We start from the raw sequence: 288,358 nt of genomic DNA, 5'->3' as shown, positions 1-288,358 counted from the left end.
GCCGATTTTTTGTCCCACCTTGAAAAACAACGGGGACATCTTCTATCCATTAGAGGCCACAACGCCAAGAACCACTTTTGGGTTGCATATTTGGTGCAGTAAGCTCCTTGCACATCTTCTTTTGTTTCCGAAAGCTAGCGATCGTTCTGGTGGTTGTGGAATTGATTAACTGTGAAAATCTTCTTGTCTGAGAAAATTTTAACAATTCACCTATTTGCTTTGATCCATTTGAGAATTTTCTTGCACTTCTCGAGCCTCCTGGTTTTCATGTCCTCTTTCAAAAGGTAGTGTGGGGTCCTTGAGAAAGAAATGAAACCCAAGTTCTGTTTTATAGCCCTCCTGATAGTCCTAGGAGCCATCGAGAAGTCGGCGGGGCGATTCATCGACTTAGTAGGATCTTCCTTTATATTCTTCTCCAAAATTAATAAGAACTTCGTATCCCTCTTTAATTTACACCCTTGACATTAAGGGGAGGTCATTTTATTTCATCTTGGCCAAGTAAAAAACCAGGCTCCTAGAACACTTAACAATTTCTGTAATCTTCATCACATTAAGTCCAGCATATAGGAGATCTGAGATGCACTCCTTTTTTGCTTGTTGCTCGCTCATGATGATGAAATGACTTATGATTAGTATAGTTTGTTTATGTAAAAATGACTGCAGGAACAGAATATCAAAAAATAATCAATAAAACTTTTCATAGTAATGAGAAAATGAACATTAACTAACAGTTCACGTTTCGGTACCCCACCTATGTACATATGTAACTACTCCCTTTTACAGTTCTTTTTTAATATGCCACGTTAAGCTTAAGTTACACACATTCGAACTGTTAAAAATGAGTTTTCCACAGACAGACAAATTTCACTTTCTTAATATCGATATTAAAGATTTAAACTTATTTTTCAACATTTACAAATAATTTTTTTTTAATAAATTTATAGAAAAAGACTTACAGTTTTAAAAATTAGGTATTTAGTTTTGAACTGGAGAAAATCACATACAAGAAAATAAAATTAGAGGAACACCAATATTTTTTCTGTTAAAAGCTTATTCTACCCTAATTTTAGTTGAAAATATTATAATTATTACTTTAAATGAAGGCTAAACTATAACCATTTAATTTAAAATAATATAACTTTGGAAAACACAATATTTTAAAGTTATCCAGGACTTAGTTTTGGAAAAAAAATAAACATTTATATTATTGAGAATATCAGCGTTTTGTTGACTCAAAATTTGAAAATGATTACGCATACATTTTTTTAAACTGCTAACCTTTTTTACCTTTTTTTTTCTCTTAAGGAATGAGTACAAAAAATCAATCTCTAGATCACAAACACGCAAGAACCTTAATTTTTGTTTTCTCTCACATAATACTAAATATATTATTAATATATATTTATCCCCAACTTTCTACTAATTTCGTTCTAATCTATATTAATGATGTAAAATTTTTCTATCTGTATATGGTGATCCATTGAAATCTGAACACTTACTAATTCAATAATTATGATGATTATAAAAGTGATTGAAATTAATGCATATTTCGATCTATAAAAGCATGAACAAAGTGTTCAGATTTTAATAGACTCCTCGGTAATACCTATCATCAATATTATATATACTACGATTACTGAAAAATAAACAAACATGACAGCAATTCGAATGGAAGAAGTGTTAATCACTTAACTCTTTATTATCAAATATAATATCATTAGGCATGTTGGATTATTAATATTGGACAAGACTCGCAGATTTACGATCAAGGATTAGCATAATATCCGGAAAAAGCAGTGGTTTCCACTTTTTTATGATTCTGGATGTGACAGAAACAGCGGCAGTTGGCTGTGGCAAGACAAACCACTGAGAATAATCGAGGAGTCAGCAATTGGAGCTTGCGAGGAAAACTATAAAGCTCACTATAGTTGTAGAATCTGAAATTTGGATAGAACGATTCTCTTTGTCACTTCACAAACCCTCTTTCTTGTCCAAAGAGAACGAAATAAGCTGTACTACGTAGCTACTTAAATGACTCGAATCCTCAAAGTTGTAAATCTAGGACTGTGAATGTATACTTCTAATGGATATCAAGCCAAGTTATGAGAACCATAACAAGTGGCTTATAGGCTCTTTTAACAAATTTTACATATATACTTTCAGTTAAGTTCAGTATCTTAGGACTGTATAGATCCTTGATCTAAAAAAAAAAAATATGAGGCGTCCTACAATGAGTGTTTGTAGCTCAAGTACTCTTTGGCTCATAAAGTCATATAAAAACAAAATTCTGAAGCTGTCATTATTATTCTTTTGTTCTTAAGGAGATAATATCTAAGTATTGAGTAGCTACGTGTGAGTGTGTTCTTACACAGAACAAATTTTATGAAATTTTACATCTATTGGTTAGCAACCAACGATTTAGATCTCATTCGTGAACAAAGGTAATGTATTTGTCTACAGTGTTGGTTCGGTCCTTATTAAAGGAACAATAATTTATGTCCAGTCCCGTTTGTTGGCTCTTAAAGAAGGTAAAATCGATTCCTTGGGACGTCATCGAAGGTTTTTATTTTATTTATTTGTTAAATAAATTATATAACTAAGTAATTAATAACTCTTGGAAAATATGTGCTGCAATACTCTTAATATATATCTCATATATCTTATTTGAGTTAATAAATCATCGACAATTTAGAAAAAATTCCAAGGATCCTAAGACTGAAGTGGACCAAATAAATAGGGACCGATACAATTGTACTCATGTGGCTTAATGCTCATTTTTGAAGTTATTTCATACTTTTGAATACAACAATTTTTAGCTGAACTTTTTCAGGAACCGTGTCCTACCCCAAGACCCCAGTTAAGTCTAGTCCCACTTGTTTTTCCTTAAAGAATATAAAATTGATCCCTCGTCGTGGCGTTTAATTACTCCGTTATATGAAAAATAAATAATAAAGTTAAAACTTATTTGACTTAATAAACAATCGGTTTTTTTTAGTAAAAATTCAAAGGGCCGACAGTCTTAAGGACCAGTCACAAGGACCGATAGGACCAGTCCTGAGACTGAAATGTACGGAATAAATAAGAACCATCACAATATCGTTTGTTAGTCCTTATTTAGAAATGAAAAATGTAGCCCAATCACATAAATATGTCCATAGAGTAATCAAAATAGGTCTGACAAGACGTCATAAATGGTTGTTTCTATGGAACGAGTACTATAATAAAATTCCATCATTAATCTGTTAAATCTCAATAACTACATAAAGAAACCACAGGGCATATTCTCTTTTTTTTTTCTACTCTTGTCTGGAGATTTTTTTATAAGATTCTTGAAAAATCCTATTTTGTATTAAAACTAAAGTACAGTTAAAAATAAAGATTAAACAAATATAAAAATGTCTATTAAAAAACAAGACCTAAAATATATTTTCTAAAAAAATAATAATATTTCTTTATTCTTAATAACTTTATACCACTCTATAACTTTCACTGATCGGATCAAGTCTCCTCCTTTTGTTAATTAAAACATGGTCATCTTAAATTACTACCACATCATTGGTTTTTTTTTTTTTTTGGGGGAGGGGATGGGAATGGGATTTTATTCCTATTGAGGACAAAAACATAATTCAATATGGTTACTTAAATTACGTAAGCGGACTATTTGACGAAGGATATTTCGCAGAAGAACCATTTGGGATATCTTGCCAAAAAATGATATTTAATATATTGATATATGCAATTTCCTATTTTAATTCAGTTTAAAATGATAACTTATAAATAGTTATTGTTGATTTGCTATATATTGGCTGCTTTTGACTGATCAATAAGGCTGGCTATAACACTTAATGTTGGGGACATTTCTGGAGCAAGTACAAGGTGAAATCTTTATTTCACATCCCATATAATTATTTTTAAATTGATTTTCTTTTAAACTATTCATCCGATTTTAATAGAAATCAATGCCAGATGAAAGCTGCTCGAGGTCGCGAACGGGAACAAGTCTTGATGACAATACCCTTTGGCAAATTCAGGGGACATCCATTTGGCTTTTTGTTGCAGGAAGATATGTTGGTCTTTTGCTCGACTGTGCCCCACACAAAGAAGTCCAACAAAGTAAAAAAATAATTAATAGGACAACCAGGTCAATGTTTTCTTTACAGTGTGGCATGGAGCAGAATCTTGTTACCAGACGAATTCGTTTCCAGTTCCTTTCCGGCTATTCAGACAAAGGACCTGTCCAGGCGTAAGAAGTTTTCTATCTCAGCATTGTCTCGTCCGGCGCGGATTGCAACAAGACCATTTAGCTTTTTCCACTATTATGGAATAAATACCTCGTTCATCAATACTATATTTTTTAACTGACGCTAAGCCCATCTGGCTAGCCGCCAAAACTAATAATGCCCTACCTGTGTAGCTGTTGCAGGCACTCAAAGTTCGTTGTTGAACAACTTCTGAATGGTGTAAATCTCCAAAAACAGGGACAACTGGTCACCTTACCACCCCCCTGTTTTTGGGGTATTTACCAACGCAATTTGAGTGCCTGCAACAGCTGCGCCTGCTTAGATAGGATGTTCGTCTATAGTTGTTATACTCGTAAGATTGAGTAAATATAGGTAAATAGGTTATTTCGTAACAAATCGTCCCAAAAAAGGCAATCTTTGATGTGAACCCCTCAGAATTTGATAAAATTTAATAACATATGACTTGTTAATGCAAAAGTACTAAAGAAATATTTTCTCACTACTGAGTGAGGATTACATTTGTATTCTTCGAGAAATTATCGTCAATTTCTAGTGGCAAAATATTATTATGTATTTTTTAAAGGGGTCGAAAATTGCACTTAAAGTAACAAAAGTTGATCTTCAGAATTAAAGAATGAGAAATTGATGGTATAAGTAAATTAATGAGTGATCGTTTTGCAAAATAATTTTTTCTTTAATTAATTATGTTATTTAATCACCATTATAGAAACATAACATAAAAGCATGTAGTTTGAATCATAGGAGGATTTTCAGATTTTTGTTTGGAGGGATGATGTAATATCTGGGGTTCAACTGTTGGCTTTGGCGTGGAACTTGTGGTTAAACCATAAATGTCATGGAAATTTGTTTTACATAAATAGTTTTAATTACTCGCAAATTTGTCGTTTTCTCTCAGAAGTAGCATAATTATATTCTATAAATTGTTAAACTTTAAAATGTTTATGTATTATAATCCTCGATTCTTCCACATTAAAAGATGTTTAATATAAACATCGCAATAATGCAAGTATCAGAGCAGACTCCACTATAACAAATATGTCTGCATTGTTATTTTCACAAAAATCAACTTCCTCTCATTGTATGTTTTTTGACCAACACATTTGTCAGTTTATAGTAGAATGCCAGAATAATCAAAAGTAATGTTCTTGAGCAGTCGGATCACGCTAAATTATTAAATATAACTTTTATTTTTACAAATGTCATCAGTCTTACATACATTAACAGTTTACAAATTCACTCTTCTCTTCTCTGTTTTTGAAGCCCACGAATTAATAAGTTGTCGAGGCTTCATTAGGTTTGCGCACCTCTTTTCACTAATCGGTAAGCCTAGTTGAAAATGGGTATGGGTTTTGACAATTCCAGTTTGAAGACGGATCTGCTAATGTCTAAACAGTGAAAATGCTCTAACCGATAACCTAAAGTATCGATATTCAAGTAGCACGGTTTGAATGTATCCAATGTATCAAGAGATTTCAATATTTTGATGTTTTTGCTGTCGAACCTGATTCGGATCTCTTCTTCGATCATACTTTTCATGTATGAATTTAGATTAGAAATTTGGATATTCATTGAATTTGAAGCACTGTCTGATGAAGTTGATCTAGTTTGATGTATTGGCATGGTGAGCACACGTTCAAGGCATAAACCAATTTTGTCACAATACTCATTCACTTTAGCTTATATTTGATTATCGTCTATTACCGAAACTGATTCGCGGGTCCTTTCAATCTCATACGGAACATCTGTCCAGTTGATACTTCGACTTTGCAGCTCTTTGGACAGCAAATCATTTCAGTAAAATACATTTTGAGTGTGACAAGCACTATAAATTACTGAGGAGTTGTCAACTTATGGTAAAAACCCCTTGCTTGCTCAACTTGTTTTGAATCATGTCCTCTAGGGGTTTGAGTAGCTCTAATTAAAGTTTCTTGTTTTTTGCTTTTCCATCTTGGATCTTTTTCAGCTCTATCCACCTGGTATAACTGCTTTTATGAAGCTCAGATCATTCATGCTGATGAAATCTTTTACTACTATCGAGGGCATTTGCCCAGCTAAAGTATCCTGCTTGAGGGAATATCAAAGCACCAGATGAGGCTCACGTTTTTGGAGAAAACTTTGAACAACAGTAGGAAAAAGCGGCAACTTTTTCAACATCCAACATCTCGAGCCAAGGGAATTGTTGAAAACAAGATATATTGCAACTCTTAGTTTTTCCTGACTTGGGATCACGTAATGGGAACTTCAAGAGCTTCGGCTGTCGTGCTCCTGCAAGTGTATCATTAGGTTTCTTGGTGTTGTATTGGTAGGATGTTTTAGACTCTACGAGAATTGTATTTCTGTCGCTTGGAACATTTATATCTTCAATTGTATTTTCTTCTTGACTTTGCTGATCCAATCCTTCCAAATCACTGGCACTAGGGGATGTTTGAGTGACTGCAATACAATTACAATGAAAAGAAAAAAATATTTTATAATTTTTGTGAATTTGTTAATAAATTTTTTGACTTTGTTATGTAGTCGGTTTTGTAAGTTAAAACTCATGAAGTAACATTTGAATTGTATACAAATATACAGATAAATAATTATGGATTTTCTATTTATTCAGCAATTTGTATTATTACATTTTTTCTAGATTAAGATACAAATGGGCATATAAGATATACATACATAGTTTTTAAATCTTTGAATACTCAATAAATTAATTAATGAAATCATACTTTTGAAAGTTTTATTCAATTTTGTTTGATCTTGAGTGATGTGTAACAATTAAATTTTTGTATCTCTTCTCTGGATCATACGTTATCGTTATTTGTTGTATCAAATCCTCAGTTTTGTAATTTTCAAGATTTGTATTCAAGTTAATTAAATCTAGTTGACTAGTTGGACGTAAATTTAGACATTCTTTTGTAGTTAAAAATTGTCTGACTTGACCTTTTTGTCTTCTTTTACGATCTTCTAAGATGATGTCAACTGTTTTTTGTTTTTTCTAGTTCTAAGGTTTGAATCGAACAAGGCACATATAAGGACATTTTCTGGATGTGCAAAGAAGGAATTTGTCTTAAATGAGACCGATTTTTTCATTTCTTTCTTCAGAGTTGAGATGCTGGTAATAGGTCATTACCAACACACATAAGCACATCTCGTGGTCCATGAAAATTTTGAATTTGTTCAACCTTACAAAATAGCAAACAAGCAAGGGATCTCCGGAAGGTAATTTTACACCTGTTGCAATATCATCGGGCAAAAAAGGAGCTTGATACTACAGTTGGTAGGCTCTCAGAAAATATGTTTTACTCGTCCATTGCGGGTTAGTGTATCCCATGCATCACCCCCAGGGACACATGTTAAGATGGACACAATATACAAAATAATTCAGTTAATATAACGTCATAATCAACGAAGAGAGTGGAGATATATACAATTGAAACCAGAAAATGCCTTAAACTCCGTCTGCTAAGATGACATTGGTGCAAGTACCTTTTAGAAAGGGCCATTAAAATCAAAATAACTTATTTTAGTTACCTCTGTGTTGGAGGGTTCATTTCTCATTCGTTTCGTGAAGAAGGACCCCAAATTCGTTTGCCTTTTCTTTTCCCTTTGCATGTTTAAACTATGCCGCTGAGGAATGATCGTTATCTATCGTACCCAAACTAACAATAACACTTCTTCAACACACTCTGACTCAGTTAGAAACTAATTTATTCATGGTTATATTCAGGAATGTGAATTGAGTATCAATTTTGTGCAAGCCCGGCTTTTTTCTGCATCTCTCCCCTGCGTTAATCATTTCTTTTCTATAGGCAAAAAAAGAGATGATTAACTTGCTAACTACTTACTCATCCTTCTTCTCTCTAAAAAATATACTGAGCGCAGGAAAAGAAGCTGAAATAGCCGGGCAGGCACAAAATATAGTACTAAATTCTCATTATTGAGGATTGAAAATGCATATACAAAGCCCCTTCTACTTTATTCTTCCTGAACATGGAGACGCGAAGGGGTTGCTCTCAATGCAGATCTTACAACTCAAGAGCAACGATGAGGTTATTTAAGTAAGTTGGCTACTCCTATAAAGAGTTTATCCGTATTAGTTCGTGCCTTTTTTCTCTTTCTACAGTGCCGTTGCGTGGGTGAATTAAAAATGAGTGAGAAGAAGTGTTCAATAGAGCGTTGTTAATGTATAAAATTGGGCTGGTGGAGGTATGCAAAAAGCATATGGGGGGGGGGGCGCACCCTACTGCATTTCCAAACAAAACCCACCCATGGTTTGAATCCTTTTTAGATCGGTGGTAGACAAAATAAGTTATCTGTCAGGGATGATTATTTTTTCAGTTCCTTATTTAATCCTTAGAACAGGGGTTCTCAAAACAAAGTTTTTGGATGAAGAAAAAATGTTTTGCGGGCAACACTAATAAAATATTGGCTTTAATTTTATAGAACATATATATATAATAAAAGTCATTGACGTTTGATTTATTTATATATATCATAACTATTATGACTGCAACTTGCAATTGAATTCTGAGCCATCTTTTTAAAGATTGGTCCAGACTGGCTGTGAATATACTTATTATCGAATCCAAGTGCTCATGAGTTAATATTTTACGATATTTATTTTTCAACACATTTATCTCAGAGAAACATGGGAATCAGTCGTTGAATCAATTTTATTAGTCAATAATTTAGTGGTTAGATCAATTTGGTTGATGAAAATGAGTTTTATGAAAAAAGGAGGATTTTATTTAGTTCCAGTAGACAAAATTGGAAGCAATTGATTCACCTTTCCCAAGATTATTGGGTAGTGCTTTAAAAAAAATACAATTTAGGCTAATTATACCAACATCAATTGCATTTATTTTAAGTTTTATTATTGCAATTAAAAAACATTACTATATACATTAACATATTATACAATGTGTTTAAAGCACTGCAACGGCTAAGGACTCGAACAACATTACTCATTAATCCTAATATCCTTTTAAACTAGATTAGTTTTGCCCAGCGTTGCGCGGGACATCAAGAAATTGATGTTAATAAAGAATTCTACAGCTTAATATTAAATAAAATAAAAAGAACGTCAAATTTTAATAATTATTATTGCTGCATCTGTGTGTTGATTTGCACACTTTTTTATAAAGAGTTTGAGTAGTTTTGCCCGGCATTATCACGGACATTATGAAACTAAAAATTAATTCTGAACTCTTCTGTTTTTTTTTAAAGGAGATGATCAAGTTTAGAGAAGAAAAAATATTCAAGTTTAAGTATCGTTCGCTCATCTTCCATATTATTGTCAAAAAATCCTTTGTCCTATTTTTTTCCTCTCTCTACATCTTATAATCTCCTTTTTAAAAAAGCATTCAAAGATACATTCTAACATCCAGGGAGCATAATTCATTAAATTTCATGTCCTTTATTTTTGTTTTATACGAAACAAAAAATATAGTTTGAATGAAATATGCAATTGCATATATACATATATAGATGTAGGTAAATCCGTTGTTTTTAGCTGCCCCGTTAATTTGTAATTTGTAGTATAAAGAAGGCATTTTATTTTCCTGAGCAGTTGTCATTATTATTTAATTCCTGAGGAGTGAACATCCTTTCCTAAATAGATTCAATTATATTCAAAACCTGTTTGTACGTTCGTGTGTGCTCATAAAAGACGGAGCATAACCTTGAGGATTTGTTGCGGAGTTATAATTGTATGTCCTTATGTGACTCAGAGTAGAATTGGGGATCGACATCGGAGTAATTCTTGCAAATGTACTTGTTTGTATCCTTTTCTCCTTCCTCTCTTGTCACAGCTGATTTTAGCTCATTTACTGAAACGTCATGAGCATTATTCTTTCTCTCCTTCAAAACATTCCTCAAATTGTCAGGGTTACCAGGTTGATTTTCCGTTTCTTTTTTTTTAACATGCCCATTTCACACTGGATTTTCATCTTTGATTATATATAATAAAGTAAAGTAAAGTATTGTTTTTCGACCCAATGTCTCAAATTGTCTCTCGGCAAAAATATTTTCGGCAATTATTCCTAGAACTCTGAAATTGTACATTTATATATTTTTTTTTTGCTAAAAAAGTCATTGAAATTTTGAAGCAGAATAATTTCTTTTCAATATTCCTTCAACCACTTTTAGATTTATAAAAAAAAAAAATTAATGGAATTTTATTTCAAAATAACTTAAATTATAAGTGTAAGCTAAATGAATCAATTTTGATGATTAAATGTTTGCCTCCTATTGGACATACAAAGTGCTCTAGAGTTAAAGTTCCATTAATTTAATTGATATTCAATCAAGAATACTTAATTTAGAGTTTTTGTTGTTTAATCTCTAAGAACAAATAAATTTTCTGTGAATGACAATGTACAGAAAACATGGGAGTTAAAGTTTTCAAGAAGAAATTAACCTTGAAGGAATATGGCGACCGCAGGATGGACTCCAGCCCACAGTACAAATGGTGCCAATACAACTTTGAGTACTTTTGGAACAAAACCTTTTGGTTTCCCTCTTCAGCTAATTGCAAACCTCTGAATAGTTTCCAGACTCAGAAAGGACTCCCTGATGGTAGCCATGTTGTAAAATATTCTGTCAGACATTTTGGTTACTATTCGTAGCTGCAAGTCAGTTACAAGTAGTGATATGTCTGGTTTTATTTCGGACCGCGGTCCAGTTACCTCCATTCCTTATTGAACGTGTTTTTTTCTTTCTTTTTTGAATAATTCTGTTATATTATATAATGAATTATACATATAACTTATGTCAAATATATGGTATAGCAAAAATAAATCCATTGTTTTTAATGGATGTTTTAACTATTAATCTTGATCTCCTTGCCAATCAAAACACGTCTTACATGACGGCCCGACTCCATATTTCCATTATTTCATCCACCTTTTCGACTATTGGCCTTTCCGAGCGTGGGTAATCTTTCACTTCAAAATTAACGGAATGGAATCGGCGAAACCAAAATCCAGGGTAATTAGCTGTTACAGTATTAGGACCATAAACATTATCCACATTTTAAGTCACTTGTTGCATCTTTACAACTGTAAAATATAACGTCCATCTTAGACGAGCACTCAAACAATCATAAAGCTGCCTGAAAGTTTTTTTTAGTACAAATTATCATCCTTCTAACACAGTCTAGTGTAAAACCTTTACGCTAAATGCTTCTAACCGTCATCCCTCTTACAAACAAACTAAACCATGATATACAGTAAATATATGTTCGTGGCGATCTTACTATCATTAAAAAATCGAGCAAATCAAATGTATGCTGCCTGCAAAATTTGAAAAGTCATCTTACTTTTAAAGCAAACCTCGTATTATTCTGTGTCATCATGAAAACAGGAATATTTTTTTGCAAGATATGTGCAATTCCTTGAATACATATCTCATATATCCTATTTGGCATTTACATTTTTTGGACACATTCCAAGGACCGATTTTCTTAAGAACCAGTCCTAATTACTCTCTTATTGTAGTAATATCCTGCTATATCCAGCGTTGTGTGTTCCTTTGCGTGAGTGATTATGATCAATATTATTTAATCTTTTTAATCATATAAGTCATGGTGTTATTGACGGAGATAATAATTTTGTAGGCTGCTCAGCTTGTCTTTCTTTCTTGCAAGAGGGGAAGGAAAAGGAGAAAATAAGAATATGATTATTCAGGGATACCATATCCCAGAGAATTTTCAGTAAATAGCTTCCTTATGAAAGAGGTAGTGGACTAAATAGCAAGTCTAATTAACGTACATTGTCCAAGTAATATATCTTTTTATTTCTCTTCAAAAGTGTATAATCATTTGTACGTCCCTCAATGCAAGTCAGACAATAAAGGTCTTCCAAACACAGTTCGATTGGATATCCTATCTAAAAATGGCTTATTTAAAGTGACTGGCTTCGTAAAATCCTTAAGCAAATGGCTGGAAAATATAAGCTTTTAATTTATATATGTGATTGTTTAAATAAACTTATATGAAAATAAATTGTCTACAAATAAAAATAATTATTTTTGTATTCATAAAAACTAATAAACTCCATAAAGTAATCGCAAAACTTATAATTTATTTGAATAAAACAAAGTTTATCTGATAGAGCTCAGAGCGTTAGATTCAATAAAGAAAAGAAAAAGGAATTGAAATAAAAATTAAATACAATGAATGTCACTTTAGATTAGGTTTAGCAACAAGCGTGTGCAGCTAAAATTCAGCGTCCCATATTAAAAAAAAAAAAAAAAAAGAAGAACAATATGCTGTATACAAGTTGCGATTTTATATACATTGCATCTTGTACAACACTAATGTACGAGTTGTAACTTGAATAACAACAGTCTTGTACAAATGTTAACTTGAACAAAACAATATTATACAAGTTTAAACTGGTTCAAGAAATGGAAATGTACAAGTCCTTACTAGTACAAATGAAATATTCAGGCTAGGGGTAGGCAACGTTTTCATATCTGCGTGTATATATAAAAAATAAAAGTGCAATATCCATGATAAATTTTTATTTAGAGATATATATTTTTTTGATTTTATGAATTTAGGGAGTTTCTAAAAAGTGTCATTCCTTAACAAATAATTCTGGAATTCGTGGTTGTCGAGCCCTTAATTCAACCCTATAAATCATGCCTTACTTATTCTCAGCTATTTCAATTAGCACCTTGAACTGAGTAGATTGACTATTGATATTGGAGGTACTTCAGTTAGCTTTTAACTATCATTCAATTGTGTTGGTCAAACTCAATCAAATAGATTTGGATCATGAAAGTAAGTTTATTGAGAAGATATACGAATTATAAGAAAATAATATATCGTTCAACAATATATACTTTCTTCGAGATGAATTGGAATTTAAGCTTCGGAGTCGTGGAGTTGAAGTCTAGCCATTTTTGGTGGAGTAGGAAAATTTGTACCGACTCCGGGAACAAAAATTATTATAATTTATATAAATAAAACTTATTTAGAATCTAAGGCTTATATTGAGTATTCGTATATAGTTATTTTCTAAATGGTTATACATTATGGGTATGAAGTACCATTATTTTATGAAACTTATTAAGTTAAATAATTTATTAGTTAACTTCACAAATTTCCAAACTGCTTTATCGTCCTTACAATCCCAATTCCCAAAAACTACTAAAGTCTAAATTACTATGTTGGGTATAACATAGCCACTGGCCGGGCTAGTTCATTAAATTGACATGTGAATAGTCAATGTAATCAGAGAAAAGTGTAACATTGCTGTGAGATGCTGTGTGTTTCTCATTCCTCGGTTACGAATACATAAATTATATTCCCAATATTTTCTTTATACATGTCACAATTATTTACTACATATAACTATCAATTAAATCTATATTTAAAGTATATAGACTCCAATAACTCAATAGTACATAAATTGGCTATAATACGTATTATTAAAAAATAATAATGTGTCTTGGATTCGGAGTCGGTGACATTCAAAATACTGTAGTCAGAGTCGGAGTCGGGGATTTTATGTCCTGATTGGAATCTTATATGGAGGAAGTTTTAAGGGCCAAACCAAAGTGTCCTAAGGATGAAACTGGCTGGGAAACAAGATTACTGAGAAAGTAAGAATTCATCAGCTCAATATCTTCGCTATATTTTATATAACAAATCTTTTTTTACATTTGTTGAGATCAGAAATGCATTAAAATATTGTTAATGACAATTTAAGTATTATATTTTAAAGACAAATTTAGACTGCTCTAGATATGGTGTCATTGTCATCGGAGGGATCATTAAGATAGTTTGTATAAATTCCTAGAAAGAGGGGTAAGACATAAAGTATTTTGTTCCTCCTGAAAAATGTTCCATGTTATCAAGGCTGCTCTCAATTTTGCAGGACATGGTGGCATTCACAAAAAATCAAAAGAACATACCAATAATTTTGCAAATCTAGGAAGATATGCCTTTTGTGTTTTTATAAAAAATGGTGATGCATACATTTAAAAAAAAAGGAAAACCGAATCCTCAAAAGTTGTTGTTAAGCCTATTACATTATCAGATTTTAACTCAAGAGGACAAGTGATCTCATCAATATGCAATCTAAACCAGACGGGGATTATAAATGAATCTTCCATTATCAAGATCAAATAACAAAGTTTTGGAGTTTTGGTGCTCCATAAATCTTTCAATCGGACAATGGACGGGAATTTACTGCTAAAATTATTGTTGAACTCAAATCTCTCTGGTCAAATATGGTTCTAGTTCACGGAAGATCCCGTCGTCTTCAAAGTCAAGGAAGTGTTGAGCATACAAAAGCGGATGTTAAAAATATGTTGATCGTATGGCTTCTAGATAACAACACAACCAAATGGTCGCAAGGGTCGAAGTTTGTTCAATCTAGTAAAAACAGATTCTTATTCGAGGACATCCCAATTTTTTTATTTCTTGTTCAGTTTTGTCAGATAAATTTGATGAGAACACTCTTAAAAACATAAATATCACGGTTGCCAAGATATTGAGTCCTACACTTGTTCTAGATTGACAATCCCCATCCTATATATTATTAATGAAAAGTGGGTCTGTTCGTTGACAACTAATAACTCAGAGAAATGTCGAGTACTCCTTTTTTGTTCCACTCATATGGGAATATAAAACTCCATTATTCCATGTATGAGCGTACGTTTAGTAGTGATTATATTTGGTCTCATGATGACAGAAATGAAATAATTAAGGGAATTAAATTATTTAATTTGAAAGAACACAGAATATGATCAGTACATATGTGCCCCGTCAACAAAATAGCGAGCTAGAATGTAAAGGAATGAATCCCTGGGAACAAAATCCCTACTGAACAGTTCCTGACACTTGGGTTTGATTTTTTTGTTGTATATCTGCTATAATGATTCCTTTAAATGTTGGCTCTTCTCATCCTTCACTCACTATGGGTCTACAATGGGCAATCTTATGACAAAATAGCTTGAAATAAGGATGTATATACATTTGAAAAATAAACTAGAAATTTAATCTATCATAACACTTGTAAAACGTCAAATTCCATTTGCATAAAGAGAGATAATTTTAACTGTGCTACGAAAAATGGAAATGCAAGGAATCTTTGAATCAGTTGAGAAGCAAACAAAAGGGAGAAATACAGTGCATATGGTTCCTAAGACAACTCTAGGTGAGATTATAATTGTGGTGGATTATCGAGGAATTTCTAGATAGCCCAATTCACCCCTCTTTCCATATCAAACCAAGTAGCAAATATCATTCTCCCAAATCCCAAGATCCCCCCTTTGCATGCATCAAAAGCCTATTGGCAAGTTCCTTTGGGTGAAGAAAACATAGCTTAAACCACATTCCTAACTTGTTGGAGAAGACAACAATTCACAAGAGTTCCAATGGGTTTTAATGCTTAAGGAGATGAATAATACTGCCGAGGTGACTCTCCAATGAGTGTTAGGTATAAAAAAATCAGAGAATTTGTGGTATTATTTAATTAAAATTGACTTAACAATAAAAATGAAAAAATGGAGAAGAAGTCAAAGATGGAGAAAAAGGTCCAAATCTATCAAAGCTCTTCATTGAAGGATTAAACAAGGATGTTATCAGATCGCAATGTCCATAGCAAGTCCTAATAAAATTAAAAAAATATATATTAATGGTTCATTTAATATAGGGATGTACCAATAACAAATTTCAGCAGATTCTGATAGAATCTTTTTGGACAATTCTGATACTGATTCCTTATTATTAATAATAATGAAATTTCATAAACAAATAAGGAAATGATTTAATTTGTTTAACTTTTTATTAATTACGGATAGGGAAAAAAATACATAAATTTATCAATCATAATTAGTTATAAATATATTTACATTTAAAAAAGTTAATTACTCTCCAAGCTCAGTAGTCAATTATTATCTGGTTGGCTCAAATTAGGAAATGTATGCCTACAACTTTGTAAGATATTTAAATTCATCCTCCCCACCCCTCGGCCTCTGATCTAATTTCAACTGTCTCACAGATAAAAAAAATAAAAATACTTGCGGTACTGACAATAGGCATTTTTCTATTATCTTACTGGTTTGGCCACATAAACAATATCATTCAAAAAACATAACAAAAAGAAATATTAAGTGAAAAAGTTACTATATGGTTTCAGAGTAAACTGCTCAACCCAACTCCTACCGTTATGGACTTTTTGGACAACTCATGATACAGTTCAAATGTAATAGGCAGTAAAAATGTGTTTATATCTAAATTGTTACTTTCAAGTAAATTTCCTGTACAAATCTGCAAATTTTCTTACATCTTTCTTTGCATCCGCCCCCTTTTTTTAATGTGTTGAAACGACGTTGTCCAGACTAGCTATTTTATTGCTTTGTAATCGTAATTTTGTAGCCAAAAATGAGCTCAAATAATTCATATTACCCATATATATAATTATGCAAATGCATCATTGGAATCGGCCGTATTTAGACAATGCCGATAACTGATACTTAAAAAATGCACGATTATTGCCGATTCCAACTGAATGGGAATTCCTCGATTGTTTCGTATATTGTATGAAAGTTATCTTTATTAATTCTATTATAATTTCAGTAGATATTTAACACAAGAAATTTTTTTATACTGTTATACTGATCCAAGAACAGTCATCCCTAACAAATAAAATATGAGAAGGAACTCTTTTAAGAAGGTTAAAATTTTGATTTATATTTAATTAATACTCTTTAATGAGTATTAATTAAATATAAAATAATTCCAATGACGTCATTGGAATTATTTTATTTGAAGCTTTAAAAAAACCCGTTTGACACATGACAGTTGTTCTAAAGATGTCGAAGTAGCATCATCAAAATCAACGAACTGTTGATCCACTCTATGTCGAAGTTACGCGGACATTGCAATTATCCAAAGGGATCATATGTTTCGTAAAAAGATGCTGCTTGTTGTCACACGAGCAAAAAATCGCAAAATTTCTGCTCTGAACAATTTAAAAATCTCACGACCCGTCCAAAATCATTTGTATCTTTATTTCTGGGCATCCTCGAGAAGAAGGATCTACACGTCCACCATTCAAGTATCAATGACCTCAAGGGCTTGATAATCTACGAATGGGCCGAAATGAAAACAGAGAAATCCATCGGGCTTGTTGAAGTTTTTGACCTTGTCTCGAAAAATGGATGGCTGCTGGGGGCTCAAATTTTGAGTTTTTATTTAATTATGTATCTAATTCAAACTTCATAATTAATGAGTTTTATTACGGACTCATTTATTACATTTAAAAAACCAGACATTTTTACCTAGTCACTCTGTATTTACAGTAATACCTTAATGTACGAGTTCTCCAACATATGATTTTTTTTTAATAAGAGCAGAATTATGTGCAGAGATTTGCATTGCCTACGAGCTGGTCGAGTCTTTGCAGCGGGACACGTGAGCCAGCCTCATTATTATAATTATTTCTGATGTATAGAGGTGTATAATATGCATTCTAGAAAATGAAGCGGCTTTTTCTAGCTGGGAATCTAAATAGTCTTTTTAAATTTTCTAAAGCTGTTATAATTATTATTCAATTCTTGAAGAGATAACATCTATGTATTAATTAATAACTAGTACGTGTGCTCATGAAAAGTGGATATACGACGGTTTCGATACAGATTGGGATTTGTGCTTATTTTCCTCGTCTAACAGCTGCTTTTTTTCTTTACTTGCCCAAAATTCTACCGATTAACATCACTGGTTATAAGCTCTTATTCGACTAGGAATGAAGTTGAGGTTCAACATTGGAGTAATTCTAGTCCATATGCCCTTGCTAACCACAGAGTTGGATTTGAGTTTATTTTCTTTCTTTTATAGGTGCTTGCAGCTGACCTAATAGAACGTCATGCCAGCTGCTCTCCTCACAAACATTCTTTCAATTGTCAGGATTACCGCGTTCATTTTATTTTTTATTTTCATTATATTTTTCTACTTTTATTTTGACATCCCGTCAAGATATATTTTATGCATCACTTCTTATGAGATAAATTGCTTTGACTGATTAATATATATACTAACTATTCAATTTTTCTTGCTGTGAATTTATATAATAAGATATATTTTAAATTAACTTTATATAATCTACATATATAAAAGAGAGATTGTGAGTGTGTAGATGTCCTTTATACGTTCCCACACCGTTGAACCTAGGGGGCTGAAATTTTGCATGGGTCCCTCTTTTGAGATCGGACGTGCTAAAACGGGGGTGTCGATTTTTTTTTTTTTTTTTTGGGGGTCATATAAGGGGGGCTTATTCTATGCCCAAAAGACAAAAATCATTTTTTGCAGCTCATGGAGATTAGATAGGGGTTTGAGTTATTTATCAAAAAGAGAATGGCGTTTCAAACAACAACTATACGAATAACTACGTTTTCTAAATTTATTCAAAATCAAAAAAGTTATGGGAAAAAAAAACAAATCTGTGAAAATAGCAATTTCCTTTATTTAAATGCAAAAAAAAAAAAAAAAAATTGAACTTCCAATGGAATATGGGATTAGTAAATAGAATAACGTTTGTAGAAGTTTGTCTGGAGATTGGTTTTCAAATAAATTTGCAAATAAAAATTGATGTTATATCTGTCATTTTCTGAATAATTTTTCAATTTTTTTCATTTTTTCTCTCTTCTTCCTCCCGATCTTTCATAAAACGTCAATTTTCAATATTTTTCAAAGAAATGCCACAAAACGAGACATTTTGGACATAAAAGTTGAGATTCTAACTGTTCAATGAAATATTTTCAATTTCCGGAACATTTTGTTACATAATTTTAGCAATTTTTGCAAAAATGAACTAATTATCGAAGGTTATTTTTTCGACACCATTATTCTTCATAACTTTTTTGTTTTTGCGAATGAGAAAAAAATATTAGTAGACTTCTGTTTCTTTATAAATGCTATGAACAATTTTTTTTGCAAAATTAGTGCGAAAAAGGTTTTTTGCAAAATTAGTGCAAAAAAAGTTTTTTTGCAATTTACTTCGCGAATTTTGATTTGGGAATTTTTTGAAGTAAACAGAAAATGGACTTCTCATCTAAACAATTTTTTAGATGCATAAATGTTGGTATGTTATTTTAAGTTTATAACACATTATTTTTTTGATATTCATAATACTACTAAGGTTACAAAAGGCAATAATAAGATTTTTTTTTTTTGTTGTTGTTTGGGGGGGAAGGGGAGGGGAGGAAGTTGATATGATGAGACGTTGTAAATTACCTACCTTACTTAACCAGATTTAAATAGTCTGAAGAATCCAAGACAATTAGGAACAACGAAACATTCATATTATAATTATATAAAAGTATTTTCTGAATATTTTCCCAAAAAATTTAACCATTTTCAATGTGATTTCCCTCTCCCTCCTTAGTCCGAGCAACGCCGGGTAATCCGTAGCTAGTATAATTATATGTAAGGATGCAAGATATTATGTTTAAACTCTAGTTGGATCAAAACTAGGTCAAAACAAATATTTTTGTAAACCACAAGGGAAGCCAAGAGATAGGCTAAAATCAACGAGTACCTGAATGGCAAATCTCGACCAGGCATCTTGAGGAACCTAAAGAGCCTGAAGGTCAATCCCATACTACTCAAGAGAACCATTAAGAGGTACAGGGAGACTAAATATATCAAGGACAGACCAAGGTCAAAAAGGACGCCCGGAGTCGTCAAGGTAGGTAAGGAAAGGATTTGTAAGAAATCCTAGGAGGAACCTCTCCAAGATGACCAATGATTTCAACATGGCTGCAACAACAATGAGAGACCTTATCCTAGATGACCTTGGGATGTATTTCTAAAAAAATGAAGAGGCATAAGGATCTATCAAGCAAGGTCAAGCCAAAAAAAATTCGGAAAAACAATGTCATTCTTCAGAAGCTGAGGAATGGCACGACTCCCAAAATTGTGTTCAGTGATGATAATATTTTCACTGTGGAGCAGGTTTTTAGCCCCAAAATGATAGTATTTTGGCCAAAAAAGGTGAGCTGGGTGACCATGGAGTCAACAGAGGGCAGAAGCCATAGTCTGTGATGGGTTGGGAGACCGTGACAGAGGCAGAGAAGTCCCCCTTGGTGTATGTGCCATCCGGGGTGAAGATCAACACCAAGGAGTACATCAGCATCATCCTGGAGGAAAGTATTGTTCTGTAGGCCTAACAGTAATTCCAAAATGAACTATAGACCTTCAAACAGCCCCCTCCCACACATCCAGAGAGACGCAGCGGGAGTATGATGCCAATTTGAGTGGCTTCTGGGACAAGGCAGTCTGGCCCCCAGATTACTCTATGTAGCCCATTCTTGAGAGGAGAGTCTGTTTTACCCCCAGCAAGAATTTGGACGACATGAAGTCCAAAGTGGTGGCTGCCTGGGACTCCATCCCCGTGGGGATAGTGCGTGCAGTATGCAAGTCCTTTCCAGAGAGACTTTGGGCTGTGGTCAAGGCTAAGGGTGACCATTTTGAATGAAAGTTATGCCACATGTTTTTGGAACTTGTGTCGAACTATGTCTATAATGATATGAAAATTATATAATTAGTTATATCATTAGTACTTTAATAAACATTTAACAGAACTTTCCGTGGACCATGTATACTCTACTTTATTTATACTTATTCCATCTACCAATGAGAATGAATAGGAATAATAAAAGACGATGATTGGATATCCCACAAATGATGCCAAATCTTCTTCATTGTGAGAACTTGTATTTGAACAATTAAGATACTGATATTTCTCTCTTTTTGGTTACATTTCGGCCAAGATACTTAGAGTAGAACTAACAAGGAACAAACACATTCACTTGAAGGTCTTACTAATCAGTCTGAGTATGACACTGACGACATTTCAGGGTGTTTGTACGGCCATGAACACATCTTCGAATGCAGGGATATCTGGTCACTTTACTATTTAATGATATTAATTATAATCGTGAGATTAAGTAAATATAAATGGGTAGTTTTAGAGCAAATTGTCAACACACACACAAAAAAAAAAAAAAAAAAGAATCATCAGAAACTCTCTGAATTTGAAGAAATTTAATGTACATATGACCCGTCAACTTTAAAGCAAGCTAAAATGATCTTGTTCAAAACTAAGTCTGGTTTACATATGTATTCTTCCACGAATTATCATCAATTCATATAAACAAAAAAAGTATTGTTAGGATTTCGGTGAGACCCAAATTGCACTTTAAGTATTTGTTGTATCTGTAGACAGTTCTGTGATTGTTTGTCTCTGTTTTGTTGGAGCACGTGTCCATATCAGCAATGAGAAAATACTACATATTCAACAGTTTTTCTTCGAGAATGGCAAAATCGCACGCCAAGAGGGTGAAAATGTGAATAGTGTTTATGCTCCGATTCCGTTCCTGTAATTTTGATGTCAAGATGCAATAGGCTCTGCAAGGCTAATTGTCGAAAGTGGATAAAGTAATATAAATTATTAAGTCAAACAGTGCTTATGTAAGCACTGTTTTGATTGCCAAGGTTAATGGAAAAAAAAAATATGTATAAATTAATTTCTATTTAGTACACTTTATAATGAAGTAAAATAAATAAATATTGGCATTTTTTACATTTTATGATTTTTGTTCAAGATTATTTTATAACTAAACAACGCTGATGTTCTCAAGATATAGATACCTATATTTTAGGCTAATTCGGTACGAGGTTATACCGTAGTTATGTTCGATAGGTTTTTACCATAGTTATGGACATACACTGACAGGTAAAAGTCTGGAAAAAATATTTTTTTGTAATTTTCATCAATGTTATTGACTTTCTCAATATTTTTTACTTTAATCCATTAAAAATGATTATGAAAAAAAAAGATCCATAAAATATTTTTTAATTATTTGTCTGTAAAAATCCAAACTGTTTTGACTAGTCTTAATTTCATATGTAATGTTTCCCTATGGCAAGTATGAGAGATTGGTAGTACTAAATATTGGAATACTGACGTAGAATGGTTTTCATTCTATACTGAAGACGCAAGCCATTCCTTCTGGAAAGAGATTAATGGGAAGGAAGTTTGGGGTTCAACAAGACAACGATCCAAAACATACAACCAAGCTCTGCAAAAACTTCTTTGAAAAGAAAGAAGCCTCTCACATCTTATCCATTATACAATGGCCAGCTCAATCTCCTGATTTGAACCCAATAGAGCTATTGTAAGAACACCTGGACAGAAAAGTTTCGATAAAAATGCCCCAAGAGTAAGAATGAGTTGTGGAACATTTTGAAAAATGCTTGTAATGATATCACACCTACCTATCTTGAATAAATACCTGAAATAATGACAAAAGTCTGTAAAGTAGTTAAAGCGGGAACGGCAAGATTTTTGAGAAAGTTATAATTTAACAAAAATACTTTAATTTTTTACAAATAAATGTTTATGCCCATATTGAACCTTATTTTTTCTTAATTTGAATTGCCGAATTACCGCGTTACCTGATGAGAAAATAGTTAAAGAAGTAGGTAGTTAAAAAAGTAAGTGAAATTCCATTTTTTTCTTGCCAGTGTATAATTCATAATCACGTATTACATATTTTGACAATTTTTTTTCTTCAAATTATTAGATTTAATCCATAAGCATCCTTTTATTTAAGAAATAATTGTGTTATTTGTTTGTTATACAAAAAAGAGATAATGACATTGTACAAAATGATAAAACACATCCCAGTTGAAAAAAACCATATGAGTTGGTGGAGGGGTAATCTAAATAATTTTACTAATGTTTCCAAGTTAGCTTCATGATAAATGGCAACGACAGGTATGTACACCCGTATCAAGCGAAATAATTTGTTGACGATATTGTGACTGCTAATCGATCTTATTTGTTACCTAAAAATGAAGTAAAGCTCACTTAAAAAAAGAAAAAAAAATAGAAAATCATGAATAACAGAGAAGTTTATTTAGGAATAATTTATTCTTACAGAAAATTAATTATAAAAAACTTGAAAAACTACATTTTGCTATTACCTCGTATCAACCGCGTACCGTGAAAGATGAACCGCTGTTCGTATCGAACTGCAGGTTTAATGTACCGTACCAGTCATACTATATTTTTGTTTCGTCAACGCAAAAGCAAGCTAGAACAATTTTTCGAAAAATTAAGTGTGTAATTTTTTGAAAAATGATTTTCAATTTATATGAACAAATGATTCTAATTTACCCTTTAAATCTGCTGCAAATTGTACTGAAAGTAAGTAAAATTAATTGAAATAATAAAAGAGTGATACATTGACATATTTCATTTGAAATGCCATAAAAGAGCAAAAATTAGTCTCTTAAATTAGAGGAGAGGTTCTAAACCAGAGCTAAGATTCTTGGGTATCTTAATTCAACTCCAAAAATCTGAATAATTGACTCAGATATATCTAACAATATTAGCCATTATGCATTCATGATTTTTAAAAAAAAGGGCAGGATTTTCTCCTGTTTTAATAATATTGTATAATTACCCCAAAAATAGTTAATCTAGATTAATAAAGTAAAGTCTGTCTCTATGAAATACAGTCACAGAATGAACTTATTTTGAAAGAAGGAATACCACTGTAGTAGTATTAATGAACTATTGCAGGCGTGTGCATATGGCATCGAACTTGTATACAGGGGGAACTTTAAATAATGCGTCCTGATGTATAGCATGTACATAGTTTTGATATAAAAAATAACAATATTGCGGTATTTATGAAATATTGCGGGGGTGTACAATATATATGTACCCAAGGAGACTGGTCTTTAAAAAAAAATGATTACTCTCTAATGTAAATCAAGCTTATTAGAAGTACAAGTTTATACCATAACGTGTGTACGAATGATGCTTGACTTCCACCACGCTTTTTGATATTGACGTCATAGAGTATGAGTTGTTGTGTTGTTGAAATCTGTCTTTCTTTCCCAGCAGTCGGTACGATACATCAAATTGAAGCAAAATTTTAGCAAGGCCCATTACATGATGGTCTAACCTTGTACTTCTATAACCTTGATGTATATCATAATTAAGGTTGATAATTTTGGTAAGAATAGAAAAGCGTGCGAGGAGAAGAGAAGAAATAAAGAAATACTTATGGCATCATTGATTAAATACTATACATCTTCTTCTATAAAGAACGTTATCATTCCCGCCTTTAATATTCAATATTAATAAAATATTAGATGGTGATAGTCGATAGATAACTGAATAAAATGCCTAAAATAACGTCGGTGTCAGAAGTTTGAGAGATGATGTCGTTGCTGTGCCAATTTTTGTATGACGTGGTAAATCTTCAATTACCGGTTTCAATATCCGTTTGAAATGCACGAGCCGCAAAGTACCGATAAACCAACCCACAATAGACTGGAAACAGGAGCGCCAGAACCAGAACCCCCTTCCTCTCTTTTGTAGAATTTTTCATTAAAAAAATCGTTCCGTTAAGATAAAATTATAAATTATTTGAGGAAGTTTCATTTTTTTGTCACTGCTAAAAAGAAATGTATTTCTCAAATTTGGCATTTATAAAAAAAAATAAGCCAAAATTGTCGAAAAAACTAGCCCTCATAGAAAAAACCTTGTCCCAGCTCCCCCCCAAAAAAAAAAAAAAAAAAAAAATTAAATCATAGGTACGCTTCTGATGACATTATCATTATATTTCCCCACTTGCAAGTAATTTCGAGCGTCGGTGACAAGGCTCCAAAAGAATTTCCATGCACACAATTAAAAGAAATATGGAAATCAAAATGATATGAGACTATTCAATATTACTTTATGCTATACATTAGTGTCTGATAGCAAGTAAAGGCAAGAAATTGCTTTAGTAATGTCGTAGAATAAATGTAGAAATTGTTAAGAAAAACTAACTTTAATTCATTAAAAAATTATAACATATATTTATCCTATTAAAATAAATATTTATTCAAGAGTATGGTAAGAAAAAGAACTGAAGATCGGATTAACTAAAGTTTTAAAACCTTTTATGTTTCATTTTTTATTATAGTTTTCATATTGAAAAAATGAAAAATCATTGAAATGCGATTATACAGCCAAATAGATAAAATACAATGAAAGACAGACCATAAAGATATTTTGAATATTTAAATCCATTTTCCTGAGAATATTACTATATACCGGAAAAACTATATATATAAACAGTGAGACTAGTCCTAAGCATAGACAAGGTTTTTACAAAACTCTTTTCACTCAATATGACCACCTTCATTATCAATCACAGCCTTTACACGTCACCTGAAGGCCATGCAGGAGTTGATGACAAACTCATTTGACATGACTTTAGTGAGTCCACATTTGGGTGTGAGATCCTGTTGGTTTCCCTCTCCAAGGTGCCCCATATTGAAAATTGCATTGTGTTAAAATCTGGTGAGGAAGGGGGCCGTATCTCTTTTGACCAGAATTGAGCTATGTTATCTGGAGGACGTATGGGAGGGGGCACTGTCCTGAGATCACACGTAGTTACCCTCCGGGTAGTTGGTATTTAGCCATGGTGTAATATGTATATTTGTTTAGTTTTAATTTGAAGAGCCAAGAGCAATCATGGCAGCTTAAGCGATCTAGTGTTGAAGAACGTAAATCGAATTTCGAGAGCTGATGATGATAGGAGAGGTAATGGAAGACGAAGGAATCAAAGTCGTAGGAGATCATGAACTAGAGTTGAAGAAAACCTCTACGGAAAGCGCAATTTCAAGGCTCCTTATCGATTGGGAAGACTGCAAGGAGGCCGAATGCAGAGACTGCAGAAAAAGGATATTTTGCTGGAGTATGTAGAGCTAAAAAGTTAAGTTCATTTGTGAATGTGAGGTGAACATACTCCAAAATGGCATATTGGATGCAAGCGGAGAGTTTGTCGGAAACAAAATTGTAGTATGTGATAGTGGTGCAATGTCTTATATTACAGGCCTACCAGTTTATAAAGACTTAGACTTACTATCAAGCAAACCAGATAACTCATAAGCCAGCCCAAAATTGTAGGTATGAACAACTCGAGATTGGAAGTAGTATAAGGTATTCAGTTGATTTTTAGACTCGCAAATCGTCAGCACATGGAGGTTGTGTATTTCGTCAAAGATATTGGCCAAGATGGGACATTTATCCATGAGCTATGGCGATTCCATTTTATCTCTCAGCTTGCTTGCATGGGATAGGGAATTTTGCACCCAGATGACGATTGAAACAAGAATGCATTGATCAAACGTAAGGCATGAAGAGTGTAGGAACCAAAGGTATCGGTTTCGATTTATTACAATGGCATTGAGACAGATGGAAACTAATTGAATATGGTTCGGGATTTATCACAGCAACAGAGTCAAGATATGCGATGATCGAATTAGAAGCCCTTGTCATCATATGGGCCATTAAAAAGTGTAATATCTACCTCAGTGGACTACCGCACTTCCAAGTAATAACCGATAATCATTCTTTCTCTACTATTTTCAATAAATATTATTTAAACCAAATCGAAAACACCAAAGTACAGAAGAATAGAATATCCCATCAGCCTTATCAGTTCAAAGTATCATGGAAGAAAGGAAAAGGCCATATTATTGCAGATGTTTTGTCATCAGATCCAGTAGATAAACCTGTAAGAGAAGAAGAATAATTAGACACTGAAATGAAAAACACGATTACAGTAGTGGTCATAAAAGATAAAATCCGAAATATTGGGTTCGTCGATCCAATAACGGAAGTTGAGCGAAAGTGGATGAAGACTGAAATGTGGTCTGAAAGAAAAGGGAAGAGTAGACAATCATTACGTAAAATTATTTAAGAACAGAATCGAAGATTTAGCTGTTAAGGAGGGTTTAGTATTGAAAAGAACACGAATTGCCGTCCCTAAAGCGTACCAAAAAGATGTACAATACCAAGAGAGTTTGAAACCTGATAATAAACTACAACTAATACTTGAATCCATGTCTACCGATGTGCTCATATTAAATGGAATATCTTATCTGGTATGAGTGGAAACATTTTCAAAATGGTTTGCTAACTTTCGATATTCAAAGAATGTAAGTGCAGATCAAGACACAGTCTTCTCGTCCCTTATGTTTTATTTAAAAGAAAAAAGAATGATATCATTTGGTCTCCATCAAGTCCTTACAATCCTCAAAGCAACTGAATGGCGGATGCATTCGTAAAATATATAAAGAACCTCCTTACTAAATGTGGAACCAAATCAATTGATTCAGAAGAATTTAGAGATGGGATATTAGAGTGCAGAAATACACACCGTGAGTACAGATACTCTCCCAATCCATGGACAAAACCTATGGTCAAAAACCCCAGCAGATAGTAGTGGACTGGAAAAATTAGTTTATGACGTCCCAAATATATTACACAACATCTGTAATAATTGCAAATGTTATTACGACACTGGTACTAGGGGTTTATGTTCATTAGATATTGGAAGTCGAGTTTGAATACCGAATCATGCAACAACATTATGAAATAAGGTTGGTAGAATCATTAAAAGAAAAAATCAAACTCTTAACAAATACGCCTTGAAAATAGTCGTATTTATGTGAGGAATAGGAAATTCCTAAAAATCGCAAATACAATCTCACACGTAAGGAAGACTCCGAGAGGAACCAAATAAGAGTGTTATATTTCAAATTAATTAATTTATTCATCTTATGACATATATGTTTTGTTTATATTACTATTGAGAATTGAACTGACGCGTGCAAAAAAAAAAAAAAAAAAAAATGCTGAAAGATAGTGTATTGCACATACTGACATCTTAATATATTTTGTACAATTCGTATATCTTACCGTCAATATTGATTTTCTTATACTTTTCCTAAGTATTCTATGTAATACCTTGGGGTCATATATAATAACCAGTAACTGTTTAGGCAAAGTATTAAATGTTAAAAGATTGGATTAGAAAACTTTATTACGAAATAAGCATTTGTAATAATAAACCTTATAAATGTATATTACTTTCAGAAGAAAAAGATAGCAAAACAGAGACTCAAAATTGATAAGTTGGAATGACACATGTTATTATATTATTTCCGCAAAACTATTCTGATACTCTGATGTTACAAACAACCGCATCTTTCGATTAAACAATCTTGCTACATTCGAAGAAACTGACTTATACATATTACTTTTTGAAGCAGGAGAGACTATAATGACATTATGAATTGCACTCATCTTTCTTTTTTACAACAAGTCACCTATTATTTTGTCATTTTGTAGTGTACATACATTTAGCAAATCCTTGCCCACTTCCCGTAAATTGAAAAATAGCTGCTGATCGAAGAGGGATTTCATTGTCAGAGAGGTCTTCAATTCTTTCTATAATTCCAAGCTTGTCATGATCATAACAGCAGCTGAGTGATTACATGATTAACCCCGCCCTTTGTCTATGTTGGGTATTGAAACTCATACTGTTGTATTCTATGGTCCAAGAGGAGTTTTTCTATCACACTTTCTTTCCATTTTTTGTACCTGCATCTCGAGGTTTTTTTAAAATTCTATTTTATTATTGATGGTTTTATCAATATTGAAGCCAACCTTGCATCCAGAATGACAAATAAGTTAGAGTCTGAGATATAAAATAGAAAATTACTCCAATTTTCTTTCAAAGGATAAATTAATTTTGTTTTATTCTTTTTTTCTTCATCAATTAACATTTGGTATCTAGTTTCAGAAAGAGACACACTATTTCTTTAATCATACATCATACGAGCACTAGAAACCAGAGAAAAACTGTTGGGAATATAGTTTCTCAATAAATGATGAAAATAAATATATTCTGTAAGTTTAAGATAAATAGGGCTGAGGGAGTTATGTGTTAATCGCAATTGTAATCCCAAATATTATATCAATTATCTGGTTCCTTCGTCTTATTTTTTTGATACATCAAACAAAAGAAACCTGTATTTATACTTGATGCGTAATTTCTGTTGATGGGGAATGATAAACTTCCATCAGAATGATATTCATCATTTTAAAACTCATCAAATATTACTTCGTTATTATGACGTCATCAAAAGTTATCCTCATACCTTACAACTTATAAGGATATAAAGCAGATTCAAGCCCGAATTATCTAGGTTGGCCATATATATAAGCTTCAATTTGTGCAGTAAACCCCCTTTTTTGCATTTCCGAATATATTTAGATCTTAAGGTTCGTGAAAATTATTATTATGTTTGAAAAGTACCCCCTTTCTTCAATTCAAATTCTTTAGTTAATACCAGCTCGATGAGTATGTAATCAAAATGTGTTGCTGATTACAGGAAATAATTTAACGCGCACAATGCACAAGTACCTATGCAATATGCTTGCTTGAATTTGCATTTTTATTTAAAGTCAATAACTTATATGATTTATATATATACATGTCGGCAATGTAAATACACATTGCTGACATGTGATCCCGGCATTATATATTATATTGTATAAAATGTCGTTTATTATATAGTTTGCCTGAGACCATAGGACAATATATATAGACCACCTAGGTATGATATACAATACCGGATATTTCTACATTGTGGTTATATATATATATATATTTATTGTTATTATTTAAGATACATCTTACCGGATTTTGAATATAAATATATATGTGATACGATTTACGGCGGACGGCGCTCTTTATCTCCTCATATCATGACGGCATGATGCTTGAAAACTCCCGTGAATATTTTAACCTATATACTTGATAGAATCGGATAGAACACATGGCCAGATGTTGTACTTAAGCAACTTATAGTATGCCTCTTCGAGGATTTTCTGTCCAGCCTTTCAAAAGAAAGGAGGTATCTTCTTTCCATCAGAGGCCCCAAATATGAGAATCTTTGTTTCGGCCGGATAAGGTGTGTTAAACCTCTTCCTTTGTTTCTGTAATTCAGCAGTCGTTCTTGCACTTCTCAACCTCCTTGCTTTCAGTTTCTTATAGTTTGTTTATACAAATGGACGGCAGAAGCATCATATCAAAAAATAATTACTAAACCTTTTCATGATTATGAGAAAATAAAGATTAATTAACAGACCACGTTTTGCTCCCCTAAAAAAACCCCAAAAGAACAATGCCACACTGACCATTTTTAGAATGTTTTAGAATCTTAGAATGTTTCTTAGCCATCAGTACATTTGATTAGATCAGCTACAAGTAGCTGTATCAAAGGGGAGGGGAAGAAAAATAATGAAGGACATTGGTAAGAATTTCACCAATGTCGATCCTCAATTCTACTCTGTGTCCCACAAGGACTTACAATTATAACTCTTCAACGAATCCTCAAGGTTACTCTCCAACTTTGATTAACATACACAAATGTTCAATAACATTTTCTATATAATTGAATGTAGTAAAAAGGAAGTGATATTATCGTTTGTGTAAATAAATAAATACCAAAGTATTAAATTATAAACTACTACTTTATATATATATATATATAACACATTTTTTTGCCAAAAGTCATTTTTATTGATCAATATAATCTCATTTTAGAACGATACAATCATTCCTACATTTCTCTATCTTTTCCATACCACGATTGGGGAACAATTTATCGAGACCTTCATAATATGCTACAGTTTCGACAATCAATTCCTCCTATGAACCAAATATTTTTCCACGGAGCATCTTCTTGAGTTCTGCAAAGAGCCAGTAGTCGCTGTGGGCCAGATCTGGAGAATATGGTGGGTGCAGTAGCAATTCAAACCCCAATTCGCATAATTTTGCGGCTGTTTTTATTGACTTGTGACACGGTCCATTGTCTTCGTGCAAGAACACCTTTTTCTTCTACAAATGAGGTCTTTTCTGGGTAATTTCGGCCTTCAAAATATCCAACAAACCGATATAATAGTCGCTGTTGATTATTTTTCCATGTTCCAAGTACTAGTCAATGAATAATACTTCATCCGAATCTAAAAATACAGAGGCCATGATCTTCCCAGCCGATGTTTGAGTCTTTGGACGCTTTGGAGGCTTTCACCGTCTGCACAACACTCAGCAGACTGCCATTCTGATTCTGGAGTGAAGTGGTGAATCCATGTTTCATCCATTCTGATGAACCGACGGAAAAACTCCTTCTCATTTCTTGTGAACATCTCCAAACAGCTATTTGAATTATCTGCTCGTTGTTGCTTTTGCATAGGTGTGAGTAAACGCCGCACCCATTTGGAAAATAGCTTTTTCATACCCAAATGTTCGTGTATGATGGTGGAAACACTTTCTTTTGATAACTTCAGAGTGTCAGCTATCACTTGCAACTTCACTTTGCGATTGCCCATGATGGTTTTCTAAGTTGTTTTAATGTTTTTCGGAATAACCGCCTCAGTGGGCCATTGCCACTTCCAAGAATACTATGTACGCCCATCAATGAAAAAAATATTCTTAATGATTTTAACAGATCTGTTGTACACGGTGCATTGACATATTTTTATATTAGAGAATAACAAGAGAATAGATCTGAAGAGATTGTTTGAATTTTTGACATTGAGAACATGATTCTACTATTTTCTTAATATCAAAATTACTTCCTGGCCAAAAAATAGTTTTTTTTTGCTTTTCATTTTGTCTTTTTCTACTCCTTGGTGGCTTGAGGGTAATCTCTTAATAACATCATCGATCAGTTTAGATATATATACTTTCATATAAAACCAGAGAGTATAGCTTTGACCAGTGTACAGTAACTTCACGTGTCTTCATCATCTGCATCACTAAAAGGAGCTCAAAATAATGCATCAGGAATACAGTGTTCTATTCCATTTTTCCAAACAACTGTAAACGCATAATTGAGAAGTTTAGTTCTGTAATTAAGGCCTCTTGGGTTATCAATAGCATCCAGGGTGCATTTGTTAAGTTATGATTGAAGGGGCCTATAATCTGTTCTAACTGAGAAGTGTGGCAGTCGTGCAGTCCAATAAATTGCTCAAATTCAAGTTCGACCATAGCATATAGAGTTTCGGCTTCTTGGAGGTATCTACTATCGCATTGGATTAGTGTCCATTCTTTAGAGTCCTCTTGTTTTTATAAAAGTACAAATCCTAATACATTTTTCCTTGAAGCATCAGTTCGTTGGTGAGTTTCAGCCTTTTTATTAAACATGGGTAAGACCGGAGGAGATTTAATAATTTTCTTAGTTGTTTCAAAAGCTGTGCTATGGTCAGATAACTATTGGAATTCGTTCTTGGCCTTGCGGAGATCACGAAGGGTTTGTTTATATTTAGAGAGTTCACAGCAAAACCAACAATTAAATTTTCTAATCCAATAAATTACCAAATTGTAGGAACGAGTTGTAGGAATAGGGAATTCAAATATCGCTGAAGTCTTCCTAAAATATGCACTGATCGAGTTCCCAGAAATTTCTTATGCAACAAAGTTAATAATCTTAGTACATTAAACTGATTCAGACTTATATAATATATAAACCATGTTTCGAACATCTTTCCGACGTTTCACAAACTAGTGTGACGAGTTCATTAAACTTGGCTTTTACCATTCCCGTATCGTCTAGAACATTGGTAATGGGTAATCTATCAATGTCAATATTTCCTGTATAGAAGAAGAAATCTCCTACTGAAATAAATCACATGGAATACCTTATGAATTTGTATATCCCAAAAGGAGTCATGGATGTTGCCAATTCTTGGGAATCTGAATTTAGGGGCATCTACCAATGTCCTTTTGCTATATCTGTTTGAGCAAAATCACGATCTTCTTTACTGAAACCAGACATTTGCTTCAGTAGGGGGTTTTGTATGATATGACGTACGCAAGAATTGAGAATTGAATTTTGTTAAATCCACGCAAAACTTAATATCTCCATTTAACTTGGAAACAATGACTATTGGGTGGCACCATTGAGGTAAGAATATCTCCAACCTTTCGAGCAGAATGAATAGCGAACGGCTTAGCATCGAACTGTAGTGTAATCTTTGTCCCTTACGTATTGGCTTTTTGTAGGTTTAAGCTAATTAGTTTCATCAAAACCCAATTGTATACTAATCAAATTTCTTTTCTACTACCATATATAGTTTTGGATCATTTGTTTTTGATGGAAGGGCCTTGATCCATGTATGCCTTTTTGGCCAGACTTTGTTTTCTAATGAGGTGCTGGCATTTGTTAAAAATGAATTGACATCTTTGTACATAAGTTAAGGGAAATTATCGTGTTTAATATTGAGATTTGGACATGTTTTACGGTCAAGCTAAAAACCATTGACATTTTGACAAACAACAATAAGAGAAGAAGATTTTAATTTATCAAAATAGATATTTGCACAAAATGTTCCACATTGATCTAAATTTGACCATTCACTGAAGTTATTTCATCTTTTATTGTCGGCTTTAATTAAATTTGATTTTTTAATCTAATCTTCAAAAAAAAAAAAAAAAAATCAAGTTAAGACTTAAACGTATTAAATCCTCTATAGTGATGAGTCCTTGATATGGAAAGGAATAAGGATCCTATCAGGTTGGATATTTTTTTATAAATTACAGATAAAGTTAGTTGCAGACCGACTGCGCCATGGTATGATAGTATTTGTAAATGAATAAAGACCGAAGTATTATACTATAAACTACAATATTATATATAACTATCTTTGACAAGAAATAGAATCAGACTACTAATAAGAGGAACTGAAGGAGGTATTTATCCTACACCAGCCTATTAACTTAATTATAGCCAGGAATATTACTCCTCAGTAGACCAACTCAAAAAAAAGATCAGCCAAAAAATTCACCCGATTTTCATTACTATAAATAATCTTTTTTTATATAGTTTTCAAAAATAGTTTACATTCATTCTGTCAAACGTAAATAGAAACAAAGTAAGCAGCCAGTCACAAATGAAGTCTACCTTGACATCGTTAAGCCCATTGTGAAACCTTGGATAGATACCATTGGTAATCTGAGGTTTTATATCTTTTAGTAGGACGTGCACGATCCCATATATACGACGTTGTGGTGGAATTGATTCTGGCCACCATACTCACCAGATATCAATCTAGGCTTTTACTAGGCCTTACATGGCAAGTCTTTGAAGTATATTTGCCATGCAGGGGATTCTCTAAGTATATATATATATACTTTTTTTTTTTGGGGGGATTCAGCCTCCATCTGCAGACACCCTTGTCAAGGAAATGTATAAGTTGGATTCTTCGGAGGTCGTTTTGGAAGCAGATGAAGAACATTTAAATTAATAGAACAATGTTTCACTTCTGTTTATTTCAATTAACATTAACTTTTGCTTCCTTCAATCTAAAAGGATGTTCCATTAAGGGATTAGGGCATTATATTATGTGACCATGAGATACAGTTTGAGTAATCGGAAGGGTTGGTGATTTTTTTAACAGAAAAAATCAAAAATATCGATTTTTTAATCAAGATAGGCCTAATAACATAGGATTAAAGCGTAAGGAATTTCCATAGTTTCAAATAGTTACTTTTAAGCATTAAGTTTATATCAAAAATAACAATAACATGAAAATAAATATAATGGTGAGAATATTCGTTTTGAATATATGTTTATGTACTAAATAATATTGTGAGGTTGTGTAGATAAGAAATTATGTATATATCCTAAGTTACAGAAATAAAGATAGTCGGATTTAGACTTCAACTCTTATGTATATGTACATAATCACATATTTACAACTCAATTTTAATTTATTAATGTATAAAGTATATCTCTCAATTGATATTTTTAAATTAATTTTAAATTGCCTTTAAACTGACTAATGAAAAAAAAAGTTTTGCAAAATTATAAGTCATTCATAAATCCATTTTCTTGAGTCAGAGTTGAAGTAGACAAATGAAGTATTCTACATAAAAGTGGCAAGGTGATATTTACATCTATATTTTTCAATTGAAAATCAATCAAGGTTGAATTGAAGAACAAGAGTAGGAAGTCTCAACAAAAAAAAAAAAATTTGTTATACAAACTTCATCTAATCAAAAATTTAAAATTAATGAAGAAATTGCAATGATGATATTTAGAACGAATTTATCTTTTCGCCTTGCTGAGCAATCCCAGGTTTCCAAAATGCTTCAAATTCTCAGTCCAGGCTATTATCTTACGTCCGAAAAAGATATTGCTGATAAGTATTTGGAGTGTGCCTATGAAAAGGAGGATACAAAATGTACGGATATGCTGTTTAATGAAATAGTATGTCTTGGCAGAACATGCATAAAGAACCTATAATAAACTCTAACAAAAGCCATAGATCATTTTTTCTTACATGAGACGATAGACACATAAGGAAAACAAAAAACTGCTGAATATCTTATATATTTAGTTCAAAATTAAATAACAGAGGCTAAACATGATTTCCATTGGCATGTAGGAAGTGTTGTTACGAAAAATGTATTTAATGTAAATAAGATGAGAAATTTGCTAAGAAAATCAAAAGAGGCTGAGAGCTTTATCCCTACATATCGATGCACAGCTCACTTATGAAATCTTTTAGCTAGTGACCTCTAAACTGAAGGTCTGACTAGTAAGATATAACCGTGAAGTGATTAACAATCCTTCTATTTGAATCGTTTCCGTATTTGTTTCTTTTTGTTTTTATTGTAATTGGCTTAAATAACAATAATACATTGTGGTTTTATCCGAGGGGGGTAAAAATGTCTATGGACATCAGGAGTTGTTAAAAATTATCCAAAAATAATTGCTACAGTTTTCATTCTTTTTATCCATCGATTGAAAAAATATACCCTAATGGGTTTCTAGAGGGTATCAGGAGCATAAAGTAAATCAAGAAAGTACCCTATTTCAGGAAAAAAGGAAAATGGCCTGAATCTTAGGATAACTTTAATACCAGGATTGACTAATTTTAAATCAAGTTTGACCAAATTCGTTCACTATTTTTTTCTTTAATTATGTGTATAAGCAAACAAACAAACCGAGGCAAAAGCAAACCTCCGTTCAACTTTATTATTGGAAATAACAAAAAATGTACGAGTTCATTTCATTTTGGACTAGCAAAACCTCAAAAATGTCTGCCAGAAGGTCTATTATAGATTTTGAAATTTTGCCAGCATAGGTTTATACATAATTGTATTACATAATTTCAAGATATACCAACAAGAAGACTAACAAGGTTAATTAAATGATTATATATCTATAAAAAAAAACATCCCTAGGTTACGATTACTATTTTTTATACAATTCCAGTCCTGATTATCCAGCTTTTTCTAATTCAAATGGCTCTAGTCCAAGTATTTACAGTCTCAAACCCCTTCATAGATCATTCATCATATTTATGACTTTAAACCCTTAAAAAACGTTTTCTTATCAAGATAGATGATACCAATTTTTATAATACATTTTCGAATCCTAGATATCTTGGGCCATAAAAGATATATAATTGTCATAAAAATATAATATAATTCAAAAACAACTCTATAATCGTTAAGTGGATTTATTGTCCTGGATATTAATTTATAGGCATGTCTGAGTTCTCTTTTAACTTAATGGAACACCATAATAATAATCTGTTAGAGGTAATTGGGGTTAGGTAACAGTGTTATCCAAACTAGTGTTGTGTCAGTCCGTATTTGTTCGGTCCAATCCAGTAACATAACCAGTCATATCTGTCCGTGGGATCATAAATCTTTGGAACTCTCAGTCGTAGAAATAAATGATATATATCTTCATAATAATATCAACTCTTGCGTTCTTCAATCTAAAAGGCTGTTCCATTATTGAAATTAGAGAATTTCATTATGTGACTATGATATACAATTTGAGTATTGAGTGAGTTGATACAATTTAACTAAAGTGAGTTAAATATTTAATTTTTTGTTAAAAATCCTACTAATTGTTGTGAAAAAGTATTTAAAAAGTAACATTGATTCAACTTAAGAGCGTTCTAGTGAGTAAAAAATAATCTACGTAATCTGAACAGTGTTTTTTTACCACAGAAATTACAAGTGATATGATTGGCCGAGGTACTCCTATTTTTGTCGTGTTGTACTGGTGGTGTCCCTGAACGTGTTGATCTATATAACAATTGCTTTCTGGTACGGAGCAGGGGCTCTCGGGCCTACATTCGAACGATTTCGAAAGGCGCTGTGTTGCAATTACAGACAATCGATTAGAAAAGTAGACTGCAACGACTGGAAGAAATAATCGTGTGGGTATTATTTCATAATTAAAGAAGGGATCTCAGTAAAGAAATAAATTAAGTATTGCGATTGAAAAAAAAGAGAAACGGTTGATGTGTGTACTATTTCGTCTTTTTTATTCATTATTTAATAAAAGGTCGTAGTGGTGTTAGCATCTCTCTCTGAAAGGAGAATTACCGCCTATCTTTGGTGTTCGTTGCTTTAAAATACATAATAAAATAAATTTATATATAATTTTAATATTTTCTCTACACTAATACTATTATAAATGTAGAAGGTCTTTTCCCCTCAAAATCATATACCCCATCTCTATTATGAAAAATAACTCATGTGTTGACGACTCGTTTTACAGGATTACTGATGCAGATAAAAAAATATCCCCATATATGTGATTGTCTATAAGGTTAAAAAAAATACATACAGTATATATGTATGCATTTTAATATTATGTTGTATATGGTGTCCTTATGACTTTCCTATATACAGATGTTTGCAGAGTGGGGACAAAAAAACTTGCAGCAGCATAAGTAAATTACGAAAAACCTGATTTCTATGGAATCAAGAAAGGACAACTCAATTTGTGATAGATTTAAATACAATATTAAGCCATATTTAGTACTTAATATGTCCTCCCCATAGAGTTGAAATCCATAGAGTGATGCTGTGAAGAAGAAGTTGAAGCCGTCAAAAAAGAAGAAATGAAAGTAGAGATGTCAATAGGTTAATTAAGTATTTTTGAACAGATTATTATTTTATGGAGTAAAATAATATTTTATTCCAATGTTTAGATTTAAATATAATTTTATTTGGCTTTTCAAAATATTAATTATGGATTTGTGAGATTATTCTGACTATAATTCAATTCAAGAATCAATAATTGTAGATATTTTAACTGAATAAGACTCTTCAGTATGCTCTGAACTTTGGTCCCTTGAATAATCTCACTCTATCATCTCGAATAAGGTCTCCTCTTGTTGTTGCACACATGTTGAAATCCTTGGCCATCTTGGTGAGGTTTCTCGGACTAGGAATCTTGCAATCCTTGCCTTGACCAATTCTTTCATGACTTTGGTCTGCCTGATTGGGGTATGTCCTTGATAGATTGAGTCTCCTCGTACCTCTCAAGGGTTCTCTTGATGAGCATGGGGTTGACCTCCAGGCTTTTCAGGTTTCTCAAGATGGCTGGTCGAGTTTTTACATTCAGGTACTCCTAGATTATAGCCTCTCTTTTTGCATTCATTGTGGTTAACAAAACTATTGCTGTATTCAAAACTATTTGTTTCGATCTGGTTTTGACCCAACTAGAGTTTAATCATAATGTATCGCAAACTTACATATAATATAAAGTTAATTTAACAGGACTTTCCGTGGACCCTGTGTATATCTTATATAAATATTTTATCTCTGTGGTCTTCCCTCACAAGGAGTAACACACTTGACACATCGGAAAACAGATTGACAGCTATGAGGATGAAGGCCATTCCTTTCTGTAAACCACTGTCATGACAGCCGCACGAAGCGAATCCAAATTTGGATGAGTAGAGCAGCATAAATTTTTCCACAAAATATCCCAAACTGGAAAGTACAGGGGTTGAGGTCAGGGTTGGGGGAGAGGCACATGGAGACAGGCAGTCTGGATGGAGATGCCAACGGTCTTTACAGTCTTCTCGGTACAGACACCGGCGCGAAAGAGATGGCACACGGGCTCCCTTTTTTGTCGTTGCTATGATATCTTACTATTAGAGACATGGGATACAAAGCAAATCATGTTTACTTTTGTTTCAGCTGTCGTTTGGTTGTCTAATGAATTATCTTTGTCTAAAAATAGTGGGAATTAATTAAAAATTAATAATAATTTTTATACGACGGTCAGAGTTGATATAATTGGCAACAAGCTCAATATTTTTCTGATTCCTTTTGATCGGCTAAGCAGATTCTCCTCGATCATCTTCTATGCTCTCATTTCTGTTAAGAACTCTTTTAGAATTTTAAAAATCCTTGATCTACAGAGACTAATTTCCATATAAGCCTCTAACAGTAATTTGTAGGTTTTAACCCCGGAATTACCCGCCAGCACATAGAAGTTTATGAGGCCATGCTGATCAGACATTGTAAGTCAAAAATATTGTTCAACTTCTTGCTCATTCATCAAATTTAACGTCTTTGTTATTGTTAATATAAAAAAATAATATAAATAATTTTTTTAGGAATAATTTGAAAAAAAAAAAAAAATTCCAAACAGATTCACTTTTGTTACAAATTCTTTGTTTTACAATATATAATAAATAAAAATATAGCATTAGAAATTTGGTAATTATATTTAATATTAATATAATTAAACATTGTAGTCTAAAATTACTAAAAAAAGATAAAGACCCTTTTAGTTTCAAAAGTACTCTTAAAGTCTATACAATAAATAAAATCAGTTTTTTCCGGAAAATTCTGCACAATATCCATCGCTTTATCGAACATCAATATATCGTACTTGGGAATTTTTTAATATAAAGCCATATATCATGACGTAGCCACAATAAGTATGCCTCTTAACTCCATTCTATGCATTTGTTCCTTCAAGATCAACTTTTTTGCAACATAAGACTTAGAATTCAGTATACCAAACCCAATGGATTTAGCCTTCTTCAAAGGAGTTAACTTAATTTTAGGTAGGCCAAAAATAATTATAGCCGAGTTGTGGTAGGATAAGGTATTTCAATATCCTATTAAATTCCATTTAACCAATTTAATTAGTAAAGGCCAAAAGGGACACTCAGCAAAGACATATTGTCTAACTCAATATGGAAAAACAATGAAACAATGGACGTAGTCCTGCCGCCTAAGCTTGATCACCCCTTGTATAACCTTTGATTTTAATTATACTATTAATTTCATTGACATCTGAACACTTACTAATTCAATAATTAATGAACATTCAGTAATTGAAATTAATTCATATTCTAGTATATCAAAGTATCAGCAATTACTTACTAAACAAAATCCAACCTGAGCTCTTTAGTTTACGTACGACTCGTGAAAATGGCCCTTGAACGTGATCAACAAATTTCCATTTGCGCACTCTCCTTAGTTGAACGTCTCCGGGACCACCGTCTACGCTGTCAGCAAATCCGAAACGTTGGAAAGGAAATACTCCTCTCTCTTAAAGGTCAAACTGGACCCAGAGGAGTGAAAGAAAATAGCCAAGGCTAATCCCCTCAAGCATATAAGGGCACTTGCAAAAGAACTCGGATCTTCGTAGTTAGTGGATAGAGCCTTGTGAGGATGGATAGTCCACTTTTGACAGCAGCAATGAAAGGACCCCATCTCCTCCGTTGCAAGACTCTTTTGAATCAGTTTTTGAGTTCTATTGAACTATTTTTTTTGACACTTCCCACCCCCCTACAGCACAGCACCAATGCCAACCTCCTCGAATATAATATTTGTGTGCATGTCGAGGGGATACCGATAGTGCACAAACACCCTCAAAGCCACAAACAGCTAGAACTGGGCTGCAATGACAAAGGAATACATCCTCAACGGGTACTTGGTCTTTCGCCGCCACCTGGAAACCATCATTGTCGCTAAGGGCGGCTATATTAATGATTAAGAGAGCTCATACACACATCTATTTATAGTACTAATTTTGTTGAAATTCTATTGTTACTTAATAAATTATATCTTGTTCAAGTTTAAAATTCAAAGTATTCAGATTTTAAAGGACTACTCGGTAATTGAACAGTTTACTGTATCTAACCTCAAATTGAGAAAAAACTGTATAGCAACTTATAGTTATGTAATCAAATAAGTAATTAATTCTAAAAATTTATGTTGTATGAAAGTAGAGAATCAACTTTTTTCTATTCTTGTGGATCCTGATAAAAAATTGTGCTTCAAAAATCTTGAGTATCATCATGGATTAAAATATCCTATTCAATAAATATGCATAACACCACAATTTGAAAATGATAAAGCTATAGATAATTCAAAGAACCTCAATGCTTCGGTATATAATCCGCAATAAAACTATTGAAACAGATGGAAAAACATTATATGAAGGTTAGTAAGTAAAATAATAACTAACTTTGATACACGTCTACCAAAAGAAACGTCCAAAGAGATGATGATGATATCATAGCAAGAAGATCCTACATGTTATTATAATACTTACCAACATATAATATATTCACTAGGACGGTTTGTTTTTTAGCTTTTTTCGAACTTCGATTACAGCTAGTTCGAAAAAGTTCTGATATGGTAAAAAAATAACATATGTTAAATTTCAGTGCCCTATAACATTAGAGGCATTATTCTAGCTTGTCAACAATATTAATAAAGTTTTTTTCTAAAGCTACCCTTGTAGCAAAAAGAATTATAAGAATCTTTCCTTTCTGTAAATGCAAAAAAATGATGCGTCCTATATGATGATCCTCCGATTTTCAAACTTTTTTTTTCCATAGGATAATTTAACAAAAAGTTCATATTTAAACTCTATTTATAGATTTTATAAAAAAGTCTATCAAATTTATTTTTTTAAGCACTATAACTAAAATGTATTTTTAGTATCGATATTTACTAAGTAAAGTGTTAATTGTCTTTTGTCATAATTTGATCCAAGTGTCTAATGACAACTTTTTTGTATACTACCCGTAATCAAAATTCGAAACAAATTGACAAGCAAACCGCCCTAATATTCACCCCTTAGATATTTCATAATCATCCAATTAAATCAAAAGAGAGTAATGGTTTACAATATTGAAAATGATTTTGTATCCTTAACATATATTAATGTGGTTTTTGGTCATGATATTATACAAAGAGATGTAAAAAATATGACCTAAACGCGTTCAATATTTTTTTTCTAGCCCGTAAATTGAAGAGTGTTTTTTTATTTGCTCAAGCTTTTCTCAAGGAAAATAAGTATTTCTTTGTATTTATTCTATTTTTGTATACATATACGTCAAGATAATAATAACTTTGGAGAATACCTAAAAAGATAGGGGGAAAAATGTAAAAAAACAAACATTTTTTAATACCTGGGGTAAAATTTACTCATGTGCACAAATAACGGGTTAATAATATATTTATACAAAATAAAGCACAGTTTATTGGCTTTGATTTGATACCCATATCAATACTGTACGATAGGCCATTGTATAGCTGTAGTCAAAAGATTACAAAAGAATAACATTTTTTTAGCCATTTTTTAGAACCACCAACAATAAATTTTCAAGGGCCAAGCGGAAAGCATAATCGGGGTCCAAAATCCTAATGACTGGTATATTTAGTTTCTATAGACCTTGGACAATGGGGAAAAAGTCAAATATTAAAAGGTTTGAAAAAATTGTTAAAATTTGAACAGGTCCAGAGAGTAATAACAATTAGGGGTTGCCCGAAAGTTATAAGTGTAAGCCTTTGATGCAATGTGAGTACAATTGAGGCTCAACATCAGAGTAATACCAGTCTATATGCCTTGCCATATACAGAGTGAGATTTGTATTTATTTCATAATTTATTATCGTAGCCAAAACATGATCACGTGGTCGACGTTTCCTCACTTGGTTTTAGCTCTGGTCTTGGGTTAAAAAATATATTTGGAGAATAGTGAAAAGGTGGGGGAAAATGAACTGATAAATTAATGATTTTCAATCTTTTCATCACTTCAATTCCGCTAGGGGTATGTTTATTTTGAGGTCATTTTGGTTAAATTTTGTATTTAAAAAAAAAATTATTCTTGAGAATTTTGCATGATGTTTTTCTAGAAAAGATATTTCTTAATAATCTTTTTTTTTTTTTAGAAAAGGCATTTCTTGATTACCTTTAAAAAATCATTTCATGATGACCTTGATGTTGAACCTCGCAAAGTCCACTTTGGAGGCTCAGTTAGGAACAACTCGGCTAAATGAATGCCATTTCAGATTTTTTCGGTGAATTGTTCAATTGTTTCCATTTTGGTGCAAATATTTTTTCTAAACATACTTAGATCCATAAAATACCAGCTTATTGTATTTAATTAACTCATTATTTAACAATGACTTAATTATAATACTTTATTTTGATAATCCAATTATTAATTATTGTCTTAATTGAGTCTTTGATAATCCAATTATTAATTATTGTCTTAATTGAGTCTTTGATAATGAAATCAATCAGTGATGAAGTAAGAAAACGTATTTATCAATTAATTATTTTATGGCTATACTTCTTATTTTATAAATATTTTATTTGTTTACTCCAACTTTTTTCTTTCATAAAAATACCCTTTGATCAAAAGAAATAGGATATAATTGCAAATCTTTTTAATAGGGTATCAAAAATGCAGGTTTGTATACATCTATATTAATAAAGCAAAGTTTTTTTGTTTGTTTATACGTGTGTGTGTACTACTTACACTCCTTTCTGAGGTTTCTTAGGCCCCCATAGATACTTAATCCTATAAGAAATAAGCATGCAATTGAATGTGCATGCCATATGAAAGTAGAAAAAAAAACTAACATTCACGGCCATTTAACCGAATGACCACTTTGCCAAACGGACACTTTATCGAAAAAAATAATAAATATATATTTAATGATGATTCATGCTTCAATAATATGATTTTCATTTATGTTACACAACTTTTAAAGGATAATGGTTTGATTATTTCCCACGAATTGCAATGACTAAGTGTTGATTAATTAATAATAAAATTATTTCGTTATAAGGATTCTTGAACAGTTGGCTCACACCGCTATTTGAACAAAAATTATAACAGCTGTTCAATAATTAATTTAATAAATAAATTAGAAAGAGATAAAATGCTTAAAGAAGAGAAGAAGTAAATTGATAAATCAATGAGAGAGATTCAATGAACAATGCGAATGAATCAATCCTTTATAGCGAATATTTTGGATGTACTGTGTATCGTGTCAAGTCCTGATTGACACTCCTCTATTCCAAAGTTGTCTCAGACCTAATAATTATCATGATAAATATGTCATCAGATTTAAAAAAAAAATCAAAAATTACAATATTTTGAAAAAAAAATCCAACTACTCACAGAATATTTAATTTTTTGGGAAAAAAAATTGAAAAATTAAATTTTTTCGGAAGTAAAAGTTAAGTAATTTAAAAAAACCACAGCTTATTATACTCAAACTTGACCGAACTCAAAAATTAGTATATTATACTAATACGAACTTGACTTGACGCAGAAATCGAATTGACCGAACTCGAAAATGTTGAATTCTTTAAAATTGCTTTACAGATTAAAAGTTCAGTGTTTAATTTATCCATTAGACTAAATTATATCAATTTCTTCATTCAATGTAGGTTCAAAATACAAAAAATTATAATTGTCTCATCGTTCTAACTTACATTACACTTTGGAAAAAAAAATTATATATGGGCAATATGATATATTGTAAATATTTTTATGAGAGCTTCTTGGTCTGGCTATTCCTAAAGAGTAAGAAAAACCCACCGGTTAAAGAACCTATTCAAATATGACACATAATATTTGATATAGTATATGTATAATGTAAGCCATTCAGACGTTGTCTCGATAAGAAACTCATATTTGGGATAGTAAACTAATCAAGCAAAGTTTTTCTTTTTTACTTGCTCTGGTTGTGACTGCTGAGTCTTTTCATATCAAGGATAAATTCAGACAAGGAGGTGACTACGCTGAAGTGGATGATGTGGTTCAAGATAAGAGGAGATATTTCCGTAGATCGTGTACAACAATCATGGATGACGTCTGAGAAAAATGTACAAGTGTGAAAGACGTTGAGTGTTCGAACATAACTCAAGAAGAGTCTAATATTGTTTGTGAGGTACAGTGCAATCCTTTCAACGTGCCTTCCTATGACGCTAAAATGGTCGATTCTTGTTCGTCTGAAGAGGTATGCAACCCTGGAGCTCCGTAAGAATGTGTTATGGACCCCAAGAAGATCTGTTCTCAAGTCTCCGAAGAAGAAGTAGTAGTCAATCAATCTCCACAATTTTTCTGAAATTATTGAAACTGAAGTTATTATTCTGGAGGTGCTAATGTTTGAAGACTAGGTAGAGGTAGAATATACTGTTGAGTATATTACCCTTAAGCCTCAGGTGGAGCACAATATGACTGATAATGACTCTGTTGCCGATACTAGATTCCAAAAACGCTCTGTTAATGATATTGCCAAAGGGTTTAAAAAGTTTGGTTCTAAACATGGATTCATCGAAAAGGAGAAGGCTTTCAAAGGCTACGAACTTGGAAGTAAATACTACAAGAAGTCAAAGGACAACCAAAGGGATTCTACATATATTTCAACTCTCAAACTAAAGATTGTCTACAGAGAATCTGAAGAGGAAAGCTGTTATGGCCGTACCCGTCAAGTTTGTAGGAATGTTCAGAAATGGACAAAGTTTACTAAGAAGTCCTGTGGTTACAACACTACCAAGAAGTGTGACAAATTACCTACTCAGAAATGGTGGATATTATCCAGTAAATGTGTAAAAACGCTTCTAGATCCGTCTCTCGGGATGTTCCAAGGAAGTAAGAAGATAATTGTGAAAAGACTCAAAAAATACTGTAAACCCATAATTATAGTTTCATACAATTTGATTTGGTGCTACGAGTGATTTGGGTATTGTTTATTAATTTGATCGTTATTAGTTTTAAAATCCTTTTACAATGATTTTTTTTATCATTCACATATAAATTGATTTCCTAGTCTTAAATAAACATGATTCTTAATCTTTAAAAAAAAGTCACTAGTATGTGAAAGATGAAAAATAATACTGAGAATTTGTTGCAAAGTTATAAATGCAAGTCTTTTTTTTTTTAATGTTCACTTAATTGGTTAAATGGAGTTGCACTTATTAAGTATAAGTAAACATTATAGTATTGCAATTACTCCATCTAACCTAGGAATATTTTGGAGAAATTCATATACATAAAGTATAATTTCATCTCTAGGAATCACCGGGGCGCGAACGTACACAGATCAAGTTTAAAAGAATAACTTATGAGCATGCTGTCCATGAACTATGGCGATTCCATTATGTACTAGTTGAACTGGGAGTAGAATTGAGGATTGAGTAATTACATCTATATCATTGTTGGTGTTGAATAGTTTTTTGTAATAAAAAAAGAGGGCAAAGAGAAGCTGGGAGTGAGACAAATGGTATTACTGAATTAAGATCTCTGTTCATATCAACTAATAATTTTCTATAGAGAAAATGAATTACTTCTGTAAAAAAGAGAACCTTCCACATTTAAAATTAGCGCAGGGGAAATATTGTAATTATCTATATATTCACATTAGGGTGATAGGTTACCCCAACATTTTCAGAATCAGCAGAACCTAATTGTGGCACTGCAGCTAGGTAGGCGGAACACCAATATAAATGTTTATCTAATTTGGCTAACGTGACAACTGAATCATTAATGAACAAAAATGAAGAAACAGAACACGGAACAATAGTTTGTGCCTTTTTAATATTTTAAAGATTTTTTTTTCTTTACAAACTACACAACTCTAATTATCAGTGAGAAAGGTTGCTGTGCTTAAACTACAGGATTGAGCAGCAAAACGGGGACTCTCGATCCACCTGGCCTCCGTGACCTCTGTTAGAATGTGGAGTGGGATCCTCGTATACGAAAACAATCCAAGTTGCCCTTCACAGCTATCCTGATGATCCTAGCAGCCACAGAGTTGTCGTTGGTGCGGCAATTTATTGCTTTGGTGGGGGTCTCCTTGATATTCTTCTCCAAGCTGGATAGGAACTCCGGATCTCTTTTTAAATTGTCCCCCCGCCCCTACTTCTTGCTCTTCTGACCGTAGAGGTTTTCTCCATCATTCTTCATTCTGACAACCTTGAAAAAGGCCTCTTGGATCACTTCACAATGTCCATAATCTTGGCCACCTCCATTTCAGCATCTAGGAGATCTGAGATGTGCTTGCTCTTGGCTTCTTGCACACACATGATGCCAATATGACGAAATGTTTTTTATAGTTTGTTTATGCTCAAAGGATGGTTGAACCAGTATGTCAAAAAATAATAACTAAACCTTCCGTTATTAATGAAAATATTTACATTAATTAACTGTCCACGTTTTTCTGCTCAACCCTGTCGTTGATTCAAAAAATAATAAGAAAAGTGTATTTAATGTAAGTCCCTGGTGGACTCAAAGTAGAGTAATTCCTATCGATATCATTGCTAGATAGGGATCGGGATTAGTTTTTATTATCCAAATCTATTAGCTACTCGTAGCTAATCTAATGAAACGTCATGCCAGCTAATCTACTCTCCTCTCAAATATTCTTCAAATTGTGAGGGTTACCATGTTAGTTTTCTAATTCTTTTTTTTAACATACCGTCATATTTTTCACAAATATAATCATTAATGTAATGTTTAACCATATATTGAGATTTTGTTCGCTTGGACACGTATTATTTCATCCTTGCTTAATGCTAATTATAATGATTTGCATTTCCGACCATACTTTTTTTCCCCTCACGAAAGCAAGCTTGTTAATGTTTTGTTTAAAATGAATTTATTACCGTTTCTTTGGAAACACAGGTTACTCCTCAAAAATATTGAATAATGTATTTTGCAGTTCGTGTTAAATATTTAAACAAATTCAAGGTTACAAACAACATTAATGATTTTAATAGACCGACGTAATAAGTGGTGTGTCAAATGAAAAACAATTTTGAACAATCTCAAAAAAAAAAGAGAAAATCCCAATTTATATTTTACTTCATACATTAATCTAAACCAATATTTCATAGACGTATGAGAAGTATCCACTGGGTGTGGGCTGGAGGGGTTGTAGCCCCCTAAAAAAGAAATATTTGATTTTTACTAGAAAATTTAATAATTGATTTTTTTTTTAAATTTAACATTTGAAATATTATTCAATTTTTATTCCGGAAATATTTAATTTTCTGTCAACAACTATAGTTTTTGAAATTTTTTTCCAAAAAATTTGCAAAATTTCTCTCCGAAATTTTTTTTTTTTTATATTTTTTTTTTCTAACCACCTATGGATTTTTAATAGTTTTTGTTGACAAGCATCAATTTTGATACTAATTTGCTCAATATGATCACAACTTGTGTCAAATAATGAGTATATGGTTATGATATCAAAGCTAAATCCCAATCGGAAAATTTACATACTGCAACAAATCTTCATGGTTACTCTCTCCGACTTTTATGGGCACACACGAATGTTCAATCAGGGTTTGAATATAATTGAATCTATTTATGAAAGGAGGTCCCCTACTCAAGAGTTAAATAAAATGACATTTGCTAAAGTAAAGAAAATTCACGCTTCATATTACCAATTCCAAAAAAATGGGCCACCTAACCATAAGATTGACATCACTGGGCATATACAAGTACATTTGGGGGTATTGTACAAAACGAAAATTGAGAAAGGAAAGGTTTAACCATCCCCAAAGTTGCCCTCCAAGGTTTCCGTACGAAGTAAAACTTTTTTTTATCTATCATTTAAAAAAAAACATTTTTTGAAAATAATATGTGCATTTTCATATCATTAATAAATATCTTATTGGATTGAAAAAAAAAAGAGATTTTCCAAGGGTGCAAAGAGCAATAACGTCTTGTGTATGTACAGTCTGATGAAGAAGTAGGACTTCTATAATTTTAATAGTAAAATGAAGAAGAACTCTAAAACAACACTGAAATACTATTTTTCAACATCTTAATTTAAATACTACTTTATTTCAAATATAATTTTAATCTCACATACACACAAATACCAGACCAACCGTTATTTTTAATCATCTTTATTCGTCAAATTTTGAGAGGTTAAGAGTATTTTTTTGTATAATTTTCCTTTGAAATGTTAGTCATTATAAATTGTCTAACTTGTGGCTCCAGCCCCATCCTCTTCTCGTACTGTGTGCTAAAAATTGCGAGGAGGACAACATTTTTTTATGCCAATCGACAGCTAATTAAGGATGAGTAAATAATAACAGTAGGCACCGTAATTTTCAAATACGCATCATCATTCTAAAATATTCGTGAATAATAACAAAATAAAGTTTACATTGATCTATGTATTTCTAAAAAATTAATTATATTATTTGTTTGTGAAATGTTTTTTAGTAGTTTTCTCGATTTTATTTTCTGCATAGAAAACGAAGTTAATATGGAAATAATCAAAGGTAAGTTATCAAGAAGTTATTTTTTAATTAGATTTTAGTTAGTCTAAGAAAAAAATATCTATATATTTTTTTTTATTATCAACAAAACTGTTCATGAATATTCAAAAAAGGTGGTAGCTAAAGATCAAGCCTGGGAAATCCTCTAAGTTCTAAAAGACCACGATAGTGTAGATTCGCCGGTCGCTGTTGTATGTGATGAAAGGCACACAAATGTTGGAACGTTGTCAGAAGTAATAATTACATTAGATTTATCAATAGGCAAGCTACTTTAAGGGACCTTATGCATTCGTCACATGAACGAATTGCCCTTACGAGTAGTGTTTAAATAATTAGTTGGAGTACAAAAAGGACCTTAAACCTATTCAGGTCCTATTGAAAAACGTAGAATTTGAAAAAAAAAATTACAGACTTAATTTCTAAAGCTATCACGTATACCCTTTACTGTACATGCTTTACAGACTGTATTGAAGACGCTTACAACAACAAATTAGTTACTTTGAATCGTCTTAAAATATGAGCAGTGAACCAGTTTTCCTTAAATAAAAACAATATTTTTTTTTATATGGGATATATGTATAAGATATGTATTTGATATAAATAATGAATTTATAATTGAATATACAAAAATTGAAATGAAGGATAAATTGAATGGGACATGAGCAGAGTTGTAAAAAATATGATCTAAATGCGTGTGATATTATTTAATAGTTGATAATTGGAAGAGTATTTATCATTATTATTTGATATTTGTGGAGATTTTGTTTTGAAAAAACTAAAAAATACATAGATATTCACAAAAAAAAATCGAATATTATATTTTTCACAAATCTACAGCTATTCACACAAAATTAAATTTTTTGGAAAAAAATTTGAAATATAATTTTTTTTAACTAAGCATTCCAAAAGTCCATAGCTATTACAAAAATATATACTAAAAAGCAAAACTTCCTTAATTTGGGGATTGTGGTTGGGGGAATACAGCTCCTTTGGACAACCCTGGATAGCTAATTAATTTGAATTTGTAAAAACCAAATGTATCATAAAATTTATTGTAAAAAAAGTAGGTTAAATGGAATTTTGTTATTGTACTTGGCTTTTTTAGTTTAAAAAAACAAAACAAAAAAAACAAAAAAAATATCTTAACTGTTTTGATTACACGTTAATTTTTGGTCTCTTTTTTTAACAACATATTATTTGAATCTCTGAGAATAATAATATTTAATCAATAAAATCCAGACCCTTAGGCAGAAAAAGAAATTAAGATTATACGGGTTAAAACGATTGTAAAATTTTAAACTATCTATTTAAAAAGTCATTGAGTAATTTCAATCTAAAGAAGATTTTTAATTTAGCAAAGTTGGTATCATTATATTTTTATTCTTGAAGGGAGAACAATAAGTATATAGTAATCACTATATTGCGTGAAAGACAAAAAAGTATCACTAATTATTTGTTGTTGAGTTATAATTGTAAAGAGTAGAATTGAGAATTGACATCAGAGTAATTCCGTTCTTTATCATGTCTACATAGATATGGAGTGGGGGTTTGCCTTGATTTCTTTCCTCTTACGCCTACTTGCAGCTAATTTAATTAAGCGACGTGATAGCTTATCTCCTCTCCTCCCAAACATGTTTTAAAATGTTGGGACTACCACTTTAATTTTCGTTTACTTTTATTTATACTTATCGGCAGGTCATATTTAATACAATTCAAGGCATGGACGCTCTTTACTTAATTGTAGTGCAGATTGCCGTCCGTCTTGCAAATACATGACTAAGCTGTTTTTGTGTATTATTTGCTCGTTTACTTACTTGTTTATTATTATATCTACTACAGTCACTCCATCTAGCGAATGAAACTCTTTTTTTTTTTACTTTGGGAAGGACATTTTATACCCTTTTTTTTTGTATTTTAGATCAAAAACGTGTTTATTTTATAGAAATAAGAGTATAAATCAATTTTAATCTTTTTTATGTTTTCCAACAGGTCACTTTTTATGTTTATAGTAGCTAATAATTGCCACATGACTAGAGATAGGAAAGGTCTTGGATCCGGATCCTAAGTAACTTGGTATGGTATAAATACATTTGTATTATCCAAAAAGACCACAACAGGCTTTTAAGGCTAAAAAAAAAAAGGTGTTACAACTCAGGTAGTAGCTAGCCAATTATCTACAGTAAATATATAAAAGAAGCTTATTATAATTCAACCAATCAATGTTCAGAATACTAAGTAGAAGAAAATAATAAAAAAGTGGAGAGTTTATAACAAAATACACTGTATATTTTTGTGGTTTCGAATGAGAGGTTACGCGAGATTAAAACAAGGTACTGAAGTATCCAATGTTATAATAACAATAATTCTATTAATGACTAATAATTATGTTTTCATAATAATAACATTGGGCTATTTATTGTTTTGGTATGAGTAATCAGTGAAAATGTAACTTTAAGCCTGATCTTATTTTATTTTAGTTCTGAACTTCGGGTAAAATACCTATAAAATTCGAGACAAGTCTAACTTTGATTTCGTATCCGAAAGTTTACACGAGTATTTAGGTATAAAGATCCTAACCAAGAAAATGTGGGTCCGTTGTATCTTTAGATATGACATGCCTTTATGTATAATTAAAAACTACTGTTTAATTAAGTAACAATCTAATTTTTGATATAGCAGTATAGTCAAATGAACATATGACTCCAAATTTTTCCGAAATATATTGCAGGGCCGGTTGGATAAGAACACCGAATCTCAAAGTTCTCAAGGCTTCTGTTGATGAACATTGGAACCCCCTGAGCCCCAAATACATCATTACCTCCTGTCAGGGCTTCTAGCGTGTATATCGAGGGTATTATCAAAGTCGATGGAGGCTATATTGAAGATTATAAATGGCAACACAATTGGTTAATCTGTACAAAATTTAGTTAATGTCGCTTTCCTAGTTTTTGAAAAAAACAACTTGTTAAAATCCCGGCTTCAAAGTGCTTAGTTTTCAATTAGGCACCCCTTATATAAATTGAAATATACCCACACAATACAAGATAGAAGCATATGTCCTGTATACTTTTTATTTAGAAGATCCTTTATATCATAGCATGGGACTCAAAACCATTTTTCAAGATTATATACAACATATAACTTAAAAAAAAGATTAAGATCAAATGGACAGATCGAATATGCTTCCATCTTTGATATATGTATAAGAAAATACTATTAACCTATAATCATTAAAATGAAATATCCTGATTAAATAGTATAAGGAACACTTACAAAAATGTTATCATTAAAAGCATTCATTTATATTATTTGTGGATTTCTAACAACAGGCTTATATTACCATGGATCTAAAAAGAACTTAGAAAAAGAAATAAATTATTTTAGTCTAAATACTAAAGGCAGGGGCGTCCGCAGGGGGTGTTCTAGAGCAGTGGTTGACGATTTTTTTTTTTTTTTTGAGTGTGACCCATAAAATATGTGACTGGACAATGTGGGATATATGTACATACACCTTTCATTGAGAGATGAATATAAAAATTTGGATTACATTTTATGAAAATAGATTACTTAAAGGCTATAACAACACTATGAAGCTCAACGCATAGGTAAGTAATATTAATTATTTGACTACATTGATCAAAAATAAAGATTTTAATTCTACATATGTACAAAAAAAATATAAAATACAACGAAGAACTAATCAAATATATTGTCAATATAAAATCAGCAATATATGTACAGCTTTGAATCATTTATATACTATCAGTTCTTATATATATATATTTTTTTGAGGTAAATAATGTCAAAATTGATACTCACAAACAAATAGTATTAGAGGCTGAAGATGTGTAAATAGGTCTATAAACGAATCAAAGACTTAGTATGTGACGGATGTACATTAAGCAATGCAGGTCTATTCTAGGTTTAATTTTGGACACTTAGCCAGTATTGACTACTCATTCATCCCAGAAATTCAGAATTCGTCGAGTGTTTTAGAATCAAAATCTGTTTTAAGCGTTAGGTCATATGAAAGTTTGTTAAGCGTATCTTCCATATCAGACGACAGCTGTGGGAGTAAAAGGGCCGTATTTCCCTATTTAAAAAAACCAGATAACTCCAGATGTGTCGACGTGTATCTTCCTTGGTTCGACGTAAAGGACCCTGAAACATGGTCCATACGAATGAAATTCAATTTTTCATTCTTCCGACGTTTCTAAACATAGATACAAGTTCATACATTTTATCCTTTCAAATTCAAATATGTGCAATTTCAACATTTAAATGATATTAAATGCTAGGCTACAAGGTTATAGTGAAAATGTTGATATTATCGTTATTGAGAGTGAGCTTTATATTTTTCAACGTGACTTAGAAACTAAAAGTTTCAAACTCTTTCTGAGACTGAAAAAGAACCGTGAGGAATTGAGTGATCATGTTCAAGCCTATTTTACGTCCGTTTTTGCATCTATGGAAGAACAATTTTCATTCAAATTAGTTCAATTTTAAGCACTTCAAAAAATTATCCTTATCATAAAAAATTATAACTAGGCAAATTTAACCAAACTCAAAATAGATTTGTTTGAATAATTAAACATAGATAATGCGGAAATGAGTTAGTGGATCTAGTTCCATTTAGAAAAAAAAAACCTTTATCAGTTTTAGAGCCAATTTAGAAGAAAGTAAGCGAGACAGGTTGAATGAATCCTGCTCTTGACCCTAGATGAATAATTATTGTTGGCCTTTGATGGTAGGTGAATGTTTTGGAAATTGGGTGTTCTTTCACTTTTGCAGTAATAGATGGCTAATGTTTCAATAAATTCATTTAATCAATTATTTCATTTATTGTGACATTTTTATTCCTTTCATTTTCATTGATTGATAATCCTTATGGACTGTTGATGACACTATATATAAAAATATTGGTCACCACAATTTATTTAGACGCTTTTTTACTCTATATGTTCCCAGAGGCCGCTTCATCAAGATTACCCATATGCTGGTTATAGTTTTTGATACATTCAGGTTCAGGGATGTCCATAAATCCATGATTTATTTTAAATTTCTGTCCCATCTTGAACATTTCTTTATAGACAAATCTCCGAAATGTGTAGCAATATGGAACTCTTTTTTATTTTTCCAACGACGGAGCAAAATATTGTCTGATGAAGAAAAATCTCATGCGCCTCTTTGTTTCTTTTTATGTGATCTTTCTATACAACATTTTTCTGTACGGTTGTCCCAACATGTGCCTGATGCTAAATATCCTTTAGATGATAGTAATTCCATTAAAGAAATGATAGTCAAGTAGTTGTCAAAAATAATTTTATGCCTCTTATTTGGTGGAAATTTTGCTTTGTCAATCAATTCTAAAACAACTTTTCCTCCCAATCGAATTTTTGAGACACTTTCTGGTCCCTTGCCAAGATATAAATCAAAAGAATAGAGATGCCCACCTCTTTAACACATTGCCCCCTATTTTGAAACCAAATCGTATGGGCACCTCGAATATATTGCTTGGCAATATGATTTGCAAAATATGGGATCATACTTTCATCAATTGAGACATATTTGGGTATTTTTGCATATTTTTAATATCTTTTTTGCAAATTTACTTAGCAGTGCTAAGCCTACCAGTTAAAAGTAAATAAAAATGTAGTATTTAATAGACTTTTCAAAATACTATTATATTTTCACAAATTGTTATTTTTTTATGTATAAGCGATGGGAGTGTAGATATATTGACGTGAAAAATCTCTTTGGAGATAAATGCAAGAAGAAAATAATGCAAACCAAAAAAAACCTTTCATGGTTGTACTTTAGTATATCCTAATTATGATTAAAATTTAAATGACAAATTTATTTCTCATAGGTTGTAAAAAAGGATATAAATTATATTTATCCTTTAGATAAATACGTTTTCCTTCAAGCCATTATTACAAACTTACTTAAAAACTGAAGGAATATATTCAAACAAAAGCAAAAGACCATTCAATCTCTTTTGTTATAGTATAAAGATATAAAAGAAGGCAAAAAACATAATGGTATTCGCTGAAATTAATATTGCACCGGAAAAAAGTAGAACGTAAATATATCTATGCAACGTCCTTAATTGGCATAAATATTATTCATTACGACATATTAATTCATGATGCACCTTAGGGTGAGTAAATAACAGAAAGGTATAGAAACAAAAGAAAAAATAAGTTTTTTGACAGAGTAGTTGAAAAGTAATGCCAAGCCTGTTCTAGATAGAGTATTGTGGGCTCTATAACAACAAGGTTTATATTGAACCGTTGTCTAAAAATAACTGAATCAGAAATATCTTAGTCTACTCAAAATACAAAAGTTTTTAACTTTATTCATGTGTTATATGTAGTTCACACTATGAAAAACTTTTTTTTTTATCCAATTTGACTCAAATGTGTTTTGCCAAATATATATATTAATTGAGCAAAGTTTGTCTATCTGAATATATAATATCACGTCCCCAAATGCACTGTACAACATATATAATTTGGGAATCAACATCGGAGTAAAACTAGCAAATGTCATTGTTTATATCCTTTTCTCCTTCCTTTCTTGGCACAGCTGATTGTAGCTCATTTAATGAAACGTTATGAGTATTATTCTTTCTCTCCTTCAAAACATTCTTCAAATTGTCAGGGTTACAAATATTATATCAGATGGACGAGTAAGTCCACCCCGATTTGTTGATTGAAAAAAGTCTGCCGTTCTTAATCAATTTCATATTCAAACAAATTTACATTACATTTTTCCCTTGATATGTAAAAATATTTTTACATGATCAATATCATCAATAAAATTTGAATCATTCAATATTAAATTCTAAAACGCAATAAGGAATTGAAGTAAGCTTGTATATTCAGTAAATCGTTGCATTTTTGAACAGAATTGTTGGTTATAATATGCAAATAGGTATTGAAAAGAGAGCTCATTATTTGTGTACCTAAAATTTAAAAAAATATTAAATGGTTTAGTGGAAAAGTACACTAAATTGTTAAATCCCTTACCAATTTTGAATGGACAAATTAAAACCAACTTTGATACTCAATCACACAGATTACATTCATAAATGTAAGATTGTAGAATATTCATTTGATCAAAATTTCCATTTATTTCTTTGGTTCAACGAGATCGATCAAGGTTCATCTAAAGTTATTATAAGGAAAATACTATCCAAATCATCTCAAAGTTCGTAATGTCATTTAAGCAAAAAATATGTTAGCTTGGATTTACATGTGCATAAGTATTATTGTATTGAGTAGTTACAAGTGAGTTTGTTCATGAAAAACAGAGACTAACACTGAGGATTAATCTTTTATATTATTTAATAAAAATTTAACAAGTAACCAATATTTGAAAAACTCAGAAATGAAACTTCAGATCTATAACTTAATTCAGCTCTGAGTTCTAATCTCCTTTTAACGATGAATTTGATCAGACATCGTCTTGAAGATCCCTGTTGAATTGTAGTTTGTAAACCACTCATCATTTGATAACTATTGAGCTACGCAACAATATACTTTTAATATTTTTTTTAAAATTATCCTATACAAAAGTAGGTGTGACCTTGAATGTAGAGCTCATAGAAAGAAAATAGTCATTACAAACTTACCTTAAGAAACCCAAAATTATTACACAGGGTCCTGCTTTTCTGACAAAATAGTTAGACAGCTTATCTCTAATCGTCTTCCTAACGGAACGGTGTTCCAGCCCATTCTGGATCACTTTAACCCTGGTATCTAAGTAAAAATGACAACTCAAGTACTTTAGTAAATGTAAACTTCTGTTAGTGAACGTCTTTTTCTTAAGACGTAGTTAAATCCTTGGGGTCTAATATAAGGCCAAAAATTAAACCAATTGCATGTTGCACATTAGACGTAGAATAATCATTTTAGACTATTTCCCATGCAAATATCAATTGAAATGCTATAAAAAACTTACAGAAGTTCCCAGACATATATGGCCCGTCAACGCAAAAGAAACCTATAATATTTTCTCAAAATTGCTTGTGAATTGCATTTGTATTCTTTGACAAATGATCGCTTATTTCTGTCAACAAATTATTCTTTTTAACCCTTAGATAAATAGCTTTATTTTATTTAAAGACCATAAACGGGCCAATATAAGTTTCTATAATCAAATAACATTTATATTCTATAGATAAAGTTCTTGTGTATCTTTACTAATCCATAAATTTTAATACAAAGCCGAAAGTGGACCCAAGTATGTCTATTAAAGTGCCAATAAAATCCTTTTTTTGTAAAAAAGTAAAAAGTTGAGGGTCCAAATGTGTTTCTTTAAAAAAAAAAAAAAATACAATTAAGAAAGTTTGAACAATTTCTAGAGGTAGTTCAACGGCCCTAAAGTTTTGAAATTGTACATATTTTTGGAAAAAAACGGGATCTTGTTTTAATATCTTCCGTATACTAGACAATACAGCTTGTTAGTTAAATTAACAAATTTCGTTAAGTTAAACTTCTATCAAAAAAATTTTTTATAAATGTTTAACATAAATAAATCATTTTGTATGTCTCTAAAAGAATGATTAAAATATTTTAATGAAATATAGCCTTTTTGTCTATCTGTCTCCTGATCTGTGTATCACAGCCAATGAACGGCTATTGATAACCACAAAAATATACAAATACGTTTTTTACTTAGATTAATAAAAAAAAAAGGTGCAAATTTGGATGACCTTAACCTCGATGACCTTTTTTCCCTAGTTTTATTAAGTAAATCAAAAAAACTTCTCTAATACAAAAATATAGCAGTGAAAATTTAGTATGAGTTAATTTTACAAAAAAATGACCATCAAGGTCATTTGAGACTGAGAACAAGGACGGGGTTAAAAATAAAAATGTATATTTATAAGTTAATAAGTAATATTGCAATGCAGCTTGTTTCTTGCGTGAAAACTTACTTGGAAAAAAACTCTTTACATTGCCATGGAGGCATCATCATGGAATTAATTATTGGGACTGTTTTCCAAAAGTATTTCTCCCGAAGTTCCATTATTTAAAAAATTTAAAGAAAATGGGCAATCGATCAATAAATACGGAATTACAGATAAAGAGATGGCTAGGCTTGTTGAGGACATACGACAAGGCACCATTAACTTTGCTAACGAATATCTTAAAAATAAATTTCCAAGGGACAATAATAGGGAATTCTTAGAGCTAGTCGTAAAATATGTCTTAGTGCTGCTCCTAAAAGAGGAGTTAAATTTATGATACATGGTGTAATGCATCCTGCCTATTGGCAGTCTTATATAATCTTAAAATATTGATGCAGACCATACAAGATTGTATCCTGACTCAAAGAAGAAAACCTTAAAAATATGCATAATAAATATATTTATCGGACCCGGTCTCAGTTCTTTCATTTCAACCGTTTCGGTCTCGTTTCAGCTTTAACGGTCTCGGTTCCAGTATCGCTTCTACTTTGTCGGTTCCGAATCTAGTGGTTTAAGAACCGGAACCGCTTTAACTGTTCCGCTAGACCGATAAAGGCACAACCTTTCTTATTATAGCTAAAACATCTTTTATTTTCTAAGGGGTAAAAATAAGAACAAATGGAAAATTTGACATAAAATTATGCATAAATTTTCTATAAGCTCTCAAAACTATTAAATATAGACGTCAAACTTCGTTAAATCTTTAAACAGCTTTTAAAAGTTTTGTGAATGATTTTGACAGAGATAAGATGGTGACAAATTGTGTTTCTTTTTTGGTATTTATATTTGTACTTTATTATAATGACGTATGGATTAATTGAAATGAGAAGAAACTAGGTTGTACCAATGGACAACATAGGCAGTATATTTGCAAATAATTAGTTAGGCGTATCTGCTTTAATGTACTTTTAATTTATTCAATCTATTTGTTTTTTCATTGAATGGTTAAATGATAATTACTTTTAATTGGAAGTCAAATTTAATCTTTTTTTTTTTTTGGAGGAATTTCAAGGTACATAGATATCCATAGAGGGATCAAAAGATATTTGCAACTTATTTACTTTTTATTAGGATATAAATAGAAAATATCTGTACATCATATAGAAATATATATTATTTATTTGAGAACAAGTAAGAACGAGAACAGTTAAGAGTCATATCTCCGTTTTGTCTCAATTCCCAGGAGTTGATTCGAATTAGACACGCCAAAAGTGAAAACAAGATATTAATAAAGCAAAGTTTATTTCTATGAATACGTGAGCATTCAAAGCAAATGAAGGCATTGGACTGGAGGGGTTGTCCCCCTCCCCCCCCCCACAGAAAAAGGAACTTTTGTTTTTTTGTAAAATATTTAATAATTCAATTTTTTTTTCAACAAATTTAATTTTTTGAATTTAGTTTAAAACAGAAAAAATGCAGGAAGCACTTTATATTTAATTTAAAAAAATAAAAGTGACTTTAGATCAGTTTATGCAACGAGCCAAAGTACTCTCTGGCTCATCAAATAAAGTTTCAGAAAATATAAAGAACACGACTACAAATTGGAATTGTATATAGTCAAAAGCCCCTTCTCAATCAAAACTTACTGCAAGTGTGCATTGTTGTGGATAAATAATTTTTTTCATAAAGTCTATTGCAAATGTATTAACTGTCCCACATAGCCAAGGACGGTTGTAACATAACCAAATATAGTTTGTGTTTGAAATCTAGAAAATTAGACTAAATAATATTTGTTAATGAATAAATAACAAAACTTTTCATTATGTAAAACCATTAACTTTCAAAATGTTGTACTGAGTTAATATATAATAAAATCTATATAATAGATCACTGATCAGTAGTATAAATTGGAGAAATTCACTCTCAAAAACAATTTCAGGAGTATATTCTGGCTATAAAACTTGTTTGCTCCGAAGCATAAATATATGGAATAATAATACAGCAATATTTTTCTCCCTGTCTGGATAATTGCAGAGACTTCATTTTTGAGTGTGTGATGAATATTTTAAAAACATTATGACTATTTTATCTAAGAAATAACAATACAACAACTAATGTGTGTAGCTAAAGTTTAGTGCGTCATATATGTATACATATATAAACTAATATGGTTAGTTTTACGTTAGATGCTAAAGTATTTTTAGCAAAAAAAGAAAGGAGAGTACATATTTATGTTAAAAAAGCAAAGTTGATCTGTTTTTATGTTGTTGAGGTATGTATATGATTTACATATATTAGGGAGCACTACATATATAAAGTGCACCCTGTATACACGTTGGATGCTGTATTCACAAGCCTGCAATATTTCATTAATACAACTAAATTGTTATTCCTTAGATGAAAAAATGTATATGATATACAGCAGGGAACACTATATAAGTGCACCTCGTGACTCGTTTTGATAAATTCATACATTGATACAGACAGAAACATAGACAGACAAACAAACTTTGCTTTATTCATTTAGATAAGATAACTTCCCAAGAAATTACTCTTTTTATTTCATATGCACACTCAAATGTGGTTACTCAATACTTAGATGTTCTCTCCTCAAGGATAAAAAAAAAATTGAGAATATTGGATACCACGAAGTTTTGAAAAAAAAATTTTTTTTTGATTTCTTCAAGAGCTCCATATTCTTTGAGAAAAATATTTTTATGTTCATTATTTGAACATAAAAACATAGAAAAGCATTGCTTCCCCTGAGTTGTACACTAATTATACCATCGAATCCAAGCTCCACACCCCAAAAAACATATAATTTGATACTAAAATCCTACTTCTATCATAAGTATGACCTCTAAAATCAGTGATTAAAGTTTTTCAATATGTGAGCTCCACCTAGGGGTTAAAATTTAAAGAAAGGCCATATCTCGCTAACATGAAATGATTCAAGTTAATTCCGTACACCCATAATTAGTTATTAAAATCCGGTATATATTTCAGCTCAGTAATTTGAAAAATGAATATTATTTTCCTTAGAAGTTGTCATTATTATTGAATTACTGAGTAGTTTCCTATATAGATTGAACCATATTCTAAACTTGATTGAAAATTCGTGTGGAGTTACTGTAAGTCCTTATTGGACTCTGAGTAGAATTGATAATCGGCATCCGAGTCATTCTTGAGAATACTCTTCTTTATTTCATTCTCCCCCTCCTCCCGTGTCAAAGCGGATCGAATAAAAACGTCAGGAGAGCTAAGCTCATCTCCTCCAAAACATTCTTACAATTGTTGAGTTTCGTCGTTTTTTGATACACCCAAAATACAAACTATTTTAATCACTAATCATCATGAATCGAGAGGGAGAAAATTATATGTAGGTTAAACATGTGGTGCATCGACATAAAACAAGTTTCATTAAAAATTAATAAAAGGAGATCATCCAAACATATTTTATTACTTCATATTTAAATACAACTCAATATTTCATCCACATATATGAGTAAATCATAGGTTTTATATTCAAATTTGTGGGATGAGTTAAGATACCAAAGCATTCTAACTAAAGTATAGAATCTTTTCTTTTTTTTAAAAGGGACTTTTATTGTTTTTTTACGTAAAATATATCAATTTCTCATTTTCTTAATGTTCTGATCAATATTGACTATTTACAGAGAAGTTTGTGACACACACAAGAGGTTAATAAGAATAATTTGTAGATAAAAATTGAGGGTAATTTGTCCAAGAATTCAAAAGTAATTCAGTTTCAATTTTGGAAAAAATAATCACTCTATCTTGCTTTTGTGTTGACGGCTACATATGTATTAGTCATGCATGGTGTAACCTTTAGTGGGGTCGGGCTCTGTATTTTCAAACTAAAATTTTATCAAAAATCTTTAGTAGTTCACTTTTTTTTTTTACAATTTTAATGTCATGTTTCATACAAACACAAAAGTGTCCCTATTCTGGGCTCTCTGATCTTACACAATAGCCAAGAAACTCAAGTAAATCAGCCTTGTGTCACACTTTTACGACACACCTTGAAATTTGCAAACATTTTTCCAACATAGAGAGGGATACCTTGAATTTGAAAGGAGGATCTTTTTTGGGAACAAACATTGAACATAAGGTTGGAGGGTGGCGAGTAACTGACGAGTTTTTATATAAATTGTGTTGGTATAGAAGGCTCTAATTAAAAACGTGACGTCGTAGGAAAACTTATAATACATAAATAGACGTGTTACAATAATACATGGCACTATTCGAGAAATGTATAAAAAATCCACGCCCTCAAATGACAATGCAAGCAAAACTTTTTGCAGCACGCCCATATGTTACATAATCCCGACACAAGGGTAAATTCCCACAATAATTCTGTTTGTATGTAGCAATATTAGCTATTTCCAAAAAAATGTCGTTACTTAATCAATTGCAAACAATTGGGGGAATAAGTAGCGTTGTGTTCGTCCTTAGTTTGAATTACTAATTGGTATTGTTAAACACAAAACGAACAATTCCCCTATAAATCTTGATGAAAGTTAATCAGACAGTTTTAAGAATAAATAAAAAACTGTACTTTTGTATGACAATGAAAAACACAGACATTGGAATAAAATCAGAATAAGATGTACTCAAATGGAAATATTCATAACTGAACCCCATCTCATCTCTAATATTATTTAAGGTTCTCTGGTTTTAACTTGTTTCACTGCTGACGTCATAAGTTGCATCTTAATTGAAGGAGATGCCATCTGGGGGGGGGGCTCAAAGTTGTTGATATTTTTACAACATACAATGAAAACTGAAGATTCATTTTGGAGGAAGACGATCATCAATTCTTCTATTTTGGACTTAGGCGACAAAAAAAAGACACAATTTTTGCAGTATAGGTACAACAATATATTTTCAATCGTAACTGATTATAATAATTACGCATAAAAAAAAACACCACACAGTCTTCAATAAATTATTTTAATTTTTTAAAAGCAATATTGGGATACAGTAGTGATCGTAGATTCCTCACAATTTCCTATTTAGTTCTGCTCTCTTTGTATTGTTGAATTTCCTAATCCAACCACCCTCAGGGGTTTTCTCATCACTTCTGTATTTAGGGCCACTGTTTCAATTATTTATACTTCTTTTGGGCACAGGGGAAATGTAGTCCAGAAGCTTCTTCTTCTCTCTTGATGTAATCTACATATTGGGTTCCGCAGTTGGGCTTTGAGTAAATAATGCAATATATTAACTCAGCTGTTTCACACTCAACCAAATGACTAATATGTACAACAGTTAAATGTACAGCAATTGCATTTGTCATTTTTTCACATTTTATGAGCCCCATATTTGACTTGATAGGTCAATTAATTGAATATTACGGAACTTTGGCCATACAGATCATACAGTTTTAAGATTTCCTGGTTGTTTTAATGGAACCATTGGTGGAAATGGGAACATTTTTATCAATGTGGGATCCTTAGCTAAAGTGCTACCAAATGAAAAAACTTCAAATAAATATTGATGCAACTTGATCAAATGGCTTATTGAATTCAAAAATACTTAACTTGATGCTAATGGTAAACAGTGATGTAGTGAAAATCCCTATAAAAATATATACATTTGTAATGTAATTTTTATTTCTTGATCGATTAAGGACGAACAATTTAAGATAATTAGAGACAAATATATTACTATTTACGTTGAAATAGTTGATATATTGTTTACAATATAAGAATAAGGGTGTATAACGATGTAAAAACTAGTGTTAAGAAGTTATCCCACATCGATTTTTTTTTGTATTGTCTTTTGTAGACAGATATTTAGGTCCAGACCCAAATGTTAGACTGTGGACCATCATTTTTTTTGTCTCACTTTATGCACTATTTTTTTTGGTTTAATTTATTATCAGAGAAAGAATTTCTTTTTTTGTTTCTTGATGAACCGTCATTGATGTTTCCCTTATATTTAACAAAGATCTTATCTGGATAACCTTGATTTTCAAGAGAATATTTTCTATCACAAAAACCGTATACATTATGTTTACGGTTTTTGTTATAGAACATGTGGTTATATGTCATATAACCTTCAGAATACTTCAAAATCTATCAATCTTTTTAGTACAATATGAAATTATAACCAACAAAATAAATATATATATCATCATTCTTAATTTATGTGAACAGCTAGTGATTTTTTTTCCTTTTTTTAATATGTAATATTAATAATTTAATTTTTTAAATCCAAAACCAAGCAACCCCCCTTCTTCCAAAAAATATTTATATAATGCTGCAGACGTCCCTGAAGATAACGAGAATCAAAGGATATATACTTGATCATCCATCTGTTGAGATGCTCGAATTAGGAGTTCAATATTCCAGGAGGGAGGATGAGAAGAAAATTCATCCTCTCACTTTAAACTTCGTATGACGCCATTGTACCATGTTGACAATTTGATGACACTTATGACGTCATAAAAAATTGAATGAAAATCAATCTAAGCCGAATTTTAAATAAGACCGATTTTTTTGTCACTGAAATGAACAGAATTCTACCTTAGGACCGATCTAGACAGATTTTTTTCATTTGGACCGGTCTAGACTGATATTTTAAAAATCAAAAAACTGTCTGAGACCGGTTTTGGATTTCCATACCAAAACCAAACACTCGTAAAAATACATTTTTAAAACCTAGAACTAGGCATTTGAAGGATACATTTTTGATAGACAGAAAGGTTCGAGTCTTGTTATTTTTGCCATTTTTGACATCCAATAGTTCACTATTCACTTTAATATTAATAAAAAAGGGCTTCTATTGTTATAAAAATGGTTTGTTTAGTCTTCCAAAATGGCCACCAGTAACAATAATCAGAGGGGCCCCCAGGATTTTTTTTTTTTTTTTTTTTTTTGGGGGGTCTTTGGTTTTTGAAATTTTATGAAGAAGAAATTCAAAAATTATTTTTTTTATAAATTTTTTTTGAAAAATAAAATTTTAGTTATTTATTGTTTTTGAAAAAGATTCAAAATTTAATTTTTTATGGAAAAAAGTTTCAAAATCAAAAATAACATTTTGAATATACAATTTTTGGAAAAAAAATTCAAATATAAAATTTTGAAAAAAAATTCAAATATTAAACTTTTGGAGAAAATTTTTAGAAATCCATAGCTATTCACAGAAAGTTAAATGTTTTTGTTTTTGAAAAAAAATTATATAGGCTACAGCACCTTCCAGCCCAACCCTTCTGGATACTAATCTCTCATAAAAACACTCAATTATGTGTTTTCGTCAAATTTTCTTCAGTATTCAAATTAGATCAAATGCTGCCCAAATAAATGTATGACTTTTCTTTCAATCTATCATTCACAATATTTTTCAGAGGCATAATACTCTTAAACTTTTTGTTACTAGTTACAAATAAAACAAGAAAAGCTGGGCACTCAGTAGAGCACAAACAAAAATCCCCCTAAAAACTGTTTTCTTAAAAATTAACATTCATTTGAGTCATGTATTTTAAATTTTTTCAAAATTAACAGTAGATTATGCATTTTTATCTTGACCTTGACCTGTTCAATTACTTGAAAAAAATTGAAGTAATATAAATCTTTCTTACAAGTTTATGTGATGCAGACCTATAAACCAGAAAAGTATAAAATGACGGTCACTCAAATAAGAAAGATATTTTTTTAAGAGGACTTATGGGCATATGAATTGAACGTACATTGTCAGGCTTCATTTCCATTTTTTACATTATAACTATTTTTGATTTTTTATGCTTGAAAGGATTTATATCTAATGATGAAAAGAAATTACATAAGAAAACAACTGATTTCATAGGTTATATGTAGACTTGGACTGATATATGGGATCTAGTTCGAAAAATGGATATATTGGATAAAATATACTACATAGATACATACATTGAAAGAAGATAAAAAGAAGGTGACAGAAAAAACAATGGTTGTTCAGTTTTTGTAGCCAGGGAATACTGAGTGGATCATTAAAATGGGAACACTTTTAATTTTAAATATCAAGAAGATATTATTTATTAAACAAGGATATAATTTCAAAGAAATTAATGCAATAAATAGATGTGTGGCTGAAAAATTTGCCATGGAGGAAAATAGCCAGTTAGAAAAAAATAGCCCGTATTTTATTAAAACTTCATGATGAATAATAACATATTATAAATTCGCTAAATATTATTTTTAATAAATATTTAAACATATTTGTTTGTTCCATTCTCCAAGGGAGTACCTTCAAGTGTGTCTAATATTATTACAATATAGGAGGAGGAGGAAAGGGGGGAATTAATTGCTGAGGGCCTCTTAAAATATGGTAAAATTATCTTCTCCCTCGGATTTGCCAGTGTCCTGGGGGGGGGGGTAGTGTCCAATACTTCCAAGGAACCCCTCTACCACCACAAACTATATTTAAAAGCCCTAGGGTTGGTCAGGGCATTGGAGGTAGAGTGGGATAGTTCAAAATCACCACCAATACATCCCGTACATCCAATGAACCCCTTTTAAAATCGAAAAATAGTTCCAAGCTCTAAGGTTGCTTGGGGTAAATGAGGGTACTCCTGGATCTTTAAAAACCACCGCCAATGCATCAAATACATCCAAGGAACCACTCTAACTACCAATGTATACTTCTTCTACTTCTTAGAAAAAAGGGTACCTCACTGGTCATTGCATTATGGTTTCTTCATTACCAAGTCTTGTCAAGTTTGTCTTCCATTAATATTGATCTCTCTTTTTTTTCAATTGTCATCTTGTTAATAGTACCGGGATCAAATTGATCCAGCCGTACTTCATAACTCAAATTTTTTTGATCAACTAAAGCTTTAACCAAGAAGGGATAAAACACGAGGAACTAGATACAAATAAACAGATACAAAAACCTTCGTTCAACTTCATTGGTGGAGCTTATATGCAAAATGTTCTTAAATAATTACATCTTATAAATGAACAGTCAGGTTCTAAATCCGAATAAAAATAGAAGGCTGGATACGGCACATCTATTGACTTATAAAATATCAGAGAAGATATTAATTAACTCTGGTTATGTTTTTTATTCCGTTCGTCATTAGGATTACGGCAAAAGTGTGACTGATCGATTTTGATCTAACTTTGTACGAAAATTATATATGGTGACTTTAAAAAGCCATTAAATTTTGTTCAAGTGAAAGGTCAAGGTAGTACAAAATATTAAAAATATTTCATCGACCATAACTTTGGAACATATTGAGATACAGAGCTCACATTCGTGTTTTTAGGTAGGTTTAATAAATGGTGTTAGTATTTTTGCTTTAAAATATTTTGCCTCAGGACATTCCGCCTAGAAGCCATTTGGTCTCCAGGATATTTTTTCCTTAACATATAAGTAAATGAAGTTTATATGTTGTTATTGTTAATTTCTGGTTAAAATTAATTTTGCCATTGAATTTTTGAATCAAAATACTATGTGCATTACTATAAAACGAATTGAATGGTTGTTTTCAGGTGGATTAATAATAGAAGTATGCCCTTTCCTCGTATTAGGTTTGTTCGTCAATCCATGAGTCTTTTTAAAATGAACAATCCATTATGTTTAATCATAATTAATAATACAGCAGTGCTTAGGACTTTTTCTGTTCGAATCGTTGTTCTGGTTTTTGATTTTTATATAGTAATATTATAAACTATTTTGTCTCTAGTTCAAGCTCATTACCTAATGAAATTTCGATAGTATATATGCATTGAAATTTGGGCCATAATCTTATCATTATTTATTTATATTTTAAGGCAAAATATCCTTGAAGAAAAATTTTAAGGCGAAATATCCTGGAACAAAATGGCTTTAAGGCGAAATGGTTCAAGGCAACATGTTTAAGGGAAAATACAGAGTTTAAGGCTAAAGTACCTTATGCCAAATAATTATGTTTAACCCTTTAACCCCCTGGTGAACCATTTTGTAGAGGACATTCTGAGTCTTTATATCTTTGAAATATGCATAGAAATATATTTTCTTTTAGTTTAATGCATAACAATCTATGTACGTTCTTTAAAATGCCTTTGAATCGTTTGGAAGAGGCCTATAAAACTGTGGATCTGTTGCAAAAAAAAAAAAAAATCAAAAAAACATTTATCGTTGTTGTTATTGGAGAGAACGTGAAAGGATTAAATTGAGGAATTTTTTTTTATGATATCGGATAGTAATATTCTGATATCAACCCATGTCAAGTCATATGTTGAAGAGGGAACACAAATCCTACCTTTTTCAGTAGTTAAAACATGGACAGCACTTGATAAATGGACATTAATTATGATATTTCTTGATCTTTTTTTACCCATCTTTCAATGAAGAAAAATACTTTGTGTTCAAGAAAAATGCTGGAGGTAGGAAATGAAGGTTAGTCCTAATTTTTATACGTAGAATATTATTTGATAGGGACTATAACATGAAGGGGAAAAAATACAAACCAAGAACGATAAAAAAGAAGCATCAATCCATTGACACATTATATTAATGTATAGAATTTCTTTATTCCTTGAATAAGAAATATATACATGCACTGTGTCAAAGATTTTTTCTTTCAAATAATTAAAACATGATTGTTGTCGGGACTTTTTATTATTAATCATATATTCATCCAAAAGAGACTAGATATATATATATATATAGACTGTCAACACAAAAGCAAGCTAGTATGGTTCTCCATAAAATTCATTTTGGATAACATTTGTACTCTTCGACGATTTATCCTCCATTTCTATCCTCAAATTATTCTTATTAACCCTTTGAGTGTGCCGCAAGTTGAACATTAAGTACGGAAACAAAATTGCCAAAATACAATAATGATAAATTTTATTTTCAAGATCTTTTCAGGCCCAATATAAGTCTCTTAAATCTAGTAATGGTTCTAAAATATAGTTAAAACTCTTGGATACCTTAACTCATCTCAGAAATCTGAATTATAAGCCAATAAACCGGATTTTTTTTTTGCTATATACTCTCATGTTTTTCGGCATAGCAGTACCGGGGCACGGATGAATTTAAAACGGTACTATAATAAATTGTTATTATAGCCATTAAAGCTAGTAACTGAAACAATTAATACTGCAGACATAGTTTCAGTCCACATAAATTGATCTTAACTAGTTTTGTGTCATTCTTATTCATCCTTGGAAACCGTCTTTAAGAATATGGGTCCTTTTGACCGTCAGTACTAGATTAAAAAAAGAAGAAATCAAGTGAAATTGAGTTACGTCATCAAATAACCGAACTTTATCAGTTTTAGGATTGATATACAGGTCTAAACTGGACGAGACAGTCACTGAACTAGACTGGGCTGCAGTTTTCAGTCCTTATAAGGATGGGCACAACGCTACTCTTAACCAAAGTATCAAACAAAACGATATTAACTTTGATACTCGAACCAGTACCAAAGTATTAGGCTCATTAGATTTTATATTCAAATAGTATTGAAATAAAAAGTATTGAAATTTCATCAGGAAATGATGATGCTTATTTAAAAAAAGGAAAAATGAAAGTTTGAATAATATATCATTATTGGAAAAGTATTAATAATTTTACTTCCTTTTTTAAAATCATTTTTCTAATCCTTGATTTTGGTATTTTCCATGCCACATAGGTGATACATTTATATATATACACAGGTGTGATTGATTGCCTTAGGACTACCAAGGTCAATAGAACTGTTGTTTGGATAGAAGATATTTGGAAAAAATGTGATTTTTTATTTAAAAAAAATAGAAATTGATTTCTTATCTTTTTTATAATTTATAATCTAAAAACACCCAAATAGATTATTATTGGACCATCAAATATTTTTACTCATAGTAAATGTATGTGACAATAGAAAGTTATGATACCAATAAAAAATCTTGGGGGTTGGATTAGAGTGACTATGGATTACTTACAGTTAATAGGGTCATTTAATACTTCTGCCGAAATAATTATTGGGGGCCTGGGAAGTAGATGCCAATTGAATAACAATTTCTGTTTTTCTTTTTGTGAATCGAAAAAGTACAGACAAATATCATTTTTGGTACCAGTAACAGTATTAGAAGCGCATTTAATATATTGGAAACAGGGGTCGATGCAGGAGGTTTGCTCGTGCCCCTACCCCCCCCAATTAAGGAATTTCTATTTTTTGTAAGAAATTTTTTCCCAAAAAAAATATTTTTCCTATTCATAGCAGCGGATTTTTGAAAAAGTGTAACATTTGAAATTTTTTTCCAACTAATTTAGTTTTTGTGAATAGCATTGGATTTTTCAATTTTTTTTCCACAAAATATAATATTTGAAATGTTATTTTACAAAACTCAATATTTGAAATTATTATACAGAAAATTTAATTTTTTGTGAATAATTATGGATTTTTGAAAAATAAATACAATTTTTTTAAATTTTTTACATCCCCCTCCCCCCCTCACTCAAATATAATTCAGGGAACTCCCCTGTGACATCACATTTAATTTAATTATTTAGTATAATTAGCCAATATTTCTTTTATATTTTTTCATAGTGGTCATGTGTAGTGCCGTGTATTGTAAAAAAGGAATCAGCTTTGTAAAAAAAAATATCCAGGCATCTCATCTATGAAAATTTTAAGCTTTCTAATGGAAAAAAATAGAAGGAACTTTTTGATAAATGTCATCAAACGCGCAAATTGCACTCCAACCAACATGATTATCAATCTAATTAAATTAGACAGGAAATTATGTACAAATGAATTCAAGCCAAAAAAGGAATTTATCTTTGAGCGCAGAATCCAAAACATTTTTCAGTTTTTCTCTCAGTCATATGAATTCTGAAATATCTGGGATTATAGTAGGACTTTTGTTCTATTTTGTATTTTTTAAGTGATCCCATTTTAAAATATTAAATTTCTATACTCATTGTGAATGGATTGCTTAATTGTTTCAATCCCGGTGTCCTATTCCCAAAGAAAGAGTCCACTCTTCTCCCGTATGAGGTTTTGTAGTTTTTCTCGGATGAATTCTTCTCCCCTCGTCTCTCGTAGAATTTGGAATCAGAATTTGAACATATCTGAAAATGAATGATCAAGTTAGAAGCATTTTCCTTCAATTGCTTCGATTTCCTATTACGAGGCATAGTATCATTGAATTGGTATTAAAATCGGAAATAATATGATGATATTATTGACTATTTGATTAGTACATCCCCATAAAAAATGGGATCACCACAAAACGGAACAAAATCCTTAATAATTTCCTATAATATAAGCTATGATATTCCTTATCACTGGTCATAATGAATAAATAATAAGGGTCTTAAGAAGAGTGTCGTTTTTCATCATTTGTCAGCTTCAAAAGTGAAATATATGGAGTTCAGAACAAGTACATAATCAATAAAAACACAGTTTTTAAGCATAAAAACCACACTTTTACATAAGTTTTATTATTGTTACTTTTAATTTAGGGATTATTTTAAAGGTAAAAAATGACTCTGAACGATAATAGTCCCGAATTACTATAATCCCAGATATTTCAGATAATTTATTTACTTTTTTGAGTAAATTCAAATATATATGTACATTGTAAAACAAAATATTATCAACTATTTTATCAAAAAACAACAATTTGAAATAATTTAACCATGAAGGAAGAACCCTTTATCAATGTAAACAGTTTACAACTTTCACTTAATTGCTTCAGATTTCTAATTATGTTCATACTACAAAAAAAAAATATAATAACAAATTAACCCATGGGAAGCTTGTTATATATTTATTCAGTTCTGCTACCATCAGTTTTGACTAAAAGCGAAGCAAGTCTTGCGTATGTATTTCGAGTTCATTCTAATCCTGGCCTGATGTATGTCTTCTTTTGTTGCTACAACACTCTCGTGGTGCTTCTTACATGCCTTCATCTCAAGATGAAGAGAGAATAAACAACAGCCAATGGGGTTAGCATCTAGGCTGCAGGTTAGTGAATTTGGTTTCTCTCAGAAATTGATATTTTTGGCAAATAGTAATTAGATAATTTTGGACGCCTGAGCAGGAGATTTCTCTTTGAAGACTAAGTTACCTTCAGGGAAATTTTTTGACTCATAAAGAAGCTTATTAGTCTTGTTGGACTTCAATGTATTCAGTTAAATCAAATTAATTTGATTCCACAATGCCATACCCGATGAAGGCACTTTTTGATGTGGCGTTGATCCTCTCATCATCACAGATCTCCCCAAAAATTATAAAATGGTCATTATAAGGGTTATAAACTAGGTCTACATGAAATGATTTTTTATCTCAAAAAATGCTTACTCTTCCAGTTAGTGTATATTTAAGGTGATTTACAAGTAATTTGCAGCATTGGACATGCGTCTGTTTCACACTGTTCGTAAAGATAGTCCTCTCCAACATTACCACAGAATTAGCCCCAAGTTTTATTAATTATTTTATCAGCTGTTTTATTAATTACAATGTGAGAGGTGGGGTTCCCTTGCTGCCTTTTTTGTTTTAATAATATGTTTCCTAGTAGAGCAACCCTTCTTTTCAAAGTTCTCAACACATTCAAACTTCTTTTCCACGTTGAAGACAGTCTTTCTAGAGACTCCATACTACCTTGTAATTTCAATTGAGGTGTGACCAGCAGGAATTGTTGTTTAGACTTTAAGCTTTGTTTCCCACTCTGATAACATTATTTGAAAGGAAGGATATGTAGCCTTAATAAGGAAAATCTATTATTAAAGCAAACCCGATTAAATGATTAGGGGATCCTAAGGATCTTTGAGTTCCTCACACTGCAGCTAATAAAAAAGTCGTATGTCCTTGGTAATGTATATTTTTAAATATTTGATATTTCATTGAAACAATACACATTCGGAACTTTGACGTGAGTCATTCAAAATCCCTAGAATTTTGAATAACTTGAGTGGGTAAATTTCAAGTTTCTACCCGGTATTTTTTCCCTATATTGATACTGTAGTTTTTTGATTTTTTGTCTATCCACTATTATTAATTTCGTTCCTTTAGTAGTACTTAAGTATTCAAGGGAAACTCAGTAAAAGAAAAGTATGTTTTTTACTTCTCTTTGCTGATTGAGTTAAAAATGTCAGCTGCCATATAATATATTTGAAATGTCTGTTGTAGGTTTAATTTAATTATTTGTATAATAACCGAATAAGTCAATTCATGAATTACTCCTTGACACATATTACTGTGATGATTAACTTAAATAGAGGTCTCTGCATGACAATAATTGCGAGGACCTTTGAGGAAAATGACCAACATTTCTTGCCATCAAAGTCAAAATACTCTTATTTAGGAATGATAAAATTCTAGCTCATTCTAGTGCATCAGAAAAGTGATGATAAGGATTCCAACAGCTCTTCAAATATTTGATAAGAAATGCATAGGACCCTTTTTTTATGTAAGATTGAGAATGAGAATAAGAAGTTAAATGATAATTTTCTTTAAATTAATTATTATCAACATCATTTTGAAATGTCAAAAATAAGAGTTATTATTGTTGGTTCATGTTGTATATTCCTGAAATCTTCAACCCCCCATGTATATTAATATTCGAGTCCCATCAACTTATTTGTTCCCCAAAATTTGTTGATTATTTTTTTTCTGTCCATCCTTTTCCTTGAGTCCTTAGGTAATAACTATATACTAATCCAATTAAATTCATCCAAGAGTATCCATTATACAATCGACATAAATCAAACTTTAATGTAATACTAGAGTAGGTTTGCTCGGCGTTGCCCGGGACATTAAGAAATTAAAATTAATTAAGAACTCTTCTCCTTAATATAAAAAAAAAAAAAAAAGACCGTAACAAATTTTAAGAATGATTCTCATGTTGGTTTTTTGTGTATGTGTATACTAATATATAACTGCTTCCTTGAGCATCAAGGAAAATTCCTAATTTCTCAAAATATACCCCAGCTCACAGATAGTACAGGTGAAGTACTAAACCAAGGTATAGTTTAAATTCTACTCTTCCGTATTTCTAGGCACCAAGGAACCCTTCTAATATTCTAAAATATACCCCCACGCACGGGTTGTTGGCTGCTGGTTCCTGAGGCAGGTTAAATTATTCCACCACCGCCTTTGTGAATATCAAAGAACACATCTAATTTCCAAAATACACCCTGGCACTCAAGTTGTACAGGTGAAGTGGTAAAAAAGTCTATTTTAAGACAGCCATGGCCTTAAAGGGCTGAAAATGGTTACCAGAACCATTTCAGAAGCCTTAAGAACCTACATGAAAAAATTCTGGTTTTGTCGTGATTGATGAACAAATACACACACAGACATTCACATTTAACATATAGGGGAGAGGTAGGGTACATTTTACTAAAAGTCATTTTTTTTTTTAAATTGTCATAAGTTTCACAATTTAAAATATAATTCAAGACCCGGTCAACATGACATAGGTAGTTTCCAAAGACAAATAATTTCAAAGTATTTTTGATGTAGTGCAATAATTAATAGCCATTTATTGGTGTTTTTGAAACTAACCAAAAGTAAAATACCTGATACACAAAGAGGAGATATGGTATAAAAGGAGGAAACATATAAAAACTGCCATTTGTTATATTCAAGCATTTATTGCACTTTTCATGTTTGTCAATATAAAGCGAATACTTATAATTATATATATAAGATAAACAAATAAAATATTTACAGAAATAGAGTATAGTTATTAAAAAATATTTTTTTCTACTTACCTTGATTGATAATTAAAGTATAACATGAAATTACACACACAAAAAAACATAATTAAATATAATATACTTATATATATACCGGTAGTTGCATAAATACGCGGACTATTTGTGGCAAATAATTAAATGTGTAATAAAATTCGTATGACGTTTTTTTTTTTTTGAGAATTATATAATAGAGAATTTATTCTGGTATAAAATTTAATATAATTACTTAATATAACCCCCATCAGCTGCTATGACACCCTCCAAGCGCCCTTAGAAGGCCTTGCACACATCGATGATGTAATGGTCTTCCATGGCTGCCCATTGCTCATTGACACTGGCGTTCAATGAGTCCAAATTCGTGTGGCGGGTAGCACAGGTCTTCTTCTCAATTTGCCACCAGACACTGAAGTCAAGGGGATTCAAATCAGGTGATTGAGGTGGCCAAACGTTTTTGTGAAGGCCTCCTTCACCTCATCCACATTGATTTCCCGTGGTCTGCCGGTCCAAACACCCTCCTTCAGATATTTTCCTCCTTGACAAGTTTCTGGACCTTGAACACAGTAGTCCTGTATAGTCCAGTGTCTTTGATTATCTCCTTGGCAGACCTACCGGCGCGGAGGAGAGTGGCAACCATATGACGTTTGGCCTCGTCATTCATCGTAAACGACTTTGTTTGATGCGAGTAAGAAAAACAAAATCAAAGGCAAAAAATTTACCGAGTTACTTGTGGTAGAATTTTTTATTTCCGGTCATGGAACCTCGAGATATAAGCGTTTAAAAATTAGTCCGCGTATTTATGCAACTACCGGTATATAGTACGAGTATATAAAAAAATGTGGTGTAACAAATCTCCTGCTTAGTGTTGGAATCAGAATAAATGATATGAACTGAATATTGAAACTAATAATATATTATAAATATGTTAATTAATTGAACAATATGCTAGACCATGAAATTTAACAAAATAAAATTAAAATCTCATGTTTTATAATAGAAATATATCTCAACAAACACATAACTAAAATGATTACATTTTGTGTCAAAAATTTAAATCTGGAAGTTCTCAATAGCTGTAAGTATTAGACAACCCGAGTTTTATGTTGATTTGATAAACAAAGGAAAACATTCAATTGTATAAGAATAACTTTACATTTTAAAGTTATTGACAGTGTAACATGTCTCCTCCGTAACAAATATCCTTTATCTCCCTTAGACATGATAGAATGTTTAATTTATTAAGGTGCATGAAGTATATTTATATATATATATTTTTTTTTTTTTTGAGAATTAGGGACACTATTAAAGATCCTCGCTCCTTGTAGACCAAGAAATATATATTAAAAATCTTATCTTTTTTTTATTTATCTACTTTCTTTCATTGTATCTTTTTTAACGTCCTTAAAGTACTGTTATGACCTTGGTAATAACAACACACTACTCAATTGAAAATGTAGAATGACATTGTATCATCCACATACATTTATGGGGGGGGGGGATAAGGGACTGGTTTTCTCTCATAAATTTGAAGTCATAGATATATATCAGTGAACATTTTTGTTATTATTTTTTTAATAGCTTGAGTAAAATGAGTGTAGTTACCAGGCAGAAGTGTTGCTGTGATACCAATATTTTTTGTAACGGTTCAAACAACAAAACATAAATCAGGGGTGTCTGGAGGGGCTTGAACCCAACACCAAATTAGGTATTTTTGGTTTTTTTACTACAGATGTATTCTTCATTCGGACAAATTATGCAGCAGATCTAAAGATTGGAAAAAAAGATGATTTTTTTGACAAAAAAAATAATATTTGAATTTTTTTTGACAAAAATTTTTATATATGATTTTTTTTTCGAAAAAATTTAATGTTTGAAATTTTTTGCAAAAAATATTAATTTATAGTGCATTAGGCAATGTCGGGTACTACCATAAAGTTGTTAGTAACTTTTTGAGGAGAAGTTGAAAACATTAGAAAACCACTCTTGAATGTAGAAACCTTTTTTTTTTTCACCTAAAGTTGATGAATTTGTTAAGTATTACCTCCTCTCAACTCTTTCAACATGGTACTGTGTTACTCTTGAATAGTGTGGTGAACATAATATGTATTTGATTTCTAAACCATTCAAGACCACGCATTAAAAAAATATAGAAGTTATTATATAATTATTCGTCTATATGTGTTCCTATTTGTAGTGTTTATCTAATTGATTTTGGGAACATATACCAGAGTAGTAAAGAAATAATGTACCAAGGCTTTATAAGTGGAATCAAGGACTATATTAAAAGGGTGTCTTATACACACTTAATATAAAAACCGTTGTACACATAAAAGATTACTACAAGGTATACACATAAAATCGCAATTAAACCCGGGACATAGATCCCGTCTAGGTCTACTAGACCAAAACACAGTAATACATAAAAATATTTTTAAATGCAGTTGTATTTAGTTTATTCAACTCCTTTTCATTGATTAAATTTCACAATTCATAGTGAGATGTATACTTATTTTAGAAATATATGAACATTAAAACCAATAATAATTGTTTTCCACTAATATCCAAGCTTCTTTGATCTTGCTCTTGGAACACGGCGTAACCTCATTGAAACAAAAATGTATGCCGTGTTTTGTTATCAGTTGTAGATTATTCTGTTTTTTTAGGTTTTTTTTTATATTTTGAGTGGAGTTATGTCCCACATAAGTATGAGTATCCTTCCAAAAAGGGCCAAACTTTAAGGGACTCCAAAACAAGCCCTCGTGCTTGAATGAAGATACAATTTCTGAAATAGTGTTCTTTTGGTAGGATAAACACCCTTACCAAAAATTATCAAAATCAGATATGATTTTCATGTTAAAAATTTCCAAAAAGTATGTTGACTTAAAATGGAATCCCCCCTTTTTTCATCTTCTGAATGATTATTGATTAAATTTGAGTTATCTGCCAAGAGCCAATTAATTATGGATGTTTTAGCATAACAGAGTTAGAGTTAGTATGCTTTGTTGTCTGGGAGGACTCATTTTTAAGAAACAACGAGCGTGTGTAGATATAGATCCGTGCGTCATATTAAAAATAAAAGAAGCGAAAAAATAATGATTAAGACTTTAAATGAACGTTTATAACCAAAGCACAGCATGTCATATTAAAGAAGAAAAGAAAAGAGGAGTACACGTATTTAGTGTTGTAAATCTAAAGTATTTTTGAGAGGGCGAATTATTTTGTTATTGGCAATCTGAACAGTGTTGTTTTTTTTTTAATTTGATCAAGCTGTAAACTTTCTTATTTCATACTCGTGGAGAGAAAGTTAGTGATGAAATAAAGTTTAACTTGGTGCATAACAGAGAGTAATTCTGGGGATTTATTCGGGAGTTATTTTTTGAATTCATAAAGCAAATTTATGTTATTAGGCGGGGTCATTTATACATTTATGACATCCGTAAAAAGTATAATTTTTGACACCCCCCACAAACCTCATGAAATTTAATAGTCCCCAGTGCCCCCTCTCTATAGACGACGACCCTGTTGATATACTTCATATTGAAAAGGTTTTGTTGATCAGTGAAACAGCAGTGATCTATTCTCAGTGTAGTGGATTCCAAGATTAGCCCATATCCCCCCCGCAGTCCCATCTTCCTGAAAAATCCTTAAATCGGTAACCTAGCCCAACTGGACGTCATAAATATCTGACACCTTAATTTGTGTACTTTCGACAACGTCTAATTGTTCGCCCGACAATGCCAGGTACTCCCTCCAGTTGAACAATAATTATATATTTGGAAAGACCTCAACAGATTTTGAGACTTTTTTTCTGTTTATACCGAATGCTACATTAAAACCTAAACACTTTGAATCTTAAAATTCAACCAGATATATTTATTCATGAACGATAGAATTTAACAAAATTAATACAATAAATATATGTGAGTCCGAGCTCTTTTAATCATTAATGTAGCCGTCTTTAGTGGCAATGATGGCTTCCACGGGGCAGTGGAAGTCCTGACCTGAATATTTAGTCCTTTGTCATGGCGTCCCATTGCTGGGTGAAAGTAGCATTGAGGGCCCCAGTGTTTGGATAAAAGATACTGCAGACCTTCCCCTCCATATGCACCCAAAATCTATAGTCAAGGGGGTTGACATTGAAGCTATAGGTGGGCCAAAATCGTCAAAAAAGAGTTCAAAAGAACTCACAAGACTCATTCAAAGCTCATTCATAAGAGGCTTGCCACGGAGAAGATGGGTGTATTTTATTCCTGGTGACACAAGTGGCCTTTTTACCCTCACAAGGCTCTTTCCATCAACTTATTTGAAAGTTATCTGGACAGACTTGTGGGAAATCCAGAGATCTCTTGCATGGACCCTCATGGACTTGAGGGGGATTGCCCTGGATTCTTTTCTTGATCTTCCCCGGATCCCGTTGTGTCTCTTTGACAGAGCTTTTCTTCCTCTTTAACGTTTCGGAGTTGCTGACGGCGTAACAGTGGTCATGGAGACGCCCAACTACTTTGAGTATGCGAATGGAAATTCATCGATAACGTTCAAGTGTCATTTTCTCGACTTGTACGTAAGCTACAGAGCTCAGATTTGTTTTATTTTGTAAGTAATTGCTTATTCTTTAATATGTTGAAATATGAATTAATTTTCATCACTCAAACTTAATTAATTATTGAATTAGGAATTGCTCGGATGTCAATTTACCATCCAGTATTCGGATGAAAGTTTGCAGGATACAATTCAAGTGGAAAACGAAAAATAATAATCATTGAAGTTGTACCTCATAAATAATCAAATACAGAGCATCATCAATTTATTATCCACTTTACTTGCTAACAACTTTATTGTGAAGATAATCGGGATTTACTCATGTTGTTTAGTCTTAAAGTAGATTAAAATCTATTTCAAAATGAACATTTTTATATTTATTCATAACAACATAACTTGTAAATTTATACTACGGTAAATTCTCGATATATTTTTAATTCTCTCTCTTTTAATGGATCATCTCAAGTTTTGTGAAAATCAATGATATCTTGCTCTTTTAGTTATTATATTTATTGTAAACTAAACATAGATTTTCTCGGCTTTGCCCAGAATATTAAGAAATTAAAATCAATTAAGAATTCTTCTGCTTAATATTAAACAAAAAATAAAGTTTTTTAAATTTTAAAAATTATTCACGCTGAATGCTTCTTAACAACCCTTTTTTTAATAAGAAGATGGAGTAGATTTGCCCGATGTTTCTTGTGATTTTCAGATATTAAAATTAATTTTTTACTCTTCTACTTTGGTTTAAAAGAGATTACAAGGCTTAGAGAAGAAAAAATATTCATGTTGAACTATCGTTCCCTCTTCTTCCATACAATTGACTAAAATCCTTTCTGTTATTTTCTCTTAAGTACATTAGTAGAAACTTGTATACCTTATTTAAATTGCAAAAAGAGGAAATAAGAAAAGCAAAAGAACGACTTAAAAACAAAAAAAAAACTCGTATTCACCCGACCCTGAATGAAAATTTACGAATAATTCGACCAAAAATACATTCTCAGAAGTACAAAAAGTTTTATTTACTTTGAATGTTGTTTCAGGACCATATCGAAAAGTTCCGGGAGTCAAAACTATTTCAACAGATTTGAAGAAATTTTATAAAATTTGCAGAATAAAAAACCCCAGTTCACTTACGAAGGGTTAATTAAATCTATTGAACACATTTCAAACTTATTTCCTTCCTAGTATGATTTAGATTAAGGGTTGAAATGTGTTTAAGATATTATTATTAAAAAGTACTAACTATAATAGAATAAAATAATTTTAAACTGAAATGTAAGTAATTAAGGACCAACACATTGATTAAATCCTAGTCATGTGATTGTTGTTTATACGTAAATTAATTTTATCAGAAAGGATATTTTTTGCTCACGGACTATATAACTTAATTATCCGTTTATGAACTTCTGCCAAAATATACGATCAAAAATATATACCATAAATAATTTGTTTGGACAACAAAAATCTTTAACATTGATTTTAACACAAGTCTGTATTAATTGATTAAATATTTTATATTACTACCATTTCAATCATTCTAAATGTATAGTTCTTGATGAAATACAAGTTCAAATTTCATAACCAAAAATCAGACATTGTTTTCAGCAAACCTCTCTTGAAGAGTAAGACTAGATTTTAGTTCTGTGTTTGAACGTAAGAACCTAATACATTTTTTATATTTAATTGAAGAAATAAAAACAATTAAGCACCAAAGCCTCTTAAAACATACAAAAAACTGCATTTATCAGGCGGGTATTTTACCAACACGAAAATTTAAACTGTATTTTTATAAGTATTGGTACGACAAAATAAAAACAACCTTGAACAAAGATCAAGATAAGGAGAAAATCCTAATGGTTTTTTTCTTTACTTTTTATACTTACAATATACTGCCCAATATTTCATTGACATATTTAAGTAAATTATAAACTTTGTATTCAAATTTGTAGGATATGTTAAGATACACGAGAATTTCATCGATATTGTAAAATATTTTTTTGATTTAAGGGGTTTACATTGGTCCCATATGGTCTTTTAAATAAAAAATATATATTAATTTCTTCTTTCTTATTGTGACGATCCATTTTGGCTACTTTAAGTGGAAGTTGCGACACACCCAAAGGGTAAATAAGAATAATTTGTTGATAAATATTTGAAATCTACCCTCCATTTTTCTCAAAAAGGAGGGTAACTTGCTTTTGTGATGATTTTTTTACTATTATTGCACCCTTGAACGTTGATGGTTGACATGTATGTAATTATGCAGTAAAGAATAGCTCCATAGCTGTAAATTATAGACTTTATATAACTAAAATGATATTGTGAATTGGAATATGAATTCTGAATAGCTAATGGATCTCTCAACAATGTTGGAGTCAAAATGATTGAATGATATTCAGATTCGTGACTCACAATCCCCTCACTTACTTACAATCAAGTTGTAATAGATGATAGATCAATTAAACTAATGTAATTTCCTAAGTAGGACCATATCATCACAATTTTTTTTTAAATACTAATATAGAATCGGATTTTGTGTCTATTTGATAACAAGTAATATTTGTCAGGTAAAAACATTAAGAAAGTTGTAAATATATTTCATTTATCTAGGATCAAGGCTTGATTATACTGTTGCTTTTATTATGATTATTTTGAAATATGAAGAATAGGCTCCAGGGATATCTATTTGTTGACGCAAATTGCATCAGTAAGTTGGAATTGACGCAGGAGGAAACTTTTAAAGATGTCTTGGGTAATGTTTTTACTCGTTCAAAGTCTTGAAAACACACTTTAACTATTACAAAAGTTGTAAATCATAACATTTTCCGCAAATTTGCGTGGTTTTATTTTAAATAACCATGATAATTTGAAGAATATATTAGAGGAGAGGAGTACAGCTGTCATTACGTTTATTAAATTAACTGAAAGCAGTTATGAGAGTAAGGAAATAAACATCAATCCTTTCTTGCAAGGATACAGGCAGGAATTCCCTCAATTTTGATTGTAAATTCTGCACTAAGCCAAAAAAAGACTTATAAGAAAAAAATTAGTGATAGGAAGATTCCATTTTGTTATCAGGGTATCTACAAGAATATATTTTTTAGAGGGGAGAAGCTTGGTTTTGGAATATTTTTTGAAAAAAAAAAAAAAAAAAAAAGGGAAAATTTTTGTTAAAAAAAAATTAAAAATTAAATTTCAAACATCAAAAACTTTCAAATATAGAGTTTGATAATTTTTTTTTTCAAATATCCGCAATTACTCACAAAAAAACTCATGGCTACTCTCAAAAATTAAATTGTATCGAGAAAAATTTCCAAAATCTATAGCTGTTTACAAGAAATAAAATTTTTGGGAAAAACTTTCAAGAATTAAATTTCAAATATAAAATTATTTGGAAAAAAAAATTTGAATGTTTAATTATTGGAGAAATATTTCAAAAATACATTTTTATTCACAAATTTTTTTTTTTTGTAAAAAAATTTTAAATATTATAACTTAAAAAAAAAATCAAATTCTAAATTTTCTAGTAAAAAGAAAAAATTCCTTTATTTGAGGGGCAGGCTATTTTTATTTTTTTAACTTCAGAATCAAATGTCCAAATTAAGTAGTATTTTTCCGATGCCGATTCAAGAAAAAAACACCCACCACTAGAAAAAATACCAAATAGACCTTACGTCTTTCATGCACTTGTGATCATGTTTTTTTGTTTTTTTGGGGGCATTTATTCAAATTATAATACCACAGAATAAAGATTAAAATAATAAAAAAATACATCAAGAGGATATGCAATAAAATTAATAATTAATAAGGGATATAGTTTAAAATTAACCCCCTAGATTAAATCCCAACTCTTCAATATTAACAACTTATGATTTTTACAGACAATATAAAGTTATACTAAAGTCCACCACTACAAAATATGGGTTATAAATAAAAAAATGATAGAATTTAAACAGACAACAACTACATCTTCGATGTTCTAGTCCTCCTCATCCGGTATCTGTTTATTAAACATTTAAGGGTTGATTAGAATTTACATGACCATTGTGGGAATAACCTAACAATATCTGGAGCCTAGTTCCTTCTCTATCCACGTAACCGGGAATCATGAAGGAAGAGGCAGCGTAACTTGCTGCAGACGCAATGAAAATTTCTTCAAAGAGTTAAAACTTATTGGAGGACATCCTCAAGCGAGGCAGCTAGATATGTATGCTTTTAAACTAACTAAAGCAAAGCAAAAATAATGTGATCAAGCTTTATTCGGGGTGTCTCTAGGGATTGGGCTAGAGGGCCATACCAAATTTCCCCCAGAAAAATTTAAAATCAGTAATTGATATTTAGTTTTTGAAATTTTTTCCAAAAAATTTATTTTTATGTTTATAGCTATGGATTTTTAAAAAAAATCATTAATTGAAATTTCATTTTTGATTTTTTTTTTCCAAAAAAAAAAATTTGATATAAAGAGCTATTGATTTTTGAAAAAAAAATTCCAAAAACTAATTTTTATATATCTAATCCAGCCCCTCTTTGTACTCACGAATCTCCTAAAGAATGAAATAATAATGATGTTATATTTGGAAAATTAAAAAAACTTATGAATCGACGTTGCTCGGGAAAAATATGATCATGAACTCAATGAGCATATGTTCGATTCACGGTTGTTACTAGGGAAGAAAACATACACTATGTAACATACGTATATGGACTCCATAGGTAATTTCTAGGTTTAAGAATAGTTAATCGGTGCAATTACAGGATACTTAACATATAAAATCCTACTCTGAATCTTCCAAGGACAAAGCAAGGAATTACTCCGTTGTACATTCTTAATACCCCTCTGAGTCCAAAAGGGACTTACACTTAATAATTCGCAACAAATGGACAGTGTTAATCTCAAAAACGAATGAGATAAAGCATTAGTCATTACTTTAAATTCCAGGGGCGTCCGTAGGGGCTGGATGGAGGACCTGTAAAATTATTTTTTTGTGAATAAAAATGTAATATTTTTGTGAGTATCTGTGAATTTTTGATTTTTTTCCCCCAAAAATTTAACTTTTTATGAATACCTGTGGATTTTTCCCCGAAAATATAATTTTTAATTATTTTTTTTGTGAACCATTGTGGATTTTTGAAATTTAAAAAAAAAAAAAAAAAAAATTGAAAGTTTTTCGTATAAAAATCAACAAACCAATCAACGAATTTCTATCCGCGCACTCCAATCAGTTGAACGTCTCCACTAGCACCGTCTACGTTGTCAGCAAGTCCAAAACGTCGGAGAGGAAGAAAAACTCTGTCAAAAAGGCCAAATTGGACTCGGAGCAGTAATAGAAACAGCCCAGGCAAATCCGCTCAAGTCCATGAGGGTCCAAGAAAGAGGTCTCGGGATTTCACACCAGACTGTCCGTTTGTAAAAAAGTTTGTAAAAAGAGCCTTGTGAGGGTGGGGAGGCCACTTTTGACACCAGCAATAAAAGAAATCCATCTCTTCCCTTGCAAGACTCTTTTGAGAAGAAAAAAAAAATGAAACTTTTGGCCCCCTACAGCACTTGACTACACTTTTTTGGGTGTATGTCGAGAGAAAGGCCTGCAGTGCCCGTCATCCAAACACAGAGTCCCTCAATGCCGCTGTCAGACAGCAGTTGGACGCTATGAAAGAGGAATACATCCTTCGCATCTGCTAGGCCTTTCGCTGCCTGGAAGACAAAATTGCCATTAGGGCGGCTACATAAATGATTAAGAGAGTTCAGACCTACATCTATTTATTGTATTAATTTTGTTGAAATTATATTATTTATTAATAAATTTACTCCAGTAAGAGTTTAAAATTCAAAGTGCTCAGATTTTTAATGAACCACTCGATAGAGTAGAATAAATATATCAAGTCTTACTACATGAACTATTTAAGAATCTTGATCAAGTTGAGCTTGGGTTGAAAAGTTGTTCACGATTGGCAGTACCACTCTGTACGCATGTGTGAAGGAATTTCATAGATTTTGATTTCTTCAATGTATGAATTCATGAATTTGAACAAGTTTGCATTTAAAAAATGATAGAAAATTTATTGATTTCTTTATTGTTGTTGTTGCTGGTAATTTTTAAGAACCAAATATAGAATCCATTATTGTTGCACATCATTTTTAAAGTGCAGAATGCACTACCTCCAATTATTGCGTAACGACCTCTGCACTATCAGACATGTCGCAATAATTATGTACATAAATACTCTGCACAACTTACATAATATTTCCGCCAGAGTGTGCGTAATAGTTATAATAATATACCTACACGTAAGAGTAGGCTAGCAAATTTTTTTTTTGGGAGGGATTCAAATAATGCTCCGAATATTTCTAACTAACTTTTTTAATAACATTTTTTAGATTGTGACAAAATAATACACCTTCCCAAATGATAATAATGTTGAATACTAGCGGTAGTACCCAGCATTAGCAGAGTTATTGATGGTCGGCGACCAAACAATATATACATAATTTAATAAATGAGTGAAACTGATTTCACTAAAACCCCAGAATTGGGACCACGTTCTAAATTATTGTACTTAATATTAACTTGTGACTACTGAGGAGTCAAACATTTACAGAAAGATTCAATAAATTGTCTTTATCTGACACCACAGCGGCATATTCGCTTTGAATACATCTTTCAATAAAGCCCCAAATATATAGAAGCCACATTAAAAAAAATTCGTTGATTGATGATGCATGTTGAGTAATTAATTCTAATATAATCTCTATATCTTACATACAAATCATCAAATATTAATAACTATTGAATAAAGTTACTCACAACCAGACTAGAGCCCCGGGCTGTAATCACCAGTAGGTACTCTAATTAGCCCTTCTAAAATAACAAAACTGTGATTACAGTATGTACTGAACCCTTAATTAGTATTACATATAGAGAGAGCTCAGTAAATGTGTAATTATGTATGATCAGGTAATATCAGGACATGCTAAATCCTTAGGAGCCCTTTGGCAACTACTCTTTAGGTTTTGGTAGGTTTATTTTTTAAATACTACAATTTAATTGATAACACATTTAACTAAATGCACATTTTTGGAACTTTTATTAACACAAAGCAAGAAAATGGATTATTCGGGCAAATTAGGAAATGTCTGTTGTTGTTCTTGAGAGAATAGTTTCATCATCTTCAAACATTTCCACTCACAATCCACTCTTCTTTCCTGACTGTTTACCCCCATTGTATAGGAAAATGACTGTTTTGTAAATGAAAAACGCATTTTATCTTTGCAACCAAGCTTTAGAGCACTCAAACCTCAACTTTATTTCCATATTGTAAACACTCCTTAGCTTTATTCGTTAACAAAAAAAAATTAAATTTTTACAAAAAGGAATATCATTACAAAAATTTGACATTCTATAACTAAAATCCCTGTTAGCTTAGATCACATGTTCACAACGTCCCCAGAAATGTTCCACCGCCTTCTTGACAGCCCCACTGGGTAAAGTACGGAATGCCCTCCGTATCTCAGCTCTCAGGGATCTTGTGGTGCTTTGGGGACTTTATTTGGAAACCACTTTAATATTGCCTGTGACAAAATAGTCAAAGGATTCAATTCCGGTGAGTTAGGAAGGCAATAATTCGGGGGAACGTATATCACATTATGAGAATAAAGAAAACTGAGTTTTCTTTTGTTGTTGTGACAAGGATCCCTAGGTTCAAAGTCGGTCTTCCATGATGCAGAGGATCCAGGGGAAGACTCTTTAGTGCAGAACACGGGTGTAGACCTTGGAGTTGACCCTCAGGCCCTTCTTGAAGATGAAGGGTGGGATAACGTGACCCTCACTGCTTCTGGGTTTGACAAAAATAAAAAATTGTTGATTTTACGATGGACATTTGAACAAGACGCTACGACCATGCTGTCAGCGATCGAATTCATCGATTGGCCAACTAAGCAGAACTTCGGACGATGTTGTCTACTTCTGGATCACAAGGCTTCTGTAAAATCCTCGTTGCAAAAAATACATACACAAAAGGGACAACATTTTTTGTTCCTGATTAAAAGAAAACGGGGGGGATGCTGTCGTAAAGAAGCCTAATGATCAACTGACGAGGTTGATCATAGGGTAACATTCGTACCAACTATCTTTCTATTAGTGTGTATTTGTATTAAACCCAGTTTGTAGGAGGATGGGTGAGACCAGAGAAAATTGCAAACGTTTAAAAGAACTAGCCTTTAAATAAAAAATAACAGTTACAATGGAATGAATAAAATATTTTTTTCATGATTATCCCCCTTTTTCCGTCCGTCGATGTATCAAAAAAAAATTTGTTTTTTTAAATGTTATACAATTTTGAGGGATTTTCAGTACATTCTACATTGATTATATTCAAATATAACTGTTTATCATTGGCATCAAGTAGTATTTAATGCAAGTGCTAAGTCTTTTGTATTCTTTAAGCCATTTGATAAAGTTTGATGGAAATATATTCAAATTATGTTCATTTTATATAGTACAAATATCAACTTTATGCCCCCAAGATGGCGTCGCCTTCAATTATGATGCATTTCATGACATCATTGAGTACACTCTACGATAGACGAACTATAATATGTCATGCGAGTATCATATGGATGATACAATACATGGATCTATAATTTTTACTTTATTTTTTTAAATGATGCGCGTTCCTTAACTCTGTGAATATATGGTTATACTGGTCTAGGAGTGCGAGTTGAATAAATTGTTAGGAATATATATATATAAAACACATGTACATATAAAGTCCATAGTAGATGCCATCCTGATTTTTTTGTAAGAAAAATTAGTAAACGATTTTTCTCATTTCAAATCCGATTCTATAAATAAACAGAGCTATAAGTTCCTCGTCATCCACTGCAACTCAAAAGTGTATTTCTGTTGCGTCCCTTCAAATCAATTATGCGACAAAGACTCTTACCCTTCGCACTACTCCTTCTATCCCTTATTATAAATGTTCAAAGTGTCATGGAAGAACATACAAAGACTCATAGTCTCGTCAAAAGAACCACAGGGGCCTTCGATATTGGAAAAACTATGATGACGATATTAAGTAATTTGAGAACAGTCATATTCTTTCGACTCCTTGGAATTAATACTCTGATTGTTGCAATTAATACCGTTGGACTTCTTTCTCTAGGTAAGTTACTAAGAAAATACAGAATTTGAAAATATCTTTATTAGTGCACGTTAGAGGGGTTGGTTCTTCAAATATGTTTCTATTTTGATTACGACTAGCGCGGAATTTTTTTTCCGTTTGGTAACTTTAAAATAAGATGGAAAAGTTCCTTTTCTGCAATTATTTTTTTTAGAAAAATATATGTGGGTATTTTGTATAGAAAACTTTTGGTAGACATTTTTTATTTTATTTACGTAATAAAAATATTAATAAAGTTAGTGTCTAAAATGACTCAATTAAGCAAAAAAAAAAAAATACATAGACGGGGAAAAAACTTTACAAAAAATTTTTTTAGTTTAGAAAAATGTCCATCATAATGACTTTTTGTAAAAAATCAAATTATGCATTATATGAGTCTTAATTAACTAAATAGATATACTGTCTTTTTTTTTTTTCAAAACATTGATTGAGGTGTGTGACCTACAAATGATATGTTAGAGCAATGCAATTTTGCTTACCACATGACAATTTTTTCTCTATTAGCCTTACTCAAAATTCAGAAAAAGTTGAAGCCGCCCTAATCTACTTATCAAACGATACGAGCATTGGAAGTGATTTATATACTGCTCTGTCCTATAACATATGTACTAATTTCAATTTTCTTTTCTTCTTTAATACACTTCCATATTATTATAGAGTTGAAGTAATCGATTTATTTTTATTTTTTCTGCAATAATTCGATATAATATAAAGGACTTCACTCCAATTTTGTCCATGAATATAAAAATTAAAAGAGAAATGAATCATAGTTTCTATAGAACTGCCTAATATCCGTACTTGGAGAGTACCAAGTGGATTTTATCAACCCTAGTGTAACTAGGTACATTAAGTGTCTTATAAAAAATGTAATTAGTGTGTCCGACCTTCTCTGATACATAGCTTTAATTGGTATTGAAAGTTTGTGTAGGGAATAAATGCAAGCAATTTTTAAGGGGATATATCTGCATTAATTCATATTATAAGTAATGTGGTGAAGGTACTTATTTATTCAGTCCAATTCAGTACAGTCTTAGGACTGGTCATATCGGTCTTTGGGGTAGATCCTTCGGACTGTCAGTACCAGAACGCAAGGTCAATAGAAATACAAGGTTATACCATAACGCATATACAACTGATTTTTGACTTCCACCACGCTTTTCATATTGACGTCATAGTATATGAGGGGTTGCGTATTTTGTCAAACTCGGTCTGTTTTGCCCAGCAGTCGGTATAATACATCAAATTGAAAATTCTAATAAGCCCAATTATAAGATGGTCTAACCCTGTATTTCTATTAACCTTCCCAGAACAGATTAAACAAAGAAGAAATAATGTTGATTGGCATCATCAAGGACACTACTTTATAAGTGTTTAAAAACTAATATGCAGGACTGAACTAATCGAACTGAGACGGATCTAGAAAGGACTCCAGTCTTCATTCCTAAATAAGGACGCATACAGCACTAGTTATCAGTTTACATTTTGAATATATGATACACCCCGAGATTTATTAAAATGGAACATAATGATGTCCTATTCTTTATTTTTCTTGATAATGCCTTGTTTAGAATTATTTTGTATATTTGACAATTTTTAATCGAGATTTAGTGAATCTAATTAACGGTTTGCTACAAAGTTGTTCCTGTGTTTAGCCTTTTATTTCTTACATTTTTCTATTTGTAAATGTGAGGACTGAGCATAAAGATAAAATGGTGTTAAGTGCTTTCGACTTTAACTATTTGACCCCAGGGCATTTTTTCTTAGGATATTTCTAGGGATAATTTGGCACAATATGTAAATAAATGAGATTTATTCGTCGTTATTCTTTATCAGGGCTTGATATTGTATCTTCTTGGTTCGTAACAAAGTATAAATCACTGTTCTTGCCTCTTATTATGCTTGTTTTGAATAATTATCCATTATGGTGAACGACAATTGATGAGAGAGACAATGGAAGTAATTAGCACTATTTCCATTCGAATAATTATCGTTTTTATTTTCTTTATTCTATTACTTATTTTGTATTTGGTTCCAAGTTATTACATAGTGCGATTTTGATGGTGTGTTTTGAAATTCTGAGTCATAATACCATCATTTTTCCAACAGATAACCACCATTAATCCTTTTGATATTTATAAAAAATACATCTTTTTTATTGAAGTATTCAAAAGTAACATCAATTTCAATCCAAAATAAACAATAACGATGTATAAATATTTATATTTGTATTAAGAGGAAATATTCTGGAGACAAAAATGGCTTTAAAGCATAAAAGTTTAAATTAAAATTACCTGACACGAGATAAAATACATAGAGTGAATATATGAAGAATTAATTGAAAAGAAGAAATAATTGACCATTACATTCGAATTGTAATAGAGAGCATTGCAAATATCTTTATATTTTAAATAATGTATTACTATAATTGTTTACTTTAATAAAGTATTTTTAAATGTTAAATTTATAAAGTATAATAATTTTTAGATTTAAATATAATTTTCCCCTTGGCCCTTAAAATATTTATGACGGATTTGGGGGATTATTCAGACTATATTAATTCAACTCAATAATAATTGATTCTTGAGTATGCTACGAACTTTAGTCCCAGGATTTTTTTCACTTTCATGTTTTTCCTCATGATTTTATTCTTTGTCTGCACAACATTTGGAAATATTGAAATATATATATATCTATTAACGGAAATTTGAGTTATAGATTAATTTTCAATATAATATGAATGCATTAAAAAGAAAAGAAATCATTAAAAAAAAAAATTTCCAATAAAATTTTCTTCATAAATTTGAAATAATTTTTTATCGGTCAAGACAAACATTCCTACATTCTTTCGGACGCCCCTGACCAAATACCATGAGAAAAAGTCCCTGGGAGGACAGAAGATACATGTGCATTCTTAAACCAAATTGAGACAGAATTGATTATAAAAATAATACATCTAATGTTTAAAGCCACACAACCCAACCGGCCACCCAACAATGAAAGGGATTTTTACTCTTAATGCTCATTTTATCCCTCTTTAATTTTGTTAATTAATTACAATTTAATAAAAATGAAGTTTGATAAGAAAAGTCAACAAAATTTCACCTTTTATCAAAACAAAAAAAAATCATAGTCTCACAAATTTGTAATTAATTATTTTCGTTAAAATTGGTCAATTGGAATATTTTATTATTCTTTTTAAAGCGTTTAAATGGGGATACCCACAGATACTTGCCCCTGTCCCAATGCCTAAGATTCTGTTCAACATAGGAACATAATTTTACAAATATTTTAGAATTTTTTTGAAAAGTTTTGAGGAGAGTGGGAGACAACAACGTAAAAATATGTGTATCTTAATAAATTGTATGGACAAGGATTGTGGCAAACCTGTTGCATGAAAGGGCCACAATAAAATAAAATATTTTAAGGTTTTATTTTTATTCAAAAATATGCAAAATTTAATTCACAGCATACTTTTTGTAGTTGTGAATGATTAATTGGGCAGATAATTAATAATGTCGAATGTTGCAGAGGCCTTAAAAATGTTTGTTTTCCAAAATAAATCTGGTTCCAATCACCCAATTTTAACAAATCGAATAATCCATAATTTTATCATACATACGGATCTAATAATAACCATTTAAATTCTTTAACATCATTATCTGTGGATTTATTTCCGTTCTAATAATTGTGCAAATTTCAAACAATGAAAATAAATTGAAAAAATTATTTTTGCATGTATATTAAAAATTGAAACAATTAACTGATTTTCATAAATCGCACCAATAACAACTTAATAATTGATTTAATTAATTATTTTTGTCAATCAATCATTGAGTAAACACAATGGTCTTTATCAATATATTGGAGTAACATTTTGAAATGTTATTTTTTTTTTATAGTCTAAAGATTACGTATGCAAACATTCACCAATAGATATTGTTTTTAACTATAGAAACACTTTTTTTTTTTTTTTGCAAAAAAACAATCTTAAAAAGAAAACGAAAAAAGGGAAGCGAGAAAAAAAAAAAAAAAACAGCTACCTCACATATAATACACAATAATAATATAAAAAAATAGCATTTGACAAATTAGTAAATAAATATCTAATTAAAAATACAAATTACAACACGCATGATAAAATTAGGCTATATTTTTGTGAAGTATAATGTTTTCATAATTGGCCCTTGCAATCATGTTTTGCAATTTGGATCCAATTCTGAACGGAAGAGCCATGTCGTTAAAGCCATAAATTTTTTTCCTCTTGGGTTGACCCTCTCCCTAGGTAGTGAGTGAGTCGTTCAGCCACTATAAACCACATTCCTTTTAGATATTCAGAGTCACGAAATACATGGGCAAGCCTTTTATTTTTGTTGCAGTCGTTGCAAGGCGTGTCTCTCTCTAAATAATACACTCCAAAGGCGACCCGGTATCTCAGGTAGGACTGCTTAGGAGTGAGATATGGATCGAATAACGACCTCACATATTGTTTCTGGATCATTCTATCCTTTATTTTGCATTTTAAAGTGTTGCAGAGATCATTTGGAGGCTGTCTTTTTCTCACTCACTCCTTAATTGCTTTATTAGTAATATTTAGTGCTGCTCTTAGGTGAAGTGTTTATTTGGTTGGCTTGAAGACCCTTTGGAGGGAATCGTGGGGTATACACACGATCGGATGGTTGATTATATCCTTGGTAATTACATCATTTATGGTGTTAAGACCCAGTTCCTCTCTGATCTTATTAGAAAGACCTATTTTTACCTCTGGGTTTCCAACTAGAGGGTCATTCGCTCCCATTTTTTTTTCTTCGATACTTTTAGTTAAAAGAAAATTTTTAATTAAATGCAGTAAAACATTAAGTTATAATTATTTTTTCAGAGTTGAGTGTGGATTACATTTGTATTTTTTGACGAATTAACGTCAATTTCTATCAACAAATTATTCTAATTGACCGCTTGGGAGCGTCGCAAATTCCACTTGAATTCGAATAAAATAATTGTCAAAATAAAAGAATGAGAAATTGGTCTATAATTTTTTTTTTTTGTATATTTCATGCGTGCCAATATAAGTCTCTTAAATCAAATAATGGAATAGTAGGCTGTACGTACAAATATTTAAAGTAAAAGAAAAGAGATTTAAGCTTTCTTGATTTTTGTTCAAGATTGTTTTTATGCTGATGCACCTCATATGTATTATATAATATGCTAAAAAGTTAAGTATCTTTCTTGACTTCGTACCCTTTCGTACCCTTTATTGTATCTTATAACCCCTCCCGCAAAAATGAAACAAATGGGACAAAGGCCCAAAATTAGTGTTCAAGAGATAATTCAAAATCAACCAATCATCGTTCTGAACACTAAATAAGAGAGAGGATGGCTGAGAACAAAATAGAATTTTATTTTTTGTGCTGATGAGGTAACGCCGTACACAATTTTTAAGTGAGTCTCTATTTTGAAGATATTTTACAATGGCAAATTCAACTAATCTCTCAATCGATTGATCTTTTGATTTTTTTTATTCATAAGGTGCAATTTTTCCTTTTGAAAAATGTATTTTAAAGACGAAGAAAAAAACACACACTTAGAAGCTGTTCCCTGTCTATCAGGTCTTACTTGTTTGCAAAAGTCATTGAGTTAAGGACAATAATAATAAAAAATATCCCTAAGGTGAAGAAAGAATATGTTTCCGATTCATTATGTCGTATATAAAAATCAACATAAAATAATCTTGAACAAAAATCAAGAAAAGACCATTTTTTTTACTTCATACGTTATGTCAAGAAATTGAGTTCTTCTTTTTCAATTTTCCGCTATTTTAAAAAGAAGTTAAAAAATGAAAAGGGGGAAGAAATAATAACAAAAAGCACGTGAGCTTAGAGACTCTTACAAGTCTGTATCGATCCAAATTTAAGGTGACCTTTATGCATTTTTTTTTAAATTGAAATTTACACATGACTATGATATCACAGAATGGTGAAAGAGTACCCGAAATGGGGAGGCAAAAGGCAGGTTGAGGTCATTCGGAACCTTAGTGTTTGGGTTTGAACCATTCAAAGGTGGTGAAACAGTCACCTTTCCGGGGAGAGCCTCGAGAACAAGGGTGGACATGGAAGGAAGAAAATTATTTCGAGTGTAGCAAAAATAACCATCGCCAAAAACCTTAGGAAAAAAAGGCTAATCCTACAGGAAATTAGAAACCTAATTGACATCAAATGGTTATCCAGTCTCACAGGAGTGTGTCCGCAAACACATGATAGAATTGCTCAAGGGCTTGCATAACAGGCCTCAAATGCAGCCGAAACTCACGGAGATTCAGCATGTCGTTACCTTTATTGTATCACGCAAACTTTTCTCCGAAAAGAATCAGAAAAAAGGCCTGAAATCATCAGGTAGTTAGCCAAAAAAGTTAATGATAGCAACTGCTACTTATCTATATCTCTTATTATCCCAGACTATCTTCGTCATATTACTCCTTCGCCATTTTGAAAATGAATTATACATATATATATATTTCGTAATATTAATATCAAAATATACCGTCACCGGAAGTTACGCCCTGGGAAGTATCGCCGCCTTCATACGTACATATATTATAGCATAAATATATATTCTGCAAATAATTTAAGTTCTTTTTCCTATACTTCAACTTGAAGTCCTTTGTAATTAATTATAAAATTATAGCATTTGAGTAATTAATATGAAATAATTGTTGTTTCTGGTTATAATGAATTCGAACCATTTGATATGTTCTATTTTTTTAAATATTAAAATTGAATTAAATGCACTAATTTTACACTACTGAATGCAAAATACATATCAAATGCCTTCAATTGGGGGAGACTAATTTTAAATTTTAAATTATATGTAGTATATACATATAAATATATATAATATATATATGAGGGCGAAACTTCTGCAGGGCGAAACTTACCAGGACAAAACTGCCCAGGGCGTAACATCCTAGAACCAAAATATAAATAGTATATTATTAGTATTACAATATTGCTTAGTAATTATCTATTAAAAGCGTAGTTAGAGATTTGTATTTCTATAATTTATTCATATAAGTAATAGAATGGACAATTTATATATATTATAAACGACGAGGGATCTACAAGAAATCGTATTCCTGTTCTTTTCTGAGCACTAATAATTACCTCAATACGAGGCCTAATTCCTTTGCAGACCCTGACTATGAAGTCAGATTCGAGCTTGGTCCACACCTTCTTGAAGGAAGCCTTTAGAGCAGTGGTTCCCAAACGATTTTAACCCATGCCCCACCAATGCATTTCTGAAATCCATTGCCCCAGGATGTTTAACTAACGGTGTTTAAAAATTAACTGTTATTCAGGTTAAGGAAGCTTAAAAAAACATTAACTTGTCTCTAAAGGAAATTCCAAAGGACAATATAAAACGATAGAACAGTTAAATAAATAAAGATTCCAAACATATAATAAAGAGCTGAAATCAGAACTAGAAATATTTGACTGAAATTTATTCCGTAATACTTTGATCATTTGAATTATTGAACTAATAAAAAATAAAAATTGAGCCCACCTAAAGATGTAGGTTAGATACATCCTTGTGCATCATGTCTACGACAGATAGATTTTATATCAGGCTCCAATTTAGTCAACCTAATTCTCAAGTTTCCTCGTTCAGTGATATCCTGTTGATTTTTTTTCTATAGCAAATCATTGACAGTACCAAAGCCGCATTCAGCTAAATATGAAGATGGAAAGGGTAACAACAATTTTCTTGCAAAGTTGGTTGAATGTGAGGATTTGGTGTCTGTCTCATCACAAAGCCATGTCAGCTCTCCTTTTATATTAAATGAAGTTTTTACTGACTCGTCATTCTGCATTTCCGAGAGTTCTTCTTGGTACTGATTCGAAACATCAGATATGTTCACTACAATTGGCTGCATCACCCATGTTGGAAATTCAATTTGATTTAAATCAGAAAATCGTTCTTCAAAATCATAGGCAATTATTATCAAATGATCCACAATGACAAGTACAGCATTATCAGTCACCAATCATTTTTTAGCCAATGAAACTGGTCAAAAAGTTTGTGAGAAATGTTTTTTTAACATACCTCAATAATGTAACAAAACCAAATATCTTTGTCTTTCCATCCACAAGAGTTCTATTTGATCCTTGAAGTTGTTTTTTCAACATATTCAATTTCTCAAAAATATCTGTCAAATAACTCACAAAACATTCACCATCAACGGTTAGCAGGTGGTTCATTTCAGGCTCTTCACATAAATAGACACAAAGAATATCATACAAAACCATGAATCTTTTCAAGCAATTCCCCTTTGAAAGCCACCTTACATCAATGTGAAGTAAAAGTGTAACATAGTTTGCATTTTATTTTCACAAAATTCCAAGGTATCACTTTATTGTGTAAAAGTTCGATGTAAGCATCTGGATTGAGCCGCTCCTTCTTCTGATGACATGTCCTTACTGAAGTTGCGATATTGTCGGGATGTTAGGTTGTGATGTACTTTCCAACTGTTTCGGCTACCTCTGTTCAGAGATAAGATGTCTTTCTGTCCTCCTCCTTGAGTTTGCAATAATGTCATTCCTGATTAAATATAAGAAAATGTCTACTACTAGATAAGATAAACTCTCTACATACAACCCAATATCTCAAAGACATATTTCGCTCACTTATGGGCTTTTTATTTAAATTTCTGGGATAAGTTAAGATACCCACGAATTATAAGTATAGTGTAGAACCTTTATTTGATTTAAAAGACTTATATTGGCATCGATATGACCCCTTTCAAATAAAATTTATCAATTTCGCATACTTTAATTGTGACAATCAATTTTAGTTACTTTAAGTGCAATTTGTAGAGCCTCCAAAGGCAACTTAAAAATAAATTGTCGCAATAATACAAATGATAATCACACTCACTTTTAAGAAAAATAATTTCAGCTTTCTTTGTGTTTAGGGACCACATATCTGGATGATGATTTGTATTCAAACATCATCTATTAGATTCAATCTGTTACTTGTAATTTGACACACACAGGGTGGTCCTGAATTTTTGTCGGGTCTTACATGTTTAGATTTATAAACAAATACATATGGTATGTACTCTAATATGTATTATAACTTTTTTACTTGTTAAATATTGTGTTTCTACAAATTATCAAGATCTTACTTAATGTACTTACCCTCGTTATAAACGAAATGGCGAATATACCTCAACAATTACTTGCAGTCAGTACACACAGCGTCTTCCGGAATTTTTGCAGTCCCCCCTAGATACCATCAGGATTTCCATGCTGAGCTTTGAAACTGAATTGGCTTCCCTCGACAAACACTCTGCCGTCATTTGCAAAAGTTTTCAGATATTTCATCTAATTCGTTAATAATCGTATTCTTTACGGGTATGACGGCGTATTGTCCAAGTATGGTACGTCTCATATTCCACAAGGTCTAGTGAGTGTGTTTATCACCCTGTTGCCTAATGACGCTTGCAGAAAAAGGTTGTGCTTGCATATATGCTCTAATTGATATTCTTCAAACATGGGCAAAAAAGCTACCTTTTCTTATATTTAAAGGGCTAAAATTGTGACGTTACATGAAGAAGGATTTTTTGAGGGCGGAATTGGGGTAAAAATAAGCTGTAGCAAGACATTTTATTACGTAAAAACAAGTTCCAGCAGGGTGGTGCTCCGGCACACACGGTCAAAGTCACGCAATCATTCTTGACTAAAAATATCAAATGCTGAGATATGTTACAGTGGTCAACCTATCTGTAGGCCACATGCTAATTATATTGAAATCATGAGATATAAATATTAACTGTCAACAAACATTGAGCAAAGTATGCATCAATATGGGACACAAAATTTAGGTCACGGCTGAAATTCGTGCGGTTCAATCTCCAACTGTGATTTCAAAGATAATTGGAGGGGCCAAGAAGACTGTTTACTACATCAAAGAAGTTGAAAGAGGATGGGAAGATTTAAAGGAAGGATGGTAGTTCTAGGCAATCCATTATCAATGTGGATAACTTCAAAATATAATAGATATAAACCCAAATATGGTAAATGTTCCAGAGTCTCTCACACTGCAGTCAACACAAAAATCGCAAAGGGCTGGTGATTAGCCTATGATAATGTTAGAGATATACATATATTCTCACAAACAGCATAAAACAAACGTATCTGTAACATTACAATGAATATTAAATTTTTCTTAAATTGACACTAGTTGGAAGAGTAATCATATTTATTGAGGAAAACACACTTGATGTTGAGCCTTAGTTTCTGGCCGGATGTTGAAATGCACTCATGGCAAGAACATCTTCGAAACTTGTTGCTGGTATACCAAGCATACGGGTTTTCCATTCATCTCTGTCACATATACAAAAATGTGCATTTTTCCTTAAATAATCCTACACACTGTGCAAACTTGATTTTTTTTTTTTTTCATTGTAAATTTTTCTTCATTTTCATCAGATGAACGTATATTCCCTTCTTTAGAAACAACCTAGATCCGAATCTACGCACTTAGTGTTCAATAGAATAATTTAACCCGAATCGTGCTGTTCATTGAGCTATATCCTTCCATTTATCAATTTTTCTCCTTTTTGACATAGACATAGAAATGAAGTTCATAGAAGTAATGTTTCAAAATAAATTTAATAATTCTTTATTTTTAACAATAAATGTTTTAAACTATCATCAAATAAATTAATTAATATTTACTTTTTTATTATATTTTATACCTTAATCTAATCATTTCTCGGAAAGGAAGGACCCCCCCGTTCCAGGAAATGTCCATACCTATAATGATTGAAAATCTGATAAAAAAGACCCTTATGTGCATGTCTAATGTGTTTTTGTAAACAACTTAAAGGTATCAAAAAGATCGATAAAATAACAAAGCTTTTCCCTGTGACTTTTTTTTTTTTTTTGAGCCATTAAGACTTCATGACCTTACACCAAGTTGTTTTTTTTTTGTATATGGATAAAAAATTATTAAATATAATCCCGTTTTTCATTTGAAAAACTGGATAATTTCAAGTTTCTTTTTATTGGATGGTATTACACCTACCTAATACATATGCAGGGTAGAAATTTAAAATCTAAAATAATTTTAGACCTCAATCTTTTGGCAACCCAAAGATCACAGTTTGTTATAGTGTACTCATCAGATTCAACCTAGAAAACTGTATAAGAAAAAATTCAAAATCCTTGAGATGTCCTCAGAATACAAACACAATGCAGCCATTATTTTGTGCCTCCTTCCCGGTTTCACGGCCAAGGATGCAGATAACTCCATGTTAGATATATTAAATTGATGTTGAAAAGCTTGTGTTATGTTGGAATTTTTAATCAGACCAGTTAGTGCAAATAATGTGATTGGAATCGGATTTATTCCAGGAAACCCCCATTTTTACGACCTTTATATTTTGGGCAAAGAAAATGTGGCCTTTTAACTACCCGGATTTGAACCCCTTGGACTAATAAGTATGGAGTGTCTTGGAGACTGAGTCCAATATGTTCCAATCTTGAGGCAGTAGTAAACAGGGACAAGGAGTTCCTCATAAAGGCCTGTGCCAGGTTCAGGGCCATCGGTGAACAAATGATTTTTGGGGTAGCCGGTCTTGACCATAAATCTTTTCTTTTTTTTTTTTTTTTACAAAGTGCTTAAAAACTCATCTTGCATCCGAAAAGTTGGGCAAAAATTGAATTTGATTTGAACAACAAATTATTCTTATGAACCTTTTGATCTTGACGGTTAAAATTATTGTTACAATAAAATAATGAGAAAGAGTTTTGAAAGAGGGCCTATATGAGTCAATATTAGTCGCTTTAATCAAATATAGTTTATAAGCTATGTTTGAAAATGTGTGGTATCATAACTCATCTCATAAATTTGAATAATAAGTCGATAATTATTTACTCAAATATCCCTATAAATCATATATGTATTTAAGAAGTAAAAAAAAATGTGTTGGGATTTTCTCATTTTCTTTATTTTTCTGTAAGATTATTTTTATGTTGAGGCATCACATATACATTTGACATATTTGTGTTTTTTCACAATATATCCTTGATTTATGGAATTTTTTTATTTCGGATGATAGTTAATAGTTCATATCAAAAAAACTTATTTTTTCTAAGGGCTATAATTACAATGTACGTAACACTTTTGTATCAGTCCATCTTAGATATATGAAACTCCATTCATTCAGTAGAAATATACGTATATTGTAAGATATAATTTTGTTTTTATATTCAATTATGTATACAAACAGATTCTTATATGTCAATTATCTCAGTTTCACATAATTTACTTCTTTCCCTTTTTTTTTTTCATTGTTATTGGCTCTGTTAGATTGTCAAAAATAGGCCCAAGACGGGAATTTTATTTTTTAACTCGGTCTTAAGTGATATTTTCTAGACTGGTTTGGATCGATATTTTGATCCAGGCAGCAATTTATGATACCACAAATGCAGCATGTCATTGTGTGTAGTGTTGCGTCAGTCCTTAAAAAAGGTAAAATCCATCCCTTATGACGTCAATGTGGAGGTGTTTCCTTTTATTAATTATTCCGTTACATAATTAAATAAGTTATATAACTTTTTTGCAAGATATGCGCTATATTAATACATATTTCATATATCTTATTTGGCTTAATAAAACATCAATATTTTTATGAAAAATTCCAAGGACTGTCAGTAAGGTGCATCAAGCCCCTCTTCAAGTAAAAAATATTAACTTGGTGGTATGATAAAAATGTTTTTCCTATATTAAAAACAAGCTGTATAAAATATTTTAAAAATTTAATACAATTCCGGCGCCACATCAAGCATTTTGAAATGAGAATCTTACAGTATAGATATGGTTATATTACTATGGCAAGCAACACTAGATATTCACTTTTGTTTTTTTCAACAATTGTGTGTTTAATTTTATTATTGTTTACTTCCAAGTGAAAAAAATTGCTTCACTTCAGTTTTTCAACTTAGGGGGAGGGGGTTCTGATTCACCCTTACTGACAGTTAAGGAGCAGTCCCAATAATCGGCCGTCCTAATGCCCAATAGAACCAGTGCTAAGACTGGATCGGAATGGACCGAATAATTAAGGACCTACACAACAATAGTTGTAGGTCACAATTTTGAAGCACACATGACATCATCTACAATATATCTATAGAATCGGTATAGACTCTAGACCAATTTTGGTTTAATGGGATTGATGTGGAGATTTTTTTTTTTTAGACCGGTCCGGACAGAATTTTTCTTTGAAACAGTGCGTATTTTCGTTTAACCGAGATAACGTGGTTCCCAGGGTTATTTCAGACGGTGTCACCTGACTAACACAAAAAGTTACACTATATTTGGTTGTCAGCTGTCGATTATTCATCTTCTTAATTTCCTTTAATCAGTATTCTTAATATTGATTGGTTGGACTAGAATTAAGCTGTGAACAATAATAAACTATTATTGAACAAAAGTTACATATTTAATGAGATTTGGCTAACTACCAACAGATTTTGTCTCTTTTTTCTGTTTTTTTTTTTTTTTTCATATAAGAAGTTGCGAGATAACTTACAATTTTCATATAATACAAGTAACAACATAGGGTTATTTACTGTTTCGTAATTAATATGTATAAACATAACCGTAATCTGGATCGAATTTAATTAGGTTACAAATTTAGGATATAATACTCATAAAATTAAAGACAACTATTCATATAATATTGGTTTTGGATCCGAAAATTTGGGTAAGTTTTAAGATCCGAACTGAATCCGAAAAATTTAAATCCGTTCTATGTTTCAATTGTATGCTAATGTTCACAAATTTATCAATAGAATAGGTTTATATTAAATTTTAAATGAGACTTCTTTTCTTTTTATTTAAGTTTTAATTTTTTTTTCCAAAAAATGTAATTTTTTGTGAATACCTATGAATTTTTGACATTTTTCTCCAAAAAATTTAAAATTGAATTTTTTTTTTTTTAAATTTAATATTTCAGATCTAATTTAATTTTCAAATTTTTTGTGAACAGCTGTGAAATTTGGGTAATACTAAAAAAAAGTTCCCGACCCTTGATCTAGAAAGGATTTTTCTTTCAGACTGATGAGGACTAAATTTTTCTTTCAGACCGGTTCAACCCCTTTTTTTCAAAGGGCTGAATTAGTTCCGTCAATTGATAATATAATCGGTCTCAGAGCATTCTAGGATTTTCAAACCGATCCCGAACTCTGATATCTACGTACTCACATTTGTAAATACATGATATTTTTGGTCAAAATCGTTCCCAACACCAATGAAAGCTGTTTAAGATTCTTCGATGTTAATATTTATTTATATTTAAATTTTATGAGAAATATTTATCATACCATTTTTGAGGAAATCAATATTTTATGTATTTTTTTTTATTTATTGGCTCAAAAAAAAAATATGGCCTACAATAAGTAACCAACAACTCATAGTTTACAAAATGTCTATTAATTTAAAAATGAAGTACTGCATTGGTACCAAATGATCTTAGTTTCATAAAAAAATATTTAGAAATTGTAATTTTATTCCCAAGGGGAATAAAATTACTTTTGAGAACCCTTAAATATTTACATTATTTATTTATTTTTTTCCCTTGAAAATAATTTAGATATTAGATGAAAATTATTTTTTTCCCTATTTATTAATTACTAACTTATCGCGTTTCCTGATATGCTTACCAACAGGTCTGGATACTTTTTCGATTTGTGTTAAACAACAGAAGTTCGAACGAAAAATATGCGATTGTATATTTAATTCAAAATTAAATGATAATATGATAAATACGTATTGTCCATATGCTATATATGTCATGTACGTAAATTAATTATTGTCATTTTGCAGAAAAATATGTATCTTAAGTTAATTTCATTAATGATCTTTAAACACATCACAGTATGTAAAATAATAAAAAAAAGAAAGGGTGATCAAAAATTATACGACACCTCATGTGATTATATAATTCGGTCAAGTATAATTTTTATGCTTAAGGCCAACTCTGTGGGAAGGTTTCAGGCCTTCTACGATTTCAAGTGAAGGTTCGAACTATATTCGAATCACATGCTATTTTGTTGTGTTTATATAATGATCCTTCATGAATATAATTTTATTTGTATTTAATTAATTTTATTTATTTTTCTGTAAAATGACACTAATTAATTTATGTATAACGAATATGAAAAATAACTATTTATCATACCATATTTTTAAATTGAGTTTAAATATGCAATAGTATATATCAGTATACTAAATATCTTTTTTTGGCCAAATATCCGTTTGGCAAGTTGTCCAACGGCCAAAAAAATCCGTTTCATTGTCTTTGAACATCTAATTTTCATTTTACAATTAACTGTAAAAGGAATCATTCATTTTTAGGCTATTAATTATGACAAGCTCAATTGCTTTTTTATATATATTTGGACGGTCTTTAAAAATATAGAATTTAATCCGAAACTGTCTCAATATCCTTTTTATTCATGTGTTTTTTGGTGATGTGCCACATTCTTAATTGTTTTTGCTGGATGAGTATTTTTGAGTTCTAAAAAAAAAACACTCGAGGCATTACGAGCTATACTCGTTACTCGCTTAAGTACTCGTAATTTAGTTGAATATTCTTTGTTCGTCTGAATACTCGTTACTCACTCTAACCATTTTTGCTCGCTAAAAAACTCGTCACTCAAAAGAATCATATTTTCTGAATAATTATTGAATACATTGCTCTACATTGCTTGAAATTATGCAGTTTATTAATCATACCTTCAAAAGTCTTCCTCAGACCAATAGACATTCGAGAAAATTGTCAGTATTAATATAGATTAATAAATATTAAGCATAAGTTCGAATGTCCAACTCTGATTTTCAGTCTACTAGCTACAAATTCGTTTGGCATATACCTTGAAATTTAAGCTTAAACATAATCCCCATTCCTCAAAAGAATCATATTTTCTGAATAATTATTGAAGCATTGATTAGGTTTTTAGATCCTTGCACAGAATCATAGCTGGTTTTTGATCAAGGATTTCTTTCCAAACCCCTGACAACTTTTTTTTAACATAGACTGATAGTTGTAATGAATTATTATAGATAAATAATTTAAAAGGGACTTCATGGATGTTTTCCAAGTGACGTTTGATTAATTTCTTACTGTTGAAAGTAGAAACTTTTATACTTTTGCTGTATTGACTGTAAATCCCACTATTTTTATCCTTCTTGGATCTAGTAAAAATATTCTAAACAATACTATTTATCTATGACTAGATGAAGAGGAATTATTTCCTTAATTTGAATACAAAACCTGGTAAAAGTGCTATAAGATGTGCAAGGCTGACAATTTTCCAATCTTGTAGTTCAACTAAAGATTGAAAAAGTAAAACAGGGCTTTTAGACTTACATACTTCACCATTACTTCCTCATCATTAAAATTCTTAATGGTCACTTAATTATTTTTATTTATCGAATACGAAAACATATCAAAATTTTAATCAATAAATTCATTTCAAGATGTGACTACATAATAGTCAAACTAAATGATAATAACAGTTACCATGTTCATACCCTAATAATGAAATGCTGCAAGAGGAATGGGGATTCTATTTAAGCTAAAATTTCAAGGGATATGCCAAACGAATTTGTAGCTAGTAGACTGAAAATCAGAGTTGGACATTCGAACTTATGTTTAATATCTATATTAATACTGACAATTTGTCTCGAATGTCTATTGGTCTGAGGAAGACTTTTGAAGGTATGCTTAATAAACTGCATAATTTAAAGCAATGTAAAGCACTCCTGCTTGTCTAAAAAAATCAAACAAAGATTACTTTTTAAAATAACTGGCATTAAGAGTATACATTTCACAAAGGTCAGCATATTATTGCCTCTAGGAAAACATGAATTCTAAATTAACAAAAAAAAAAAAAAAATCAGTCTAGGAAGATTTACACGTTAAGATGGGCTTGAAAAAAAAACCCAGAGAATCCCAAATTTTTGACGAGTTCCGCGTAAAAATTGGCTTTTTATGACCTCGAATCGAGTTTTTTTTTGGGGGTCTTTTTGTATTTACTACATAAAAATGGTGTACCAATATAGGATTTTGCTTGTTGCACTTTATCACTAGTTTTTTTTGCCAATCTGTCTTGCCAAGAAAGTGGCACGATACAACAAATCGATAATTATAGCAAGCGCGATTGCATAATGGTCTTACCTTACGTTTCTATTAACATTAAATTACTTTCTTCAATGATCAATTCAAATATCATCAATTAGTTTAAAATATAATTTAATGAACAGTTTTAAACGGAATAATGAAAAAAATTGACACAAAGTACACTTTTAACAGCTTTAAAAAGTTTTGGGAACAATTTTAACAAAAAAAATCATGTTTTTACTAGTGTGTGTTTAATCTATCAAATGGAAAAGGACAAATCAGAAAGCTTGAGACCCTTTAATTTAGCTATCTTTTGGTTGGATATGTCACAGCTTAGACGTAGGAGTTGTTGAAGTAAGGCCAATCGTACAAGATTCTGGCAACTAATTTGTAATATTCGAGAATTATAACATTTTACTTAAAATCTCTTATATGTAAAATAACTGTTTTTGATCAATTGTCCTCAGGGATATTTAATTTTCTTAAGTTACTCATAAAATTTACTATAGAGATGTAGACAAACCACAAAAATGGAGGGCTCATTGCCTCCATTTTTGTAAAGGAATTTTTTCTACGCAACCACTGAAAGATGAATATGCCCTAGTTACCTCTGCCAGATCCAGATTCCTAGCTGCTAAAGTGATGGATCGCTTACGGTAAGTAATGTTGTTATTGTGACCCCTGCAGGGACTGGCTTCCAACCTTACCTGAAGATAGTAATCACATGGATTTAAATCTGGAGATTTCGAAAGCCATACCTCAGGTGGTCAACAGTCATGTACATTGGTCTTCAACCATTTAATTGTTCTCCAGGATTTGTATGCTAGTTTAGTGTCTTGCTGATTACGTATCTTGCTGGAAAGTGTAAGGGCTGCAAGCAGCCACAGTGTTCATTCAGGGTAGAACAATCGTTTCTAGAACATCCATGAAAACATTTTGGTCGATTCTGAGGTCAACACGAAATAAATAAGGATCCATAACATGCTCTTCACAACTGCTGACACCATATTTCATAAATGCAGTCAGATTTTTGTTTCTGAAAACCGAAGGGACATTGTGAAAATCTTGGCAGATCCCCCTATTATTTTCTTTGTTAAGTGATCACTCTACAATGAAAAGTTTTTCATAAGAAAAGAAACGAACATAACCACCATTGGATTTTAGAGAAGAAAAATAACTCTTCCCATGGATCACTCTTTTGGCTTTCTTTGGAAGATGATTTTGGCGAAACAGATGTTGCTTTTGCCTCCCCTATCCCTGAAGGAAGCATTGGAGAAGATATCAACTTTGAAATAGATATCCTTAATTTAGAAACATTGCACGTCTTTGCCCTCGTCTTCAAATGGCTTTGGAGGTCATTTATTTATAAAATTAACTCCTACTAAATTTTCATTGCAAATTTTTTATATTGCATTATTTTTTTGTTTATTTTATAAAACTTGACTATATAGATGTATTTCCTCAAATAAGGTCATAAAATAGTTAGTTCAGGTAATCAAATTAGCAATTTTTTTTGTTAGTCTAAGTAAAAAACGTATAGTAATATCAGTAGCCGCTCATTGGCTGTGATATGTAGGTGAACTGGCAGATAGGCAAAAAGGCTACATTTCATTTAAATATTATTATTCTTCTTTAAGACACATAAAAAATGATTTATCATAAATATTTATAAAAAAATTGATAGAAGTTTAATTTAACTAAATTTGTTAATTTTAGTATAAGGATAAACAAAACAGAATCACGTTTTTTTAAAGTATATGTAAAATTTCAAAAGTTTAGAGCCTCTGAGCTACCTCTAAATATTCATAGAAACTGTTCAAACTTTGTGAATCCTATTTTTATAAAAAAAAAACAAATTTGAACCCTCAATTTGTTACTTTTTCTCAAAAAGTGATTTAATTTGTAACCTACTGAGGATACTGTAACCAACCGTTTGAGCCCAGGCAAGAGTCTTGGTATGCGTTTTTTATCTTTCTGAGGTTTATGCTAGATTATTTTAATTTATCGATCATATGATGGGCAGTTCCATTGTAAAAATTTAGGAGCTTTGCAATGTCCTTTACTTCATGGCCCGCGTGGAAGAGAGTAATAAGGGCATTTTTTTTGCACTGTTCCATATTTATCAAATGTACACAAAAAAAATAATGAGAATAAAAAATATAAACAAAGTGTCATTAAAACTATAACATTTCCTAGTTTTTGATTTGATTCATGATTAAGATTGGGAATTATGATTCAAGATAAGGATAATTTATTTAAAATGCACTGTATAAAAGGCCATAATATAATGTGATGTGGGAACATAGAAACAATTTTTAATAGAAAATTATATAATCCCAAGATATCTTATTACTATATATAGAAAGAGTTTACATGTTTGTAATGAAAAAACTACCTTTACAAGTTAGATTTGGTGCTAGCATCGATGCTCTTTGAAGTAAGCATTTTTCTTTGGTATAAATTGTTTTAAAAATGAGTAACAAAATAAATATATATAAATTTTAATATAATTATGATATTTTTCTTGAACTTCTCACCTCAAAATCATATAAGAGTCGGCTTATTTCAACAAGGGTATTTTTCAGTTTTTTAGGAGAAAAGATAAAAATCACAGAAAAAAAAATGCATTAATAAATCACTAAACCTCGACCACGAAAAAGATTTCAAATATTTTAAGTTATTCTTTTGGTTATCGCTATTTTCTATGGTCCATATCTCAAAACTCATTCTTCACTCCAATGTGTACCATAAACGAAGTTTTTTTTATTTTTGCTAATTCATCAAGGATTAATTAACATTCATTTAATTATGGGACATTATTTAATTTGGTTAGACTAAAAAAAAATTATAAGTATATATTAAAAATAAGGAAGCAGTCTGTAAAATTACATATGTTGGAATCAAATGAACTCTACTCTGAATCAACAAAAATAATTATATATTTTATCCTTTCATTTTTCAGCATTAATCTATGAACTTTATAATTCGGGATCAACAAACCGGGTTAAAGCATTAGAAGAAGTATTTGGGTTTCAAGCAGTCGTGGGCCTCATCACAAGAATTTTTATATTTTATACTTCGGCACTTATTTCGCTATCATTTTTCATCATGATTAGAGGATTTCAAGATCCTGAATTTGAGAATGTTGATCCAATCGGTAAGAATTGCAATTTATATTTCATTATTTTAATCCATTTTGAACAATTTTAATAAATATGACAAATAATTATTGATGCAACTATAATTTGTCTATTGATATCATATGTACGCAAATAAATGTGAATCAAGTCGGCTCAAAAGTTAATGTACTAACATAGAAAAAACACGTTTATTGGGCAAAATTCGATTAATTTATTCCATTTAGTTACCTTTGAGGGCGATAAAATGATTATAGGGGTTAAGAAAAAATTTGATGCCATTTTTTTGATAGGTTTTCTTTTTAGACTCAATATAAGGCTCAATTTCCAGGATTACCTCTTCATTAACCTCAAATTTTTCACCATCGAGCATTCTTTTAAGGTTTGCAATAGGAAAAAGTCACTGGAAGCCGAATCTGGAGAGTAGGGTGGAAAAACCATCGCCGCTACTTCACAAAGCATTTAGGCCCCCTCCAAGTACTCCAAAATAAACTCCGGGCTAATGGGTTGATTCGTCTTTGATGCTCATGTGCCTCATTTGAATACAGCAAACGGTTGATTTCCCGGGTGCAAAGTCCGAATAATGTCTTTTTCACCGAAAAGCAAAGGTTCTTTAGCACACAAATTATTTTATGCATTTTTGTTTTTAAATAACAAAAGTTGCTTCACTCCCCACGCTATATCTCATGAAACAAATTGTTTGACAGCTAATAAACTTGTACAAGCATCGTTTTAAGGTTGATACTAACAAACCATAGTGGTGCCATTTATGGTCAGGTTACAAACTTTTCAACCGACATAATGTATGTATACAATATTTGTATATGTCAAATATTGTACGAATGTGTTAATTTTCCGTTTTAATCATTCAAACTTGGCGCAATAGAAATACAACTTTAATTATAGAGCGTTTTCAAGTGAGGTCAGCACTGTTAATGTCGGCCATTTTGGGGACCTAACCAACCAAGTTTTATTGTTTTTTTCCTTTAATATTAAAGAAAATTGTTAATTATTGGATGTCAAAATGAGACCAACAATTAAAAGGACTTAATTCTTACTGTCATTCAAATTTATATCCCTCTATTGTATAATTTTATTATTTATCTTACCTCAAATATGTTATTAGATTGTTATAGAATCTTGTGCTATTTACATATTGTAGATAAAAATTAACTATAACAATGGAAACAATCAGATATCTTTCTCTAATTATCCTACTTTTCTCGTCCCTAATCGATCAAAAAAATAATAATAATTGTACAAATATAGACTTTAACAAGGATTTTCAGTACATACTCCATTGTTTCAATTCAAATATTACTGTTTATCATTGGCAGTATTCAATGCAGATGTTAGGTCTTTTTGTATTTATATTAAGCCATTTTGATGGAGTTTAATGAAGATTGATTGCAAATTTGTCTATTTTTGTAGTAGAAATATCAATGGCATCTCCTTCAATTATCATGTAATTTATCACGTCAGTAAAAACCAAGGTGACTATATATCAAGGTTAGGCAATAAAGATCTTTTAAGGCAGTCTGGTTGGCGTTAGCTGACTCAGCTGACGTAGTGACTTCACTTTTGCGGCAGGTCAAATTATGTCATTGAAGTGAAGTGCACTAATTTGGATCTGTTAAGCAGAAATGACATCACCTCAAGGTTCAAAGCGTGTTTGCGCCATGCCCTGTTGTCCTAATCCTCGGAATGCCCAGTATTTTGCATTTCCTCAGAAAAATTTGATGCTCCAGCATCTTTGGATCTCAGTCTGCAGGACAAAAGATCCAATTTTTTTTAAAAATGCTAAGATTTGTGATAGGCATTTTACATCTAATCATTTCGAGCGGAATCTCTCTTATTGACTTAAAGACCAGGAAGAAATTAAAAAGTGATGCAGTCCCCTCACTCCATATTCTCTTTGCTTCTCCCGGTTCAGATGAACCCAAATCCTCCAAAGGTATTCGTAATCTCGATTCGTTCAACAAAATCATTATTTCAAAGTATCAAGGATAATGGAATGAAATTCATTTTAATCGCTCATCTAAATCAGGATTGTCTGGAGAATGTATTCTCACGGATTTGTGCCACCATAAGAAACAATACTCATCCATTCCCAGTGGAAGTCCTCAGAAGACTAAAAGTAATTTTAATTGGAAAAAATCATGAACTTGTCTTAAGAAACCCAGCTGTTGAAGAGGAGTTAAATGATGAGATTGATGGGCAAAATAGTTACTAAATCAATAACGAGTTACTTTTTTTCGTCAAATAGACAAGAATATGAGCATGATGAAGATTCAATTGAATCATAGGAAACTTTAGAAGATTCTGGACTTCATGAAGCTCCTGAAGCCAAAAAAGTAATTACAGCAGTACAGAAGAATCATCTCAGGTTTTCAATTATTGTTCAGATCAGGGTATGACTTATATTGCAGGATTTTTGGAAAAGAAAAAATTAAAGACCTTTATCCAAATCTAGGGGAAAAGCCATGTGACTTCTGATTTTTATGAAGAAGTGTCTAGCTATCGGATTGAATTGGCCTCTAAGGGAGGCCTTACGATCCCCTCGGTTGAGTTTTTAAAATTTTGCCATTGTCTGGAAAAACATTTCAATGCTCTTCATTGTAACCATGACGACGCAATTGACAAAAACCCAAAGGTTTTTGAAAGGCTGTATAATTATCTAATTGAATTATGTCCTAACTGGCTTCAAGAAGTCGTCATATCCTTTGTGAAAATAAGAGAAAGAATTAGAGTAAATAACCTTAATAAAAAGCTCACACTGAAGAACTAATCTGCTAATCTGAGAATAGTTAGACAAATAGGTCAATTTACAAATTAATATTTATTATCGATGTATGTATGTAAAAAAATATAATTTTTACTTATTGCTATTCTTTTCTTCAACGCTCTTATATTATGTAATAAAATGGCAAATTAGATGATATACATAAAACATATTAATATAAGCTTACATACAGATAGTTCATTATTATTAATATGTAGATTAATGTTAGACTTTTTAAATGATTAGTTCTGAAATTCATTTTATAATTCTATAAAGTATCAAGCAAGGATATCGTCAAGTTTCATAACAATCGAAATAAGTATTGGAAAGGATTTACTTTTATAGATATTAATATCAATATAAGTTAAAAATTTTTGCTTTGTATAATTTTTGCCATGTTCCTAAGTTTACCATAAATACTATAAATGAAGTTTAATTATATTTATTTAGTTAATTTATTGTTGCCTTAGAATGGAGGAAGTCTGGATTTTAAAATTATTACTTGACAATTATATATAGGACAGAGTGCAATGTACCTCAACAGTGACGTCATTCTTCTCTTGAGAATGAAAAAACACAAGCGTAGAATTTCCTTGCTGCCTCACCTTTATATATTTATATATCTTGGTAAAAACGCTCTGGATAATTCATCATTATTATAAAAAAACATATAAAAAATTAAGGTTCCTCTACTTTTTTTTTTTTTTTAATATTTTTTAAAAATTTTAAACAATTGTAAACAATTTTTATTTCAAAAAAATATGTTGTAGAAATTTTTAAACATCGATTTTACACTTACAATAATTTATGTCAGAGGTTGTGTGATCACAATATTATGATTCTTAATTCAGACTATTGTAAATCAAAAGTCTAAGGATTCTTTTTAACTCCAAAATTAATTAATATTATTCGAGAACACAAGGTAACAAGAATAATATTTTAAAATCTATATTAAATTCTAGTAGTAGTTATATATATATCAATTACACTATATGACAAAATTCTGGCCTGGGTAAGCCCACTGGCTTAAACCCACATTTATTATTGTTAATTTAAGACGTATGAAATGAAAATTATCATTAAAACCTTGTAATGTAATAGTTTTGTCTCTTAAAAGCCTATTTTTAATCATGTTTTTAGAATATAATTTCGATTTAGAGCTATATTTCAACGTGAAATAACTATATAAATCTATTAAGCTATTTTGATTACAATTCCTATAAATAGGTTGAAAACAAATTAAACTCAAGTAAAATGAAGGATCTTTTCTGAAGCGAATATTTTTTTTTTTTTTACAATTCCTTTTATATTATTTCCATAAAACTTAAGAATATACTTAATATTATAACTTCAAAAAATATTTGCTTTACAAAAACAGGTCAATTTTTTCAAATAACTTATTAATTTTCTTAGGGAATATTTAATAAATATGCATTGAAAAGGTTGCATTAAAAGTTCCGAAATTAATTAAATGATCAAATACATACATGGGATTTGGAACAGATATTAATTAATTTAATATTTTTAATTTTTTTAAATAATATTATAATTACTTATTAAAAATAGTCATTTTATCGACTTAATTATATTTAACTACGGAAAATTTGATCAAGTAACCTCAAATTACTTATTTACTCAATATTCCGTAGGAAAATTATTAAAAATATAACTGAAAAAGTAAGTCAAAATCCACTTTTTATTACCGAGATTATTTTTAAGTTGTTCTACCGAGTGGTCCATTAAAATATGTACAATTTAAATATTAAACTTCAACATGATATAATTTACTAATTAACGCTAGAAAATTTGAACAAAATAAGTGCTATACATAAATGTGTGTCTGAGCTCTTTTAATTGTAAATGTAGCAGCTCATAGCGATAGTGGTACCTTCCAGGAGGCGGCGGAAGCCCTGGCACCCACTTCAGATGTATTCCTCTGTCATGGCAACCCAATGCTGGCAGACAGGGGCTTTGAGGACCTTGGTGATTAGATGATGGGCACTGCAGGCATTCCTCTCGACATGTACACAAGAGTTGTAGTCCATAGGGTTGGCATCATGGATGTAGGGTAAGGTGTCCCATAAAATTAAAAGTAATTTCTCAAGAATGCATACCCCTCCATTATTTTTACTATTTGATCTCAGCTACTCAAATATGGAAAAAAAAAAAAAAAATCTTCCAGACAATGATAACAGGTGCCGACGAGAGTCAATTCAATGACTTGATCGCAGGGTGGACAGGAAAATTTACATTCAAATAAAGATTACACAAAAAGTAATGATCATAATTGTATTTTAGCTCGTTTCACTATTAGCAAATAGATATATGTCTGTTGTGTAGAATTTGTGCTCGTCTAATTTGAAGTATCTCAAAGTAATTTTGTAAAACTAGTTTCAACTTTTCTCGGTCCACCCTATTCTATATAAGTTTATAATGTTGAGTTTATTTACTAGGATTTTATTTACTTGATTACATCACCAATAAATGTTATTATATATTTTTTCTTTTAAGTGTTTTATTTTACATTCAGGATATATCTTATTGTGTTCATGAGCGCAACGTAGTAGAAATTGTTTTTGTTCCTCATCTGTTTTAATTAAAGCATGGAAGTATTTCGTAAACTTTTGAAGTATATCTCAGCCGTAACATAAATTGCTCTAAGGATTGACAATTTTTTTTTGGGCTTATATCCAAGTAGAATTACTACTCCACCTAAAAATATAACACATAGTTATATGAGCTTCATGTAATCATCTCACACAATTTCTTTTGATAGTTTACTATGATAATATTCTAATAAATCTTCAATTTCTGAAAGTGAAGGGTAACTTTGTACTAATGATCGTAAGGAGTATATATTGAAGGAATCTATATTTTTCCAATAATCTTTTAATTTTTGAAAGAAAGGAAATTCATGAATATTCAACACTAATAGAATAAAGACTATATCCTTCATACTTAATTGACACCTATCTAATACAGCTACTAAGTTTGAAGTAATAAAATATTTTATAATCATTTTTCGGATTGTTATTTAATCTGAATTTAGTTTGAACTTGTTTAGACATAAATCAGAAAACAAATTCAAATAGATTGTATTTTATCTTGGAGCTCCTAGTCTATAATTGCCTTTGAAGTTAAAATCAAACAATTCCCAACAGTTCTCTAATTTGAAATTTAAAATGTAGAATGTAAATCCTCACTGTCTTTAAAATATACTAAGACTTAATGGAATACTATTATCATGAATAAAAAATGTAATATTTATCAATTCTTAAAGATAAACTCAACATCATTGCTATAGTATGGAGGACCGGACCGGAGAAAGTTGAAACAAGTCTTACTGAATTACTTGGAGATACTTCAAATTAGACACACCAAAGTTATACACAACAGACATACATCTATTTAATAATAGTAAAACACTTAAAACACATTTATGATAAGTACTTTTGGTGTAATCTTCTTTTGAATGTAAACTTCCCAGGCCATCCTTCGATCAAGTCATCAATTGACTTTAGCTCTCGTCGGCACCTGGTATCGTTGTCCTAAAGATTATATAGGTATATATATATTTGTGTAGGTGAGATCAAATAGAAAAAAATGGGGGGGGGAGGCATTTCAAATTTTTGAGAAAAAAATTATCATATTTGTCTTGGGACACCCTAATGTATGGGCCTAAATTGTCAAAAAAGAGTTCAAAAGAACTAAAAAGAATCATATAATGGAGGAGATGGGTTTCTTTCATTGCAGATGTATTTTTTTGTATTAACATAAAAATCTTAGTGGTGGACTTCATCAAAAAAACAATAAATACTGTTATCACAGCTGTAAAGCCGTACTTGGTGTACTGGCAGTGATTTGTGTAATCCACAGGCAGCATCTGGTAGCATAAAAATCTTAGTGGTCGACTTCTTCAAAAAAAAAACAATTAATAATGTTTTCACAGCTGTAAATAAAATCCAGGCACATTCCCTCAATTCCAGACTGTTTAAACAGCTTGTAATTGATAATGATTATGAGTTTTAACGTGCATGGCTAAAAATAGGAGTTACATGGACATCAAGGAAAACTTCCTGAAACTGTTTTATTGTGTATTCGACTCTAAAATTGGGCTTTGTGATGATCTAAAAATACCAAGGATGATATTGCTTATTGAAAAATATATTCACAAAACTCAATAAAATTAATTAACAGTTCCAAGGAAACTATACCCATCATTTCTAAGTTAGATCTGTATTTTGCTCTGCTGGAAGAGATTTTAAAATATACATGTCTGAATGATTTCAGGATATTTTAAAGCTAATAGTACCAAACTAGGCTATCAATCAATTCATAGAAGTAAAGAGTGAGGAAACAAGAGAGATAGAGCAAGGATTTTTTAATCAAAATGACGTATACAATCTATAAGTTTGTCTACACGTCATACTTTCTTCCTTGAAATTGGAGACAATGTCAATGGATAGTTGAAATTCAATTATAACAAGCTTTTAATAATAAGCAAATAACTTTGCAATGCAAAGTATATATGTATTATTGGATTATGAGGAGAGGACTCTCGACTTTCTCGAGGTGTTTGGACAATTATCACTTTGGGGATCATGAAAGTAAATGGAAGGTCACATTATGTGGAGGAGATTATCTGTGGACTGAGAGATGAGGCTGGATGAGATCAAATCCAATTAATTAAAGCCCTACAAGTTTTTCTTGTATAGATCATGAATGATTACAATATAATTACAGGATAAATGTAATTGGTATCATGTAAAGGAACTTCTATGTCACCAAATCTAATAATTGATGTAACATCATAATTGTCCGACTTGACCCATTTGTTTTCTTTTACGATCTTTTAAGATGATGTCAACTGGTTTGAATCGAACAAGGCACATATAAGGACATTTCCTGGATATGCATAGAAGGAATTTGTTCTAAATAAGACCGATTTTTTCATTTCTTTCTTCAGAGTTGAGATGCTGTTTTGCTTAATTTATTAAAAATAAAAATTGTTTCGATCCGTGATTGATGTGAGGGAATCTTTTATATGAAGGAAACGTTGGACAATAGAAATTTAAAATTTAAAGTATTTTAAGCATCACTGATGGATTTTTTGAATGTATAATCTTAAAAGGGTAGAAGCAGTAATCACATATCTCATACTTTGCACTGTTCCAGGAAGTTTTTCAAAAAAAGTCAGTTACATAATGTGGAACCTTTTGTAAAATCTGACAAATCTGTACAAATCACTCCTGATATCTGATTAAACATTAATATAAATATTCATGTATGTCTGTATAAGATTTTGGCCCTTTTGTTTTCGTTTCATAGCATTAGAAAAAAAATTTAAGTATTTTGATTCATGTGAAGTAAACAAATAAGCAACATCAAAAACAAAAGAATCCAGAAAACACTTGATCAAGAGAAAAGACACAAAAATTTAATTGTTACAAATCACTCAAAATCAAAATTGAATAAAAACTTTCAAAATTTTGATTTCATGAATTAATTTACTGACTTTTCAAAGATTTAAAAACTATATATGTTTATGCCAATTTGTATCTTGTTCTTGAAAAAATTGAATTACATAAATAGCTGAATAAATAGAAAATCCATATTTATAGGATTTATATTTGTATGCCGTCAATAGTTATTTAATGAGTTTTAACTTAAAATACCGACTACATAATAAAGTCAAAAAAATTACAAACAAATTCAGAAAAAATATAAAATAAGTATTTCTTTTCTTATCCCATAATTGTAATATGATTTTTTCTTTTTTTTAATTTGACCTTATTTTGAAGTACTTCCGGAACGCTGGAACTTTGACCGAGTGGAGGGAATGGTTTTTGATGGCACATAAAAAAAAATTATTAGGTCATTACCAACACCTAAAAACATGTCATGATTCATGATCATTTTGAATTTGGTCAACTTTAAAAAATAGCAAACACTCTTATATACAGGGTTGGGCATCAAAACGTATTATAGTTTGTAACTTAACCTTCCTATAACATTCGTTAACTGTCCACGTACTACTGTCCAACCCAATAGATGCACACAAAAATACCACAAAGCAAACTTGGTAACATAATACTTTAAAAACCATAATAATGATCCTTTGGAAAATTTAAAAAAAGAAAAAAACAGAGAAAAAAAAATACAATTTCACAGTTCATAAAATTAAGATTCCCTGTTATTCACATAAGCTAAACTCTCTCAAGTGAACTTACTATTTTATGAGAGAAGGAAAAAAATTCTTATATCCTTATATTGTTCCATAGAGATCAATGTTTGGCAAGGGTGTTCTCGCAGGGGGCGGCCTGGAGGGGTTGTGGCTCTGGGCCGCAGATTAATGAACTTTCGTTTTTTACTTTAAAATTTAAATTTTTTCCCAAAAAATTAATATTTGAAATCTTTTACAAAAAAAATTAATATTTTAAATTTTTTTTTTTTTTTAATTTCAATTTTACTAAGTTTTTTCCAGGAAAATTTAATTCATGATTTTTTTATTAAAAAAATCCAAAAACCAAGCCCCTCAAAAAATATAATAGTACGAACTGTATGGAGTCTGATGATTACTTTAGAGGTCATACAAAATGTTTTGCACGTTCCCTCAAAACCATATGTGAGTTTTTGTAAAGAATGATTCCTTCGAATCCTCACCCCGATCCCATACCTGACTGTTTCTATTATTTGTTTCTATACATTACAGTCTAGGAATACGTACATAAGAGGATTGTTTTGTTTGGTAATCTGCACAATTAAAACCTTTTTCCTTGTAAAGAAAACCCCGGACGATATTCTATATTTTAAATGATACATCTAGCTTTGATTAAGAATATTATTCGAAGCGATTTTTATGTAATGAAGAATCCTATGGCTCCATTGCTGCTTTCACAAACTTATCCTTAAAATCTTCTGTAGCAAGGTAGCTCCTCATTCTCGAATTAGAAAATGTTATATGGATCTCCTCAGTTATGTTATGTTTACAGGGGCGTCCGCAGGGGGTGTAGGCCCCTCCCAACGAAGGTATTTTTATTTATAATTTTTTTTTTCTCAAATATTAATTTTTGTCAATCGCTTTAGATTTTTAAAATTATTATTTTGAAAAAATTTAATTTTTTGTGAACAGATGTAAATTTTTGAATTATTTAGAGAATAGCTATGAATTTATGAAAAAAAATTAAACAACTTGGATTTTTGAATTTATTTTCGAAAAAAAAGTAAGTTTTTTTTTGTTTTTGCAAAAAAAATCGAAAACCAATCCCTCCTATTGCATAATCCTGCAGACGCCCCTGGTTTTGAACAATCCAATAATGATGTTATTATCTTATGGTCACAATTAAATAATATTTATATTATATCATTCACTCATAATCAATACATTCTATGGTCCATCCCATTTAATAATTATTCTTTTATCCAGTACCTTTTGCTAGAGAGAGCGATGTTTCAATCTGTTTCTTAAACTACTAGAATCCCAATAGGCTGACTAATGGTTTAGACGAGTATTTTTGAAGCGAACTTTTTTTTAAGTAGTTTTATTGATGGATGAGTTTCTTGAGTTTCAAAGACGTCAACCACAGTTTCCAATCATAGCCTACTGGAGCAGTCTTTCAGGACTTCTATATTTGTTAATTGTTTTTATTTAAATTGACTGACTCTTACTAATAATTATGAAGAAAAAAAAAATCTCCATTTAAAAATTTTCGGATAAAAACATGATTTTAGTACTTTTTTGATGAAACGTTTACAACACCTAAAAGTCAGAAGTAATGAATTCCCTTTTTTTTTTCTGTTTAATAATCAAATTTTCATTTAACTGTATAGTTTTATTTGTATCCATGTTTCTTTTGTCGCAAAAAAAATTAAATTACTCAAATCAAAGATTCTAAAATTCTTTTATACAATTTTTATGCGTATCTATTAAAAGTAGTGATGTGTCACGAGCAAAACCCGTAAATTGCAATTCGAGTTTTATGAAGTAAACAAAAAAAGATATCAAAAACTTGGCCCTTTTGTCTAAAATGCACATTTTATTCATTCGGCTTCAAAAAGTTTTACGTTGACAAGTAAGAGGAAGACAGCTGCTTCATCCGAATCGGTTAAAATGTGAATCTTATTATTACTAATAAGAGAGGGGGGGAAAACAATTTTTAAATGACAAATATGATATTTTGACTGACAAATTTGTTAGCCTACAAAAAGTGTTATCTAATGTTTGGGGCGTCCGCAGGGGGTATACTGGAGGGCCTGTAGTCTTCTTAAATCAATAAATTTTTGTCCCTATTTCCCCAAAAATGATCGATTAGGCAAAAATTGTAAGTTTAATTCCCAGGAGAGTAATGAGCTTTCAAACGAGTCACTAGTATTCAATGGAGTTACGATTATAGCTCGTAATTCCTCGAGTATTTTTTTTTTTTAATGAGCTCAAAAATACTCAAGGCGCAAAATTCAGCTCGCAGGACATCACTTATTCACTGTTATAGTTACACATAATATAAAAAACCAGCATGGTTTAAAACAATGAAATCGAAAATAATGGGGTCTCCGCATATGGGAGCGAAGCAGCTTAGCTGTCAAGACATTTTATTATATTATTTGCAATCAGCAGTGAGAAGAATGAAATAAACACAAATCCCACTCCGTATTGAAGCAGGACATAGACGGTTGCGCGGGAAAACGTGGACTCTCGAGCCTCTTGACCTTCATAATCTCTGTCAAAATCTGCGTGGAGTACTCCTATATGAAAACAATCCCATTTCGTCCTTCGCAGGCCTTTTGATGGTCCTAGCAACCACGGAGAAGTCTTTGGTGAGGCAATTCATCGATTTAGTGGGGCCCTCCTTTATAATAATCTACTCCAAGCTGGACAGGAACTCTGTAACCCCCTTTAAATTGTGCCCTTCACATCCTACTCTCCTGGAGCGGTCCATCATTCTTCATCTGGGCCACCTTGAAAAGCAGGCATTATTTGAAAGGGACCATATTGGGGACAATATAAGTCTCTTAAATTAATGTCCATAATCCTCGAAATCTCAATTTCAGGGTCTAGGAGATATGAGATACGTTCCCTTTTGGCTTTTTGCTCATCAAAGATGAGGAAATGTTTCTTATGGTTTGTTTATGCACAAAAGATGGCTTAACCAGAATGTCAAAAATAATCACATAACCTTCCTTTGTTGATGAGAAAATTTACATTAATTAACAGTCCATGTATTGCTGCCCGGCCGTGTATAGGCTGGAATTACTCGGATGCAGATCCTCAATTCTACAATTTTACAAGATAAAAACAATCTTGAACAAAAAATAAGGATAACATTATTTTAATGTGAGCAATTTGCGGTACCCCCAAAGGATTAATAACAAAAATGTGTGGATAGAAGTTGACGATAATTCGTCGAAGAGTCCATATGTAAACTGGACTTAACTTTGATAAATGTTATTCTAACATGATTTTGTGTTGACAGCCACGTATACTATATAAAAAAGTTTAATAATTTTGTATTAAAATTAATTTTAAAATAACCAAAAATATTTACCAAAAAAGTAAGGAATTATTATTTACAAAAGAAAATATTACATTTTTTATCTTTACTCTAAATGAGATAAAATAATATTTTGCCAAAGCCTCTGGTACTTCCCTTTAAATTCTAATGCAATTATTCCAGTGGGCGTTTAGTCCCCACAGTTTTCAAATGGATATTTAAGGAATATCAAGACTATATTTGCCTTCAGTGAACTGCGGTCCCATCCCAACAATTGTTCTGATTGAATCAAGACTTCCAGATTCAGTTATTAATGAAAACAATTCATTTTCGATATGCTCTGATTTCAATAAATATGTGATAAATGATTTATGTATTTATTGTCAAGTTCTACAATCACTTTTATAGGCTCTTCCATAACTTTAGAGTTTCCAGATCCCGGAATATATTTCATAATATATTTGTGGCCATTATACTTAATACATACGAATTCTTATATTTTTTTCTTTATTCATTTGGTGGATTTTAATTGGATATTTTGAACTTGCTTACTAACATTCGTACCTGAAAGCAAATTTTGGGGAGTTCAAAGCTTGAGATCTCTTGATAATACATTGCCATTTTCTGCAGCCGAACAAATTAAGAGTCCATATCAGACTAGAATTAGGCTTGATACCACTGGTTGATATTACTTTATTACTTAAAGTACACTCATAATCCGAATTAATTAAAAAGTTCATTTTGTTTGATTAGATTATTTTTGTTATTTCCCTCAGTTCACCATTCTTTCTTTTTTAGTCTCTCGATCCTTCCTTCTTTTATTTAGAAGAAATTTGTCAAAAGATTGACTAATTTTTTTTGTCAATGGAGGAAGCAACCCTAAGCTTCTTTGAATTTTGAATTTTAATATAACTTATTTTCTAAATTTTATAGAAAAAACATAAAACAATATCAAAAAGTTACCACAATTTCTCCAAAAAAAACAAAAAATTACCAACATATTTATCACAAAAATTGCCTTGGCTAATTTATCTTCTTCGCGCAGTATTTAGTCTCTTACACATATTTGTTAACTTTTTGCTTCAAGTATTTGGTGTCTTTAAAAGTAATGTTTGCCTTCTCCCAAATACTCTTGACGATTGAGGCAATTATGTCAATGATTTGAAGATGTTATTTTCTTGATATTCTCGTTCATGAAACCAGGATAACAGAATCTAATTTGCTCTCAATGATGTGTCAATATTTTTTTTTAGAAATAATCTACATATGTCATCAAAGAAAGAACATATTTTTTATTACGGAGTAAGTAAGAAATGTTATAGTTGTACGCCATTTTTAGTTTAGAACCTGGGAGGGATCAGCATATAGCTTGATATGCAGGGAATAAAGCGGATATTTGGGTAGATTATTCTCAATAGAAAATGTATTAATAATTTTTTAGTTGGAAGGCACAACGAATGAACTCTTTGAAGTTCCTATGTGCTCTTGAACATTTTACAAATAAAAAGGATTTTTTTTTTCCATACTGCCTGGCAAGTTATTATATGTATTTTGTACTAGAAAAATATAACCTTTCATGTCGAAAATAAGAATTTGAACACAACGCGCATTGTATTAGTATATTCGCTTCGGTACATGGACTCCATAAATGAATGAATGGTTTATTGTGGATTCATGATATATTAATATTTTGTAAAGACCTGTGAAATTATAAAACTTTTTTCTAAAAAAATTAAATATTTGAAATTTTTTTCAAACAATTTAAAATTTTAATTTCTGATATTTTTTTCCGAAAAGTTTAATTTTTTGTAAAGGCCTAAAGTTTTTTGTTATTTTTTTCTACAAAACTTAATTTTTTGAGAATAGCTATGTATTTTTAATTTTTTTTCCCAAAAAACCTTCATCTTTGAAATTTTATTCCAAAAAATTAAATTTCGCTGAGCTGATGCGGTATAGCTGATGGTGAGAAATCTCCAGCACAATTAATAATGTCCCAGTGATGTATTTATTTCAATTATCCTTGTAAAGACAAAAGCAATCTATTAAACTCTGTAGTTCATGCTTTTAGCAATTGTCAGGCTCTGGAAACACTGAAGGTTTATTTCGCTCAATTTGAAGGGGGTTTATAGAAAAAAATAGTATTTCCAATTTTACTGTTTGGATTATCGATTAGAAAAGTTACTGCTCGAGAAAAGACCAAATCAATAGAATATGCCATTTTAATTTGCAAAACTCTTAGCGTAGAGAAACTGACACAGTTGAAACTTTTAAAAGAGGAAGAATTAGTAGGGATTCTCATACCTGCAGCTGCTTGCTATAACCTTAATACGATTAAACTTCCAGATGAAAAGATCTCAACTTGGAAGTTTGTGAGAAATCTTATTAAATTTCATCCTTCATTCTCAGCAAGATACTTAATGGTTCTGTATAAAATTATTTGCAATTTCAAAAAGTTCAAATTTTGTAGATCGAAATACTCCTACAGGGGGGGGAGAGGTTCTAGAGCCTCCCTCCCCTAGTTATTTTTTTTATTCTTGATAGAAAGTTTGAAATTTGATTAAATTTGTTTCCAAAAAAAATTATTTGTCTGTAAAAAGCTATGGATTTTTGAAAAATTGTTCCAAACAATTTAATATTTGATTTTTTTAATTTTATATTATAAATCAATTTTCCAAATTATTTTTTTGAGAGTAGCTATGGATTTTAGATTTTTTCAAAAAATCTAATTTTCAGTGAATAGCTATGGATTTTTGTAATTTAAAAAAAAAATATATTTGATTTTTTTTTTTTAATTTTATATTATAAATTAATTTTCCAAAATATTTTTTCGAGAGTAACTATGGATTTTTGATTTTTTTTTTCCAAAAAATCTAATTTTCAGTGAATAGCTATGGACTTTTGTAATTTTTTTAAAAAATTAATATTTTTTTTTTTTTTTAATTTTATATTTGAAATTTTTTTATGCATAAAATTTAATTTTTTCTGAATAGCTTTGATTTTTTTTTTTTTTTTAAAGGTCTTTATTTATATTGTTGATATATTTGAAAAATATATACCAAAAGTTGGGAAGACTTGCGTTCCTAAAAACATAAACTAACATTACAGTTTAAAATTAGACCACCTAACCAAAGACGTAACAACAACTACAATATAAAAATACAATTAACTAAATAAAATTCAACACGGATAAAATAATCTATCAACAACCCAGTAAAATAAAAATACAACTCCAATCTAGGACTTCACTTTCTTTATGAAAAGTTAGTATTGCCGGACGATCCTCCTCAACGTTGAATGGTAACGAAGGGAATCGGATATCTTATTAGATCCGGGGCATATCTCACATATGCAGATATAATTATTTCCCTCAGATCTTGCTTGCAAACTGGTTCATTATTAGTCGGCTTTGCAGCAATGAAAGCCTTGCAACTTAACAGTTTTCTTGAAAAACCAAATAAATTTGAGGCTTTAATTTCTCCATTATCGTGCTTTGTTATATATTCAAAGACAAGAACTCTTGAAGTATTGCCACCCAAGGGGACTCCACGAATTAATATAGAACACTACTAAAAAACTTCCACAAGTACTTACAGGGGACTATTAAAAAAGTGGCAGCCCGTGGATATTTGGAATTGTGAAGTGAATCTTTCCACTACCCCACGGAGGGATTCCCTTATTCTTATTAGCCAAGTGTCTTATTAGCCAATGGCACCAAATGTTTTTCTTTTTCAATATTATCCATTGCACAGTGGATATTTCATACAATATCCACCACTCTTCTGCCTTTAAAAAAATATTTTCGATGCATACCAATTCTCTTATTAAAGATTGGTTCTACTTCATTGGCAACCACTCTTAAAATGGATTTTGATTTTTTTTTTTTTAAATAATTTTTTGTAAAAACTATGGATTTTTGGAATATTTGAAATTTTTTTATATAAATTTAATTTTTCAAATTTTCCCTTAATTCTATGGATGCTTTCTGAATTGATATAAATTGATTGTTGGTTTATTTTTTTGTCATCGTTTTAAACATTTTTATTTGAGTTTATTCTAGTATTTGTTCTCCTTTTTTTTTAAAGGAAAGTATTTTTAAACTAACATGTTTATTTTTATCTGTATGATACAAATTTTATGGATAAATGAAAAGGGCAGAAAATAGATTTTTAGGGGGACGGTTTGCACTGTTCGGAGTGCAAATTCTAGTCGACTATTGAAAAAAATTAAACGAAAAAATCAAGTTAGGGAAAATTCTTTAATGTAGTATTAGCTAGAAAATAGAGGGGGAAAATAGAAGTAATAATTTTTATAATGACAAAGGAGTCACAGGTTTGGGATCATGAGTTTTTTGTTGTTTTTGTTTTTTCATTAGTCTAATTGACTAGTGGCTCTTTATTCATAGTTGTATGATCTTAGTCGAGGTTTGAAGAAATGTAAGAAACTCTATCGATAGAAAGAAAGAAATTTTTCAACGGTAAAGAATAAAACTAAAGTTAGAGGATAAAAATTAAAACATACAAAGGCGGGGAATACAGGGGCATTTGAAGAGAGAGGGCTGGAGGGGCTGTCGCCCGTCCCAAATTAAGGAATTTTTGCTTTTTACTAGAAAATTTAATATTTGAGTTACTCTCCGCTTTTTACTAGCAAACTCAAACGTAGTTACTCAAAAAAATAGATGTTATCTCCTCAAGAATGTAAGAATACTAATAACAACTTCTGAAAAACAAAAACAATTGTTCAGGCTCCACTCATAAAAAAAAATTCCAAAATCATTTTAAAATAATTTATTAATAGTTGATTAATATAAATCTAATCCATATTGTAAATATGAATACATACTAATTCAGTAATCAATGTTGAGCGATAGAAATTAATTCATATTTCGTTATATTTAAGTATAAAAAATTATTTACTAAACAAAATCAAACTTGAGCTATTTGACTTACGTACAAGTCGAGAAAATGAAACTTGAACGTTATCAACGAATTTCCATTCGCGCACTCTAAGCAGTTGAACGTCTCAAAGACCACCGTCTACGCTATCGGCAAATCCGAAACGTATGAGAGGAAGAATGCCTCTGTCATACAGGACAAACTGGATCGGGAGGAGTTAAGGAAAACAGCCCAGGCCAATCCCCTCGACAACAACTTTTGGATGTATGTGGAGAGAAAGGCCTGCAGTGTCAGTCATCCAAACACCGAGGCCCTCAAAGCAACAATCACCCAGTACTGGGACGCCATGACATAGGACTACATCTGCAGCGGGTATAAGGGATTCCAATGTCGCCTGGAAACCATCATTGCTGCTAAGAGCGGCTACATTTATGAATAAGAGAGCTCAGACCTACATCTATTTATAGTATTATTTGGTTGAAATTCTATGATTAATTAAAAAATTATATCTTGTTGAAGATTAGATTAGTGTTCAGATATTAATGGACCACCCAGTACTTATGGAGTATCGTATATAATTTGTTAAGACTCGGTTTACGACCGACCATGCTTTTTGGTTGGATTTTAAATGATTTTTTCATGAACGATTTTGAAAAATATGGAACGAATTAGTTCGGTCTAAAACCCAAACACTAATCGCAAATACAATTTTTTATCCTTATTATAGGTCAATTTTCATTTTGATCATTGAAGTTGTATCATAAATAATGATTATACAATCATGCTACTATAAATAATTAACTAATTGACTGATCTTTTTTGCAGATTTTATTTTGAATGATATGTTTGGCTTTGCACTTTCTTTCAAAGGCGTCCATCCAAATGTTAGACGGCTCATGGTAGTTGCAGTACTTCAAATTATTGGTTGGTCTTTCCTCGCTAAAATAGGCACAATAAGGAAAAATATAGGATCAAATCAAAGACAAAGAAAGAAGAGAGCCCTTGCATCACAATCCGAGGATCCCTTAATAAACCTATTTTCTTCGGTCAACCCTTATTTTATTTTAGAAAGTATTTCTAAATTCGATTAAACAAGAGGAGCCATGAAATGACTAAATCAAAATTTGGACAAGTTACAAATCCAAGTAATGAATCTATTTACGTATTTTTTATGAATCCCTCTTTCAAAATCGTATGAGATTTTCCAATACATTAAATTCAAAATTAATTGATCTCATATTACTTTAATAAATTATCACAAAGTTATTTACTCATTCAAAGACTACAACATAAATTATTGTATAGACAAGAGATCAACAAACTATAACCACTCATATCCATTAATCTGACTCACATAAGGGATTTGAACAGGAAACAATGGTCTTTTGATACAATTTATTTATTCATAAATCATAGGGGAGTAGAATTTTGTTGGGTCATTCAAATTTTGCCTGCGAATATTTGTGACTAGCATTTTTATACGTATCTTTCTTGACGTTTCTTTTTATAACACTTTAAAGTAATATTTATCAAATGACGTTTTATTATAAAAAAGTATTTATTTTAATTTTTGGAATGACTTCTTTTTTGAGAAGGGGAAGCCATTCAGTTTTAAGTCTTTTTCTGTGAAAAAGTTTGTTGGTCCCATAAATAGTTGTTCAAATGTGTAGTATTCTTTGATAAAATATGACTATACGAGGTTGTGTAATATGATCTAAACATTCCGAATTTTTACAATCATTTCTTTGTAGTTTTCAAATACGACATACCTAATATTATGATTTGTATCATATCCATCCGTATTATTTACAATTTTCTTGTAACAAGAAAGGATAAGATACAAAAACCCCATACTATTTGGTTAGTTGTTAATTGTATTAAGTTTATGTTATATACCTTTTCGTTGTCTTATTTATCATGTGTATATAAATATATAATGTTTTACAAGAGATGTGCCATATTTTTGTTAAAGATATTCTTACATGTTAATAAAAGGTTTTCTGTGTTTTATTTTGATATTTGTTTTGTATAATTTTCAATAATTAAAGTTGTATAATAAAGTTTACATGTTTCAACTATGAGTACTAATTTATTTTTTAATAGAAATCATATATAATTAAAATTAACCAAAAATATGTTCCATATTATTGAGCATTTTTACGTGACGTCAGCATGATTGATGTCGACCATTTTGAGGACCTAAACAACCAAAGTGACTATATATTGTCGATAAGAAATATTTTTGCTTTTGTTTATAATTACACTGGCCATTTTGATGAGGTCGCAGACGAGTCAATTGTGGAGGAAATTCAAATTTATATAACTAATTGTATTTATACATTATATAATAGTATTTTATGTTCATATCCGACAATTCTATTAATGTAAATTTTTAGCCTCTAACGATTACGGTACTAAAATTAGGATTAGTATTATTTTTAAATAGATTAAAAGTTGTTTTGAATAAAAATTAAAAATCAGAACATACATTCTCAAATAGATATAGTATAGTTAAGAAATCAATCATATATTAAGAATAAGTGGATATTATGCACTAAATATAAAATTCTCATTTGAAAAACATAGGCTAACAATAAGATCTTAATTTATCATTTAACTTGAATATAATATAAATAAAAGTTTAATGTAATTATTTTGCTAACATAAACGAATATGATGCCTTGAATAAGCCTCTTTTGCATTGTGTTTTGACTCTTTTCTCTAGAGATTCATATATTAGGGTGTACCGAAAGGACAAAATTTGGGATTTTGGTATCGACAGATATTTTTTATTTTGAAATCCCTAGAAATTAATAAAAAAATTAAATAAAAGGTCGTACTTTTAAAAGTTTAATTGATAGTTTTTGTAGTGGAAAATTATAAATTGGTAGAATAGGCTGTCTTATTTGCAATAAATAAACAACAATATTTGACACTTGATTTCAAAAATGAGATTTTATTAATAAAAATGACGAGAAGCATCAAAATAAATGCGCTTAGTACTAAAGCGTTAAACGTAGTACAAAAAGAGTCTGCTGCCACCTTCAGGTTGTGGTACGAAACCTCCTTTCAAGGTACCCTCGATATTGAATTGATAATTTTATCAAAAAAAAGTATCAATGATTGAGTACAAAAATGCCACAAATGCTAAATGAAGACCTTTGATTCATATAAATTAATATAAAAATCCAAATCCTATAATATACCTTTTTGTGTTTATAATACGTAGAGTCGGCTTCTAAAAATCATACAAGATTTAGATTTCAAATTAATGAAAATAGCTGAACTAAATATTCGTTTATTTCAAAACGCAAGCCATGAATATTAAGGAAAATTAGTGAACTACTGGATGTCAACACGCATCGCTTTTTGAAATAGACAAGGATGCAGTGCATTTCCTTTCAGTTGTTTTCATTAAATAAGTTTTAATGACTTGACTCAAATCGTTACCTTTATTGTATCACGCAACTTTTCCTCTCAAAAGAAACAGAAAATGTGCCCGAATCCTCTGGTAGATTGATTTCTTTAAAGATTTATTGGAAATTTGCCCATTTTATGTAATTAAAATATCAGTTTGAGGGCACAAGATGGCGTCTCCTTCAATTATGATGCAATATATGACGTCAGTAAAACGCTCTATGGCATTAGTACTTTGATTTAATTTTAATATGGAAAGAGAAAGAACCTCGTCATTCAAATAAGACTTGATAGTTATTATTTACAATAGATAATTATTTATTCAAACGCTTTGGAAGATCATCATATCATTAGGAATTTTTTTCATATAATTTGAAACACAATAATTATCGATATAATTAGCTCTATATTTTCACCATTATACTGAATCATAATTAATATTAGTTATACCTGCGGATGTAATTTTTGGGATGAAAAGACAAAGTCTAGAAATTAGAATAGAAAAAAAGGTGGTTGAGAGTGATTTTTCTTCTATTTTGTTCATTAGTTAATAGGTCGCCGGTGAGTTAACTTTTCACCTTGAGGTAAGCTTCCCCGGTCATCTTTGGAGTAAATTGTTTTAAAATTTACAGGGTGCGGTTTTACAATTAAGAATTTATTTAAACAAATTTTTCTTGGGAACCCTTAGTTGTACAGCTTTAAAAACCAGTTTATCAAATTTAATATACAATTTTTGGATAAATTATGTTTACAAAGTGTTGAAAATATCATCCGAGTACGACCGTCGTGATGCGATAATTGTTGTCCTCCGTGCAGGCTGTGCGTCCAAAGAGATCATCGTCTTTCTCAAGTTGTCCTCTACCACCATGTACAAAGTCATAAAGGAGCTTTGCAGGTTGCGGCTGGAAGACCATATCTCTACCAGCAAGACGGTGCACCCGCTCATACTAACCGTTGGGTACAAAATTGGCTTTCGGACAAGTTGGAGATGTTCTAAGGAAATGTGGTCCCTAGCTCCCCGGACTGCAATCCTTTGGACTATTTCACGTGGGGTGTCTTGGAGAGGGAGTCCAACATGCCTGCTCACAACAATTTGAATTCTCTGAGAGCCTCCATTATTGAGGCTGTGAACAATATGAATAAAGATCACCTGATCAAGGCGTGCAGCAGGTTCCGCGTCAGGTTGGAGGCCGTGTTTGAGGGTATTTGGATTGAATGATTAGGGTCGTGGAGGGGCCTTACGTTTGTATATAAATGGATTTGTAAATATCTCTACTAATTTCAGAAATAAAAAGGTTTATTTCCTTGTCTCGAAAATTCTTAATTGTAAAACCACACCCTGTGTAACAAAATAAATATATATTTATTAATTACTAATTCCATTTCAAATGAGGAATGTTATCCTCTTTATAGCAGTATTTCATCATTTCTCTCTAAAATCCTATAACAGGAAGCTGATATTAACAAGGGTCTTAACTCAGTAATAATATCCTTCCCCTTTCTCCTTTACAAAAATATGATAATCTGAGTTACACTTTAGGCCTGGGATTTCTAAGAGCTCAAGAAGAAAACGGAAGTTAGGCATACGGTACATACCTCCCCCCTTCCCGTCTCCTACGAATTGGTGGCCCTTTTTTTTAAATTAAAATATGATCACCCTATTACAGGATTCTCAACAGTTTTTATGTGTTAGCTAAAATGAGATGAAGAGATAATGTCGTAGGCCTCACTAATGAAGCATTGGATTTAATTTTTATTGGACAGTAAATAATATAAAGATGATAACAGTCATTATTTTTATGTATTCATAATATAACTATAATGAGTGTAATTTCCTCGTTAAAAATTCGCATTCAAACTGGTTGTGGTAATCCACATCTAAGTGTCCTGAGTGAGTTTAGTACAAATTATATAAAATTCCAAAAATACGAAGAAATATAAGGTTTTAGAAGCTCAAATCCTAGTAGAAATCCGATCAAAAACTAGAATGGACACAAAACCTCTGCGTAAAATCAAATTGAGTTATTATTGCAACTTGTTCCACATTTATGGGTGATTATGCATTTTTTACGTTTTGTGTTACTTTGGCCTTCGTTCTTGTAATCTCAAATTTAATGGCCTCTTACTGTGATCATTGATAGTTTTCTTAAAAATTTTGATCAAAATGGATCCGTAACTTTTGCCGTAGTCCAAGTGATGAACAAATTAATAAAGAAACAAAAAGGGGGAAAAACATATCCAGCGTTTAATTTCGTTGATAGAGGTATTTCTTCCATTCCATACACCACTCCGTGCGGAGAAAATGAGTACTTAACCCTTGAATTACGCCATCGCATTGATCAAATCTTTAAAATTTTGTAAAAATGAATTGAAGACAATAATCGAATTTATCTATGAGCAGAGAAGTCAAAATGATCTCAGTTTTTCTCTCAGTCATCTGAATTCTGATTGTTGTAATTTGGGACTATTATCGTTCAGAGCAATTTTTTACCATTAAAACAATCTCCAAATTAAAAGTAGAATTAATAAAACTTATGTAAAAGTCTTTTTAATGATCAAAAAGTATTTTAATTGATTCTGTATCTTGTTCTGAACTTGATATATTTTCATTTTCAGGCTGAAAAATGATAAAAAACGACACTCTTCTTTAGTACCAATTAAGTTATTCATAATACATGGTAAGGATGAGTAATATAATAGCTTATATTATAGAAAGATCATAGTCCCGAATTACTATAATCCCAGACGTTCCAGAATTCAGATGAGTGAGAGAAAAATTAAGATCAATTTGGAATTCGGTACACAGAGATAAATTCCTTTTTTGGCTTGAATTCATTAGTACAAAATAAGTGTTCCCCTCTGTTATCCTTAAGTTTGACGTATGGCTCAAAATTCGTTATTATGCTTCAGGAATTAAATTAAACATATGTATATTATAAGTGTTTCAGTAAATATTTTGATGGACATTAATTATCTTCTAAAAAAAATGACGTCATCTATGAAAATTCCCAATACCTGTACCTTTATTTTATTAAAGTATTTCCTGCTATGTTTAAAAAGGAAAGCTATTTTCTTTATTTCTAATTGTAAGTATTGTTTTTTTCAGAATGCATCTACGAAGAATTTGTATCAAAGTGTGTTTTAAATTAGACGAACCTTCCATTTTTTTCTAGATTAATTAATTAATTATTGATTCAATGAACTTAGGCAAAGAATCGCCTTTGTATGTTTACAAATAATACATATTTTCTTTTTCTCCCACATAGTATTTTTAATTCCGTTTCTTATTAGAGGTACTACAAGAGTTGTTGTTGATAGGAAAAATAATGCACTATGGGTATCTGCATGGGTGAGGTGGTGGGGCTGTAGCCCCCCTTCTCAAATTAAGGATTTTTTTGTTTTTTATTAAAATATTTAATATTTAAAAAAAAAAATTCATTTTTATTTAATATTTGAATTTTAATCTAATTTTTCAATTTTTTTTTTTTAAATGTAATTTTCAAAGAATAGCTGGGATTTTTGATATTTTTTTTTCCAAAAAAAATTATTTTTTGAGAATGACTATGGATTTGCCAGAATAATTTATTCGACTCATATGAACCGGTGGTCAAGTTTCTAACTTTATTGTATACCCCAACATTTCCTCGAAAAAGAAACCCAAAAAGAGGATGTACGGTAAAAATGATTGTACAGTAAAAAGGTTGCCGGCATATCTGTTAGAGTAATATCGTTACGTACTAAAATTATTGTTTGTGCATTATCAATGTGAAACAAAATTGTTGTACTTAATATCATCAAGCAATATGATTATGAGTAATTTAATTGAAAGATAAAATCGATCATCGTGTGTAAATTCATTGCAACCATATTATATTCAGGCAATCGAACTATTGAACTTTAATACAAAAATCCACGGCATCTGCTTCCCTGCACATTATGGACATTTTCTAATAAATAAATAAAAAACACCTCAGGTTGTAAAGGTTAAGTGCTGGGCCACAAGAAAGTTTCACACTCCAGTGCTGCTATGTGCCTAAGCCCCAAGGACTCTTTCTGGCATACTATAAATTATGTATATCTCATGTGCCGAAGTGTATTGTAGCCTATAATACATCCCAGTCCATGAGTTGTACAGGTGAACTGCAGGGTCTCGAAGAAGGTTAAATGTATCCGCCACCGCTTCTCTGAGAATCAAGGAACCCTTCTAATATCTCAAAATATAATAATTCAGCTGAACTGCCGATAATATCAGTAGTTTATATTATATTCCATATCGTACATTATTTGATTGGATGATGTACATATGTACTAATGAATAAATTTGTTTTAAAAAATGGTTATAGGTGGAAATGGTCAAGCATGACGTTAAGTATGAAGATTTAAAACGAATTTGGCCTTGGATCCCAGTGGTTTACTTGTACAATCCGTGAGTCGAGGTGTATTTTGGGATGCTCCGAGAAGGCACGACGATGGAATTTTACATACCTTGGGACCAGAAGTTCAACTGCACAATCTGTGAGCCGGAATGGATTATGGGATATTAAATGGGGTCTTACATAGCATGTTTCTTCATCATGCAATAGTTTTATGATCCGAATATAATAGAAATTGCACATAATGATATTGTTTGGGCGGATATCTCTGATATCTAATATCTGCATTGTATCAGTATTGCAGATATTTCTGAAAAATATTTTAAGTCAGGGAATGGTCTATACACAAATTTCTCAAACTTAGGTTAATTAATTAATCTGTTATTACTTATGTACTCTTAAAAATAGTGCAACACAAAGTTTGTCCCCCTGGTCATTACAAAACGTGTCAAGATGAAAATAATACTATGTTTCATTCTTGAGGAGAGAACAAAAATATACGTATAAACTATAAAGTGTAAATACAAATGTTTTTGAGCATCAAGGACGGAGAGTAACGCTGATAAGTTATAAATGTATGTCCTTCTTGTACAATTCGTATGCATGCTATTCACCACTCTTTTACCGGGTTTCAGCAACAAGTTGTAATACCCACAATAGCTAGGGGTGGGGGGGTATGGGTGAAAGGGTGGAGGAATTGTAATATGAGATTATATATATATATGAGGGTCTGTGCATTGGATTAATTGAATTAACACTTTCGGAGAAAATATTGTGGCTTATAAATGTATTTTTTTACACTGTAGGTGTGTTAGAAAATGCCAACTTATGTTGCGAAAAAAAACTTGCAGAAGGAGTGAAAGGAAGTTTAGCAGTTTTGTAGAAATTCCCATAAGAAATGCTGGATTTTTATTTCTTAAATAGGAGGAAATCTATCTGACGTAATTTCTATTTGATCTAGATAAATTCTTAAGTCGCAACAATTTTTAGTACTTCAACCAAGAATATCAAAAAGATATTATGTAATCTTTTTTCAAATCGATTAATGATCGATTTGATGGTATATTTTTTGAGAAAGAAAATTTGAAAGTTAGAGATTATTTGTAGTTAAAATTTAATACTTCTATATTTTATGTTGTGTGATAATATGAAGATATTTCCTCTCCATTGAGTTATATTAGAACAAAATTCCCATGTTTGAGTTTAATGAAGTTTTTTGACATTAGTATTTTATTTATTTGCTGCATTTTTGTCATATTATTTGCAAAATAATCACTGTCTGATAATATGAACCAAATAATTGACAAATTCATATTATCGAAACGTGTTTTAATTGAATAAAATAACAAATAGCTCACTAAATAGCTGGATACCGAAGGGAAAATCATTCAAATAGCTGTTGATCAGAAAGAAAAAGGAGGATCAGATGTACGGTACATTCAACCCTCATGCCTCAAATCAATCATATTAATGATTAATAAAAGGGATCACGTTTATATCCGTGCATCCAACTCCGTCTTTGGGAGGAATATAACAGATCCATTCGGAAAGATAATGTCATTTATTCCATGGATACCTCCAATACATATTTGATTGACGGTTAAATAGAAATTAGAGCTATCCAAAAATCATATGGAGTCTCTCAGAGTTTGAATCGCTTCACTCAACTCATCACCTTTGTAAATTATCAACATTTTGTTTTCAAGCATAAATAATTGTTATGGATCCCCTAACAGGTGCTCATATCAACATTAAGTTTAACTGGATTAACGCGACTATTCCCCTTGAAGTATATTCAATGTGGGGAGTTGAATCTTGAAGTCATTTGGATGAATACCTTTTATTGAGGGAAGATGAAAAGACAGCAAAATATTTTCAGCCAATATGTTCCAACTTTAATGTTTTAATCAATTAAGAACTTAATTATTAATTAAGAACTTAATTCCTTTTGAATTGTATATTATAATATTAAATTAATTGATTAATAAACTAATAAAAACAATATGAAACAATCTTTAATCAATGAGAAACTGAACTTAGCAATAAAAGAGTGGCAAATTGTAATTTATTAGTTCCTTAATCCTGTAGGAGCTCAGCTTCGTTTTGTATTCTTAAATACATTAGAGTTATAGAGGTATTCCATTGACTTCCTTGCTTATTTAATGAACAAAATTGAACATGAATCTTCCAAGTTAGAGAATGAAACCTCTCTCAACAAAGAGGATAACTTGGATTTTGTAGAACGGTAATGCAAAATGTCTATGTAGTTAGTGATGTTGTAATTAATAATTAATATTGATAAATGAAACCATAGAATGTAAATGGCTATAACATCAACATCATCTATCAGAATATAAATGCTAACTCTTGATTGTTTAAGTAAATGAAGGATCTAGAGTTTGAGACAATTCCTCTTCATAATTGATCCAGCATATTATAAGTATACCATTTGACATTCTCAATGAGATATAGGATCGTATTGTAAATGAAGAGTTAACTTTCTGGTGTTGACAATAGGAGCAAACAAGGCACGAGAATTAAAGGGCATCTTTGCATCGTTGATTATTTCTCGAGGTTCCATGAGTTGAAGTGAAGCGAATTGGACTCCGAAAGACTCCATAGATACTTGGCTAGACTTAGAACCCGAGAAGAAATTTAACAGTGAATCGGATATTGGAGGTATCCATGGAATACATGTTATATCGCGAACTGGGTCCATTATATACTTCCCTCAGACGGAGTTGAAAAAATAGACATGATCCTTTAAAATTATATTAATTATTGATACGACAAAAGGAGAAGTGATGATTCTTCTTTTTCTTTTTCTAATTTCTTCTTCTGATTTATGTACCGTGTGTCTGTTCCTCCCTCTATTCGTTCTCATAAAATTACTTGAGATCCTTCATCTCAAGGATTTTCAAATAATCAAAGATTCCCCTCTGTACAAGAGTAGGTTAGCTGTATTTTGAATTTTATCCACCCAAGAGATAAATATTCATTTGCACTCCTATGTATATTTATCTCCTATATTTTTCCTATTTCATGGTGTCTGAAATTAAGAAACATGATTCGAATAACGTCCGAAATTAAAAATTTGATTTGAAACTTGTCTGAATTTATCAATTTTGGGCATTTTTTGATAGTGTTTTTAAATCTTTAATAACTTCTTTATTCGATATTTTAATGAAAATATTTTGATACAAAACTTCTTACTAACATATTTCTCAATGTGTTTATTTAAAAAAAAAAATCAAATATAATGCACGATGTCTATATAAAGTATATGAACATAAATATCTCTTCGATGTGTCCGACGATGCGTAACTTACCCTATATGGAATTTTCTCCACAACAACGAAACATTCATACTTTAATTATTAGTATCATAGAATAATTCTGTATAAAAAATTATTTTCTGAATATTTTTTTAATTATTTTGACAATTGTCAATGTGGTACGGTATCACATTGACAACATTGATCACATATACGGTATATCCCTGATACCTCACTCCCTCCTTGGACGAGCAACGCCGGGTTAATCTATAAAAGTTGCACTCTTTACATAATTTACTCATTCTATCATACATATATATATATATAGAAGTAATTCATGGCAAATTACCTAAAAATTGTTATATATATTGTATAATTTGTAGTGTATTAACATAAAAACAATCTTTAACAAATCCACATTAATTTGTTTTTTATTAATTCTTATACCAATACAGCACAATCACTTATATGGGTGTAACGTGCTACAAAAGCAACGCGTTACTGTAATCTATTGCATTAGGCAGTAACGGAGTAATATAAGCGCTACTAAATATATTATGGTAACATTATTATAGTTACTGAGTCCGGTAACGCGCGTTACGCTGTCTCACAGGCGCAACAGCCATAAATAAAGAGGAGAATAAGACGGGTTTAAATCAACACAATGAAGAAGACGATTTGGTTTGGAGATTTCAAGATGTCAACAACGAAGGATAATTCAACATTTCCTAAGAAGTTATACTCGCACTATTTTCAAACAAAATAATTGAAATTTAATATTTGAAATTTTTTTCCAACAATTTAATATTGGAAATTACAAAGTTTGAATTTTTTTTCAATTTTTCACTTTTTATTTCCGAAAAAAATGTAATTTTTTGTAAATAAATGTGATCTTTTGATAATTTTTTTGTAAAAAATTAAATATTTAAAATTTTTTACAAAAAAATTCATTTCATTTGAAATGAATTTTTTTTATGTAGATTTTTGAACTTTTTTCCCGAAAAATGTATTTTTATATGAGTAGCTACGGATTTAAAAAAAAAAAGATTCCATAAAATTTAATATTTGAACTTGAAAGAGTAAAATTTTTTAAAAAAGTTTACTCTTTCAATTTTTTTCAACAAAAAAATAATTTTCTCTAAATAGCTGTGATCATTTGAATCATTTTTTTGCAAAAAAAAATAATTTCTTGCCAATAGCTAAAGATTTTTAATTTCTATTCCAAAAAATGTTTTTTCTGTGAGTAGCTTTCTATCTATTTTTGAAAAAAAAAACCAAAAAATTCAATAATTGAATTTTATTTCAAGAAACTTCAATTTTTCAATTTTATTTCAAGAAACTTCAATTTTTCAATTTTTTTCAAGAAACTTCAATTTTTCAAAAAAAAAGAAACTTCAATTTTTCAATTTTTTTTTAGTAAGTATCTATTGTTTGAAATTTTTAGCAAAAAAAAATAAATATTTGAAATTTTTTTCCTAAAAAGAAATTTTTTTTCTATGAATATTAATTATTATATTTTCTTTTACAAAAAATTCCAAAGACCAAAATATATATCCTTAGGCCACCTCAAACAGTCATGACGTATCAAGTCGTCAGAGGAATGAATCTAAGGCTGACAACACAACATGTGTTTATATGTTAGCGAGGTAACGCCGTGTAATATATATTTTATATTATTTCTATTTCTTCTCTATGCACATATAAAACGTATGATATAATAATGTTAAAAGAAATACTCGAGTCACTCAGTGACGCAACAGTTAAACATTCCTTGCATCTTTTTTCAAGCTTTATTCTGTCATCATCATATGTTATGAAGTTATTAAAACTATGTGAGACGCAGTGACAAAGTGGGAAGAGGAAGAACATGGCTTGGGTTGCAAATCCAAAGCATTTTCGCTATGTTAAAAAAAAAGAAATTAACACGGCAACCCTGACAAATTGAAGATTTTTTTTAAAAATTGATACCAACTAAGTTGTTTGACGTTTAATTAAATTAGCTACAAACTGCTTTGAGATGAAGGAAAAAAAAAATAGTTCAACTCTCTAATTAAATTGTTTGTAAAAGGACATGTTAAAAAAAGAAATCGAAAATCAAAATGGCCACCCTGAGAATTTGAAGAATGTTTTCGAGAAGATCAGCTACAATCAGCTGTGACAAGGGAGGAGGGGGAGAAGAAAATAAACAAGGACACAAACTGAATGTAGAGGATTCAGAATGACCGATATAGAATTAAGAGAGTGATCGTGGAGGAATATGATAAAGGTAATATGTGACTCAATTACAAGAAAGCAACATACGATTGTTTTTTGCAAAATTAAGTCGATGTTAGTTTACTATTCTTTTATAATGCTCCACAATTTCTATTATAAAATTATTTTAATTAACCCTCTCTAGAGTGCGGAAATTAGGGATAATTATTATCAAAATAACCTACTAAAAAATAATGTAGCTATAATAGTTGATACAGCTGCCCATAATGGGAGGTGCCTTTATTATAAATGCGAGGAATAACAACAAGTCTTGTTAGATTTGAGTTGAATTGGAATACAAAAAATCTCAAATTTCTCCAAAATTGTTCAAATTCGTCAATTAAATTTGTGCCAAGTCATTTTGTTTTGAATTAATAGAATATGGATGTGCCTTGCATGGTTCTCGGACACATTGCCAAAAACCTTATTCCCCAAAGCCATTTTGCCGAAAGGACACTTTGCCGAATGAAATAATAAATATATTTGAGGAGGATTTATGCTCCAATATTATGTTATTGTGATTCCCATTCATGTTACTCCGATTTTAAAAGATAATATGTTTAATTATTTGTCACAAATCCTTTCAAATATTTCAATCTTAAATTAATTTACAAGTGAAATATAAGCTCTGAGTTCAATTAATTGACATTAGTATTGTTATCTTTTCATTGAATTTTTAAAGTTTATAATAAAGTTAAACTTTGGGAATATCTGGAATCAATGGTTTTATACTTTATAAAAAAATAATAATAATTTAATATATTCTGATCGACTTTAGGTGATGTTATACTGTAATCCAGTTTTAATTCATCTATATGTTTTCTTGTAAAAGATGATGGTTATTACTGAGTATTATGATTCATAAGTTAGCAATGAATTTCCTACCATTCGACCCAACTATAATATAAGTCGTCATATTAATTAAATAGTTGGCATGTTAGTTTTAGATTTACAAAATAATATCTGTTGAACTATGATAAAATATTTATAATTTATTTTTTTAAATATTTCTTATACAATATAACTGAAGTAACTCTTTTGGTATAAAACTGTATTGACCTAGATTAAATACTCAATCAGCAATACTTACCTATTCATATCTCATTATATGTATACTCTTGAATTATTAAAAAGTTACACGTAAATTTAAAAACAAACAAAAATAAAAATAAATCATTGTTTTGTTTATTATTTTAACAACTAAATATAATATTTTAAATGATAAATAACATAAATAAATACTAAAAGTTTTGTATTGTTGCATCCCAACAAAATAACAATGAAAAAATTAATTGAACAACTTTTTCTTACGCAGTTTAATTCCTTCATCGAAAATATCATATCCCGAATTGATATAGCGTAGCTATAGATTAGTAATTTCGTTCTACCCTAGCTAGTTTAGAAACAGACACCAACACTTTACGTTAAGAAACTGTTCACCCTGAATCTAACACCCTCTACAACATGTGTTACTTCTCTCATACCATCCTCTTTCTGTTACTCTTTACAATTATCACTCTAACTGACATACACAAGAATTTCAGATTGTCTTCTAGGCCCATTATGGGGGCCTATGTGGAGATAAGTGACATTTCTAAGAAGTTAACTGCGATCCCAACCTCTGCCGATCTTTTGGACGAAGTAGTAAGCAAGGAAGGAAACCATTTTATTTTTTTTGGAACCCATAGCCATGTGATTAAAGGAATTGAAGAGTTTCCATGTTTTCATCATGGAGCCCTTTACTTTTGTGGATGGGTATGTTTTTTACTCGGTGCAATGCCTGAAAAAGAATGGAGAAGCTCATTAAGAACGCTAGAAGGATACTTTTAGTCTCTTCCTTTAAAGAACCCCCTTAAAATATCAATCTTGGAGGAGGAATTAAAAGACTTTGCTCTAAACCATCTCATACTTGGTCCTTCATCAATCAAGATGATGTTGGACAATGTTCGGAATGATCAAGCTTTATCTAATGGAATATGGAGGGGTTCAAGGTATCGATAGATACCTTTTGGGTAGACAATGGCTAACAGGCCTTCGAATCCTAACCTTTTCTTAAGGTCAACACTCCGCCTAAGAATTTTATGGGACCTCCAAGAGGAGGATACTGAAGTACACCTCTTTGAGTTATTACTCATTTAGGTATATTTTTGATTTTGAGGCTTTAGATAAAGCAATTCAAATACTTTCAAATTTGGGGTTTAACCTCTTTTCTGATAATGATTTCCAGCTACTCACAGAAGCTAGTACTACCTATGTTTACATAATTATGCAGTTTTGATTAAAAGTAAGTCTATATTTAATATTTTGAATATGGTTATAAACTACAATTTTTATTCTTTTTCCCATGTGGGAGGTAATCCTCCTTTATGCTCTGAGGCTAAACAAGCTGGATAACGAAATTGCAGAAATATTGCGGAGCTATTGAGATAGTTACTGAAAGTGATTAGTTTCCTTTCTTCATTTCCGGAATATTTTTTTTTATGCTCGTTAGATTTGTTTGTTACATATCGTTCTTGTAAGATTTTTCCTGATCACTGTCGTTTTTTCAAATTTCGATGGAGAAGCAATATTTACCCATTTAACCTTTTATGTTTTAGTCTGACATCAGCTGCGATAATATTTAATACGCTTAAACTTAAGATAAGTTCTAGCATCTATTTAGGTGACTTAATTTTGTAGGCCAATCCCTTTGTGCATGCCTCGCTCTTTTCGTGCATAGCATGCACTGTTATACACAATCCTTGATTTCGAGGTCAATTTGAATAAGAGTTCTTGGATTCCAAGGACTCAACTTATTCATCTAGGGTTGTTATGGGACTATGTGTCCATGACTCTTACCCTTCCTGAGGAGAAAGCACAAAAGAATCTTGATTTTGCCGCTAAATTCTGCCATAGGAGAAAGTTATTGACCCGAGACCTTCAACAAATAACTACGCAAAAGATCCGAGATTTTGTTGCTAAATTACGCCAAAGGCTAGGGTTGTTATTCGGAGAGCTTCAACAAATTACTACGCAAACGATCCAAGATCTTGATGCTAAATTCCACCAAAGGCGATGGCTGTCGGTCCAAGACCTTCAACGGCTAAATTGAATGTGTGAGACTAGCGTTTGAGTACCCCACTCTTTCAGAGAAACCTTCAGTTAAATTATTAAAAGGGAAATTTTGATGACCCTTTCAATCCAGAAATTCAAATCTCCTCCAAGAGCGAGAAAGATATATTATGGTGGGAAAAACTAAGTATAGCCTGTACACCAGTGAGAAGAAACTTAATTCAAAGCTAGAAGTTTTTACGGAAATCGAAATAACGCTTTCTCTATAGATCACATTCCGAGCTCGTTAATATGAAGATCTCTATCATTTCCTGCCCACTGACCCAGTTCAAAGGAGCCCTATGAACAGGAAATGATATAGATCTTCATATTAACGAGCTTGGAATGTGATCTATAGAGAAAGCGTTATTTCGATTTCATATCACTCACAGATATTAGTTCATGTGAATAATACAACTACTCATTTTAAATAAGGATGATGCCAAGGTGAAACATCCAAACGATATCGTTGTAATAACATGGAAGCGTTTAATGGAAAGAGGAATTTGGGCAGATTTTGTCTGGATTCCTTTCAAAAGCGAACAAGCAAACAGACTTTTTACCAAGGAAGTCTCTTCATACTTGGGAGTTCGGATTGAAGGAAGAATTATTCAACCAAATAACCTCCCATTTGTTCCAACCCGAGGTGGATTTCTTCTTGTCATGAGATTTCCACTCAAAGTCGAATAAAGTATATTCGATGAGAGACGATCAAGCGGGACCTTAGAGGCGTACTCCATCAGGTGATAGAAGAAGGGTAACTTCTCCCCTCCAGTTCCACTGCTTCTGAGAGTTACCAGAAGACGGGGGGAAAAATTGCCGGAGGTATCGAGGGAGTTACTATGATTGGTGGCAGCGAGGAGAATTCTCTCGTATCTAGACACTCAAAACCTCAAAGAATTAGGGATTCTGATAGCATGATTGATTTAGAGGGGCCTTTATTAAATCAAGATTTCGATTCTAAGGCAAAAAATATAATTTTTTCGTTCCTCAACTAAGAGGAGATAAACATAGGGGTTTTAAACATTCTTATAAGTATTATTTAGGAGAGGGTTTATCTCCCTTGAACGTGTCAGGGAATGTGGTAATTAATTTCTTGGCATCACATTCCACGTCTTCCAATAGCGCCCTTGCAACAACAAAAGCGGTTTTAATAAAGAATCAATTAAAGCCGGAGGTACTATTATCAGATAAGTTGTTGACCAGATTCTTGTAAGGTTCATTCAATTTAAATCCTCCGTTAATTAAGTATCAAGATACGTGGAATGTTCCTTAATAAATATAGTGTTTCAGGGTGTCTGGATAGTTTTATCATTTGAAATGCTGGTAAAAAAGACCCTTACTTTAATAGCTTTACCAAGTATAGGTAGAGCTAGTTCTTTAACTTTATTAAGTTCGAGCTATAGAATAGATCCCGATTTTCTATTTTTATCCTCTTTTTGGCTCTAGACAAATTAAAGTTGAGGCCATATTAGAAGTGGAATTAATTTAGCAAGTTTTTCACAGACGAGAGACTGGATTCAGTCAGACATATCATTGAATATGTAAATAAGACTAAAATTAAAAGATAAATTGTTTGTGTCTTTGAGAGAAATTGTCACCCCTTTGCAACTCAGACTGCTAATAAATGACTAAGAGATCATGCAAATGACAGGTATTTATATTGAAGGTTTTAAATCTCATAGCTTAAGACGGCTGTAGTAGCTTTAAAAAGAGCTAATGACAGTTCAGTTGTGGAAGTTATTAAATAAGGTTTTTGGTGTGAGGAATTTTTATATTTTTTCTCGTTACAGGCCAGTATTAAAATTTGAAGCTTACGAAGTATCGCAAATGGATATTTAGTAAAGTATGTAATAATGTTGTTTTAATTTAGGTTCCTTCATTCTAAGTGGTAACTTTGTAAGATTACAAAGTTATAGCTACGCTATGACATATTAGACATTAATTAAGTCCACTGTATTAATGTCATATTTTATTAAAAGCGTAGCTATACATTTGCCAATAGTCCCTCCAACCATCCCTTTTACTTAGTTGAAGTTATGACTATCCCCAAAAAGAGGATGATGTAAGAGAAGGAACACATGTCGTAGAGGGTGCGAGATTCAGGGTGACCAGATTCCTATAGTAATGTTTTGGTGTCTGTTTTTAAAATAGCTAGGGTAGAACGGAATTACAAGTGTATAGCTACGCTTTTAATAAAATATGGCATTAATACAGTAGAATTAGTTAATGTCTACTATTAATTTTCTTCGAATTTCATTGTTTAATATTATTTTCTTTTCCATATTTGCTTTTACAAATAAGAAAATTAAAATTAATTAATCCATTATGGGGTTCATGAATGAATTAAATCTGAAGTATTGTTAGAAGAAAATTTAGGGGTAATTTTCCATGTATTAATAGTTTCAAATAGAACTAGCTTACGCGCTATTTCAATATTCTTAACTACCTCATATACAGCAATATCGCCCATCACAAGTGATGAACAAAAAATGATAACAATTTTTTAATAAAGTTAGAAATGATGTAGAATACGTAGATGAAGGGGAAAAAACGGACAGACTCATATGGAGGGGCAAATGTATTTTGTTGAAAATTCGAAATGTAGAAGTAATTCCTAAAAATAATCTTTAATTAGCAAATTATTAAAAATTTCGTTCCATAAGACATATTTATGATTGTAGATTAATTACATCCAGAGGTTATCAGTTGTATATCGTACATATATATAAATCTTTTGCAGGATTTTTTCAGATATTTTTCCCTGCAATGTTTACAAGTTCCACATATTTTTATCTCCTTCTTCAAATATTTACTGTGCAAATCACACCCTCCGTATGAAAAATACATTTTCTTTAATTTTGGATGTGATTTTAACATATCAGTTGTATATTCCTCTGAGAGTCCTTGTTCTGAATCAAAATGGGTTGATAAGTTACTTGTACAATCAAAATAGCATCCTGAGTCTGATAATAGAAAAGGGGTGGATTACAAATTTATAAAATTAAACAACTTAATGTCGAGTGATACATTGTAATAAATTAGCCGATAATGTTGAAGGAGTATCTTCTCCCAAATAATTAGATGGTGAAGATAAAAATTATGAAGAATCTTTGGATAAAGTGACGGATATAGGAGAAAAAGTCAACGTAGGCAAGAAATTGTTATATGTTATTGAGGAAAATTAATATTTATTAATTCTTTATTAAGAAGTTCGTTTAATTTTTATAGATTTAAAAAAAAAACCAGTTGTTTCTTTTCATTACAAGAAATCAAAGGAACGACATTTTTCATAGAATAAGTTTTTTTCTTTATAATATACTCTTCCGAAATCAATTCACTGGACAAAATTCCATGTTTTAATAAGTTCACAGAAAGAGTTTGTGAAGTATCTGACCATTCTTTTACGTGCTCTACTCCAGGAGAAGTAGGCTTGAGAGTGAATATGTGAAAGTTCTTTATTCCTTTTAAAGGACAGAAATACTTGTCTACAAATTTCCTCCAGTTATACAAGTGTATTTGTGTGTATCCACTCTTCTTAGAAGATATAACATTGAATTTAGTGAATGCTTTGACGACAACTTCCACAAAATCTTCCATACATTCATTTTTTTGTCGATTTTAATAAGATTTGGAAATTACGCCAAAGCTGCGGTCTGGCGAAAACTTTGAATGATTTTCAACAAGAAAGTGTATAGAAACTTCCTTAAATGCACCACAAATGACCATGTAACAGATTCTTGATCATTTTTAGCGTATTCAACCCTCCTATTGTAATCTCTGCGTTTGGACATGGTGCCTGTGCTCCTTAATAATGTAATTAATATTTAATGTCCAATCAACCAAAGGATTTTTTTGTATAGATTCTCTGAATAATGAGGTCAGTTATTGAGAATGCATAATAAATATGGCAAACATCGCTTCAACGTCCCATAATACCCAATTCTGGACATACAGTCTTCCAATGACGAATAAAAGTGGATATACTGCAATATTTATCATATCCTTGATTCAAACATGCTTCGTTTGAAGTCATTACATACAACTTCCCTATTCCAAAGAATGGCTATAAGATCATAATGAGACGCAACTCTTCCCAGTACAGAAATACCATGATCCTTCATTAGTTCTCCAAAAAAAAATGTAGTACCTTCACTTCTTTCAATAATATTTCCATTATACAGGTTCTTAGATGGATTTTCAGTTAACTTATGTTGCTTATGAATGAACCCAATTTTCAAATAATAAGTGTAAAGTTCCTCAACTGTACATTTTTCTATAGTCATGTGGAAAGAAAAAATTGTCTGACAAACTCCCAGTCCACTAATTTGGAATTTGATCTTTTCATCTTCCCTATCGAGGGCACCAAAATGCACAAGCACATGGGCTTCATAACTCAATGGAGAAATAGATGAAATTTTTAGGCATTGATCTCGCCAAAAAAACAAACATATTTATAATCAAACCAAATAAAACAAGGAGTTTTCTTTCTTAATTGATCCAATGGTCCTCAAGAACAGGAACAACCATTTTCGAGATAGTTTTCAATTTTAAGTCCTTCTTCTATATCCACATCATGAAATGTGACGTCTCCATGCTCCAAAGTTCGGATATCAGAGATATTGTTAATAGATAAAGAACAAATTGCAGAATTCATGACGAAAATATATTGTTTATAATATTAATGGTGCCAAAGGATTTAAAATCAAAGGATCAAAAATACACTGTATTTACATGTATATTTATTACTTATTTGCATCACAAGAAATCAACTCCTAAGTATCAAAGAGCCTAATCTAGCCAATATAAATTTTTACTCGTTCTTATAATATAATGTCATACTGTACCGTCTTTTAGAGGCCATTTAGGGTCCTCTGAGGCAAAAATTCTAAGGGGATTCTAAGCAACACGGTTTCCTTTGCGGTTTTTAGAAATTCTGTCTAAAAGTGGTGAAATATCATGTTACAAGAATAGTCTTTTCTTTTTTTATGAAACAAATAACTAAAAATCTTTTTCTCCTTTTTCACTTATTTTTTTAGGAGTTGATTTCTTGTGAGGGTCTCACATATATTCTATATACACATAAGTTTACATATAAATACGGTGTGTTTTTTAGCTGGCCCGTCAATTTGTAATTGGTAGTATAAAGAAGGAATTTTATTTTCCTTAACAGTTGTGATTATTATTTAATTTCTGAGTAGTGAACATCCTTTTCTAAATATATTCAATTATTACGTTCGTGAGTGCTCATAAAAGACGTAGTGTAACCGTGAGGATTTGTTGCGGAATTATAATTGTAAGTCCTTGTTGGACTTAGAATAGAATTAAGATTAAAATCGGAGTAATTCTAGCCAATGTCCTATTTTCTATTCTTTTTTCCTTCATCTCGTGTCACAGCTGACGTCATGAGCATTATTCTTTCTCTCCTCCAAAACATTCTTTAAATTGTTAGGGTTACCATGTAGATCTTTTTTTTTTTTTTTTTTTAACATGCCCATTCCACACCGGATTAACACCTTCGCACATAAGGAATATTACTCAGGTAATATTTTATCTTGTAGAACAGGGGTGGGCAAACTACGGCCCGCCAGCACTTACCGAAACTCTTACTTATCACTTATTGTTTTAATTAAACAGGTTACATAACAAAATATTATTCCCTTTACGATTGTGTTTTTCTCTTCACTTTCAGTGCGTAAACACACACGTCAGTATTGCATGAATGCAACATGTTCTCAGCAACTAGCCATACACTTCTCACACATTGTTTGATCATAAAATACTAATACAGTAGCCTACCAGTACTTCCACTGTCCTCCAAATATCTTTTCATTGTTATTTGAGAAGCACAGTTTAATTTTTGCTACATTCAAAGGATTTTTGTTAAAAAAATAACAAATATATATTTTTAATGTGTCGAAATAATGAATGCTGATAAGGAGCACAAGATTGAAGACGAAAGTCGTGCTTTCAATAAGGAATGGACTATTAAATACTATTTTACGAAAGTTGGGAATAAAGCAGGTTGCTTGTTGTGCCGTAAGTCCGAAGCTGTTTTCAAGGAGTACAATTTAAATAGACACAGCAGTCGATCATACAAGATGCTGCAACTGAAGCCAGTTTTATGGTTTCGTACAAACTTGCAAAAAGGAACAACCCGTTTTCAGACTGTGAGTTTATCAAGGAATGGATTTCTGACGTAGCTAATATCATGTGTCTAGAACAGAAAACCAAAATAGGTAGCATTGTCTTATCGGTGAGAACTGTGATTAGATGTGTTGAAAAGATAAGTGACGATCTCATGAGCCAATAGCAGGTATTTGCTTGCATTGGATGAAAGCACTGACGTACAAGACACTGCATAGTTGTTAGTATTTATACAGGGAATGGATGCTAATTTTCAACTTACTAAAGGACTACTTAGTGTCGAGTCCCTAAAAGAACTAACAACTGATAAGGACTTGTTTCGTGCTGTTGAAAGCTGTATTGCAAGGTCTGGGCTGGAGTGGAATAAAATAGCAAGTGTAACAACTGATGGAGCTTTTGCTTTGACGAGGGAAAATGCAGGGCTGCTGAAGTTGAGGAATGACAAGATCAAATCAGAACATCCTGGTCCTCATACCCCTTCACTGCGTCATAGAAAGTATGTGTAAAGGTGCACGGGAACATTAACCAAGTTACTGATTCAATTGTCAACCTTATCAGAGCCAGAGGGCTTAACCACAGGCAGTTTCGGGAATTGCTGGCAAATTTAGAAACTGAACATTTGGATGTCTTCTACCACAACCACGTCCACTGGCTGAGCCTGGGCAGAGTATTGAGGAGAGTGGGGGAGCTAAGAGAAGAAATCGTGATGTTCCTAGAAATGAAAAGGATTGACTGTGATATTAGTACCAACATAGTTAATGAAGAGTGTAGGTTGAACTTTAAGTTTGCCATTGATATCATGGAAAAGTTGAATGAATTGAATATAAAACATCAGGGCAATGGTTTATTTGCACACGAGATGTATGTTCACGTTAAATCATTCCAAATGTAGCTGTCATTGTTCCTCAGGGAAGCTGGTAACAATAGGTTTTGTCACCTTCCTTTGCTGAAAGAAGCAAACATTTCCTGTGAACTTGCAGCAGAGTATCAAATTCAGTTGGATACCTTGGCTATAAAATTCGGCAGAAGGTTCCAAGACTTTAAGAGCCTGTAACTGATGTTTAATATGCTCGGCTCTCCATTCACTACAGAGGTTGATTCGGCTCCTGAGGATTTACAGCTGGAACTGCTGGACTTACAAGCAAATAATGACTTGAAAGAGAAGTTTAAGAAGTCAGATTCACTGCCTCACTTTTACAAGCCATTGTCTGAAAATTTGTTTCCAAACTTTAAAAACTTTGCTGTTAAGTTTTTGACACTCTTTAGATCCACATACATTTGCAAACAAGCATTTTCTTTTTTAAAGATAAACAAGTCGAAGATCAGGTCTTTCTGACAGAGACCAACTTGCATGATGTTATGAAAATATCTACCAGCAAACTTGCTCCCAACTTGCAAAAGATTGTGAAAAACTGTGAACAGTTGCACAAGTCTCATTAACTCTTGTGATTGAGATATATTTTTTTAACGCAAAGCATTATACGTACCTGAGTCTGAAAGACCAAAATTGTGTTTAATATGAATATGTGTTTATTTACACAACGGGTAAATTTTCCTACTTTGTAATGAGAGTGTTTGGCCCTCGGTTACAACATTTTTTCAAATGCGGTCCTCAGTACAAAAAGTTTGCCCACCCCTGATGTACAATGATGCCAGGGTTTATATTGGTAGAAACTCATGTACATACATACACACATATATATAGTAAAACACATTTCAATATATAATATAAACACGATAGGACCGAAGAAGAGGAAAGGGTGAAGAACTACAGGTTCAACAGATAAAATAAATACATAACAATAGGCAAGAATTATTCGGATGTCGATCTCCATTCTACCCTGAGTTTAACCAGAACTTATAATTATAGTTCTGCACCAAATCCTCAGGGTTACGCTCCGTCTTTTATGGGTACACGTGAATGTTCAATCAGAGGCTCAATATAAGTTCACTACTCAGGAATTAACTAATAATGACAACTTCTAAGGAAAAAAGATATTCATTACTCAGATTACCAATATATGTGGTCACTATAACAATTTGAAGAATGTTTCGGAGGAGAAAAGGTTGGCTCTCATAACGTTTTCTTAAATCAGTTACAATCAGCTGTGAGATAAAGGAAATAAACACAAGTCCCACTCTGTATCTAGCAAGAATATAGGCAGAAATGACTCAGATGTCGATCCTCAATTGTACTCCGAGCTCAACAAGGGCTTAAACTTATAACTCCACAACAAATCCTCAGAGATACCTTTCATCAGGATACCCAAGTTTATGTTCGGTTTCTTTTTTTTAAGGATGCCGGTAGGTCATAATTTTTACAACTATTCTTATATGCCTTATAAATTCATTATTCGAAACATTATTTATTGGTATGTTGTTGATGGAAAAAGCTTTCAATCATTTCGATAACACCCCATGAGTTTTCTATAAATATTCACACACTCCCACAAAATGTGATCAGTTGTTTTCTTTCTACATTGACCGAAGAAGCAAACTCCAACTTCGTCATAAAAATACTTAGCAGTTCTTCGAGTATTGCGGATAGTTTTCTATATTTCAAGCACCTTTTGCTGAATGTAAAAGTCATATTACTAATTGAATTAAGGAACTCTATGGTTATTTTTGAATGATGAGTCGTTCAAAGTAGGTGCTGAGAGAAGTCAATGTGGTTATTTGGAAACATTTTTGGCAGGTAGGATAATAAAGTATAATTCATTATAAAAGGACGCTCTATTGTAAATATTTTGCAAAATTTATTGTATCACACAACCTTTCTTCATAAAGGAAAAAGAAAAAAGACCCAAATCGGTCGGTAGTCAGCCAATTATTTCCAACTATGACAATACTATTCAATTATTGTTGGGAAATGTTCACAGCTCAAAAGAAGCTAATTCTACTTCAATCAGTTAACATTTAGAACACGCATCAGGACATATTTACATACATTACCTAAATAAACACGAATAAAAGACACAAGCTATTCTATTACTCAGACATCTTGTCAAGTTGACATTCAATGCAAAAAATTATACAGGAAAAGTTTAGGGATAATACAATAAAAACATGTGACAGTCCTTAATATGGGCAACAAGACTGAAATCTACGTTGATTGTTACATATAAAATAATAATTGACGGATAATAACGTTTTCTCAAAATATCTTAATCAATGCATTGTACAGCGTGATCCAGATAAATTGTTCAAATCTTTGAAGGCCTATAACCTACCTACTAAATATGGTAGAACCATAAAATTTGTACTATTTAAAATACTGCATTTAATGGCATTCAATTATTTATAATGAGATCCGCCTTTCTTGATAATCTCAGCCACAGCGTCTAACGATTTGGCAGGAGCAGATAACCTCATGTAGATTCTGCTTTGCTATTGTACTGGTTCCGGTTTTACAGTTTCAATTTCCATTCCCTGGATGAAAGGAGTAGCCAAAACAAGACATTACAGCTTCCAACAGGACAGTGTACGGACCCACAGAGCTAAAAAAGTGAAGGATGTCTTAGCCACAAAATGTCCTTACTTTTGGAGCCCGAATTTTCGGTTGCAAACATTCCAGACATGAACCTATACGATCTTTATCTGTACGGAAGGGTCGAGCATGAGGCCTGTGCCAAGTATCATTCATATGTGAATGGCCCTGAAGAAGTATATTACTAGTACAACGACAATGCTGGATTCACACAATGTCACTCCAGGGCTGTCAATTTCCCCAATTAATCTGTACCACCCTGTATCTTAATCAACTTTGGGGAAAAGATTCAAATATAATATAGATAACTTTCGTATAATTGACAAATTATAAACCAATCTAGAATACCAAAATTGTTAAAATAATTGGATATGTTTTTTTTTTTTTGTTTTTATCCTAATTCATTATTTTTGTCCTGTTTTCATTTTTCATGTTATTTATAATTTTATGGAAATAAATCAAACATTTTTGAAGAAATCAACCTCAAATAATTCTTAAACCCATCACCATGATCACTTTTTGTGCGGGTAATCAATGTCACGTTTCCTTGACTCATCTGCATTTCCTCAAGAGCAGCTATAAATACATGGATACTATAAGAAAAAATACTTATTCTTATAGTATCACTATCATATAATTTTATTACCCATGAAACGGATAATTTAGCAATTTCCCCAAAAGTGTACCTGTCCCATTTCCTGTTTGAATCCCTCCTTCGAAAAGCCTCAAATTTTAAATTGCCATCTAAAAGCCATCATTTTTATTAAATAATTAATATTAATAGTCGAGCAAGAGCCTGCCTTTTCTCGATTTTATGAGGCGTCAAGGAACCTACAAACTTTGATTTAATAATATAGAAGAAAACTTTTGATGAAAATCACATTTATTTTAGGCATGTCAGAAAAAATCAACATCGTAACCCAGAAAATTTGAAGAATGTTTTGAAGGAGATACGCTAAGCTACCCTCACGTTTCATTGGATCAGCTACAGCAGCTGTGACCAGAGGGGAGAAGGAAAAGAACACGGACATTGGCAAGAATGAGTCCGATGATGATGCTCAATTCTACTCCTAGTCCAACAAGGACTAAGAATTAAAACTCAGCAACTAATCCTCACGGATACTCCATATCTTTTATGAGCACATACGAATGATCAATCAGGTTTTGAATGTAATAAAAAAAGAAGATCACTACTCAGGACTTAAATAATAATGACAACACCTCAGGATAAAAAAATGTCCTTTTCAGATTATTAACCAAAATAAACAAAGGGGATAGATGACAAAAAACACTCGATTTTTATAAGGAAAAATGGGCAGATAGAAGTGCAGTCTTTATTGTTTATTTAGGCCAGTTCATCACTACATAATAATGATCTAGGAAAGCCAGAGAATAACATAGGATATGAAAATAAAAAGGATAATTGAACAATCAATCGATAAAGACCCATTGAATATATACAATTAATATACGTATTATTTATATATAATGATACTTGATCTGTGATTGTATACGAATTTTGGAGAAACACAGAGTTAAAAAAATCAAAAATTAAGCTCCAATTGAGAAAAAAAAGGGTACTCTCTACTAGTATTTTAATCTTTAATTAGATGAAATATGAATTCGAAAGAAATTTGATTAATCAAGAGCTCATTATTAAAAAAATATATATTCCATTTCAACGATGTAATCCTAGATATAAATACTTATTTTAATCACATATAAATAATAAGGGTTGACTGAATTAGCTCATCATTTCATTGTAGGGATTCGAATTGAAAAGGGATAGCATGTTTTTATTATTTACAAATAAATCAATAACCCTTTACTTCTTGTTCATCGTCTGTTGTCTCTCACGGATCAATGGAAACGGAGCCTTGAATTGTGATGGAAGATTGGATGCTGCAAATTATTTTGGATCAAAGTTGTTGATAAATAAAGGTTTGAATGATGCTTCAAAAGATGAAGTGATGAAGCGCTTTATACGGCGACGAAGAGGTAAGTACGAGTAGTAGGATTTGTATTCTTTTCAAATTTTCTGACTCTGATATTTGGTGACTTTTTAAAAAAATAAAATTTTATGATCAAAATCTTAATATTCAAAAATTATTTTTATGCGTTAATTTCATTTATATTGTACTAACTAAGGGTTACCTGACGTTGTTTGGGCGAGTTTTAGGGTATTTTTAAGGGGATTACAACTTATCGCCTGTGTACAATATGAAATGTAATCTGTGAAGTAAAAAGTTCTGAGCGTTTTTTCGCTTTATTTTGATAATAAAATAAACATAGTTAAGATTATCTGATTTAAATGGTTCCAAATTGTTTTTTTTTGGCTAATCTTTAGATCTTGGGTAATGGAATAAGGCTCACATACAAGTCCAACTTGACAATTCCCATTATTTTATCGACATTTTTGATGTCTCATAATTACAGTCCAATCTGGATAAAGGAAACTGCTATTTTTCAAATGAAAATTGGATCATAACTGGATTTTTCTAGCAAGGTTAATAGAAATACAGGGTGTGAACAATTTCAATTTGGTGTATCGTACCGACTGCTTGGCAAGAAAGGTAGATTTTGAAAAAACATGCAACCAATCATAGTATATGATGTCAGTATTGCTAGAATTTTCAATTTGATGTATCGTACCGACTGCTGGACAAAAAAAAACCAATTTTGACAAAACACTCAACCAATCAGAGACTATGACGTCACTTTTAATAAGTGTAGTGGAAGTAAAACATCAGTCGACCACGCCTTACGGTATAACCTTGTATTTCTATTAACCTACATATCTTAGGTATTTAAAACACACACCATTTTGGATTATTTATGTAAATAGGTCATTTTAAAACTTTCTATTTTCCAAAAAAAAATACGAGAAGACAATGGCTATATTGGATTTGTAGATAAAATAAAGGATGTAGAATTTGTTCTGGAAATTCGTTTGCATATAAATTTGACTAACATATTTGATTTTCTTGAGTAATTTTCATTTTTTCCTTTTTTTCATCAAATGTCAATTTTCAATTTTTAAGAAGAAATGCAACACATTGATGCATTTTGGACATCAATTTCCAGAACATTTTACAGCATAATTTTTGCAATATTTAGCTCTTTGTAGAGAACTGGCTCTTACGGGTTGGCTCACTTTATAGATATATTACAATTACCGAGGCGTCCGCACAGGGGCTAGGCTGAAGGGCTGTAGTCTCCCCATATCCAAATATCCAACAAAAATAATTTTTTGTATACAGCTGTGGATTTTTGAAATTTTTTCCCAAAAAATATAATGTTTGAAATTTAACTTTTGATTTTTTTTTTTCACAAAAAACCAAGCCCCCTCCCCTTGAGGACGCTCTCATACTTTTCCTGATTGGTGGGGAGGCGGCTCCTGTTGTTCACTTTAAAGAGCCGGGTCATAGAGCCGTAACGTTGGCGAACGACACATCAATATCAGATAGTAATTTGATTCATTTTTTTTTTTCATGTTTTTTAAAGAATAATATTTTATCTTTTTTATGAACCTGAGCGAATGTAAATGTGTGCGGTTCATTTTCTTTATTTACATTTGCAAAATTTGTGTGTTTCTTTTTTAAATAAATAATTTTGACCTGAGTAAGTCCTTTTTTTTCTTGAAAGATTGGAGTTTATCAAAGTAATTTATATACTTACTCGTATTGAGACTCAGTTGATGACCGAATTATTTCGTCTGTTCGGTCTTACGTGAATTTTTCTATACCGATCTGGACCAATATTTCGGCCTGGACCGAAATTTAGACCAGAGATTGAAAATTACAAAGGCCTAATTTCTTTTACTAAAAATATATATTAAGATATTACAAGGGGACCAATCTAGACGGTAATATTTGTACTAATATTAATAGAACAAGTTTAGGCGAAAATAGAATCCTTGGGCAAACACGCTAAATTTATTAAGTAACTAAATCATTCTCTTTCTCATTATAGTGACGTCATTCGGTGCATTTGTGTGAAAAGCACTTACCAAAAAAAAAATCTTTTGGATAAAAGTTTAAAAAATCGGCAACTGTTAACAAAAAATAAAATATTTTGAAAACAATTTAAAACATAAGTTTTTTGGAAAAAATTTCAAATATTAAATTTTTTAGAAATTTTTGTCAAAAATCCACATCTTTTGACAAAATGGTCATCCAATATGCTAGTAAATGTTATGGGGAAACTGAAAATCATTGTCAACAGCCTTGTAATAACAACATTGATTTGGACCAAATTAGTTAAAATAATTAAGGTCTCGAACCGGTCTAGGTTTTCCAGACCGAAACCAACACTATTACTTACATACTAAGTACAGTACATAGATAAGAACTGTTCAATTAACTAATTATCTTTTTTTCATAAACTGCAATGACGTCAACACCTTTTATTTTATTGATGATTCAATGTTGATCAATGATTAAGCACAAAGCTAATGTATAAATGGATACGACACATATTATTTTGAAACCTTTAATATTAATATCGAAGAAAGAATTGTGCTCCTACCAGAGCACAATTCTTCTTTCGATATTAATTATACGTGTTCTGTACCATTTGTAACTTGTATAAGCAAATTCAGGGGTGTCAACAGGATTATTTATGTATATTTATATTTTTTTTTTGGGGGGGGGGGGAAAGCTTGGTTTTTTTGAAAAAAAAATCCACAGCTATTCACAAAAAAATCCAATTTTTGGAAAAAAATTACGATAATTAATTTTTTGTAAAAAATTTTTAAAAAATTCAGAGTTATACATAGATTTTTTATGGAAAAAAAAATCAATAATGAAATTTCAAAAATCCATAGTTATTTTCTAAAAATGACTTTTTTTTTGAAAAAAATATTCAAATATATATATATTTTTTCACTGCAGCATATTTTGGCCGTACGACCTCCTTTTTAAAGAAAATAAATTTTTCGCCAAAAATTCTATTAAAAAGTAAAAATTCATAATTTGATAGGGGGCTAAAGCCCTTCCAGCTCACTTTCTGCGTTCCCCCCTTCAAATGTAAAAGATGCAACCAAAAAATGAGTTGATTCATTTTGAAAGAACGATTTACAGTACTTGGGATGATAATGAATCAATAATTTAATATTCCATCTTGGATCACAGACATATTAATGGTCTCACTTATTACTATTTTAAAGCAAATGACTAAAATATATATAAATACATAATTATCATGTAATCTGAATGGAACAAAAATAAATGATAAGATCGACTAGTAGTTGGCAATTAGACTTACCAATTAAATTATGCATTTTAAGACGAAGGAAATTATACCTGTACAATTTATGTACAAGTTGCAACTTGTACATAAATTGCAACATGCACACAGCATATACATTAGTGATGCGAGAGTTGCTGTTTAGCCAGCAGGATCCGCGGATTGGTTAGGACTGTGCATTTTCAACCCATTATTCTAATAAAAATCAGCTCAATATTAGAGAATCCAAAAGGATACGACACAAATCATTTTGGAAGCTCTAATAAAATAGTAAAATTCTTCCTCCAATATTCATTGTATATTAGTGATGTGAGGGTTGTCGTTTAGCTAGTGGAATATGTGGGTTAGCTAGAGCTGTGTATTTTTAACCCACAATTCTATTATAGATTTGCTCGATTATCAAGTATTCAACGCAACCTATCCAGCTTCTTTTATGAAAATTCCTTATTAAATACTAAAAACTAAATTGACCAAAAATTAATCAAAATCCACCTTTTTTAAAAGCAATTTTTTGTAAATTGAAATGTAAGCTTATATTCTATAACTTCAGCTAAGATATAAAACACTTGAAGAAAAAATAAAATAATTGCTTCTAAACAAGGTCCTTCATTTTACTCAAATTTTTAGTGGTTATATACATTTTTATTCATTGTAATCAAGATAAAGTAATAAATAATTCATTTTTCAAATCCTAAATGTTTGTATCAATTATTTACTTACTTCTATTTTCATTTATAAAGTTCTTTCATCTAAAAATATGGTATTGAATCGTAGTTATAGACTTGATTAAAAAAAAATGCTTTAAAGGCCAAACCTGTAGAGGCTTACAGTTTTAATTGTCATTTTCGTGGTCTACAATAATAAATGTGGGTTTGAGCCTGCGCGCAAATTTTTTTTTTGCATGGTGTTATCAGACTTGACTGGATGATATTACATGAATCCACGTAAATACATGTCCCTCAACATACTGGTTCCCAAAAATGTTGTGCTCAAGGCACACCAAAAGACCAAAAAACATTTATTTACAAACCTATTTTAATTAAACCAATTAGCATTTTGGGTATTTGTGACGGGACATTATTTATTGAAAAAAAAAAAAAAAACAAGTGTCAAAATTGATTCAATATACATTAAACAAACTTCTAATGAACATATCTGAGATTGAGAAAATGGTCAGTTACGTCACTTTTGCACTAACCCCACGAAATTTCATATTATATTGTCACTTAGTAATATAATTTTATTTATTTTATTACAAAACCGAATAATGAAAAAATCAAAAAAAAAACTCAAATACGTCACGAAGGATCGATTTTACCTTCTTTAAGGACTGACAAGTGGGATTGAATGGACCCAAACTGGTCCGTGGCTCTAGTTTCTAAATAATGACTGACACAACACTGGTTATAGTTACAGAGCCGGGTCAAAAAACCCAAGCCCACTATCACTAATATACATTATTCGGATCGTAATCAAACAACAGCTTCTGATATGAACATTATATCCTTAAATATTCATTATAAATAAATGGAAATAGATAAAAATGACATGTAAAAGTGTTGCTATGCAAAAAAAATATATATTCCTTATCAAATCTCCCTCAAATTGTTTAGTCTTGGAAATTAATGGAAAGGGCCTTCTTTTATAACTAATTAGCAGTCAGTCGACGTTTTGTCTATTTGACGTTTAGTCTATTCGACCTTTTTGTCCATTCGATGTTTTGTCGGTCGACGTTCTTTTGGTTGATGTTTTGACGGTTGATGTTTTGTTCACGCACCAGATGATTCTGATAACAATTATATTGGCCTTCAAGGGCATGGCGCCCTTAAAATAGTTTTTTTTTCTTTCTAAAAAACGAATTTTTTGACTGACAAACGACTATTTCATATAAAAACAAAAATAAAGATTGTAAAATTCTTAGAATTATTCTCGCCACATGTTGGTTTGCATACATTTAGATTTAGGGAAAAGGAAAAGAGAATAAGGATTTTTTTACCATAATACAAAAGTTAAGCCAACAACAATTCATCATGAATATTTTTTCCCTCTAAACCCTTATAGTATATCTTTATTCGTTTGGTTTTGACTTGTGGCTATAAAAAAGCCAAATATTGTCGACTTATGACAAAGTATAAAAAACAATATGATTAAATGAAATGATATAATGTGGTAGAATTATATGAAATAATATGAATAAAATTAGATTAAATAATAAGGGGAATTGTGATTTAAAATAGATTAGTAAAATTATCTGATAGAATTTAATGGTAAATGCAAATTACATGTGATATTCATAGTGTGGAATAAAAGTAGATGTGGATCATTTTTTAAAAGTATCTTAAACCCGTAAAGTGAAAACGTTCTTCTCACTTACCAAAAAAATACTTACCAGCAAGCAGCGAGAATAGTTCTTTAACATTTTAAGGTTTTTATTTTTTATTTTAAATGAAGCAGATGAGCTCAGAATAAATTTTAATTTCTTAATGTCCTAAACTGGCCTGGCCTGGCAAACCTACTCTAGTATCAATGAAAATAGGGGTTTCATTGTTAGAAAACTTGGTTGTTGTATCTCGGAAAATGGCTGACATTAACAATGCTGACGTCATGTGAAAACAGTATTCGTTCAATTACATTAAATAAAAATATGATGAGTGATTTTGTTATTAACCACTTATTAACTATTTGCAGTTCTTCAAGAATCAGCCACAATCCCAGGAGAATGGAAGCTTGACCGATCCACTCGCCGCACGGTTGGAGGAGAGCACTTCCTTTGGAAGACAAGACTTGGGAAAAGAAGAATTTAAAAAACTCCTTGCATTACGTGTATCTGTAAAATATTATTTTTATTTTAGTATCTGATATTTTTTCAGTTAAGTGTGGTTATATGTTTAAATCATTTAAATATTCAAAACATTAATTTAAAAAAATACCTTACGGCTTAATGAGATCATTAGTGTTTTTATTTTTTGTACTCGTTTGATTGATGATGTATTTCTATTTATCACGTATGATGTAACAACCTACATCACAGGGTTATCCCTGACCATAGACTCAAATAATATGTTGTGTTATGCTGGTATGTTGACAAAAAGAAACCAAAAATTAACGCGGTCATCCTAAAAATTTGAAGAATGTTTGGGAAAATAGTAGTCATAAGTCATGACTCATATATTTTTTAACCTATAATAGTTAGGGATGTACTTTTTGTAAGAGCGTATGGAGAAAGCAGGAGCAAGACTTATGGTACTGATGAATTAAGGACCTTGTTACTATCTGCTGTCTGTTAAATGATTTTGGGGGAGAAAATTAATTACTGCTACAAAATATATAAAATACCATTTTTGCAGAGAAAATATAATAATTATATTCCAATCCGGTTATATTTATTTTATTACGAATTTTAGAGCAAAGATAGACAATACTGCTTACTTCAGAGGGAGAAGTTAACACGACGGCAACCTATTAAATAACACGCAACATAACATTAGTGTATTTTCTTTACAGAAATCCAAACCTTACCTTTAGTTATCCCAGAATAAAAATGAACCCTGTATTGATTGTTAGCTGTCGGGTTTTAAACTTATTTTTATTGATTGTTTGTGTTCTGAACGTTGATTAGTTATAAGTAAATCAATTCTTGTTGAGCTGTTAACATTTCCCTCAACTATTATTGAATAATAGTCCCTGAGTTGGGTAGAATTGACTGTCTACCAACAAAAGTATGACAATACCCAAGGACTACTAGAGAGAAAGACTGGAGATCCAATTGAGACAGCTCTTGACTGCAGTCCTCAAATTCAATTCATTTATTATTTTTTCTTCATTGATTTGTTTGTTATTGTTTCACATTTAGAACTTCTAGAATAATAATAAGTAATAAAGTAAAAGTACTACAGTCAACAGATGACTCAAACTTGATTTCATTACAACACTGCATTAACTTACAAACATTAAAATTCCCTATTTATGTTTGGTCAACTCTCGGATTTGATGTTGATCAGTGTTCTGAATGTTGATTGTCTTATGCACCCACGCTACAGTCAAGGCCTACCACCTGCTCTTATCTATGGTCAATCTGATTGGGTGTACAAATTAAGCCTCAATAGAGGTCTGTGAAAATTAGTTGTCAGAGTTTTTTGCCAAAAAGGTCAAGGGCTTCTATGAGACAGGCATTATAGAGTTGAATTCTCGCTGGCAACAAGTTATAAAACCGAACGGAGGATACTTGCCTTAAATTGGATGATTGTAACCCTTCTTATAAAGCATTGAAATAAAGCTTAAGGTGCGAAATTACTTTTTCTCCAATTTCTTATAAAGTGCTTAAGCTGAGCAAAAGCAAGGGAATTTTTTAAGTCGAAAGTTAGTTGACCAAAACAATGGAAAATATAGTTATTTATACATCAATCCCTCCAGATCTTGTATGGAATCATCCAATACTTCTATAAAAAAGGAAGAGTTCTTTAAAGTAAAGTATAATCAACTGATCTAATGTAAACTCCAGTGAGGATCGAACATCAAATATTTGAAGCGCCCTCTATGTTGCTAACAACAATTTATATAATATATTTACAATTATAGTAACTATTAACTGAATATTTTGGTCAACTATGGTGGCGTCAACTTCTACTTAACATCATCACTCTATGGCACAAAATTCTAATGACTTACATCACTACTTATAAAAAGCCAATCTTTTTTTCTATGCATCAAATGAACAACAGTATATGGAATTAGCATATTTATAATATATTTTTGAAAGGTATGAACTTTGATTTGTTCAAGGGAAGGTATTCAAATATTGATAGAAACACAGAATATGGGTTTGGGTTAGCCGATAAGAAAAATTAATTATACAATCTTATTTATTTTATTGCCATAATTTGTAAATAATATTTTTCTTCTTTTGTTTAAATGTACGTATCAACTCCAAATAATTACAAACTATGGGACGAAGCAACCGTACATCTAGATCCCCTCCAATAAAAAGTGAATGGGAATAATATGTATGGAGTATAATTAAGAGTTGTAAATCCTAAGCATTTTTTAGCGCGCATGTTTTTTGTTTTTTTTTGTTGACAATCTGAAGGGTTTTTTTGTTTTCTTTTCTAAAGCCGTTATCATTATTCTATGGGATGTGAAAACTGTCCTAAAATCCTCTTTAGTGTAAATCAAAAAGGCAAGTAAATGCTGGCAACTTTGAAAAACGATTATAGTGCTCCTTGCTCGCTAATACGTTTGAATGTTCAAAATAGGGATAAACAATTAATAAGGGGACGAATATTTTGCCAATTAAAAGCATAATTTTTAATAAAAATGAATGGTTAAGAAGATTTTGTCAACTTTCACACCCTTGATTTCTCTTTCATTCTTGCAGAGCAAAAAAAAAAAATAAAGTATTAAGCTGACTGGAGAGTAAGGTGAGGAGATTAAGTCCTTGTAGAATTGAGGATCGAAAACGAATTATCTCCTGCTTTGTCCTTGGTTGATATGGAGTGGGACTTTTGTTGATTAATTTCCTCCTTCAATCTAATTTAATGCAACGTCATGACAGCTAAGCCGCTGAAACATTCTTCAAATTATTCATTTTTGTTTCTTTCTCTACATAACGAAAATGCTTACGATTTACAACCTTTCAGTATATGACATATGACTTATTGTGTGAGCAAGAGATAAGAAAACATGAGGAAACACCAAAGGTGGAAAAATTACTAAAGGATCAGAAGGAATAATTAGGGAATTTATTCAGAACATTTTTAAATAGCTAATGTATAATTATTTTCAGAAAAAAAAAATAATATATTATTATTTGGTACAGGTTGAATTTTGCTAGAATAAATGGTTAAAAACTACGAAAATAAGTATTTGACGAAATTTATCTAAGATAAAGGAAGAAAAAAAAAAAGAAAAAGATGATGCGACTACAAAGTATTTATATTGTTAATTATTTTTCTATAAAAAAAAAAATGAAAAAAAAAAAAAAAATAGGATTTCCCGTAATATAACTATTTAGAAAGATTTCTACTATTCATGAAAATTATAATATAATGCAGAATGATTACAATGTTGAGGAGGACACAACAAGTGAAGGTAATTTGACGAAATAAGAGCGAAAAAAATATAATTATCTTCTATTATTTAATGCTATCAATATTTACAAAGCAATTGTCGCCTCAGAAAACCCGAAAAAAACACATAAAACTAAAGAAATAATTCCAAGTCCCCCAAAAATAACTCCCAGAAAATTTTGGCTTTTTCAACTATAAAATATAACATTATCACAAATTAAACCATCACAATTATTTTCATTTAAAATAACCAAAAAAGTGGGACTTATAACATCAGTGTAAGGGTGGGAGGAATTGTAATTACATATGTACTTTTTCATAAACTGACAGAAAAGTTAGCGTAATTTTTTCATTAAATACCTATTTATTATTTTTTTTTAATGTCTAGATTTTATCTTTGTCTGGCACAGTGAATAACAGATTCGCTAAAAAAATAAATTCTAAAAAGTGATCACATCAAAACAGCGAATCTGTTTTTATCTCTCCAATCATACTGAAATACAAGGCATACATAAGTGTATATCTGTCATTTAAGATACAGATTATTCGAATGAAAAATGAGTACCTCACTAGTCACAAGGGGAAATCGGAAAGCTTAACATTTGTACTAAATACTTTTCCAAAAGATTTTCTATGAGTACATACACAATCACACAATGAATATGGACCTATTTAAAGTTTAAAATAATAGAAATCAAAGTATCTTTTCAGAAAAACTTCTTTTTTCTTTGCATATCCAATTTCATGAGCGTGACCATTGAGGCTTCTTAAATCAGGCTGTTGTATTATTAGAAGAGGCGGATACAACTGTGGATGGGGCTGGTGAAAGTACTTCAACAATGTGATGCTGTGGAGAAGACTCTCCCACGGAAGAAGAGGAGCCAGTTGAGAATCTATTTGCAGGACAACCATACTTGCTTTTATTTAGATGCCTCTCCATATCCCATCTTCTACTAAAGGCCTTTCCACAAGATGGGCAGCGATGCGTCCCACGATGAATATGACGGTGGTGTTGCAAGGATCCAGGATGTTTAAATATCTTGCCACACTCATCGCATGAATAACGCCCTAGGCCATCTGACGATATAGAGAAAGCCTTACTGATCCCATCTAAAACAAATTTAGCTTTCTTATTAAACTAAAATCACTCGTCAAATGCTTATTTACATACCACTTAATTCATCTCCACTATGGCTAAGATGGTTGCGAGTATCGTCATCTAGAAAAGTAGCACATCAGTAATTAAATAAATGAAAAGCTGGTTTTTAAGGAAATAGTAATATTAATAATAAATACCCCTTAGGTTAGATTCGTTGAGATCCATATTTCTAGCAGAAGGAGACCTGGATAATGTACGTTCCGGGCTCATATCTAAAACCGTAGGAGCGGACTCCGGGCGAAAGACCATACGGAAGGTCGTGCCTTCTCTCTCGTCAGCATCTCCATTTTGACGAACAACTCCATTTGTAGTAGTAGTAGTACCGTTTGTAAAGCCATTACCCAATGGAGTATAATTATTGCTAGTAGACGAGGAAGGTGTACTAGATGTGGAACTTCCCACGTTATCTGAATTACTATTTTTTCCATTGTAACATCTGTAATCCAAAGGATCATAAGATTCAGAGACATTGCTTGCAGGTTGAGTGTTGTTTTGGTGAGGATTTTGTGATTGTAAACTATGTTGTTGAAGTTGTTGTGGAGGAGGAGGATGTTGTTGTTGTTGCTGGGGCGGTGGCGGGGGTTGTTGGAGTTGATTCGGATGATGGTGATGATGATGATGATGGGATGGGTGGTGATGAGTTGCAGGCTTAGTTGCTACAGCTATTCCATTAGCAACTGATCTTGGTACATCATTAGCTAAGTGATGTCTGATTAAACCAGCTAACCTAATGAGTGGAAATAGAAGAGATTAAATTGTATATAAACGTTCACAAATGTAGCTCCAAAATCAGGGATCAAACCTTATCTCATTTCCTCTTTCAAACATAGTTGGACTAGTTGGCATGGAATGAGGATAAGGTATTAACCTCTGGCCAACAACTTCGCCATTTCCTCGACTGACAGATTCACAAAATCTCTTAGCTGGCTCATAGTCACAACCATTTCGATCGCGAGAATAATTTTCAGGAACCTAAAACAATTTCAATATAGATTTATCAAACTTCACCAAAACCCTTCAATACTACCACTGAAGGTTCTGAAGATTCTTTTTTAATGTTCATGTGAGTTAAATCAAATGATCGCTTCCAACGTTTAGGTGGAGGAGTTCTTGGGTTCAATCCAGCTGGAGGAGGAGCGATCGTATTGCTGGGGTGAGATGATGGAATCGGCGACGGTTCCCTCGTTGAAGGTCGACTACTCGGTAAACTAGGGGGAGGACTAAATGTTCTTTAAGTAAAAATTATAACGAGAATACTAATTGTAGATGTCAAAATACCTGTGGGGCGTACGAGGAATAGCATTTTTCTCAGAGGCCAAGAAATGTTCTGAAAAAGGAGGTTTAACATCTTGCTGACTATGAATGCTACTGGGTGAATGAGAGCGTGTGGGTGGAGCAGATCCACCCCAATGTTCGGAACTAGGTGTCTGGGCTTCCATACGCTGGCAACTCTTAATCAAATTAAAGAAAAAATATATATTTTTAATTAAAATATTTGAACCTTTATAAATAAAAAAAAATGACTTACAGGTGGTGGGTCCACAGGACATTCAACTTTATCAAGTCCCTTTATTCTAAACGATTTTGCCATGTGAAGAAAGGATTGTAGAAGTTCTTGAGCCACGTTAACTTCGCCGGTATAAGCGAACTCTAACATGGCAGAGGCTTCATCGCGTCCGGTATCTTTTAGAATTATAATAGGATGTTTACAAGGCGTCGTCTAATACATAAAGAATGAAGATATAAATAATACATAATTAGAAAGACGATTGTCATAATGTAAATGAATATATCCTTCACCTAATACCCTTTGTCAACATAGCAACATACAAATAAAAATTCGAAAAACAAGTTTGCTTTAGTACTTTATACAACATTGATTTTAATTTTATATTCTTTTGTTAATTATTTCTTCCAATTTGATAATTGTAATAATCATAAGGTAGTAGGAGTATAATTAAATCACCCCCTTATTAAATGAAATTATAATGCCTTCAAGAGACAATGCACATTTATAAAAGTGCTAGAGGTTTCATCAATCACATAATACACTGAGATGGCATGTAAAGTGAGTATTCAGACAAGCTAATACATTGTTTTAGGAGACAAATCATCTAAATAAATTTAAAATCTAGACGACACGAAGCAAATAAATATTGTGTATATTCTATAAATTTATCCACACGTCAAGCACAGGTCCCCCTCCGCGCAGAATACTTCATAAGAGACAAACTCACAACCTCGTTCACATAATGATACCTTTCATTTACTTTCATGATCCTTCAAAATTGTCCGAATATCTCAAAAAAGTCGAGATCCCTCTCCTTCAAAGTTCTAATCCAATAATGTATTCGTCGCGTAACGAAGTTATTTCATTATTATTAAAAAGTTGCGATCATTGAATTTCAACTATTCGCTGTCTCAGATTTCGAAATAGAAAGAAAAAGTATGACATGCGGGCAAACTTATACAATGTACCCCAAATATTATTATTTCAACTACCATTAACAAATATAAAAGCAATGCATCAAAAATCGAATTCAGCATAAAATAACAATCAAATCCCTCAACAATTTACCGCAATTATGAACTTTTGATGGAAACGTCGTGGAAGTACAAACACTTACATTAAAGAAATAAAGAATTAAAATGAATTGCGAAGTTCAAAGTCTCACATTTAACACAAGGCTTTGTTTATTATTTCGATATATATACATGTGGCAAAAAATTACACGTTTATACATATACATATATATAAGTCTATACTTATTTAATTCAACCCTTGTTACATTCAGTGATCATCATTAAATTCAAAGGACAATGCTCACGTTGTCCTCATAGGTCTGATTGTACGCCAATAAACATATATGTATATATAAATAAAAAACCTTAAAGAGGTTTATTTAAATATATTGATATAACTATTACAATATTAAATTATGAGTTCTATTGAATTGTTCAAAATATGAATATACTTTTTTTTAAAGCACACACAATCATTAACACATCACATCATGCATACAAATTTCCTTACCTTCAGGATATCTCTGAAATACGTTGAAACAGATGATAGTATGACTTTATGTGCTTCTAAAGTAGATCCATCGGCGCACGCGAGTGTCACATCCACAAAATCGTGTCTGGAATGAAGATCCCTGAACGTTGAAGCCACGTTCACTGTAAAATCATTCCACTTCAAGCTGTACTTTTGTGTGGCAGTACCCATGTTGAAGCTAAGGTTGACAATTTTATTAATATAATGATTGCGCTTTGAAATATTCAAAAGCAATTCTAGAAGCCTTTAGGTCGCATTGAAATACTAGAAAATAGAAAAAAATGAGTCATTGAGTGTTTTGTGAACATATTTTCTACAATTAAACATCTTGAAAAAAATATTTATCTTAATTTAGTATTATTATTATTTAATTGCAAAAATGAAACCTCATGCTCCTGATGTGGCACCTCAAGAGAAATACTTCTAAAAAGAGCCCACTCTAATGCAGCATAACATCAACAAAAGAAGAAGAGTTGCAACTACCAAGAGATTCATTAACGTACAAACTAAACACAAGCAACACAAGATAGGAGGCCTAAACGCACTCTTTTTCTTTTGTATAGTTGAATTTAATATTAATAATATGTAGTTTGCTGTACGCGCGTTTAGTTATCGAGAAAGACGCATTCAATAATACCCTTTTAACAGTTGATATGTAGAGTTAAATTACATTCCTTTGAAATGATAAAAAGGCCAGAGCATTTTACAAACATTTTTAAAATCGAAATAGAGACCCAACTTCATACTACATAAGTATGTATATATATGCAAAACCTCTCCTGAAGAAAAGAATTACACAAAATTGCAAGAAGAAAGCTTTTTGAAAACGTGTGAAAGAAGGAAAGCTACAAAAAGGGAAAAATCGACCGTTTATAGACGATTTCTATCTCTTTTTTAGCAGAGAGAATGACGGGGATTAATTAATGCAGTTTTATCCTCTCTATTGCTGTTGCATTTGAGTATAAAAGACTTAAATGATGGAATTACATAGTTGAATAAGTCACTACTCAATCCTCCTTCTTATTATTGTTCTGACTTATTACATATTATAGGGGATTTAACAACATGTACATGTATTCCCAGTATACATATCTATGTCTAAATGAGAATTTCAAACATCATCAAGTAAGTTATGGAAAACTCTAAAAAAAAATGGAAGTTTAAGCACCTTGATTATACTTTTTTATTAGCAACCGGCCTGCGTAACTTGTTTCTTAAATTCCAACATACCTAATACTTAACAAGATACTTGGCAACAAACCCCAAGGTATTCCTTTTTTCAAATAAAATGGCGTCGATTAAAAATAGACCAATAATGTGCGAAGAAACGATGGAAAAGGGTCTTTATAAAAAAAATGTTGACTTACAATTTAATTGTGTTGTAAATTAAGAAGTGGATTCATTTCTTTCATGCCTGCATCCTTTATCAAAGTAGTAGAATCAGAAGGATTTTTTTAATAGTTATAATACAAAAAAATAACAAATCCTCTTTCTATATAAGGAAAGTTATTTGAAAAACTGATGGAGGATCTAAAGAGAATAACCACTTAAAAAGCTAGAGTTTGTGAATCAATCACATTTACAGCACGATGTTGGACGACTAAAATAGTTAAGTGACGATTACGCATAAAACTGTGCGTGTGCGTTGCCTTCTCTTTGCAAAGAAGAAGAGAGTCTAGAGGCCAGAAGCAACGATTTCGGCATTCAATATATATATATATATATCACGCACACTTCTTAAGCATAAAGACGTTCGGGAGGAGTAGAAGCTTCTATATATACATGTATGCTTATAATCACGACTAACACTAGCCTGTTTTTAGATAATCTACGCATAGTGAGTGCAAAAGGTAGTTGTTAATGATAAAAGTCAATAAGTATGATGATGATAGAAGCGTACTCTGACTTGTGTAAGCTCATTTTTAAATAATACTAAAGTATAAATATATATATATCAATCACGCACATTCATCATCCTTTAAAATTAAAATCCGTCACAAAGGGATTAAAGGAGTGTATAATACCATCATAGGGAAAAATAGCGTACGCAACGAAACATTTAATGATAATAATATTAGTACTATGTAATAACAAGGTACAGGCAACATCCAAGTACGGGTTGAATGGTACAGCAACTAAAGTTCAATTACGTAATGGGTATATACTATGAGTGAAGCTACTCGACCCATACTATATTAATTATTAGAATACAGAGCTAAGGGATGTGTACATTTCATTAGATTTAATTTCGGCAGAAAAAGAATAGAGTTGTTCAAAATATTCATATGCAACATTCCAAAAAATTTCATTTTCGTCTCGTAATTGCTATTAAAAAAAAATAGAAATACATACTGTCACAGCTGACAAAATTAGCAATCCTGGAGGATGCATAGGATTTGCAAGGAACTTATATGTCATATGTCTTTATTAATAACGTTAGGAAGGGAAATTATGTTCAGAATTAAACTATGTATATATGAAGCAATATATGTTGATGAGGCGTGTCTCACAAGGTGCCTATATTGTGTACGGGGTCCATTGTTGGTGTACACACAAAGATTTACAAAAGTAACAAAATCATAAGAGGAAAAAAATAAGAATATTATTATTATCTATAGAGCTTGTTCTATCTTAATGAATCACAAGTCAATAAAAATAAAATTTTAATATTATCAACATAGTAAATTTGACTCAAGATACAACGAGGTTAAAAGGGGTATGATTAGCCTATATGTAATATTTTCGTATGTTATAGATGATGGGAAGAAGACCGGAGTGATAAATATTTATTACTACTATGTGTATTTTGATGTTTGTTTTTGTATCAATCACCTATTTGAGGCAGGGATATTGGCAATCCTATGTCAACTTCAGACGATCATCGCTGCGTCCAAGCATTCATATATGTACGGTGCAAAAGGCTTTTAATTTACACGAAGCAGATTGCGAGTAGTAATACAAAATATCGGACGAAGCATCAGGTAAAGGTTCTGCTGTAATTAGGAATAACATAAACAGGATTTCATGATTAATATAGAGCATTTCAACTAGTTGAATGTTTTAACCATTCAAAACGCTGATTATTATTATTTTTTTTTTTACAGAAGTCATCTAACAAAAATTCAGAACTAAATGTTCCAAAATAAATCTGATGAAAAAAAAACAGGTTTCGTAGGATGGCTTTTTTTGGGTATCCACTTGAATACAACATTACACAAGCCAGGAAAAGGATGGAACGAGGACAACTTTTTCTTCTTCTGTAATGGAGAGGGAGCTTTCGAAGTCTTGATCGAAGCAAAGAAAAGAAAGCGTTCTACATTCAATATAAATGGATTGCGAATGCAGTCAAACGCCAACAGCTTCAGTCAATTTGTAAGTACATTTAATGCTCTAGCTATCTGTTTTTACCAATTAAGAGAGAGAGAGAGCTAACGCAAAAGAAAACTATATCGTCGCAGCTTGCAGTTCTTTCTACATGATCTGTTTCTCTTTCTTTTTCTCCACAATCACTATGCAAGTCTACAAAAATTTTAATATTCTATGGAGAAAGGAATAAAAATATGGACTCTTCAACATTTCAATCATGTATGTATACTCAAATATTGAAATAGTTGACGCAATGCAAACAAACCCTAATTAGGCTCCACATTACTGGAATTAAATATATATATATTCAGTTACTCATCATTCTAACTAGTAATTTAGTTGGAATACATTCATAGGGCAATGCTGGCATATTTTGAAGTCTTCTTTTACTTTAATGATCAATGGATTACTGAGTAATCAGAGTCCTGGAAGTAATTGCTTAAATAGGAAGGTGGAAGACGAACGAATGGATTAATAAAGAGGTCCGACTCGTGATATTTACCCATAACTTAAATAACACAGTTGATGTGGATTAAAGTTAACGAGTGTAACTGCTCTATCCATCCATCCCTCCATTGTGTACAAATGAATTGCAGCCTTGCCAAAGTGGATTATGCAAGTCTGCTGCTGCAAAGAAATGATGCCGGGACACGAGGTAGAGACTGAGCCAAGAACTGGCACCTCATGGGGCCTTACCTTTAGATAGAAGCAGAGGACAAATGAGGAAGGAGATCCATAACGATCCCAGACTAGGAAGGAGCGAGGAATGAAGGGTAGGAGCCTAAAATACTAGGGATGAGGCCTCGAATACAGCTGCTCCTACAGCAGCTACCAACACCCCTCCGCAAATTAAATAACGAAAAGTTCATAATGCGTTTCTTTCTCTGTTTTCGCCCCTTTCTTCCCTTCCTCCCTCATTATTCCTCTTCGTAAAAATCGCTCACTCCCTCTTAGCTGCCCAAGAGGAAACCGGGTCAGGCCGGTTCCATTTAAATGACGCCTTTGACGGTTAATAAAGTAGGAAAAAAGAAGAGAAGAGACTGGCCCTGGAGTAAAGAGGGGGGGGAAAAAGAAGAAAATGCAGCAAGGGCTATTTCACTCCCATACAGCAGCAGCTGTTCCTTGAGAAACACATACATAGTTTTAAAAAGCGTAGAGGTGAGGAGAGGAGCGCACGCGTATATGGCCCCTATCATCCCCGGCTTTTCAATTTCATTGACTATTTCACAAATTTGAAGTACAAATTGAGACTAAATGAATGAATTAAAAATGATTACCTCTTCATTGAACTGATTTGAGTTAACCCACAGCTCCTTCCGTCTCGATGTGCTTCGGGAGCGAACCAACTGAGGCAAGGAGAATATTTAAACTGGAAACAACATGAAATGAAGAAGAGAAAAAAAATCTTACGCAACGTTGACGCAGACGAGGAGCGCCTTCCTTTTGTACCCTATGTTCAGTGAGAGAGAAATCTTCATTTAAACTCTAAGAAAGCACACTCTGACGCGAAGGGTTACAATTCTTCTTTAAGAAAACGTAGGGTATGCAACAGGGACGTTGCCCTCAGCCCGTCACTTGGATAATATATTAATATTTAACTTTTCAAGAGCAGCTGCAACGTTCGAGGCAGAGAAGCAAGTGAGGGAGGGATCTCCAGGGTTTCGATATGACCAGGAGGGACTTCTCTCCAAGTGAAACCATAATACCATAAATATGACTCTGAATAGATGTATTAAAAATTAGGGGTTTACTTTTTTTGACGCAATTTTCGTTCGTGCAGGAATTTATTGCTCTTTGTAATTCTAATTGAAGTTGATAAAGTGGCTGTTGTATTCCGTAGTTTCAAATTTTATTTGCATAACTATCATACTTGAAGCCTGTATATATTTTTACCGATGAATAAGCATTGTTACCAACTCTTTGTTTTTTTAAAAACTCGTGTATGATAATAGCACGTTTCCTGCCTTCGATATTAAGTACTTCGTCTATTTGTTTTGAGACAAATATTTTATGAATTAATATATACTAAGAGATATCTACATACCTTTCATTATGGTGGAACTAAGTACTATTATCAGTTATTTAAGAGAAATAGAAATTAGCTCGATTAACATTTGAATACATAATATATATTAAATTACATACTTAATGTTCAAGTGGATGGAATGCCCAAAGCATTTAAAATCATTAGTTAGTCTCAAATATATTTCATGAATCATGATACATTTGTAATAACCTTTCTCATCACTAATACCACTATCAATCAAATACATACCTTCGAATATTGTATATCAATGTACTATATATATATATAAACGCAAAGGAAAAACTATGTTGCCCTTTTACTGTACAAACTCATAATCATTTACATAGAGAAATTTACATGATTGGAATCAAGCTAAAATAGTAAAGTAATAATAATAATATTAATCACAGCAGGATAGTTTTAAAAAAGTTTAAAATTCGTCGCGCAACAGTGTGTATCTATTCTTAGATGGACCAAGATGTTGAAATTGTGATGGTGGTGGAGTTCCCTCTTTATTGGAGCCTTTCTTTTGAGGTACCTAAAAAATAATTAATAAAAATTATCATCATCATCATTGGAAATAAAGTAACAGGATAGGAATCACATACTTTTTGGTCTGTAGAATTTTCCGTGCTAGTAGTATCGGGACCGTAATGAAACTCCCTGTGTAATTTCCCAGAATAAAGCTCTTGCAAAAACTAAAAACAAAGTAAAAATCTGCATCAATGTTAATTCAAAAACAAACAAACATTAATACCTGTTTAATTTTCCCATCGACAAAAATATCCTCATACTTGGGAAATAAATACATATGTCTAAAACTGTCAATAGCAATGAGTGGAAGATCTTCCTTCGACTTTCCCAAATGATGCAGAGGATGAGCAAATTTAACACCATCAGCAGTAAGGAAGTTTACATTTTCTGTAATATTTTATAATTAATGTAAGGGAGAACGGAAAGTAAACTATTTAAAAGCTTACGTTTCTCAGAGAGCAGATTCGTTTGAATTATATCCGTATATTGTTTAATACTTTTGTGATCTTCAGGATCATGAAATAATATCAAGAATGGTAGACCTTCTTCCGTAAGTTCCTCAGCGTTTTCAAATGTAATACTCCTCACTAGTGGAGTACACTTATCAACAGCCCAAATACTGAACTCGTCATAACTACAAGTAGATCCAATAATAAGACATAATATAAAAAAGAACAACATAATATTTAGAGACTCATACTTTTTAAGATCGCCCTTGAACGACTCATCATCTTCGGAGGAGTGTGCTTTATTTGGACGGAAAGCAATGATGGATTGATCAGCAGGATGCATTTGAGCAGTTACCTTAATACATGAAAATAAATTGTGAAAATGAATAAGGCAATATTTTGAATTTAATTTACCTCTCCAAAACCAGCATGGAATTCGCAATCATCTTTAAGATTTGAAGCGACCCGGCGGAAATGTTCGTATTCTTTCGACTCCTTAGTATCAAAATATCCAATTAAATATCGTTTGGCATCCTAATGTGATAAAAAAAAATTAATTTTTTTGTAGTTTTAATAATGGAATGAATCAAATTACTTCCAACTTGGTAAGCACTTGCAGATCAGTATATTCCTTAACAGGATCAATCAATTGATCTTCAGCAAACTTCAAAAAAGCCTCGGCCGTTCGAGAGCCTCGGTATTCTTTCTTAGCCACAATACCATTTCGTACGTACTTCAACGTTGGATATTTAGTAATGTGAAATCGGGTGCCCAAATTAGCTAAAATTAATACATAATGAATTATAAATAATAATAAATACTAAAATAATAATAACCTTGACTGTCACAATCCACTTTTCCGACGACGACTTTCCCTGGTTTTGGAAAGGCTTCAGAAATTTTGTTTGCAGCCTCATCCCAAATGGGAGATAGCATATTACTGAATCGGCACCAATCCGCATAAAAATTGATCAAGACCAACTCATTATTTGCCAAGGTTTCATCAATATTCGTACTATCCAAGATTGTTGCACCACTATTCACAGGAGTGTAAAAGTTTGAGAAGACCTAAATAAAAAAATATAAGTAATATAGAAGTTTGAAAAATAATGTGAACAAATATTGTACATTCACAATTGTACATACATTATTATAACAAGTGTGTACAAATGTATAGAGACATCGAAATATATAATAATGTAAAGAGTAATTAGGCTAATCATCTATGAATACTATACAAATGTATTTACTTTAAACTTGTTCCTGTGAGTCTTGTAATTATAAATACTTTTACATGTGCAGTTCTTTTCATGATTGGGAAATTAATGATATACAATGTATAGCTCAAGATAGCTCATGAATAGGGGTATTCTGCAACTACCCAAAGGTGCTCTTAGTAGAGCCATTTTTGATTCAATATGAAATGTATAAGAAGCCACATAAAGCAATTATTTTAGAAAGAAAAGGAATAGGAGATAATTATTTAATCTTGCTTCTTGATTCATGAAATGAAGGATTTTCAACTTTAGAAGCAACTCAAAGGAGAATATTCAATTGAGAGGTCCATCAGTTAGAAGCTGAATAGAAAAAAAGTGGATGAACACTCTTGTTATGGAGTGAGATACTCATGAATGACAACGAAGTGACGTCTATTACATCCAGTGTGACAAATACTATGAGTGACACAACTCCACTCCATTACTTACAGTAACAAAAAATAAGTTAAAAAGGATCTTCATAATGGTAGAAATGTGGACTATCCCACGTATATATATCCTTGTCCACCCAATAGACCTTAAGCCACTACTCCACTGAGTCCACCGTCAAAGAAAACCCCAGTAACTTGTCCCCTTTCAACTGATGACGACGAAGTTAGGATTGATGACGATGATCCTCTAAGACAAAATAATCTATCTATTGAAGCAGCTTAAAGGTAAATACACTAAATGAATATGTTAATAAATATTTTAATGTTACGTTTATGTAGAGTTAAGAAGCTTTTTAACTAAGTGGTGAAACGAAGACCACGTGATGAATATATGTACAAGGTACTTTGTCCTGGATTTTTTCTGCCAGCTAGAAGCGTTAAATATGAGTCCATAGCTAATTGCGCATGCTTCCATGAATTCACCCTTTAATGAATCGTCCGATAAGGTAAGCTCTACGAAGGGAAGAAAAAAATTGCACAGGGCATAAGGGAAAATGACAAAGTGACGTCATCAGTTGTATCATTAAAAAGCGACATCTGCCGTAGACAAAAAATAGTTCTACGACAATATATCTCTTTAAGCTAAGAGGCGCGTTTTGCTACTTTGAAGAGTCAAAGAGAGAGAGAGAGAGAGAAAACGAAGAAGATGAAATGAAAAAGCGAACAAGGCCGGTCTACGATGCAGAGTAGCTCATTTTTCCAAAGTATTATGATTTATGGTGTATATAGACCACAGACTAGACTAGACTCCTCACTCCAATTTCAGAAAGTTATTCAATTTGCACGCAATTGTAGGGATATATCGTTTAGTTAAATCTTCCTAATCTAACACATTTTGGATTCAAATATTCGATTTGGGGCGGATATCTATTAAATAAGTTCATTATAAAAGAATAAGGCAGTTACTTATTTTTAGTCATAGAAATTTTATATCGAAGTTTATCCAAAGTGACGGAGAAGTTATTACGATGGAATTCATACAATTATCTACGAGTAAACATATATTTATTTAAAAAAGTGTATGACATGAGTACAATAATATAGAAGAAGTCACCATTATTAGATATCATTTAAAATATTATTAATGTTTTATTTTGTAAGGTTTATGATTTAATAAATTGCAAGTGATCAGGAATCCCACGACAACATTGGTACCAATATTCATACTAAAAAAATATGGATTTTTGTGTAGGAAATGAATGAGTGGTTGACTCTTGAAGGGAATGAAAGTGTTCATCCAATGAGTGCATGGTAGATGTCGCTAGTTGGTAGATTCCATTGCGTGCATCTCTTGGAGTGGTCAACTGATCTTCCCAAAAAGAGGTTCAACTGCTTCCTCGAGGTATTTATTTTGATTTGCCACCATCCACAAGAATTGCTAAATTAAATCGTTTGTTATAAATAGACCATTTTTAATTGTATGGAAATTATTAAAGATGGGAGTTCCGGCATTTTTTCGTTGGCTTTCGAGAAAATATCCAAGTGTGATCATTGAGTGTCTGGAGCAAAAGGTATGCCAAGTGTTTTTTTATGTAGGATGATTAATGATTACTTATTATTATTAATTACTGTAGAATTCGTTAGGTATTCCAGTGGATTCGACGGAGCCCAATCCAAATGGGGTGGAGTTTGATAACTTGTATCTGGATATGAATGGGATTATTCACCCTTGTACACATCCTGAAGATAAGTATGGGATTTCTCTTTTACATTAGTCATTACTTACCGTCACGAGCAGTCCCTTCATATAGAATCTTTTTATCCCACATCACATTTCTTGTTGCTTGTTCATGTCGCCCATTTTGAGGACCTAAACAACCAAGCTGTATAAAAATTGAAATCCTTTCCCCATTATCATTACCCATTGGATATCAAAATGGGACTAACTAATAAAAGGACTTAATCCTATACCCTCTATCAAAACTATCACTCTGGTCCTTAGTTTTATTATATATCTGATCCTAATATCTATTAAAAATATGTTATTACATCGTTATATAATCTTATTTTCACATTGTAGATGAAAAATAACTAATAGAATGGAAGGAATAATAAATTTTCCCTAATTTTCCTCCTTTTCTCGTCCTAATCGATCAAAAAAAGAAATATATATATGTATATTATTCTGGTCATTTTTAGTACATATTACTTTGATTTAATTCAAATATCCGTGTATATAATTTCCATCAAGTAGTATTCAATGTAGGTCATAAGTTTTTCGTAATTCATCTTAAGTTTCATCAAGATTTATTGAAAATTTATCCTTATGTAGTAAAAATCTTGGGGTAAGAGGCAAATTGTCGTAACCCAAATTACCTCTCAGAATGAAGCTTGGAAACTCCAACCTTTCATTATGAGTAATGTTGTTGTTTCCCAATTTTTACAATTCAGTGGATCTAAGAAATTTATTTCAACTCTGACAGTTAGACTTCTTGAATGACAACATCAATATTTTTAATTTATGAGTTACAACCATTTGGCCCTCACCCCTCGAAATATCAACTTTGAGCCCCCAAGATGGCGTCTCCTCCAATGATGATGTAATTTATGACGTCATTGAAAATGCTCTATTTAATTCAATTTAGCCTATTATTAATGATTGTTCTTCATCAAAGCGTACGTGAAACATTTAAGAATAAGAGTCCATTTTTCCAGGCCTTAAACTGCCTCCCTACATTTTTGAATATTTAAATTCACAGACCTGCTCCTCAAACAGAAGATAAAATGATGGTTGACATTTTTGAATGCATTGATCGCCTATTTGCTATTGTAAGGCCACGCAAAGTACTTTATATGGCCATTGATGGAGTTGCTCCTCGCGCCAAAATGAATCAACAACGCTCTAGAAGATTCCGTGCTTCCAAAGAATCTGCGGAAAAAGTATTAACCTTAGCTCGACTAAGGGAGGAGTTGTCAGACAAAGGTCTCCATTTACCTGCAGAAAAAAAAGATAAAATTCACTTTGACAGTAATTGTATTACTCCTGGTACACCTTTTATGGATAGACTTTCCAAGTGTCTACAATATTATATCTATGAAAGACTTAATACAGATAATGCCTGGAAGGGTATTAAGGTATTCCTTTCAGATGCTAATGTTCCTGGTTAGTATTTTGTGGTGTTTTTTTATTTATTGAGCAATTTAACATTTCAATCATTTTAGGGGAAGGAGAACATAAAATAATGGACTTTATTCGTCGACAAAGAGCTCAACCAAATCATGACGCTAATACACAACATGTTCTATGTGGAGCTGATGCAGATCTAATAATGTTAGGGCTAGCAACACACGAACCCCACTTTACGATTATTCGTGAAGAGTTTAAGCCAAACAGGCCAAGGCCTTGTGAACTTTGCCGTCAAATGGGTAATTAAATATTAAGTATAATGTTGGTTCAATATACTAGTAATATTATTTATAGGACACGATATGACTGATTGTGTTGGTTTTGCGGACAAACCAAAAGAAACTGACTCAGATCCTGTTTTTGGTGAAGAAACAAAATACATTTTTGTGAGGCTTTCTGTATTGAGGGAATATTTAAGAAGAGATCTGGACATGCCTAATCTTCCTTTTCCATATGATTTCGAAAAAGCAATCGATGATTGGATATTTATGTGTTTTTTCGTTGGGAATGATTTTTTGCCTCATCTACCTAGTCTTGAAATTCGGGAAGGAGCTATTGATCGACTTGTCAGATTGTACAAAAATGCAGTTTACAATACAGGGGTAAGATTTTTAAGATTATAATACGAATTATATACGAAAACTATCAAATTTATTTTTGTGTTTCATGCAGTTTAGTATTTGTTAAGGTTAAGGCAGAAATTCATGTATGATTTTCGAATATTTTCTGTGTTGTCTTACACTATAAATCCTGAACCGTCTTCTAAAACTGAATTTTAATAATAATTTATAAAATATATTATCATAGATCAGTGATTTTTATCAAATATGTTTTTTTTCATATATTCTAAACAATATTAGATTTTGCCGACAAAAGAATTAAAATTTTTATTCTTCTCCACACTGATATTGAAAAAAGTATTTTAAGGGATTATTAAGTCAATTGAAGTATACCATGAAACCTTCCGTATATCTATCATGTATCTAAATGCTGTTCAACCCTAGTTCAAAGATGTTGCTTGTTGTAAAAAATGAAGCAATATAAAGTTTGAGCTACATTGGTGGACGAAGTTTCCCAATTTCAAAATTTGTAGAATAAAATATATTTTTTTACGTATGCTGACAAAAATAAGACCTACTCTCCTTTTACCTTAATATAGATTATTTTTGGGAAAATATGCACTTTTTCAAATTGAAAACAGAATTGAAAAAAAGTGTGAGCTGCCCGCGGTACATCCATACATTATTTGTAATATTTTACAAGAAATAATAAGTTTAGAAGGAAAGCTATATCACAAATTTTGAAAGATTGATTATTCATCTAAAATAGTTATTTATTAAAAATGCTCTATTTTGACTTATATTGACTATTTTTTTGATAAAAGTTATATTTCCCCTATAAAACTGAGAAATTTACAACTTCAACCTCTAAAAATGGCTTAAACATTATGATTCTTCTTTTTTAGCCAATATAACATTTTTGGTCTATGCCCTTCCTACATTTTGAAAAATAAATATTAAGAACGAGTCTATTACACATCCAGAAGATCAATCCTGTACATTCTACAATCAGGCGCACATATATAATCGTTCCAAAGACTGCAGTAACTCTTATACATTTTTTTAATGATTCGTTTGGAGAAGGTTATACTTGTCTATACTTCTCGTATCTATTCTCGAGTCTGTTTGTCATATTTTTTTCTCAAAGATCCGGTAAAGATGATACTTAAAAACATATTGATATAGATTGTTGATTCACAATCACATATACTTTCCCAAAGTATTTTTCCCTTAGAGTATGTCTGTTTCATTCCACATTATGAATCAACCTTATAATTTGTAAGGTAATTTTTTGGTGGAATAATGGGCAAAGTAGATCTATGCCTTATTGCCCTATGGGACCTTCCCTATTTCCCGTATCGTTTTCTGTGTAGTCTTTAGGTTAATTTGTGGTAGAGTATCCTTTAAAGAGGCCAGTAGACCTATGAAGTCATTGTCCACAAAATCCACCAACAACGATACAGAGAATAGGGAAGGGTCCATAGTTCAAGAAGGAACAGTTCTACTTCCCCCGTTGCTCCCCCAAAAATCGACATAATGTTTAAAGAATCATCTTTATTTTTATTGAAATGGAAATTTGTGGAGGATTTCTTAATATGTAGGTATTTCATTGGATATTTACTTATATTTATTTATTACAATTAAGTTAATTCAATTTTTTTCATACTATGAAATAATACTAAATAGATTTATAAAAAAAAGTATGTTAAGTAGATTTTTGGGAAAATCTACTATCTTTTCTTAACCCTTTTCAGGCCAGTGTGACGTATTTGCTACGTTAATGTTAATTTATCCTTCCTATCCTCGTAATTAGTCGACATTTTCCTTTTTTTTGAAGGAGTACTTTCGTGGATAACATGTGTCAACAAATTTTAAAAATGATTTTCTAAAAAGAAAATATATTTAACTTTTTCCTTCCGTTTGAAAATAGACACACAATTAAAAAAAAAAAACCAGCAGTACATAGTGCGATAGGGAAATTTTCCGCAATCAAGAATCAAAACTCTTTATTAGAAAATTAGGATTAAAAATGTTATTGAAAAAACTTAAAGCAATCAATCTTGGCAAGAATTATTCAATATGGCCGCCGCCTCCAGCCTCTATCACAGCCTTTACACGAGTTCAAAACTTAGCATAAGTTGCCATAATATAATCGGCGGACTTATTGGCCCATTGCTTCTTGATGCTGGTCTTGAGCTCCAGCACATTTCTGTATGATGTCTTCTCAACCTTGCTCTCTAAGACGCTCCACACTCGGAAGTCGAGAGGATTGAGATCAGGACTGGAAGAGGGCCAGAATATCTTGTCCCAGAAATCAGCAAAGTGCTCCTTGCAGAAGTTATATGTCTTCATGGGCGTATGACTGGGAGCACCGTCTTGGGTACACACATAGTTGTTCTCAGGATAGTTAGCCTTCAGTCAGGGTAAGATATTCCACTTTAATCCCTTATAGTAGGCCTCAGCCCGGATTTTCCCATTGGATTTGGGTAAGAAGGGATCCATTTGATAAAAGCTCACGAGTCCCGGAGTGATAAAAAACGCACTACCATATTCCTCGTAGACCTGAAACGTTACTTGAAGTTGTCTCCTGGTACTCCTATTAACACTCTTGTCACAAAGTGCCAGGAAAGCTGCGTAACAGTATCCAGTTCCATAAACACTGACCTGAGGATGAAGGCATACCACTTCTAAAAAATACATATCCTTACGAACAAAATGAAGGCCACCCGGGCTGCCCACGGAAGAAAATTACTGAACGATTTGATGTCCTATAGTAACCAAATCATTTTTATTCGGATGAGGAACAACATACTTTCAACAGAACCCATAACATCCAGAACGACAGATGGTTAACCAATAACCAATAAGTTTCTAGCCAGCATCATGACCTTGGGTCATTGGGAGAAACGGCAGTGGCATACCCCTCCCCCTACCTTGAGCTACAGGAGAGGATGGGTGCCGATAGGTACAGTGAACTCCTTCCTGATCAAGTAATAACTTGGATTAAAGCTGAGCCTAATGGTATAGAGTTCTTATTTCAACAAACTCGGCCCCTTTCATAAGGCCTGCAAGACCCAAAACTTGTTTAAAGAAGAGAAGGTATCATTTTGATAATCCCAAATCTGGTCCTCTAACTCCCCCTATATGAATCCCGTAGACTACTTCTTTTAGAGAGGATTCACACTATAGCATTGACCTCTTAAAAGCTTCCATCATCAAGTACTGCTACAAAGTCTCCCCCGCAAACGTGCTCAAGGCCTGCATCCTTTATGCCTCGTATCGAGCGAATGATTGGCGAAAATGACAAACACATTCAATGAATTGTTTCTTTTGAATTATTAGAACTTGTAAATTAAACTTCAAACATCTACTTGCTTCCCTTATTGATCAAGATGCAGTTAAATGTATTGCGGTTTACCTGAAAGACCCTGTATTGCCAGGAATTAATATTAAAAAGATAAATATGCGCTTTTGAGCGCATATTTATGGCTTCTTATAATATGTATTTAGTACTCGGTATCATTTGAAAATTTAGCAAGTTAATAAATCAAATAGTACTTCAATTGTATTTTGAATATCGACGAATTAAATTAAAGACTATTACTATTTGTGCTGAGGATCCTATCCTCGCGTCTTTCTCTATTTCGAAAGCTTTATCAGAATAGAAAGTTAGAAATGTAATGCTAATAAAGGCTTATTCTTCAAAAAATGAAGCCTCTCATGGTTAATATTTATTTTCCATTGCATAAGTTATTCTTTGTCTAGTTTAATTCATTGAAAGTGGTTAAAGTTATCGATAGCGATGAAAGACTTTAAAATTTCAGAGGCTCTTGGTAGAAACCGTATGGTTGGCTCTAATTTTCGTATCGTAGGCAAAAAAATTGGTGCTGGTAATTTTGGTGAAGTTAGAATTGGAAAACACATTGGAACCGGTGAAAAAGTTGCTATCAAGATCGATAAAAATTATGACTATAAATCAGATAAAAAAAGTGTAGACATTCAGCTCAAACATGAATATGATATCTTACGAAAAATATATCATGGATATCCTCTTGGACATAAAATTACTGGAATCCCCATAGTGTATCACTTTGATAAATGTGGAAAAGTGGATTGTCTGGTATTAGAACTCTTGGGACCGAACTTAGAAGACTTATTTGAGCTATGTGGAGGAAAGTTTTCTCTCAAAACGACGTTGATGTTAGCCTTTCAACTACTAGATCGAATTGAATCCATTCATTCGCGGGGAATCATTTATCGAGATATTAAACCTGAGAACTTTCTCATGGGAAGAAAAGGTTCCAAGGATCGTAATATTGTTCATCTTGTTGATTACGGTTTAGCTACCCCATATCGAGATCCAAATACAGGAAGACACGTTCCTTATAGAGATTTAAGGACAATGACAGGAACTGCTAGGTACATGAGTTGCCATAGCCACTTGGGGAAATCTCAAGGAAGGAGGGACGATTTAGAGAGTGTTGGGTACACTTTAATATATTTTGCAAAGGGTCGCCTTCCTTGGCAAGGATATAAGGCTAACAATATCAAAGAAAAGTATAAAAAAATTCGAGACGCCAAGATGAAATATCCAATGTATATTTTATGCGAAGGTCTCCCATCTCAGTTTGAAATCTACATGAATTATGTTAAGAAATTGGCTTTTTTTGATAAACCCGACTACGAATTTTTAAAAGATATTTTTCATGAATTATACGAATCAATGGGATTTTCATATAATGACACAGAATTTGATTGGGATAAATTTGAAACACATACTGATGATATCCAAAGACTCAATGCCTGTGGTAAAGGGTATGTAAGTTCAAACAATACTATTGATGATGAGGAAGAATTAGATTTGGACAATGAAGACGATAACAATAAAAATGTTACTTATGATAAAAGTAACGACGACTTATCCCAAAAACAGAAAATATCTACTCATTCAAATTCTAAGGACACTCATAATAAAGTCCATTCAAAGGATCCCACTTCCCCTTCGGAAATACAACAAAACGCTATTCCTGAATCCAAGGTTTTTGTTGGGAGTTTATCAATTTCAGAGAGGGATACAGACCTTACAATATATAGATATCAGAGTTATTCAGAATTCTCTAGCCTTAACATCAAGTCCAAAAAACTTACTTCCCCCATTTCTCCATCTTCTTCATCGGCGAGAGTATTAAACTATGGCGGAAATATTTCCCGTAGTTGCAGTCAAGGATATTTCAGTGGTGATGAAACTCTCAAAACTGCTTCCTCAGTTGCCAAACGAAGGGTCAGTATCGTTGTAGAAGAGCCTAAATCAATTTTTTCGGAGATTAAACCTGAGGAGTTAAATAATGATCAGGGTTCTAAAGGGAATCATGCCATAAGTGTCATCAATGAAGAGAGTAATGTTGATAATAATGAAAAATTGGATTCTCCCAAGTGTGCTGAGGCTTGTTTTACTGAAACACGGTTCTCATTTCTATGCTTTTCATGGAAAAGAAAAAAGGATGGTGTTACTTACCATAATCATAATGCATGCTCTAAATATTAGTCTCCCTTGTTTTTCTTCTTGTTCTTAATATCTTTATAATTATTATTCATACTGTGATCCTTTTTACATTTTTCAAAATATATATTTACTTATTTTTGTAAAATATTTAATGATCGTAATTATTCAATGTTAGATTAAAATCTATCTTTTTTTCTTTTTTAAATGAAATATATACTACTCTAAAATTTGGGCAAATTTAGGTGATGTACTAAATATTCTAATAGTGTTACATGCAGGACTGTGAACGTGCTGAAATTTTAGGGTGAGTCCCGAATCTGGCAAGTCACACACTTGTATAGATATATGTATACGTATATTGTAATCTGTCTATCCATCTCGATGAACACTACGACAAAAAGATGACAAAACACTCTCATACTCTACTAAGTGCTCCGTTTATGAGTAGTAGAAACTTAAGTTGTACAGTTTTTATTTTCATTCAAAGGGAAGGTAATAATTATCTTCATAACTAAACACTTTCCTTTAGATTATATATATTTACAAATACTCTACAAGAAAAAATAACTAACTACATAGTATTTATGTATCACGCTTTGCTCTTAAGAAAAGGATTCAACTCAGAAGATTCTCCTTCACAGACGTCCTCTGGTCAGTTCAAATGAATGCTATAGTAGAGAACAATCGTTTGACACTCACTAGTGACAAGTGAATTGGCATTAATGCGTGCGCAAGGGTACAAACATCCGAGGGATACATTAAATTATCCTTGTTTATGGTGTCAAAGGCTGTTTTCCTCGAATTTGATATCCATTTTTGACATTGATGATTGCATCCTTCAATGCTATGTTTCTTGAGCTAGGGTGACATTCTTGACGAGTTCTCTAGCACGTGGCTGATAGGGGCTTTTATGAATAATACAAAATAGATGAAAGGGGTGGGGACTCGCACTACATTTAAATGTGTCCAAGGCCCTGGTTGCATGTATGTAGATGTTCGGGCTAACTCAATTTTTTATTTTAAGTAACTACTAACCTGGTCATAATTGTCAAAATTTGATTAACAGAGATATCTTGGTTTTTTAGGAGCCAGAAGAAATAATTACTCACAATTTTTATTGTACAATATTTTTCATTCAACACATTTTATATTTTTGTATGGATGCCATTTTTGGAGACTGCGAGGAGATGGCGGGAGCTAGACTTCTGGGTGATGATTTATTAATTTAAAGACTGAACAAATAAGACAAATGACTACACTCACTAACATTTTTTTTTCTTTTCTAATCGCTAAACCCTGTTTTTCTCTTCAAAAATAACATCCTTACTTACATGATGATTTGAGTTGTCTGTAGGGTGATTCCATATGTATGTATGTGGCACAGTCTTGTAACCACCCACCACTTCAGATTTCATTTAAGTTTGAATAAAATGCTTCTTTATACAAGATATGTCAAATTTTATAAGACTTCAAAAGCTATGAAGGTCTAATATACTCTGTTTTTATTAGTTATCTACTAGCCTTCCACCCATAACATATATATTTTTTTAGGAAAACAAAACTAGCTATATCTTTTTAACCAATGGACCTATGTAGATAAGAGCTTGGACCTGGACAAATTTTTAATTGTTACATTAAAAAATGAATTGAAAAAAATTAATAAAAAATACTATTTTTTATTTTAAAGGTCAGGCATGATAATTATATTTATCAATGAACATAATTTCTTTATAATATTGTAGGAGAGACTGAAAAAAAAAAAATGAAACACATCAGTTTTTCCTTAATTTCTCAAAGAAATTAAGGTTAAGCTTACCAAATTTTTACGCAGTAATAATTAAAAAAATTTACAGATCATTATTCCAAAAGAGATCCTTGAAATTGTATCTAGATTTCTTGATAGAAATTTCATTTGTATTATGTTGGAATCATGAGTCATGTTCATTTAAAAAAATGTATATTGTACAGTAAGGCGGTTTCTTTAGCAACTTCTTCATATTTCGATCACGGCTTTATTTTGAAAATGCTTTATACTAAATAAATTGTGTGTAATAAAAGAATAGTTCGAGTAAACTGTTTCAAAAAAGATAATGCTGGCTTGCTCAGCGTTAATATAGTTTTAAAATATGTTTGAGTCAAGGAGAATTGAATACGGAAATAAAGACATGCGTCTCAGGTTGCCAAAATCCAATTACAACGTTGGAATTCTTCTGTGATTTGTGTTTTGAACATAACTCTTTTTTATAACTGGAAATTTTGTCGAAAACACTGTCATTAGAAAAACTTTATGGTGTAAGTAGTTAAAATCTTGCAAGTTAACATAAATAACTTCTGGTAAGTCGGATCACAATAGTCATTATAACTTCTAGTTATTTTAATTTCAGAAAAGTCTAAAAAACTACAAGATGTTAGCTGACTGTAAAACGAAAAAGAAAAGTCCCAAATATTATATTCTTCACTTGTTGGGCATACAAGAAACCACTGGCGAACAATTTTCCTTATAAACCTGTGGGAAATGCCTTCTTTTTTTTTGATCACACAACAACTGCCATAAAGGGACACTTCTTTCAAGTCTGAGCATATCTTGAAGAACGTTTTGTTTATGAGGTACTGGTCTCCCTAACATGTAGACAATAGGGTGATCGCTCTACCCAACCTCTTTGAATCTTGCTGGCCAATTTCATAGTCTTGATATTTGATATACTGTGCTTAAATCCAGAATTTCATAAAAATTGGTGAATACATATATAGCGTTAGAAGATTCTTATTTTCGATCAATGTTAATGTTTACTTTTTATTTCAACCAAATTGTCTCCACTTTACTTTTTAGTCTCTTTAGTAGACATCATATTGGAGAAAGATTACTTACACATTTTTATGATGCATTGAAGATTGAAGTATCAAAGTCCTGAAGTTTCTTTATTTGGAAGATTTATAAAAAAAGTTTTGATATATTAAAGCACGAAAAAACAGATCGTCTTTCAATACCTTGAATAAGGAGAAAAATGGGGAAAATGATAGTTTCACTCGGTATGCAAGCTTTAAAGTTTGACTATTCAAGAAAGGACCACAAAGAGTCATGCAGCTCATACTCGTTTGTCTTGGTGAAGCACCTCTGACATTCAAAAAATAAAGAATGGTATACTCAATTAAAATGAATCTACTATCAGCTCGAATAAATGTATTGCCTCAAGGAACAGTTTTTTAATTGGAAAAATTAAAACAATTTGTACATTTCTTTGTATATGTTATATTCCTTGGTGGATAACTGCCCAATGTTCAACTTCTGCTCCTATATATGATTTAAATTTTCATACTATCCTGGAATATAAAAATGTACACCCTACTTTGTCAAGAGTTGCTATTAAAGTAATGGGAGGATGATTGTATATGGGGTATTATACAGAAAAATTGGTTCCATCTGCATTGTGTAGTGAGTCAATCGATGCAGCGGCAAAAATTAGGATTAGGAGCAAAATCATGGAAATAAAAATGCCAATAAAATGCTTAAACGGACATGGAACTGGGTTTGGAAAACCAAAATTTACACTCATACTCAAAGAAAATTCGACGGATTTGTTAGAATTCATTGGCCCCCAGATAGTTTGACATTATTTCAAATATTAAATATCCTTTCTCAATTTTTAAAGACAAATATATCTCAATGGAAATATAACAGTAGTTATATTAATTTAAAAAACCATATCGGAAAGCCTATTTGCCGTAAATGATGCTGCAGAGAGGGGGTGATATATGTATGTTTTTGTTATGGAATAAAATGAAAATAACCCAAATGTGCCAACGCCAATCCTCACCAAATTTAGAAGTGTTGTTCTCAAGGCGAGAAAAAAGGGCGATCACATCCCTTAACTTTTTGAAGGGAAAAATGGGGAAGAGTGATTACCTTAGTAGACACTCTACCCTGACAAAAACCATGCTTCCTAAATTAATTCAAAATTTTACTTATTCTCGTAAATGTTTTAAGAACCAACGGAATACTTGGACGATATCATAAACATGTTTTAACATAAGGATTATAATCGCCACATTTGCTCAACTATTGTTCATAAGTAGTAAAGATAAATCCGTGAAATTTTCCATCAGAGTATCACTTCTTAGACTAGCTGATAACAACATCCTTCTGTTCTAGGTATATCCTTATTGATTACCTGAAGATACAGTGCCTAATATTCAAAGTTTAGCAGATCCTCTACACTGCCATACAAGTAGGGAAGGAAATCCCATTAGGACTTTAGGTGTTTGTATCTCATGCAATGGAGAAAAAAACAACAACATTAGGATAAGAAAGAAAAAAGATTGTTATAATTAATATAATTACACAACATCTAACTACTAATAGTGAATTCCTCAGCGAAATGCAACACCAAAGTGTTCATTCTAGATCAATACATGGAAGCACTCTTTATATATTCAAATAATAGGAAACATTCGTGTTTGATCATAAAAAACGGAGAGTAATCTCGAAGATTTATTGTGTAATTATAATTGGTACTCCTTATTGGAATTTGGGATAGACATCGAAGTAATTCTAGTCAATGTCCTTTTTTATTTCCTTCTCCCCTTCCTCCTCTGTCAGAGCTGATTGTAGCGGATCTCCTGAAAAACATTCTTCAAATTGTATAGGTTACCATTTTTGTTTTTTTTTTTTTTTTTAACATGCCCATTATACAACTGATTTTCATCACTATTTATTATTCTCTTCAAGAATTAAAGCATAATGATGAGCACTTTGATATAAAAAAAATATTTTCTGGTAGGAATTACAAAAAGAGTACGATCTTCCAATTTCATATTTATTTTTATTTTTGGGGATCAACAACAAAAGCCTAAGGATTTAATGTTCTCTTTATTCGATATATATTTATAATGATTTTAAATACAAAATTGATTTCATTTCCATTGAGAATACATTTGGTGGAGAATATGATGAACAGAAATCGTGACAGTTAAAATTTCTTGTATATATTAACTTCCATTTTCTATTGAGACATACTTTTCGTACCCTCATTCTCCGCCAATATAAATCCTTTATTTCACAGCCCAAAAATGGGTTATCACTCTGAACCGAGTTTAAATTAACTTTAAACACCCCTTCATCTTGAATGAATATTTATACCTTTTTAATTGAAGCTTTAAAATTTAACCTGCCCATTACAGAATTTGATTATTTTTACTACAGAAAAGAAAAAAAAAGTGTGCCAAATTTTGGTTCGCTAAAATCAGCTATACATGAGATATGGACGGATACTTTACTGAAATGTGATTTTCCTATTAAACCATTTTCCGATTGTTTTGTGACGGGGTAAACGAGCCAGAAATGGTTTGAAATATAACATGGATGTTATTGGGAAATTACAATCATATACAAAATGCAATTTGCTACTCCTATTATTATTTTTTTTCTTCACTTCTCAGTAGGTCCTCGGACTAATTTCCTTATCAGTTTTTTTAATTGGTCCGATCTTTTTTTACCATTCAACAGTTAAAAGGACCGATATATGGATGTTTTAGTCCTACGGTCCTAGTTATCTTTTTATTTTCTTCACTCCTAACTTTTGAAGTATTGCAGAAAATAATTATTAACTAAGAAAATATCTAGAACGTATAATAATACGTTCTAGTCTCACACCTCTTACTTTTAACTTCAGGTATCTTGTATCTATGAAAGAGGTTATGAATCATGATGAAACTTCAGCGACTCAAATTAGTAGTAACTACGTCATTTCAGCTGTTGTAATTACCCTAAAAGACCGATAAGGACTGGTCCTAGGACTGGACTGATAGTACTGTAGTCTTTTAGTTTTTTTAGATCAATTCAGGATTAATTCACACTAATGTGCATACAAATGTTTCATTAGTGATGCTAATTTGGTGCATTTTTTAGCTCGCCTGTTTTTTTAGAGTTGGCAAACTGAGCAGTAGCCTTTCTTTTTCAAAGTCGTTATCATTATTATTTAAATCCTAAGTTGTGAACGTCCTTTCCTACAGCACCGGATTGAATATATATGTGTGCTCATAAAAGGAGAGTGAGTGACCTTGTGGATTGGTTGCGGAGTTCATTGAGGATCGATATCGTAGTAATTCATGCCTATGTGCTTATTGATTTCCTTCTCTTCCGTCAAGGATGCCAATTTGATTTTTGGTTTCTTTTAAAAAAAAGAAACTAAAAATGCTAACGATTTTTATCAATACTTATACGAGGGTAGTCTCAAAAGTTTCCGATCTCTATATGAAGATTCGTAGCTCTCGTAAATAAAAGCTAGTCACATCTATCTAGCATCTGTTGAAAGTTACTCAATAAAGTTTCAGCCAAATTGTTATTATGTAAAAGTCGTTTGAGTGAGTTGAGTTGAGAGTTACGTGCCCTTTTTTTTTTGCCGTCTTGTAACTTTACACACTTCTCCAAGCGATGTTCCCATCTCTGTTATCTCTGTAGTCTGTAACTTTGCTGGGAGAATTGTGTAGATTTACAAGAAAACTGTAAAAAAAAATAAGTGTTTTTTTTTTACAAAAACAATCGCATCAACTCACTCAGGACGACTGTTACATAAGAATTGCGAGTCCAGAATGGCTGAAACTTTGGTGCGTAACTATCAAAAGATGCTAGATAAATATGATTAGCTTTGATTTATTAATGCTGAGGGCAGAAACTTTTCAGACCACCCTCGAATGTACTAGTTATGCGCGGATTGTCTTAGTTTGTGAGTCAAATCGAGTCGTGTATTTTCAATCCACAGTTCTAAAAAATCAGCTCGTTCATTTCTTAGTAGTTTTTTTTTTTAACTTTTAATGTCATATTTCTTACTGAACAGAAGTGCCCCTCTCCGCTCCCGGGCTCTCAAACAATAGTCTAACAAGTCAAGCAAGTCCACCCTTTCTCACACTTATATGCCACACATTTTTCCAAACCTAGAAAATGTAATCTTTTTTTGAAAACTATCATTGAACGTAAAGATTGAGGGTGACTGGTTCTGTCATATCTGCAATAAATTGTGGGGGGGGATTTAAAAAAACAACAAAAACAGAATGTAATTTCATTATAAAACATGTTAAATTAATTGTGAGTTCAAAGGCATATGGGAAATATCACAAATAAACTTTAACTTCTATTGAAATGAAATTTATTTGATAAGTATGTAGGGGATGATATAATTAAATATTATGTGTTTTGTCAAATTTTTATAGCAGTCAAATCTGATTCAAAAGGTGCAGGATATGCCGGCTTTAAAAAAGAAACAAACCTTCCATCAATAGTACATAAATAATTAACATATTCGAAAATAATACCCTTAATCTACTAATTGATAGATTTCTTCAAGTTTTGTAACTTTATTTTTTGGATGTAAATGTACAAAAATATGTAGAATAAGAAAATATAGGGAATCTTTTTTTTTACCTTTCTTATAGGGTTTCTTAACTGATAGTGGAATAGTAAATCCAAATAGAGTACAGCTCATAATGAAGGAATTGGGACAAATGGAAGACTCCATTTTTCAAGAGAGACAAAGGCGTGAGCTTCAATTTCGAGCCCGAAATAAAGCAAATAAGCAGTCACTTGAGTCTAGTAGAGCACCTGCATGGATTCCTAAGGGTCAATTTAAACCCCAAGTAATACTAATCAATACTGTTCATTTCTTTCTTATTCTGACAAAAATGTACTTGATGATTTAGGCACTTGGAGGAAAGAGAAATGTTGATTCAATTAAAAATTGCAAAGAAGAAGCATACAACATGAGGGTTGAAGGATTAAAAGAAGGTAAAAGATCCCTGGACAATGATTCAGATGATGACGAACCTCCAGATGAAGTTCGTTTGTATGAAGATGGGTTTAAGGATCGTTACTATGAATCAAAGTTTGGTGTTTTGCCTCAGGATTGTGATTTTCGATACCGTGTTGCAGCTGAATACACTCGTGGTCTTTGTTGGGTATTGAGATATTATTACCAGGGCTGTGCGTCGTGGAAGTGGTATTTTCCATATCATTATGCCCCTTTTGCATCTGATTTTAAAGATGTTGATCAATCTGACATAATTTTTGAAAAAGGAACTCAACCATTTAAACCCATGGAGCAACTTATGAGTGTATTTCCAGCTGCATCAAAATCTCACGTACCTGACAAATGGGGAAGTTTAATGTGGAATCCAGACTCTTTAATTATTGATTTTTATCCTGAAGATTTTAAAATTGATTTGAACGGTAAAAAATTTGCCTGGCAGGGAGTTGCACTTCTTCCATTTGTCGATGAGGTAAGTTTTTAATGTTTTTTTAAATGCATGTTTTCTCCATAAGCGAAAGCTCTCTATATTCCTTTTGAATAGAATCGCTTGAAAAGAGCCCTTGAACCCGTATATGAATTGCTTTCTGAGGAAGAGGTACGTAGAAATCAGCGTGGGGATGATTTGTTATTCATACGTAATGGTCATCCAGGATATGATAAGCTTAAATCTATTTACTCTGAAAATGGTGAATACAACAAAGTATTTAAAATGGATGCTCAGCTTTTTGAGGGAGTTAGTGGAACAATACTCTTCTCTGACTGTAATATCGTAGAAGAGGGGTGATTATCAAATTAATTATGTATTTCAGACTCTATAAAATGTACATACATATTATTTCTGTAATTTTATAAATAGATCCGTCCGATCACCTGTATCAGAGCTTGCCGACTGGCATGATAATAAAGCAATTTGTGTGAGATATCGAGATCCTGAATACGCTGAGGGTTACATATTTCCTGCAAAGCGGTTACAAAACGCAAAGGATCCTCCTTGCATTTTAAAACCTGAAGATTTAAATCCGCGTAATAATAGGGAGTGGAGGCCCAATTTCGGATTTAGAGGTGGAAGAGGTAGAGGAAGAGGTGGTGAAAATCAAGCAAGTTTAGATTCAGCCGGTCATCGTATGCTCAACCATAATTTGAATCGAGGAACAAATATTCCTCCACCATCGAATTTTGGTTGGAACTCAAATGATTCGCCTTCATCTAATAAAGGAGGCAGAAGAAATCGGGGAAGTGGAAGGGGAGATTACGGTGATAATAATAGAAACTCGAATAGGAGAGAAGACAATCGTGCCGCTGGTTGGAATGAACACCACAAGAATCCTGAATCTTATCAAAGACGTGGTCATCAAAATAATCAAGGAGGTTCTTGGCGCAGCAATTCCCGGGGAAATAGTAATGAAGATTGGCGTAATAGAGGAAGAGGCGGTAGCAGTTACTCTAATTTTGGCTCCTCTGGTCGAGGTCGCGGTGGCAATAGAGAACATCATGAAGGACAAGGCTCAGGATATTCTTCTAACAATAGAAATAAGAATGATAATGATTCCAGGAGAGGTGGCGGGGCTGGGGATTCCTCTTCATACGGGTATTACACCAACAACTATGGAAGATAATAATTTTGTATTAAAAACACTTAAGAACTTTAGTTTATTAATCAAAATTTTCAATTAATATTATTTTTTGTTTGTTTGTATAATTAATGTTGTTTCAAATTTAAATATTATGAAGAATAAACAATGAATAATAACTCAAACACAGAGAGGTTTAATTTAAATATTTACAACTCAAGATCATGGAATGAACCTACGAGCTCACTGGCTAAGATTATAATATTAAAAGGAAATGGTAGGTATGAAAAGAAAAAAAGTAAGTATGCATTCTCAAGAAATTCGTCATGAGCGCTCGCAAGCTAAGAAGGGAATCCCCAGAGAGCCCTTTTCTAGAATAGTAATTAGTGCGCTTTTGATATTTAGGTATTTAAAGGCAAGTCAAGAATTAAAGTATAAGCAGTAATTGTTGTGCTACTAACAAGTAAACAAAACCAAAAATGATCATGAACATTGAATGCTCTCAGCAAAATGGTGTATCCGCCGCTGACGATGAGATCGAGTTCTGGATTCGAATTTGTAATAAAAGTTGTATTTGAAGGACAGCAAATAACCTGTAGTAGATATGAAGAATATTGGTACATATCATACCTATTGGAAAAGGAGAGCTACATCCTGATTACAAAGGAAGTTACTTCAAGGAACAATCCTCCTTGAAGGAGATTGCATCATGGAGGAGGGAGAAGACGGGAAGGAAAATAATATGCAAAATAGTCTTCTCGAACCAGACCATAAATGAAAATCTACTTTATTCAAGGAAACATTTCCAATTTACTAATTTATATATTATATTCATTTGTTAAACTATTTCTATAAAATTAATTATTTATGAATATCTCAATTTGTTTGCCTGTTTTCAGTATTTCTTTTTTACGTCCTTTTATAGAAAGAATAAAATCCGAATAATTATAACTAAATTTATTATTTTCGTCTTTTACCTAGTACTATGAACTTGCCGTAGGCAACCATTCTGAGCTTAGGCTGCAAAAATATGAAGGATATATAATATTTTAATTGAAGCATAGTCATGATAGTTAATGAAAAAGCAGTATCCTTTAATTTTGGTGGAAATGATGACTCCATCCTCGGTCTCTATGGTCCTGAAAGATCATCTCAGATGATGATGAGTGACCACTTTTTAAGCAATCCTCAGCTTTGAAGGAACTACTTTCGAAAAATCTGTTAGAGTATCTATCATTCTTTGTAGATTGTTGATCTACAACCACAAGATAGATAGAAACACGTTTTATACCGGGTGCGAGAACATAACTTCTTTTTCCTTAAAGACAATATGACAAGTTGTATTTTTTGTTTCATAATGATAGCACAAATTGAAAGTTTTGTTTTACAGAGTTTATAAAATCATATCTGATAACTGAGGGCATCCCCAAATGCTCATACACTCATAATATAGACTGATTCCCCCCTTTTTTGGTGTCTCTTTATATAACTTTAGAGTGGAGTAGCTTCCAAGGGATACTTATTTTATTTAAAAAAATGATAATAATAATAATTAGCCAAATATCTTATTTTATAGATTTGAATGATAAGTTGATTAAATAGTTAGTTATTGGGGATTTTGCAAAGGTCTTCAAAATGTTTTTTTTTTCGGAATACATCCGGTTCCAATTACTTGATTTGAGCAAACTGAACTAATTTAAAATTATTGTATAGCAACGGCGGATCTGATGGTATCAATTTCAGCTCTCTAGAATTTTTATTCGCGACTGACTGTATTCCAAACAAAACACATAATCTTATGAGTCTCGCCTCTAGAATGAAACTATACCCATTCTTTTCCTACTTCTACAGGCTGATTGTCGTCAATCCTTATAGAAAAGGAAGTTATGTAACCGTGCCTTATCAACATATCCTTACATTGATGGTTTGAATCAATTGAATAATACGCATCCGAGAAATATTTTAAATGGCATTAAAAGGTTTTAAAATCAAAACAACCTTATCAGGAAATTAATATTAGTCCTCTTATAAAAACTACCTCTTGAAGCTTTTAACGGAAGGTAAGAAAACATTCCTATTTAAAAAAAAAAAAAAATAGATTTTACGGTTAATTTTGAATACTATTCAAAGTTATCAAAGATGGGATCAGTTTTAAAAGCATATCCAAATACCCTTACAACGATGTATTGATAGAATAATATGTAACTGTACGTTTGAAACTTCTTTTTAAGGAATTTCTAGCCTATTCTACGTCAAATCCCCCAAATATCTACGGACATTTTAACTTTTTAAGATTTTCAAAAATTTGATTTATTTAAAAAAAGAGTCTCTTAATGTCTTTTTTCCCTCATATATATAATTGCACAAACTTTGTACTAATGAGTCATTTCTTTATAAAGAAAAAAAAAACAATTTTCTTCTAAATCAAAAAGAATAATCATTCCAAATTTTCAAATATTGTAGACAATGTATTAAATCAAAAGTTGAGTCCATTTTAAGTGATATCAATTTTATTTTACAACTAGTGAAGCTGAAGGGGAAACATAGCCACCGATACTAATTGGGAGCAACATTTTGGCAGGGGCGTCCGCAGGAGGTGAACTAGAGAGGCTGTAGTACAAAATCCGCTCCATATTGCTATACATGACCCCACACATTTGGAATCCTTTTTGAGAAGGCTGAATATCGTGCTGCTGCAGATATAACATTTTTCGTAATTCTTCAGCTTCCAGTGGTTGATAGATGCATAAATTGTTCGCAATAAGGACTTGAGCATTATATAAAGCAAAATCAAATGCCATAATACCATCCCAAGAAGTTCCTACTATTTGATATTCCAAACAATATTATCACTTTTTTTAAATTAGATTCAAGTTTTTCTTGTCCGTTGACATTCAATGATATGGCGGGCCCCTTTAAAGTCCGAACATAAAGACAATAAAAAAAGGCATGAATGGTGGATTTTAAAGTTCTCCGACAGTCTTTGTATTGAGTGTCGTAAAAAATAATATTTGCTGGTCTTAAAAGTTGTGCTCTGAACCCCTTGTCCTCGTTAATGTGGAGGAGTGGAAAATCACCGATTTTCAAAGAATCTACATTCGTGGGGGTCGCGGGGTCATGGGGGTCTGAATGAGTTACGCATCAGAGGTGGAGGACTATCCTGGGGAGCTACGGCTAGGTGGTGGGGACAAGGTACATAATCCCCCGTATTTGGAGGCAGTTAAATAAAATAAATTTATTTAAATTAATTATATCAATGATATGTTGGATGTAGTAAAGATGGAAGTTACTTTCCCAGGAATTAAAAATATATAATATATATAATTGAAAAAAAGAAAATAATGGTCTATAATTTTAATTGACGGTTTCTTTTAACACTTGCATTCGATAATGTATTGGGTCCATAAACAGCTCAAATTTGGCCGTCTGCTCTACCTTTTCTCCTAAGTAGTATTAATACTGAGGATATTTTCGAATTTTCTCTCTTTTAAAATTCATTTTGGACCACTGTAACACACAACCCGCCTCACCCAATACAAAACTGTAAATTAACTAATTTTTTAAGTGTATACTTAGCATTTAAACATACTTTAAACTTTTTTTAATGCAATGCATTAATCGTGAGATATAGCTCAGTACAGCCATCATTTTTATTTAACCTTATATGAACAAATAAAAGTGTTTAGAGGAAGAAAAATGCTGGGCATAGCCCAAGAACACCATCCCCAAACTTGTGGGTGGAAACATAATGTTCAGGTGCGTTTTTTGCCAAGGGGAAAGGACGACCTCATCGAATCGAAGGGAGGATAGATGGGTCCATGGATCCGGAAATTTTGGACAACTACCCCTCCTGCTCTCGGTACAGAGCACCGAAAATGGAGACTGGATAGGTCTTCTAGTGCGATAATGATCCAAAAACTACGGCCATGATAACAAATAATAAGCACGTCAAGGTCATGGATTGGACTAGCCAGCCTCCTGACCACAATCCCATAGAATATCTTCATCATTGGCGAAACTTGCAATAAATACTTATTTCTTCAAATGTATGTTTGTTTATATAATAAATATTGAGAATAATCATGGGGTGTATTTTGTTGGAGGGACACTAATAAATACGCCAATGGAGAGGCCACCTGATTATTGAAAACACTCAAAAAGAATCGGAATTTCTTTTCAAAGAAAATAAAATAATAATAAATATTAAAAAAAAAAAAGATAGTATAATTAAAATAATGAAATGATCCATTAGAAGTATAGAGTTGTAAGAATGATTGTAAGGAGGACACGTATGCTTAAACTCGATGGACCTCCTCTATCAAATACCGCCAATACCGGCCGTAACCTAATTATAGATTCTCAATTATTCCTACAAATACTACTACAGAAAATAAAGTTAATAAGAACCAAAACTAGCTACCTGATTCCATAAATAATAGAAGTCTGGGTAATCCCTATACGCCGGGGTACCTGCTAACCCTAAGAAGTGTATGGGGAAAAACGTTAAATTTACACCAATAAATATTAAAATAAACTGCGCTTTTTCTTATCGTTAAGTTAGATTCATTCTTAAACCCGTCAAAAGGGGTATCAGTGAGTGAACCCCGCCATTAGGGCGAAAACTGCTCCTATTCTAAGGACATAGTGAAAGTGGGCGACTACATAATAGGTATCATGTAGGGTCATGTCTAAAGGCGGAGTTAGCTAATACAATACCTGTTAATCCCCCACTGTGAAGAGAAATAGAAACCCTACTACCCAATAAATTGAAGGGGTATAAATAATTTTACTCCCATATAAAGTTCCTAATCAACTAAATACTTTAATCCCTGTAGGAATGGCAATTACTATAGTCGCTGCCGTAAAATATGCTCGGGTGTCTGAGTCTAACCCAACTGTAAACATGTGATGAGCTCAAACAATAAATCCTAATACCCCAATTGCTACTATTGCATAAATTATTCCAAGTGAACCAAAAGCCTCATCTTTACAAGTTTCTTGAGTAATGATCTGAGAGATTAACCCAAATCCTGGAAGAATTAGGATATAAACTTCAGGGTGTCCGAAAAATCAAAACAAATGCTGGTATAAAATAGGATCCCCCCCTCCTCTAGGGTCAAAAAAAGTTGTATTTAAATTTCGATCAGTGAGAAGTATAGTAATTGCTCCCGCTAACACGGGTAAAGACAAGAGTAAAAGCACAGCAGTAATTAGAACAGATCAGGGGAATATAGGTATTTGCCCCACTAAAAGTCCTAAACACCGTAAATTTGTAATAGTTCTAATAAAGTTTACAGCCCCTAATAAAGAAGACACTCCAGCTAAATGAAGGGAAAAAATCGCAAAATCTACTGAAGCTCCAGAATGAAAAACCCCCGAAGACAGGGGGGGGTATACTGTTCATCCAGTTCCTGCACCCCTTTCTACTAATGCTCTTATAAGTAATAAACTCAAAGAGGGTATTAAAAACCAGAATCTTATATTGTTTAAGCGAGGGAAAGCTATGTCAGGTGCCCCCAGTATTAAAGGAACTAATCAATTCCCAAATCCTCCAATTAATACAGGTATTACTATGAAAAAGATTATAATGAAAGCATGGGCGGTTACAATAACATTATAAACCTGGGAATCCCCTAAATATGCCCCCGGCTGGGATAACTCAAGACGGATGATGATTCTTATTGCTAAACCCACTAATCCAGATCAAAATCCACTTAGTAGATATAAAGTTCCAATATCTTTATGGTTACAAGATCATAATCACTTTTTTATAGTTGACAATTAAATTCTTATTATTATTAAAATTATCCCCCCTTCCCCAAGTAGAATTCTTGGTAAAAGAGATTTTCAACATAATCTTATTAATCAGTCATATCGATGCCGAGGATAAGTAACCCGCCTTCACACTCAAAAGAACCCTCCTAACCTCCTAATTACATAGAACAAAAATCCTCTTCTTTTAAATAAAAATAATCTAAATAGACTTCTTAATAATAAAATCGAAGCATACTCTGCTATAAAAATTAAAGCAAACCCTCTACCTCCATACTCTGTATTAAATCCGGACACTAGCTCTCTTTCCCCCTCAGAAAAATCAAAGGGAGTTCGATTGGTCTCCGCTAGACCTGTCAGGAACCACAAGTATACTAATAAAGGTCTTAATATATAGATATAAAAATACTCCCTAAATAATATACTCCCCACCAAAGTTAAGCTTCCTCTTAATCTTATTAAAGAAAATACTAGGATAGTAAAAACTACTTCATAGGAGATTACTTGAGCAACCCCTCGCACTCCTCCAATATGTGAGTATACACAATTTGATCTTCATCCCTAAGAAATAAGGGTAAACTCTTACTCTTATCCCCGCTAACAATCCAAGTCAAGAGATTCTTCAAGGTCCAAACCTTATCTCTAAAGGGTAAACATTTCAAATTAGTAGCGCCACCCTTAGGCCCACTACGGGAGAAATTCAGTAGACTCTATAATTTACAAATCTAAACCTGCCCACTTCTTTTACAAATAATTTAATAGCATCAGAAAAGGGCTGACGAATCCCCAGAAAAGACACTTTATTAGGCCCTTTACGTGCTTGAGAGTAACCAATAATTTTTCGTTCTAGTAGAGTAATAAACGCAACATTTACTAGTACAGGAACCCTGATTACTAAAAACCTACAACACTTTAATAACAATGCACTTTATGCTTATTCTTCTCTCACTAACTTTAATCACCTAGCAAAGTCATCAACCCTTACTATCTCTAGTAAAATAGGCATAAACCTATGATGTGCCCCACAAATTTCTGAACATTGCCCAAAGTATAACCCCGGTCGAAACCTATATATTGATAAAGTATTAATTCGCCCTGGCACAGCGTCTATTTTTACCCCTAAACTGGGAACCGCCCAAGCATGTAATACATCCTTTGAAGACACTATTTCAAATGAAGACTATCTCTTATTCAGTTATGAGGACCATAAATCATGGTCAGTGATGCATAAATTACGTCTTGCCAGTATGTAAAAATAAAAGCAACCATTAATATATGTGGTAATCCTGATAATTTGAAGAATATTTGTGTGAAGAGCAGATTAGCACTCATAACTAGGGGCGTCCACAAAGGGTGGGCTGAAGAGGCTGTAGCCCCCTTCCCCTAAGCTAAGGAATTTTTGTTTTCTTCTAGAAAATTTAATATAAGAAATTTGAATTCAAGTTTCAAATTTTTTTTCAAAAAATTTTATTATACAATTTAATTTTGCATTTTTTCCACAAAAACTTTATCTTTTTTGAAAAACTGTGGATTTTTGAAATTGTTTTTGCAAAAAATGTAACTTTCTGTGAGCAAATGAGAATTTTTAAAATTTGTTTCCATAAAATTTAACATTTGAAATGTAATTTTAGAAAAAAATTTCCTATAAATTTAACATTTCAAATTTAGTTTATAAAATTTCCATTTTTTTTATAAAATCCAAGTCTTTCCTGCCCCCTCCAAAAACAATAAATATATATATAATCCTGCGGACGCCCCCGATGACGTTTAATTAGATAAGCTGCAAGCATCCGCGAGCCAAAGGAAATAAACACTTATGGTACTCCGAATACATTTAGCGAGGACATCTTAGGTTGGAATTTCTCTGATTTCGATCTTCAATTATACTCATAGACTATGACTCCGAGCCCAACAAGGACTTGCACTTATAACTCCCTGGGAGCAAACCCTCATTTTGATTCTTCATCTTTCATGAGCGCATACCCTAGTTTTTACTTTATAATTAGATGTCTCTTGTCTTCAATAATGGAATAATAATGATAAAAGCTTATGAAAATAAAAAAACCTATTCAGATTGCCAACTAGAAAGACTTTTTAGGACATATTTTAGGCACCTATGTAAGAAAAAAAGATTATGGAGAAAGAAACAAGGGATTTATAAAATAAACCATCATTTTAAAATTCCATTCAGTATAATTGACTAATTAGATGGTCTATGGATTTAGTAAATACAGTATTTCATTGAAATAGTTATTATCTCATTAACTATCTATAATGACAAATCATTAACTCATTAATACGTATTTGATTCATTTAATATTGATAGGGATAATTAAACCGGAGAAAGGATGTTTCTCCAGATTTTTCATAGTTATATTTTGATTTTATTCAATAGTTATACAGACTAGGGTGGCTCTTCCGGAATATCTCGGAGTTTCAAGGTGAGAGCTAAAAAATTGGAATCCTTTTCGAGGCTGCCTACCCTCAGTTCTAAGAGTCTGACAATTTTGTGTTTGATGTTTATTTTTATGCTTTAAAATTTTTTCCAAGCAACAATCAAAATGGCAAAGGGTGTGGGGATATCATCCGTACACAAGACGATCTCCAACAAGAAGATCTTCACAGTGGACGTTGTTTGGAACAGGGGAAAATATCGCTTCCTGACTGAATCAAACATCCGGATCAGGTCATGGTCCTTGTTATCGTGGCGTCCAACGGCTGCAAGATGCATCCCTACTTCTTCAAGGACAACGATAAATTCAATACGGACGTTTACTACAAGGTTTTCAGGTAAGATATGTTGCCATGTTAAAGAGCCTGTTTCCCAGGGACAACTATGTGTTTACTCAAGACGGCGCCCTCACCTCACGTCCAAGAAAGTGCAGCATTTCTGGTGGGAGAACATGGCTGCCTTCTGGTCGGCAGACTTCTGGTCTTAGGCCTCAACAGACTATGCTGTTTGGTGCGTCTTGGAGGATAAAACGAACAAGACTTATCATCCGAATGTCGATGCCCTGAAGGCTGTTCACAGAGGAGTGGCCCAACTTATCCTCAGACTTATATAAATTCATATATTCTTATTTTATTATGCATTTTAAAAACAATTTACAGCATTGACAGGCAAGTATTCTTCTTTCAGAGGGAGATTGTAATCAACATAACAGTTTATTATCACATAGAAAACAAAAAAGAAGAAAGGGTACACGCAACAACCGTTTTTCTTTTTTTTAAATGTAGTTTTTTTATTAGAAACATTTCAAATTTATCAATATGTATGGATGCCATTTTTGTAATGAAAAAACATCTTTTTTGTTCATTATTTAATTGGTCGTCGTGGGGTGTAAGATTTTCCTTCTGAAGGAAGTATTATCGCCTTTACTTGGTGTCAACTGTATTAAAAATGTATAATAAAATAAAAATTTAGGAACTTAATTATAAAAACAATAATTTCCTGCACTAATGCAATTTTAAATGTAGAAGGCTTTATTCTCTTTCTCTTTTTTCCACCAAAATCCTATAAAAGGAATCTGATATTAATAAGGATCTTTACGTAGGTGTACCATATGGCTTGCTCTTGCATATATTCCTCGCGTTCTTTCATTAATTACAATCTACATTTACCATTAAGAAAGGGAAAGGTGTAAACTGCTTTACAAATGCATACTCAATATATCCCAATATTTCATTCGTGTAGCCCACGGGATGACTTCTACATATCATTTTGTCCAACACTCAAAAAATGTTTAGAACCATTTTTTTATATTAATAAAATAAAGTTAATTAACCCTTAGAAACAACCATTACTGATGAGAAAGATTTAATTAAAATTAATAACCTGGATGCAAACTCTTATTTCCTATTAAATGACATTTCCAAAGAACTTTGTTCATGAATGAAGAAAACACATAATATCTGTACAAATATAATGATATAAAAAAACACATCACGTTTATTATACATACATAATTATGCTCCCCATTGTCAACACAAAATCAAGCTAGAATATTTCTTTCAAAATTGAATTTGAAGAATCTTTTGCATTTTGCAGGAGATCAGCTACAGTCAGCTGTGACAAATGAGAAGGGAAAATGGAAATTACATTGTTGTTATTCAGGGAAAATTAATTTTTTTGGAAATATATTTGAAAAATTTAATTTTATGGGAATGTCGTTGAAAAATTTAATTTTGTAGAAAATAAAATTAAAAAATTAAATAAAATTTCAAATATTAAATTTTTTGGGAAAAAAATTACAACATGCCATTTTTATAGTAAATGCAAAAATTTGTTAGTTGGGAAGTGCTATTATTTTGCCGATGTTGATTCCGATTTCTTTTACAGAAAGAACATCGGATCCTCCGATTCTGATTTATCGTCCCATCATTAATTTAAACTTTTTTATATGGTCAATTTTTTTAAATGAATTTATTAAAAAAAATTTAATTTTATATATGTTACCTGTCAACACAAAACCACCTGGTCTTCCCTACGTTATATTATATAAATATTTTTTTATTTATAAAGAAGTACCTTTATATGGATATTTAGTTAAAGAACGCAGAGTAATTACACGTTATACTGTCATTATAACCTGACTAACAACTATCATAGTATACTCGTACACAAGAAACTTCATGACCTAATGAAGATTATTGGTACTTCTAAGGTGAACGAATATTTTTGTAACAATAGATGAAATCTTTGAGGAAAATCCTTGATCGTACTTCAAATAAGCCATTAAAACCTAAGAGAAAAAAATAAATAATATTTATACAGTCATTTTTTCACACTTGTAATCAGAATTTGCTTATCACTCTCTCTTATTGAATTGAAATGCAAATAGATACACTCATTATCAAAACAAGGTAGATTTTCTTGAAGAGATATGTGGAGTTACTCAAACTCTATGAGAGTTATGATTTATTGAATGAGATCCATGGGTTAAGATCCAGAATATTTAATATTTTGTAGGGAAGTGGGCTAGTTGCGCACTGGACAAGTTGGCGTTGTTCATTTTCTTGCAAAGTTTCATAAACTGTGATCCGGCATTGAATAGCCAGTGTTGAATATTGACAGGAAAATGAGCCTCATTCATATTTTTGACTCACTATTGAAGGCCTGAACGGAAAACAACTTTGAATTGTATTCAAGTAGCCGTTCATTTCTTCGCTCATTTTTTATTTACCTACAAGAAAGTATTCACCTTAATAAGCCATTTGGACCCGTTTACCAGGGAAAAGAAAACCATGAAAGTCACAAAATACTTTTTGACATCTAAAATGAAGCTAACACGTATACGACGACGTGTGTTCGAAAAGTTAGATAACTTTGTATTTTTACGCAAAAATATTTATTTATGCATTAATATTTATGTTGTCCCGTTCAAAGTAATCCGCTCAGATACAAAAATCTGTTGCTTTTTCTTATCCTACAAGTGCTTCTCATAATCACTTTTGTTATAGCCTTGAGCTGTTCCAGTCTTTATCTTCTCAATTGCTGCAAATCTCTTTCCTTTCATAAGTCTCTTCAGTTTTTGGGAACGAAAAAGTCACATGGGCCCAAATTCGGTGAATATGGTGGCTGAAGGATGATTGTGGGTTTGTCGACTATTCCTTTGGTCAAAATTAAGCAGTTTCGGAACAAACTTCACTGACACTCGTCTTATGACCAAAACCTTCGAAAAATTGTATGGCACGAGCCAACCTATATGGCAGTATCCTTAGCAACTTCTCTGAAAGTGATTTGATAGTTTTCAAAAACAGTTTTATTCGCTGCTTCAACGTTCTTCATATAAATGTCAAAAATCCGTAGTTATTGTCAAAAATTTAATTTTTTGAAAAAAAAAAAAAAAACATGTCAAAAATCTACAGACAAAACTTCAAACATTAAATTTTCTAGTTAAAAACCAAAAAATCATAAATTGGGGGAAGTTATTTTTGTCATAACTTAAAAAAGTAATAAATATTTAAATACCTGCTATAAATAAGAATCAGAATCGTAAATGAAACATTATTTTTCCAATCCCAATTTGGATTCCAGTAAAAACACCGGATTCTACAATTCCAATTAAGATTAATCGTTCCATTATTAATTTATACGGGAGGATGGAAAAATATAGTTTTGTTTAACACTGTTATTTTTTTTAAATATATTTATTTAAAAAATATATAAAGGGTTTTTCATTAACAGCGCTCACATTTTTTTTTAAATAAAACGAAAACAGTTTGAGATATCGACGATTTCTTTATTTGCGGTTAAAATACATTCAAATTAATTTATGAATGAAACTCGATGTCATTTGAATGACCACCACGTGCACGTTTTACGAAGTCCAATCGTTGAACCCAATTTTCGACTACTTTTCCGCATAAATTGGCTGAAACTGCAGCAATTTCGCGTTGAATATTTGTTCTGAGCTCTTCTAATGTCGACGGATTATTGATGTAGACCAGGGCTTTCACGTGACCCCAAAGAAAATAGTCTAGAGACGTTAAATCGCAAGAGTGAGGAGGCCAATTGACTGGTCCATTTCTGGAGATAAGACGCTCACCAAACTTACTCTTCAATAAATCGATTGTAACATTTGCTGTGTGTAAAGTGGCACCACCGTTTTGTTGAAACCACATATCGTCCAAGTCCATATCTTCCAATTCAGGGCAAAAAAAAATTGGTTAGTATGGCGCGGTAACGATTTCCATTCACAGTAACGTGGCGATTGTCATCGTCGACGAAAGAGTACGGCCCAATGACACACCAAATAGTAATTTTTTGGGGATGTAATGGCGCCTCATGAATCACGTGTGGGTTTTTTCCGGCCAAATAGCGCATATTTTGCTTGTTAACAAAGCCATTGAGCCAAAATGTGCCTCACCGCTGAAGATGATTTTACGTTGAAAATCAGGACAATTTTCGAATTTTCCTTCAGCCCATTTTACGAATTCCCGACGTTTGAAGTGGTCAAGCGGCTTCAGTTCTTGTGTCAACTTGATCTTATACGGGTGTAGGCCAAGATCTTTTCGCAAAATTCGCCACAACGATGTCACAGAGTTGCTTAACGATTGAGAACGGCGCGTAAGAGACAAACTAGGGTCATCTTGAATTGATGCGCTTGCAACAGCAATATTTTTTACACTTTGTGCATTTCTTTGTCTCACTGGCATAGAAACATTATGTAGCGTGTATGTGGACTCAATTTTTTTCACAAAACGTTGAATTGTTGATTTTGCAGGTCGATTACGTTGATCATAAATTGGCGTTAAATCTCCTAAAGTTTGGATCAAAGACTCACTACTTTTGTAATAAATTTTAATAATTTGCAAGCGTTGCTCGAGTGTATACTACTCCATGATGAAATTACAATTATTTTTGAGCACAGCTGTCAAAGTAACAGTATCAAATATGAAGTCGTTTTCGAAACCTATCAACATAAAATGTGAGCGTTCCTATTGAAAACCCCTTTATATATCTAAATTGTATATATGTGGCCCATCAACACAAAAGCACCCGGTCTTCAATACATTATATTATATAAATATTTTTTTACATAAAACTACCTTTTATAAATAAAGTGAAAAGTACACAATTATCATAGTATACTCATACACAAAAACCTTTTAAAGTAAATATTATAGTTAGACTGAGTATTAATATTCGTCACCTAATGACGATTATAAATAATTCTAATGGTATTTGACGAATATTTTTGTTGCAATACAGTCAGTGTTCTACCGCTAGTTGAATAAAAAAGAAGAAAAAACAATTTGAAGAAAATAACAGCGCTTTTTGAAACTGTCCCCTTTTTATGTATTGAGGGTTAAAATTAGCAATAGGATGTTTCCAAACAAAGTTTGATGCGGATTCCAATGCGATTCTAGTAAAAATGGATGGAGCCTTGGTTTTTGTATTTTTTTTGCAAAAAAATACAAAAATTGAATTAAGAAAAAAAAAACTTCGATTAAATTAAATTTCAAATATACAAATTTTTGAAAAAAAATTTCAAATATAAAATTTGACATATAATTTTTTTTTATAAATCATAACTATTCACGTATAACTAAATTTTTTTGGAAATTTTTTTTCTAAATAAACAGCTATTGACAAAAATTATTTTTTTTTAGAAAAAAAATCGAAAACTACAGCCATTCACAAAAAAAAGAAAAAATTTAAATTTAATTTGATAAATTACATTTCTAATATAAAATTTAAAACAAAAAATAATCGAATATCAGTATTTTTACTAAAATTTATTTAAAAATACAAAGATTTTACGAGTAAATTAATTTTGTGTGAAAAAAGTTATTTCATGAAAATTTTTTATAAAAATGCAAAAATCTTTAATTTAGTTTTTTTTTTCTATAATAGAAAGGTAATAAATAGATAATTAAAAACCAGCAATAAATAAGAATGGACATTGCAAATAAAATATTATTTTCACGATTCTGATTCCCATTCTAGAAAAAAATCCGTAATTTTCGATTCTGATTCCAATTAATTATCCCATCACTAATTAAAATATATAAATTTTCTCCTCATTGATTGAGTTTTTAATTATGATACAATTGAAACAAAGAAAAAAATAATTTGAACCCTGAAAACAAGTTGTTATTAGTGATGGAAAGATTTTAAAAAACTGATGCTATAGCAATTCTATTAAAAACGAGCGATTCCAATTCTTTAATATTTTAAATAATATTTAAAAAATACTATTTAGCTATCAGGGGGTTCACGAAATTATATTTTAGGGAAAGGGGCTTGGTTTTTGGAATTTTTGTTTAAAAAATTGATAGTTAAATTTTTTCCTAGTTTCCCAACTATCCACAATAAATTAAATTTTAAAATTTTTTTTAAAAATTCAAAAATCCCAAGTTGTTTCAAAAAATTGATTTTTTTGGAAATAAATTTCAAAAGGTTATGGGAATGTTTAAATAAAAATAAATTCAAAAAATTCAAAAATCAATAGCTGTTCACAAAAAATTAAATTTTTTGGAAAAATATTGTAAATATTATAATTTTTTTTTCAAGCTATTCTCAAAAAAGTTCAAAAATCCATACCTGTTGACAAGAAATTAAGTTTAAAAAAAAAAAAAGAAGATTAATCTCATATATTAAATTATGTAAGCAAAATTTCAAAAATTTATATCTATTCATAGAAAATTTAATTTTTGAAAAAAAATCAAAGTATTAAATTTGTATTTAAAATTTCAAATATCTATTGCTATTCACAGAAAATTAAGTTAAAAAAAAACATTCAAATATAATTTGAAATATCCATTTTTTTTCAAAAAATAATTAAAAACTCAACAGCTATTCAAAAAAAATTTTAATTTTTGCGAAAAATAATATAAAAAATAAAATTTCAAATATGAACTTTTGGGGAAAAAATTTCTAAAATCCAATTTTTTTTACAAAAATTAGACATTTTGAAAGAAAAAATTGAAGTATTGAATTTTTTGCTCTGCTAAATTATTAGCCCGAATTAACTTTAAAAAAAAAAAATAATCTCTCAATTAAAAATCGTTTGACCTATTTTTGCGTAAAATTTTCTCATTAGAAAAAAAAATCAAGTATTAAAAAAATTCCTTTGTGTGGTTCCTATACTAATTTACACAATTTCCCTCTTAAAGAATAGTTATTAGTATAAAGTAATCACAAGTGCGTGGAAAAAAGATAGTTATTCTGAGGATTTGTCGTCGAGGTAAATGTCTGAGTCCCTCTTGAACTCGGAGTAGAATTGAGGTTCGAAATTGGAATAGTTCTTACCTATATCATTATTGGATACAGAGTTAGGTATATAATTATTTACTTAATCACATAGCTGATTGCAAGGTAATTTAATAAAAGATTATAAAAATTTAGTTGCACTCCTCCCTGACATTCTTCAAATTTTCAGGATGACAACCTTCATTTTTTGTATCTCTTCTTGTATAGACTAGCAGATCATAATATTTTCAGTTATGATTATTATCATTCAACCACCTAATTCTAAGAAACAATTATTGGGAGTGGTTCATGTCACGCTTCCGTGATACTCAACAAAAATGAGTAAAATAAATGCCTCTTATAATATGTTCTCAGAATAATATGAATGTCTATGGATTACTTAACAACTGGAGAAGCTATTTTGTTTTTATGATCACGCAGCATCTCTATTAAAATTACTAGGCCATCAAAAAGTTTTGCAACATCACTTTAATTGTATTTTGACAGGTTTTGGTTAGTTGTATGCAAAACTTGCGTTTTTAAAATTGTTTTCCAAAAAATTTAATTTTTTGGAAAAAAATAACAGCTGATTATTTATCTTTTGAATGCCTTTTTGACCAAGTCTCTAGGATAAATATGAATTAACGAAAATGGAGCAAAAAAGGCCAGAAGTGGCTCGTTGAGTCCGCGTCGGAAACAGCAATTTTGTTATTGTAAAGGCTTTTAATGTCTGTAGAATCAACATTTGGAGGGTCAAGATTATGGTTAACAGTAGTGAAGACATCCGTGATTTTCATAAATGCGGAAAGCCGATCAAATAAAAGCCTAAAACGGCAAAAGAAGCTTTTTTGAAAAATCTGTAGTCTACCAAATTAAACAAATTAGATAGCTGGTAAAAATACTATATATTTATTTTAGGGGTGTTTATATAAATATGATATTATTGTTTACCAAGATGGTAAATCCGTTGATAGCTCTAAAATATTTGTTTTTCTCTTCATTTTAAACATGAAGATTTTGAAAAAGAAATTAAATGAAAAAATGGAGAACTAAAAAGACGTACCTTAAGAAAAAGTGCAATAACATCTTTAGAATTACAGAGCGAATAAATACATGCAGGAAAGTTTTAAATTTACTTGTTTTTTTTTAAGCATAAGTATAAGTACGTTATCGAACAAGATGCAATTATTAGAATAAACAGCTTCAATCAAACCCTTTCCAATCTATCACAATTATTTTCCTATGAAAAAAATATTATTTATTACCGAGCAATACATGATTTGATTTTCAAATAAAAATAATTATTATACATAGAACCGTACAAGAAATAAGTTTATTTGTTACTTTGAAGGCAAATAACTCGACATCGAGTGATCAATGTAATCATTTGATATTCCAATTAAAGATTCATATCGTTAATTTCTAAATATAATGTAATACATAAATATCCAAAAAGTAAAAGTTGAACTTGCTGTCCCAATAAATTATCAGAATCAATTTGAAATTAAATCAATATCAACCCAACTTCATTATGTACCGTGTCTTCAGTTTAAGTTGTGGCGATAATAACGATTTTTTTGCATTAAAATAGGCAAAATATGGACAAATTCATGCTTACAATGTTGAATAATCCATACTTAGGTTCTGTATCCATAATATAAGTTTAAAATTCTTGAGGTTAAAGGTACATATTCAAGCAGATATCGTCTATATATATATATGTACAGGGGAGGATGAAGCATCCTTGATAATAAACTCTTCAAAAATGAACCACAAACATATAATCATCTCAGAAATCAAATGAAAAACATTATTTCCAACACTTTTAGTATATTAAAAAAAGGGGATCAAATCCAAAACGTAAGAGGTGAGACAAAAATTACTTAAAGTGAAGTCCCTAATCTATAGATGAAAACAGGTTGATCAAGAGAAGCTCAAGAGAAATATGATAAAATACGAAGGAACTGGCAATTTCATGACTATGTTATAGGAATTCCTTTTAAAAAGGTCTTCCTTTAATGTGGTTTAATAAGAGGTCCTTCTTCCATACTCACCAATAAAATCAATTTGCATTTAAAAGTTAGATCTGAAAGGAATAAAAGGAAATCTTGTATACAAAATTAGCTTTTTCTTCAACAGAATTGAATCATACTTGATCATTACTTTTGGAGGACTCTTTCAAGTTTCACCACCAAATAAGGAAATTTTCTGACAAAATCTTTCACTAGACGATCCACAATTTCATAATTGATTACTTAAATCACAAATGAATGTTTTCAATAGATGATCAGATAAGTATCTATCTCCGCGTTCATGATTTATCACTTTTTAACAAGAATTAATTCTTCTCTTCAGCAATTATTATTTAATAGAATAGTTATTTATTTAAAAAGTTCTAATAAGTAGGGTGCGTTGCTTATGTCTATTGAGATGTGAAGATTGAGAGTCCTAAGGACCGATCTTAAGACTGTACTGAATAAATAAAGACCACAGCACTACTTAGGATGTAATCTGTACTTGGGACCTGTCTTTGGAACTTTTTCTTTCTTGTCAATAGGGTGTTTCAACCACTTCCTGTAATTGTTTTTATGATTAGCTCAGCAATTAAGTGTTCAATATTTTTTTAGAGATCATTCTTGAGATGTTATCTTCCACAGCCAATTAAAAACCTTAGTGACAGGACGTGGCAAAACTTAAGGACTGAGATTTGTGAACATCCAATTGAGAGCTCGGCAAAACAAATACATATATCTATTGAATGTCAACTTGCATGATACTCTCTTTTATTACTATTAATGCTTTATTGAAGTGTGAAACTACAAGATTGTGGATAGCAATGATATATTTAATACGTTTTAGGCTTATGTAAACTGAAATTTTAATATAATATCCTGTTTGATCACAAGAATTCTAGGTCAGGCCCGCTTAATCCAATTAACTAATAATATCACTTCAAAACCTCAATAAAATATCGAATCCCTCTACTCAACTACTCTCAAATCCTCATCCAAACAATAATGCCGCGCTGGTTTAGAGACGGCATGGGCAACACTTTAGCAATAAAATGATTTTCAATCCAAGATGCATCGTTTTGCTTAATCATAAAAACTATTCGCTTGATTTACTCTCCTGAGAAATTGGATTTCCGTCTCCATTTCATCTGTAGCGTCTTCTACATGCCCAAAAAAGTTTCTGATTGTCTTTTGCCGAGGTAAACTGGTCAATACGCAATCACCAGCTTTCAACTGAGCAGGAATATCAGAGTCTTTAGCTACAGTAGCCGGCCCCGAGTTAGATGTAGAGAGCAATGTTTTGAAGCAATGATTCTGTGTTAGTTAACTTTTCACATTGCTGAATTCAATAGTATATGATTATGTGGATTTGGCGTAATGAATCTGTTGAGTGCCTCTGAGCAAAGAAACATCCATTCAGTGCTGGCTTTAGAAAGTGTACTTTTCAGCTATTTCTGTTGCATTGAAAACAACCACTTTCCTGCTCAAGACACGTCTTGTCACTAAACGCTTCAATCCTTCCATCTAGACCATCTACAGGACTTTTCCAAGGCGATTTGGCGAAATAGTTCCACTCAAAGTTTTCTAAATAATAGTTGGTTTTAAACCAAGAAAAATTAGCCAGGAGATACTTGTTCTTGAATTGTGCAGCTGAGCCATTGTACCACTTCCTTTCAATAGGTCTTCCAAGTGATTGTCTTTGCTTTATCAGCCCTTCAAATCATATTTAAGAAATTAAAAAAAAACAACAACTTTGATTTACGGAATTTTTTGAAGTACTATTGAATGGGAACGTTAAAATCTTATTTTTATCGTTCTACGTTCAGTGTTAAAATAAAGAAAAATCCGTTCCGTTCATCCAAAAGCACGTTCCATAGAACACCGTTCAATTTTGTGTTCCGTTCAAAAGCCTGGTTTCACTAATATTAAAGGAGTAGACTAGGAATAAAAACACAGAGAGTGTGTTTAGCTCTACGTCTTGGCCTGTCCCGTCACTTAGAGTGTCCGTCACTAAGGGTATAACTCAATAATAAAACGTTACTATTGTTCAATTGTTGCATATTCTACAGACGTTAACATGGTTATTGAGAATTTAAAATATCATTATTTTACTCCATTTATTTTTAGAGTAGCATGAATTAATCCAGGTTTTTTCTTAGGAACAGGATATATAGGATAGGAAACATCACTTTGCACCACTCATGTGGGGGTGTTAATGGAAATAATCCTGTCAAATTTCTCTCATAGATTCATTATAAGAGGATCTATCAAATACAGCAAATAGGTTGAGGATAATTGCATATTTAATACAATCATATGTTCAAAACGATACCCAATTTTAGTACGAGAATAATTCTATATGCTCTCTATCATTGACAAAGCAAAATTAAGGCTTATAGCTTTTTCAGGGATTGTCTTTCATTAGATTTTCTCCACTGGATGTGTTGAGAACCCAAAAAAGTCTCAACCAAACTGAAATCTTGAGTTTTAAATTTTCCAATAAAATGCATTTATTTTTGGATATGCCCATATATCATATTCGGCTTAATAAACCATTGATATTTTTATTAAAAATTGAAAGTAAAAGGGGTATAATATAAAAAAGGCTTACTTTTTTAATTTTTTTCGAAAGCTTGAAGAATAACTCTTCCTACTAAAGGATAATCATTGTATTTTTTGTTCTATGCTCCGTATTTGCCTAAGGATAACGATATATCAAGGGCATAACCCTTAAAATCAGCAACAACACAAGCCTGATATCCCTACCGAATGGGCTGGCCCCTGATGAATTGTGTTGATGGGTGACGATTAAATAGGGAATCATAAGTTCGTCAATTGTTAAGTTTAGAAAAAATTGTGTTCGGGATGTCAAGTTATGCCTGAACTTTTGCAAATCATTTCATCAAAACGATGCTTATGGATTTTGTAAATGCATGTAAAAAAAAAAAAGTCAGCAACGTGGGACGGAGCAATAACTTGACACTAACAATATACCAATGAAACATCTACATTCCTTTGAACTTATTGTAAAGCCATAGTTACCTCGTTGAATTGCATAATTTCTTGTTGATTTGACTTGATGTTCTATAGCCTCTTCAGACCGAAACAGTTTCAAGAAAAATTTCAAGAAGGCTTGTTAAAGCTAGCACTTGATAGCTAGTGATTTGATTCAGTCGATTTTGAGCAAACATATATGTCTTCAGTTAGCTAATTCCTGTATAAATTTTAGTCTGATATATAGAGTTGGTTTTATTAGTGTTCTGTTCAATTTCGAATTCCACTGAAACAAATTCAGTGAGCTGTAACAATGGAAGGTTTTCTTAGCTCACGTTATCTTCTTCACCAGAATCTTCATTTGTAATATTTCTATAATTAGGAGGTGTAGTGCCAACAATTTAAAGTAGGAGTAATTTATTAAATTGATCTGAAGAATCACTATCATCTAATGACAAATCTGATAATTTATCAAGAAAATTAAATATAAAAATCCATCCCAGAATTTTAATCATCTTCTAAGGAAGAATATTTTTTTACCCAATCAAAGTGAGTCTTTTTTCAAAAACTGTAAGATTTATTGACACAAAATGAAAACATAAAATGCTGCTCATAACTAAAAACAATTACCCTTGATCCCACAAATTATGTTCTTGCCCATTTGGACATTCATTCCAAGTTTTGTTTATTCGACCTCTCCAAAGAATGGAAGTGACAAATTCTGAAGGTTTTTACAGATATGGTCAAAATTTGATAAACCTGTTATATGACTGACCTTCAAGCCACATTGACAATCGTCGATAAATCTTGTTATGAGACAATATCTAACCTGAGGAATGTAGAGGGTAAGAGGAATTTTTCACTCAAATTGACATGTATATTTTTTGTAAAACCAATTATTTGGATTAATTGAAATTAATTACAATCATAAAGAGTCGTCAAAATCAAACACACCTATACTTACGAAAAAACAAGCAAAACTCATTTATAATTTGTACCGGAACACGCTCATTGCTTCAAATACGATCAAAAGTGGGAGCGCGCTCACAAAATTAGTAACTGAGCGAGAGCACACTCAAGATTTCTTAAGCTGAATAATCCTGAGCCAAGGACTCCTGTAAGCAGGACAAGACACTGCGCTCACGCGTTTCCAATATGGGTCTTTGTTTATTCTATATCTATATAGAATGTCTCTCTTTAAGTGTTTTGCTACAAAATAAAAAGTTTTTAAAAGTATTTTGCTAGGGAAAATCATCAAAATAATAAAAATGAGGCTATATATTTCTAATAGAAGTGGTATTTTATTAGTACTTTAATCAAAATAAACATTAAAAACATATGAAAAAGAAAAGACACTAAAAAAAATTACAAAGTTGGTCCAAGTCAGAAGATTTGGATTGAAATTTAGCATTTTTCTATTAGCTTCTGAATTCTTAGCTGCCATTCTCTTTTTTGTTAAAAATGGGATGTCATCATTCAGTTTAGCACTTACATTTTTACCCATGAATGAAATTCTTTTAAGAAAAGGTGACCTGGAGTGTCCTTACTCGTAGTCTACTCCCACAACGGCGATAATGGCAGAGTTTAAACTGTCCTGCAACCTGTCAACGAATGTGGCGAAAAATGAAGCTTTTAAACTGTCTTTCTCTTCAGGAGTAGCTGTGATGTAAGAGAACATGGAGTGAACATAAAGACAGGAGAGGTGGAGAAGGTCGGATGGAGTCAACAAACCTCCTCTGCTCATTATGTACATGAACTCTTTCAGGTCTACATGCTGATTGGTTAGGCTACCGAAGGCTATTGAGTCCGGAGGTGTGTCTCTGATGACCCTTAACTCTTGGCATGATGTACAAATGATCTTCTTCTTCAAAGAAAAACCAATATACCCGGCAACTAAGTAGAGATCATTACTCTCTCCCTTGGAAGCTAGTTTCTCGAGGTCATCCGGTTGCCAGTTAGTCAAAATGATCTCAGCTTTACCAGGTCTTCATCAGCAGAGCTTTAATTTCTGAAGTAGTCATACCTGAAAATTTAAAAAAGATAAATATTGTAATGATATTATTATATTGTAAAAATAAGTAATGCCTAAATAAAGAAGCTTACTATTAACATATATTTTATGTGCCTCAGAATTTGACAAGACTCAGAATACGCTTAGAAGTTTATGTAGGTTCAATCTCTGAGGAGTTGAGAAACTTCAAATACTTGTTGAAAATGTCTTCCCAAGTCTCTGTTAGATTCTATTCTTCTTTTGCTTCTAAAAAGGAAGCCAAATTGATGGCTTGAATCACAGAGTTGACCTTGCCTTCTGAGGGGATGTGTGACACTGCCTTTTTTGTCAATCAACACACCAGAGGGGTACATTTTGAATTACATATCTGTCTCAAACTGGATGCTGGCTACTACTTGGGGCCCAATTTCTTATCATGGGATAGCTTCAAATGGGCATCACTTGGTTTTTCGATGAGGAGGAAGTCTGATGGGTGTGTCTCCTTGGCCAATTTGTCACCAAGTTCTACCGCAGAGAGGACTAACTCCTCAATCAAGAGTTCAAATTCCAGATACTGAGGATGGTCATTGAACTGTTAGCCCTACGTGACGTGGTCGCAGCTTGAGTTGGCATTGATGACGTTTAAGGAGTTAAGAGGTAGTTGGGGCAGTTTGGCCATAGGAATAATACTACATCTGGTTTGAGGTACCTGAAAAAGAAGGACAGTTATAAGCATACGTATTAAAAGAGAGCAGCTATCTTAGCTCTTCTTTAAGCCTTGCCAAGGGTCTGACTTCTCTTAGACTCACAGATGAAATCAGAGTCGTTGAAATGCAGGGAACACAGCTTTGTATTTTTGGATGGTGACGAATCTCAAATCTGTCTTCTTCAGATCTGCTTCTCTTGGAATGTCTCTCAGCCAAGTGGTATCAAGTCCAGGGTTTCTCTCATTGTTTGGCTACAGATTGATCATAACACCGGACTGTTGTGGCTCGTTGTCATAGCCCGTTCTACACCCGGATGCCCTACACTTAGTTGGGCATGATTGGAATTACAAAACACAACAAAGATGGGGTCCTCAAAGTAACAAATAGTTATTATTTATTGGTAATAAATTATTACTTATTATCTAACCAAACATGTTGCATTGTTTTTTTTTCAGTAGACCCATGTTGCACGCGTATTTGAATTCATGTTTGGGCGTGTCCGTTCCTGCTTACAGGAGTCCTTGGCTGAGCTTACATGTTCTCTTTTCAATATATAGCACCTTTTTGTGGTTGCTATTACAAAAAGAGCGGGATCTTCCTTTGTCATATTGTGTGAGATTTCTTTGTAGAACTTAAATTGCTAACATAAATAATTCCGAATCAACAGTTTTTATGTGTTTATAAACATACCATTAATTCTTTCATTCTCTTTCAAATTAGTCTATAAAAATGCAATAAAATAAATAAAGTTGTAAAATTTAATCGTGGATGAGGCTTAAATTATCACCATGTATGTAACATTGTTTACGGTCCCTTAATTGAATTGTAATATATGTACTTAATGAAGTCATAAAAACAGTGCCCTAGTTATTGTTTTGTTATTGGGAGGAGGGGTTAAATAAGAGTGACAAATACTACTTCTGAAAAAAATATTGGGATCCCAGACCCCTCTGTTGTTTACGACCCTGCATACGTATCAGTAGTGTTGTATCGGTTCTTATTTGTTCGGCCAAGTCCAGTCTTAAAACCAGGGCTGCGGAGTCAGTACCTTTTTTGGTGGAGTCGGAATCCGAAAATTTGTATCGTCTCCGACTCTTGCTACAAAAATTATTATAATTTATGTAAATGAAACTTATTTATAGTCTATGGCCTACCCTCAGTATTTGTAAAGTTTTTTCTAAATGGTGTTAAATTATGGGTATTAAGTCATATTAATTTATGAAACTTATTAAGGTAACACATTTATAAGTTCACTTTACAAATTTCAAACGTACTTTATACTCTATACAATCACAATTTCCGAAAATCTATAAAGTCTAAATTACTATGTTGGGTATAGCATAGCCACTAGCCGAGCTAGTTCATTAATTAGTCTTGTGAATAGTCAATGTCATCAGTCTAAAGAGTGAAAGGTTGTCTGTTTTGTTGCTCCTCGGTTACGAGTGCATACATTATGTTCAGAAACTTATGAATCTATTAGCAATGGATATCTTTTCATACTTTTCATTTGTTTTTTATCTTGTTAAATATCAAGAAATTTCAAATATTTTCTTTATACCTGTCACAATTCTTTACTACAATTAACTAATAACTACCTTATAGCCAAGTGAGATATAGGATATATTATGATCATTGCATATATCTTGTAAAAAATATTCCAATTTTCGTAATAATACTCCATAATACAGACATTATATATTTTTACTCAGTTATATAATTTATTTTATTATAAATATAACGGAAAAAATAATAAAAAGGAATAGCCACGTTAAAAGGGATGGATAAATCTTTTTTAACCCTTTGGTAGTGAAATGGGATTATCTGCACCCCAATTTTGTTAAAATTGCTTTAAATCTGTTTAAAATATATCTTAAATCTGAAAATAGCACTAATATGGACTTGAACCATCTTTCAGCAATAATTTATAAAGTTGATAATATTGTAGAGAAAAACGCGTGCAAGGAGAAGGGGGGAAAAATACATATGGTATCATTGTTTAAAATACTGATGTGATTATCATCTGCCTACTTAATTATGATTTTTGAGGGTATAACGAAAGTATTTATTAGCAAAATGTTTAATGAAGATATACTACGTATAATTGACTTCGACGTTTTTTATCCCTTACAGTAGATTTAATAACGTTAAACTCCATGAAATTGTAATTCATTATGAACCATATTCTCAGAATAATAACTAATGAAACGACAAAGTAGAGTATTTCGAAATATATTTGAAGTTCCAAGTTTAAAAAAGAAGGCTTTAATTAAATATAATCTACATACTAAAAAATAAACCATTAAACATTTAAGTTAAATATACAAAATTAAACAATTGGAATCATATAACTAATAACAATAAATTATATATACAGAATATTGAAATAATAGATTGATCCAAATAATATTTTCTTGTTCTGACACTGGAATCCAGTTAAATATGTCATAACTTTAGGTTGCAAAACACAAGCGAGACCTAGGGCTTTTAAAGTGTAGCCAATACTCAGCAAAGTTTAGAAAATAATTTATTCTTGCAGATGCAACATGAAACCGATTCCAACAAATTTAGAAGGTTTAATCGATAAAGAACTCAACGTTGATGCAAATTTCCGGGTTGTCATGTTTTTCCTATTTTATTTTGAATGTTCCTTCAATTAATCAGATGGAGGTGCACTGATTGAGTATAAATAAACATAATATTAGATTCGCTCCATCTGACCAAGGAATCTTCTTTGAAGTCCATATACATGAAATATATATTTATTTCTCTAGGAATCACCTGGGCGTAAACCTACGCAATTAGAATCCAAGAGAATTATTTCTACCGAGCCTGTTGTCAATTGAGCTATAATTAAATAATAATTATAGCACCTTAGGGAAATAAACAAATCTCTTCAGATTGTCTATGAGAAAAAATTTACTTTCTAAGACATGGTTTATAAATCTCCAGCAGGAGTGTCTGCACCATTATATGTATATAATTACGGGATTAATTTTAAGTCTTGAATAATTATTCATAATTTATATGAATAAAGTTCTCTGTTATACACACCTCTTGCATTTTGTACATTATATCAGAAAATGTGTAGACTGCATGCACACTTATATGATTAAGAATGGCTTCTCAGTCAGAATATTTGACTACTCTTATGTTTATAATTTAAGTAGACCAGTCATTCCTCAGATTTTTATCTACCTCCATTACTAATTATGTCAGAATCTCGACAGAGTCATTTTCACCCGGTTATTTTTTCATTCAGATATATATAAATAAAACTAATTTGGCTACGAATTAGGTAATATTTCATTTACATTAAACAGTATTATATTATTGATAAAATGAGAGCACGTAGAGTCATTTCCAAAAGTTTAAGACGAACCTTGATATTTCACCTAATTGAATAATAAACGTTTTCTTGACGTATATGAACGGATATAATACAAGTATGGTACGTATCATGTTCCATTGGATCTAGCAAGTGTGTTTATCAACCTGTTGCTTAATGACGCTTGGAGGAGAAGTATGTGCTTGTATGTTAGATTAATTGATATTCTTCAGAAGATAGTGTAGTTTAGTCTAGGGGGCCAAATTAAGAAGCTTCCTCAAGTAATTGGAGATTGACAACATAAAGAAAATAAATATTAAGGGTGAGGCAGGGTTAAGGTAATGAGGTTTACCAAAATCCCTGATTTTGGTAAAATTGACATTAAGGGAGTCTGAATGGGTCCCAAGTCAAGGGTAGAGGGCCGTCCCTAGGTGGGTGGATAATGTGTAAACCGGCATAAGTAAGGTGAAAGGCGTGCCCTTTTTGCATAACCTCAGACTACCGGCATGAGGGTACTTAAAGTTCCTCGTTAAATCTAATTAGGCCAAGGGGCTGTTCAAGACCTAGCTCCAATTGATTTATTTTTATTGATCTTTAAAAATCAATGGTCCTTACTAACTAATAACCCGTAGGAAACGCTACTTTTTCTGATATACAATGGGCTAATCTAGTGACTTCGCAGAAAGATAGCTATTTTAAGTGCAAAATTGCTATAAAAATATACTATAGCAAGACAGTTGTTTACACAATCGTCTGTAATTTTGCAAAATTGGGAATTTATACGGACAAAAAGAGAAAACGTACATTAGGGATGACGCCATGATGAAGTTGACTGTTTCAAAATCTCCCACTAGTTTCCGCAAAAAAAATCATTTTAATTTGAATAAAAAAAGTAAGTGTCAGCACTATTTAATGTCGTTTGACGAAACCGGTTTTATTATTTTAATGTTTCACTTATTTCTGAAATACTTCATTTTTCTGCTAAAAATAAAAAAAAATCCGAGGTGTTTTTAAACATTTGCAAATGACTGTGCAGCAAGTGTTTGTTAGCCTTCCTATAGGTTTTGTCTTAGAGAGTATTACTATTTTTCACATAATTTTCCACATTATATTCTATGTTTAATATTTTATCTTTGTTTTCACAACAAATATAATTCACTAATAGAGTGCAATTAAAAAAAATATAAAATCTTAAAAAAAATACAAAGAAGAAAAATAAAGGTAAAATGACTAATTACCTTTCCCCTCTTCACTTTGGGGGGGCAATCATTATTAATATGTATATTAGGTGCTTCAGGGGTCCATATTACACCAGCGACCACTACATATGTTTAAGGCCTTTGATTGGCCTATTCCGATGCATATTATAGGTCTTGTTTATAAAATGTGTGTGATAAGTTAAGATACCCAAGAATATTAACTATACTTTAGAACTTTTATAAGATTTAAAAACTTATGCCGTTCCCGTATGACCTTTGAAATAAAATCTAACAATTTTTCGTTTATTTATTCTTGAAACTAATTTCAATTGATTTAAGTCTCATTTCAAAGAATACAAATGTAATCCACATTCATTTTTTAGAAAAATCATTCTAACTTGCTTTTTTGTTGATGATACATATGCCTATATTATTAAAGCAAAGTGTGCAGGTCGTTTTGTCGACGCTTAAAAACTGCAAGGAATACTGGATACTCCTGATTGTATATAATAAATGAAATGATAGCTATATAAAATTATAAAACAAAGTTTGTCTGTATGTAGTGCTATGTCAGTGCTTATTTATTTAATCCAGTCTTAAGACTGGTTGTATCAGTCCTTGGTACCGTTCCTCGTTAGTGGTGGTCCTTCACAATGTCAGTACTTGAACTGATTAAAAAGAAAAAAAAATTGAATGAAGCCATCAAGGAACTTTATAAGGATCGACACAACACATTCTGTACGTATATTTTAATGTATTTTTGAATGAAAAACAGTCATTTTTTATCTAGAAAGTACTAATGTAGATATATATTAATGAAATTTTCTCAAGCCCAATGCACTAAACATTGGGCTTTTAAAATTTCGGATACACCGTTTGAGGATTGTTAGACTAGGAACTGTTAGTAGACCACTGGATTGAATGTAACGGTAGGGTTTTGAGGAAAGAAACTTCAGGTTTATTCCTTTAGCAATATCATTCTATTTTCCAAATTTATCCCACTCATAATGAGTTTGCATTGAGATTGATTAAATCTCTTTTCAAGTTCTCTTTCATCGTTTCCTTAAAATTAAATTTTGTTTTTATAATCTATTTTCAGATGGGAGGATTTATACTTTTTCGTGCAATGCACATCTACCCTGGGTTTGATCCGAGGGCAGAGGTTATTCAATCATATTTTAAAAGGGCCTAAGATATTTTTTTCCCCCTTCTTACCAATACTTTCGATCCATTTCTTAGAAGATTGTATTGAATGTAAAAATTGCAAGTAAATTGTAATACAATAATATTACTCAGACTTGAAGTTACTCCCTTGGGGGATGGAACAAAAAATAGATATTTGTCATAAATAATGTTAAGGGAATTTTTAATGTGTTATTATTCATCATGAAGTTTGAACAAAATACGGGCAACTTTCCTCCATGGCAATTATCTGCAGCCCAATCTTCCACGAACAATCTTCTCCAGGGTAGTTTTCCTAGTACCATTATCGTTATAATAATGATTATTTAATATATTTATTTGTAAAATGTAAATAAAATATAATATCATAGTCCAAGGATACCAAACTTCTCTCGCTTGGGCCACAAGGTTCTCCCAGTTCTTGATTTTGGTCGTTTGTTAGTTTGTGTTTGGTACCTTTTCTATTCTCTATGACGTCAAAAGCCGTCTGTTTTGGCCAATAGTCAGTACAATGCATAAAGTTGAAAAAATCTAGCAGGCCCGATTACATGATGGTCTAACTTTGTATTTCTATTAACCTTAGTAGTAAATTAATGTATTCTCAAAGGTGGTTTGTATGTAGTATTGATCGTGTGTAGCTGACGTTCTGCCAGTTAGTGCTCTAGAGACTAAAATACTCCGTAGCTCATCAGTAGCATTAAGTAGCTTGTAATGAAGAAAACTACCTTTAAAAATTAGAAAAGGAAAAACGGTTGTTGTATGTAGTCTTTCTTCTTTTTTTTATTTATTTTTTAGATTGTAGGGGTTTTAATTTCTCACTCTGAAGTATGCATTATTGCCTATCTTTTGTATAAATTGTTTTAAAAATACATAACAATATAATTAAGATAATTTTTTTGAACTTAGGCTATATGTAGAAGCTCATCCTCTTTAAGGCAGTAACTCAATTTCACCCCCAACAAAAAAAAATCACATTTATTTTAACAAAGATCTTAATTCAGTGGTACCATTTGTATTTCTTCCATATTATCCCAGCGCTTTTTTTTCCTTACAATAAACTCAACTCTACTCATCAGTCATAACGTCATATTATTATTTTTTCTAAAACCCTTATCATTATTCGTACATTCTTAAGGAGATAACATCTCTGTATTGAGTAACTACATTTGATTGTGCTCATAAGAAACGGTGAGTAACACTAAGGATTTCTTTAGTAGTTAACTTCTTTAATTTTTAAAAGAAATTTTGTCTGTTGGACGTTGTTGCCTATTAACTCTGGACAATGTTGGGTACTACCGCTAGTAATTTAACGAATAAATTGCAATTTACCTATACACAAAAATTAAAAACCCATTTCTTTTGAATGTCTTTAAACAAGACCTAAATTTGCTCATAGAGCATACAAACTTTCCCTCGGTTTTTATTAAGTAAAAAACAATTGAATAAAAGGAGAAAGCCTTAGAAGTTAATGTGTCTTATCAGTAGCATATTACTTAGGGATAATACATAATCCATACAGGGTTGTTCATGAATTGTACGCGATCATTCACCAGACAAATTTATATTTAAAAAAGTAAAAATAAAAGTTCCAGACACTGAGTTTATTTTGTATCAATTAGGTTTTCAATATAACGCCCATTGTTAACCGATACATCTGATAAACGAGAGTGAAACGAGTTGCAAGCTTTACAGATGCGTTTTTTTTTCAAAAGTTCCATCCATGCTTCACCAAAGGCATTGCAGAGAGATATCAAATTCTGATATGAATGAACCTTTACCTTTGATTCTCGATAACTACATACAAAATTGTTGAGAGGGTTGATATCTGGACTAGAAAGGAGGGCAGATTAGTTTTTCCACAGATTGATTTTTTTCTTTCAGCCATTTCTGAGATTTTTGAATAGTAAGAATGGAGTTCTTTCAAACTGGACAACGATCTTAATGCTATCTGAGAAATGTTTTTTTAAACCAAAGAAGACAACAAGTTACATGTTTGATCCATATATACTGATTTTACCCCTTCGTAAGATTTTGGAATATCAAAGCTTATAACCTGCATATCGAAACTTTAAACGAAAAATGTTCATCAATAATAGGCTTACAACACATACAGAAAAGGATTTTATACACTTATCATCAGATATATTTAAAAGGTGAAGAAGAATCTGAAATATAACTGATTCAAGGTGAGTGTTCAATTATATTGACATTCCGTAAACTATTATTATTTTTTGTGGATTTCAGTGTTGATTTTTGGGATTTTTAGGGGAGATGGATCAAGGGATATTTTAAAGTTCTGAGAATGAAATAATCATATATTGATAGATTTAAATTGAAAGGCTATGTAGTAGCCATTATAAGTTGCATAAATAAATAAAAAAGGTTCTAAGCTATATTCTTATTTTAAAAAATACACTTAAAAAAAGTTTTTTATCTTTATTTCAGACTCTGCTCTTGCTACAACAGGCCCTGTGCATAGGAAGAATTTTGGTATTTGGAAGCTATTATTATTGTTAATTTTGGAGGGGGGGGGGGAGAGATGAGGACCCCTGCAATTTTAGTATTGGGATCCAAGACCACAATGGCACTGAAAGTATATCATTTTTAGGTAGTCTAATCCAAATTGATAATTTTTTAAATTGAAGAAAAAACTATTTTTTTTAAATTATGTAGTACTTAAGTCGTTGTTTTCACGATTCCAAAAACATTGTGGCTTTGAAAAATTAAACAATTTGATTATAATTACTTCAAAAATATTAAGTCCCTGACCTGTAATTTTTCCACATATATTAATAGGGTGACCAATAAGTCTTAGGACTCTAAATTCAACATAATATTTCTCCAAAACGGGTGTATATTTTTTGATTCTGTTGGTTGTATATGCTTCGCTCGCCTTTGTTTCTTGTTAAACAAAACAAATTATAAACATGTTTTTGAGCCTCTGACAACGACATCATAAAACCAATACGCGCCATCATTTTTCTTCCTTTGGAAGGGAAGAGCTGTAGGACCATTCAAAAGGTCCTGAAAGATCTCAATGTGTCCAAGTAATCAGTATGATCAAATTGTACAAGGAGACTTAACAAAATTTAAATATCAAAAAAAGAATTGGGAAAATGCATCTTTGTATTTAATTTTTTGGAAGAACTAACTATCAAAATCCAAAAAATGGCGAAGGTATGTAGTATACCTTGAGGCATGGATGTCCATAGACATTTTTTTGTGCAAAATAAAAAATACTAAAACATTATTGTAAAATATATAAAATGCCACTCCAGCCATTTTTCAAAATTGATATTGTATCATTTATCATATTTATCAAAATAAAATAATTAATTATTTCAATGTACTAAAGTATAAGTTTTGCTAAATTTTTTTAAATTATATAAAGCAGATTTTTATTTTCCAGAGTAGTATCCAGTATGATCCACTCATTCAAATCTTGACTCAGCTGCGTCATTGTACTCCAGAACTCTAAGGGATGTATCTGTTTCAGGTACAAATTCATGAAGTTTCTGTGTACCTGATATGGTTTTTGCACTGTTCAACCTCTTCTTTAAAAATGTTTGCTCAATTTTGTAGTTGGCATGAGTACAAAAATCACACTTCCTTGATTTTAAATGGTTAGAAACAAATCGGAAGAAATGAATCAGTTTAGTGATTTGATTCCCTGTATTGGCTTTTCTTTTAATTGTCCATAATTTTAATAGTTTAAAATACCACTCAGCATGGATATGAAAGTCCACATCGTGACATATCAGCTTAAAAAAGTTTGACTATTTTTGTATTCACCTGAACAACCGTCGGAAAAGTAAAACATCTTTTTAATGAATCCGAACGTGGCCTTCAAATAACCTATTAGTTTGCGTCGGAACAAATGTACTGTAATTACATCATGACAGTTGTAGGTGAAAATAATTGTGAATGTATCATGGCAATGATTCCTTTTTTTTTTTTTTTTTTTGTAATAAAAGATCCAGGAATGCCTCATTGCCTGTGAGGAATTCTAATGAAAACCTTGAGCAGCATCCTGTACTACAAAGCTGTAACTTTCAGAAAAGTCTTCAATTCCAACAAATTCACCTTCCATAATTTGAGATTTTTTTAATTCAAAAAATTACTTTGTGCCCAAGCAATGAAGTCGTATTTGTCCTAAAATATTTCTACGAAATTTTGGATTGGAAGTACTATACTAGTAAGCTTTGACCTATCCGTTGATATCCACTCCTGAAACTGTACTTTATCAACACTATTTTCCTCAAAGTGGTCGAGCGGTTTATCCTTGACTAATTCAGTTGTTCAGCAATTTTCCCATTTACGAAAGAATCAACAGGATTACAGACTAAAGAAGTTATAACGTGACGGCAGGAGTGATATTCCACCATCTCCTGCATTTTCGATCCCATGATCATAAGTTTTACATTTCAGTAAATAGTACAAACGGACATACATACTGTGTGTCCGACTTGCACCAGCAAAAACGCATCCTAAAAGTTGGAGAGAAGCGAATATCGAAAAAACTATACATGAATCGCGGTTACTATCCCAAAATTACGAAATAGTTCACTCAAATTGTTCACAATTAACCGTTTTTGTAATGTTTCTGTACAATGACACAGTCTTTTTCCCCGGGTAATATGCTGCTTGATTCATCAGAACGATAATATTCGACTACTTTATTCACTACATCAATTGATATTTCCTTTCCCTGCTTTGGGTTAGGAGATGACAACATACCTCTCTCATTTAGCAATTTCTTTGCTTGCTTGTAATGTCATTCGTTGTGAGTAGCTAAATTACTGCACCATTGCTCTCACGCTCATTGTTGCAGGGAATATTGTCAGTATCTGAGTCTGTTCGGTAGTAGTTGAATGCTCGTATTTCTTTTTGAGTCCTTCAATGACTTGAGGCATCCAATTTTCCATAGATAATGTAGTACTTGGGGTATGTATCACACTACGACATGGAATCAAGTCTAGTTTCTTTTTTACAGATTAATTTACTCCATTCCATTTAGAAATTGTATCGTTTTTAGATATGGCAGCTTTTCGTAGATCTATTGGACTTTCTCCAAGTACAGATAATGAACAGTTTAAAGTTTCAATTTTACTGCTCTTCTCAAACACATTGTCGTCTGTAGAAAAAGTTTCACTTGCTGTGACTGATATTCCTTCAAGGAAGTTAATAATTTCCAGCTTTGGTATTGGAGAATCCTGTTCTTCATTATTTTTATTCGGGGAAGCTGTTTTCTACATCCAGAGGAAAGCCTGTTTCCAGGCTTTAGCAACAAAGGCAATTGTCTCAGGAGAGGTTCAGAGGCTTTTCGAATATATTTTCCATAATATTTTTTCGTGTGAATGTTTCTGGGATCTACAAAATATTTTCTAAGATATCTTTCTTTTGCCAAAACCATATTAACGAACGATGCAAGTAACCAATTTAATACGATTATATTTTAACAAATTATTTACTTTATAATTTATACTTTATTACTAAATTTAAAAGACGAATGAGTCTATATGTAATCAATAAAAATCCAAATATCTATCTACAAGAAAATACAGGTACTCTATTATTTTCAACCCATATGTTCCAATAATTTATAAGATTCAAATTATAAATCCAACCAAATCATGATTAAACAGGCTAAGACAAGGAAAAACAACCCAAATACGTGTATATGTTACAATAATACAAGTTAGAAAGTGCAGTAGACTCATATGCATTACAAAACTTGTAATGATTAATACATTTTTTATATCTAGTAAATAAGACGGAATTTACTAATATGGTGATGATGGCCTTTTCCAGTTTAGGCCTGAACGAAGGTGATCCTACTCTCATTTTTTGCACGCCAATAGAATATGAGTAAGTCAAAGTTCTTACAAAAAATTGGCCAACTCAATTTTGAAGCATGGTCGGCCCCTAATTTTAATACTTAATGTTTTCATAATATTTTTCGCCATTTTTTTATTAAATATAAATTGAAGTACGTACTCTCAAAAATATTTTAATTGAAAAAAAAAAAAATTGGCTTACTCTAAAATGAGGAATGGTATACTCAAGTATGATGGTCTTTCAAAGGGGGCTAAATTTCGAGGGACTCCCAAACAGTCACTCGCGCATCCACAAGTCTAAAATTTTAGAGATATCGTTTCTTTGAAGGGATAAACATCCTGACCAAAGCTTATAAAAATCGGTGATGGTGATGGTAGAAGGGTGTATACACTTGACTCGGAATGCCTCTATTAATGAAAAAAAAATATATTTAGGTATTTCTTAAGCAATCTCTCAAGTCTACGTTTTGCTACCCAGTCTTGTATAAGAAAAAAATACTTATTTGAGAGAAGGAAAAATACGGTCTTTGTTCCAAGTATCTTGAGTTCCATACCTTAGCCATTCCCAATGATAATGCTCAATACCGAATTATACTATGAAAATTTAGTAATAAAGGCTATCCAAAGATAATATCAATGGTAAAGCCTTTGTTTCGACATCCGCAAACCATGTCATTTGGGATACAGAGAAATGGATAAACGTCTTTACGGATTGTGTAAAATTGCTGGAAGGAAGAAAACGAACGAAATACTTTATAGCACAGATTTTTAGCAACGTCCTTGATCAATCGCTTTTGACGTGTATGGGAATTTTTAAATTTTATTCGCAGGTTTTGAATGAGTAAATGGGTTAATTTATTTTTTCAATTCGACAAGGAGTTAAGTTTTAAAGGAAAATATTTATCAGAGGGAGTGTTTAGACGTATGGCATCGCTAGCCTCCTTTTTTTGTGAGCCTCCAGTAAAGCTTAGGAAGCCCCCTCCCCAGTTTGATATTTTCCCTTGTACATAATTCCCCTCATTGACTAAGGCTGAAGAGTAGTCTGTGTGTTTCAACTTTTTAAGGCGATACGTATTACAATTTTCTTTTTCCACTCTTCTCTCCATTTCTTCCTCTGAGATCTCAGAAATTGTTGAGAGCATTGATCACGTCAGAAGTATAGGTTCTAATGAAAAGGGAACACTTTTCTAAAACTTCATCTACATACTTTTGTAGTTTCACAAGTCCATCTTTGGAGTATTTCAGAAACTCCAGTATTGAGGAACGAATAAGTCCATTAAGAGTTCCTACAGCCCGTTTAGCAGAAAAATTACATTTGTAAGAAGGATTCAATCTAGTTCTGTTATGATTCCTGAAAACGTCATTTCCAAGAACGATAATTAATTGATAAATTAAATTTACTGTGTGATCTAGGGTACGTAGATAAAGCTCAATTATTTTATAGTCAGATGATGGTTCAACACGGATAAAGAAACCAAAGCTAAATCAATCCTTGATGAATGTCGCCCACTTCTCCGAGATATTGCACTCCCTTCATTAATAAACTTTAACACATCTACCAATTTTAGTTGACAAATAAGTACTTGAGATTAGGCTTGTTTTGATGAATATTGGGCTATTTGTCCAAATCTACATTTGAATCACCATTCAACATCATGGGTGTTGAATCAAATGAGGCAGAAAGAGCAAAAGGAACAACTGTCAGAGACACACGTGACGTAACATCTTGTAAACAGATTATTATACCTGGTTTCATTGAGAGTAAACTTTTCATTAAAGCATGCCGAGATTTTCGTTCTTTACCCCCTCGAATATTAAAAAAAAATCACTTTTCAACCATATTACTCTTGAAGTCGTTATTCACATGACCTACGAAAAGGTCACTGATTTTTTATTGTTTTCCCAGTTTTCACAAAAAGTTCAAAGAATTATTCATCATCAGAAGGAATTCAGACCGAATGAAACTCTAATTTCCCCTGTTTCTTGTACTGAGTGAGAGAATTCCATTCTAATAATTCTGGGTTCGAAAGGAAGTATTTTTTAATGCCCATATTTGATATAAAATCATTCAATAATGGTTCCAAATAAAAATCTGTGATTCTGGTCTGTTCTCGATTAAGAGAATAAAAAGCTTCTAGATCGTCATTCATAATGATCGAATTAGAAATAAAGCAAAAAAACAAGACCATGAAGCCACAGGTGAGAATTCAAAATCCCTTGATTACTTTCCACTCCTTATAGGAGAATGACACATGTCAGGCTTATTTCTTTTAGCTATCGATAGGGAACGGGTAGGATGTTCCAATTCCCTGTAACAAATATAGATGGGGTTTGCTAGGACTAACCTTACTTCTCCTTTTGCATATCTCATCAGAAAGGACCCCATCAGATTGCCGGATTAGGCTATTGTTGGGCATGTTCACACACAGGAACACTTCCTTGTTGTAATTTCAATTTGAGAACTACTAACATAACTCCCATCGATGATAAAATGCCTGAAGGGGTCATTATTCGCAACCTCTCCATCTTGTGGGGCGTTTCCTTTGTATTTAGACAGTTCCTCTTCCTGAGGCACCGAAGATGGTTCTTTGGAGGGGTAATATAATCAGCATTAGGATCCTCATGTGGTACTTTGCTTTAGTCTTTAGGGCAGGTGAGAGGGTGTTCGAAGCCGCTACTATTTTGTATCCTCAAGCAATCCCTCCTCCTCAGGCAATGAATCAGGTTCTATGGAAGGGGTAATAGCTTGGGCATTAGAACTAATGTTATCAGGGTCTTTTTCTACTTCGGATGACATGCGGCGTTCTGATACTGTTTTTTGTTTTTTTAGCACTTTTCGTATTCAAAGGTGGTCATCCTTTTTTGAGAACAATATTGCTTAATATGACCAAAATTGAAGGCCCTTTGGCATAGGAGTTTGACTCCCGAAAATTTAAGTTTGACCAACTGACCTTGAACTGGCACAATTTGGCGGACGGAGGACAGATTTGTATCTATTTGAAGGATATAATCGCTATCTCTCCAAATTTATCTGTAATTTGAATACTTTACTTTGGCTTTTTTATCTGTCAGATTATTTTTCGGATAGTGGTTCGATACATCACCAAATTACTCCATGAAGGAGACAATTTTTGATTCATCAACCCGTTTGAAAATATTGATAAGAGTAAGTACCATTTTTTTCTTTTTGTTCTGGGAGAGCTTGTCTATTCCTTTCCATTTAAAATAAACATTCTCCAGTATGCCATCCATATTTTTAATTTTCAACTTTTGAGGATTTTGTAGCTCCTTAAGTCTACCTCAAATATCAATTGGGAACCTTGTATATATACAAACCTGGCCACTTCCAAATCTAGGGTTGGCCCCAGCAATTTCGTGCTCTTTGAAGCCGAACTGCAGAGCAACATCATAAATGTCAACATGTTTAACATTATCTGCTTATAAAGCCTTTCCATCAACATCCTCAAGAATGAGAACAAAAATTTCCCACTTGAAGTCGCAACTCAAATTCATTTGAGCATCACAGCCTTTATCAATGCTGCATCCTCTTTTAAGGAGGGTGGCATATTGCTTTCGTTGAGAGTTCAAAGAGTGTACGTTTTTATGAGGGGGGTTTATCTCTTGGCTCATCAGGTATCTTAACTAGAGATGAAAATAAAGTACAGAAGGCGCTTCTTCAAAATTGTAAGTATGAAAAGAAGGAAAAACGAAGAAAAGAAAAAGGAGACAATTAATTGATTCCTTAGCTTTGATTCTCCGAATAAGAGGAACGAATTCCAAATCACGCTCCGAGATGTCCGGGTTTCGATTTAAGCAAGAAAAAACAAAAGAAGTCCTCTTCAGGGGCAAGTATACACTCGATGATTCACCGTAAATAAATAGGACCACACGGAATAGTCACTATCCACTAACATTAAATACTATCAATGCAGCAGAAAGGAACACCTCTGCAGTCAACGAATGATTTACATAAAGTCCTAATTGATTATGATCTAACTTGCTACGAAGTTTATATATGGTCCCAGTAAGAGGCATTGTAACTTTGATAGGTCAAGGTAGCACAAAATGTAAAGTATACATAAGCGACCATAACTTTAGAACAAATTTGAGATTCATAACTCAATTTGATGTTAGGCAGAGGTTTTGTGCTCTACCGAGTGTCCTTTCCAATTCGTTTTGTCCTAATTAAAAGTGTATACAATTTTCCAAAATATACTTATTCTAGGGAAACGATAATTAAAAAAAAATTAAAAAATTTATTAATATCTTTTCAAGGAAAAGATATCTGTAACTAAGGAAATATAAAATATTCACTAATCAGCCATATAATATGAATTAATTGATTTGTCGTGAGGCATCTGAGAGCATTTTTATATCCCTAGCTTGATAACTCAAAATTAATTTTGAGATATTTTTCCTGACTTAAATCGTGTCCCACTTTTTTTTTTTTAAAAGAAGGTGTATAAAATATGCCGTAGAAAGCAATCTGAATATGTTTTTTGATTTTTCTTGTTGGTCTCTGAGTATAATTGAGGATCGTCATTGGAGTAATTCGAGTCCTTGCTATATATTAAGAGTTGTATTTGTGTTTGTTTCTTTCCTCTCTTAGTTGCTGCTTACAGCTGATATAATAATGCGTATTGACAGCTGAGCTGCTCTCCTACCGAACATTCTTCAAATTGTCAGGATTACCAGGTTCATTTTTGGTTTATTTTTTTTATTTTTACATACCGATAGAACATGTTTTGTATCATTGTGAGTAGACTGTGTATTAAACATTCCCTGGCTACAAAAATTATTCCGTTTTTTCCCCATCCCAATCTTTTTCCAGATAACATCATATAAAATATATAAATTTTAAGAATTTTCTCCCATACCAATACGATGTAAACATTGGATATTTTGCCCAATACTGAGTGCAGTTAAAAAATCTTTACACTTCGTTTTTGCTACATAAATCAAGGTTTTTTTAAATGCTGTCAGATTCTTCCGGTCAAATACTAAAAACAAACAAAAACTGAAATAAACAATAAAAACTAGATCTTCCTAAGTGTCTTAGAAGCCGAGGAAATGCCATCTGAACATGACCAACGAAGTACGGTCCGTGCACTTTTGGACTCTGATAAGAAACCAACGGAGATTGCAAAACAGTTGGGATCTCCTACAAACATATAACGTGGTTTTCTAGAAGGATGGTGTGCCGGCACACACGTCCAAAAAAGACCAAAAGTGGTTGGAGGACATCTTGCCTTTCTGGCCAAAGAAAATGTGGGCAATTACTCACCAGATACCAACCGATTGGACTTCACTTTTTAGGTGCATGTTTAGTCTATGGGCTGCAACGTCCATCACCCAAATATCAATAGCCTCAAGGACACCGTCAACCAGCATTGGATACCATGTCTGAGGACTACATCCACAAAGGGTACAAGACTGGAAGCTATCATTGCTTCCAAGGAGGTTATATCGATGATTCGGGAAGCCAAGACATCATATTAGTTATTTTCATTTTATTACAACTGGTTGCTGAAATACATCTTCATAAAGTTCTAGATTGAAAATGTAAAGGTTTTCCGATTCAGTCGTATATATCAACCATCTTCTATTAGTTACATACCTAGTTGTAATACATTAAAACTAGTATTGGATCCGACTAATTAATTATTGAGTCGAGTCGGGTACGATTTTTGGAGATTTGAGCTAAATCGAGTTGAGTGAAGGTATGTGTCAAAGAAATTAATTTTATTGAATTGATAAAATCTAAATTGTTCTCCAATTAAGTCAGTTTGACTACTTTAATTATAAGGCAGTCAACTACTCATCAAATAACAAATGTAAGAAATTGTATATTTGCAGATTAAGTTTTTATATCTGTATCATCGAAAAAAAAAACATAAATTAAAATAATTGTTCCTGGATTACCCAAGGCAGCATCAAGTGGAAAGGCCTTCTTGGACTTTCGATCTCGTATAGAAATTGTAATTGAGGCTAGAGGTGATTTTATTAGATAAAATAAGTTAGACTTCAGACTCTGGTTGTATTTTTTAAATCTGATAAGTGGTTGGAGAAAAAATTGAGTTTGAAAATAATCATTTTCGCGGCAAAGATAGCTTTTGCAATCTGCACCCTGTAGTTAGTATCTTTTTTAAGCTTGGATGAGGTAATTATCAAAACTATGATTTTTTTAAGATCCAGAAAATCCCTCAGATCTTTTTAAGATCCGTTTTAAGTTTGAGTATTTGAAGGTTGTATTATCTGGGATACAAACAACCTTATATCGTAGTCAAGTACTTTGAATCAGGATCAATTACCCGTCCTATCGTTATTGAACTATACTATAAGCTTTTTAAGATCCGGAAAATCCCTTGGATCTTTTTTTAAGATTCGTAAAAGTTTTTGGGTCTCGGACGTTTTTCTATAATAAAAGTTTACTTAAACTGTAACTGGATTCTTTGGATCTGGTTCCAAGATCAATCTGATCTTGGAGCCAGATGAAATTAATCTATACTCAAATATTTCGAGTCTAGATCATTCATGTACGAGTTTAGTCCAGTTTTTTCAAATGATATTTGAGGCACGTTCTCATTATTTAGTTGTTGTTGTTGTTGCTTTTCGAGTTCGAGAAATACTCGACCAATCCAAATCTAATTACATCTAATTAAATATATATTTGCATGTGTAATTCCTGTATTTTCATTATCCCCCCTCCCTCGTGTATTTTTAAATGTCAACTTTCTTGCAAAACACAAATATAAAATATTAATGAAAATTAAATTATTTTGTTCTTTTTTCCTTTGAGCTTCTCAGTACAAGGATTTCTTCAAATGACGTCAATTCATAATGCTCTTCACGTGCAAAAAATATATATATACAAGTATGTAAAAATGAATTAAAAGGCCCCACGAGTTATTCAGAACTTTTTATTATTGCAATTCTTGGAAAGGCTTTCTAAAAAAGGTTATCATACTTTCCTTTCGCAGGAACTGTAGGAAAAAATCGTACATTTAGCTTACTTCTATTGTCCTTTTGTTTTTTATTCAAATATTTATACTTTTTTCCAAAGAGATTTTTTTTTGTTGATATATGTGGTGCTTCAACATAAAAAATAATATGGAGTCTATTAACGTTAGGTAATGTGTCCCCTACTTCCTTTCTCCCAAAAAGAGTTCAGCCATCCAAATCTTAACGTGGTAGACGAATACTAAGGGCTAGGAATGTACAATTATCGTATTTTTGATTTTAAGAAGTATATACACATTCAAAGAAGGAAGGTCAATTGGAAATTAAGGATCACTAAAGGAAGTCCCAAAACGTGTAACCCTCCGTTCATGATCAAACCTTACATATTTATTGTCCTCCCAATCTTAATGTACGGATCTGGGGTATGAAATCCTTCTATAAAGTATTTGATTCAATCCTGGGAGAAAGTGCAAGTCAGGTTTGTATCGATGTTTCCTTCATTGGGTGACAACTGAAGATGCAAACTCAAAAGACTTGGCCTTATCGCCGTTCAGTATGTCCAAAAATTGATGGTGGTATTTAAAAAATTACTTTCGAATATATATACAAATGTCATTTTTCAACTGGAAAAATTGAATTTGGTTAGCTGCAGCTGAAAAAGTAACTCTAATCAAGTCTTATAAATTTAATCTCAGACTTGGTGAAGGAACATTCCTTGGAGACAAGGGATAAGGATGTTGATTTGACCGAGGGTGAATCAAGCAAGAGAGATATTGCAGATAGTTTAAGGATACCTTGAAAGACCATTGAAAATTGCTTGAGAAAAGTTAAGGCTAGGCAATGTCTTGTTAATCAAGATGGTTGAGGGAGGGAAAAAAAATTCACGAAATTGCCAAACTGGTGATTGCTAAATCTTTGACGGCACAAATACAATCTACAAGGAAACTTGCTTCGAGATTGACTGCAATGGGTCATCCAATGTCCAAGTCATTTGTGCTCACCTACTTTGACTATTTCCCCCTACAAACCTAGTCAGTAGCCCAAACTTTTCGGAGATTAAAGGAAAACTCAATTTCCCTTCTTCTGTGAACGTCAACACTGGACTAATTTCGCAAGAGATCGAGTTTGAGCTAAAAATTAAGGTGATGTGGAACCAAATCCAAAAATGAAATTTCCTCTGAAGAATCAGTTTTGGGCAGTAATAGCCATCAGACCTGCACTTGATTCTGCAAAGCAAACTGTATCAGTCGAATACTATGTGATAAAGATCTTGAATGAGTCTTTGATATCAGCATTGTCTCGTACCCAAGAAAATTGCCCCCACTCAAGAAGAGAATGTTGTATGAAATATCAAAGGCAATTCTCCAGCAAAATGTTGCTCCAGATCACCACTCAAAAAAAAAACAAAAAAACACAAGAATAGCATTCAAGTTTATTTCAGTGGCCCGCCAACAGTTCTAACTTTTCTCTAATCGAAAATTTGTGATCTTTAGTTTAGAGGGAACTCAATTAAAATGTGCCAGCAACCTCAGAAGATAACTTAAAAATTAATAGAAAAAAGCTTAGAAACAAGTTTCACCTGAGGGTTTGGAAAACCTGTATCAAGGAATAATATAACGAATTACAAATGTATAAAGTTTAAATATCGACATATTGGGAAATAAATAAATGTTTGTGGAGAAAAAAAAAGAACAATCTTGTTTTGGACATTTTAGAAGATTTAAAAAAAAACTGCCATCAATTTATATACATACTTAATATCATAGTTATCCCATTAAAGATTTTTTGACGCTCTACATAATTTTAAACGAACAGATTAATTTGTTTTATCCTCCCTAGATACAAATAGCCCTCCTCTTCCACGAAACGAGACTCTCTAATCATTTAGTAAGATTATAGTTTTACTAACTATAATCTTTTAAAAGTACTCTGTTATAGTGATTAATTCTCACAGTTGATAGAATAAATAAATAGAAACAATCTGACGCACAAATAATGAAACAGAAAACTTTGGCAAAGTTGAGGCTATTCATAACACTCAAAATAACTGTATTTTAAGCAAGACCATTGAAGCATACATTAAAAGTACAGCATCATCACTTAGTAACAAAAGCCGGCCAGTGTCATGGTTTTGTCATTGGCCTCTGTTATGTTAGACAGAAAGAAGGTGCACCTCATATTTATTGAGGAGAGTGTGAGAATCAACCAACACTTCTACAAGCCCATGTGGGCCGTCAAGGTCCCTCAACTGCTCAAGGAGACATTTGGTGATGCCCCTTACACCTTCAGCAAAGGCTTTCAAACGGATAAAAGTGTGCAAGAATTATGAAAAGTACATTTTAAGGGCTTTTTGAGAAATGATATGTGTCCTCCTGTCTGCCCTGACCTGAATCCTATGGACTTTTCTATGTAATCCATCCTTCAGACTAGGGATTTTACCAAGTACCACCCCTCCAAAGACACTCTGAAGCCTACCCTCATCCAGGAATGGACCAATATTGCCGAATACCTCCTTGACGGAGTCCATCAGGCTGGCCTTGGTGCTATGGGGATGTCTGTTGGTATGTCTCTCGCCATAGCCCCAGACAAAATAGTCCAAAGGATTAAGGTCGGGAGAGTTAGGAGCCCAAAAATCCTTGGTTCTTGGTTAACCACTGCATGGAGATTTTGGACACATAGTAGGGTGCTGAGTCCTGTTGCCACACCCAGGGCAGCCCAGATCCCTCGCCATGGCCTTCATGGACCTGATAGGGTCATCCTCAACCATTTTCTTCACCTTGTCGACAAAGTCGGTGTCCCTGACCTTCCTGTCGGCGCCCTCCTCGTTGGATGCCCTCTTTATGGTGGCATCAACATCCCAGGTGTCCTCTAGCTTCTTACGGATACGCTGAACAGTCCGTAGATTCACTCCTAAGGTTGAAGCAATCGTTGATTTGGAGATTTCACCTCCATTATTAACCAATGCCATGACTACGGCGAACCTCGAAAGCTCCTCGTTCCACTTATAGCTCTTTATCTTCTCATATGATGACGGCATGATGGCAACTGAACTACGTATTGTCAGCTGACGAGAATAGCTTTCCTATTTGGTAACCAGTTTTTTATTTGATAATGTCGTCTTCAAGTTATCAAGGTTTAAAGTAGGCGACAATCTGATCCCCGCTCCCTGTAGTTTATGAACTAAGAAGCGAAATTTTGTTCACAAGACTTTTAAATAATAAATATTTACTCCTATTGTAACTGAGGGAATGTTCAAATTATTTTGTCGGATAAACATCATAATACAATATTAAAAGTGAGGGCATACTTTAGGCTCCCCTCTTCAAGATATCTACTTAAAGAAAAGGATTGAGAAAAGTACTTTATCAATTGTATAAATATTCATTATTAAGACAGGGAGTACTTTAGTACTGAATTGTAAATTATATCTTACACACCTCAAAAGAGGTGGGTAAAAATCTGGAGTTGTTTTTATGGTTTTTTCTTTTTTTCAATCATAACTTATATTATTATGTATTTAAACTTTAATCTATCAGGCTCTATGTAGTCATTAGTAATAATTATTACCTACTTTTGTACCAATTTGTGTGTTAAGTTTACTTATTAAAAAGTTTAATATATAGGGGAAAAAAGAAGAAGATATCCACTTAAACATTATCCTTGAAATATTTCATCGCAAAAAAATGGTTACATATATTATGTATGGTTCTATTAATATATAGTAAATAAAATTATGAAAATATGCTCATAAGGCATGCAAAAATTATGAAATGAAGGGCACATATTTGCAGAAATGTTCTTTTGGAAAGTACAACAAACAAAAAAGGGGGAAAACTTATGACAAATATCATTTGGTGAATGCGTCATATTGAAGTTTAAACTGAAGACTGTTTTTCAAATTTTATTAAAAAATAGTTTGTAAAGACAGTGAGAACCAAATTAAGCTTATTTCTAGTAAATTATAACTGAAATCTACCATTTTTTATTCGATATGGTCTCCCTCAGCCTCAATAACGGCCTCGACTCTCTTCCTGAAGACTACATTAACCTAACGTAGTCTTCTGAAAGTCAGCCCATGTGGCATTGGTGGTGGACTGAAAAGATATCACAAAACCATTAGGCTTTTGCAGGAAGCTCCCTTGACCTTTGCCTAGATGGAATAAACAAAAGGATCAAGAACAGGCAACTGGGAGGCCCCATGTTCTTGAACACATTCAAAATAAGCTGATTCTCCTTTGTGGACATAGTTTAAAGTTTGATACTTGGAAAAATGAAATATGAAGTAGAAATCAGTAGAATATCAAGATTGTTATTCAATTATATGGATATGTCTTTGAGATATTCTTATTCTGAGTAAAAATCAACATAGGTGATGTTTAAATAATATATTTTGAATTGACATAAGCCAGTATTATGCTGTCACGTCTTTATTCTATACTTTTTATGAAGTTAATACCGAATTAACACCGAGAATTTTAAAGGTTGAGTTGTAATACGTACATATTTACCTGCAGGAAAATTGACATATGCCTCCAACTGCCATCAATGGAAAATGGCCTGCAATTATGCCTTATTTATAGGAGTTAAAGGAAAGTTCACCCCCCTCCTTTCACCTCAAGGCAAGTTTATCAAAGAACAAGCTCATCCTAAGACAAGTTCATCATGAAGCCAGTTCACAGCAAGAAAAGTTCATCCCGAAAAAAGTTCATCACAAGGAAAGTTCCTCCCGAGGAAAGATAACATAAAAACTACTTTATTTTCCATAATATTTTTTATTTTTTTGCAAGTAAGAAAAAATCTTAGTAGGTGTGTGTAGCTCTTTACAATACCAATAAATAATATTTTTACAAAAAACTAGCGAAAATATGTTCTCAGCAATTTACTTCACAAATTTCGAGTTGGCAATATTTTTGATCAAATTAAAAGATGGACTTATCCTCTAGACAAATTTTTTGATGCAAATATGTTGACATGTTATTTGAAGTTTATAACACATTTAAAAAAAATAGACAATAATACATTTATTATAATATACAGGCGCTATATTATAATGCTCGCCGGCACTGAAGGGGTCTAAACATTAAGAAGACATCACTTTGACCATTGTCACTAGCAGTGATAATTAAATTAGTAATATATCTATATTTAATTTAGGGAAATATCCATAAGCTATGAGTCAAATTATTTGAAATCTGTGGTTATGGGTTAAATAAAATTTTTATAAAGCATAATTTATTATTATTAAAATGGTAAAAAAAATACAAAATCATGGTTCATTTTTTTATTCATGAAGAAATATTCCAAATGTTGGGGATGATTTTCATGCTTATGAACATGTTTTGTGATGAACTTTCCTTTTGATTAACTTGTCTTGGAGAAAAATGAGGGAGGTGAACTTTCTGTACACGATTTATAGTTATTCATTTATCGATATGTACCGTCAGACAGATGTGTCTGACTCATTTAAGGATCTGTTGACAGTTTTTTGAACTGGTAACGGACCGCAATGCAAAAACGCTACTAATTTTCAAAAATTGTCCCCAAGTTTCACGGAATTTTGTATATTGGGTGACAGAAGGAGATCGAGACATTTTAAAAACCGCCCAATCCATTTGTCAACATTTCGTACAATAGACCAGTTTGATTTTCAACTATTTTGAATTTCGATTCTGGGGAGCACCAGCTTATTGTAAGAAATATAGGGAATCCTTGGTGATCTTCAAGACGTATAGTTTGAACTTTGCCTCCTAAATCTTTAAGTAGCCTGTGACAGTCATCCTGTAGCCCTTTGGAAAGCCCACTGACGGCATTTTGTACCTAGTTGATGACACAACTCCTAATATAATCAAAGATCAATAGGTGCTTGGTGGCTCATACCCTCTAGGATTCATAGTTGGGCATGTTGAAGTAAATACACATATAATTCTGCTTATTGATTACTGGATCGACAGTGATGGTCTTCACATAAAAGAAGATGAGAATTCATATACCAGTGTTCTTTAAGCTGCTTAGAAGGCGCCTACAACGGTCCAACTGGACTTTTTGGAGGTGATGAGATAAACAGAGCCCTCATCACATGTCCGAGAGACTTACCAACTACGTTTTTCATCATCCTGGACACTTTGGTCACTGACAACTTCTTCTTCTTCTTGGGAAAAAGTCGTTATCTTTGGATTGGCCTTGAGGGCTGATTCCACGTTGTTGGATCTAAACTTGGCTGGTTTTCCACTCTGAGGTTGATTATTGAAGTCTTCGCCATCCCTCAGGCATTTTTGGCGGGAGGTAAAGTCGCAACTTCAATTATTTACTCTATCATGATATTGAATTACTTGTTTTTGTTAAAAAAATGTATAGCAGTCGACAGCTGATATAATTAAATTTCCACAAATGTGCAGAACTTTACAATTGGTTAACTAAAAACCTCATAATAATGTACCAAAATCAGTGCAAATACCATAGAGTGGTTCTAGGATATATGAAAAATTGCAGTAAAATGAATATAAGCCTAAGGGTTGGTAGGCCATGGAACTCCAGATACATAGAAGTCTATTAATGTAACTTTGTTTTCCTTCCTCCCCCCCCCCCTTGAGGTCATAGTTTTTTCTTCCTATGTATAGTTCAAACATTAAAAAATCTTAGTGCTTAATTTGTATTTCCATACATTTTTCGTGTGTAATTTTTTGAGAATGTAAAAATTAAACGGCGTGCCATGATCACTAGGGACGTATCTTCTGCATTGCGGGAGTTTACAGGTTCCACAATCATAAATATTGAAATTATTGAAGGTAGTGTCCTATTCATGGAATTTTGAAATATACATATTATTTTTATTCACATATATACTCAATGTGTTAAAAAGTACAATATTTTTTTGAAGTGATTTAAATTTTTGAAATGGCACACTGGTGTGTTACCCGCACTGTATTTGAAGTGACAGTGACCCATGCAACGTGTTAAGTATTGAGGTTCTTATGTAATTTTTTTTTAAACATTGTGTATTTATTGCAGGTATCTAGAGTTCCAATGATTAAAAAAAATCAACGCAGCGTTTTTAAAGTTGCAAACGAATTTCAATTATTCCTTTAATAAATAAGATTCAAAATCCATTTTGTGAAAAAAAGTCCCATATTAAATTCAAACTTAAAAAATTAAATAAAAAGAGAGACGAATATTTATATTTACAATATGTTCATCTCACTGTAACAATACCCCTGTTTGATTCCTTGTGCATTGGTATTGATTTATTAAATGTGTAAATCAAAAAATAAAAAGCTAAAACTAAAAGTGTCTTAGAAAGGGTCAAGATTGATTGTTTCTATGGTCTTTTTTTATACGAATGTACCGGGTTTCTAAGTTAAATTGAGACTGACTTCAAATAACATCTTCCACAAGACAAAAGATGCATGAACGACCAGTCCAGGTCAAGATATCGATCTCACACCTGATGGAGGTCTTTAGCTTCGTGGTAGCAATATAAGGGACTTCAGAGATGTCAATGGCCAAGTGTCTGTCGTTTTCGGGATTGAAAGTCATGTCCACATTCGACAACTTCTCGTCATAGTTGATATTTATGGAATTTGAAGTTGTATAACACTAATTTCCAAGGCTAGAGAGCTAAAATTAGCGTCAAATGAAAGGTTGTGAGAAACTTCATACATTTATTTTTTGATTGTTTTGTTTATCGATCTTCATTGGAAGATGGATAACGCTCGAAGGAAAAATATCTGTGAATTGTCCCACGTGGGAAAGCCTCCAAATGTGGTTGTTAACCCCACAAAGGTCCGAAACATATGGGAGATACTTATTAAACATTAGCTAATAAGGGATTGGATTCTCACAAAAAGATGTTTTGCTAGTTATGTGAAGTTTAATAGAGCCCATGTCTGATATCAAAATGATTGTGTTCGCAAAAGAGAGTAACTTATTTACGAAGACCATTGCCAACATTGCAATCGATGCAGAACTACGCAAGGGCATTACGGTATAATGTAACAAAGGCCATGAAAGCCAAAGTAGTATTGCGCTGCCAACGTCTCCTTAACAGTCCTTAATCAACTTCAAACTGTATCAGAATCAATTTTAACGAGTAGTTATTGAATGTGGACAGACCTTTAAATCCCAAATGGTCCCTCATGTTGCTACCACGAAGTTGAAGGCCTCCATCAGACGTAGGATTGCTTGTTTGACCGCGTGCTTGTTGTTAATGCATTTTTCCTCTTGTTGAAGCTGTCATTTAGGCATAAGACAGCCACGTTGAGTTATAGATCAAAAATTGTAGGCCCTTTATTCGAGCTACTAAAGGCTCACTTGATTTTTTCGTAATTTAAGTAAGAATACGAAGTTTGAACTTACTCTCAATTTATCTTAAAACCCTGTACAACTAATATTATAATACCTAAAATGTGTTCCATTAACAAAAAAGATGAATGAGATTGTGTTCTTGATATATATGAATCATGGGAAAAAAGGTATAGGAATCCCCCTTCCAGGAAACAAGAAAAATAGATAAATATTTCAGACTTATGTGCATTTTTTTTCTTCATATATTTCTCCCAAGAACAATTATATTTATTCATCGCTATCAATATATACATTATATGGGTATTAGGTTATCAAAAATATTGCATTCAATGTCAGTTATTATAGGCCAATATGAATTTCCTTTGCAGGTTTTAAACTATAAAAGAAAAAGAACAGATTTGTATTACTCATAATGGAGATATCGTTATTTTTCAGAGAGCAATCGTCCACACTTTTCTTATCTCTGTTGTAATTAAAGTAGTTTTAGTAAATTTACATCGTTGATTTGGGCTTCATTTGATGGAAAAATAATGGAGTTCCAGATTTAAAAAGGCTTAGTGAAAAATAAGTTATGCGTTATCTATCTCAATTCGTTCAAAAGTTATGATCAACCAATGAATTCTTAGATAAGGAAGGGAAGACTCTTGCAACCTTTCAAAACAAGTCGACCAAGTAGGACTCGTTTTCACTTCATGTAAACAACACTGTTTAAAAGTTCATCCAACTATTATGAAAACTAGTGGTGGCTCCAGGCTAACTAAGTCTGAGAAGGATTATCCTCCCGCCAAAAGATGTTTCTATATTTTTCAAAAGGATAAGAAACTAGTAACGACGAAGTCTATGGATCAAAGATCTCTCTTATAAACATTAGGAGCCTTCAAAATATTTTGCTATATGTGACCTGCACTTTTTATCTTCCGACATTAAAATTCAATATGAGGATAGGAACAAATATCGGTCTAAGGATATCTCTATAAAAAATATTAAACAAAGATGCTATGCAAACCCAGTTTCCAAACATGCTCTCCTATTTTTCGAAGCAGACAGTAAGGAGTAAAGCATCTCTCTTTTCGACTCGGATCTTAAAAGAAAATGTTATGAATAAAATTCAATCATTCGAAATGGCCGATACTATTCCTTCGATTTCAGAACTAAATTTAAAACTGGACAGAGCTCACTTACCCAATGGGCTTATGAGCACTTTGACTCCACTTATCTGGCATTGATATTTCATAATCAAAATTTTCGGTCACATATGGATTTTTCATCGGATTTTGAGGCCAAGTTAATTTAGAGTCATCACTTAGAATGTGGGAAGTATTTTAGGGGGTTAAAATGTACATTTACTAATAATCATGTATATTTAAATGTTTCAGGTATAAGGAATTTTCATTTCAACTACTGAAACACATCCTTGACAATAATTATATTAAGAAGTGTGATTTTTTATTGAACATACTGGCCTATTTGAATTCCTTGTTTACTTCCGAAAATTCAACCGAACCCAATGTTGAAGATGAAATGGAAATAGTAAATAAGCGTCTTGCTGATGTAGAATGTGAGGAAAATCCTATTTTTAACAAAAAATATCCCGTGTAATATTTCCAACTGTTTGGCAAAAAATAACATCTCTGAGGTAAATGATAAAATTCATGAGAACAAGAAATGAATTGGATATTTATATAACAAATCAAGAGTCAAAAAGCGTTCAATAAAAGTAAACAGCGTGTGAGGCATTATTATCCAATGCTCCAATAATTTGTATTGTTTGTTAATGTTTAAACCTAATAAAAAAATAATTTGTTCTTATAAAAAATGTTCATAAAAAAGATTAAATTTTTTTTTATGAACTTTTCATATAAAGAGACCATTTTAATTCAATTTTATCACAGAAAACTAGAAATAAAAATCTTAGTCATCCTATTGGAAGATGGTAACTACAAAAAAAAAAATATATATTTGTATACATTTTATTTTTCCTGATGATGTATCAAATAAATTATGAGTGAGTTTTAATTTGAACAAAGAGTGAATAAATATTTTGTTAAACAAAATAATGTGTTTTGACACTATAAGCTGAAATACTCTCAGCGATCATGGAAGTTGTGTTCTACTTAAAAAATTACAATACAAAAACTTCTACCATTTGCTTGAAGATACCATATAATGGAATTAGCATTGGAATTGTATTTTATGAGTGTATGGGTACCACATCGTCACCAGATGTCCCTTTGTTCAAAAGATTAAAAAAAAAAAAAGTTTAATAGTCAACGAAACTAGCTATAAACCAGGAACTGCAGGGAAAGAGGTGGCCAGTCTTTTGGAAGGCATACCAGATAGAACTTTTGTTTTTGCATAATATAATCTTAAAAAATATATTAACGAGACGAAAATAGAGAATTATTAATTATATTTCTTGGCAATGCCCCTGAGCATGGATTTAAATTCATGTCGCTTGGTGTAATGCACCATGTCTGTTAGCTTTCAATAGTTATATAGAGTCTCAAGATTGGCATATTTAGATTAGAATTCAAATGAACTCCAAGAGAAGACAGATGAACACGTGATGATTGTGTTTTCATTGTAAAAGTATCTATCAAAACATGGATCAATGCATCTCAGTCCTCGAATTCTTCTTTATCAGAGAAACTCGTTCAATTCGCTTTCTTTTGATGATAGAAGTAAGTTTAAAAAATTAAAATGAAAAAAAAAAAAACTTAGTTCTCTCGAAGGTAAGGACAGTAGTACAAAAAAACTTAAAAAATGATTTTATACATAAAAATATTAAAAACTTTCTCAAGAAGAAGTCAAAAAAAAATCAAAAAAATCAGGATATTTAGGAGCTGCCTGATAGTTTTTTCGAAGTTGACCCAGCACTTATGAATGGTAGGGAAGACTAAATGGAAGCATCGGAAAAATTTGATTCGCTACACGTATGCAATGACCTTGCTGAAAGAGGAGTGGTGCTCATCACAGAATATAGTGGTTTAATAAGAAATGACGTGTCACAACTTCAATGTCTTCTACAAGTCGTGGTAACCTTTGAAGGATCTACCCCAACAAGAAAATACTTACCATAAGTCATTAACATTTGTCTAAAATTTACAATAAAAAATATTTATATCACTGATGTTATAAAAAAATTTAAATATACTGGTTTGAAATTAAATTTACTTAAAAAATTAAATAATTTGAACTTAATAAAACTTGTGTCTAAATAAGTAAATATAAATAAATTAGAGTCTTGTTCATTTATTTGATATATCATCAAGGAAAAATAATAAAATATATCCAAATGATATTTTTCTTTCTAAGAACCATCTTCAACTAGGGTGACCTAGATTTTTATTACTGGTTCTATGGGTTAAGATTGAATTGAAATGGTACATTTCTGTGAAAAGGCAAATAAAAGGTCACAAAAGCCATACTTGTTAAAAAAATTAATTTTTTTTCGGTGAATTTAATGTGATTGAAATCTAATTACAAACTTTGATGCTTATCAGTTCAACAGTTTGGTTGCAATATGTTAAATAAATAAAAAAAAGGGTCATGACCTAAATTTCAATCAACTTCAATTGACGTTATTTTGAACCTATAAATCCTAATTTTGTTGAAATATTTATAAAATGTATGTTATTGTAAATTTAGTAAGCTGAATTTATTGTTTTTACAAAAAAAAACCTTTAATTTGAAGTATATGGACAGTATTCAAGAAAATACTCAGTTTTTTCAAAACTTTAGGGCCGTTGAGGTACCTCTAAATATGTTTCAAAACTGTTGAAACTTTTCGTAAATGTTTGTCGTACGATTCAAAACCATTTGTTAACCTAAGGCAATAACTGTTACAAAATAATTGATTTTATTAGTCGACCTTTCGAAATATGATCTGAGTGGTGTATCCCAATTTGTTTAAAAGATGGATTCGATTTTACGTTTTTAACATAATTTAATGGACTTTTACTGCAAACATATTTAATCTTCCCATCAAGTATTACCAAATTTGTTCTGTGACTTTGTCCATAATCCTGATTAAAATAGACAAAAAAAATATCTGAACTTTTCAAAATGTAATGGGCTCTTACTGTGAACATATATAACCTGCTTTGAGAGACATATATAGATGTATTAGTTAGTTAAATGACCAATGTATACCTTATATTTTTGGTGGAAATATCAATTTAAATAAAATGGCTTATAGTTTTGGCTTTTTAAGTATCCATTATTATTTTTTTTTCATAAATCTTTATCCCTTTGATAATTAAAATAGTGCTTACAGGAGGATCGGACTTGACGATTTCCGTTATCTTATCCACATTTTCAACAATTGACCTTCTTGAATGTGGTGCATCTTGGACATTAAAATTACTTGAACGGAATCCACGAAACCAAAATTGCACGTGATTGCCTGTTACAATATCAGGAACATGAACACGTATTCACATTTTCAGCCACCTAGCTTACGTTTCGGTTTTTTTTTCTAAGAAAAACTGAAAAATAGGTAACATTTCTCTTTGTGCGTGTCTACATCTCAAATAACCTAGAGTCTAACAATTGCAAGACTGAAAAGAAGTTTTTTTTGTAGGACATTTTATCTTTCCCACACCATCTAGCGTAAATCACATCAACCGTTTTTCCTTTTTCAATTGTTAAACTAAGTCTTTTTCTTTACACAGATCCCTTTTTTATTTGTAACATATTTACCCTATATTTTTCTTGTAAAATATGCCGTATTCATCATTGGAAGTAAATGCTCCAAATTAAAAACTTGTGCATAATGCAGAATTTTTTATTTGTTCCAGTTTATTTATACTCAGCTTCTAATGTACATGTAAAAGGTAGAATCTAACAAAAGTTGTATTTTATTATAGTTGTATGACATCACCATCAATGACTTTGGATATTGTATGAAATGATGCTCCAATTGTTCTTTCTAAGAAATAATTTCATACATTTCTGAACTTTTTTTGAACAGATCTATCTGCTCATCATATCAAACTCATCCTTATCTTTAGTTAGTTTGTGAAGACCAATAACTTTTACAACTCTCTTTGAATTAATTGAAAGACTGGATGACTGGAAAATATCATAGTTAAATTCAGGATTGATTGTTTTCTAATCAAGATAAAGTTCCTTCATTTTAAGAATTAGTTTATTGTATGAAATCTTCCCAGGACTATTAAGGGGGAAGCCATCATGAGCAAAGTGCAGGTGATAATTTATTCTTGCATATGCAGCAAGAAACACAATCCACCAAGTTGGAAGGTGTAATCGAGAAAGAACTTGACCTTTTAGCCGATTTCTCTGACATCGGTCATTAATTCGGACTTTTAGGTGCTTGTTTTAAAAAAATAATAAAAAGCTGTGATTTTTAGTGACGTTTTTGTTTTTACAATTATCCTTATAATTGTAGGGTTGTGTTATACTAAGTTTGAATATGTTTTTTCCTAAGAACTATAAATAAAGTCTTGGAGTACTGACAATCTTCTAATATGAAATTCAGCACTCATATATCCAATATTGTTAGAAAAGCAAACAGAGCGCTTGGGTTTGTTAAATGGAGTTGTAAAACCAGGAATATGAAGCTTATGAAGAAATTTTACGAAGCATATGTTATGCCTATTTTAAACTACGCTTCTCAGTTGTGGAATCTAATGTATAGAAAGGAAATCAGAGCTGTTGAAAATGTACAGAAACGCTTTATTAAGATGGTATCCGGCGATATATCCTATGAGGTTGGTTTGCATCTATTCGGGCTGTTGTCGCTTGAAAAGAGGAGGAAACTTCAGGATGTGGTTATGATGTTTAAAATTATTTATGGACTGACTCATTGTAATATCAAGCCCAAAGTATGTAATAAGGTGTACAACAATAGGAAGTCTTCCGATTTTTACTTAGTTCAGCCATCGGCAAATACTAATTACCTACAACATAGTTTTTTTAATCAAACTATACGGATATGGAACAGCCTCTCCAAAGAGGTAAAAAGAACGTCTTCACTTTGCGGTGTTAAGGGACTTTTTAAAAAAGAAATCCACATCTACTTTAATTCCACACCACATTATATCATTTCATTTGACCATATTATTTAATTAGATTTTATCATATTGTTTTATTATACTTTATCAGAATGTTTTATTATATTTTATCATGAGTCGACAATATTGGGCTTTAAATAATATATATATTAATATAATATTTTAATTTATTACATCAAATATTTGTGTATGTTGCTAATGGTTCCAAAGATTCTATTACATACACGTCTAATAATCATGTCATTAGAAAATAAATATAGAGGAAATCGACTCCCTAATACGAAACTGCAACTAAAAAAATTTGTTCAACAAAAACGATAAACCTTCATACCAAATTCTGTACAAATTCATATGAATTGATTCCATGATTCATGAATAGTTCAAATCAGGTCTAAAATTTTGGTGATACAATAGATTAACTATTTTATAATGTTATAGTTTTGGCTTGTGATGATCGTCAGGAACTTTATATTATTTTTTTGGAGCCTAAATCTGAGCCAAAATATAGTTTATGTATTAGTATTAGCTATTTTAAAAGAGAATTATCCTTACTATATATATTGCAAAGAAGTGAGAGGTCAAACTCCCCATGGCCCCACTGGTGGCGTCGACCCTGTAGTATAAATTACTCATTGATTCATGAAATATATATAATTTATCATCGATAGTTAATCATCATTTATCCTTGATAACTACATATGTCGAAAAAAAATCAAAATCAGTAAAGTTTGATTATTAGAGTATGTATAAAAAAAAATTAATTTATGATCCTTAAAAGTTCATATTCTGTATCCTTCGGATAAGGAAAGTTTTCCTACCCTGTATCCGGGTACTTCATATCTGTATCCAAGACCCATCCTTATTTTTAGACAAGGAAACTTTCATTTTAAACTTCGATTCACGGTTTGAATAAACATTTCACCAATGCTTTTAAACTGCTGTTTGGAACTAATATCGATTAATATCAGATTAGAAAAAAAATAGTGATGCTTGATCGTGGAAAAAAATCAGCTAAAATGCACATCTTAAAACCTCGATTTCTTACGAAATCGTTGGCAAAACTTTTGAAGTCTGCTTATTATTCCTGGATATAAATATTTATCAATGAGGAAAGTTTTAAAAAAATATGAGGCCGTTTTTCAGAGAATTTATATTTTATGTCGAATTTACCATTTTTTAAATTGGCTCAAGATAAAGAAATTTAAACTTTAATTTGTCCTCGACAATTGAATTTTAGAGAAATGTTTATAAAATTTAAATTGTAGCACTGAATTACATATTACTAACAGATCATAAAGTTTTAATAAAAAATATTTAAAAAATATTATAAAATGCAATGAAGTTTGAATTAACTTTGTGAAAAAACAAAAATGTTTTATAATCTGTTATTGACATACTGTATTTCATTTCCCTCAAATTGGCTCCTTTCTGTTTAAAAAAAAAAAGACAATAAATATTTGGACGCTGAACGTGCACTGCGTATAGCGCGTACTTTTCTTATTTAACAGTATAACTTTAGATTTAGTGAAGAATAAATAAATCCTTGTTATTATATAAAATTTAACTTCATTTTCAAATTTCTTTTTTTCCTCTGTTTCTTTTGAAACTGTTATTTAAATTATATTTTAAATTCATAGAAGATATTTTGTATCAAGCCATCTTTTTTTTCTTTTTTTTCATTTAAAAATATTTATTCTAGAAGGAAAGAAGTGTATTAATGCATATTTAAAAGATATTTCAGTATTTTAATGATAAATTTAACATAATTAGAACCAATAAATCTTTACATAAAGATATAAAACAGCCTTCAAAAGTTTTGGTAACAATTTCGACATAAAAATCACAATGTTACATACGTAAATGTAAATTGTGTTCTTTTCAAAAGGATCTAAATCCCTTAAATGAAATTACGACTCTTTTTTATTCAATCCATTAATATCTAAGTAATTAATCCACACAATATCAAATTAAATGAATTAAAACTATGTTTCCATGACGTCATTTGTAATCCTATTTCAGTCATTAATAGAATAATAATCTTATCACGTTTATAAAATGATATCTCGGATTCAATCCTAATTAAAATATATATATATATAAATGCGTTATTTATAAGAGACAATCGATTCTTCTTATGTTGATACATAAACTACGATAATGATGATGTCATATAAAACGTTTTCACTGACATCATAATTGAAGGCGATGGAGGCTAATAGGAATAGTTGATATTTTGAATACATAAAATCTACAAATTTTCAATATATCTTGATTAAACTGCAGGAAATAGTCTTAAAAATAAAAGACTTTATATCTTCATAGAATATTACTTGATGGCCATGATACACAGTGATTTTAGAATTAAATTAAAGTAATAGATACTAAAAAAATCTCAATAAAATGTCCTTGATAATATGACAAAAATATCTTATTCTTGCAATTGTTATATTTTTAATAGTTAATTTTTATCTACCTACAATATAGAAATTAGATTGTTATAATATATTTTCGTATGTTGTATTACTTTGCTACCAGATGGAGTCACTCTCGAACATTTTGTATTTAAAAGAATATAATAAAACATTGCTTAAGGCCCATTAAACAAATTCGGGAAATGAATTTGAAAAACTGGAAAACAAAATTTTAATATTTTAAAAAGGGAAAAAATATTGGTTTTTCGTTAAAAAAATGTCTTTAAAACTTATTAATACAACAAACTTTCACTCTTTTCTCCTCAATAACAACAAATTTTGTTTCCTTGAATTTGAAAGGATGTTCCATTAAGGTAATTTCATTATGTGACCATGATATACAATTTGAGCATTAAGTGAGTTAATACAATTCGAATGAATTGTATCTATTCTTTTTTCAAAACAAATCTTAATAATTATCGTGAAAAAGTCTTAAAAAAAAACAACTTCCGAGCCATCTAGCGAGTAAAAAATAATGTATGTATGTGTAAACCTTTTTTCTAAATGAATTTTTGATATAAGCAATAACAATATAGTCTATGAATATCTAGCAGTCATTTACTATGTAGCATCGAGCGTGTACTCAGGGTGCACTATATATATGTATAGTGCTCCCTAATGTATATCATAAACAAATTTTGATCTAAAAAGTATTAATGTTGTCGTATTCATGAAATATCGCAGATGTGTGCATGTAACATGTTATAAAATTTTTTAGGAAATATTTTCTTGACGGTCTTCATTATAAAAACGTTACTGTGATCGAATCAAAATCTTTTGAAAAACCAATAGCTATAACTGCACCGTATATTTGACGTCCATTTACTGATTCCAGTGCCGCCCAATTGTTCCAAGAAACATCAGTGATTCTCCTCCCACTAAAAAAAAACCTTTTTCTCTGGACCGAAATTCATGTATAAAATTGGCTCAATTTGCTTCCTTAAAACTCCAACAACAATTCAATATGCTTCATTAAGCACCGTTATGGTCCTCTAATGACTGAAGTCCATTCCATTACCTTTTTGGAATAAGAGGAGACTTTGTTGAAAATCTTTATTCTCCAAGATCCAACGAGGCATATTGAATTGTTTAATTTTATAGTCATGTTTGAAATTCCATTCTAAAGGTCTTATACTCAGATGAGGGCTCTGGGAGGTATTTTGCGTTCGTTGTTTTATCAATAAAAATAGATTAAGCCATAACTAAATATATTCTGAAAGTCTTGTTTCCTGTTCTCCAGGAAATCTTTTCATTCCGTGAAATTTTCCTTGATAGATCAACTATATTCATCTCCAACATTAACTTCTTTAAAATTTTCAAGTTTGGACTACTAATATCATTTAAATCCACATTTATATCACCAACAAGAGCAAGGGGCAAGGATTTCCCTTATGGGAATTTATAAAAGCTTAAAAAAAGACGACACTCTCTCACTGGGTCCATACGCGTTGATTAAAAAGAATTGCCATTCACTTTTTCCCTAAAATTCTTGAACACAAATGTGAACATTTAACAATCTTGAAATAAAAGAAAAGACTCCACATTTTACACAAGAGTCAGTGTTCAAATAACAAAAACAACTAGGGAGGCAAGAAGTACACGTTTTTCCACATGAAGAGGAAACCAGGCTCTTAATGTCTTGCAGACAGATAATATCTGGATTCAAGGTCATTAGTCTTTTCATTAGAGTGTGTCTGATTGAATGCAATTTTCCTCCAGGGATATTGAGAGAAATTAAGCGATCGATTCCTAAATTTTCTTTGAATTCAAGAAAAATTATCATTCATACAAAACAATAATTAAAACTATAATTTATAAAAAAAGTCCGCATGATTATATCTTTAGGGGGAATTGGTTTTTGATTTAAAAAAAAAAAAACATTTCGGAAACTTATAGATATTCACCAAAAAAATTAAATTTTTTGGAACAAAAATTCCAAGCTGTTTACAAAATATTAAATTATTTCCAAAAAAAATGAAAAATTAAAGTAAATATTTTTTTGTACCTCGATAAAAATGTACGCTTATTATTTCATCAGAAAATTAATTTAAAATTTTTGAACATATTGAATGCAATATTCTCTAATATTATCGTAAAATCTTTAAACAACGTTGCTCTCGTGCATCTAAATTTGTACTTTTGCTGTTATGTTATTTATTTTCCTAGATATAGCCCGCTATAAAAATAACAAAAGTATTTATCCTCAAGACTCAACTTAAAATTGACAACAAACAAAAAACATAATCGCTTGGTCCATTTTACTTATTATATGAGTACACTCAAACAAAAAATGTTGAGATGTCTCCAATTTCAAAGATTAAATTTTATTGAAAAAAAATTCAAAAATGCATACCAATTCATATAAAAATTTATTATTTGAAAAAAAAAAATTAAAAATTATTATTTTTTTTTTTTCAGAAAAAAAATCTTTCAAAAAAAATATATTCCCTATTCCCCGCATCAATTGTTTTTATCCTGACAAAAACAATTTCTAGTAAAATGAAAAAAATATTAGTTAATTTGGGGCACTACATCCTCTCCAGCCACCCCTTACGAACGCCCCTACCAATATTTTCCGTGGACAACACAAATTGGTATTTAATATATATTTTATTATAAATAGTGGTTAAATTATATGAATCTGTTTTTCAACATAGTTATCAGACTGCATTTTTTAGGTTAGATACAATATATAGGTATTTACAACTATAATTATGCACATTAAAAACTATCAAAAAGGTCACATAATTCTACGACCTGTATAACCAATTAAAAATACATTTATCACAATAAAAAAGTTTCAATATTAAGAATTGTGGAGCCAAAATTGCTCAATAAGAAGATCATATAGAACCATTCTTTAATTAAGGGTAGAATTATACATTTGAAAATTATTCAGAAGTTTGACATACCATTAAAATGCACTTCCTTGCATTTGATATTGTGGCCATGTTTGCTCATAAAGAATCAAGTAATACCAGAGTTTTTATACGAAGTTATAAGTGCGTCCTAGAATGAAAATTTTGTTTTTTCGGTTTGAAAAAAAAAACCCCGAAAATTGACATTTTAATCCAGACCCTTTTAACAATGTTTGTGATCAGCTTAGCTGTCATGGCGTTTCATTAGATTAACTGGGAGCAGCAGACAGATGAAGGAAATACACAAATTCCACTCCGTATTCAGCAAGGACTTAGGCAGGAATGCTTCCATTTTCGATTCTCAATTCTACTTTGAGTTCACGGGAAGATTTCTTATTTGATTAGATTACTTATGATTGGGACTTTAGATGAGGTTTATGGATGAACATGTGTAGCTAAAGCTCAGCTCCTTACATTAAAAAGGAAAAAAAGTCAGGGGAGTACATATATTTAGGGTAGTAAATTCTAAGCATTTTTTAGCGTGTGAGTTTTATTGTTATTGGTAACCTGAACAATGTTTTTTTTTAATATTTTCTAAGTTGTAATCATTATTATTCTATTCTAGAGAAGAGAATATCTAAGTACTACGTGTGAGTGTGCTTATGTACAGGGAGCGGGGATCAAATTGTTGCCTACTTTAAACCTTGATAACTTGGAGACGACATTATCAAATAAAAAACCGGTTACCAAATAGGAAAGCTATTCTCGTCAGCTGACGATACGTAGTTCAGTTAGCATGATGCCGTCATCCTATGAGGAGATAAAGAGCTATAAGTGGAACGAGGAGCTTTCGAGGTACGCCGTAGTCATGGCATTGGTTAATAATGGAGGTGAAATCTCCAATTCAACGATTGCTTCAACCTTAGGAGTGAATTTACAGACAGTTCAGCGTATCTGTAAGAAGCTAGAGGACACCTGGGATGTTGATGCCACCATAAAGAGGGCACCCAAGGAGGAGAGCGCCGACAGGAAGGTCAGGGACACCGACTTTGTCGACAAGGTGAAGAAGATGGTTGAGGATGACCCTACCAGGTCCATGAAGGTCATGGCGATGGATCTGGGCTGCCATGAGAAAACAATAAGGGACTGTGTAAATGAGGATTTAAGTTGCAGGAGCTACAAGATGCAGGTGGGCCAGATCTTGACCCAGAAGGCAAAGGACAACAGGCTGATGAAGTTAACAAAATTACTCAACAAGCTCAAGCACCCAAAGCAGCCCGGGATGATGTGGTTTTTCTCTGATGAAGAGAATTTCTGTCAAGATCAGAATGTCAACAAGCAGAACAACAGATGGATAGCCACCTGCACCAGCCATGTGAGGAAGGTAATGAAGACCAAGTTCCCTGCAATGGTCATGGTGTTCGGGGTGGTCAGCAGTGAAGGTCATGTTATGCCTCCCCACATGTTTGAAACGGGTCTAAAGGTCAATACAGAGGTCTACCTGGATGTTATGGAGAAGGTGGTTCTGCCCTGGATCCAAGGGGTGGCTGGAGACAGGCCCTGGGTGTGGCAACAGGACTCAGCACCCTGCCATGTGTCCAAAATCTCCATGCAGTGGTTAACCGAGAACTGTTATGACGTCGTAACCAAGGATTTGTGGCCTCCTAACTCTCCCAACCTTAATCCTTCGGACTATTTTTTTCTGGGGCTATGTCGAGAGACATACCAACAGACATCTCCATAGCACCAAGGCCAACCTGATGGACTCCATCAAGGAGGTATTCGGCTAAATGGACAATGAGATGGTCGAAAGAGCCTGCAGCCGGTTCAGAGGCCTCATTGAGGCTTTTATCGATACCAACGGTTGTTATATCGAATGAATGGCTACTCTATACCTATATGCTCGACATAGTTTTGATTTTCAATAAAAAAGTTACAAAATGTATATTTTGTGTTGTTTTTTGTAGAAAAATATTTTGGCGACAATTTTATCCCCGACTCCTGTATGTGCTTACTTATAGTGTTAAAACAAAGTTTGTCTGTTTGTCGATGTATGATAAATTAATAGCATGATGTCTAAATAATATTCCCTTAATAATGTAAGTAAAAAAATAATTAATAACTAAGAATAATATGGTTAAAGGAGAGCAGGGCTAAATTGAGCAGTTTTTACTTTTTGGCGTACTACTTTTTTGTAGATTTTGTAGAACTGTTTTTTTTTTTTTGTAAAGCTCGTAACAATGTGCAAGTTTGGCGAAGACTTTCACTGTAAATTTTAGGTCCTCTAAACTACAGATTTAAAAAAACATTTAAAAAAAAAATTGAATACATGTGGTAGCTATATGTTCAAATATGGTCGGGAGTAGGCATGATCAAGTTCAATGGCATCTATAGACACCCAGTCTATGTCATTGGAACATCAGTTAGGTAAAAGTATACCAAAACTTGAATGGGCAATCGGTAGAGATCAAAACCTCCTTCTTCAATCAAGTTGAGTTATATATCGTATTTGATCCTAATTTATGCTCGAGAATCCATTTTTTACGTTTTGTATTATCTTGATCTTTGATTTTAACCTCTCAAATTAAATGGCCTTCTACTGTAACCATATATAACCTTCCTACCAAGCTTGATTACAATCAATATGTAATTATGGCCGTAATCCTTGTGAATATCTAACAAACAAACAATGCTAAATACAGAACTGCCGTTCAACTAATAATATAATGATTAAAACTGGAATGGGTATTTGGTAGAGCGTAAACCTCAAGCCATGGCCATTTATCCTAAATTTGATTTTATGAAACCGACATAAGGGTAACAATTAGATCTTTGTGCCTCAATTTGTTCCAAAGGGATGGTCAAGTGTGTATTTTTAACATTTTTACTAACTAAAACTTTCAAAATTGAATGGTTCCCTATTGTGACCATATCTAATCATCGTACAAAGTTAGATCAAAATAGATCTGCAAATTTTTACAAACAGACTAACAAACAGAGGTTTAACAAATAAAACCTCTGTACAACGTCGTTGACGGAGGTACTGACACTCAATATGTTGTTTGTTCTGATGTAATTTTTCCATATACTAGTATGAGGTCCTAAAATTTAAAAAAGTGAGCCTCTTAACTTTAGTAAAAAGACAAATCTTACGTGACATAGTAACATTTAAAAAATATATGGATATTTTTATTAAATCAAAACATGCAATCTCATATATATATATTGAAATAACAAATTTTATCTGTGTCTATGAAAAACATTCACAGAATGTCCTGTACATAGTGTTCCCTGATATATATCATATACAAATACAATATGTAGATAAAAAAGGGAGTATGATATACAAGGAACAAAAAACGAATTAAATCTGCAGGCGTTCAGTTCAACTTATTTAAAAAATAAATAAAGGGAATAACTTTTTATAAGCTTTAGATGTGGTTTAGCAACGAATTCAATTACTCTCGTGCTCATAAAATCATTTTTTTTTTTAATCTGATGTTATTATTATTATTTTTTTATTCTTGAGGAGAGAAGGTCTAAGTATTGAGTGACTACCCAAGTATGAGTGTGCTCATTTAAAACGGTGAATAAGAACAAAGATTTGTTTGGGAGTTATTTTCTATATATATTTAAAGCAAAATTTGTATGTTTGCAACGCCTAATAACTCCAAGCAATACCGGATAATACCGCAAGTCAATTGAATAAATATCATTATTTGGCTAAATGTCCCTAAACAATTACTTTGGGAAAAATATTTTCGGCAAATAGTCTGCTCATCGGTTTGAAGATTAGATAATGTTTATATGACAAAATCAAAATGGTATGAAAAATGATATTATCATTTTTCTAGTGTTACATGAAAGAAACCTTCAGACTATCGAATTTTTTCTACATGGCAATCTCCAATATTTATAATATTTTGTATCTTCTATAATTTCTTGATTATGTTTGTTTTTACTTTTAAACTTTCATTTTTAGTGAGGGTTTACATATACATTTTGTATAAGTGAGGTGGATTTGACAATTTTTGCTCATAAACGATCAAATGAATAACATACAAATTAAACATATTTTCAATCAATCAGGGATATTAATGTTTTTTTATTTAGTTAAAAAGGGATTCATACATAAATTATATTATTTATTTATAATCTCCGAGGAAGTTCTTATATATATTTCATTGTTTTATTATTTTCAGTCATTCTGCAAATTTTACCAAATATAAATAAAGAAAATATCTGACAATAATTCATATCTTATTGCCTTGTAGTCAATTAAAACAAATGACACAAACAGTTTTATATTTGAGGCATCAAAAAATTGAAAAAAAAGGTTTGTCATTAGACCTATTAACGCAGATCATCAACAGCACGAGCAAAAAACTATAAATAATCCCTGATAACTGAAAAAAGTGATGACTGTTTATGTTCTTTTTTTTCAAAAAAGAACATAAATAGCGGATGAGCAATACTTTTTCATCAAAATATCATTTTAAATTGATTTAAAATGTGCAATCGCATTCAATGTTCTACGGCAAATCGTCTTCCCACTGGTTAGAACATTATATATTTTTTACGACGAAATGATATCTTCCTCGTTAGAGACTTAAATGAAAGAAACTTCCAGACAATGCACTTTTTTTACACGGGAATGTTTAATATTATGATGTCACTCCTTGATTATGTTAGTTTTTACTTTCATAATTTTATTTTCAGTATTTTTACTCATGAAAATAGTTAATAAGTGCGGTGGATTTGACCATTTTTTCTTTTAACTAATCAAATGAATAACATACAAATCAATAATATTTTCAATCAAACAGAAATAATGAGGCATTTCCTATTTATTTTTTTAGCTAACAAGTTATCTATGAGTAAGTTGCTCGGCCAAAAAAAAAGATCCCATTCTGGACCTTTGTATGGAATAATATAAGAGTAAAACGACGCAAATTATTTGTGCAGATGAAAAGATTCATTCAATCAATATACAAAAATAGAATAATGAAAAAAAAACCATCAAAATAAAATCCTATTCTACTAATAGGATAACTATTGGCATATTTAGAATATAAAGTCATTTAATTAGTCCAAAAATAGTCAAAATATCCTCCTTTAATTTCATAAATGTAATAGAGGGAATTAATGTGACGTCAGTATGTTTTTGGTCCAATCCTTGTAAGGGTCTAAACCAGTGGTTCCCAAATTCTGGGTGGTAACTTTGGGGTTAAAGATGTCAAGTATGAGGAAAATATATATAATTAGGAATTTTTAAAGTATGGATTTAGTTTTATAGTTGAAGCAGGATTACTTTAAGAATAATTCTTCTTTTGGGGTTAAAGATGTCCATTACTTTAAGAATAAAGCTGACAGTCAAAAAACAATACAGGGTTGATTTCAGTTGCAAATACCAACAGTAACATATGGCAATCATTGAAATTTCTTATTTGATGGCTCTCAGAATCATCGTAGTCTATAAGCCTCACACCATTGACTAGTGTAACCGTTGCCAGCAACCAAGTACATTGATCGAGTTATGCTTGGAGATAGCTCAATATGCTAACAAATTGAAAACAATATCCTTGTCTAATAACACCGTCACTAGTTAGCTTCAAAAAATTAAGTGAAGGAGGATCCACTCAACTCATTTGGTTTCATTGGCGTCACTGCAACTACGTAACTGTGATCAAATTATCATGGGACCAAAGACGTTCCAAACCTAAAGTATTAAGTTTAATTGAAATAAAATTCGGTTTTTTTAATTCACATTAAGAGAAATTGTGAACTACTGCCATGCTTTATAATTGAATTGGTTCAAATGTACGGGATGTTTCGATGAAAAGTATACACTTCTGATTAAATTGTATCAACTTCTTTGTTCATTGTGTCAATTTTGATATATACAACAAAAAAAGATACATTGATCAAAAAAATGTTTATTTAATATGTCTGAAAGTATTGTAAGTACTAACAAATAATAATGGACTCTTTATTCCTGCTCCGCCACTGAGGGTTAACGCCTTATTTTCGGCAACAGTTTAATAGACGTATACTTTTCAACACAAACCTGGTAATTGACACCTTTTAAGCTGCTAACAATTCTCAACAATCATTGAATAATAATTTCTGATTTGAGAATAATTGACTAACTAATGTTGAGCCTTTTTTCTTAATCTTTTCAGGTAAAAGGTTGTGTGATTTAATAAAGATAACGAAATGAGATATGTACTCTCTCTCTTAATTTTCTTAGCTAATATGCTAAGGCTTAGGTACAAACGGTTGTTACTACATTGTTTTTTAGATCAAGTAGTCATGTAGTTCTCTGATATTAAACTCAGATAAAAAATGAGTCTCCCACAGATAGACAAACTTTGCTTTATTAATATAAATCATTCTTGATATGTATTAAACATTGTGAGGGGACTTTTAGACGATTTTTCTGGCCGAAGGGACTGTTGTAAATTACATGATATTCAAACATGACAGTAATTTGAATGAATGAACTGCAAATCACCTTTTCTTTATTTATTAATTTTCACTTGACATAAAATATTGGAAAATACTAACGCATTAACGGATATAAACATTATCCATTCCTGGTTCGTATGATTAATTTTTTGATTTTTTTCTACTAGCTGCTGTTGTTTTTTCCTGTATTTCTACATGTAATGGATTTTTAGAAAAATAATTTGAACCAAGGAATTTTGAAGGAATAGCACCCTTCTTCAATAATCAATGTTTTAAAGGTTGGTCAGTACCTATTTAAGCTTTGGTCTCCATAATCATTATCTGTGAAGTGAAGGGAACACACAACTGTATTTTTTATATTCATACATTTGCCATCTAAAATAAATACAAAGTTGAGAAAATAATTATATACTGTTGTACTGTTTAATTTAATTAATGAATTCCGATGTAACATATACTAGTATAATATCTTGCGCCGTATTTCTTGGAATTACTATTTTTCATTTATTTATCATATCTAACTTAGTTGGGAAGCCATGTAACGTGATTTTCAAATTAATTTCTTTATTTTTACTTAATCGGTATCCAGTTCTACAATCCAGAAAGGTGCATGTCCTATTTTTACCCATTGTTTAACTTGGAATGAGTATTGAAAATGAAACGATGATAATATACTAAAAAAATCAATAGCACGTAGTTCTTGTGGAATACATACGCTCGTTTTTAGCGTAGAGTAGCGTATAAATCAGAAGATAACGCAATTGTGCTTTATTAGATCTAGTGGTAATTCTACTAAATATTCAAATACCTTTTAATAACAATTATTAAGTTGATAGAATTAACATTACCACATGCAAATCAGTGCTAATGGGTAGTGGTTACCAAAGAGTGTGACGTATGTTTTGGACAACCAAATACCTTATAATAATCCAAGTGATTGTTTTAACTAACATAAGTGTTCTTAAGAAATTTGTTCTTTAAGCGAGCCTTCAGCACAAAAAAGTATGGGAACCACTGTTTCAGGGATCCTGTTATTACGAGGTTTCGTGAACTATCATCTAGTTAAATGTAATGATTATTTCGAGCTTGAAAACATGCTTTTCCAGTTTTTGAACTAATGTTTGCGTGAGATTTTGAGATGTTATGTCTATTTGCTACATAAAAAATTAAGAAAATCGTATTTAAGTTGGGAGAATTCGTTTACAAAAATAAGAGATTTATTTTCCAATGTAATCCCCACAAACAAAGGAGCTGGGAGGTTCTCTGAGGGAACTTTTCGAATCGATTACAGCAGAGGGCCACAGATACAGCATAGAAAAAAGATTATAGCTTATCGCAAACATAACTTCAACCTTCTTTTCTACCAATTTTTAAAATTATTGTCAAACTCTCAAAATTTGTGATGCTATCTCATAACATCCAGAAACGGGAAAAAGTACTACAAATGTATAAAAGAGTGAAAATTCGAGCGATTTTGCTGCTTTTTTAAAATTGAAGGCGCGCTAACTGCTCTCCTTCCAAAATTTTGAGCGCTGCTTACCAATACTTTGTAGCACGGGTGATTTCTGTGAATTCAAACTTCCTATAGATCTTGAGCCAATTTATGAGAACCCTGATAAGTGAATTTTTAGCTCCTTCAACGAATTTCTAAGTATATTTTTCTAATATGACATTTGAAAATGTAACTTCGTTTGTAATACTTTTCTTAATTGGTGCTTATCTACAAATATAGATATAGAACTAATCCGACTCACACTTCGTTAGTGTTAGTTTGCTACTTTGTTAGTGGTTCATTTATTCAAATAATTAATTTATTGAATTAATGTAAATATATACCATATTTAATGACTTAAGAAACAGCCCAAAAAAAGAATAATATTCGATCCTTCATGTAATAATCTAATTTTGTTAATTGTGGTACGTATGGCTAGGGGCAACACTATGGGAAGATCACTGCTCTTGCCTCATCGTATTCAAGTTCATTAATCTATGAGTGTTTTCCTATATGAATGATCCATCATATCGAATGATAATAAATTGATAACGGAGAAAGGATTACCACTTTTTTCATTCGAGTTGAGGTATTTTTTGTTTATCATTTAAAGTACTTCAACTGTAAAGATTCGACCAAAATTCGAACCACATACTTCTGTGCTGGGTTTATATAATCATTTTTAATAAATAAAATTCATAAAAATATTTTTTTCTTCGAAAGAAAACTAACTAATGTATATCTGATTTATCTGATTGATATAAGATATACAATCGCACACATCAACATATCAAAAATCATTTTTCAGCCAAATATATCTAATGGTATTTTGGCGAAATGTACATTCATAAAATTGTCCTAAGGCAAAAATGTCTTTCTTATCTCATCAGCCGCTAAGGGGTCATAATTCGTAATTTTGCTGTTAATAAGAGGTTTGGTATTCAACAACCTTTGTCTTTTTTGGGGATCCCTTTCTTTTTGAAAGTCCAAAAAAAACCTGTACTTTTGTGAATTTGGATTCGGGGTCATCCAGTCGATTTACGTTTAAGGCAATATATTGTTTTAGAATTCGAATACTGCGACAATCCACGAAACTGTATATAAAGGATTTTTTTTTTTTTCACAGTCCTTATATGGAGCATTATAAAAAAATGAGACCAGCCGAGATATGAAACTGTGCAGTAATTTTTTTCCCTCATAAACATATACTAAGGATCTCTCTAACTTTTTATCCCAAATATTCTGAAATTGGGAGTAGAAATAGTCGAAAAAATCCTTAGTTTTGTCTAAACCCTTATCTTCCAAAACGATTTTCTTACCGAGTTTTGGGATTTACAATTTTGGAATGAGGGATTCTTCTTCAAATATTTCAAATTCAAATTTTCTCTCCATCTCTTCGTATGCAATATCAGATATTCTATATGCATTAAGAGTATCAGCTACAAAAAATTTATGAAGTACAGAGCCTTTCTTCAACACTTTTGTCGAACAGTATCGATTCTCTCCCTTTTGCCTTTACTAAACATATCAGCAATAGTATTAATATTTACGATAATCCCACATGCTGGTTTGTTGAAGGGGGTCAAAAAGTATGTCAAGTCTGTTCTTAAGGGCTTTTATAAAGTCTACTTGTTCTATAACCCAGGTGGATAGTTTATACTGCCGAATCAATCAAAATTCCACTTGGTTGACCTTGTGATTGGAAAAGGGTTCTGGACGATAGAACGATTTTTTTCTTGAAATGCTTGGAAAGACTAAAAAAAAGTCGATTCTTGATGTCCGATTTTCATTTCTCAAAGAAAAGATGTCATCAGGACTTAGAATTTTAACCGTTTCAATGAGATTGGGTTCCACCAACGATAGATAGGCTGGGTGATAACTTAGGTTTAAAAAAATATCGATAACCTTTTTAAACCAGTACTATGTTGATACACATTAAAAACCTTTTCCAAAGATATATAACAAATGATGGTTACTTTAAATTTTGCCCCTTCTAAGTTTAAAATAAAATATAGAAAAATTTTGTTTTTGTAATTAAATCTATATTTGCCTACCTTATAAACATTAAGTAGCTTTAACATTAAATTAACCATTTATAAATATATATGCATTTTATATTTTAAGTGTTGAGTCTTTAAAAAGAATTTCTATCATAAGAAAAATTGTAAAAATGTTGGCAGATAAGATGCTTATTATATGAAATATTAAAATTTACAGCCTATATATTTTCTTCATAGAATTTCTAAAGTGGGAATCAGTTTAGTGCAGGAATTTCGAAAATTCTCTTACAAATGAGACTTCTATTTTTAATCTCTTTTGCTTCTTTCTTGAATAATTCTTACTACTTTGCATATAAACATCATCTATTTCACCAAAATTTGTGAAAGGACCGCTTCTTCTTTCAACTTTTCTAAATGCATTAGTATTTTTGACTCTTACAATTGATAAGGCTTTTTTTTCAGTCACACCGTTTCTGAACCTTGACTTCATTTTTAGCTCTCGTATCTTTGTTGTCTCCTCATACAAATTTCTACAGGATACATTATATACAGGATATTTTCTTAACTTGTGAGTATCTGGCTTCGACTTACAGCTTCAAGCTGTTTGAGGTTGTGATGGCGGTAATCCACCAGTAGTACACACATTCTTTCAGCGTAAATATTAGTCACAGGAGTGTTATCTATATTTTTGGCCTCTTCTTGAACAGGATACAGAGTAGGAAACTGTACAGGAGTAGGACAGGATGCCATTGGTACAAATTTGTTTTTACAAGCTCAATTTTATCCCCCACTGCTACCTACAAGCTCAAGAAAGAAGTGTAGGCTAGCATGTCCTAATCTTTTATCTATATCCACATTATTGTCACCTATAAGGATACATGGAAGGGATTCACACTTAACATTGTAATACATTGTCTGGTGGAAAGTATGGGATCTTATATTTTTTCCATAAACATGAATGGAGGAAAACCTTAAGCCATTGTTGTTAACTTCAATTATGTGCCATTGCCTCTTGGATGAGTACTCTTTGGACAAAAAAGAGCACTCTAGTTTTTTATAGAAATCAGTAATAGTATACCTCTAGAATAATCAGACCCAGTAAAAAAAAAATCAAAATAATGAAGAAGACTTAACCAACGAGAACTCTTACAGGTTTAAGAAACCCTCGTTCTTACGTCTTCTAAACAAATTATATTAGTATTAAGCTTTATAAGTCTTTTAATAGGGCTCTAGAAAACTAAAAAAATGTATATTATCGGCAAGGGGTGTAACTCATTGTCGCTTGGACTAATATAAGTATGGATTGCTTAAGGGCGCTTGAGATAATGTCAACTGTTGTGTGACGCCAGTGTATATAAATAAATAATAAGTAATAACTTATAAGATAAAAAAGGTAACAGTAAATATGAAATAATAAGGGAAAAAATGGAGCTAAACATGCAAATAAAAAACTCAAAAATGCAGAAAACCCCCAAAAATCCAAATAAACCCGGTAAAATAGAATGCATTCTTGTAAAAGACAAATATATCATTAAAATTTCTTAATAACCCAGGTTCTTGTTCTATTATATATCAGATGGTCCCTCAGATGGTCATCCACGACCCTATTCTTTTTGTAAGTGAGGATATCTTTGGAAACACTGAAGGCTCTCTTAGAGTCCACAGATGTCATGGGGGCGCGGTTGAAGCTTGCTTTGGTGTTAGGATTCATTATTTCTTTCCGTATTTTCTCCATTATCCATTCTCTATTGTTGTACTGGTAGCAATCTTCTTCTTAGAGTACTTCTCAAAGAAGTCTTTGAACTCCCTGTTGTTGATGTTGGCAAAGGGGATATTAGCAGAGGCCATGTACAATATTGAAGGCGCCATCTCTACTATCGTTGTAGTGGATGACGTTGAGTAGCTTCTGTGTAGCCTTGTCTCCCTTGTTGTTTAAATTTAGATTCTTTTTGTGCCTGGCGCACTGTAAACCATTGTCAATTTAGAAAGATGCTCCTTCACTTTTAATGAATGTCAATATATTGAAAAGAAATTCTACTGGATGCCCGTTAATATTTATTGGTAAAAAAGGGGATTGTAAAGAGTCTAAATAGCTTTGGTGACAAGATGGATATCATATATTTTTGAATATCTGAGTACTTTTCCATGTATAATTCATGGCACCATTGGATTCATCCTTTCCTCTTCTTTTCTTCGTCCTATATTCGCACTCAATCCTCCCTGTCCTCTAATAACAGAATATTTTTTCTGATAAATATAACGGGGAAAATACAAATAAAGGCCTACAAAAAAATCCTAATAAGAACCCAAAAAGCAAATGGCTTCTAAAAGAATACATGTTAAGAAGATCATTGGACTTGCCAAGCCCTATAAAATCCTTCAAGGGGAACTCGACCGCCATAAAACTCCCTTGGCAGGACGGATTATTTATCTGTGTTTCATTTGTTGTAACTTTAGAAAAAACATTGTATCTTAAAGTGGATTAAATTTATTTTTATGCTGACCGTTCGCCGTGGGGAAAGCTAATTATGTGAAACTACATCATTATTTAGAACTTCATCTACCAACGTTATTTTTAAACAAAATAATTGTTACTAGTTAACTAATAGAACCAATATTAAATTAGGGAATATATCATTTTACAAATAATAATTAAGTAATGTCTCAAAAAGTTATTTACAAATTAAGTTCTCTTCATGGTATAATTTATTGTAATGAACTTTCCTCATAGTGAAGTTAATATTATAAAGTTTCTATAAGTAAAATCCCTGTAATCAAGTTTATCAAACTTGCTGGAAAAAAAAATGAGTTAGTAAGATAGTAATTTCAATAAGACACAATATGATATAGCATATTTATATATTTACTATCAGGCTCTATAAACATATGGCAGCTGAAAATAATATGTAAGGATGTGGAAAGATTTAACAGGAAGGACCAGGGTCCTCTTTTTGATTATATCTTTCAATAAAGTTGTGAAATAATACTCAACCCTCGAGATGAAATGACCTTACTAAGAAAATGATACAACTATTACCACCTACACCAAGGAAATCAAAATGTTTAGTCAAAGATAATTTGCTATGTATTTTACACAATAATCGTTATAAAATTTGATGAGAGAAGCTAGTATATCCTTATTAAAGAATTTAGTACAGAATATAATTCCCTCAATATAAGTATCTTCAAATGAGACGACAACAAAAAAACTTTCCTTGCTCCTTGTAGCTGACCCTGATTTTGGTAGTAATAATTGTGTTTCATTTTTAACTTAATATCGCCACCAGGTATCTTCAAAATTGAAACTTAGATCCTGGAGCAATTTTATCATAACGTCCTGAATAAGGACATTTCACCTGGATGATTGAGTCTTCTTCCACTAGTCCATGGACAGATACAACCAAAAAGGGATATTTTGAATCAATGAAAAGCCTACATTTGTTAACAAAATAAGATTGTATGTGTAGTATGGAAATCACTATGTTTTACCAATTTTCAAAGCCATTATAATATTGAAACTAGAGATCCAGCAACAATCAATGGATTCTACAATAAAAAATTGTTTGTATACTTGTAATTCAATAAAACAATTATAGACTAAATACTAAAAAAATAAATTGAAATGGATTTTAGGATACAAAAATATATTTAAAAGGGCCATCTGGATATCATCATGTATTTATTAAATATTAACATAAAAAAAATTTAAAGTTATAATGAGTATCTAATTCAAAAAGGCTCGAAACTTTACAACAAAATATTAAAACATAGTAATAGTTATATGTTTCCATTGCATCCAAGGGCTTCGATAAACATACTAGTATTTAGATTTCTATAAATTGTATGAAGATAAATCCTTTATAGATGTTGACTGTTGTCGTTGTTTTTATTTATGAGGTAGAAAGTAATCAGTCTTTAATAAAAAATATCTTGACTTTCATCAGAAGAAATGTTGGTCACTTTCCTCAACTCCGTGAGAATGAGTAATTCATGAATGGACTATATTCGTATTATCTTGAAAGGATGATGATAGCTCTTCCTTACCTTGGTGAGCCACACTCCTTCCTCAAAAATAAAACAAATTCCGAAGATTGAACTTATTTCACATTAGTATCGAAATGAGGATGAGGAGAAACAGAAGCATACTCATCTAGAAAACTCTTTCCAGAGAAAATAAAACAATTTCCTTGTTACATATCCTTGTACTAGTAGCATTGCCGACTAATAGATGAATTAGTTTTCATACGTTTCTCATTTCTTGAAAGACTAGATTCTTGAAATTAATTCTTAGGTTGTTCAACTCGTCTTTGGAAGAACACCTTTGAGTCTAGATTACTTTTAATTTGGTTATCACTTAATAAAATCACTTTCATATCGTATCCTATAATAAGGACTAATGATTTATAAAATTAAAGGAAAGGTGACTCAACTTCGTTTGAAGGCCTACTCAAGCTAGTATTCTTTGGTCAGATAATCATAAATATTATTTAAGGAGCTCTATTATTTTTCAGCAATGCTGTGCTACTCTCTCGTACAGTTTTTACAAACGAATATAAGTAAACTCTATCATTCCCCATTATTACATGTCTGGTATTTTTGTCTCTTGCGCCTCTTGTGTTTAGTGAAAGTATTTTGAATTTTTCCAAGATTGTAAATACCAATTCTTCGGTACTATCCTGGGATTTTCTTTTTTCTGTGGAGAAAGACTAATGTCTGGAGCAGATCTTTTTATAACTGATTTTGAACTTGTCCGTGTGGCTATAGTGTGTTCTACATTAATAAGGTGTTAATTTTTCCTTGTCGGTTTCATATTTTCATTCGAATCTAATGAAATATCTTCCAATGGTTCCAAATTGTTGGCTTCATTCCCTCTAATAGACTTAGTTTTACGTCTACCTGTTTCGTTATCCAGTGAAAGTGATTACACCTGTCCTTGACTTATTTCTGAATTAGATACCTTGTTCAAAGGATCAACTTTGTCTTTAATCACTATTTCCCTCCAGTTTTACGAATTATTAGTTATTGCTTGTCTGTTTTCTTTTTTTGTTGCAAGCAATTCCTCTTCTACGCCGCTATCATCCTTTCCTGGTGAGTGACATCCTTATTGATTTTCGTAAACTATATTTTTGCCCTCTTTCTTCTAAAATATTCTCCTATAAAGTTTTTTGATGCATTTTGATCATTAGGCATAGCTATTTTGACAGCTTTTTGCAAAATAACCAGTCATAAAGCATTTTATATACATCTTAGGATGGCCCGGATAACTCATTGGACTATTAGAGTCTTGAACCCCTTTAATGGGGGAAAAAACGGGATCTCACACTTAGGGACTAAACTCAAAACGAGGTTTACATTCTTCAGACCCTTTAATCTTCCATTATGGAATTGTTCCATATTTCTCAAAAATAAAATTACATAATTTCTCATTTATTCACATCTGACTGAATGGTAACATTTTTCTCATAAACAACCGGATTTCCAGAAACATTACTACGTTCAGCTTTTAGGCTCTAAAAAATTCCTTTTCATCTGATTATCTCAATATAAATCATCCTCTACATGAGAGAAAACAATACCGATATCTAACTCCTTATTAAGGACTATAATGATAATATTTCTGGATCCTAGACAAACGTGAATCCCCTGAAGAACTGAATGGTTCAGTTCAGAAAACGGTATCCGAACGTTATATTCGAGCTAAGATCTGCACTAGTTAAGGAGCAGAAGGGATGAAATTTTCATTACTTTTGATGAGGCGTATGAATACATCTATACCTTAATTACCAGCAAACACCCAACCAGTGCCATGCATTTGATATTTGTTTATTCTAATGGGATAGCCCTGCCTCTCATCTGGTTTTCCACTGGTTATGGACTCACTGCCAGCGATTATATCGGAATTCTAGTATTATTTTATGGCCCAAGAAGTTGTGGCCGCCATACTTGCCAGATGCAAGCCCTTGGAGTATGCCTTTCGGGAGTACATTGAGGCCCTAGCTTATTATATTCAACACCTCAATATTGATACGATAAATAACTTTGTCTTTGAGAACTGGGTTTATGTTTAAAGAGTACATCAAGGAGTGCAGTGGTGCTTTCAAGAAGAGATTGGAAGTCATAATCCTTCATGAGGAACTCCTTGTCCATGTTGGTCACTCCCTTGAGAATAGAAACCTGCAAAGAGTTAATAATGTTATCTGCACGCTCATTGGATTCTCTCAACAAAATGCCCCACAAATAATAGTCCAGGAGTTTCAGATCCTGCGATCCAGGAGAGTACAGTTTATTTGCCTAAAACATAAAGGTCTTCCAAAATGAAAGTTTTCCAGAATAAATCCGGTTCCGATTATCTGATTTAGACAAACTACACCACTTTAAAATCCTAGCATGACACCCGATTTGTTAACATCAATGTTAGCTCTGTAGCATCATTTTCTATGGGGTTATTTACATCTTTGGACATGCACTTGCCACAGAGGCACAAAATTATGGCTTCACGAAATTCCTATTGAGAGGACATCTAAAAAATGTTGTATCTTTTCTTATACAGTTTTGTCGTTTAATTCTGATAGATACACTTTCATAAACATAGATCTCAGGGTTGCCAAGATATTGAGGCCTAAACTTGTTCCAAATTTAGAATCCCCAACCCTGTATTACGTCGAATATTTTATAAGAAATATTATATCGAGTGGTCCATTAAAATCTGAATACTTTGAATTTTAAACTTCAAAGATACAATTTATTCATTAACAATAGAATTTCAAAAAAAAATCCTATAAATAGATGTAGGTATGAGCTCTCTACAAGAATAATGTCTATAAGAAATCATCAATCTTCAAATTGTACTACCTACATTGTTTAGTTATTAAAATGGTAGCTTAGTTTTATTACATATGTATGGATTTTGAAGCATTTATAGAACCAAGGGTGTAACTAAACATGGGTTTTGGCTGAAAAATAAACTCTAATGATAAACTTTATGAAAATTAATATTACTCGTGAATTGGTTTAAATTCCCAAAATTTGGGTTATAAGCATTACCTCACTAAAAACCCTTTAATGTTAAATTGTATTTATAGTACAAATTTTCACCTCTTATATATAATCTCCCAGTTATCTCTTTAATCTTTTTTTTGTTTAACGTAAGATATTGATTTTATCCTGTTCTGGGAACTTTTTTATCAAAATTATGTTTGATATATTTAAGGTCTAAAACCGAGGAGTCAAACTCATTTTGGTTTGGTGGCCAAATGCAGAGTAATATGATCTCAAGCCTGTAAAATCAGTGTGAAATTACATAAAACTAACGATAAGTCTACTTTTTTTTCTTTTTATTAGTCACTAAGGCTTGAGACAAGCTATTGCAGCAGCAGTCAACAAGCCTTATTTATAGAATTCCTCATCACTATAAGACTTTGATGCTAAAACTATTTGGCTCACAATTAGGTCACTGGCTTTAACCGTAGTATCGGTGTTTTCTCGACTCCAGATTAAAACAAATTGATGTTTCATCAGACGCATCGTCATTTCAATTAACTTTTGTCTTAAAATTTCTCCCTGCTAGCTATTATTTTTTTTACTCTCCAGATTTTCATAATGGCCAAGAATATTGTATTCTATAAACACCTAATCTAGATGCTGGACTACAAAGCACACGGTCCACTTTTTTTTTGTTTGAAAAAGATATTTCGCTGATGAGGACCCGTGGCTAAAATAAAATTTATAATGCAATTTCCACCAACAGATACTATGTAGACTCAAATGCTACCGCCTAATGATATTAGTTCTGCCACAGTGTTATATAAGCTTAGTGGGTCCCCTGTGAATTCCACTATTCCTGGAGTTGGTGTCAAGCACCAGGGCAGTAATCCTATCCATGAATTTTGATGTCTCTTATAGATCTATTGGTGCCTTGGCTTGGCATTCTCCTGTTGATCTGCAAATAACTTGCACTCTCAACAGTTTTCCTTCAGGATATCCGGGTTGGATCCATGAAAATTTCTCAACATTTTGATATCCCTATGTGGAGGAGGATCTTTAATGAATAATAACATGTATGCTTAATTAATTTTATGTCTTGAGATCATCCTGTTTCAACGAGCAGTTGATAAAGATACTTTTTTTTCGGTAATGTGAGATTATTATTTTTTAAATTCTAGGGATTTAGAAATGGAAGCAGTAAATTGCAATATAACTACTCTTCTTGACCTGCTTGATTGAGTAAACCACCCATAAAGTGTTGGAGAAAGGATTCTCATTTGAGGGACTTTTTTGTAGATTAATGTTTCGTCTAAAGTAACATTTTGGACTTACCTGTATGAGGTATATAAGGGGAATAAAAAAGGGACAAAAATGAACGTCAAACAGAAAAACTTTGCTTTATAAATATAGATATATAATCCCCATTGCTTGTTGTAGAATAAGATATTTCAGGGTGGCGGAAGCCTTTCTAGACAGGGATGGCCACGTCTCTACTCTATAAATCAGTGACTCCCAAGCTGGTCTTCATAAAAAATTAAAAATCCTACTGCCAAAAAATTGATCCTATACCTCCAAAAAATTACGCCCAAAGCCTTCGTAGTGATAAAACTGTTAAGAAAAGCAGCACATTATAAAAATATTTTTGGCCCAATTTTCTACAATGGTGTTATACTCATTTTCAGGGGCCCTCACTACAAATGTGTGTGTATTATTTATAAGACATCTCAAAATGTAGATTGATTTAATATGCGAAATCATGATAGAAACAAAATGTAACCTTTCTTCATATGGTATATAAATAAGGTATATTTTTCTCTATGATTCATGAAACTTTTCCACGAGACGTCAGCTTTGTTGATGTCTGACATTTTTTTGGCCTTAACAACCAAATTTTAAGATATTAAAAACCCTCTTTTCATTAATATTAAGGGGAAAAGTGGACTATAGGATGTGAAAAATGAATTAAATTTTTTGGAAACAAAGTTTCATATATTAAATTTTTGGTAAAAAAATTTCAAATTTTTTATTTTTTGCTCTGCTGCATAATCTGCCCGAAACACTTCTTCTTTTATTTTAAATTTCATCATGACTAAAAAAATCTTCATTTGGGCGGGGGGGCACAACCCCTCCATTATACCCCCTGTGGACACCCATGAAACCTTATTCTTTATCAAAAAATATGTCCCTCTAATGCAGTGGTTTTTAAATGGGGGTACGCGTACCCTTGGTGTACTTGGAGGCACTCAAGGGGGTACTTAAGATTTTGAAACGAAATTTAACAAGTGTTAAATAACTCAGGGGTGTCCACAGACACAGGACTGTAGACCCCCCAAAATTAAGCTTGCTTTTTTTTTCATAGAAAATGCAATATTTGAAATTTAATTTAACTTTCTGTGAAGAGCTTTGATTTTTTTTCCAAAAATCATAAAAACAAAGGATTTGGAATTTTTTTCAAAAGAAGATCATTTTTCAGCATAGATTTGGATTTTAAATTTGTTTTTCAAAAAATTAACTTTTTGAGAATAGCTAAGGATTTTGAATTTTTTTTGTAAAAAATAGGTTTTGATCCCCTTAGTGGACAAGCAGTTCATTTGCGTAACCCCTGGGCGGGGGTATATTATAATATATTAGAAGAGGTCCTTAACATTCAGGATAGTGGTGGCGATATGTTTTTATACCCCTTAGGGACCAGCTGTCCACGAGCGTAATCTGTTATTTTGCAAAATAGAATTGAGTCTCTCGTGACAATTTCTAACATTAATCAAATTCTTTATGATCAAATTGCTTAGAAATGAATTGTTTAATAATCAAATTACTCACAATCATTTCACCTGACAATGTCAATGAAGTTAAATTGACCATTGGTCACTCTATTGGAAATTTTGCACATTGCCCCTCTAACGGGCATTTTGCTTGATTTTCCACATTGTCCGTAACATATATATGTTTTTTTTTTTTTTCAAAAAAAAATCAAGTAACATTTTAACTCTTCTCCCATTTATCCTCGCTAGGCCCTATCCCCTACTCCATCATTCAAATTAAAACTTCTATAATCCATTGTTATTCACAAAAAATTAAATTTTTTATCAGTAAAATATCAAATATTAAATTTTTTGGAATTTTTTTCAAATATTAAAGTTGTTACTCTGTAGCATATTTTTTCTTTTATTATTATTAAAGCCATTTGATGAAGTTTCATCAAGACTTGTTCATTCTACGTTATGTAGTACAAATGTCAACTATGATCCCTTAAGATGGCCTCGCCTTCAAATTGTGATGCAATATATGACGTCAGTCAAAAAACACTTTACATAAAGAATATCCTATAGGTAATTACCTATAAGATCCTATATTATATATTTTGAAAATACATCAAAGGGATAGAATCAATCACCATCATCAAAACATATTTGCCTACACGGTAAAAATAAAAAACTTATTCATCTAATTAAAAAATGATAATAATCCTCTTCTCCAACGTGATGAACTCTAATAGAACCATAAAATCTATTCATCTCCCACAATCAAATAAGAAAATATGTATTTCCTTATATCAAATGCATAAATAAGCAAAATATGAGATGATGACCTGGACAATAGTGTCATATTATAAGTAAAATATTGATATTTTTTCCAGATATATAATTATCAATCTAATCAGTGTCGGTTTTAAGAGGGCACTTAATTGTGGTCCCGTGCTGGATATTTATATTAATCAAGGAAAGTTTATCTGTTTGTCTGCCTTTCTGTAGTATGATTTTATGATAAAAAGTCAATGATACCTATTTAGTCAGATCCATTATGTATGTCATAAGCATATTTTGATCTAAGAAATAACAATGTAGTTGTATTAGTTTAATATTTTTTATATGTAGCATCGAGCGTATATATGGGTGCACTGTATATTGTGCTCCCTGATATATTTTGATACAAGAAATAATAATGTAGCCGTATTATTGAAATATTGTAGGGGTGTGCATGTATAATTAGAGCACTGTTTCTGATTTTATTGACCTTTTATGTTGTATATTATTCATAATTCATATGCCATTTCAGTATATGCACAGATTTGAATAAAATTTAAACGCTGATATGTTATAATTCATTTTGTTTGTATTCATTAGTGAACGCTCTTAAGACTAAAGTACGCATAAGACATCCCAGTATACATTTATTTCTATAACTATTAGTATCCTTCTTGAGGACAGAAAACGTCTTATGAATTTATATAAATATTGAGTAGTTATGTTTGAGTGTGCTCATGAAGCACAGAGAGTAACCTGAAGATTTCTTAGGGATTTAACTTGTATTTTCTTGAAGTACAATTTGTCTTCTAGCCAAGGCCTAATTACTCTGGGCAATGTTGCCTACTATTTCAAGCAATTTATAAATATACTATTCTGTTAAAAAGAAACTGTTACTTTTTAAGAAATAGTTCAATTTTCATTTGATTCTCAAAGTTATTTTTTTTACTATTTAGTTACACATGCTCACAAGCTGATGTTGACAACATCAGCTTTTCTGCATGGTTAGGTTGTTTTTGAGAGAAGTAAAAATCATACGTTGTTTTGTTTTTTACGATCTTCTAATATTGTTAAAAAAAATGCTAGAAAAATAGAGAAAATTCTTGGAAAACTTTTTAAAAAATTATTCATTCTTCAAAATTTAGCATTTTATAAAAAAAATAAAGTATTTTTTCTCGGCGTTGCTCTGGATAGTAAGAAATTTATATTAATTAAGAAATATTTTGCTTAAATTATAATAAAAATAGAAACAGTAATATTTTAAGAATGATTCTCATCTTGGTTTTATGACTTTGTTTATACTAATGTATAGGCATTATATATATCTCTTTAACATGATGAGCTGCTTTATTCTGCGTCAGACGCCAAACTTGCGGTCTGGCAGCCGCTTCCTTAAGCATCAAGGAACTATCCTAATATTCCAAAATACATACCAGCTCTCTGGTTGTACAGGTGGGTTCTAGGATGTTACGCCCCGGGCAGTTTACCTCTGGGAAATTTTGCCCTACAGAAGTTTCACCCTCATGTATATATTATAGCATAAATGTATCTTACACATACAATTTAAGATTTAAAATTAGTCTACCCCCAATTGAAGTCATTTAATATGTATTTTTGGATTCAGTAGTGTAAAATGAGTGCTTTTAATTCAATTTTAACATATTTAAAAAGAAAATATTAAACCAGAATAATTGTATCAAGGGTATTTCATTTCCTCACTTACCTTCCTATAAATTCTTGCCATTTCTATAATAATATTTTATATATATCTTGTGTTGGCTGGTCTTAATCCCAAGCCTAGTTCAGATTAAAACAAGATCAAAATAATTAGGAGAAATGATATTTTTAAATTTACCATTTAATTTTTTTCTTAAACTACTCAATGAGCGTAGGTCTAAAAAATCTGAGCTTCCCGGTGTATCAAAGAACCCTTTTAATATCCAAAAATCTGAGCTTCCCTGTGTATCAAAGAACCCTTTTAATATCCAAAATACACTCAAGTTTTCATGTTGTACAGGGGAAGTCCAAGAAAACACCATGGCATTGAAGACCAAAAAACTGTTACCAGAACTGTTTCTGTACCATTAAGAAGGTACATAAGAAAATTGAGGAAAATACATTCTTTGGTTTGTGCGTGATTGAAGAACAAACATTAACACACAGACACAAACAGACATTCGCATTTAATATATGGTTAACTTTTTAAAGGAATAAACAATCTTGAAAGAATTTCTCCCTAAACTGATTTTTTCTTCCCCTTTTGTTCAAAATAAAAAAAACATAGAGCACATCAAATGAAATTAACCTTTTTAACAATAAAACACGAACAAACAATCCAAAGGTTGTGAGTGTTATAATCGAGTTAAAATAGAATTTGAAATACGAAAATAACGGTTTCTTTTTTATCAGACCTCGTACACATACAAAAATATGAATTTTTTTAAAAATACAAAAGAAAAAAAAAATAGAATCAAACTTTTTTCTAAAAAAAAAAAATAGAAAGTACTCATTATTTTATTTTCAAAAATACAAATTTTTATTTTTTAAAGAAACAAAAGAAAAGGGGCCCACATGCTTATCTTTGCCCTAGAACCTGCTCAACTTCAATAAGGCTTTGAATATAACTTTTCCAAAAACATTATTTAATTCATGGAAAACAAAGACCAAAGTTATTTTTTGAAGGTTTAAAAAAAAGTTAATATATTTATGAATGCCAAATTTCATTATCATCGGCACTAAAGCTAGCTAGAGTTAATTTCTATTTACTAATTATTCCTCTTAACCATTTGTGTGTATCACAAATTGCACTTAAATTATCCACAATTGATCGTCACATTAAAAGATGAGAAGGTAATAGGTTTTATCCGAAGGCTACACATCCCTTCAATACAAAAGCAAACTAGAATTATGGATCTAAAAATTGATTGTGGATTACATCCTCAATTTCTATCAACAAATTATTCAAATTAAACGTTTTTTAGTGTCGCAAATAATACTTTAAGTAGAAAAACTTGATTGTCACATTAAAGGAATGAGAAATGGATATATTTTATGGTTGAAAGGGATCATATCGGGGCAAATATAAGTGCCTTAAATTAAATTAAGGTTCTAAATAATTGATTACATTTTTGGGTATCTACACTCAGCCCACAAAATTGAATAAAGGACCTAAAATTGATTCAAATATGTCTCTGAAATATTAGGTAGTCAAAAATAAACTTAAATGGCTTGGATGTTATTTTATAACATCTAGCAACCCTGTTTTTTTAGTTTGATTTAACAAAAGAAATAGAGTACTATTATTTTTCTTTTTTTAACCAAGTTTTGTTCAGATATCTTGCAAATAAATTCACAAGAACAAAATCAAAAATCATTGCCACTCTTTCTCAAGTCCAAATTTTTACATTTTATTGAGAAAGGCCTGGTTCTTCTTCACCTCCCAACGTTAGTCCTCTGAACTATTATTGGTGGAACACCGTGGAGAACAAGAGTCCAAAAGCACCCACGATAACAGCATTGACTCACTCAAGTCGGCCATCAGGGAAGCATCTGAGGTCCTGTCCTTGGAGGAGATTATCTGAGCTTGCTTCTCATTTCGGGGACGTGCTAAAGCTGCCATTACAGCTGAAGGAAAATAAATTAAGTATCTCAAATGATTATCAATATTCAATTCAAAAGTCTAATTGTTTTTAATAAAATAACAATTGCACTCGTAGATATTTATAATAATGGCAATTCTTGCTTCCTTCAATCTAAAATGCCATATAAGGAATTAGGGGAATTCATTGTGTGACCATAAGATTGATACCATTTGACTTAATCTATTATTTCGTAAAGAAAAAAAAATGTTGGGAAAAAGTTTTTATAAAGTAACATTGATTCAGCTTCAGAGTTATCATATTAAAAAAGAAAAAGAGGGAAGTACTTTATATGAAATTTAAAAAAATAAATCCCACTTTAGATTATGTTTAGCAAGAAGCTAGCATGTAACACTGAGGGTTTTTTGGGGGTTATCTTCTATATTATGAAAGCAAAATTTATCTTTAAGTCGACGCCTCATTACTCTTTCAATGCCGGGTACTTACTCTATTAAATGGTAAAGTTATGGCTGTGAAAGCATTGTTTTAATTTTTAATTTTTATTTCCGGACACCTTGTATATATTAAGTTCAAAAGTTAGTGTTGGTCAGTCTAAAAAAATAAAGAGACTACAGTCCCATCAGCCCGATTCTAATAAAAAATTTCATTCCTAGGCTTGGTCCTTATCGGTCTTTAATGGTAACTACGACAGCTGAAATTACGTGGTTACTAACGATGTCATTTCATCTATTTAACACAACCTCCTTCAAGAGATAACAGAGTTGAAGTTTAAAATAGGACTGGTGTGGCTAGAACTTATTATAGCTATCATTAATTATTTTATTTGTTATTATCATGCTTGTGATTCCATCGAACGTGCGTTCAATGAACGGAACGGATTTATTTTTTTTAAACGTTAAACGGTTAAAATTAGATTTTTGTGTTCCTTTTGTTACAAGGGCCGCACTATAGTCCTGCTGGAACACATACGGGGAGCGGGGATCAAACTTTAAACTTTAAAACTACTTTAAACCTTGATAACTTGAAGACGACATTATCAAATAAAAAACCGGTTACCAAATAGGAAAGCTATTCTCGTCAGCTGACGATACGTAGTTCAGTTAGCATCATGCCGTCATCATATTAGGAGATAAAGAGCTATAAGTGGAACGAGGAGCTTTCGAGGTCCGCCGTAGTCATGGCATTGGTTAATAATGGAGGTGAAATCTCCAATTCAACGATTGCTTCAACCTTAGGAGTGAATTTACGCACTGTTCAGCGTATCCGTAAGAAGGTAGAGGACGCCTGGGATGTTGATGCCACCATAAAGAGGGCACCCAAGGAGGAGGGCGCCGACAAGAAGGTCAGGGACACTGAATTTGTCGACAAGGTGAAGAAGATAGTTGAGGATGAGCCTACTAGGTCCATGAAGGCCGGAGACAGGCCCTGGGTGTGGCAACAGGACTCAGCACCCTGCCATGTGTCCAAAATCTCCATGCAGGGGTTAACCAAGAACTGTTATTACGTCGTAACCAAGGATTTGTGGCCTCCTAACTCTCCCAACCTTAATCCTTTGGACTATTTTGTCTGGGGCTATGTCGAGAGACTCCTCGTTGGTGTTAGTCGTAATTTCTTGTGGTAAAGTGTATACTGTATATGGTACTATTTTATGATTCGAAAGTGGAAAGGAACGCGGAATGGAATTAAAATAATGAATGATGAAAAAAAAAACAAAGAATTTGTTTTGGAACTGAACATCAAAATAGCAGAACGCTTAAAAGCCTGGTTTTTATATTTTTCAATCCTAGCTATGAATGAGAAATAGTTATAAAGATACCCAGGACCGTTGAATAGTAAAAAAAGAAAAAAAATGTTACTTTCAGTTATTCATAATGAGATCCGCCTGTTTGATAACTTCGGTTAAACTGCGCCGGATGCATTGGCAGGCCAGGCGACCTCGTGCAGATCCAACTTTGTCACTGAACGGGTTCTTGTATTGTACATTTAATTTACATTCTCCATGTGGATAAATTAGCCCAAGGAAAAAAATTACAACTTCCAATAAGATAGTTTACCGGCCAACATGGCCAAAAGAGTTGTGTTTGAGCCACAATTTCTCCTCAATTCTATAATCCCGATTTTTGGCTTGCAAACAGCCCAAAACAAAACCCAAGGAATTTCTATCTCTCGGAAAGGGTCGTGCATAAGGTCTGTGCCAAGTATCATTCGTCTATGTTTGCTCCGAAGAAGTCCACTATACATACAATAACAATACTGTATCAGTATGAGGTCACCCGGGCCAGCCAGAGCTTCCGCCGCCGTGTGGCCGAGGTTGTCGAGAAAGGCTATTGTAATAATGAATACTTAAATTTTATTAAATGTAGCTTTCAAGTAAGTACTTAATTATGGTGTCCCACCCCATCTAGTTCGTTTATTATAAGCCTTTAAAGATTTTCTAAAAGTATCTGTAAATGGGAATTTGTTTCTTTTCCCGATTTATCTTCAAGATTGTTTTTATTTGACGTGCCGTATCATGTAGAATGATTAGTATTGTTATATAACCGAATTAAACAATCTCTTATTATTAAGAAAGCAAGTTCTGATCGAGACAAGTTTAAAATAACATTTATGTAAATGTTTTAGGGAAATTCAATGGCTTGTTTCACATTACTTCTTTCTCTATTCTTAGTCACTTTATGAGATCATTGACTTGAATTCTTTATAAAAAATTACAAACAACATAATATATCGATATTTTATTGCATGCTGTGTGTATGTAGTAAAAAAGAAAAAAAAACGGCCTTAAAATATATCTACAAAGTCCATCAAATACTCATAAAATATGAGCTATTTCGTCTCGACAAAATGTCATTAAGAAATCTTTTTTTTTATTCTTCAAATTGGAAGTTGTTAAGTATCTTTTTCTTTCTTGTATATCCTTGGTCTTGGACTATTTTTGACCTCTTTGCTATAATTGAGTCATGATGAAACAATTACGTTGATATCAAATAAGTTTTCTTACTAATTCTGTGTTTTTTTTTGGTACATACATAAATATTAGTGTTGAGACTCGTTCCCAAACCCGATTTTTCTTTTTTGTTTGGTCTAGTCTTAAGTAGTGTTGTGTCAGTTCTTATTCAGAACTTAAGACTGCAGTCACTTCCAGAGTTCAGTCCTACATTTGAATCCTAAAACCCATAAAATTCAGTCCTTGATGACTTCATTCAACTTTTTTTTTAAATCAGTTTAGGCACTCACAGTCGGAAGGATCGGTCCCAAGGACTGTTAGGACCAGTCCTAAGACTAGACTGGATCGAATAAATCAGGACTGACATAACATTAGTCTTAAGTGAATTTGGACCGATATCTTGTTCCAAATCACGGTTGACCGATTTTCTCCCCACTCCTGATTTACACATTTAAATTCATATGAGGTTATTGTAGGTCGATCTTCACAACTTTGACACACAAATGACATCACCAACAGTTCATACCTTGACCGAATTTTTGACAAGACCTATCCAGATCTATTTTTCATTTGGGATTATGTCGTTACGTACCCATGACAAAATGTAGAATAATTGTTGTTGTCAGCTCTTGATGTTTCTTTTTCCTGAATCAGTCTTCTGAACGTTGAATGATTGAATTAAAATTAGCTTTGTTTAAGGTACTGTGAACTATTATACACCATTATCGAATAATAATTCCATAGTCGGGAAGATTTAGCTAACTATCACGACCTGATTCTGGGTTGGTTTTTTTCTGTTTCTTTTTGGAGGAAGGGTTGTGTGGTACAATAAAGGTCAGGACATGGTAGGGATCTTTAACGAATATCTTGAGGTGAAACTTCCTTAGAGGACCGAATTAGTTTGGTCCACTAAAAATCATAACCATTTGAGATAGAACCCCAACACTAAATACGTTGCTGTTGTTAGCACAAAAATGTACAATATATTTTGTTGTCAGCTGTCTATTTTTATGTTCTGAACTTTTATTTGTTGAATTAGAATTAGCTGTGAATAGTTCTCCACAGCTATTGTAAAATAATTTGTAAAGTCGGGGGGATTTGCATTCTGAATATGCCCAACTGATTCTGAGCCTTTTACTGTGGCTTTTTCGGAGTAAAGGTTGTGTGATACAATAAAAGTAACGCGTGGAAGCGATTTCGACAAAACTTCTTGGATGGACGGAATTAGTTTGATCCACTAATGATGTAACGGTCTCAGACTGGCTCAGGATTTTCAGGCCGAAGCCTAACACTAATACAATGATAGCCTCACCTATAAAAAATATTAGTAATAGTCCAAAGATTACTACTTGGACATTCTTTCTTTGATTTGAAGTCTTGTTATTTTTATTTTTCTAATTTATTATTTTGGGAATATAAAAAGAATGAACCATTTTTTGAATTCGACTATAAAGGATATTATTATGGAATTACTACTATATAAATAGGTACTTTGTGATGGTTCTGCTTTTCTATGCATTCCATGGCGCCACGACAAAAGGCGCCAGGCCAAGAATTATATATAAATATGTACATCTTATTTTATGGGTATCTAACCTATAATCTTATATGAGTCCCTTCACATGACTCATGAAACATTCTAAAATGAATTACTTATACAAATAATATGTAAGTTACGTTGGCAATAATATCCAAACTATTTCCAAACAAAATGTTCCTTATTTGATTACCACTCTTTAGAGTTCTAATATCCATTCTGTGGAATGGATCATGAGCCTTGTCTACTTATCACGGCGTCTCACTTGATACGTCAGGGTTATTATATAGTTTATTCTCTTTGATAAACAAACAATGTTATAGGTTATATGTAATATACTTATGTTCTGTTTCCAAAGGTACAAAAATAAAGTTTCTTGGGGATCCCTTGTCTTATGTTATGTATATATCTTATATATTGCCCATTTTATTATTTATATGAAGAAATTTCTATATAGATAGGGACGGGAGTGTTAAAATGAAATGAAATTTAAGCCCTAATTTTTGGATACAAAACCAAACCAAACCCCCCACACCAAAGATTGGTTTTTTTTTCTTATACAAAACAGACCTGAGCCCTCTAGATTATGGTCATCTCGAGAAAATGAAATGACATTTCCATTCGAGAACGAACCACCATCTGATCCTGAAACAATATTTCCATTCGTCAAAGAAAACATTCAAGACTAGTAGTTGAATAATCATATAAAAGATCTCCACACCACACTGTTCAAACAGCTATAAAGAGCCTTGGGAGGGATCCTTGCTACTTTTGACACCAGCAATGAAATAAATTCATTTGCTTCGTTACAAGACTCTTTTGAATCAGTTTTGAATGAGTCTTTAGAGTTCTTTGAACTCTTTTTTGAGTCTTTTGGCCCCCTACAGCCCTAATGAAACCCACCTCGACTACACCTATTGGGTGCATGTCGAGGAGAAGGCCTGCAGTGTCTTTCATCCAAACACTGAGGCCCTCAAAGCCAGTGTTAGCCAGCACTGTGACACCATGGCAGAGAACTATATCTACAGTGGCTGCCAGGCCTTCCGCCACCACCTGGAAATCATCATTGCCGCTAAGGGCGGCTATATTAATGATTAAAAGAGCTCAGATACACATCTATTTATAGTATTTATTTTGTTGAAAATCTGTTGTTAATTAATAAATTATATCTTGATAAAGTTTAAAATTCAAAGTGCACAGATTTTAATGAACCACTCCGTAAATGCTTATTTAATCAAATTTTACTATATTTTTTTTTTTTTTACTTATTTATCAAATGTTTATATTGTAGATGATTTCATAGTCAAAGCACTAAGTCATGGCGAATATGACTACCACATCATTAAATACAATTTTACTCAGAATAGGCATAAAAATTTTTCTTGATGGTGATGTAAACCAAAGAGAAAACTATTAGGAAATGGGACTGACTTTGGTTTGAGACTATCTTTCTTCTGACCATTGAAAGTTGAATATAAATCCACTGGAACCAATAAATAATTCCGAATCATACTGATGTAAACCAAAGAAACCTATTAGGAAATATATACTATCTTTTTTTTTTGAAGTTGTTAATATTCCGAATCATACTCCAAGTTATATATATATTTTTGAAGTTGTTAATATTAACGATTTACTTCTAGAATTCAATTCTTTTGAAAGAGAAGTAAAAACGAAATAATAGGTGTCCGAAATCATCATATTGAACTATGTTTCTGACCGTTGTATACATTCTGCACCTTTAGTTATAATATTTCCATGGAAGTTTGATACCCTTCTGCAATATTGAATTATTGAGTTTATTTTCTTATTGGCTTACTTTAAATAAAATTTAACAAATGATCTGTTGCCCAACTATGTGTACATTTGATTTTGACATTCCACATCCACTGTAATTTCTATTACTTTAGCCACATGTAATAAAATTTAGGACTGAGTTGTACTACTTATTTGATTCGATTTGGAGGTCAATACAGGGCTTTTGATCCATTGAGTATGGGAAGCAGTTTATTGGGCTACAAAAAAAATAAGGAGGATAATTAATAAAATTTTTGAATTTCAGTAACCTAATTTTATAATTGAATAATGCCTTTAGAGATAGAGAATGTCTTTTAAAAAAAGTCATTTCCAAATGGCTATAGAAGTCACATAAACTACTTTTGAAGTCTAAATCTTTTCATACATAACTTCTTTATTAAAATTCAACAGCAGATTTAATAGTATACAACTTTTGCTTTATGCATATAAGGGCTGTAATGATCATGACATTTGCTAGTTTTTTCTTTTACTTTGAAAATAGACTTTAAAAAAAACATTGATATTTGAAAAAGTTTTTTTCTGTTTTTTTTTGGCGGCCGATTTTAATTTTTTCTTTTTCAAAATACTACCAAGGTAGGTAAAAAAGTTGGTCTACAATTGAAGTCGCTCATTTATATAAATTTTGTCTTAACTCCACGATTATTAAATAAACTTACAGACCTAAACTACAACTACTAAAACAAATCTAGAAAGTATTTCCAGTCCAAACGAGCGGACTTCTCCCAAATCTACTGAATCTCAAACAATCTGTCGAAAAGGAAGGGGAATCCGTTTGTCTCAAAGAGCAGATTATCATTATTTTTAATTTGCTGATGCTCAGTTTATCTCAGGGGGAGCTATTGTGTCGTCGCTTGTACAGGAGAGATCTCTTTGGGTGTTATTGAAATGTACTGGAGGATTACTAGCAGTGAAATAAAACAATAATATAATTTTGAAGATACTAAAAAAAATAGTGATATATTTAAGTTTCAAAAATCAGATAAACAGAATATATTCATATGGTGTTTAATAATTGTCTATAATTTACTCCGTCTTCCTTAAACCATAATTTTAAATATACATATCATATGATAAAAATTGGTTTAGAAACGTCACTGGCTAATACTATAATGACGTCCAAGGAAAATTCAAAAAAGAGATTGGTATTAGAAAAAGAGATAATAATTAAACCTAATCTGATTTTACCTCGCATTGTATGTCACGTTGGAAGCAACGTGTACATTTATTTATGTAAATAGGAGAAATTGAAATATGATATATGTAGTTATGGTATAATCTTTATTCATCTTCTAGATAATTGATATCATTATTAACCTTTTTACGATATATATATAAACATTATTATTTCCATAATCAGACGTATACAATCAGTATTTAGAGTATGAAGCATTGAAAGAATCTCTCTCACAAAAAAAGAAGTAAAATAAAAAATCATAACTGAAAGCTAATATTTTTTCAATATTAGCTTTCAATTGTATTATATTATAGCTATAATTAAAGAATAACCCCAGTGTTGCAACTTAAACCGATTTTCCGTAAAAAAAAGTTTCATTTTAATTGACTTAGACTTTTTATAGGGTTTTTAAGAAATCAACTGTGTGTAAATTTCTGTGATAATGTTTAAAAATACTCTATCAGTTATATCACTAATTATAAAAAGTAATGAATATTTTAGAGACAGGAAAACCTCAGTATTTAGATATACAGGGAGCGGGGATCAAATTGTCTCCTACTTTAAACCTTGATAACTTGAAGAAGACATTATCAAATAAAAAACCGGTTAGCAAATAGGAAAGCTATTCTCGTCAGTTGACGATACGTAGTTCAGTTAGCATCATATGAGGAGATAAAGAGCTATAAGTGGAACGAGGAGCTTTCAAGGTTCGCCGTAGTGATAGCATTGGTTAATAATGGAGGTGAAATCTCCAATTCAACGATTGCTTCAACCTTAGGAGTGAATTTACGGACTTTTCAGCGTATCTGTAAGAACCTACAGGACACCTGGGATGTTGACGCCACCATAAAGAGGGCACCCAAGGAGGAGGGCGCCGACAGGAAGGCCAAGGACACCGACTTTGTCGACAAGGTGAAGAAGATGGTTGAGGATGACCCTACCAGGTCCATGAA

General features: G+C 31.7%; 5 protein-coding genes, 2 long non-coding RNA genes and 2 pseudogenes across 20 annotated transcripts; 5 read left to right on the top strand and 4 right to left on the bottom strand.

The window, feature by feature from the left end:
• Window positions 1-40,397: 40,397 nt before the first annotated feature.
• On the top strand, window positions 40,398-45,877 carry LOC139907679 (uncharacterized; annotated as a pseudogene).
• Window positions 45,878-88,424: 42,547 nt separating this feature from the next.
• On the top strand, window positions 88,425-128,386 carry LOC121132546 (uncharacterized). Its single transcript, XM_040727970.2, has 3 exons — window positions 88,425-88,812; window positions 108,975-109,169; window positions 127,137-128,386. The coding sequence occupies exons 1-3, from the start codon at window positions 88,575-88,577 to the stop codon at window positions 127,400-127,402; spliced, it is 699 nt and encodes a 232-aa protein (XP_040583904.1). The 5' UTR covers window positions 88,425-88,574; the 3' UTR covers window positions 127,403-128,386.
• Window positions 128,387-154,083: 25,697 nt separating this feature from the next.
• On the top strand, window positions 154,084-160,547 carry LOC121132547 (uncharacterized). The gene is made up of 2 exons (XR_005869356.2): window positions 154,084-154,351; window positions 160,289-160,547. It is a non-coding gene; the product is annotated as an uncharacterized lncRNA (long non-coding RNA).
• Window positions 160,548-160,756: 209 nt separating this feature from the next.
• On the bottom strand, window positions 160,757-161,260 carry LOC121132548 (uncharacterized). The gene is made up of 3 exons (XR_011784437.1): window positions 161,120-161,260; window positions 160,937-161,059; window positions 160,757-160,880 (listed from the first exon to the last, which is right to left on the bottom strand). It is a non-coding gene; the product is annotated as an uncharacterized lncRNA (long non-coding RNA).
• A 2,056-nt stretch (window positions 161,261-163,316) lies between these two features.
• On the bottom strand, window positions 163,317-172,668 carry LOC121132549 (uncharacterized). Of its 12 annotated transcripts, none has more exons than XM_040727976.2 (9): window positions 172,523-172,668; window positions 167,859-168,143; window positions 166,353-166,544; window positions 166,103-166,275; window positions 165,852-166,032; window positions 165,627-165,796; window positions 164,962-165,551; window positions 164,837-164,884; window positions 163,317-164,775 (listed from the first exon to the last, which is right to left on the bottom strand). In XM_040727976.2, exons 2-9 carry the CDS (start codon window positions 168,048-168,050, stop codon window positions 164,438-164,440), a joined length of 1,884 nt encoding a protein of 627 aa, XP_040583910.1. In that variant the 5' UTR covers window positions 168,051-168,143; window positions 172,523-172,668; the 3' UTR covers window positions 163,317-164,437. The 12 variants fall into 12 exon arrangements, with proteins under 12 accessions (XP_040583910.1, XP_040583905.1, XP_040583909.1 ...); XM_040727971.2 differs by having other exon boundaries at window positions 165,852-166,053; window positions 172,523-172,663; XM_040727975.2 differs by having other exon boundaries at window positions 165,852-166,044; window positions 172,523-172,660.
• Window positions 172,669-173,432: 764 nt separating this feature from the next.
• On the bottom strand, window positions 173,433-176,280 carry ERp44 (Endoplasmic reticulum protein 44). Its single transcript, XM_040727980.2, has 9 exons — window positions 175,961-176,280; window positions 175,091-175,322; window positions 174,850-175,034; window positions 174,669-174,788; window positions 174,506-174,609; window positions 174,252-174,439; window positions 174,029-174,192; window positions 173,880-173,969; window positions 173,433-173,809 (listed from the first exon to the last, which is right to left on the bottom strand). Exons 1-9 carry the CDS (start codon window positions 175,991-175,993, stop codon window positions 173,702-173,704), a joined length of 1,224 nt encoding a protein of 407 aa, XP_040583914.1. The 5' UTR covers window positions 175,994-176,280; the 3' UTR covers window positions 173,433-173,701.
• Window positions 176,281-176,665: 385 nt separating this feature from the next.
• Window positions 176,666-194,707, top strand: Rat1 (5'-3' exoribonuclease 2 Rat1). 2 transcript variants are annotated; one of them, XM_040727977.2, is made up of 10 exons: window positions 176,666-177,011; window positions 177,064-177,473; window positions 177,537-177,652; window positions 178,662-179,065; window positions 179,125-179,328; window positions 179,384-179,691; window positions 192,581-192,781; window positions 192,845-193,420; window positions 193,493-193,731; window positions 193,808-194,707. In XM_040727977.2, the coding sequence occupies exons 2-10, from the start codon at window positions 177,399-177,401 to the stop codon at window positions 194,565-194,567; spliced, it is 2,883 nt and encodes a 960-aa protein (XP_040583911.1). In that variant the 5' UTR covers window positions 176,666-177,011; window positions 177,064-177,398; the 3' UTR covers window positions 194,568-194,707. The 2 variants fall into 2 exon arrangements, with proteins under 2 accessions (XP_040583911.1, XP_071750269.1); XM_071894168.1 differs by lacking the exons at window positions 176,666-177,011; window positions 177,064-177,473 and having other exon boundaries at window positions 178,618-179,065.
• Window positions 181,822-185,383, top strand: LOC121132552 (casein kinase I-like). The gene has a single exon (XM_040727979.2). The coding sequence runs from the start codon at window positions 183,452-183,454 to the stop codon at window positions 185,192-185,194; it is 1,743 nt and encodes a 580-aa protein (XP_040583913.1). The 5' UTR covers window positions 181,822-183,451; the 3' UTR covers window positions 185,195-185,383.
• A 4,961-nt stretch (window positions 194,708-199,668) lies between the features above and the next one.
• On the bottom strand, window positions 199,669-243,730 carry LOC139907643 (NADH-ubiquinone oxidoreductase chain 1-like; annotated as a pseudogene). Its single transcript, XR_011784369.1, has 3 exons — window positions 243,639-243,730; window positions 242,291-242,491; window positions 199,669-201,220 (listed from the first exon to the last, which is right to left on the bottom strand). The product of XR_011784369.1 is annotated as an NADH-ubiquinone oxidoreductase chain 1-like (transcript).
• Window positions 243,731-288,358: the final 44,628 nt, after the last annotated feature.

Source organism: Lepeophtheirus salmonis, chromosome 2, assembly GCF_016086655.4.
Source record: "Lepeophtheirus salmonis chromosome 2, UVic_Lsal_1.4, whole genome shotgun sequence".
In the NCBI taxonomy this organism is placed as follows: domain Eukaryota; kingdom Metazoa; phylum Arthropoda; class Copepoda; order Siphonostomatoida; family Caligidae; genus Lepeophtheirus; species Lepeophtheirus salmonis.
This window is presented reverse-complemented; position numbering and strand designations above follow the sequence as displayed.

What these genes read in the sequence shown, in the direction of transcription:
- LOC121132552 (XM_040727979.2), top strand. Translation starts at nt 183,452, where the DNA reads ATGAAAGACTTTAAAATTTCAGAGGCTCTTGGTAGAAACCGTATGGTT.
- ERp44 (XM_040727980.2), bottom strand. Translation starts at nt 175,993, where the DNA reads ATGAAGATCCTTTTTAACTTATTTTTTGTTACT. An exon ending in TCGATGGGAAAATTAAACAG is followed by an intron (nt 173,970 to 174,028) that starts GTATTAATGTTT and finishes CTTTGTTTTTAG; the next exon opens with TTTTTGCAAGAGCTTTATTC. An exon ending in AAAATTCTACAGACCAAAAA is followed by an intron (nt 173,810 to 173,879) that starts GTATGTGATTCC and finishes ATTATTTTTTAG; the next exon opens with GTACCTCAAAAGAAAGGCTC.
- LOC121132549 (XM_040727971.2), bottom strand. Translation starts at nt 168,050, where the DNA reads ATGGGTACTGCCACACAAAAGTACAGCTTGAAGTGGAATGATTTTACA. An exon ending in AATCTTCAGAACCTTCAGTG is followed by an intron (nt 165,797 to 165,851) that starts GTAGTATTGAAG and finishes AAATTGTTTTAG; the next exon opens with GTTCCTGAAAATTATTCTCG. An exon ending in TAGTGGAGATGAATTAAGTG is followed by an intron (nt 164,776 to 164,836) that starts GTATGTAAATAA and finishes AATTTGTTTTAG; the next exon opens with ATGGGATCAGTAAGGCTTTC.
- Rat1 (XM_040727977.2), top strand. Translation starts at nt 177,399, where the DNA reads ATGGGAGTTCCGGCATTTTTTCGTTGGCTTTCGAGAAAATATCCAAGT. An exon ending in TGAACTTTGCCGTCAAATGG is followed by an intron (nt 179,329 to 179,383) that starts GTAATTAAATAT and finishes TATTATTTATAG; the next exon opens with GACACGATATGACTGATTGT. An exon ending in ATGCAGTTTACAATACAGGG is followed by an intron (nt 179,692 to 192,580) that starts GTAAGATTTTTA and finishes CCTTTCTTATAG; the next exon opens with GGTTTCTTAACTGATAGTGG.
- LOC121132546 (XM_040727970.2), top strand. Translation starts at nt 88,575, where the DNA reads ATGCGACAAAGACTCTTACCCTTCGCACTACTCCTTCTATCCCTTATT. An exon ending in CGTTGGACTTCTTTCTCTAG is followed by an intron (nt 88,813 to 108,974) that starts GTAAGTTACTAA and finishes TTCATTTTTCAG; the next exon opens with CATTAATCTATGAACTTTAT. An exon ending in TGAGAATGTTGATCCAATCG is followed by an intron (nt 109,170 to 127,136) that starts GTAAGAATTGCA and finishes TCTTTTTTGCAG; the next exon opens with ATTTTATTTTGAATGATATG.